Genomic DNA, 288,358 nt, shown 5'->3' on the forward strand with positions numbered 1-288,358 from the left:
TCAGGACTCCTGAGCAACCACACTTCTATCTACTTACTGTGCTTTTCTTTTTGTGCAAAATAAAGGGGAGAATACATTATCAGTGCAGGTGATCCATTACTGATTTTGTCAGGAAAAAAGAGATACCCTGCAAGTTACCCTATTTAGACAGCAATCTTGGTGTTCAGCCTTCCTTGCTCTCAGTTGCTACTTTATTTCTCTCACTCTAAGCATCTCTCTTTGGAGAAGGAAATGGCAACCCACTCCAGTGTTCTTGCCTGGAGAATCCTAGGGATGGGGGAGCCTGGTGGGCTGCTGTCTATGGGGTCACACAGAGTCAGACATGACTGAAGTGACTTAGCAGCAGCAGCAAGCATCTCTCTCTCTGCTTCCTGGATTCCTCCCACTGGGTTTTAGGTGCTGGCATCCTCTGCTAACATTCTGGAGAGAGCACCTTTTTATTTATTTATTATTTTTTTTAATACTTGTGGCCTCTAGAGAAATGCTTTGCATTGGAGGTGTGTGGGAGCTTGTTCTGGGTATGTGAAGGACAATCAGTAGCCTCCCAGGGCTTCAGGAAAATGAGTAGGGGTTCCTTATAGGGTTCTTTGCTGCATGGAGTTCTCTGGGGAGTTTTTTTTTTTTTTTTAAGAGTTCCTATGATGTGTTCTTAGATTTTTGTTTTTAAACAGAGAAAGGAAGAAAGAACCCTTATGGAGTCTTGCAGCATGAATGCAGGACCTATTTCTGTTACTTTGAGTGTCACCCAAGCTCTGATACCCCTGAGGTTTTCCTTGACCCTTTTGTGAAACCTCAGTACATGGGCAAACCTTGGCAATTGTCTCTTTTTCATTAGTTTCTCATGATCTGTTCAGTTTCACATTGCCTGTGAAACCCCCAAAGCACTTTGGGATCTATAGCATAGAAGTCAACAATTAAATAAAAAAAAGACACTCATTCACTCACTGAGTGACCCAAAGGTAGTCAGGCACTATCCAGATGCTGTAACCACAACGTTTCCTTTAATTCTGACAGTTGCTCTAATAGGTGGTAGTGGTCTTGTCTTCATTGCACATACGGGGGCAAGAAGCTTAGAGAAACTGGTCACACTAGGAGTAATGGAAGAAACAGCAGCAGAATGTGTATCTCTGGAATTTCCCATACCGTGTCTGCACCAATCTGAAGCTAAATGGTCTCTTTGAGACTTCGTGTAGAAAATCCTTGGGTAAGGAGACAACATGGGTTGGAGCCTTATCTCCTCAGGGTAGGAGTGAATACTTGTTTGTGACTCAGAGAAATTGGTGTGTCATGCACTTTGTCAATATCTAATGAGGATGAATATTGGCATACCCTAATAGCCAGCTATTGTACATATATATTCAGGGTTATATTCTAGGAAAACTAGTATTCTGTGCCAAAGAAGACACATCTGAGAACATCTATTGCATCATTGTTGCCATGGTAAAAACTGGAAACAAATGTCCACTAATCAGTGAATGAGTTAATGAATTCTGGTAACTTTTTATGACAATAGGATAGGTTTACAGTGATAATAATATAGTACATTTACAATAAACTTATACTAGCCATTTACAATAAATGACTTTACATCAGTATGTCAGTAGAGACAAAACTAAAATCCACTGCATTTCAAAAGCCAATGGTGAAAATGTGACCCATATGAAAATGTTAAAAATGTACAAAATGTTATGTTGATTATGTAAATTAATATTATGAACATATGTAATAAACATAAGAACGTGAATGGGAGAGTTATGCACTTATTTCAAAGTAGTGGTTTCCTGCAAGGGTGGAAGAGAATGAGGTGGAGGCTAGTAGAGGGTGAAGAGGTTCCAGTGTATTCATGACACTTTTTTTTTTTTCCGGTAGAAATTCTGAAAAAAAGTGTGGGAGAATGCTTGATTATTAAATTCCAGGCAATATGAGCACACAGGTGCTGCTGACGTTTTTTGTTACTTCACTGTCAGGGTGATGCAGACCAGTGACTCGGAGTTGAGGTGCTCACTGCCAAGTAGGGTTGAGGGTGTTTCATGGCAACATCTCCTGTTCTTTCACTTAAAATTATACTCTGAGGAAGTGTACTGCTAGAGAATTCCTAAGAGAGGAGCCTTTTAGTTATGTACATACATATTTATATATGTGGGTGTGTATTAATGTGTGTATGTACATGTGTATGTATACATGTGCATGCAATATTTCTTTCTTTTCTTTGACATAAATAAGGAAGAATTTGGTTTATTCAAGGTTTATGAAGATCTTAATGCAAGGAAACCGTGTCTCACTAACAAGTCTGTAAGTGATGCTTTCCTGTTCATTTCCTATCCACTGAGACTTATTCAAGTAATAATCCCTACAACAGGGTGAAAAAATGAGGCAATAAATGCATAATGTGCTTGATTAAATGAAATCAGCCAGGCCATTCATGGAGCGTGAAGCACAGAATTGGAGAGGGTAGGGTGATGGCTTGAGGAGATGAGAGATTTTTCTTGGCTGTGGTTCGGGTGTGCTGGGTCAATGTCTGCATTCCTCAGAGCCCAGCTCAGCAGAAGATGGTCTCTGACAAGTCTCTGCTGTGGAGACCTCATGGGCTTTGTGTTCATACAACCATGTGTCTCACTGGCTTTATTTGTTGCCATTTAGTCTTCCAGGAGGTCCTATGGACTGCAAGCAAGGGATTAGGGTTCTTATTCACAGATCTGGAATGGTTTCAGGCTGTGATAATGGTCTTTGTCTTTTTAGGTCTCAAATTCTCAATTTTCAGAAAAGTCATTTTTTAAAGAAATCATTAAAGCTGAGAAAGATTGTGGCACTGTACTTTGTCTCATTGTCTGTTTTTTGTATGTACTTAAGATTGCCAGGAGAAATATCAATAACCTCACATATGCAGATGACACCACCCTTATGGCAGAAAGTGAAGAGGAACTAAAGAGCCTCTTGATGAAAGTGAAAGAGGAGAGTGAAAAAGTTAGCTTAAAGCTCAACATTCAGAAAACGAAGATCATGGCATCTGGTCCCATCACTTCATGGGAAATAGATGGGGAAACAGTGGAAACAGTGTCAGACTTTATTTTGGGGGGCTCCAAAATCACTGCAGATGGTGATTGTGGCCATGGAATTAAAAGACGCTTTCTCCTTGGAAGGAAAGTTATGACCAACCTAGATAGCATATTGAAAAGCAGAGACATTACTTTGCCAACAAAGGTCTGCCTAGTCAAGGCTATGGTTTTTCCAGTGGTCATGTATGGATGTGAGAGTTGGACTGTGAAGAAAGCTGAGCACCGAAGAATTGATGCTTTTGAACTGTGGTGTTGGAGAAGACTCTTGAGAGTCCCTTGGACTGCAAGGAGATCCAACCAGTCCATTCTGAAGGAGATCAGCCCTGGGTGTTCATTGGAAGGACTGACACTAAAGCTGAAACTCCAATACTTTGGCCACCTCATGGGAAGAGTTGACTCATTGGAAAAGACTCTGATGCTGGGAGGGATTGGGGGCAGGAGGAGAAGGGGATGATGGAGGATGAGATGGCTGGGTGGCATCACCGACTTGATGGACAAGAGTTTGAGTAACTCTGGGAGTTGGTGATGGACAGGGAGGCTTGGTGTGCTGCAATTCATGTGGTCACAAAGAGTTGGACACGACTGAGCTACTGAACTGAGGACCTTGGTTTAATAATGTACTGTGGTTAATATTTCCATCGGTCCCCATCCCCAAACTTTAAAGGGGATTTGGGTTAATTCATGGGAAGGGAATAATGGAGAAACCAGAAGATGGGGTGTATACCAGGCAAGAGGGAGATTGATTTAAGATACATACAGGCTGACAGAGAGGACCTCCAGCTGAAAGTAACATCAAGTGGTTTGGGACATCAGCTTATAAGTGTTGAAGTGAGGGACAGAGTAGAGTGTGGCACTTTTCAGAAGCTTTCTGTAAGTTACATTGCAGCATTGTTACATCACTCAGTTCTGTCCAACTCTTTGTGACTCCATGGACTTCATCACGCCAGGCTTCCCTGTCCTAACTATTTCCCAGAGTTTGCACAAACTCATGTCCATGGAGTCAATGATGCCATCCAACTATCTTATCCTCTGTCACTCCCTTCTCCTGCTGTCACTCTTTCCCAGTATCAGAGTTTTTTTCCAATGGTTTGGCTCTTTGCACCAGGTGGCCAAAGTGTTGGAGCTTCAGCTTCAGCATCAGTCCTTCCAATGAATATTCAGGGTTGATTTACTTTAGGATTGACTGGTTTGATCTCCTTGCTGTCCAAGGGACTCTCAAGAATATTCTCCAGCACCACAGTTTGAAAGCATTAATTCTTCACTGCTCAGCCTTGTTTATGGTCCAACTGTCACATCCATACTTGACTACTGCAAAATCATTTTACATTGTAGAACTCATTGAATAGTCCTTGTGAGGCTTGGGTTAATATTGGAAAGTTTATATCTTTGGCTGTACAAATATGCATGTTTAAAGGCAGTTCTGACCTTCTAAGGACTTACTGAATCCCTGGGATTTATGCAGGTTACATAGGCTAAATTTTCCCCAAGGGAAGCCTAATGTAGGTCCTTCTAGATCTAAATGGATTTAAATGTTAAATATCTTTTCCTTCCTTTACCTTTTTTTGTGATTAGCTGGTAAGAAATTCAACTTTGTCATCTAGAGGGAAAGAGCATTAGTAACAGAAATGTTGAAGATAAGGCTGATCTGTGGCTTAAACATTGACAAAGAGAATTATGGGGTCAATGTATTCAGATAAGTCAGAGCCAAAAAAAAAAAGCAAGATTTTTTGACAAAAGTTTTTAATGATTGGTTTTGAGAATCCCTGGGTTGGAAATATCCCCAGAGAAGGGATTGGCTACCCGCTACAATATGCTTGGGTAGAGAATTCCATGAACAGAGGAGCCAGGAGGGGTCACAAAGAATGGACATGACTGAGCAACTAACACTTAACACTTCAGGGGATTTTAGTATGAAGACTGTGTTTTATGAACACATTGATTTCTCAGATATTTTTGGTTTGGTTTTTGGTTGTTTACGTAGAAAGATACGGAGACAGGAATCAAGATCATCCCCCCAAAAAAATAATGCAAAAAAGCAAAATGGCTGTCTGAGGAGGCCTTATAAATAGCTGTGAAAATAAGGGAAATGAAAAGCAAAGGAGAAAAGGAGATATACTCATTTGAATACAGAGTTCCAAAGATTGGCAAGGAGAGATAAGAAAGCTTCCTCAGCGATCATTTAAAATAAATAGAGGAAAACATAGAATGGGAAAGACGAGAGATCTCTTCAAGAAAATCAGAGATACCAAGGGAACATTTCATGCAAAGATAGGCTCAGTAAAGGACAGAAATGGTAGGGACCTAACAGAAGCAGAAGATATTAAGAAGACGTGGCAAGAATACACAACAGAGCTATACAAAAAAGAGCTTCATGACCCAGATAATCACCATGGTGTGATCACTCATCTAGAGCCAGACATCCTGGAATGTGAAGTCAAGTGGGCCTTAGGAAGCATCACTATGAACAAAGCTAGTGGAGGTGATGGAATTCCAGTTGACCTATTTTAAATCCTGAAAGATGATGCTGTGAAAGTGCTGCACTCAATATGCCAGCACATTTGGAAAACTCAGCAGTGGCCACAGGACTGGAAAAGGTCAGTTTTCATTCCAATCCCAAAGAAAGGCAATGCCAAAGAATGCTCAAACTGCCGCACAATTGCACTCATCTCACACGCTAGTAAAGTAATGCTCAAAATTCTCCAAGCCAGGCTTCAGCAATACATGAACAGTGAACTACCAGATGTTCAAGCTGGTTTTAGAAAAGGCAGAGGAACCAGAGATCAAATTGCCGACATCTGCTGGATCATGGAAAAAGCAAGATAGTTCCAGAAAAACATCTATTTCTGCTTTATTGACTATGCCAAAGCCTTTGACTGTGTGGATCACAATAAACTGTGGAAAATTCTGAAAGAGATGGAATACCAGACCACTTGACCTGCCTCTTGAGACACCTGTATGCAGGTCAAGAAGCAACAGTTAGAACTGGACATGGAACAACAGACTGTTTCAATATAGGAAAGGAGTACGTCAAGGCTGTGTATTGTCACCCTGCTTATTTAACTTATATGCAGAGTACATCATGAGAAACGCTGGGCTGGAGGAAGCACAAGCTGGAATCAAAATTGCCAGGAGAAATATCAACCTCAGGATGACATCACCCTTATGGCAGAAAGAGAAGAAGAACTAAAGAGCCTCTTGATGAAAGTGAAAGAGGAGAGTGAAAAAGTTGGCTTAAAGCTCAACATTCAGAAAACTAAGATCATAGCATCCAGTCCCATCACTTCATGGGAAATAGATTAGGAAACAGTGGAAACAGTGTCAGGCTTTATTTTTGGGGGCTCCAAAATCACTGCAGATGGTGACTGCAGCCATGAAATTAAAAGACGCTTACTCCTTGGAAGGAAAGTTATGACCAACCTAGACACCATATAAAAAGCAGAGACATTTTTTGCCAACAAAGGTCTGTCTAGTCAAGGCTATGGTTTTTCCAGTAGTCATGTATGTATGTGAGAGTTGGACTGTGAAGAAAGCTGAGTGCCGAAGAATTGATGCTTTTGAACTGTGGTGTTGGAGAAGACTCTTGAGAGTCCCTTGGACTGCAAGGAGATCCAACCAGTCCATTCTAAAGGAGATCAGTCCTGGGTGTTCATTGGAAGGACTGATGTTGAAGCTGAAACTCCAGTACTTTGGCCATCTGATGTGAAGAGCTGACTCATTGGAAAAGACCCTGATGCTGGGAAAGATTGAGGGCAGGAAGAGAAGGGGATGGCAGAGGATGAGATGGTTGGTTGGCATCACCGTCTCAATGGACATTGTTTGGGTGGACTCCAGGACTTGGTGATGGCAGGGAGGCCTGGTGTGCTCCTGTTTATGGGGTTGCAGAGTCGGATACGACTGAATGACTGAAATGAACTAGAAAGATAAACACGATATGATATTTAAAAGCTTAGGCTTTTGATATGACAAACCTGTACTTGCTCCTTAACGTCACCATTTTACTTACTTGCTCTTGGTCTAGAGGACATTCCTTAAATTCTGAGCTTTATCTTCTCATCTCTAAAATGTGAGTCATAATTTAATGCGTATCTCATAGGATCATATGAGAACATATGTGATAAAAGCAATCTGCTTAAGACAGAATATATAAACATTCCATATGTTTGCTAGTTTTTATTATTTTCTATTTAAAATGTATTGTGTGTGTGTAAGGGATAAAGAGAGTTGAGTTTTTTGAAAATCTGATTCCTTTCTCTACCCAACTAAGGAAAAGTGGTATTTTTCAACATGTCTTGGGTGGCTCAAATGTGTATGGCTATGGAAATAAATGGATAATCGTTATTTGGTAAACATTAATTTTGAGCCCATGTTCTGAGCACTATGTTCAGGAGTTGAGAATCAGTGAAGAACAATATATAGTTCTTTTGTGAAAGACTTTAAGTTCCAGTGACAGAGGCCAGATCTGTGATAGGAAATTCAAACACAATGTGGTGAGCTAGAAGCAAAGTAATTTGTAAGATTATTTTTAAGAACTAAATGAGATAATAAATGTGAGATGCTTTAGAGTACTGGAGAGATCACTTTTTCTTTTTTTTTGCATCCGTGTACATCCAACACCTAGCACATGACCTGTTACATAGTAGGTATATAATTAATATGTGCCAATTGAATAATGAGTACTGACATAGAGCATATACAAGTGCTGCCATCATATGTATTACTGCCTGGGGACTGTAAGTATGACATTAGTTAGGGGAATCAGCAAAGAAGGAGATAATATTTAATCTGAGACCCAAGGAGGACAGGTTGGGATTAGTTAAGCAAAAGACAGGATTTTCTCAGCAGTGAGAGTGGCAGGTGTAAATATATCAGGATGAGAGAGAGCTGGGCATGTCGATGGAACTGCAAATGCTTTACTCCCCATGGCCAAAGCACAGTGGAAGGTGGGGATGGCTCAGTGGTGGCACTGAGGAGGAGAGAGGGATTGTCAAGCCTGTTTGCCCAGTCAAGAAATGTGGACTTGAATCTGGAGACCAGGGGACCACTGAGGGTTACAAGGCTGAAGTGACCTTTTAGGTGTCCAGATAATGCTGCCTTCAGTGCTCAGAAAACCCTAGTGATGGGCTACCTTGAAGAGAAAGAGTGGTTTAGGAATACAGGAGAGAGGCAGTGAGAGGCCTCATTAATTGCTAGGAGAGCAGAAAGGAGTTCAGACAAAGGACTGATAAAATCCGAAAGTTAGAAAAGAGTATCAGAAAAGGAAGACATGGTGCATATACACAGTGGAATATTAATCATTCCTGATGAAAGTGAAAGAGAGTGAAAAAGCTGGCTTAAAAGCCAACATTCAAAAAACAAATATCATGGCATCCAGTGCCATCACTTCATGGCAAATAGATGGGGAAACAATGGGAACAGTATAGAGTTTATTTTGGGGGGCTCCAAAATCACTGTAGATGGTGACTGCAGCCATGAATTTAATAAGACACTTGCTCCTTGGAAGAAAAGCTATGGCATACCCAAACTGCATATTAAATAGCAGAGACATTACTTGGCCAATAAAGGACTGTCTAGTCAAAGCTATGGTTTTTCCAGTAGTCATGTATGGATGTGAGAATTGGACTATAAAGAAAGCAGAGTGCTGAAAAATTGATGCATTTTTTTTCTTTTTTTAAAAAAAATTATTTTTTAATTGAAGGATAATTGCTTTATAGAATTTTGTTGTTTTCTGTCAAACCTCAACATGAATCAACCATTGGTATACATATATATGCCCCCCGCTCTTTAAACCTCCCTCCCATCTCCCTCCCCATCTCACCCTTCTAGGTTGATTCAGAGCCCCTGTTTGAATTTCCTGAGCCATATAGCAAATTCCCATTTGCTATATGGCTATCTATTTTACATATGGTAATGTAAGTTTCCATGTTACTCTTTCCATACATCTCACCCTCTCTTCCCCTCTCCCCATGTCCATCAGTCTATTCTCTATTTCTGTTTCTCCATTGCTGCCCTGTAAATAAATTCTTCAGTACCATTTTTCTAGATTCCATATATATGCATTAGAATACGATATTTATCTTTCTGACTTACTTCACTCTATATAATAGTCTCTAGGTTCATCCACCTCAGAACTGACTCAAATGCATTCTTTTTTATGGCTGATACATATCCATTGTGTATATGTACCACCACTTCTTTATCCATTTATCTGTCGATGCACATCTAGGTTGCTTCCATGTTCTAGCTATTGTAAATAGTGCTGCACTGAACAATGGGATACATGTGTCTTTTTCAATTTTGGTTTCCTCAGGGTATATGCCTAGGAGTGTGACTGCTGGGTCATATGATGGTTTTATTCCTAGTTTTTTAAGAAATCTCCATACGGTCTCCCATAGTGGCTGTATCAATTTACATTCCCACCGACAGTTCAAGAGCATTTCTTTTTCTCCACACCCTCTCCAGCATTTGTTTGTAGACTTTTTGACGATGGCCATTCTGATCAGTGTGAGGTGATATCTCATTGTAGTTTTGATTTGCATTTCTCTTATAATGAGCAATATTGAGCACCTTTTGATGTGTTTGTTAGCCATCTGTATTTCTTTGGAGAAATGTCTGTTTAGGTCTTTTCCCCACTTTTTGATTGGGTCGTTTGTTTTTCTGATATTGAGCTGTATGAGCTGCTTGTACATTTTGGGAATTAATCCTTTGTCAGTTTTTTCATTTGCTGTTATTTTCTCCCATTCTGAGGATTGTCTTTTCACCTTGCTTATAGTTTCCTTTGCTGTGCAAATGCTTTTAAGTTTAATCAGGTCCCACTTGTTTAGTTTTTATTTCCAATATTCTAGGAGGTGGGTCATGGAGGATCTTGCTTTGATTTATGTCATCAAGTGTTTTGCCTATGTTTTCCTCTTAAGAGTTTTATAGTTTCTGGTCTTACATGTAGGTCTTTAATCCATTTTGAGATTATCTTTGGATGTGGTATTAGGAAGTGTTCTGATTCCATTCTTTTACATATAGTTGCCCAGTTTTCCCAGCACCGTTATTGAAGAGGCTGTATTTGCCCATTGTAAATTCTTGCCTCCTTTGTCAAAATAAGGTACCCATAGGTGCATGCATGGGTTTATTTCTGGGCTTCCTATCTTGTTCCATTGGTCTGTATTTCTGTTTTTGTGCCAGTACCATATGGTCTTGATGACTGTAGCTTTGTAGTATAATCTGAAGTCAGGAAGGTTGATTCCTCCAGCTCCATTCTCCTTTTTCAAGACTGCTTTGGCTATTCAAAGTCTATAGTGTTTCCATATGACTTGTGAAATTTTTTGTTCTAGTTCTGTGAAAAATGCTGTTGGTAATTTGATAGGGATCACATTGAATCTGTAGATTGCATTTTGTAGTGCAGTCATTTTCACAATATTGATTCTTCCTACCCAGGAACATGGAATATCTCTCTATCTGTTTATGTTGTCTTTCATTTCTTTCATTATTGTCTTATAATTTTCTATGTACATTTCTTTTGTCTCTGTACATTAGTTTATTCCTAGATATTTTATTCTTTTTGTTGCACTGGTGAATTGGATTGATTCCTTAATTTCTCTTTCTGATTTTTCATTGTTAGTATATAGGAATGCAAGTGATTTTTTGTGTATGGATTTTATATCCTGCAACTTTGCTAAATTCACTGATTAGCTCTAGTAATTTTCTGATAGTATCTGTAGGGTTTTCTGTGTATAGTATCATGTCATCTGCAAACAGTGAGAGCTTTACTTCTTCTTTTCCAATGTTTTCTTTTTATTTCTTTTTCTTCTTTGATTGCTATAGCTAGGACTTCCAAAACTATGTTGAATAATAGTGGTGAAAGGGGACATCCTTGTCTTGTTCCTGATTAGGGGAAATGTTTTCAATTTTTCACCATTGAGAATAATGTTTGCTATAGGCTTATCATATATAGCCTTTACTATGTTGAGGTACACTCCTTCTATGCCCATTCTTTGAAGAGTTTTAATCATAAATGGGTGCTGAATTTTGTCAAAGACTTTTTCTGCATCTATTGAGATTAATGTATGGTTTTTATCTTTCAATTTTTTAATATGGTGTATCACATTGATTGATTTCTGTATATTGAAGAATCCTTGCATCCCTGGAATAAACCCAACTTGATCATGGTGTATGAGCTTTTTGATGTGTTGCTGAATTCTGTTTGCTAAAATTTTGTTGAGGATTTTTGCATCTATGTTCTTCAGTGATATTGATCTGTAGTTTTCTTTTTTGTGTGTTGTCTTTGTCTGGTTTTGATATCAGGGTGATGGTAGCCTCGTAGAATGAGTTTGAAAGTGTTCCTTCCTCTGCAATTTTTTGAAAGAGTTTTTGAAGGATAGGCATTAGTTTTTCTTTAAATGTTTGATAGAATTCTCCTGTGAAGCCATCTGGTCCTTGGCTTTTGTTTTTTGGGAGATTTTTGACCACAGCTTCGATTTCACTGCTTATAATTGTGTTGTTCATAATTTCTATTCCTTTCGGTTTCAGTCTTAGGAGATTAAACTTTTCTAAGAATCTGTCCATTTCTTCCAGGTTATCCATTTTATTGCCATATAGTTGTTCATAATAGTCTCCTATAATCCTTTGTATTTCTGCATTGTCTGTTGTAACCTCTCCTTTTTCATTTCTAATTTTGTTGATTTGATTCTTCTCTCTTTTTTTTGTGGTGAGTCTGGCTAAGGGTTTTTCAATTTTGTTTATCTTCTCAAAGAACAAGCTTTTAGTTTTATTAATCATTACTATTATTTCATTTTATTTTCACTTGTTTCTTTCCTTCTACTAATTTTGAGATTTTTTGATTCTTCTTTTTCCAGTTGTTTTAGGTATAAAGTTAGGTTGTCCATTCAATGTTTTTCTTGTCTCTTGAGGTAGGATTGTATTGCTATAAACTTCCCTCTTAGAACTACTTTTGACGCATCCCATAGGTTTTGAGTTGTCATGTTTTCATTGTCATTTGTTTCTAGAAAACTTTTGATTTCCTATTTGATTTCTTCAGTAATCAGTTCAGTCAGTTCAGTCGCTCAGTCATGTCCAACTCCCTGCAACCAGGGACAATGGAACCAGGGAACCACAGCACGCCAGCCCCCCTGTCCATCACCAACTCCCAGAGTCCACCCAAACCCACATCCATCAAGTTGATGATGCCATCCAACCATCTCATCCTCCGTCATCCCCTTCTCCTCCTGCCCTCAATCTTTCCCAGCATCAGGGTCTTTGCAAATGAGTCAACTCTTCACATCAGATGGCCAAAGTATTGGAGTTTCAACTTCAACATCAGTCCTTCCAATGAACACCCAGGACTGATCTCCTTTAGGATGGACTGATTGGATCTCCTTGCAGCCCAAGGGACTCTCAAGAGTCTTCTCCAACACCACAGTTCAAAAGCATCAATTCTTCGGTGCTCAGCTTTCTTTGTAGTCCAACTCTCATATCCATACATGACTACTGGAAAAACCACAGCCTTGACTAGGCGGACCTTTGTTGGCAAAGTAATGTCTCTGCTTTTCAATATGCTATCTAGGTTGGTCATAACTTTCCTTCCAAGGAGTAAGAGTCTTTTAATTTCATGGCTGCAATCACCATCTGTGGTGATTTTGGAGCCCCCCAAAATAAAGTCAGCCACTGTTTCCCCATCTATTTGCCATGAAGTGATGGGACTGGATGCCATGATCTTAGTTTCCTGAATATTGACCTTTAAATTAACTTTTTCACTTTCCTCTTTTACTTTCATCAAGAGGCTCTTTAGTTCTTCACTTTCTTCCATAAGGGTGGTGTCATCTGCATATTTGACCTAGATATTTACAATTGTCATGTCTTCCTCTTGGATTGATCCCTGATCATTATGTAGTGTCCTTCCTTATCTCATGTAATATTCTTTATTTCAATGCTGCTAAAGATGAAACTCTAATACTTTGGCCACCTCATGCAAAGAGTTGACTCATTGGAAAAGACCCTGATGCTGGGAGGGATTGGGGGCAGGAGGAAAAGGGGACAACAGAGGATGAGATGGCTGGATGGCATCACCGACTCGACGGACGTGTTTGAGTGAACTCCGGAGTTGGTGATGGACCGGGAGGCCTGGCATGCTGCGATTCATGGGGTCACAAAGAGTTGGACACAACTGAGCGAGTGAACTGAACTAAGGTCTATTTTGTCTGATATGAGAATTGCTACTCCAGCTTTCTTTTGCTTCCCATTTGCATGGGAAATATTTTTCCATCCTCTCACTTTCAGTCTATATGTGTTTTGAGGTCTGAAGTAGATTTCTTATATACAGCATATATGTGTGTCTTGTTTTTGTATCTATTTAGCCAGTCTGTGTCTTTTGGTTGGAGCATTTAATCCATTTACATTTAAAGTAATTATTGATATATATGTTCCTATCACCATTTTCTTAATTGTTTTGGGTTGATTTTTTAGATCATTTTCTTCTCTTGTATTTCTTGATTATATATGTCCCTTTAACATTTGTTGTAAAGCTGATTTGGTGGCACTGAATTCTCTTAACTTTTGCTTGTCTGAAAAGCTTTTTATTTCTCCATCAATTTTGAATGATGGGTACAGTAATCTTGGTTGTAGATTTTTCCCTTTCAGTACTTTAAATATATCCTTCCATCCCCTCCTGGCCTGCTGAGTTTCTGCTGAAAGATCAGCTGTTAAACATATGGGGGTTTCCCTTGTATGTTACTTGCTGCTTTTCCATTGCTGCTTTTAATATTCTTTCTTTGTGTTCAGTCTTTGTTAGTTTGATTAGTATGTGTCTTGGTCTCTTTCTCCTTGGGTATCCTGTGTGGGACTCTCTGTGCCTCTTGGACTTTATTGACTCTTTCCATGTTAGGGAAATTTTCAACTGTAATCTCTTCAAAAATTTTCTCATACCCTTTCTTTTTCTCTTCTTCTGGGACCTGTATAATTCTAATGCTGATGCATTTGATATTGTCCCAGAGGTCTCTGAGACTATCCTCAGTTCTTGTCATTCTTTTTACTTTATTCTGCTCTTCAGAAATTATTTCCACCATTTTATCTTCCAGCTCACTGATTCATTCTTCTGCTTCAGATATTCTGCTATTGATACCTTATAGAGTATTTTTAATTTCAGTAATTGTGTTGTTTGTCTCTTTATGTTTATTCTTTAATTCTTCTAGGTCTTTGTTAATTGATTCTTGCATTTTCCCCATTCTGTTTTCAAGGTTTTTGATCATCTTTACTATCATTATTCTGAATTCTTTTTCAGGTAGTTTGCCTATTTCCTCTTCATTTATTTGGACTTCTGTGTTTCTAGTTTGTTCCTTCATTTGTGTAGTATTTCTCTGCTTTTTCATTATTTATTTTAAACTTACTATATTTGAGGTCTCCTTTTCCCAGGCTTCAGGGTTGAATTCTTTCTTCCTTTTGGTTTCTGCCATCCTAAGTTTGGCCTGGTGGTTTGTGTAATGGGGAGATTTGTGCTGAGGTTTGTTTGTTTTTCCTCTGATGGGCAAGGTTAAGTGAGGTGATAATCCTGTTTGCTGATGACTGGGTTTGTATTTTGTTTTGCTTGTTGTTTAGATGAGGTATCCTTCACAGGCTGCTACTGGTGGTTAGGTGGTTCCAGGCCTTGTATTCAAGTGGTTTTCCTCTGTGTGCATTCTCATTATTCAATATCCCTAGAGTTAGTTCTCTGGTAGTCAGTGCTCCCACTCCAAAGGCTCAGGGCTTGATCTTGAGCTTTGTGTGGTTCTATATATTCTTTTCCACTGATCAGGTACTCCTGTCTGCTCTCAGCTGGTGTTCTACATGCACTTCTGTGTCTGAAATCACGTGTATTCCTGATGTATCTGTGCAGAGAGATGTACTCCATGTCCACCTACTCCTCCAACATCTTGTTCTCTGAATTGATGTTTTTGAACTGTGGTGTTGGAGGAGACTCTTGAGAGTCCCTTGGACTGCAAGGAGATCAGACTAGTCAATCCTAAAGGAAATCAGTCTTGAATATTCATTAGAAGGACTGGTACTGAAGCTGAAACTCAAATACTTTGGCCACCTGATGTGAAGAACTGACTTATTTGAAAAGACCCTGATGCTGGGAAAGATTGAAGGCAGGAGGAAAAGGGGATGACAGAGGATGAGATGGTTGAATGGCATCACCAACTCAATGCATATGAGTTTCAGCAAGCTCTGGGAGCTGGTGAAGGACAGGGAAGCCTGGCGTGCACAGGTCATGGGATCACAAAGAGTTAGCCACGACCAAGCAACTAACTGTACTGAAAAGCAATGAAATTGGGTCATTTTGCAGAGATGTGGATGGGCCTATATACTGTTATACAGAGTGAAGTAAGGCAGAGGAAATCAAATATTGTATGTTAACACATACATGCAGAATATAGAAAAATGATACCAATGAACCTATTTTTAGGGGGCAGGATTAGAGATACAGACATAAATGTATGGACATGGTCGGAGGGAAGGAGATGGGACAAATTGGGATATTGGGATTGACATGTATACACTACCATGTGTGCAGTAGATAGCTAGTGGGAAGCTGCTGTATAGCACAGGGAGCTCAAATCTGGTGCTCTGTGGTGACCTGTTGGGATGTGAATGGGGGTGGGTGGGAGGGAGGTCCAAAAGGAAGTGGGTAGTTACACACACAGACACATACACGAGTATGCATGCATGCTTCCCTGATAGCTCAGTTGGTAAAGAATCCGCATGCAATGCAGGAGACCCTGATTCAGTTCCTGGGTTGGGAAGATCTGCTGGAGAAGGGATAGACTACCCACTCCAGTATAGTTGGGCTTCCCTTGTGGCTCAGCTGGTAAAGAATCCACCTGCAGTGCGGGAGACCTGGGTTCGATCCCTGGATTGCAAAGATTCCCTGGAGAAGGGAAATGCTACCCACTCCAGTATTCTGGCCTGGAGAATTCCATGGGCTGTACAGTCCATGGGGTCGCAAAGAGTCAGACACAATTGAATGACTTTCACTTTCACACACACACACATTTCTGATTCACCTTGTACAGCAGAAACTAACACAATATTGGAAACCAACTATACTTCAGCTAAAAAAAAATTTTTTTTAAAGAGTAAAGGCAAGATGTTTGAGGATCAGTAGAAGTTGTCTAGGTACAAATAATTTTCATGGAAGAAAGAAATCCGATATTTTTCTAATACCTACAAAATAACTTTTTGCTCTGGGTTTCTCATGGCCACTATTCTTTTTGGCACTACAGACATCATTAACTGGAGGAATGCAGCACATGTGAGAGTTGTAACTTTATAAAGCTCTTTTATCAGGTTCAGTAACACTCTCTCTTATTTTTTTTTTAACCACTGGATTGAGTCACTCTATCAACATCAAAAACAAAACAGTCTTAGTCACTCTTGTATCTTTGAGTGATCCACTTGCAGCCTATAGACTGGCATCAAAATAGCAGTGGATTTAGACTGTCTTGTCTGTACTCTCCCCAGAATCCAAGGCAAGTAGCATCATCAGCTTCTTTATTTCTTTTTTCATTGATGTTTATGGCAATTTTGATAGTTATTATCAAAATATGTATTAAAGAAGTAAAATTTAACATGATGAAAACGCAAGCTTAGCTTCATTTCCCCCCTAATATTAGTCATTTCTTGGAAATGAGAAGGAAATAGAGAAAACTGGCATTAACGCCTTAGGATGCTAATCACTTCAAATCCTAGCCTATGTAAGATTGTACCATGATTCCCACTTGCCTAGATCTTCTCCCCTGAAAGGAATAAGTCAAATATCACAGGAACACTAGGTTTGTCACACCCTCTGAGATCTTGGAAAAGTGAGGTGCTCTGTGAGAGCAAGGTATTATTAGAAGGAAAAGTTCTCACAAACAAAGTACATTCTCACTTGCTTTATAAGCCTGTCAAAGTGAAGAATGTCAGAAAATGTCTTTATAACCCAGTATAACCCAAAGCAGGACTTCTCCCAACCCTTTTTTCCCCTATCTTGCCTCTTTTCCTTCTCTACCTCTACTCTAGTTAAGACTATCATATATGTTGGTTAATAGTCCTTAACATGTTGAATTTTCCAGATGCATCCTCTTGATGCTATTTTGCTCAAGTGATATAGAACCTAACAGCATAAGGAGACTCCAGCCAGCATGGCCTGAGGATGGCTTTCTTGAGAAGGACAAAAGTTGGGCAGGCAATCTGTGCTGTGTGTTAAACTGGACATGGTAGTTTCTGCCTTCTCAGAATCTCTTTCCTTGATAAATAATACATTCCTCTCCCCACTTTTAAGACACCCTTGCTCATATGCAGACTGACTTCCATACCAAATTCCAAGAATTGAATGGATGGGAGTCCTGGCCAGTGGCCCTGTTAAATTCTGGTCTTGGCGATAGGTCTGGGCATTTGGCCTGAGTCAGACCAATCAGATAAGCTACTGGAACTTCAGTTTGAAATATTCAGAAAGAAAAGCCAGCTTTGTCCAACGGTTACTGATCTGTGATGATGTGAGCCTGGTTCTGCTGGTGACTATCTTTGTCTTCATTTGGTAGGAAGCCTACTTGAGAATAAAGCCTTCACAGTGGACAAAGTGGAATTGAGATGGAAAGTACTGACAGTATTTGATTTTCTTAGCCCAGGAAGGGCTGAAATCTATTTTAACTATTGAGCTTGTTTGTGGCCCATTAGGATTACCCTGGCTTCTCCCTGTATCTAGATCTGCCAAATCCAACTTCCATGGCCAAATGTCTTCTCATTACATGTTTAAATCAGATCAATTGAGGGAGGACTCCTATTGTTTTTGCTCATCTTTTTGAGCCATAGGTTGCTGTCCGGGCCTTTGGTTGGCTGCCATTGGGCTTGGTGTCAAACTCTGAACATGGAACTCAGCAATGTGTATTTTAACAAATACAGGAGGTTGTGATGCATGTAACAATTTGAGAATACCTGCTGTAATATAAAATTTGATCACGTAATCTTTTATTGAGCCTTTCCTGTCCCAAGTTACTTTTCAATTTTATTTCACTTTTCTACATAGTATACTCTTTGTTCCAGGATTAACTGTTTTTATTTTTCATTGTCTTATCGGCGTGTATTTTTAAATAATAGTTTAAAGTAACAGAAAACCTAAGTAACATTGGCTGGAGCAGAAAGAATTTCTTGGCTCAAGCAAAGCAATCGGGAAGTTCAGGGAGTAACTCTGGTTGGTTTTAGACTTGGCTGGATCCAGGTGTTCAAATCACCAGAGATTGCTCTAATTTTTTCCATGTTGGTTTTCTCCTCAGGCCAGTTCTCACTGGAATTACAGTTCTTGGCATCTCCAGGCTTATTCCCTAAAAAAAACCTAGCAATCTCTGCAGAAAAGGGTGCTATTCTTTGCTAATAGTTCAGAATTGACCTCCTTTTTGAACTGAATCAAGTAGCTAATAGGGAGTATGTTGAGTTTTATTTTTATTTTTTAACTTTTATTTTATATTGAAGTATAGCTGATTAACATTGTTTCAGGTGAATAGCAAAGGGACTTAGCCATACATATATCTATTCTCCCCCAAACTCCCCTCCCATCCAGGTTACCATATAACATTGAGCAGAGTTCCCTGTGCTATACAGTAGGTTCTTATTGGTTATCCATCTTAAATACAACAGTGTGTACATGTTGATCCTAAACTCCCTAACTGTCCCTTCCCTCCAGGGAGGACGTCCAATTTTGATGAGCCACACCAAAACCAGATGCCATTCCTAACATCCTGAGCATAGTATCACCTGAGGGTGAGTGAGGGGGTAGCTCCCCAAAGGAAAATTGGGGCTCTGTACCAGAATAAAAACAATGACTATGTAGGCAAAAGAATAGATCCCCACTGTCATCAATGATCATTTTAGATTTGAAACATTGTGCATTTCTTCCTACCTGAATTGAATGATCTCAGATTATCTACCTTTTAAAAGTACACTTTTCCTTTAAAAACCCTATTACTTTCTACCTCCTGCCATGAACATTCTCTGATGCTTGCTGTCTACATAGTGTGCCAAATATACTTGTGTGCCATCCACGTGACCCTGCGTGTATGTCTGTGTAGTCATCCCCTCCAATCTATGAGCAACCCAATGGTAGGATAACTTCTACAAATGATGTCATTAACTCTTGAATTTTCATCTGCATTGAGTGAAGGAATGTGTGTGTGACAGTGAATGCATGACATCAGGAACAAATGAATGAGCAGAGAAGTCAAATGAATAATAAGTAGGTACATAAGTCTAGTATGATACATGGATTTTGTGAGTAAAGTCTGTCCTGGCTTGAATTCCAGTTCTGAGATTTCTTCCAGTGCTGAATCATGCATTGTGAGCATTTACCACTGAAGTGAAAGTTTCTCAAGTCATGTCTGACTCTTTGTGACCCCATGGACTAGAGTCCAAGGAATTCTCTAGGCCAGAAAACTGGAGTGGATACCCTTTCCCTTCTCCAGGGGACTTTGCCAACCCAGGGATTGAACCCAGGTCTCCTGAATTGCAGGCAGATTCTTTACCAGCTGAGCCACAAGGGAAGCCCAAGAATACTGGGGTGGGTAGCCTGTCTCTTCTCCAGCGGGTCTTCCTGACCCAGGAATTGAACTGGGGTCTCTTGTATTTCAGGAAGATTCTTTACCAACTGAGCTATCAGAGAACTACTTCTCTTCTCACTTAGGTTCAGCAGTAATAGTTCTTAAGCCTATAGGTAAGGGAGTCTTGAATTATCTGGTAAAATATACAAGACAGACTTCTCAACACCAGGATAAAATTAGAGGGATAAAAATTAGAGATAGAAGGAACTTGAAGTTTATTACAATTGAAGTCTGATTTCCTAAACTTTACATAAGAAAATTGGGTTCAAAAAAAAAAAAAGATACTTGGGTTCAGATATTAACATATTCCCTTTTCAAAATCTTCTCAAACCAGTGAGTCAATAATTGAACCCAATACCCCTTGTACTTCCCAAACAATCAAATGTACCATATACCGTTTGTTTATTTCCACCAGGATATAAAGCCATGAAGGTCAGAATTTTTGTTCTGACTTGCCTCCTCTTCTGTGGAAGAAACCAATTTTGCATTTATTTACAAACTGATTTAAATACTCATAATTATTAAATGTGCCTGTTCTTTGAACTTCCTGGTTTAATATCTCCCTGGTTCTTTATTAGTAATCAGTTAAATAAAACCCTTAATATATGGTCATGTCATATCTGTGTGAAAGTCCTGATTTTGCAGCTTTTTAAAAATTATCCTTTAAAAGTATATTGTTGTATCTAAAGACTCAGAATAGTACTTGTCACATCAGATCAGATCAGATCAGTCGCTCAGTCGTGTCTGACTCTTTGCGACCCCATGAATCGCAGCACGCCAGGCCTCCCTGTCCATCACTAACTCCCGGAGTTCACTCAGACTCACGTCCATTGAGTCAGTGATGCCATCCAGCCATTTCATCCTCTGTCGTCCCCTTCTCCTCCTGCTCCCAATCCCTCCCAGCATCAGAGTCTTCTCCAATGAGTCAACTCTTCGCATGAGGTGGCCAAAGTATTGGAGTTTGAGCTTTAGCATCAGTCCTTCCAATGAACACCCAGGGCTGATCTCCTTCAGAATGGACTGGTTGGATCTCCTTGCAGTCCAAGGTACTCTCAAGAGTCTTCTCCAACATCACAGTTCAAAAGCATCAATTCTTCAGCGCTCAGCCTTCTTCGCAGTCCAACTCTCACATCCATACATGACCACTGGAAAAACCATAGCCTTGACTAGACGAACCTTTGTTGGCAAAGTAATGTCTCTGCTTTTGAATATGCTATCTAGGTTGGTCATAACTTTCCTTCCAAGGAGTAAGCGTCTTTTAGTTTCATGGCTGCAGTCACCATCTGTAGTGATTTTGGAGCCCAGAAAAATAACGTCTGACACTGTTTCCCCATCTATCTCCCATGAAGTGGTAGGACCGGATGCCATGATTTTCGTTTTCTGAATGTTGAGCTTTAAGCCAACTTTTTCACTCTCCACTTTCACTTTCATCAAGAGGCTTTTGAGTTCCTCTTCACTTTCTGCCATAAGGGTGGTGTCATCTGCATATCTGAGGTTATTGATATTTCTCCTGGCAATCTTGATTCCAGCTTGTGTTTCTTAGGCACTAAATAAGTATTTGTAAAAGTATGAGAAGTTTTAGTGAGCACCATTGGCTAGAAATGCACATCAGTCCCAGGTAGTTTTAGGGCTGAATTGAGTCACATTGTCAAGTTCAGCAGATATTCTTCTGATAGTACTCTTCAAAAGCTCTTTTCCTACTTTCCATTGTTACCTTGCATCAGTGTCAAGGAAGAAAACTACTGTCTTGATCAATGATTCAAACCCTCCATTTAATTGCATGTAAACTTTATACCAAGATGTCAATAACTGTTTAAGAAATAATGTGTTAGCCCTTTAGAATTTTTATATTATTCACAAAAATGAGATAAAATATATTAATTTTTAAATATTCAGTACCTATCACCTTCCCCCACTCCCCTCACCTCCCCATTTTGAGCTGCTGATAAAAGGCAGAATTATTTCTGGACTTGGCCAGCCACTGCTAGAGAATGTGTTAGTTTCAGGTGTATAGCAAAATGGTTCAGTTATACACTGAATATATTTCAGTGTACACACAATAGATACACAATGGATATCTATTCTTTTTCAAATTATTTTCCCACTTAGATTTCTACAGAGTATTGGCCAGGTTCCTATTTTAGATAAATATCCATATATATATATATATATATATATATATATATATATAATCTCAAGACACTTGAGTGGTAGGTGGTATCAGCCCCATTTTTAGATAAAGGAAATAATATTGAGAAGTAAATTATTTTTCCAAGGTGATGCCACTAGTACTTAAATCTTGAAATCACTTTCCAGTTGTTAAATGGATGTCCAAGGATGTTTTACAGTTGTCTAAGTCTAACTCAATGAGACTAAGCCATGCCCGTGGGGCAACCCAAGACAGGCGGGTCATGGTGGAGAGATTTGACAGAATGTGGTCCACTGGAGAAGGGAATGGCAAACCACTTCAGTATTCTTCCCTTGAGAACCCCATGAACAGTATGAAAAGGCAAAATCATAGGATACTGAAAGAGAAACTCCCCAGGTCAGTAGGCGCCCAATATGCTACTGGAGATCAGTGGAGAAATAACTCCAGAAAGAATGAAGGGATGGAGCCAAAGCAAAAACAATACCCAGCTGTGGATGTGACTGGTGATAGAAAGAAGCAAGGTCCGATGCTATAAAGAGCAATATTGCATAGGAACCTGGAATGTCAGGTCCATGAATCAAGGCAAATTGGAAGTGGTCAAACAAGAGATGGCAAGAGTGAATGTCGACATTCTAGGAATCAGCGAACTGAAATGGACTGGACTGGGTGAATTTAACTCAGATGACCATTATATCTACTACTGCGGGCAGGAATCCCTCAGAAGAAATGGAGTAGCCATCATGGTCAACAAAAGAGTCCAAAATGCAGTACTTGGATGCAATCTCAAAAACGACAGAATGATCTCTGTTCATTTCCAAGGTAAACCATTCCATATCACAGTAATCCAAGTCTATGCCCCAACCAGTAACGCTAAAGAAGCTGAAGTTGAACAGTTCTATGAAGACCTACAAGACCTGCTAGAACTAACACCCCAAAAAGATGTCCTTTTCATTATAGGGGACTGGAATGCAAAAGTAGGAAGTCAAGAAACACCTGGAGTAACAGGCAGATTTGGCCTTGGAGTACAGAATGAAGCAGGGCAAAGACTAATAGAGTTTTGCCAAGAAAATGCACTGGTCATAACAAACACCTCTTCCAACAACACAAGAGAAGACTCTATACACGGACATCACCAGATGGTGAACACCGAAATCAGATTGATTATATTCTTTGCAGCCAAAGATGGAGAAGCTCTATACAGTCAGCAAAAACAAGACCAGGAGCTGACTGTGGCTCAGACCATGAACTCCTTATTGCCAAATTCAGACTTAAATTGAAGAAAGTAGGGAAAACCACTAGACCATTCAGGTAGGACCTAAATCAAATCCCTTATGATTATACAGTGGAAGTGAGAAATAGATTTAAGGGCCTAGATCTGATAGATAGAGTGCCTGATGAACTATGGAATGAGGTTCGTGACATTGTACAGGAGACAGGGATCAAGACCATTCCCATAGAAAAGAAATGCAAAAAAGCAAAATGGCTGTCTCGGGAGGCTTACAAATAGCTGTGAAAAGAAGAGAAGCGAAAAGCAAAGGAGAAAATGAAAGATATAAACATCTGAATCCAGAGTTCCAAAGAATAGCAAGAAGAGATAAGAAAGCCTTCTTCAGCGATCAATGCAAAGAAATAGAGGAAAACAACAGAATGGGAAAGACTAGGGATCTCGTCAAGAAAATCAGAGATACCAAAGGAACATTTCATGCAAAGATGAGCTTGATAAAGGACAAAAATGGTATGGCCCTAACAGAAGCAGAAGATATTAAGAAGAGATGGCAAGAATACACAGAACTGTACAAAAAAGAGCTTCACAACCCAGATAATCACGATGGTGTGATCACTGACCTAGAGCCAGACATCCTGGAATGTGAAGTCAAGTGGGCCTTAGAAAGCATCACTACGAACAAAGCTAGGGGAGGTGATGGAATTCCAGTTGAGCTATTCCAAATCCTGAAAGATGATGTGAAAGTGCTGCACTCAATATGCCAGCACATTTGGAAAACTCAGCAGTGGCCACAGGACTGGAAAAGGGCAGTTTTCATTCCAATTCCAAAGAAAGGCAATGCCAAAGAATGCTCAAACTACTGCACAATTGCACTCATCTCACACACTAGTAAAGTAATGCTCAAAATTCTCCAAGCCAGGCTTCAGCAATATGTGAACCGTGAACTTCCTGATGTTCAAGCTGGTTTTAGAAAAGGCAGAGGAACCAGAGATCAAATTGCCAACATCTGCTGGATCATCCAAAAAGCAAGAGAGTTCCAGAAAAACATCTATTTCTGCTTTATTGACTATGCCAAAGCCTTTGACTGTGTGGATCACAATAAACTGGAAAATTCTAAAAGAGATGGGAATACCAGACCACCTGACCTGCCTCTTGAGAAATTTGTACGCAGGTCAGGCAGCAACAGTTAGAACTGGACATGGAACAACAGACTGGTTCCAAATAGGAAAAGGAGTTCGTCAAGGCTGTATAGTGTCACCCTGTTTGTTTAATTTATATGCAGGGTACATCATGAGAAAAGCTGGACTGGAAGAAACACAAGCTGGAATCAAGATTGCCGAGAGAAATATCAATAACCTCAGATATGCAGATGACACCACCCTTATGGCAGAAAGTGAAGAGGAACTAAAAAGCCTCTTGATGAAAGTGAAAGTGGAGAGTGAAAAAGTTGGTTTAAAGCTCAACATTCAGAAAACGAAGATCATGGCATCCGGTCCCACCACTTCATGGGAAATAGATGGGGAAACAGTGGAAACAGTGTCAGACTTTATTTTTCTGGGCTCCAATATCACTACAGATGGTGACTGCAGCCATGAAATTAAAAGATGCTTACTCCTTGGAAGGAAAGTTATGACCAACCTAGATAGCATATTCAAAAGCAGAGACATTACTTTGCCAACAAAGGTTCGTCTAGTCAAGGCTATGGTTTTTCCAGTGGTCATGTATGGATGTGAGAGTTGGACTGTGAAGAAGGGTGCATGCCGAAGAATTGATGCTTTTGAACTGTGGTGTTGGAGAAGACTTTTGAGAGTCCCTTGGACCGCAAGGAGATCCAACCAGTCCATTCTGAAGGTGATCAGCCCTTGGTGTTCTTTGGAAGGAATGATGCTAAAGCTGAAACTCCAGTACTTTGGCCACCTCATGCGAAGAGTTGACTCATTGGAGAAGACTCTAATGCTGGGAGGGATTCGGGGCAGGAGGAGAAGGGGACGACAGAGGATGAGATGGCTGGATGGCATCACTGACTCGATGGATGTGAGTCTGAGTGAACTCCAGGAGTTAGTGATGGACAGGGAGGCCTGGCATGCTGCGATTCATGGGGTCACAAAGAGTCAGACACGACTGAGCGACTGATGTGATCTGATCTAATCTGAAAGTACTTTGGAAATCTTGACACTTCTTTTCAGTGTGGTGCTTTTGAAAAATGAAATTGAAGAATGTAATTTTGATCAAAGGCACACTTTGATAGTATAAACTTGGCAGAAATTAAGAAAATTTGAGAGTTTAACTAAAGGACTAAAAAATTATATAGTTATTTAAACATGAATTTCAAAGAGCTGTCTTAAGGCAATGTAGTAACATTTTCCTTCATTTTTGAGCATGCTGATAAATCTATGTATTCTCAAACTTACCACCTTTGTATGACCCTAAAATTCCATCCTGATGGAGATGTCTCTTGCCTGTTTCATTGCATTTGAAAGAGTGTTCTACACATAGTCATCCCAGTCTTAGTTCTGCCTAACTAAATGTTCATAAATACTTCTGCTTCCAGAAAAATAGAAGTTTCTCTCTTCCTCCCATATGTAAATTAAAAATCCCTGACATAAAATACATAAAACAAACATAAGACTCTAAGAAGTGGTGGGAAGAAAGCAGACCAGCTCCATAGTTTCATTAACAAATTATAATGGAGCAATGAGACATTCCATAGGCAAAGCAAACAACGACAAAACCCCAAAACACATTGCCCTAAGTGTCACACCTTACAGAAATATTAATTCAAGATGGGTCATGAACTTAATTGTAGTATATAAAACTATAACGCTTTACTTTAAAAAGAGAGAAAATCTTTGGGATCTAGGACTCCCTAAACAACTTCTCAGCCTTAACATCAACAATGCAACCCATAAAAATGAAAAAGTGGCACATGGGACTTCATTGAAATGAAAACTTGCTCTTTGAGAGACTCTAGTAACAGGATAAAAAGGAACAACAAATGGGGATAAAATATTTGCAAATCATACATCTAACAAGCCACTAGTCTCTAGAATATATAAAGAGCTCTTGAAGTGTGAATATAAAAGCAAACAATTAGAAAACAGGAAAAATATATGAAAGACTTTTCATTGAGGAGAGTATGCAGATTGCAGATAAGTCCATGAAAAGATATTTAAAATTATTAGCCATTAGGAAAGTGCAGAATAAAACTAATATATTGTCACACACTTAGCATAATGGCTAAGATTAAAAAAAGAATAAGAACAACACCAAATGGTGACAAAAATGTGAAGTAACTGGATCACTCATACGTTGTTGATAGGAATATAAAATAGTACAGCTACTCTGGAGATGAGATTGGCAGTGTTTGTCTTTTTTTTCAACTAATCAAGGTGCCATGTGATCCAGAAATTATACTCTGAAGCATTATCCCAGAGAAATAAATGTAAGTTCATATGAAAACCTGTACACAAATGTTTATAACAGCTTTATTTGTAATTACTCCAAACTGGAAACAATCCAAATTCAGTGGGGGGATAGTTAAACATACTCTGGTATATATGTACCAAGGACTACTGCTCAGCAAGAAAAATAAACCAGCAAAGCATACAACAACGTAGGTAAATCAACAGAGATTTATTCTGAGTGAAAAAAGTCAATCTCAAAAGGTCATCAACTAGGTGTTTCTGTTTATACATTAATAATCTTTAAAGGACAAAATTTTAGAAAGAGATTATTGGTTGATACTGGTTTAGGAGGAGTAAGTGTGGGAGAGACGTGGTGTGTCTATAAAAGTATAACAAGTGATCTTGTGTTGATGGAAATATTTTGTGTCTTGATTATATCAACATAAGTATCTTGAGAGACTGTGCTACATTTTTGTAAGATGGTACCTTTGGGGAGAACTACGTAAAAAATACATAGGATCCCTTCATAGTATTTCTTAAAATGCTTGTGAATTAACAATTACCTTAAAGTTTCATTAAAAATCTTAAAAACAACCAAAATATTCTAATGAACAGTATAAACAAAGGTTTCAAAAATCGTCAAAATGAATCACATAAAGCTCTAAGCGTAGTACTTGGCATGTAGTAAACTCTGGATAAGTACTTTTTCCAATAATTTTGTTTGTTTTTTACTATGCCGAGTCTTTGTTGCTATGCAGGCTTTTCTCTAGTTTTGGAGAACGGGGACTGTGGTCTAGTTGTGGTGCACAGGCTCCTCATTGCAGTGGCTTTTCTTGTCGCAGAGCGTGGACTCTGGGCGGCCAGGCTTCAATAGTTGCAGCACATGGGCTCTAGAGCCAATCAGCCACAACTACTGAACCCTTGTGCCACAACTATTGAAACCCACACGCCCTAGAGCCCGTGCTCTGCCATAAGAGAAGTCACTGCAATGAGACGTTTCCATGTTTCCTGCACTGGCAGGTGGATTCTTTATCACTGAGCCTCCAGGGAAGCCATGAATAAGTACTTTTTTTTTTTTTTTAATGGAAGTACAGTTGATTTACAATGTTATGTTAATTTCTGCTGCATAGCAAAGTGATTCAGTTATATATAAAATATACATTTATAAATATACATACATATATTTATACATTTATAAATATATATAAATCGATATATACAATTGAATCACTTTGCTATACAGCAGAAATTAACACAAGGTTGTAAATGTTTACATACATATGTGTGTACATTTTTTTTTAAGATTTATTTTAGTTTTGGCTGTGCTGGGCCTTCGTGGCTTTGCCCAAGTGTTTCTCTCACTGTGGCAAGTGGAGGCTACTCCTCGTTACGGTGTGCAGGCTTCTCACTGCAGTGGCTTCCGGTTGCAGAGCGCGGACCCTAGGCGTGTGGGCTTCAGTAGTTGCGGTGTGGGCTCAGTAGTTGTGGCTTCCCGGCTCTAGAGTTGTGGCTCAGCACTTGTGGCACAAGGGTTTGGCACTCCACAGCATGTGGAATCATCCCAGGCCCCGGGATCAGACTCACGTCCCTTGCACTGTAAGGCAGATTCTTAACCACTGGACCACCAGGGAAACCCTACATATTCTTTCTTGATATTCTTTTCCACTGTGGTTTATCACAGAATATTGATAATTATTTTAATGGTGATAATGATTCTGTTGTAGGAAGATAACACTGGTAGTGATGAAATAGGTATGAGGAATGAAGCTTGAAATAGGTGCAAAGACTGTGAGGACCCTCCTTATCTGTCTAGGCTCCCAAGAAAGTTAAATACTACCATCCATGAACCTCTGGTTCAAAGTTAGCAGAGAGAGTTTTGCATTCTTCTCACGCTTTATTTACCCTGTGTATCATCTGGGTTCCCAAAGGGCCATTTGATATGTTAGAGTGCAGATTTAACAGGAGTGAAGTCAATTGCATCTTTAAAAAAATCTATAGACTTACAACCTTTGCAATCCTGAAAGTATCATAATGACAGCTTATAGGTTAAGTGGATTTAGATGTAGAGGGAGGTTTTTCTTTGTCAGCGAATTAAGTTGAAACAGATTGACGCTTCTGGAATGCATTAGGACAACACTACCATGATTCCACAGTGAGATATTTTCTTGGGGCAAAATACCTGATCGTGTTTTTCAGCAGGGGTGCTGTTAACCTTCCTGAGGGACCCTTTGAACCTTGCAGGGCTGTATGAAGCATTGAGCTGTTTGGAGTCCTGGCTGTGTTCATTAAATGTCACAGTCCCCCCTTAGCCCTTGTGATAACCAAATATCACCCTCTCCACTACCACCATCACCCACAACATAAAGGGGTACATTTCCAAAGGTTCATACATAATGGCAGGTAGGTGCACACCTGATGAGACCCATTTGAAGAAGCTATATGTTAGAGGAAAGGCTGCTGCTGCTGCTAAGTCACTTCAGTCGTGTCCGACTCTGTTGGACCCCATAGACGGCAGCCCACCAGACTACCCCGTCCCTGGGATTCTCCAGGCAAGAACACTGGAGTGGGTTGCCATTTCCTTCTCCAATGCATGAAAGTGAAAAGTGAAAGTGAAGTCGCACAGTCATGTCCGACTCTTCGTGACCCCATGGACTGCAGCCCATCAGGCTCCTCCATCCGTGGGATTTTCCAGGCAAGGGTACTGGAGTGGGGTGCCATCGCCTTCTCTGGAGAAAAGGCTAGTTAGATGCTAATCCAGCCTGTCTACAGCTAATTTAGCAATTAAGAGTTGGAACTTAGCAGTCTGATCTTGAATAAGAAAGTTACCCCTTCTGATGCCTCAGTCTCTTCTGTAAAATGGATAAAAAATTGGTGATATTTAGTACAAATTTATAAAGTTCTTGCCATGTGAGGAGTAATAGTTGTATATCTGAAAGAGTTCTCTGAGAATTGGCTCTTTGGCATCTTGTCTGGTACAAGAAAAGTGCACAATAAAAAGCACTACTGCATTTAATCAAGCCTAAGTTGCTACAAAAACTTCTGCTTCATTGACTATGCTTAAAGCCTTTGGCCATGTGGATCACAACAAACTGCAGAAAATTCTTAGAGATGGCTTACCTGTCTCTTGAGAAACCTGTATGCTGATCAAGAAGCAACAGTTGGGGGATACTTTATGTGACCCCTCAAACTTAGATCGCCCCTGGACTTTCAAATGCTAACATCCCCAATGCTGTAATATGATTACTGTATAAAAATAAATCCCTTTAAAATAGAAGACAGAACAGTTGAAACTAGACATAGAACAACTGACTGGTTCAAAATTGGGAAAGAAGTATAGCAAAGATGTATGTTGTCACCCTGCTTATTTAACTTGTATGCAGGGTACATCATGCAAAATGCTGGGCTGAGTGAATCACAAGCTGGAATCAAGATTGCTGGGGAAAATATCAACAACCTCAGATATGTAGATAATACCACAGAAAGTGAAACAGAACTAAAGAGCCTCTTGATGAGTGTTGAGAGAGTGAAAAAGTTGATTTAAAACTAAACATTAAAAAGACTTAAGATTATGGCATCCAGTCCCATTACCTCATGGCAAATAGTTGGGGGAAAAATGAGACAGTGACAGATTTTATTTTCTTGGACTCCAAATGGTGGCTCCAACCTTGAAATTAAAAGACTCTTTAAAAAAAATAAAATACAAGACTCTTGCTCCTTGGAAGAGAAGTTATGACACGTCTAGACAGCATATCCAAAAGCAGAGACATCACTTTGCTGACAAAGGTCCATGTAGTCAAAGCTATGGTTTTTTCCAGTAGTCATGTGCAGATGTGAGAGTTGGACCATAAAGAAGGCTAAGCACTGAAGAATTGATGCTTTTGAACTGTGGTGCTAGAGAAGACTCTTGAGAGTTCCTGGGACTGCAGGGAGATTAAACCAGTCAGTCCTAAGGGAAATTGGCCCTTCCAATGAATATTCAGGACTGATGCTGAAACTGAAGCTCCACCAGTCAATCCTAAGGGAAATTGGCCCTTCCAGTGAATATTCAGGACTGATGCTGAAACTGAAGCTCCATACTTTGGCCATCTAATGCGAAGAGCTAACTCATTGGGAAAGACCCTGATGCTGGGAAAGACTAAAGGCAAAAGGAGAAGGAGATCACAGAGGATGCGATGGTTATATAAGCATCACTGACTCAGTAGACATGATTTGAGCAAACTCTGGGAGATAGCGAAGGACAGGGCAGCCTGGTGTGTTGTAGTCCACGGGGTTGCAAAGAGTCGGACACAACTTAGTGACTGAGCAACAACAACAATAAGATGCCATGGATTATAAAATTCACCATCACTTTTAAACTAAGGAGGAAGAAAAAGCTGCCAATTAAATGGTGACACACTGCTCTCTCATCATTTAGAATACCTGTGTATTTATACCATGATATAAATATATACTTTAGATTTATTTGGAGACTTTTTAATCCTTTATTACTGTTGTGCCTATTAAAAAAAAAATGAACAAATAAGCTGTTTCTAAAACTTTGTTCAGAATTGAACTCTGACACACTTTTAACTGGATTATCAGTAGTGTTTTAAAATCTGTCAGCCAAGCCAGGCTGGAGTTGAACCAATTTTTTGCAATACAAAATCCTCCTCTAGGTCATCCAGAGCACTTACAATGGAGCATTTTTAGAGTCTGCACCTGAATAAAAGCCAGGCTCTGAAGGTGGCTTTGCAGCATAGTAGACCAAGCCTACTTGTAGTGGCTACTTAAGGAACATTTGGAAACAACTGACTTACCTCTACCATCTCCACACATCATTTGCCTCCTCTATTGCCTTCAGGATTTTCTCTAAGCTACTGACACTCATTCTGCAGGTGTTTTGTTTTGTTTTACATATTTCTTGTTGTTTTTTAATTATTTTTAAATTTTATATTGGAATATCTCTCTTCTTTTTAAGCATTTTATTTTTTATCGAGGTATAGCAGATTAGCAATGTTGTGATAGTTTCAGGTGGACAGTGAAGGGCCACACATATACATGTATCCATTCTCCCCAAACCTCCCGTATTTCATTTATAATGCTGTGTTAGTTTTAGGTGTGCAACACAGTGATATATCCGGAGCTTCCCTGATGGCTCAAATGGTAAAGATTCCGCCTGCCAATGCAGGAGATTTGATCTCTGGGTTAGGAAGATCCCCTGGAGAAGGGAATGGCTACCTGCTCTAGTATTCTTGCCTGGAGAATTCCATAGACAGAGAAGCCTGGCAGGCTATGGTCCGTGGTGTCGCAAAGAGTAAGACATGACTGAGCAACTAACACTTTCACTTTTCATACATAGAGCCTTTCTTTTTCAGATTTTTTTCCCCCATACAGGTTGTTAGAGTATTCAGTAGAGTTCCTTGTGATCTAGAATATGTCCTTCTTGATTATCCATTTTATATATTAGTGTATATTTGTTAATCCGCACAATTTATCCTGATTTATCCCTAATTTACCCCTCCTAATTTATCCCTCTCTCCCCACTTTCCCCCTTGGCTAACCATAAGTTTGGTTTTTTCTGCATTTTTGATGCTTAAGCTTTTGATGTTTCCAGGTGCCCAGGCAGTGGTACCTTCAATATAACTCAAGTCCAGCACTTGGCTGACAGTTTATAGAATACTGTGAATTGCAGAGGGTATCCTCATTTCAGAGAAGTGAAAAGATTAAAAGGTAGAAAATTTTACTTCTGAGAAGATGAAAGCTGTTAATCAAAATATGCGTAGTTTTAGTGAAAGAAAAAGTGCGTGTGGACTACTTATGTATATGAAGTAAATCTTATCCTGAACCCTCTATCAAGTGACAATTTGTCATATGATTCCTTGTGACTCAAAGGATGCTCTATGGACTGGGATATGGGAACGTGTCAGAAATGCAGAATCTCAGTCTCCGGCACACACTTGTTAAAATGCAGATTCTCATTTAGTAAGATCTCCAAGTGACTGTTATGTCCGTTAAAGTTTCAGAAACACTTCTGCTTTTTTTTGGACTGTTGTTATAGAGCCAATGTATTTCTTGGCTGCTTTGCTTAAAAGGGGACTTCCTTGCATATGCAGTAACACACCCGCCCCCCTCTCCCCTTGCACCCTCTCCTTTTCTGCTAATTCAGGTCACAGGTAAGAAACTTATTTGGAACATCCTCTTGTGTTGGTTTCAAAACTGAGATGTTATCACATTTATCCTCTTCACCTTTCTCATCACACTTATAGGAGCAAACAGGCGGTATCGCTTTAGTGAAAATTCACCCACAAGTTATAGCCTTTTCTAGAAGGCACCAGGCTAGCAGGGGAGACTAAAATCTTACTAATAAAAATCCACATGCATTGAGACTGGCCCTTTTTCTTACTGGCGTTTCTCAAACCTGTTTGACACATAAACCCTAATGATGCTGGGATTATAAACTATCTTTTCCTGGCGTGGCTTTTTGAAACTCACTGATCGAGTTGGCTTCAAACCAGAGGCTGGGAAAGAGCAGCTCAGAAGAGGAGCAGAGGAAAGCCTAGCGGCACTGTTCTGGAAGCAGTGTGTGTCTTGACCTTTCAAACACCTTCTGTTTGGAAACTCACTATCTGCCCTGAAAACAGGCCCTGTCCTCTACCTGTACTCCTCTTGCTGTCTCAAGGCCAGTTTGCAGCTATATTAACAGAACTGGAAGACTCAGAATTTATTTTTGCAAATATAAAATGTCAGCTGGTGGTCCACTTAAAAAGTAAATAAATAAATAAATAAATAAAAGAAGCTTCACTCTGTGGTGCTGCTACAGGCTAAGTGTAAGGTCATTCTGGGTTAGAGACTGGTCCAGAAAGGGCCATTCTTAAGACTCCCTAAACCTGGGTTTCTTCCTCTGATGTGGGTCATAGTAGGCGGCCTCGAGGAGGATAGACCACTTGGAGATGGAGGGGATGCTGAAACCACAGGGAAAAGAGGTACCACGTGACCACAGGCCCTGCCTTAGCGTCCCTTGAGGCCAAAGAAACAGGAAGGAGGAGGTGTTGGGCGGAGACAGGGCTTATCTTTCAGTTTCTCCTAGCTGATTCTAAGGATTACAGCTGCCAGATAGTACAGGGCAAAATCAGCAGAGGATTTGCCGCTTCCAAACATAGATCTATGCAGTGGGAAACCACCAGGTACTGTAGAAACTGAGTTCCAGAGAGAGAATTGACTTGGCCAAGCTTACCCCACATCTTAATAGTGGACTACATAAATATATATATATATATATATTTTTTAAAAAAACAACTCTTATTCAGTGCTAAGTACTGTTTTAAACATTTGCTGTACATGTATTATTTGATGCAACTCTTTTAGTACCCTGGAGAAGGGAATGGCAATCCACTTCAGTATTCTTGCTTGGAGAATTCTGTGGACAGAGGAGCCTGGTGGGCTACAGTCTATGGGATGGCTAAGAATCAGACACGACTGAGCAACTAACACACACACAAACACACACACACACACAAACACAAACAACATTATTATTAATATTCTCCTCTTATAAGGAAATTTGGCACAGAGAAGTTAAGTAAATTTCCTAAGTCACATAGCTGACATATTGCTGGTATTCAATCCCAGGTCTTGTGGGCTAACTATATCCTTTGTACTGTGCTAAATTTCTTATGTGAATTATTATTTTAAAAGCCCTATTATTATCATTCTGCAAACTGTGGCTTAGAGAGTTTCTATAACTCCACTTCATGGTACAATCTGACCTTGAATGCTGACAGCCTGACTTCTGTGCTCATTCTCTTAACCACACTGTTTTGGAATCCAAGTCCCTAGACTCTTCACCAGTGCTAACTGCTCTCTAGCTTGCCATGGAACTGGGTGATTGGATGGGATCAATGGAAACAGGAAAACTGGTCCAAGAGATACTATTACTAGAGCTCAAATAGGGCTTAAAGTAGAGGTAATTTTTGTTTTGTTTTCCTCCCTTCTACATGCTTTAGTTATAAGTTTAAGGGTTCTATCAGCATCTCTGGTTATGTTTTATAATAACATTTTATGGAATAACTGCTATTGTACTAGATGCAGTACTAAATGTTCTGTGATAGCTATTATCTCTATTTTATAAATACAAAAATATCTAATATTTATCTACTGAACTCTACTTTTTAACTCTTTATCTGATAAAATCATTTGCACCTGAATTTCAAGCTCCCAAACTTAGTTAAGATTTGAACATAGATTCTGCCACTTACTGGCAAGTATAGTCTTGAAAATGTATTTAACTTCTCTAATATCCAGTATCTTATTATATATGAAGTCATTTACAATAGTAGTCACTGATAGGATAATTGAGATAACTGAAAGAGATGCTGCAATGTAAGCATTTAAGTGATGCCTAGTATACAGTAAGTCCTTCATAAATGATAGCCCACTATGCTTGACCTTCAGAGGCAGGTGGAATCTTATGACCTGTCTATTTTGATCTTCTCATATTCTAGATCTCTGGGTAAGGAAGAGGCTCGTTCAAGGTCACACAGCAGCTAGCAGTGCTGGACTCAAGGCTGTACGTAGTTTATCTTATGCAAAGTAGAAATTGTGATATTAACACAATAAATAATATTCTCCTTTGTAATGTTATGTATATATGTATCAACATGTAAGTAGGAGGACCGATCTAGATAGAGGGTTGTTTAGCAGTTGCTTTAAATTGTAGCCAAGAAAAGTGAAGGATTTTCTTGCTTCTAGATAAGACTGATTCTCATCTTTAACGATAAATGAAGATTAGCTATTAGGAAGGAATAAAACCAGAAAGAAGTCATGATCTTAGAAAAACATTTTAGATGCACTGTTTGACAAGCCATAATGTCCCTGAAGGGCTGTTGAGAATTTTGCTGTGATGTCATTAACACTTTTAGAAGCCAATGCTGATAATAGTTAGGTTAGAATGCACTTAGTATTAAATACTTTATCACAGTTTTTTCTACTCATGATTCTAGTTGAGATACTGGATTAGATCATCAGTTACCGTATATTTGAATTTAAGAAGTAATATTTTAAAAACAAGTAAAGGAAATCTCTGACATGGATTCGCCAAATATTTTTCCCCTTCAACTAGAAGTTTAAATGACAAGAACAAAACATACCACAACCAATCACTATGATTTTTTATAATAAGAGGAATATTTTAACTTTCCAAGTGTAGAAATACATGAACTCAGGATGAAGGGTATTGATTAAAAGGGAATATAATTTTTGTAAAAAAAAGAAGTCATTATTTTTCTAGTTTTATTCCAGGTGATGAAAACTTAGGGATGGACTAGCACTGTCCCTGAACTATTTTAGAAATTGTTAGACCAGAATCTCAGGAGTCTCAAAACCCCTCCCCCTTCCCTAGGTACATAAAACCATAACTTGCTGAAGGTTTTCCCAAGGCACATACTCCTCCCTCTGTGGAGGCCCTACCATGTGTGCCTCCTGGTTTCTCTAATCTATCCATATGCTATGGATTCTTGGTCATTATGAACTCCAGTTACTGCCGGAATATGTCACATCTCCTGAGTAGCGTGTTGTTGTAGGAAAACAAAACTCCCTAGATGAATCTGTTGATCATCTAATCCAGGGGTTATGGGTGAAAGTCCATTGCACTGGAGCCCATGATTTTCGTACCCATAGAATTTACCTGGTGCATTGGTTTGATGCTCTACACAAGAATAGAGAGGTGGTTTAGTTCACTTCAGTCGCTCAGTCGTGTCCGACTCTTTGCGACCCCATGAATTGCAGCACGCCAGGCCTCCCTGTCCATCACAAACTCCCGGAGTTCACTCAGACTCAAGTCCATCAAGTCAGTGATGCCATCCAGCCATCTCATCCTCTGTCGTGCCCTTCTCCTCCTGCTCCCAATCCCTCCCAGCATCAGAGTCTTCTCCAATGAGTCAACTCTTCGCATGAGGTGGCCAAAGTACTGGAGTTTCAGCTTCAGCATCATTCCCTCCAAAGAAATCCCAGGGCTAATCTCCTTCAGAATAGACTGGTTGGATCTCCTTGCAGTCCAAGGGACTCTCAAGAGTCTTCTCCAACACCACAGTTTAAAAGCATCAATTCTTCGGTGCTCAGCCTTCTTCATGTCCAACTCTCACATCCATACATGACCACAGGAAAAACCACAGCCTTGACTAGACGAACCTTTGTTGGCAAAGTAATGTCTCTGCTTTTGAATATGCTACCTAGATTGGTCATAACTTTCCTTCCAAGGAGTAAGCATCTTTTAATTTCATGGCTACAATAACCATCTGCAGTGATTTTGGAGCCCAAAATAATAAAGTCTGACACTGTTTCCACTGTTTCCCCATCTATTTCCCATGAAGTGATGGGACCGGATGCCATGATCTTCGTTTTATGAATGTTGAGCTTTAAGCCAACTTTTTCACTCTCCACTTTCACTTTCATCAAGAGGCTTTTTAGTTCCTCTTCACCTTCTGCCGTAAGGGTGGTGTCATCTGCATATCTGAGGTTATTGATGTTTCTCCTGGCAATCTTGATTCCAGCTTGTGTTTCTTCCAGTCCAGCATTTCTCATGATGTACTCTGCATATAAGTTAAATAAACAGGGTGACATTATACGGCCTTGATGTACTCCTTTTCCTATTTGGAACCAGTCTGTTGTTCCATGTCCAGTTCTAACTTGCTTCCTGACCTGCATACAGATTTCTCAAGAGGCAGGTCAGGTGGTCTGGTATTCCCATCTCTTTCAGAATTTTCCACAGTTTTTTGTGAGGCACACAGTCAAAGGCTTTGGCATAGTCAATAAAGCAGAATTAGATGTTTTTCTGGAACTCTCTTGCTTTTTCCATGATCCAGCGGATGTTGGCAATTTGATCTCTGGTTCCTCTGTCTTTTCTAAAACCAGCTTGAACATCAGGAAGTTCATGGTTCACGTGTTGCTGAAGCCTGGTTTGGAGAATTTTGAGCATTACTTTACTAGCATGTGAGATGAGTGCAATTGTGCGGTAGTTTGAGCATTCTTTGGCATTGCCTTTCTTCGGGATTGGAATGAAAACTGACCTTTTCCAGTCCTGTGGCCACTGTTGAGTTTTCCAAATGTGCTGGCATATTGAGTGCAGCACTTTCATAGCAGCATCTTTCAGGATTTGAAATAGCTCAACTGGAATTCCATCACCTCCACTAGCTTTGTTCGTAGTGATGCTTTCTAAGGCCCACTTGACTTTACATTCCAGGATGTCTGGCTCTAGGTCAGTGATCACACCATCGTGATTATCTGGGTTGTGAAGATCTTTTTTGTGCAGTTCTTCTATGTATTCTTGCCACCTCTTCTTAATATCTTCTGCTTCTGTTAGGTCCATACCATTTCTGTCCTTTATTAAGCCCATCTTTGCATGAAATGTTCCCTTGGTAGCTCTAATTTTCTTGAAGAGATCTCTAGTCTTTCCCATTCTGTTGTTTTCCTCTATTTCTTTGCACTGATCGCTGAGGAAGTCTTTCTTATCTCTTCTTGCTATTCTTTGGAACTCTGCATTCAGATACTTATATCTTTCCTTTTCTCCTTTGCTTTTCACTTCTCTCCTTTTCACAGCTATTTGTAAAGCCTCCCCAGACAGCCATTTTGCTTTTCTGCATTTCTTTTCCATAGGGATGGTCTTGATCCCTGTCTCCTGTATAATGTCATGAACCTCATTCCATAGTTCATCAGGCACTCTATCTATCTGACAGAATGTGGTCCACTGGAGAAGGGAATTGCCAACCACATCAGTATTCTTGCCTTGAGAACCCCATGAACAGTATGAAAAGGCAAAATCATAGGATACTGAAAGAGAAACTCCCCAGGTCAGTAGGTGCCCAATATGCTCCTGGAGATCAGTGGAGAAATAACTCCAGAAAGAATGAAGGGATGGAGCCAAAGCAAAAAGAATACCAGCTGTGGATGTGATTGGTGATAGAACCAAGGTCCGATATTGTAAAAGCAATATGCATAGGAACCTGGAATGTCAGGTCCATGAATCAAGGCAAATTGGAAGCGGTCAAACAAGAGATGGCAAGAGTGAATGTTGACATTCTAGGAATCAGCGAACTCAAATGGACTGGAATGGGTGAATTTAACTCAAATGACCATTATATCTGCTACTGCGGGCAGGAATCCCTCAGAAGAAATGGAGTAGCCATCATGGTCAACAAAAGAGTCTGAAATGCAGTACTTGGATGCAATCTCAAAAATGACAGAATGATCTCTGTTCGTTTCCAAGGCAAACCATTCAGTATCACAGTAATCCAAGTCTATACCCCAACCAGTAACGCTGAAGAAGCTGAAGTTGAACCATTCTATGAAGACCTACAAGACCTGCTACAACTAACACCCAAAAAAGATGTCCTTTTCATTATAGGGGACTTAATGCAAAAGTAGGAAGTCAAGAAACACCTGGAGTAACAGGCAAATTTTGCCTTGGAGTACAGAATGAAGCAGGGCAAAGACTAATAGAGTTTTGCCAAGAAAATGCACTGGTCATAGCAAACACCCTCTTTCAACAACACAAGAGAAGACTCTACACGTGGACATCACCAGATGGTCAACACCGAAATCAGATTGATTATATTCTTTACAGCCAAAGATGGAGAAGCTCTATACAGTCAACAAAAACAAGACCAGGAGCTTACTGTGGCTCAGATCATGAACTCCTTATTACCAAATTCAGACTTAAATTAAAGAAAGTAGGGAAAACCATTCAACCATTCAGGTATGACCTAAATCAAATCCCTTATGATTATACAGTGGAAGTGAGAAATAGATTTAAGGGCCTAGATCTGATAGATAGAGTGGTGGTATGGGTGGAAAAAGCAGTGAAATTACCCAGTACTACCTTCCTTCCAGTGTACATGTTCCTTCTATCTTCAGGGACTAGACAGAATTTTAAAAAATCCACCCTTCAGATTTAGGCTAGATTGATTGACCAGTTACCTGTGTCAGGAGCTACGCTGGGCTTCCTCTGCGCTCTCTCTCTCACACACTTGGATCTGCTCTGGCCATCTCCTCCTCCTAGGTGAGGCAAGTGAGGCTCTGACAGGCTCAGTGCCTGTGTCACACAGTCAGTATCCACAGGCAGATGCTCTTAGCCTTCATTTTTCTTGTGGGGATGTTCATGGTTTGTAACCCAGGGGCCAACTTTAATATCTCACTCCTGTTTGTACTAAGCGTCTGTTTTCCTATTAAAGTAACATTTCTTTCTGTCTCTGCCAATCTTCCATCACCAGCACCAAGCACCTGGGTAGCAAACAGTATCATAATACAGTAGTCCCTGCTGTCGGCTTTGGAACAGCCTTGGGCAGTTTCCCTCTCTGCATTCTCGTTTGCTGTCTACAAAATGAACACCATGACAGTACCTACGTCATGGAGTTCTTGTTAGACCAAATGGGTATAAACACTGTCGACACATAAAGATGCATCCTGTGAGATCCATGAGTTTCAGTTTTATTTGGGGACGTCCTGACAGCTTCTCTGATAGTTCTGAGGAACTGCTCCAAAAAGGTAATGGAATAGGTCAGTACAGATGTGATTTTGATGAAGGGCACATGTGCAGCCAAGCACACATCTGGTTAGAAGCTTGCTGCCAGTCACTAGGAACAGATACCTCCGTTAATGATTTCAGTGCTTTTCTAAGTATGGGAAGAGGAAAGAATCCAAGAACAAAAAAAGATTTCTCCTGAAAATAACAACTATCTGAAGGCTTGTTCTGCCAGTTTTTCCAGAGCACAAAGTGCTTCATTCCTGGTTTCCTCCTTGACCTCCTTTCGGGATGTGTTGACGTTCCATGGCTGTAGTGACTAGTGACTGAATTCTTATACAACCACTTGTTGTTCAGTTGCTAAGATGTGTCTGACTCTTTGCAACCCTGTGAACTGCAGCACACCAGGCTTCCCTGTCCTTCACCATTTCCCGGAGTTTGCTCAAACTTATGTCCATTGATTTGGTGATACCATCCAACCATATCATCCTCTGTCTCTCCCTTCTTCGTTGGGCAAGTGACATTTTTTAAGTTGGTATTACTTAGCCCAAATCTTGACATGTCTTATCCACCATTGCTATTAGCTCTTAGTGTTATATAAATAGAATTTTAAAATATCAATTGTAGGTATTTAAATCAACACTGCATATTGCACAAAATTTCTTCAAAAAGTTTGGTAAATTGTGCTGTACTAGCCTGTCTGTCCTAAAACATCTGGTTGCTGTTGCTTTTCTCTTTCTATTTTCCTTATCACACAGTGATTTAGTAGCTGAAATCAGAAAGATGTCATAGTTTTCCTAAGGCATGGCTCTTTCAAAGTTGCTTGGGACAAGAGCAAAGAGGAAAAGTGAGTCTGGTGTGGTGAAGAAAGCCTCAAAGCTGTGTACTTAGCCCCTGGCCAGTGCCTTGAGGGTAGAAAGCACTCAGTCTTTAATTGAATGAACGTTTCAAAACATTATGCACACATGAGGATGTTTTAGATCAGTGGATTGTAATTGGGCCTCTGTGTATGTGACGGCAGGCTTTCGTTAGAACATATTTAATCATTAAAACTCTGGGATGATGGGACTTCCCTGGCGGTCTGTGGTTTGGTTAGCATGCATCCAGTGCAGAGTGTGTGGGTTCAATCCCTGGTCGGGGAACTGAGATCCCACATGCTGTGCAATGTGGCCAAAACAAACAAAGCGAAGCTCTTGAATGAGTGGCTAAAGGCAGACAGAGTGAGATACAGGGGTATTAGTCACAAAGAAAGAGTAGTAGATGCTCGTGCTATGCATTGCTTTGTATACATCTTTATTTTATTTTATTTTTTTATGGGAAACAGTACAAACTTGTAGAAATCAAATGTTACAGAACATATTTTGGGGGAGGAAATTTTTTCCTACCCTTCTAGGTCCTTCTGACTGGTTTAGAAATTACATTTGAATTAACATGAGATTGATTAACAGAGAAAACCAAAACTTAATAATATGTATACATCAGAGAATCCCAGAAAAACTGAGTAACTCACCAGAATGCCTGAAACTCTCACTTTAAGTACTATCTTTAGCTTAAGATAAAGGAAGCTGTTTGTTGAGAGTAAAGGTTTGGCACTTCAGAGGGAAGGCAAGCAATTTACCTGGAGATGGAAAAGCAAATTTTGGTGAATAAATGTTTGATGGACCATGCAGGGTCAATAGGACAAAAGTAGAATCTGATCCCTGGGCCTGATCCTCACCCCCACCCCTATTCCCCCTGCCACATCACACCTACCTGTATTCACTGCAGATATCTCTGGTGATAGAGAGACTATAGCAGAAATAGAATATCAAAATTCTTCAGGCAGTTAAAGGGAAGTAAACTTTTTCCCTGAGTCTTTATAAATGTATTTATTTGGCTGCATTGGGTCTTAGTTGTGGCATGTGGTTTCTAGCTCCCTAATCAGGAATCAAACCCAGGCCTTCTGAATTGGAAGCACAGAGTCTTAGCCAGTGCTCCACCAGGCAAGTCCCTCTTCTGAGCCTTGACTGCTTTCAGCTCAAAATAATCAGCATGCCAGAGAGACATTTTGAGGTGGCAAGTTTTGTTCCCCTGTAATATATGATGATCAGTGCATTTTCTTGGCAAAACTCGATTAGTCTTTGCCCTGCTTCATTCTGTACTCCAAGGCCAAATTTGCCTGTTACTCCAGGTGTTTCTTGACTTCCTACTTTTGCATTCCAGTCCCCTATAATGAAAGGACATCTTTTTTGGATGTTAGTTCTAAAAGGTCTTGTAGGTCTTCATAGAACCATTCAACTTCAGCTTCTTCAGCGTTACTGGTTGGGGCATAGACTTGGATTACTCCTTGGAAGGAAAGTTATGTCCAACCTAGATAATACTGAAGAGCAGAGACATTACTTTGCCAACAAAGGTCCGTCTAGTCAAGGCTATGGTTTTTCCTGTGGTCATGTATGGATGTGAGAGTTGGACTGTGAAGAAGGCTGAGCACCAAAGAATTGATCCTTTTGAACTGTGGTGTTAGATAAGACTCTTGAGAGTCCCTTGGACTGCAAGGAGATCCAACCAGTCTATTCTGAAGGAGATCAGCCCTGGGATTTCTTTGGAAGGAATGATGCTAAAGCTGAAACTCCAGTACTTTGGCCACCTCATGCAAAGAGTTGACTCATTGGAAAAGACTCTGATGCTGGGAGGGATTGGGGGCAGGAGGAGAAGGGGACGACAGAGGATGAGATGGCTGGATGGCATCACTTACTCAATGGATGTGAGTCTGAGTGAACTCTGGGAGTTGGTGATGGACAGGGAGGCCTGGCATGCTGCGACTCATGGGGTCGCAAAAAGTCAGACACGACCGAGCGACTGAACTGAATGTATGATGAATATGTACTTGTCTAAGTCATTTTCATTGCTTGACCCTTTAATAACATGTAAGATCTTTTTTTTAAATTTTATTTTATTTTTAAACTTTATAATATTGTATTAGTTTTGCCAAATATCGAAATGAATCCGCCACAGGTATACATGTGTTCCCCATCCTGAACCCTCCTCCCTCCTCCCTCCCCATACCATCCCTCTGGGCCGTCCCAGTGCACCAGCCCCAAGCATCCAGTATTGTGCATCGAACCTAGACTGGCAATTCATTTCATACATGATATTATACATGTTTCTTTAATACTATTTTTGCTTTTCCACAGCCTCCAAAATAGATCTGGGCCCAGAGTGGTAGCTTAGTATATGAATAGAGGGAAATTATCACTGAAAGATCATCTGTTCCTCCAAGTGGGAGACTTTGTATCAATTGTTAAATAGTTTGCTTAGGAGTGGAACAGAAACCCTGCTCTGAGGTACCCTGACTCATTTGTGATTGTGGCTCCAAATTCTTTGAGCCTCTTTTGTACCACTTGTAAAATGGGGATAATAATATCTGCTCTATAGCGCTGATATGAAGACCAAATGGGATGTGAAGATTTTTTGAAGCCCCTAGCGCAATGCCAGACACATAAAATTAAAGTACTTCAGAGCAGCTGGTGAAAGACATGCTTACCCATCATCCGCCAGATTTATTCTTTTCCTGTCCTTCTGAACCTGTAACCATGACCAGTGAGATTTAATGAGGTCTTAGCTCATCTTTTGTACAGTAGAGATGTTAATACTTAATACATCACAAATCTTGTAGAAATTCTCTAGATAAAATGAAAGAACATTCAGCAGAGAAAAGTTAATTTGGAAATAATTTAGAATTTTAGGCCAACTCATAATCACTGGCAGGTGACGTTCATTCTGTATCAGCTTAAAAAAACACTCAGAATTCTTTACTCAGCTTTTAATACGTATCTTGACTACCTTCCAGCTGTCCATTAGGTAGAAATTAATGTAATTTAAATGAAAAAGTTAAGTAACGGATAAAGACAGCAAACAGGTCCCTGGAATTCAATTCTTTGGCAACAAATTTGGGTTCAGTTTGAATTTAGAAGATGTTTGGAAGAAGAGATTCATGGACTGTATGAAATTGACAATGACTCCATTGAATGAATGAAGAAGTAAAAGGAATGTCTTCGCCCTTGATCTCATTGACATGTGAAGTCTCTCCTAAATCTGAGAACCAAAGACTTCACAAGTCTTAGTTTCTTTGCTTTTAGTTTAATGAAAAAAATACAAAAATCAAGAGATGAAATAAAGAACATGTAATTGCCTTTTCCGCCTTGCACCTGACAAAGCCACAGGAAGCAGAAGAAGTAGATTCACTGCAGGGAAAATTGCCCTCACTTTTCTCTGCTAATGCACATTAGTCCCCCACAGAGGAACTCTGATTTTTCCAGTGGTATACATTTGCGCAGCTGGGTTCATATTTTGCTCTCAAGTGCAATAGTGCTTACACCAAAGCTAATGCAATAAAGCTGGAACTGACATGAGGTTTCTGGGAACATCATTCCTGTGTTCTTGGCAGTTACCTCTAGGACCCTCAACCTGTTACCAGGGAGACACAGAGGAACACTGTGTCCACAGCTTACGAAAGGATGTTTTGCATCTGAAGATAGGGCTCTTGAATGTATCTCTCGTCTTAAGACATTCCTAAAGCCAGCCCAGCCTGTGAGTTTAAAATTGCTTTTTCTTGAGCAAGTTGGGATTGTGTTTTCAGTTACTTGCAACCAAAGTGTTTGATAAATGTGCCAACTCTGTGTTGGATCATGGCTGAGGCTTTGGAAATTCTATGGCAATCAACCACTGTTGCCTGTCCTTATATGGTATACATAATTTAGAGAAACAGACACATTAATTGGGGAAGCACCAATTTAGTAGATACTTCTAAAACATCTACTCAAAAAAATATAATACTTAGTTCAATGAAAATTTATAATGGGCTGAAAAAGAACAGTAGAAAAGGCTTTCCTGAGAAAGTAATTCTTAAACCTGCAGAATCACTAGAAATGAAGTAGGTGAGCAGAAAAGGCAAAGGCATTTCAAAGAGAGGAAATGGCATAGATGAAAACATGGCATAAATGCCCTGTGATAGGAGGAACAAGGCGTGGTCAGGGATGGGAAAAGGTCTGTACAGCAAGCTTTGAGAACAAGAAGCAGATTGGTTTGGGTAATGGTGGCTGGAGAGTTGAGTAGGGAGATTGTACAAGGCCTCGAAGGCTATTTTAAGGAGTTTTGTCTTTTATTATAAGAATCATGAAAAGCTGTGTAGTCCATGCTCTTATATTGTAAATTCAAGGCTCCTAGAGGAAAACTAGGTTTTTCCAAGGTTGGATGTCCCTCATTCAGCAAAGTTCAGCCCCCAACACAAGCCTCTCACTCTCAGGTGACCTACAGAAAGAACTGTGGATAGTCGCTAGTATTTGCAACATGCCTTTGGGTCAAAGACCTTGAATGGACTTGAGAAATCACAAAGTTTGCTTTGGATATACCAGTCAACATAAAACAGATTATTCCTGTCAAAATTTGTATATGAACTTAAAATTATACATATGTATCTACCAACAGTTTTACTTCACACATGCTGCTGCTAAGTCGCTTCAGTCGTGTCTGACTCTGTGCGACCCCAGAGACGGCAGCCCACCAGGCTCCCCTGTCCCTGGGATTCTCCAGGCAAGAACACTGGAGTGGGTTGCCATTTCCTGATGGTTATTGTTAAAAAAAATAAACAAACTAAAGTGCTGATAAAGATGCAGACAAATTAGAACTCCTGTGCATTGCTACTGGGAATGGAAAATATTGCAGCTATGGTGAAAAACAATATGGCGGCTCCTCAAAATTAAACATAGAAATACCATATGATCCAGTAATTCCACTTTTAGGCATATACCCCCAAAAACTGAAATCAGGGATTTGAACACGTACACACTAATGTTTATGGAAGCACTAGTCACTATAGCCAAAAAGTGGGAACAACCCAAAGTTCACCAACAGATGAATGGATAAACAGAATGAAGTCTGTACATGCAGTAGAGTATTTAGCCTTATAAAGAAACAAAATTCTGACCAGTGCTACAACATGGATGAACCTTGAAAATATTATGTTTTGTGGAATGAGGCACCTTAAAAAGACAAATATCGTATGATTTCACTTATGAGATAACTAGTCAAATTCATAGGAAGTAGAGTAATGGTTCCCAGGGGCTGAATGAAGGGATAAAGTTACTGTTTTTGTTTTAATTGGAGTATAATTGCCTTACGATGTTGTATTAGTTTCTTCTGCACAACAAAGTGAATAAGCAATATCTATACATATATTCCCTCCCTCTTGGACCTCTCCTACCACCCCTCATCCCACTCCTCCAAGTCATCACAGAGCGCTGAACTGAGCTCTGTGTGCTATACAGCACGTTCCCACTAGCTACCTATTTTACACGTAGCCGTGTAAATATCAGAGAAGGCAATGGCAACCCACTGCAGTACTCTTGCCTGGAAAATCCCATGGATGGAGGAGCCTGGTAGGCTGCAGTCCATGGGGTCGCAAAGAGTCGGACACGGCTGAAGTGACTTAGCAGCAGCAGCAGTGTATGTATGCCAATACTATTCAGATTGTCCACACTTCCCTACACACCACTGAGTCCACATGTCCTTTCTCTATGTCTGCATCTATATTACTGCTGTGGAAATAGGTTAATCTGGATCATTTTTCTAAATTCCACGTGTGTGTTAATTTGTGATATTTGTTTTTCTCTTTCTGACTTCATTCTGTATGCCAGACTCTAGGTTCATCTACCTTTCTACAGATAAGCTAATTTTGTTCCTTTTAATGGCTGAGTACTATTCCGTTGCAAATTTATTGTTTAATGGATAGAGTTTCTCTGTGGGGCAATGACAAAATTCTAGATATGGATAGTGGTGATGGTTTCACAAAAATGGGAATGTATTTAAGGCCACTTAAAATAGTTAATATCTAAACTTTATATTTTACTGCAACAAAAAATCTTAAAAAGATATATAATGTTACTTCTCTCTTTATATTCATACTGTAAGTACATTTATGCTGTAAGTAAAATAAGAATGCATTACTTGATAAAACTATAAAGAAAAATTACATACATTTCCTCCTGTTAGTTTACTCACATAAAGGATGTCCTTTCTCTAATACAGAAGGCAATACTACTAAAAGATTTTTTCTTAATAAAAAGAGATGGCTGGAAGGAATAAAAGCAGTCATGAACTTTTATTATTGTGTGTTTACTCCACCACAAGAAGATGCTCTGCCTAAGGAGTGCTTTTTATAGTTCTATTATATATTTGTTTGTTAGAGTCCATAAATAAATAGAGCATGTAGTTTTAGATTTCTGTAACACTGAGATTATCACTTCAGAACTAACTTAAAACTCAGTGTTTTTTTTTTTTTTTTTAATCACTTATCCTCTCCCGAGGTCAGAAGCCTGGTTCAGTTTAGCTTATTTAGATAGTTACATACAGTTTTAGAGTCTTTTCCTAGAGTGCTTTACACTGGAGTTCCCCAATCTTGTTTTCCTGTCCTTGATGTTCAGGTTCCTGGAAGGAAATAGACCAAAGAGAATAGCGAGGTGCACACTTGATATTTCTGGGAAGAGTATCTCCGTTGAGCTCATCTGCCCTATAAGATGACCAGATATGCGAATAGTCCTTCAAATTCTATAAGTTAATGATTGTGTTTCCCATGTACTATCTTCCTTAGGAAGTATCTCTTGTCTGTTCAAGTGTTTCTGAGAGGACCTGTGTTCTAAGCCTCATCAGAGTGGTAGCCCTGGTGGAGGTTCCCTTGAGATCTTGGCTCTTGGGAGTAAACACCATACTCCAAACTACTTAGATAAATGAAGAAATATAGGACTGTTGTTATCTCCTTAATTTTAGTCATTATATTTTACTTAACATTACCTTCAGCCTTTATGAAAACCTCTGTTAATTCTGCTTATTTCTTACTTAAGCTCGATCTTCTCGTTTTCCTGCTGAAATCCCTTCTGTGTCAGCCCATTGTTCTTAGGAAAACATTAAAAATTCCTAATATAGTCTCTCAGAGAAGGCAATGGCACCCCACTGCAGTACTCTTGCCTGGAAAATCCCATGGACGGAGGAGCCTGGTAGGCTGCAGTCCATGGGGTCGCTTGGAGTCGGACAGGACTGAGTGACTTCACTTTCACTTTTCACTTTCATGCATTGGAGAAGGAAATGGCAACCCACTCCAGTGTTCTTGCCTGGAGAATCCCAGGGACAGGGGAGCCTGGTGGGCTGCCATCTATGGGGTCACCCAGAGTTGGACACGACTGAAGCGACTTAGCAGCAGCAGCAATATATTCTCTAGGGAAAAACTTTGGGGTAATGGAAAAGGGAGTCCAAGGCTTTTTTGTTTTGTTTTGTTTTTTAATCTTCCTCTTTACTCCTCCTACCCAACTTGATGTGCTTGGCTTTTTTCAGCCTTCATTAGTCTTCCTAAATGTAGCACGTTAAGAGGTTCAAAATATACATTTTGAATCATCATAAAAATACACTTAGCTGTGCACTTTTACAGTTTAATTTTTCCCTTTGTGGGGTATTCCACCTCTGTAACTTAATTCTCTGTCTGGAGATTCTTACACCTGGGAAAAATAGAATGTCTAAGCAAGTACATTGCATTCTTCCCCCCCTCCTCTTTCCCTAAATAATAGTTAAATCCATTACTGTCTCTGGGGATACCATCTGATAATAATCATCTATGGTAATGAAAAGGTTATGTAAACCTTCCAGTGGAAGCCATATCACTTAAAAATTTTGAATCAAGTACTCATTTGTTTTTAGGGAGCCTGTTGTTCAGCCCTTTGCTAGATTCAGCAGTGAGATGGAGCTTCCAAAACTGTTCTTGCTTTTAAGTAATAACCTTTGCTGTTACATAAAGACAGTGCTATCACAGCTTTGAATATAGTTTAACAAGGACTTTTATGTACATTATCCCTCTAATCCATTCAATAATTCTTTCAAGGCTGTTTAAGAATCAACAGTTCAGTTTTACAGTTGACAAACTTGCATCTTAGAGAATTAAGTGGCTTACTCCAAGATTCACTACTGGTAAGAATAGAGGTGGGAACATAGACAGAGCTCTTCTGACTTCTAGTCTACTGTGACTTTGGGATGTAGTATTTCAAGCAGTGTTTCTACTGATTGTAAAAGTGACATCTTTTTTTGTAGAAAATAGTAAAATATGTAAAGGATAAAATTAGAAGTGCTTTCATTCCCACCATCCAGTGAGCCACTGTAAACATCTTAGTGTTTTTCCTTCCAAAGTCATCTACATGGATGTGTGTGAGCAGTTTTGTGTATGTATGCATGTGAATCCTCAGGAAATTTGACTCATGTTGTATTGTAACTGAATGAGAACAGGTGCACAGCAATGATGATGAGACTACCTCAGTGTGTGTCATATAAACTGGATCTGGTTTTCTTCTCTTTCTACCCGGTAAGAAGAACAGTACTGATTAGGGCCAGAGAAAGTGTTTGTCCCAGTTCAATCTGTTTTTGCTCTCTTCCAAGAGAGAAAATGTTCCTGGGAATCTAACACCACCAAGTTGTTAAGATGCTGTCATCTGGGTGAGATGTATGTCCAGCTCCGGCTATGCCTCGCTCCAAGAGTGTGTCTGAGTCCTTTTCTAATAGAAAATGACAACCTCAATGACAAAATAAGGAGGCCATAGGCAGGCTTGGATGTAAAATCTTTCAGGATGTAATTACCAGGGATTTCATTCTTAAACTAATATAAGAACCTGACTTTGTACTGAAGCCATTGGAAACAAACTAGAAAATAGCAGATTGTATCATTGTTCCTTGGTGATGGTCCAGAGGGGACTGATTTTTCCTATTGGGTGGGGTTAATTCTAGATTCCAATGGAAAATTAGCCGGATTATTATATCTGTGAGAATGACTCTAGCATTTGATAAATTAGATTGTGGAATCAAAATGTCTAGGAATGGATACAAGTCCTACTGGAACCTAGTAGTGATGCTCTATGTAGGTTACTGAACCTTCATTAGCAGGCCTATACAATGTAAATAAATTATTCCCTACAGTATTACTTTATTGTGACGTTTAAGAAAGGTGATGTGTCTAGAACAGGGCCTGTTATATACAAAGCCCCACATAAGGGGTAGTTGCAATGGAGGTAATTTTTCAGCTCCATTGGTTGAAAAGCTGTCTCTTAGGGGAGAAGTAGTCTCTTGGCACTAGATGTCAGGCCTCTGTGCCATGGAGTATTGACGCATCTCAGCTCTCCAAGTAGAGGAGTTTAAGTTTCTCTTTTTGTATTTATCCCTCCGTGACCCCAAAGTGAAAACACCAATACAGTATACTAATGCATATATGTGGAATTTAGAAAGATGGTAATAATAACCCCATATATGAGACAGCAAAAGAGACACTGATGTATGGAACAGTCTTTTGGACTCGGTGGGAGAGGAAGAGAGTGGGATGATTTCTGAGAATGGCATTGAAACATGTGTAATATCATGTATGAGATGAGTCGCCAGTCCAGGTTCGATGCACAATACTGGATGCTTGGGGCTGGTGCACTGGGACGACCCAGAGGGATGGTATGTGGAGGGAGGAGGAAGGAGGGTTCAGGATGGGGAACACATGTATACCTGTGGCAGATTCATTTTGATATATGGCAAAACCAATACAGTATTGTAAAGTTAAAAAAAAATAAAAATAAAAAATAAATTAAAAAAAAAAAGAAAAGTGACTCTTTGAATGGTCATGCTAAGAGTGTGTATCTTGGTACTTGAAAATAGCTCCCCAAATCCCCTCCTCCATTCTCCGCCCCCATTCTTAAGGGCAGCATTATGCATCTGTATGACTGTGTAATCAGCTCTTCTTTTTTAAACTGAAAAATAGTTGCTTTACAAGGTTGTATTAGTTTCTGCTATCCAATGTGGTAAATCAGCTATATGTATACCTCTATTCCCTCACTCTTGAACCTCCCTCCCTCACACCCACACCATGCCATCCATGTAGGCCATCACAGAGCACTGGGCTGAGCTCCCTGAGCTACACAACAAGTTCCCACTAGCTATGTATTTACACATGGCAGTGTAATATGTCAGTCTAAATCTTTCAGTGATAAGCCTCTTATCCTTCTCTATCAGAGGGCAGACAGATTGAAAACCACAGTCACAGAAAACTAACCAATCTGATCACATGGACCACAGCCTTGTCTAAGTCAATGAAACTATGAGCCATGCCATGTAGGGCCACCCAAGATGGATGGATTATGGTGGAGAGTTCTGAAAAAACAAGGTCCACTGCAGAAGGAAATGGCAAACAACTTCAATATTCTTGCTTTGAGCACCCCATGAACAGTATGAAAAGGCAAAAATATAGGACACTGAAAGATGAACTCCTCAGGTAAGTAGGTGTCCACTATGCTACTGAGATCAGTGGAGAAATAACTCCAGAAAGAATGAAGAGAGAAGAGATGGAACCAAAGCAAAAACAACACCCAGTTGTGGAGGTGACTGGAGACAGAAGTAAAGTCCAATGCTGTAAAGAGCAATATGGCATAGAAATCTGAAATGTGAGGTCCATGAATCAAGGCAAAATGGAAGTGGTCAAAGAGGAGATGGCAAGAGTGAACGTCAACATTTTAGGAGTCAGTGAGCTAAAATGGACTGGAGTGGGTGAATTTAATTCAGATGACCATTATATCTACTACTATGGGCAGGAATACTAAGGAATCTTCCCTTAGAAGAAATGGAATAGCCATAATAGTCAACAAAAGAGTCCAAAACGGAGTACTTGGATGCGATCTCAAAAATGACAGCATGATCTCTGTCCATTTCCAAGGCAAACCATTCAATATCACAGTAATCCAAGTCTATGCCCTGACCAGTAATGCTGAAGAAGCTGAAGTTGAACGGTTCTGTGAAGATCTACAAGACCTGCTAGAACTAACACCCAAAAAAGATGTCCTTTTCATTATAGGGGACTGGAAGGCAAAAGTAGGAAGTCAAGAAACACCTGGAGTAACAGGCAGATTTGGCCTTGGAGTACAGAATGAAGCAGGGCAAAGGCTAATAGCATTTTGCCAAGAGAACACACTGGTCAGAGCAGACACCGTCTTCCAACATCACAAGAGAAGACTCTACACATGGACATCTCCAGATGGTCAATACCAAAATCAGATTGATTATATTTTTTGCAGCCAAAGATGGAGAAGCTCTATACAGTCAGCAAAAACAAGACTGGGAGCTGACTGTGGCTCAGATCATGGACTTCTTATTGCCAAATTCAGACTTAAATTGAAGAAAGTAGGGAAAACCACTAGACCATTCAGGTATGACCTAAATCAAATCCTTTATGATTATACAGTGGAAATGAGAAATAGATTCAAGGGATTAGATCCGATAGACAGAGTGCCTGAAGAACTATGAATGGAGGTTCATGACATTGTATAGGAGGCAGTGATCAAGACCATTCCCAGGAAAAAGAAATCCAAAAAGGCAAAATGGTTGTCTGAAGAGGTCTTACAAATAGCTGTGAAAAGAAGAGAAGCAAAAGGCAAAGGACAAAGGGAAAGATATACCCATCTGAATGCAGAGTTCCAAAGAATAGCAAGGAGAGATAAGAAAGCCTTCCTCAGTATCAATGCAAAGAAATAGAGGAAAACAGTAGAATGGGAAAGACTAGAGATCTCTTGAAGAAAATTAGAGATACAGAGGGAACATTTCATGCAACGGTGGGCACAATAAAGGACAGAAGTGGTATGGACCTAACAGAAGAAGAAGATATAAGAAGAGGTGGTAAGAATACACAGAAGAACTATACGAAAAAGATCTTCATGACCCAGATAACCACGATGCTGTGATCACTCACCTAGAGCCAGACACCCTGGAATGTGAAGTCAAGTGGGCGTTAGGAAGCAACATTGCAAGCAAAGCTAGTGGAGGTGATGGAATTCCAGTTGTGCTCTTTCAAATCCTAAGAGATGATGCTGTGAAGGTGCTACACTCAATATGCCAGCAAATTTGGAAAACTCAGCACTGGCTGCAGGACTAGAAAATGTCAGTTTTCATTCCAATTGCAAAGAAACACAATGCCAAAGAATGTTCAAACTACCACACAGTTGCACTCATCTCACACTCTAGTAGAGTAATGCTCAAAATTCTCCAAGCCAGGCTTCAGCAGCACATGAACCGTGAATTTCCAGATGTTCAAGCTGGATTTAGAAAAGGCAGAGGAACCAAAGATCAAATTGCCAACATCCACTGGATCATCAAAAAAGTGAGAGAGTTCCTGAAAAACATCTACTTCTGTTTTATTGACTATGCCAAAGTCTTTGACTGTGTGGATCACAACAAACTGTGGAAAATTCTGAAAGAGATGGGAATGCCAGACCACCTGACCTGCCTCTTGATAAATCTGTATGCAGGTCAAGAAGCAACAGTTTGAACTGGACATGGAACAACAGACTGGTTCCAAATAGGAAAAGGAGTATGTCAAGGCTGTATATTGTCTCCTGCTTATTTAACTTATATGCAGAGTACATCATGAGAAACGCTGGGCTGGATGAAACACAAGCTGGAATTCAAGATTGCTGGGGGGAATATCAATAACCTCAGATATGCAGATGACACCACCCTTATGGCAGAAAGTGAAGAGGAACTCAAAAGCCTCTTGATGAAAGTGAAAGAGGAGAGTGAAAAAGTTGGCTTAAAGCTCAACATTCAGAAAACTAATATCATGGTATCTGGTCCCATCACTTCATGGCAAATAGATGAGGAAACAGTGGAAACCGTGACAGACTTTATTTTTTGGAGCTCCCAAATCACTCCAGATGGTGATTCCAGTCATGAAGTTAAAAGATGCTTGCTCCTTGGAAGGAAAGTTATGACCAACCTGGACAGCATATTAAAAAGCAGGGCATTACTTTGCCAACTAAGTTCTCTCTAGTCAAAGCTATGGTTTTTCCAGTGGTCATGTATGGATGTGAGAGTTGGACTGTGAAGAAAGCTGAGTGCTGAAGAATGGATGCTTTTGAACTGTGGTGTTGGAGAAGACTCTTGAGAGTCTCTTGGACAGCAAGGAGATCCAACCAGTCCATCCTAAAGGAAATCAGTCATGAGTATTCACTGGACGGACTGATGCTGAAGCTGAAACTCTAATTCTTTGGCCACCTCCAGTTCAGTAAGTCAGTGAAGAACTGACTTATTTGGAAAGTCCCTGATCCTGGGAAAGATTGAAGGCAGGAGGAGAAGGGGATGACAGAGGATGAGATGGTTGGATGGAATCACCGACTCAATGGACACGAGTTTGAGTAATCTCCAGGAGCTGGTGATGGACAGGGAGTCTTGGCATGGTGCAGTTCATGGGGTCTCAAAGAGTTGAACACAGCTGAGTGACTGAACTGAATCTCTCATTTTGTCCCACCCACCCCCCTACACCACTTCTGCATGTCCGTTTTCTACATCTGCATCTCTATTCCTTTCCTGCAAATAGATTCATCTTTACCATCTTTCTGTATTCCACATATGAGTTCTTGAAGAGCCACTCATTCATAGTCACACCAGGACACTGTTTACTTTCTTCACTGCATTGATGTGTTACTGATTTTCAAAAGCAATGGTAGTAAAATTCTATGGTGCCTTGGCACATTATTCAAGAATGGCTTCAAACCATCCTGTAAGTTGTCGTATTCCTCATTCGTGCACACTTGCAATGTATTTTCTTTAACATGCCAGTTTCACTTAGAGATGCCTTTCATAAAGCAGTAAAATTATTAGTTTTATTAAATCGAGACCTTTGAGTACACATCTTTTTAATATTCTATGTGATGGAATGGCAAGTATATGTAAAACACCGTGATGGTTGATGAGAGAAACTCATATTGCTGTTTGAACTACAAGCCAGACTAGCAAGTTTTTTCATGGAACTCCGTTTAAGTTTAAAATGAATGAAGCTATAGTCATGCAAACTTTGGTTTTTGATGGAAATTTTCTCCAAAGTGATCAAAGTGAGCTTGTCACTTCAAAGAAAACAACTCAATAGTATTTGTTGCCAGTAATATAAATTTTTGAAGCAAAATTTAGAATTTGAGGAAGCTCCTAACTCTACAGTGAGCCTAACGGTTTCTTTTAATTCAGATTGTTCTGAGATTGATGGTGATATAAACAAAGGTGTTCTTTTGATATTTTATAATCAAGTGTGTCAACATTGAGAAGATTTGCATTAGTCAGATGAATAATATTTTCTGGATATATGATGTTACAAAATCATGAGTGGGTAAAAGGTCCATTCAAAACACAAGATGACTGGTAGATTTTAATGTAATAAAGTATCAAATTTCATTAATATGATTAAATATTTCACATTGTAATAAGCCTTAAAAATATACCACTTATTAAATTTTAGTATAGTATCAAAGAATAACCATAATTACCTTGAAAGTCTATTAAAATATTCTTCCTTTTTACAACTGCATATACTATATGTGAGATGAGATTTTATTCATGTATTTCAAAATAGCATATCAAAACAAATATAAAAATGCAGCTATTTTATTATACCAACTATTAAAGAGATTTGCAAAATAAATGTAAAACAGTGCCATACTCACTTGTTTCTTATTTTGAAAATAATTTCTATATTAGTATATAATTGAGAATAATTTTAAATAAATTAATGCATAAATTTTTATGTTTATCTGTTTTAATTCCTTTTTCTTGTTCAGTCACTAAGTCGTGTCTGACTCTTTGAGTCCCCATGATCTGCAGCATGCCAGGCTTCCCTGTCTTTCACTATCTCCTGGAGTTTGCTCAAACTCATGTCCATCGAGTCAGTGATGCCATCCAACCATCTCATCCTCTGTCATCGCCTTCTCCTCCTGTCTTTAATCTTTCCCAGCATCGGGGTCTTTTCCAGTGAGTTTGCTCTTTGCATCAGGTGGCCAAAGTACTGGAGCTTCAGCATCAGTCTTTCCAATGAACACTCAGGGTTAATTTCCTTTAGGATTAACTGGTTTTAATTCCTAATGTGGACATATTGGTAGATAACAACCCATATATAAAAAAACTATTTGGAGTCCACAGTAATTTTTTAAGAGAATAAAGTGATTCTAAAAGTTCAAAAATTACTGGTGTAATCAAAGACACTTGCCTAGTTAAGAGAATTCATAAGAGGAGTTATTTTTCTTAAATGCATACTGGAAAGAGAATCAAAGAACAGAGGAGGAAGGAGAGAGGTGGGGGAGAGAAAGAGAAGTGTCAAATTTGTAGTTTTTTTGTTTGTTTGCTGCCTCTTATTCCAAATATGATATTCTAGAATTCTCAGGAATGTCTCGTTTTTATGCATGATGCTATGAAGAAAAGAGACAGACTTCAGAGTAGGAAAGAGGATTTGTATGTGTTTGGAGGGGAGGGGTGGAGATTGGATGATTATGGGGAAAACCACATCATTTTCTCAATCATAAATTTTCATTTTTTTAAAGAGGTTTAGTGTGAACAGTTTATAATTGTCTGCCGCAGCTTCAGAAAATTCTTTAGACCAATGAGACTGTTAATCTAAGAAGAAAGCCCCCAAAGCAAGATGATCCTCTAAATACCTTTGGGCAGATTAGAAAAGAAAAGTTGAACATCTGGACTGAAGCTTAAAACAGTCTTGTAAATGTTTATAAGCTTGGACTTAATGAAGCTCTTAGTTCACCAAATAATTTAACAACTTGCTGAGTTTTCCCCTGGAAAAAGATACTTCTGAATATAACCCTTTCTGTTTAAAACAAAACAAAACTTTATATAGGAGTTTAGCCAATTAACAATGTTCTGATAGTTTTAGGTGGATAGCAAAGGGACTCAGTTATACATATGCATGTATCCATACCCCCGAAATTCCCCTCCCATCCAGGCTGCCACATAACATTGAGCAGAGTTCCCTGTGCTGTACATTAGGCCCATGTTAGTTATCTAGTTTAAATACAGCAGTGTGTCTATTTGTCGGTCTCAAATTCCATTAACTATCCCTTCCTCTGGTAACCATGAGTTCTTCTATAAGTCTGGTGTCTATTACTCTTTTGTGAATAAGTTCATTTGTGGCAGTTCTTTTCAGATAAATAAAATCCTTTCTGGTTGAATTGGTTGTTAGCATATAAAAGGATCCCGAACTGGAATGATGACTTTCTGTGTACCCATTCTTTATGTTTTGTATTCTGAACACATTTTTGCATTCAGCATCTTTTTTCTTAAATTGAATATAGTTGATGTACAATATTGTGTTAGTTTTAGATATACACAGCAAGGTGATTTGGTTACACATATGAAAGTGAAAGTGTTAGTTACTCAGTTGTGTCTGCCTTCTGTGACCCCATGAACTGTAGCTGCCAGGCTCCTCTATTCATGGAATTCTCCAGGCAAGAATACTGGAGTGAGTTACCATTTCTTTCTCCAGGGGATCTTCCCAATCCAGGGATCAAACCTGGGTCTCCTGCATTGCAGGCAGATTCTTGACCATCTGAGCCACCAGGGAAGCCCTGGTAAATATCTATATTATTTTTTTTCAGTTCTTTTCCAAGTCATTGCAAAATATTTCACTTTCACATTTGTAAAACAACTCAAGAAATACGCCTCACGTACTGTTTTCTAGGGAGGTCAGAGGGTGCTGAAGTGGAGGATGTAGGGGAGGGGTCTGTCTGGGGAAGGCCTCATAGGGAACTACTTAGTTACATATCTATTTCCCTTTGTGTGTATCCAGGAGGATAGGATGTCTGTGTGTAAATGGCACAATGTGGATACTGGCACTCTTGCTTGGGAAACTTCTGTAGTTTTCTTTATTCTGTGTGTGTGTGTGTGTGTGTATTTAAAGGAAGTTTGATTCACTCATCTGCCCTTCCTAAGAGGTAATATTTTAAATCCTTACTGTCCAGTGGTTCCTTTACACATGTTCCCTCACTGAATCCCCACAGCCACCCTGTGACCTGGGTTCTATGACTCTCCTCATTTTCCATTGTATTCAAAGCCACACAGCTAGTTGAGTCACAGAATTAGGATTCAAACTTACATCTGTTTTACTCTAGAGCCTATTTTATTTTCAGATTTATTATACTCATGGAGCAAAATAATTCTACAATCAGCCCCCAGATTTATTACCTCTTTTAATGAATGTCTCTGTCTATACCACCTAAATAAATAATCATACTAGAAAATGCAGGGCAAAAGATGCAGCTTTCATAGGGAGGGGAAAAGGACCAGGCTCTTGCACATGCTCCTATTTTTTTTTTCTCCTTGGGCTGCCTGGTGCTAAATGGTTTTAAAATAGCAACTGAACCACCCACAGAGAGACCTTGATTTACAAATTTTTTTTCTGTACATCAGTGCTGTTACTCTTTGCCTGGTTTTGGAGGTTCGGTCGAGTTTGTGCTTAAAATAATGGATGGATACAACTTGTAAGCACAACGCAAGTGACTAAATTTGAAAAAGAAAAATGTGTTTATATACATATTTTCCTTTCAGTCTGTTTCTGTGGAGATTAAAAATATCTGGCACCTGAAGCTGCAGTTGTAGAAGAGAGAAATATTTTAAAATACTTAGAATCACAGAATGTTATAGCTGGAAGAGATCATGTCTGGTAGTTGGTGACAGAGAACACAGAGCCCATTCTATCTAAGATCACGTATCAAGGGAGTGGTTGTGGTGTGGGTTGTGAATCATAGTTTATTCATCAAGGGGAGAGGGGTGGCTTACCTTCTAAGCCTAATTTTCTTACATTTGTAAAAGGTAGGCAGTGAGAGTGCTTACCACAGACGGTGGTTCTTACACGCCTCATACACAGATTGCTTATCACTAGGCCTGACCTACATGGGCTCAAGAAATGCCAGCTGTCCTCCTTTTTCTGCTGCTTTCATTCTTCTATATTATCATTAAAACTTTAGTGACTTTTTTTTTTTTAAGACTTCTGTGTTTCGAATACTCTTTTCCCTTGATGCTAGAGATTTGTCATTTTTATCTGGAAAGTAAATGGTCATTGTTCTTTCTTTGTAGATTTCAATAGATGTCATTGCCCCCTTCATTTTCAAACAAAACCTAGTTCTGGTATCTTCACAATTTAGACCATTCTTCACTCCTGACATTCCCCTCTGGAGTGTTTCCTAGAGGTCAGTCAGTGAACCTGATGTTTACATACACATAATTATTTCATTCACCTTATGCAAAACAGCTAAAGTCAACATTACCTTGACTTTTTGGTTGAATAAGTTAATTGAGAGAGGTTATGCAACTTATCCCAAGTTATAGCTTGTAAGAGACCGAGTCAAGATTTGAAACCTGGGCTATTTTAAGTCCAAGCGTAGTATCTTACCTGCTGTGCCATGAAGCCAACAGGAACCAAGAACACTTAACCTTCTGTTGTACAAAACTGTCATGGAACTAGTTACTTGATTACAGCATTGTTTCCAACCCTTCCATGATTCAGGGTTAAGCTTCAGAGCCAGTGGAGAAGACCAAACCCACCATGGCTACTGTCCATCACTTTCATCTGAATATGTATGTCTATTAGAACTCTAGAAAAGCCTGTATTCATGTGAGTTTTAATTCCTAAACAAACCCCTGGATCATTTCTTCTACATTCGGCCTCTTGTATGGAGATCTCGCTGGACAGCAGCTGCCCCCTTGATGGCAGAGTCGAATGTGAGATCCACCTTTCGAGTTGTATAAGTCTCAAGTTCTCATACTTCCAATGAATAGGAGTTCTCTTATCTATGGCGGGGTGGGGGTGGGGGTCATACTTTTCTGTGTGAATATATTAAGTACTCTTCCGTGAGGTAGTTCATCCCTTTGGGCAGTTCTAATTACTGTTCATTTTTACCAGAACACTATCGTATTCCTTAGCAATTCATTCCATTTATACTGATGATGAATTTCACGAGACTTAATATTTTACTTTTTTTTTTACATCTTCCTTCTGAAGTATTATCTACCTACAACAAGGGCATCATGTTTGCCTCTTCAAATTTTACCCATCATTTAGATTTCATTTCAGAAGCTGTCTCAGGCACAAAATCTTCCTGATCTTTTTATCTGACTCTATCCTTCAAACCCTACCCCACCAGAGACAGACAAAAAACTAGACAAGACTACACCTGAACTTCCACAGAGTTTTAGGTTTTCCTCTCCTGTGACATTTAACACTGTATACCTTGTTTCTCCACACTTGTTCCATCCTCTAGTCTGTGCTTTAGCAATGTAGAGATTATTGTATAATTAGGATGTTTTGAATCTGTAAGAAACAGAATACCCAACTAAACTTGACTTACACAGTGACATATTTGTTATCTCATTTAACGGAAGTTCTAAATTAACAGAGTTCTAGAATTTCTTAATTCAACCTCTCCACAGTTCTGGGACTGCAGATTTTGTTCTATGAATTTCTTCATTTGTCCCTCATGGACTCAAGGTGGCTGCCACAGCAGCAAACACCACCTCCCTAGGGGTGAAGGGAGGAAAAGAGGAAGGAAGCAGGTCCATTGCCTCCGTAAACCTGGGAAACATTATGCCCAGTCATTCATCTGGGAAGAAGAGATTTCCCAAGAGTTCTCCATTGGAATTTCTCTATGTCTCATTAGCCAGAACTGCATCACAAGCCTGCCCTCAAACCAATGACCAGCAAAGGGGAATGAATGGATTATCACTATTGGCTAAGATCAGTCTAAATTTAGATCAGTCAAAATCTATCCCCTGGGGCTGAGGGAGGGGCCTGTCTTTGATGAACCCATTGCCATCTGTCTGCTGAATAAAACTGGAGTTCTATTAGCAATCACAGAGGAAATGGCTCTATTTAAATACACTGAATCTATGTTCTATAGATGAAATATTTGCCACAGCTTTGACTTAGCAATCTTTGCATTTCTCAAAATTGCTGCTCAGATCTCAATGAATGCTATTGGATGTAATTGTTTCATTAATTTATTTTATTCCACAAATATTCATTTAAAGATTTACTATATAATGAGACTATCCTAGGGATTATATATACAATGGTATATAAAATCTGATGGGGTCCCTGCCATTAATATCAAAATTAAAGCTATACTTACAATGTACCAGGGACTTCCCAGGTGGAACTAGTGGTAAAGAACTCACCAACCAATGCAGGAAATGTACGAGATGTGGGTTCAGTCCCTGGGTTGGAAGGATCCCCTGGAGTAGGGCATGGCAACCCACTCCAGTTTCTTGCCTGGAGAATCCCATGGACTGAGGAGCCTGCCTGGCTACAGTCCATGGAGTCACAAAGAGTAAAACACAACTGAAATGGCTTAGCACACATGGTGCTAAAACTTTATGCATTATTTCAATGAATCCTCAAACAACTCTACAGGATAAGTTCTATTAAAAATCACCATGTTTTTCTGACGAGAACACTGTGACCCAATGCAGTTAAGAATCTTGACAAAGGTGACAAAGATGAGTCAAGACAAGTTTTGCATAAATCCTTTTTACATGTGTGTGTACATGTATGTCATAGATAGACCTATCTTGCTGGTTGGAGTAGTGAGCTCCTGGATTTTAGTTTGATTTACAAGGGTATCTTTTTATGTTCTCATAAATTCTGTAAGAGCCCCTTGTATCTTACAGGGGTTTGGAGGAAGAACCTACAGAGTGTTTTTGATGATGCTCCTCACCTTATTTTGTGACTTCACTTTCTGAAGAGAAAGCTCTGGCTTTTGAGGAATCCACTTGTAGACTGGGCAAGTAATTTCAGTCATCATTTTACTCTTGGTTTGAACTACCTTCTGTTTTCATCAGTACCACGAAATAAACCTCATGGCTTAGTGCTAATTAAACACAATATAGACACCAGACCTATTTTATTCCCCCTGTATAATATCTTAGAAATTAAGCTACCCATGCTAAAAAGTGGAATTATTTCACATAGAAATGGGGATTTCCACCCAGTAATGAAAAGCAAACTGATAGCACTGAGTGTGCATGTTGGCAAGGGTGTGCAACAGGGCAACTGTTGGCAGGAAATGAGTAGCTGCTGCCTATCTTGGATGGGGCCAAGACACCAGTGTGCCACCATAGCAAACATTTTACAGCCCATTGCTTTACTCATTTTAGGTGTCTGCTGTATTAGTCAGCATCTGCTATAGCCAGCAGCTCCAAAACTTTACTAACAACATCAAAAATTGAGTGCAACAACAAGCATTGCTTGCCCAGGTTGTGTGAGACCTGGGGCTCAGCCGGAGCTCTGGCAAGCAGGGGGAAGATCTGTGGATGTGCCGCCTATAGGTAGGGTCACCAAGGGTCTTATGCTCAGAGGGTCCTGGATTTGATTGAAGCTTCTGTTGTCATGCTCTTTCAATTCACGAGGGGCCCTAGATTGCCATTTTTCACCAGGTCCTGAAAGCCATGGAGCCAGTTCTGGTGTCAGGACCATGTTGTCTCATGTAGGTCTCAGACTGGAGGAGCAGCCACTTCCAGCGCATGCTGTTCTCATGGCAGAGGCTGAAGGTCATGGGGTTAGACTCACCACAGCATGCCTCTTTTTAAAAGTATTTTATTGAAGTATAGTTGGTTAACAATGTGCTAGTTTCTGCCATATAGCAAAGTAACTCAGTTAAACATATCTATATTCTTTTCCATACAGTTGATCACAGAATACTGAGTATAGTTGGTTCCGTGTGCTGTACAGTAGGACCTTGCTGTTCATCCATCCCATGGATGGTAGTTTGCACCTGCGACTCCCAAACTCTCGATCCTTCCCTCCCCACCCTACCAAGCAACCACAAATTTGTTCTCTGTGCCTTTGAGTCTGTTTCTGTTTCATAGATACATTCACTTGTGTCATATTTCAGATTTCACATGTAAAAGTGAAGTTGCTCAGTCGTGTCTGACTCTTTACGACCCCAAGGCAATGGGGACCCACTCCAGTACTCTTGCCTGGAAAATCCCATGGACAGGGGAGCCTGGTAGGCTGTGGTCCATGGGGTCGCTAAGAGTCGGACACGACTGAGCAACTTCACTTTCACTTTTCACGTTCATGCATTGGAGAAGGAAATGGCAACCCACTCCAGTGTTCTTGCCTGGAGAATTCCAGGGACGGGGGAGCCTGGTGGGCTGCCGTCTATGGGGTGGCACAGAGTCGGACATGACTGAATCGACTTAGCAGCAGCAGCAGCAGCAGACTGTAGCCTACAAGGCCCCTCTGTCCATGGGATTTTCCAGGCAATAGTACTGGAGTGGATTGCCATTTCCTTCTCCAGGGGATCTTCCCAACACAGGGCTCGAACCCAGGGCTCCCACATTGTAGACAGACGCTTTACCATCTGAGCCACCAGGGAAGTCCTTTCACATGTAAGTGTTATCCTGTTTTCACTTTCTGACTTACTTTGCTTAGTTTGGTATTCTCTAGGTCCATCCATGGACTGCATGTTGCTGCAAATGGCGGCATTTTATTCTTTTTAATGGCTGAGTAATATTTCACTGTGTATATATACCACATTTTCTTTATCCATTCATCTGCTGATAGACATTTAGGTTGTTACCATGTCTTGGCTATTGTGAATAGTGCTGCTTTGAACGTAGGGGTGCATGTATTTCTTTTTGGACTATAGTTTTTTCTGGGTATATGCCTAGGAGCAGGATTGCTGGATCCTATGGTAGCTCTATTTTTAGGTTTTTGAGAAACCTCCATACTGTTCTCCATAGTGGCTGCACCAATTTACGTTCCCATCAACAATGTAAGAGGGCTATTTTTTCTCTGCACCTTCTCCAACATGTATTGTTTGTAGACTTTTGAATGATGGTCCTTCTGACTGGTGTAAGAAGCCTCTATGAGGAACTGGTACATGGCAACTTTCCGTGAGTCAGGCACATTGTCTTGTAACCTAGCCCACAGATATAGTTGTGAGGAAGAATACTTCAGTCAAGAACGCATCTATCCTGCCCTGGAATTCGTCACACTTGAAGCAGTGACAAATTCCATTCCTACACACCTGATATCCTGTCTTGAGCTGATGATCAAGGCTTAGTTGTATAGAGTGCCCAGTTGGTAATGTCATGGGATTTAAAAGGTAATATCAAATGGCAGGTAATCAGTTTACCTCGAGCTGATAGTCAAGCCTTTAAAAGGTATAAAACCAATTATGTTGGCTATAGTTTTTCTCACAAGTTATTCCTTGTTCAAATTAAAGACCAATTTGAGCCTTATTTAAAATGTGCCATGAGTCATTTTACTGTGTTTTAGTGCTAATTTGTCTTCATCATGGGTGTAGTTTTTTCCACTTGGTTTTTCAAGCAAAGATGATAAAATTAAATAAATTGACAGTCTATTTAGCTTTAATATCAAGATCTCTTGTGGAATATTAGTGCTCCCTAATTAATTGAGTTTTCAATTCTCTGATGACTTATAGAATCTTCAGTCATGATGTATAACCCATCTGCAATGTCAGGACCTAATTTTAGGCTACATTATCATGATTGAGCTGAGAATCGTGGCTTTATGAATCTTTATAAAAAGAACATATAGATGCTTTTAAAATTATGTCCCTGTTACATAAAAATTCTTTTTGACAATCCCCAGAGATTCCTTTGTTAACAGAGAAATCTGTAGTTCACACAGAAGACAGATTTCTGAATCTGAACTGAGGTTGCAGGGCTGTCAGTCACTACGCTCAGACTTGGGGGCTGTGGTTCAGGCTGTGCATCTGAAGTGGGAGTCCTCTGATCACAGGATAGAGTGGTACTGAGGGAGCTGTGGTCTCGAGGAAGGCAGTGCAATAGGGCTAGGTCTGTTGGATTGAAATGTTGGTTGGGAATTTGTACTGAACTACATGACAGTTTCAATATTCAGTTCCTAAAATGTTGCGAGGAGGCAATCTTACCACAAAATCTTAAGTAATTATGAAAACCCTGACCACTTTGTTGGTGTCAGACCATCAGGTTTTTCAAAGATTCCATCCATCCATTCTCTCGTGTGCTAATTACAACATTCAGGTGCCCAAGGTAGTCCCATATTGCTATATTTCTATTGTACATACAAGGAAATGATAATCCAGGAGTCAGTCTGCAACGGGAAGAAAGAAGGGAGATTTCCTAAATGCTGGCCATTGCTGTGGTTCTGCTGGGATCTAAGTTAATATATCCAGTAGAAATGAGTTCCCTCCATGATTTATCCATGTACAGCTAGCCAGATGTGCAGGTTTCAGATTTGGAAAGAACTGGGTTTGGCTCCCAACCTCCTTACTAGCTGAGAGACCTCAGGTAAGTTATACAAACTACCTCAGATTCCTCAAACGCATGTGTTTTTACCTTGATTACTTGAAATATAGCATTAAAAATATTAAGCATGGTTACTGGGACACATTAGTCATGGAGGTCTTGGAATAAACTTCCTGTAAAACTTTGATCAGAAAAATAAAAGAGAAACTAGAGACCAAAACATCACCTTATGTGATGATAGAGGGCAGGTTGGAGAATATAGCTTTAAGTTTAATTGCCAAATAGACTTGCTAATAAGCAAGCTCAGAATTAGTCCCCAGTCATGGCAGTTCTTTCCCGAGATAGGCCCCCTTCACAAAAGAGCCTCTTGTAGCACAGGTGACATGGATGAGCAGAGGAGGAGCTGTGTTCTCCAAAAAGGCAAAGGTATAGATGATGAAACATTCTTAGTTTCTCTAAACAAACTTGTCAATCAGAAAATCCTCTCCATTACACGAGGGACAAAGTGAATAAAAGAGTGGAGACTGGCTATTTAAGCTGCTGTCATAAGAAATGAATATTAAGAGTGCAGAAATATTCAGCACTAACAATTTTTTAATAAATCTTACCTATTAGTGTTATTGGAGTTAAAGTAGGAGATTTAAAAGTATACTCAAGTGTCCATGACTAGAATGTTTCCAAAGTTACACGAAGCCCCCAGTCCTCACTTGGGTTAATCCCACAATAATATTGCTTTTAGATGGGGCTGAAAACAATTTGTTATCAGAAGAAGGTTACATGAACAAGCTAATCTGTGCCCATGACTTAGCTCTATCAAAATTCTATATTCCTTTAGAAGTAGAAGCTATGCCTTGCTGCTGCTGCTGCTAAGTCGCTTCAGTCATGTCCGACTCTGTGCGACCCCATAGACAGCAGCCCACCAGGCTCCCCCGTCCCTGGGATTCTACAGGCAAGAACACTGGAGTGCGTTGCCATTTCCTTCTCCAATGCATGAAAGTGAAAAGTGAAAGTGAAGTCGCTCAGTCGTGTCTGACTCTTAGCAACCCCGTGGGCTGCAGCCTACCAGGCTCCTCCATCCATGGGATTTTCCAGGCAAGAGTACTGGAGTGGGGTGCCATTGCATTCTCCAAAGCTATGCCTTATGTATGTTTATCTTTCCCACAGTGCCTTGCAGACCATTCACCACTAATAATTACATTGATTGCTCATCTAGCTTGCAAAGCACTTTTGTGTTGATGATCTCATTTGGTCTTTTCACCAGTCCTGAGAGGGAGGGTGGGAGGAATGGGAAAGGTTACTCACCTCATTTCACATTTGAGGATGTTGAGACCCAGAGCAGCCCCACAAGCTGTGTGACCTGTCCAGCTTATGAAGCAGAATGCCAACGTTTGATTCTCCAAATGGAACATGGGTCACTGACTCTTAACACAGTGTGCTTTCCATTAATATTTTATTACTTTATCTGAATGGTATTGATTTCTTTGGAAATAGTTGACCTAGCATGTATGGTCCTAGGAATTCCAGCAGCATTCAAAAGACAAGGTAAACTTCTCAGACTGGGAGGGTTTGGAGACTTGATTTACTTAGGGTTTTTGATGAAAACTCTGTGTTGTTCATCTGTTCAAATGAATAGCACCAAATTTGGAGGTGAAAATGATTGTCATAAAGGGAGAAGGCATTATAGAGTCAGTAACATCTCTTCTAGGTCTGCTACCTGAGTTATTGTCTCCCAGAGATCCAAAAGCCCTTAAAAAGGCCATTTTAGCAGTAAGAACAAATTAAGTTATGTTTTGTCTTGAGCATCATTCATTAGAACCATATCACTGTGTCACTAGCCCCAGTCATACCCCACAGCACAGTGGAAAAAGACTATGGTAGGCAGAATAATAACCATCTCCAATGTCCACATTCTAATGCTTGGAGCATATGACTTCATTACCTTGCATAGCAAATGGACTTTGATGCTGTGATTAAGTTAAGAATCTTGAAATGGGGAAATTATCTTGGGTTATCTATGGGGCCCGATAAGATAACAGTTGTGTAAATGGAAGGAGACAGGAGAGTCAAAAAGAGTATTATAAATAAAGTACAGGTTGGAATGATACAGTTCATGGCGGGGGCCCGTGAACCAAGGAATTAGGCTACCTTTAGAAGGCAGAGGAGAAGGCAATGGCACCCCACTCCAGTACTTTTGCCTGGAAAATCCCATGGACAGAGGAGCTTGGTAGGCTGCAGCCCATGGGGTTGCTAAGAGTCAGACACGACTGAAGCGACTTAGCAGCAGCAGTAGAAGGCAGAAGAAGCAAGAGATTTCTTCTCTCAAGTCAACAGAAGAAAGAAAAGAATTGCAGCACTTCATCACCTTTATTTTAGCCTTGAGAGACACGTTTTGAAGATCTGACCTCTAGAACTGTGAGGTAATACATTTGTTTTTATGCCACTAAATGTTCAGTAATTTTTTACAGCAGCAAGAAAAAATAATGTAAACCACATAAAGTTTAAATTTTGGTTCCTGAGTTTAGTTGCCTCATACTTCAGGCAAGTTATAACTAAGCAGCAATTAACAGTATTTGCATCACTGTAATGATGATAGTGCTTTCTTCATCAAATTGTTGTTACTAGTTGAGATAATACATGAAAGACACTTGCACCCTGTGTCTCACATACTAGGACACTGGTTAATAATTAATACAATGTCATTAAATATTCCTTTGTGTTTTTTACTTTAATATTTCATCAGCTGCAAAATCATAGAAATTAACTTCTAAATCTAAGAATGGCAACAGGTCTATGTATACCAGAGTTGACCTCAGGAAAAAAAAAATTAGCCTGTTGTATTTCTTCTATGGGGTGTCCCTTGTGGCTCAGTGGTAAAGAATCCACCTGCAATGTGGGAGATCCAGGTTTGATCCCTGGGCTGGGAAGATCCCCTGGAGAAGGGAATGGCAACCCACTCCAGTATTATTACCTGGGACAGGTAATAAGATTACATGGACAGAGGAGCCTGGTGAGCTACAGTCCATGGGGTTTCAAAGAGTTGGACACAACTTAGGACTAAACAACAATTTATCCTATACACAAGAAAATAAGAAATCAGATCTAATTCACCTTAGGAATGGGAAATGGATTATAGAGAGGGTTATCTTAGAGGTTGCTTAAGAGAATGTTGAGAGGGGCTCAGAAATATAGTCAGTACTAACTACCGACTTGTAGCAAGTTGCTTCAAGTTTTCCAACAGAGTCTAGATTTTGAGGAAAATCTAAACTATGAATTTACATAAAGACAATATTAAAAAAAAAAAAAAAGATGACCTTTAGTTGGAACACTGCCCCCTTCACTCTTGAAACTAGTGGCAGTTCCTGTTCATCCATCAGGCTCGGCTTCTTACCCTTCTTGGTGGAAAGTTTCCTATCCCCCACCCTCCCACCCTCCTGCCATTCTCAAGACACAGCCACAGCACGGCTGTGTAACTGTGCATTCTGCTTTTCTGTCTTTCTCTTTGACGTTAAGTTCCTTGAAAGAAAGGACGGTGCCCTTCTTGTTCACTCATCTCTGGGCACACGCCTCACTAAGTACGTATTTGAGGAAAGGAAGGATGCTCCTTTGAGTCCTATCCTGGCTATTATGAGCCTTGTAAACTTGCCAATCTTCTAAGCCTCCACTTCTAAATGTGTCAACTACAGTGTTTTTCCCATCAGTCTTGTAGGGGCATAGCGGGGTCTAAGGAAAGTAACTCGAATCCAAGAGCGCATGGTGGGTTATGTAAGTGACACATCTCTGCTTCAGATCCACACAATGCTCCAGTTTCACCCAGTGTGCACACATGGGTGCCTTCCATCTGAGCATGGTATTAAGCCTTGAATGAAGTGTGCACAGAACAGACTGTCTTTGTTCTAACAAAGTATAAAGGTCTAGTGGCTAGTTCAACAAGAGCACAGGAAAGATTGCCTTCTTTATCTGAGTAAAAGGATCTTTTTTTCATTTTCCAAGAAGATTCAAAGAACTCGTGTTAGCCTATGTAAGGAATAAGGAAGTGAAAGAATGTTTTTACCCTGTGCTGTACTCAGTCACTTCAGTCGTATCTGACTGTTTGCAATCCTATGGACTGTAGCCCACAAGGCTCTGTCCATGGGATTCTCCAGGCAAGAATACTGGAGTGGGTTGCCATGCCCTCCTCCAGAGGTTCTTTCTGATCCAGGGATCAAACCTGGGCCTCCTGCATTTCAGGTGGATTCTTTACCTCTGAGCCACTAGGGAAACCCATTTTTACTCTACAGAAGGCCAAGTCTAACAGGGAGTAAATATATATGTAGACAGCTCAGAGATAAGGCAGCCCATGGCTTCATCTCTAATATCAATCCCACCAGGGTCATGAGGGATGACAAAACAGTGGTGCCTCACTTTTTGGAAGAAAGTAGAATCTGAGTTGAGTTGAGTTGTTGTTCAGTCTCACAGTCATGTCTGACTCTTTGTGACCCCATGGACTTCCAGGCTTCCCTGTCCATCACCAACTCCCAGAGCTTGTTTAAACTCATGTCCATCGAGTCAGTGAATGCCATCCAACCATCTCATCCTCTGTCATCCCCTTCTCCTCCTGCCCTCAATCTTTCCCAGCATCAGGGTCTGTTCTAATGAATTGATCTTAATCAATTGAATGTTTGTATATGCAGAGTAGATCATAATCTATGTAATTACTTGTATGGAGGGTGAAAAGGAGGGATTGATTACTAAGAAAACAGAAAAGCCTGATGTGACATGATGTAGAGTGTTTTAATTAGATAGCAGGGGAAGGACGATGGAAGATAAAACTGTAAAGTATATTGGGACCCATGATTTAGACCTTCTCCAAATAGCTGGTGAGATAAGGCTTGATTCTGATGATAGAGAATCATTACTAATTTGTGAACAGAGTATTGCCACAGAACAACAACAAAAAAAAATAGGGAATAGAGGGGGAATCATAATTTGTTGCTTCCTACTTCTGCCTGTTAGTGCCTTGAATTATGGTCCTATCACCATCTTCCCATATGATGAGAGAGAGGGAAAAAAGCATTTTATGGATTCCACCCTTTACCCCCACACTGAGATTTGTATCCCTGGGTAAGCCATATACATATTTTTTTCTTTTGCTGATGGTAGACTGTTATGTTGACTGTATGACGTAACATAGTTGTGATATTTCAGTTAACTCCTACCGTCTCCCTACTTTATTTCCCTTTCTTCCTTCATTGAGCTGTAATTGACATACAGTAAGCCACACATATTTAAAGTATACCATTTTGATACATGCATATACCTGCAATGTGTGCCTGCTTAGTTGTATCCGACTCTTTTACGACCCCATGGACTGTAGCCCACCAGGCTTCTCTGTCCATGGGATTCTCCAGTCAAGAATATTGGAATGGGTTACCATTTTCTTCTCCAGGGGATCTTCCCAGCCCAGGGATCAAACTTACATCTCCTGTGTCTCCTGCATTGGCAGGCAGATTCTTTACCACTGAGCCACTTGGGAAGCCCATATACCCGCAAAACCTTCATCAAAATCAAAATAGTTAATACATCCATTTTCTCAAAGTTTACTCCTGATTCTTTGTAATCTCTCCCTCCATTCCTTCATGATTTCCTAACACTGTGCAACTGGTGAACTGCCTGGTGTCACTATAGATTGGTTTGCATTTTCTAGAATCTTACATAAATGGAATAACACAGTATGTATTTTTTTTTTTTTTTTTTTTGCCTGGTTTCTTTCACTCAACATTGTCTTGAGGATCATATGTTCTATTGCACATATTAGATTCTTCCTTTTTATTGCTCAGTGGTATTCCATGGCATGAATATGCTACAGTTGGTTTATGCATTCACCTTCTGATATGGGTGTTTGGGCTGTTTCCAGTTTTGTGACTTTTAAAAACAAGCTGTTATGAACATTGGTGTGTAAGTCTTTGTGTGGTCATAGGCTTTATTTTCCCTTGGTTTTTTCATTTCTTTGTCTTCATTCCTTTTCCCTGAAGACTGAGAGTCCCCGAAGGAGTAGCCCCAGGTAGTGGGTAAACAGCAAAAGGACACACAGAGTATTGGATTCTGTTTCTGTGAATTTTCTTTCATGAGCAACTGAGTGTGGTAGGAAGATACCGTCAGGAGCTTGCTTGGAGGTCTGGGGAATTCTAAATAATGAAACATAAAGTAATGATTCATAAAGGTTGAAAATGTGCGCACCTAAAAAATGAAAATGAGGAAGAACTTCCTACATGCTTGAACTATTTAAGACTGGGATTGGGGTTTTATTAGAGCAGATGAACTTCAAGCTAGGAATGGCATGCAACAGGAACCTGGGCAAACACTCATGGGGGATATATTTATCTTTAGTTCATTTCAGTCCATAAGTGTATATTGAATGTGTATTGTTTGCCAGACACTGGGGCTATGATGACAGATAAATCACGACATGCTCACAACCTAGCAGGGGAGACTGGCAAGTGAGCTGGCGATTGCAATATAGTATAATAAGCATTTGTAATCAAGCATTTGCAGAGAGTGCCAGGGGAGCATCTTATCGGAAACATCTGGGCCATTGAGGGGGGTGGAGCAGTTAGCAGAGGACTCCAGGAAGAGGGCCTGCTGCTCTCAGTTAGGGAACGCTGGACAAGAGAGGGAGAGGGATGGCGAACCGAGGAGAGATAGAAGTTGCAGACAAGGAGAGCAGTGTGTGCAAAGATGGGAGGCCCGAAAAAGATGACATTGTTGGGAAAAGTAGGTTCTGAGTGCTGGGCACATGACATGAGGTGAGAATTTCTGATGAATGCCAATCCCATGTTGTTTACTTTCCATTTTTCTCCCTTTACTGTATCATACATAGATTTTTATATGCCCTTTAAGCATGAAGAGCTGGTGTGGCAAGCTGTGGAGTTTGGCAGTCAGGATCCATAGTAAGGGCTTTCAGTGGATCCAGACACAGATTGGCTTTAGAAAAATAAAGTCAGCAGGATGTCAAACATACCTGCATGGAGAAAGACCTCACACAGCATGGTAACATGGGAACCTGAACTAAGATGAGGATAGAAGAATAGAGAAAAGTAACAGTTTTGAGAGGTTTCTAACTTTAGGAAGGTGTCTGATAACCTCACACCAAATCTTTTACCTAGATGCAGGGGTCCCCAACCTCAGGGATTTAATTCCTGTTTATCTGAGGTGGAGCTGATGTAACAATAATAGAAATAAAGTGCACAATGAGTTGTAATGTTGAATCATTCCTAAACCATCACTCCAACCCCAGTCAATGGAAAAAAATATCCTCTACAAAACTGGTTCCTGATGCCAAAAAGATTGGGGACCACCGAGTCCTAGAGAGTCAATGAATCTATCAGAGTTTGCTGCAAGAAATACCCAAATGATAAATAGTCTCCCCCACCACACATACTAGCATAGAGGGACCATGACCAACCATGACCACCAGGGCATTTATAGATTGCAGTAGCCAGACCTGGGATTTCTAGTTGGAAGTGTTTCTTTCCTGAATCCCAAACTCGAGGAACATTGGTGGAGGTTGCCTCGCTGGGGACATTTTTGATGAATGCCAATCCCCTGTTTACTTTCCATTTTTCTCCCTTTAATGTTTCGAACATAGATTTTTATGTGCCCCTATTTCATCTGCGTAACTCTTTTGTTGCCATGGAAATCAGCTTCAATTTTCTCCCATTCTGGCAATTGTGTTTTTATAGTCTCCTGCTTTCAAAAAGATAAGCTGTCTTATATTTATTTCTTGTGGATGCCATAAGTTGACCTCGCTCGAGACACAGCCAACCTTTACTTCAAGAGTACACTGCAGTTATTTATTGTAGCTGATGTCATTTTGATTTCTGCCTGTGAGATTGGTTTCCAATAAAATTTCTTCTTGCTTTTGCATACCTCTTCTATCCAGGGGCTAGAGCTTGGCAAGTCTGTAAGATTAAATTCTAGGTGCACTCAGGCTCAGGACACTGAGATCGAGCTACAAACTCTCTATGAAAGATGAGGGAAACCAGTTTGGATCAAAAGAGGAAGTTGCAAGCAGTGAGTTCTATTCTCAGCTCATCTGCTAATTGGCTCTTTCAACTTAGTCTCACCACTTCTATCTGTATCTGCATTTCCCCATCTCTAAAACCAGGAGGATTGAGGAGATTAGATATAGTCATGAAGTGAAGCAGTGTGTGAAAAAGATTAAAGTGCAACAACTTGGTTAAAGTAGGGAGAAAATAATTATCTTGATTTGATAGATTTCTGACCATTTTTATCTTTTGGATTCAAGAGGATTTTCTGTAACTATGAAAAGCCTGCGGTTATGAGAGTTGTTTCTATTGTCTGATGTCTGGTTGTCATAGTCACAGCTTGAAATTAATTGTAATTAGCTCATTTCTCCTGGGGTTTTCTGATTTGGTGTATCCTGAGTTAAAGTCTGTGTGCGGTCACAGAACCCACCAATCCTACATGTATCTTGAGTTCAAACTACAGAGCACGCAACAGTATCAGGTTGGCCTATTTTTCACTGTTCAGGTGTTTTATTAGATATTGTAATGAAATATGAAACTTCTATGGAAATCTAAGATTTTGTAGGGCATGGTTACAGTAAGAATAATTCATTCAGTAAACACAGATTGAATGTGAGAGGCACGAACCATGTTAAACACTGATGATAAAGCTGCAAATGAAGAGGATCCCATCCTCAAGGAAGCTACAGTTGAGTAGGTGCATCAAGCATGTGGAAGACTAATGTTTACGGTGTGTTGAGTGCCTGTCTCATAGAGGGAGGCACACCTGCCTTGTCATCTAGGCACAGAGCTGGTGGTGGAGGTGGTGGCTGCAATGGCTGTATAAAGCTTCTCCTAAGAGATGAATGCTGAACTGAATCGATGTGAACCCAATAGGAAGGGGTGGAGTGGTAGTAGTAATATTAGTTGCTTAGTTGTGTCCAGCGCTTTGTGACCCCCATGGACCACAGCCCGCCTGGCTCCTCTGTCCATGGAAATTCTCCAGGCAAGAATACTGGAGTGGGCAACCATACCCTTCTCCAGGGTATCTTCCTGTTCCAGGGATCAAACCCAGGGTTTCTGCGTTGGAAGGCAGATTCTTTACCATCTGAGCCAGCAGACCCTAGGGCAGTGCAGGGAGGGAAAAAGTAAGGGAGTAAGAGGAGAATAGGATGCAGAGGCTGATGAGGGCCAAATCTTGAAATGTCTTGTCTATGGCTTTGTATACAGACAGTGACGCTCGGTGTTTATCACTGAAACAGTGGGGAAATGTATGGGTCAGAATCCTAAAGTATCTATTTAACAGAAACCATCTCAAAGTGACTAAATAATGTTAATTTTGTTACAATATAGAAGTATCTTAAAGAATCTAAGAGGGGATACAATGGGTCATCAAAAAGAGACTGAAAATACACAGATGTCAAGAGCCTTTAGTATCCCCTCTCTGCCTCTCATGGCTTCTAGGCTTCTCTCTGCTTGTCTTCCCCATCCTTCTTTCTCAAACAATTGCCTTGCCTTGTTACTCAGAGCCCACGGTAGATATCGATAACTCCTACATATGAAACTTATGATTCTGGCTCCATGGATACCAGTGTATAAACTTTCAAGTGCATACAAGTTCACATTTACAAGAGACAATCAGGTTGGCTTAGATGGTGTCAAGCATCTACCTCTGGTCAGATAAGCTACAGCTGAAGTTTAGTCCCAACATGATTTTTAGAGAAACCACTCTGTCTCTATGGATTAGAGAGAGGAATGGGATGAGATGGAATAATTATCAAAGAATTAAAACTATGGTTTTGACATTGAAAGGGGCTTAACAGCCTTTGAAGGGTAAATGAGTGTAATCATAAGATTTTTTAAAAAAATTCTGAATGTGGTCTGTATTCATGTTAACAGGTGCTACCAACAGAGAATACAAAAATACAAAAAAAAAAAAAAAATCCCCCTGACATTCCCCCCTTCTCATTTTTGTTCAATGACCTAGTCATTCAGTAAATACTGAAAAGCATATAATATACATAAGACAGCAGGCTGGGCACAGAACATAACTGAGAGAAGACAGATATATTCCCTGCCTTGACAAAGCTTATAGTCTAAAGTTATTTTTTAAAATATTATTTTTGTGCATCTTTCTAAAAATATTGCATGGGTTTATAGGAAATGTGTATATAGATATTTTAGTCTACAGATCATTTCATCTGCATTATGTATAATATATATTATATATGTGTATATACACACACACATATATATATATATAAAATTTCTGGCCTATTTAAATTTAAAGTATAAATCTGGGAGATAATCTTCTATCAGCATGTGCAGAACTTCTTCCCTCCTTACAGCACAGGACCCAGTCAGATAGATATTCTGGCTGTCTTGGACCATCTCCACCCTAAGGGTGCTATTAATATGAAATGTGGCCCTTATTCTCCATCTAGCAATGGCACCCCACTCCAGTAGTCTTGCCTGGAAAATCCCGTGGACGGAGGAGCCTGGTAGGCCGCAGTCCATGGGGTCGCTGAGGGTCGGACACGACTGAGCGACTTCATTTTCACTTTTAACTTTCATGCACTGGAGAAGGAAATGGCAACCCACTCCAGTGTTATTGCCTGGAGAATCCCAGGGACGGGGGAGCCTGGTGGGCTGCCGTCTATGGGGTCGCACAGAGTCGGACACGACTGAAGCAACTTAGCAGCAGTAGCAGTAGCAGCAGCCCTTGAAAAGGGCTGCCTTTTTACCCTCCACCTACCAAGTCTCAGTGGTGGGGTCTGTTCATCTCTTACACAGACCCCACAGGAAATAACTCTCAGCTCAGTGATGTTCTGTATTCCTACAGGATACTTGGAAACTTGTTCTTTTTTCTGTGCTGTGGTAGTTAGGTTCTACATAGTTGCCAGGAACACTGACTTCATGATAAAACCATTACCCCTAAGGGGAATAAAGATTTAATTTCCTACAGGCTCTGGTCACAGCATTTTCATCAACTGATCAATATAGAAGCTTGTTTGATGTGTGCTTCTGTTCAGAGACCTCATGTTTAATGTATATCGTTAATTGATCAGCATTGAATTCACAATCCACAGTGATGTAACTCATGGAAGTACAGAGCTTACCTTACGCACTTGCTTCCTCCATGAGGCACACCACAGCTCTCTTGTGCTTAGGAACACTAGACATACTTTAGCACTCTGCTCAGGGGGACTCTTTTAAACAGTGATAGCAGCAAATAGAAGCACAAAAATGTGGAAAACATAGGATTCAATAGACTGTGAAAGGACTCTTGTTTCTAGGATGAGAACTGACACAGGAAGGCAGAGTGTCCTTTTGTTCGACGTCACCTGGGGACATGCTTGCTCTCTGGTTCAGATTTTCAGTGCTCTATGCCTGTCTGCAAATGACTGCAAAAGCACCACGAGCATGGAGAGCAGCATGTGGGAGCAGAAGCGGTTATACACTGAGACCAGGAGTACTAAAGAGCCTGGAAGATGAAGAGTCTTCCATCTCCAGAATCATTCTGTTTATTCTTCTGAGGCCACTCTTTTTGGACCCCACCCAGCTTGGAAGTCTCCTTTGGATTCTAAATTAAAAGCTAATCACGAACTGATTTACAAAAAGCTGGTCACAACTTTTGTAAAATCATTTCTTTGGAATTTCTGTGCCAAGAAGGGGTTTAGTTGGGTATTTAGTATTAAATATTTAGTTTATGTATGAAAGAATTTATAGGTTATTTCCAGCTTTAAGCTATTGAGAATAATTTTTCATTACACATTCCTTTTTATATTTAGCATCTTTGTAAGAAGAGAGTCATAGGAAAATCACCAGCACTGTAATCTCTGGACAGAAGAATATGTGCATTTAAATTTTTGATAAATACTATATAATTGTCCTGTGTGTGTTGTGCCAAAATTTCTTATATTGAGATAAAAATACATAAAATGCAAAAAATGGACCAGCATTACCTATGGGTATTGTACTCTAGTGGTAAAGAATCTGCTTACCAATGCAGGAGATGTAAGAGAAGTGGGTTCGATCCTTGGGTCAGGAAGATCCTCTGGAGGAGGGCATGACAAGCCACTCCAGTATTCTTACCTGGAGAATCCCATGGACAGAGGAGCCTGGCAGGCTACAGTCCATAGTATCGCAAAGAGTTGGACACAACTGAAGTGACTAGCACACACATACACACAATATGTAGCGCACACACACTCAGCAGTAGTATATAACAAGTATCTCATAAATTTGTCAGTTGTGAGCATTACAATATTTTAAGGTATCTTATCAATTAGATAGGTAGAAAATGTTCAGTTCAGTTCAGTGGCTCAGTCAAGTCTGACTCTTTGTGACCCCATGAATTGCAGCACACCAGGCCTCCCTGTCCATCACCAACCCCTGGAGTTCACTCAGACTCACGTCCATTGAGTCAGTGATGCCATCCAGCCATCTCATCCTCTGTTGTCCCCTTCTCCTCCTGCCCCCAATTCCTCCCAGCATCAGAGTCTTTTCCAATGAGTCAACTCTTCGCACGAGGTGGCCAAAGTACTGGAGTTTCAGCTTTAGCATCATTCCTTCCAAAGAACACCCAGGGCTGATCTCCTTCAGAATGGACTGGTTGGATCTCCTTGCAGCCAGGGGACTCTCAAGAGTCTTCTCCAACACCACAGTTCAAAAGCATCAATTCTTCAGCACTCAGCTTTCTTCACAGTCCAACTCTCACATCCATATATGACCACAGGAAAAACCATAGCCTTGACTAGACAGACCTTTGTTGGCAAAGTAATGTCTCTGCTTTTGAATATGCTATCTAGGTTGGTCATAAGTTTCCTACCAAGGAGTAAGTGTCTTTTAACTTCATGGCTGCAGTCACCATCTGCAGTGATTTTGGAGCCCAGAAAAATAAAGTCAGCCACTGTTTCCACTGTTTCCCCATCTATTTCCCATGAAGTGATGGGACCAGATGCCATGATCTTCGTTTTCTGAATGTTGAGCTTTAAGCCAACCTTTTCACTCTCCTCTTTCACTTTCATCAGGAGGCTTTTTAGTTCCTCTTCACTTTCTGCCATAAGGGTGGTGTCATCTGCATATCTGAGGTTATTGATATTTCTCCTGGCAATCTTGATTCCAGCTTGTTCTTCTTCCAGCCCAGCGTTTCTCATGATGTACTCTGCATATAAGGTAAATAAGCAGGGTGACAGAATACAGCCTTATCATACTCCTTTTCCTATTTGAAACCAGTCTGTTGTTCCACGTCCAGTTCTAACTGATGCTTCCTGACCTGTATACAGATTTCTCAAGAGGCAGGTTAGGTGGTCTGGTATTCCCATCTCTTTCAGAATTTTCCACAGTTTATTGTGGTCCACACAGTCAAAGGCTTTGGCATAGTCAATAAAGCAGAAATAGATGTTTTTCTGGAACTCTCTTGCTTTTTCCATGATCCAGCAAATGTTGGCAATTTGATCTCTGGTTCCTCTGCCTTTTCTAAAACAGCTTGAACATCTGGAAGACCATTCAGGTATGACCTAAATCAGATCCCTTATAATTATACAGTGGAAGTGAGAAATAGATTTAAGGGCCTAGTCTGATAGATAGAGTGCCTGATAAACTATGGACTGAGGTTCGTGACATTGTACAGGAGACAGGGATCAAGACCATCCCCATGGAAAAGAAATGCAAAAAAGCAAAATGGCTGTCTGGGGAGGCCTTACAAATAGCTGTGAAGAGCAGAGAAGTGGAAAAACAAAGGAGAAAAGGAAAGATATAAGCATGTGAATGCAGAATTCCAAAGAATAGCAAAAAGAGATAAGAAAGCCTTCCTCAGCGATCAGTGCAAAGAAATAGAGGAAAACAGACTGGGAAAAACTAGAGATCTCTTCAAGAAAATCAGAGATACCAAAGGAACATTTCATGCAAAGATGGGCTCGATAAAGGACAGAAATAGTATGGACCTAACAGAAGCAGAAGATATTAAGAAGAGGTGGCAAGAATACACAGAAGAACTGTACAAAAAAGATCTTCATGACCAAGATAATCACGATGGTGTGATCACTGACCTAGAGCCAGGCATCCTGGAATGTGAAGTCAAGTGGGCCTTAGAAAGCATCACTACGAACAAAGCTAGTGGAGGTGATGGAATTCCAGTTGAGCTATTTCAAATCCTGAAAGATGATGCTGTGAAAGTGCTGCACTCAATATGCCAGCAAATTTGGGAAACTCAGCAGTGGCCACAGGACTGGAAAAGGTCAGATCCCAAGGAAAATGTTAAACGTTTTTAAAATTTTCTTTTCTTTAAATACACTTGAGGCTGAGCATCTTGTGCTATTTGGCTTTCTCTAAATTGCCTTCGCATGTTTTCCAATTTGCCCAATTGTTTCATTGATTTCAAAGAGCCTTTTTAAAATTTTTGCATTAAAGAAATTATTCCTTTATTTCCTCGTTTACAACATGAGCTATGATATGAACACCTGGGGGAATGACAGCAACACAAGATAATGAGTGTAGGTGCCAATTGAGAGGTAGTGATAAAAAGAAAAATCGGGGACATTCCAGAGAAATTGGAGCACAGGGTAAGAATCTGAAAATGATTTTGCTACATCTGTCGTCTGAATTTGTGTGGCCTGTCCTCTGGCAGATTAGCAGCCTTATCGCCATTCTGTTCCAACACTGTCTTGCTCACTCATGTGGCCAATGGAGGTCCTGCCAGCTGGTGAACTTAGAAGCAGTACAGAGGTTAAGAACAAGAGCATCACTAAACTCCACACCACCACTGCTGGCTTCCATGGATACAGGTCAGACCATTGGGAGTGTGTTCACATCTTCCCCATTTTGCTGCAGATCAGGGCGATGAGTTGTATTATTGGTGCTACAGTTCAAAACTCTCATTGGACTGAATAGAGTTAGATCATGCTGGAATCAGCTGAGATGGGAGAGGAGAAACTGTACCAGAGGTGGAGGAGGGGGAGAATCACCTAGAGGTGGAAAATGGCAAATGTACATGGAAATATCCCATGACTTGAAGAATAGCAGTGTAAAAGTTATAAGCATGAAATAAATCTGTAAAGTGGTAGATTGTGGGACCTTCTCTTACCAGCCTACATATTTGATAGCAAGAAGGAGGTACTAAGGCTTGGGCAGGGCTGTGGAAGTCCCTGCTTTGAGAAAGAGTAGAAGGTGGTGGTTTCTGGATTCTAGAAGGTGGTGAATCTGTCTCCAGGATTCAGCTCCAGTGGCTGAATTTTGTAGACTGTGTCATTTTATGCAGTTTATTTAGTCTCTGAAAGTTGGTTTCATCCTGTATAAAATGGGGAAAAAACAATATGAACATCATAAGATTACTATGAGAATTATAGAAGTACTACATAAAAAAAGTGCCTAGTTCACATCCTAGAAAAGAGTAAGCTCTAAGTATTAGCAGTTATTGATGACTACTGCAAATAATTAACACTTTTTTTAGAAGGAAAATGTACTTCTATGTTGAGAATCTATATTTTAACATATTCTTTTACCACATGGCATTTAATTTTTTTTTTTTTTGCAGATTTCTAAAATTGTACTACTTGCTAACATAGCCTGCAGCCTCAAGTATAATAAATGAACACCACTTAAAATATTTTAAAAAATCTAAACAACAGCCCCCAAATATACAACAAGCAGAAGCATTTTATACATAACAATGAAGAATAAAAATAGCCTATCTGGCCAAGCTGATATATAGGTAGGTTGACTTTTTGCTTTGTTGCTGAAGTTTAGAAAGGGAGTGTGTGCTAAGTCACTTTAATCATGTCTGATTCTTTGCAACACCATGGACTGTAGCCTGCCAGGCTCCCCTGTCCATGAAATTTTTCCAGGCAAGAATACTGGAGTGGGTTGCCATGCCCTCCTCCAGGGTATCTTCCCCACCCAGGGTTCAAACCTGAGTCACCTACATTAAAGGCAGACTCTTTACCACTAGCACCACCCGAGAAGCCCAGAAAAGAAGTGAATGCAATCAACTGTGGCTACAGCACTATAGACAGCAAATAGTCTTTCTCCAAAATACTCTTCTACTTCCTTCACCAAGGGGAGAGCCAGCCCCTGTAAATATGACTCAAATATTGTGACAAAAAAAATACGAACAAGGTAAATCTCTGCCTTTATGAATTTATAGTGCAGTTAGGTATAAGAGATGCTGTAGTTAGGTTAAAGACACAAAATTTGAAGTTTCAAAAAAATGAAATTGAATCCAGGATCCATCCCTTATTAAATGACACCTTGTACACCCTACTCCCTCTGAGCATTTTCTCATTTGTAAAATAGAGATGATAAAACTATTCATAGAACAGTTCAGTTCAGTTCAGTCACTCAGTTGTGTCCGACTCTTTGTGACCCCATGAATCACAGCACGCCAGGCCATCCTGTCCATCACCAACTCCGGGAGTTCACTCAGACTCACGTCCATCGAGTCAGTGATGCCATCCAGCCATCTCATCCTCTGTCATCCCCTTCTCCTCCTGCCCCCAATCCCTCCCAGCGTCAGAGTCTTTTCCAATGAGTCAACTCTTCGCATGAGGTGGCCAAAGTACTGGAGTTTCAGCTTCAGCATCATTCCTTCCAAAGAAATCCCAGGGCTGATCTCCTTCAGAAAATATACAAGCAACTCCTACAGCTCAATTCCAGAAAAATAAATGACCCAATCAAAAAATGGGCCAAAGAACTAAATAGACATTTCTCCAAAGAAGACATACAGATGGCTAACAAACACATGAAAAGATGCTCAACATCACTCATTATCAGAGAAATGCAAATCAAAACCACTATGAGGTACCATTTTACACCAGTCAGAATGGCTGCGATCCAAAAGTCTACAAGCAATAAATGCTGGAGGGGGTGTGGAGAAAAGGGAACCCTCTTACACTGTTGGTGGGAATGCAAACTAGTACAGCCACTATGGAGAACAGTGTGGAGATTCCTTGAAAAACTGGAAATAGAACTGCCTTATGATCCAGCAATCCCACTGCTGGGCATATACACTGAGGAAACCAGAACTGAAAGAGACATGTGTACTCCAATGTTCATTGCAGCACTGTTTATAATAGCCAGGACATGGAAGCAACCTAGAAGTCCATCAGCAGATGAATGGATAAGAAAGCTGTGGTACATATATGCAATGCAGTATTACCCAGCCATTAAAAAGAATACATTTGAATCAGTTCTAATGAGGTGGATGAAACTGGAGCCTATTATACAGAGTGAAGTAAGCCAGAAAGAAAAACACCAATACAGTATACTAACACATACATATGGAATTTAGAAAGATGGTAACAATAACCCTGTATACGAGACAGCAAAAGAGACACTGATGTATCTTTTGGACTCTGTGGGAGAGGGAGTCTTTTGGACTCTGTGGGAGAGGGAGGGGGTGGGATGATTTGGGAGAATGGCATTGACATATGTATAATATCATATATGAAATGAGTCGCCAGTCCAGGTTCAATACACAATACTGGATGCTTGGGGCTGGTGCACTGGGACGACCCAGAGGGATGGTATGGGGAGGGAGGAGGGAGGAGGGTTCAGGATGGGGAACACATGTATACCTGTGGCAGATTCATTTTGATATATGGCAAAACCAATACAATATTGTAAATTAAAAAAAAAAAAAAAAAGAATGGACTGGTTGGATCTCCTTGCAGTCCAAGCGACTCTCAAGAGTCTTCTCCAACACCACAGTTCAAAAGCATCAATTCTTCGGCACTCAGCTTTCTTCACAGTCCAACTCTCACATCCATACATGACTACAGGAAAAACCATAGCCTTGACTAGACGGACCTTTGTTGGCAAAGTAATGTCTCTGCTTTTGAATATGTTATCTAGGTTGGTCATAAGTTTCCTACCAAGGAGTAAGCGTCTTTTAATTTCATGGCTGCAGTCACCATCTGCAGTGATTTTGGAGCCCAAGAAAATAAAGTCTAACACCGTTTCCCCATCTATTTCCCATGAAGTGATGGGACCGGATGCCATGATCTTCGTTTTCTGAATGTTGAGCTTTAAGCCAACTTTTTCACTCTCCACTTTCATCAAGAGGCTTTTTAGTTCCTCTTCACTTTCTGCCATAAGGGTGGTGTCATCTGCATATCTGAGGTTATTGATATTTCTCCTGGCAATCTTGATTCCAGTTTGTGTTTCTTTCAGCCCAGCATTTCTCATGATGTACTCTGCATAGAAGTTACGGCCTTGATGAACTCCTTTTCCTATTTGGAACCAGTCTGTTGTTCCATGTCCAGTTTTAACTGTTGCTTCCTGACCTGCATACAGATTTCTCAAGAGGCAGGTCAGGTGGTCTGGTATTCCCATCTCTTTCAGAATTTTCCACAGTTTATTGTGATCCACACAGTCAAAGGCTTTGGCATAGTCAATAAAGCAGAAATAGATGTTTTTCTGGAACTCTCTTGCTTTTTCCATGATCCAGCAGATGTTGGCAATTTGATCTCTGGTTCTTCTGCCTTTTCTAAAACCAGCTTGGACATTGGGAAGTTCATGGTTCACATATTGCTGAAGTCTGGCTTGGAGAATTCTGAGCATTACTTTACTAGCATGTGAGATGAGTGCAATTGTGTGGTAGTTTGAGCATTCTTTGACATTGCCTTTCTAAATGCACAGCAGACTTCGTGTGCCCCGTATAAATGGAGTATTTTAGAGTGCTATATACAGGGTGGAAGGAATGCTCCGTGAAATTAGAATACACATTGCCTGTTCTTGCAATTCAATAATTCCATCACATTTTCTTTCCTTGGCCCCTGTTGCTTCAATAATACAAGATTGGATTGAATCAATGGCTATTACACTTTAGCACGTTTAGCAAGTTTGTTAAAACATGGATCTCTGGGCTCTACTATAGAGTTTCTGAATCGGTAACCTATGAATTTCCATTTCTAATAAGTTTTAATAAGTTCCCAGGGTATGCTGTTGCTGTTGGTCTGGGGGCTTTTCTGATAATCACTGGACTGCATTATTTGTTCTTTTTTTCCGGTAAGAAGAGACTTTTTTCATGTCAAGAAATCCAAGGTCCTAATCCTGTCTCTGTTGTCACAATGACTGTACTTAGTGTCCTTTGATTGAATAACCCTACAATAACAACAAAAAAAAAAGAACCACACTGAACTGAATGAGTTTTTATTAATTTCAGCCCAGTCCACATGCTTGTTAAAAAGAGTAGCTAATGTCTTTGAATTTGTATAATCAGCTTCTTGCGGATTGTTGTATTTTTGAAATGTCAGATACCACATGAGAATACTTTAACAATTAATTGCAAAGCAAATTTTCAAGTCTTACAAAAGATGCAGGATTTTTTAAAGTTTAGGGACGTGACAGTGGAATATGATGCAAATTCATTGTCGAATAAGATGCTAACAGTGAATCAATTGAGGAAGATCAAATCATCAAGGATGATAAAACAAGAAGGACATAAGTGATGATTATTGAAGGTAAAGCAGAGTCCTCAAATAAACTGATAAGGCTCACAAATATGATGGCCAAAAACAACCTGCTTAACTATAATGTTGCAAGCATAAAATAAAAGATGTTGTTCTTGTGCTGCCATATGCTTTTGCTGTAAAAAACAACAACAAAAAACCACTATTCTCATCCCCAAATCTTTGATTCATGCCTTTGTTATTCTAAACATCAGTGCTTGGCTATAAAAACCTAAATCCTGTTAAATATATGCGATGGTAATTCTCAAGAAAAGTCTCAAATGTATTGTTTGTAATTTGTTATGAAACTTTCGTTTCCACTTTAATGGAGCCACTTTTAAGTATCCTTACTCTGAGAGTGGACTTTTTTTTTTTTTTTTTACAGATAGCTAAGTTAGTCAATGAATGAATGATGGATAAGCCTTAAAAGAATATAGAAGAATGAGGAGAGAAATCAAACCAAGTTAGGTAGTAAAGGAAAAATATGTCAGTAGAAAGTTAACTAGTCCTTAATGAATAAGTTTCAAGAGAAGGAGGTAAAACATAGCATGGATGCTTCATAAGGAATTTGACCTTGGAAAGTATCCCACCACAAAATTTTGATGCAGTGGCAACATCACTGGTTTTAGTGTGAATGCATTTCAGACAACTGAAAAGTTTTCATCTGTAGCAAATTGAATTAAGTGACTATGTTTCCTCAAATGTTGGACTGCCAAAGGATAGCCAAGTGACTGAATTGTCCAGTCCACTGAGACAAGGAGGTGACTCAGTCAAAACTCATTGTTCTTAGCTATGTGAATGTCCATGACTTGGTCACAATCAGATGGCTCAATTAGCACCTTTATGATCTGATCAGAAAGTTGAGCGAAGAGACCCTTTGGATCTTCCTCAGAAACACCCTTGGTACCCTTTGCTATTACCTTGCTTACAGTCAATCAGGTGACAAGGTGACTTGGTGGCACTTGTCTTGGTGGCAAAGTGAATCTTTAACTGAGGCTCTCTGGGAGGAAGGCCACATGTTACTTCTTCTGCCATGGAGGCAGGATTGGGACTACCTACCCTGACTCTGCTAATGCTTCTATTAATATACCCAAAGCTTGACTTGGCAGTTTTCATGGTGAACGATGGGTAAGCTTCCACCGATTAGACAGAATCTTATTTCTTACTTTATCTGTTGGCATGACAGGTGACATGAAAAAAGGACTATTCTATACATCAGTGTCTCTTTTGCTGTCTCATACACAGGGTTATTGTTACCATCTTTCTAAATTCCATATGGACTCTGTGGGAGAGGGAGAGGGAGAGGGTGGGGAGATTTGGGAGAATGGCATTGAAACATGTATAATATCATGTATGAAGCGAGTTGCCAGTCCAGGTTCGATGCACGATACTGGATGCTTGGGGCTGGTGCACTGGGACAACCCAGAGGGAGGGTATGGGGAGGGAGGAGGGAGGAGGGTTCAGGATGGGGAGCACGGGTATACCTGTGGTGGATTCATTTTGATGTTTGGCAAAACTGATACAATATTGTAAAGTTTAAAAATAAAATAAAATTAAAAAAATAAAAAAATATAAATACAGAGGTTAAAACTGAAAAAAAAATAAAAAAGGACTATTCTTAGACTTGAATGCATTTTAGAAACCTAAACAAGTGCTTGCATATATTTGGAGTACTTAATTAAGATCTGAAAATTCTATACAGTCAGCAAAAACAAGACCAGGAGCTGACTGTGATTCAGATCCTGAACTCCTTATTGCCAAATTCAGACTTAAAGAAAATAGGGAAAACCACTAGACCATTCAGGTATGACCTAAATCAAATCCCTTACAATTATACAGTGGAAGTGACAAATAGATTCAAGGAATTAGATCTGATAGACACAGTGCCTGAAGAACTATGGATGGAGGTACATGACATTGTACAGGAGACATTGATCAAGACCATCCCCAAGAAAAAGAAATGCAAAAAGGCAGAATGGTTGTCTGAGGAGGCCTGACAAATAGCTGTGAAAAGAAGAGGAAGCTAAAGGCAAAGGAGAAAAGGAAAAATATACCCATTTGAATGCAGAGTTCCAAAGAATAGCAAGGAGAGATAAGAAAGCCTTCCTCAGTGATGAGTGCTAAGAAATAGAGGAAAACAATAGAATGGGAAAGAATAGAGATCTCTTGAAGAAAATTAGAGATACCAAGGGAACATTTCATGCAAAGATGAGCACAATAAAGGACAGAAATGGTATGGACCTAACAGAAGCAGAAGATGGGGTGGTAAGAGTACACAGAAGAACTATACAAGAAAAAAAAAAAAAAAATCTTCATGACTCAATAACCATGATGGTGTGATCACTCACCTAGAGCCAAACATCCTGGAATGAGAAGTCAAGTGGGCCTTAGGAAGCATCACTACAAACAAAGCTAGTGGAGCTGATAGAATTCCAGTTGAGCTCTTTCAAATCCTAAAAGATGATGCTGTGAAAGTGCTGCACTCAATATGCCAGCAAATTTGGAAAACTCAGCAGTGGCCACAGGACTGGAAAAGGTCAGTTTTCATTCTAATCCCAACAAAGAATATTCAAACTACCACATAGTTCCACTCATCTCACATGCTAGCAAAATAATGCTCAAAATTCTCCAAGCCAAGCTTCAACAGTATGCGAACCGTGAACTTCCAGATGTTCAAGCTGGTTTTAGAAAAGGCAGAGGAACCAGAAATCAAATTGCCAACATCCACTGGATCATTGAAAAAGCAAGAGAGTTCCAGAAAGAATCTACTTCTGCTTTATTGCTTACACCAAAGCCTTTGACTGTGTGGAGCAGGATAAACTGTGGAAAATTCTGAAAGAGATGGGAATACCAGACCACCTTACCTGCCTCTTGAGAAATCTGTATGCAGGTCAAGAAGCAACAGTTAGAACTGGACACGGAACAACAGATTGGTACCAAATAGGGAAAGCAGTACATCAAGGCTGTATATTGTCAACCTGCTTATTTAACTTATATACAGAGTACATCATGTGAATTGCTGGGCTGGATGAAGCACAAGCTGGAATGAAGATTGCTGGGAGAAATATCAATAACCTCAGATACACAGATGACGCCATCCTTATGGCAGAAAGCAAAGAAGAACTAAAGAGCCTCTTGATGAAAGTGAAAGAGGAGAGTGAAAAAGTTGGCTTAAAACCAAACATTCAGAAAACTAAAATCCTGGCCTCTGGTCCCATCACTTCATGTCATATAGATAGGGAAACATTGGAAACAGTGACAGACTTTATTTTCTTGGGCTCCAAAATCACTGAAGATGGTAACTGTATCCATGAAATCAAAAGATGCTTGCTCCTTGGAAGGAAAGTTATGACCAACCTAGACAGCATATTAAAAAGCAGAGACATTACTTTGCCAACAAAGGTCCGTCTAGTCAAACCTATGTTTTTTCCAGTAGTCATGTATGGATGTGAGAGTTGGACTATAATGAAAGCTGAGTGCCGAAGAATTGATGCTTTTGAACTATGGTGTTGGTGAAGACTCTTGAGAGTCCCTTGGACAGCAAAGAGATCAAGCCAGTCAATCCTAAAGGAAATCAGTCCTGAATATTCATTGGAAGGACTGATGCTGAAGCTGAAGCCCCAATACTTTGGCTACCTGATGTGATGAACCAACACATTGGAAAAGACCTTGATGCTGGAAAAATTAAAGGTGGGAGGAGAAGGGGACAACAGAAGATGAAATGGTTGGATGGCATCGCTGATGGGATTGACATGAGTTTGAATAGGCTCTGGAAGTTGGTGATGGACAGGGAAGCCTGGTGTGTTGCAGTCCATGGGGTCGCAAAGAGTCGGACATGACTGAGCAACTGAACTTAACTGAGAAGTTTCAAAGAATGCAGATTTAAGTGAACATTTGTAAGAACCCCTGAGAAACCTGGAAAAGATGCTAAAGAAATGTCCAGTATGAATCACATAGATAAGAGATCAAAATAGAGGGTCATGATTATTACAGACAAAGGGTTTTGATGGGTGAGAGGCATTTAAAACGTCCCAGGACTAATTGAATAAAAGTCCTAGGTGCAAATAGTCTAGCAGCCTTAATCAAAATATAAAAGCCTAGTATAGAAAATCGTGAGTTACCATGAGAGTGTTATTAATGTCACTGGAGATGTTAGGGAAAAATTCACACACCCAATACATAACAGTGTTTTATGAATGCATAAACTCTGCCTGAATAGGGGATGTTTTGCCTGGTGTAGCTACTTACTGCTATTCCAGGATCACAAACTCCAAAACTTCCTAGGTTCAGACAGTTAACCAGGTTGATGCCTATAGACATTTGTGGACTGGAGTGAACCACAGCGCACACAACTCGTAACGCTGGGAAGCCACTGGAGAGCTCCCACAGGTTTCATATAGTATCAGTAATCCAGTTGGTTAGGTCTTCTCGTTTTTAGGGGAGTCAGGATATTTACATTAAAATTATTATTTAATAATTTTAGCATGAAATAAAAGCAAAAACCAACATTGTGTAGTAAGAAAATACTCTCTCTAGACAATAAAACTGAGGCTCAGAAAGAAGGGGTTCGCTCAAAATGACCTGGTCAACCAGGGTTGGCAGAGCCAGGCTTAGAATGTGGCATCCTAAAGCTCTAAGTTGCTTCTTATGACAGAATCTGCATTCAGGTCTTTGCACTTTCCCATCAAAAAAGAGGAGAGATGTTTAGGTACCAGATTGGGCCATTTAAAAGCCTACAGGTTCAAGAGTAGTTGATAGCAGACTGGTAGTAGTGAAAATATTAGTCTCTCAGTTGTTTCTGACTCTTGGCAATCCCATTGACTATAGTAAGCTGGTAGCTAGCATTATATACACACAACTTTCAGCCCAAGGAAAAGTTGACTCAGTCTCCTCTTAAAATGTCTTTAAAGAAGGGGTGCCACTCTTGTTGCCTGAACTTTTCAAGAATCAGAATGTCTCAGAGGTTGCTTGTCAAGGCAAAGAGCCTCATTTTCTGTACTGTAAAAGGGCACAGAGAGGTTCAGGGGAAAACATTAGAGAACTCTCCTAAAAGGGATGGGGGAGAATGATCCTCTGAGGCACTGACTGAGTTCTGAAAGGCATCTCAGTGGAAGAAAGCAGCAGCCAGCAAGAAACACTTAAAGCCTTGATGATCCTGAGTCCCAGACACTGTCTGAGAGATGAAACTGCTCTCACTGCTTGTTATCAGTGGGTTCTTCATGTCAGAGATTTCGAGAGGCATGGATAAACCTGCTGGGAAGTGACCAATTCCAGGGAAAGTTTCTAATTCTTCTGAGTGCTTTGTTCTTCTTATTCCATAAACCACCAACTCCTAAACTGTGTAATTTCCCTATTGTCCAATCATGGAAAAATAACATGGGGAAATACAAAGATTTTCTGAATGTGGATTCACAGATGGAATGTCCAGGAGAGGAAATTATACTTAAGAAATCTGGGTTCTGGTCTTATATCTGTCCCTGCCAGGTTGTGTGACCTTGAAGATTTCACTCCATGTTTTTGGATCTGAATGGTCTCAAAGAGAGGAGGAGTTCAGAATAGGTCAAACAAATGTCTGATTCATTTTAAATAAAGAACAATGCCTCTGCGTATATGATTGTGGAGTGCTTCATGTCAGTTGCCAGGTATTTATGAGACAGCTCTCCTTGAACCAAAGAACCAGTTATCCATGGTGCCATTTGGGGCATCAGTTGGGGTGAACAGCCTGGCCAGAGAAGACTTTTCTACACATCACTCTCATCCTTTAGAAAGAACAATCTTTTGCTTGTTTCTGGATTTTGTGTATGTCTTCCCTACCACTGGCCCCAGCACTCAAAATCACTGACTTTCTGGGAACCTCAGAGACCATGTTAACTGTTGCCAAGTGGAGGATGAACATCTTAGATGTAGCCCTGCTGGCAGTCCTTGAGCCCTTCCATTCATGGAACACCCAGGACCTTTTGAGGGGCTTCCCTGGTGGCTCAGACGGTAAAGCATCTGTCTGCAATGCAGGAGACCTGGGTTCAATCTCTGGATTGGGAAGATCCTCTGGAGAAGGAAATGCAGCCCACTCCAGTACTCTTGCCTGGAAAATCCCATGGACGGAGGAGCCTGGTAGGCTACAGTCCATGGGGTGGCAAAGAGTCGGACACAACTGAGCAACGTCACTTCCAGGTGGCTCAGTGGGTAAGGAATCCACTTACAATGCAGGAGACAGGAAACATAAATTTAATCCCTAGCTGGGGAAGATCCCCTGGAGGAGGGCATGGCAACCCACTCCAGTATTGTTGCCTGGAGAAACCCAAGGACAGGGGAGCCTGGTGGGCTATGGTTTATAGGGTCGCAAAGAGTTGGACGTGTCTGAAGCACCTGAGTGTGCACACCTGCAGAAACTTTTGGAGGTAGGCCCCTCTGTCATTGTTCACTTGAAGAGATGAGAGACCAAGTTCACCACTTCACAGACCTGGTGCCAAATCCCTCCTTTACTAGGTGGTCGATTCTAAGGGAAGACTGAACCATAAACAGGTGCTTCAAATTCTAATATGAATCCCAAACACGTTCTTTTGCGAAAACAGACATTTTTAGGAAAACGTTTTTTTTAAGTGAGGAGGGGGCTGTTTTTTTTCTTCCAAGTAAGCCGCAAGAATGGTTACAGAGAATTGCCTTGAATAAGCAGAGTTTATTTTCCCCTGGGGACATGTATTGCTTCTCTTCTAGTTATTGTCATTGCTGCATGGATCTTAATTACTGTTTTCCATAGATGGAAAGTTGCATTTGTGCCGTGTGTTGTGCTCAATGGTTTAAATGTTTTTTCTTCCTTATTCTTTGCCTAATATGAGCAACACACAATCTGAAATGATCTGTCTTGTCACCTCTACATTGTCAGGGCCTGGAGGACAGGCTGTCCTCTTACTTGTTCAGCGGGGTGGTGGTACATGTTGCCCTGTCTGTCTGACATTCTCCATTCTATTCTTTGCTACGTCTGTTCATTGTTAAGATCTAAGCTTAAATGTCATTCATTTTGAAAGTTGTTCCCTGACTTCCTAATCCACATTAAACTCTCACTTAACAGACTTTGAGAATGAATTTATAGCTACCTAGGGAGAAGGAGTAGTTAGGGAGTTTGGGATTGATGTGTATATACTACTGTACTTAAAATAGATAATCAATAAGGACCTACTGTATAGAACAGGGAGTCCTGCTCAATACTAGGTAACAATCTAAATGGAAAAAAAATTGAAAAAGAATAGATGCATGTATATGTATAACTGAATCACTTTGTTGTGCTCCTGAAACTAACATAACATTGTTAATCAACTATACTGTGATATAAAATAAAAAGTTAAATATAAATTCTCCCTTTATAGTCTCTAGACCATCTCTTACTGTGTCACACCTAACTAGTTATCCTATATTTACTCTTACCAAAAGCTTCTCTTTCCTTGTACTTTAGTTCCATTAGGGAAAGGGCAGAGCTTTTACTATTTATCATTGTGTTCCTTTTAATTATCACTGTGCCTGCTACAGAGAAGATGCCCCATAAATATTGGCTAAAATTGGTGAAAAAAAATCCACAAGATAGATTATATTAACCCTATGGTCTTAAGGGTGAAATTGTGCTTGTGTGTGCTTCTTTGCTCAGTAGTGTTCAACTCTTTGAGACCCCATGGACTGTAGCCCGCCAGTCTCCTCTGTCCATGGAGATTCTCCAGGCAAGAATACTGGAGTGGGTTGCCATGCCCTCCTCCAGGGGATCTTCCCAACCCTGGGATTGAACCCAGTCTCCTGCATTGCAGATGGATTCTTTACCATCTGAGCCACCAGGGAAGCCCCAACTAAATGACTTAACGTCACATAAAAAATTACAGGCCTCATTTAAAAATTTATAGTATTCAACTAGCTATAACCATATGTTGATTGTCAATTCTGGCTAGGTGTCTAAATATTCCATCTTTCAGTCATGCCACCATCCTCCCAGGTAGATTTAATTATTCTTACTTAAGTGAAACATTTGAGGCACATGAGGACCCAGTGACTTATCTAAATTCATAAAGCTGTTGAGTATTGGAATCTGGAGTTGAATTTGACATCAGAGCCCACATTCTCTCTACTATGCCATGCTGTCTAGCATGTTGCCCTGTGTGAGCTTATGCACACATATACGTAGTACAACACGTGTGTTGGATGTAAACTCCAAAGGCTAAATTTCCAATCTGTAAACTGGCCAGCCTACAGCTCAGCAGCAAGTGTCTTCTCTCTCCATAAACCTAATCAGGGGAGTGAAATCACACAGAAGAGTCTCTCTGCCAATATGTTTCTGTCCCAAATGCTATTGCTCAGCCATATGGCTTTTTAAAAGTCACTTGCAAATATAAGGTGAGGCTTGAGAACAATAATTAAAAGTCATAGATCACAGGTTAATTAATCCCCAGCTTCACTTAGCACCTGGGCACCAAAATATCCAACACCATGAATGACCTGCAAATCACAGGCCAAATAAACAGACATTAACTGGCTTCTTCGACTGGGTAGCCATCCTGACAACCTGCAGTATATACAGTGAAGTCTAGTGCATCAGAGTCATTTTAATTAAAAAAATTTTTTTTTTAAATTTTCAAAGAGCTGTGTGAGCTTGGCCAGGCAGGTATTAGCATCTTTGCTGGATTTGTTTTCATCAGGTGACATTTAATGACCCATTAATAAATGCCCAGAATCTTTGCTAAGTACTTTATCTTCTCTTAGGTCATTTCATCCTCACAGAAGCTCTGAAAGCTAGGGAATATTATTATTCCTGTTTACAGCTGAATGAGCTGAGGTTTTGAGGATTCAGTGCCTTGCACAGAGTCATCTGGCTGATTGTGGTTAGAACAGACTCATTGCCACATCACTTGTATTAGCATCATTTTCTTCTTTTATCAACAAGTGCTTTCTGTTACCAAGGACTCTTGTGAATGCTTGGCACAAATAGTTCTGGTCCCTGTGGACCATGTAATCCCATGAAATGCATAATAGCATCATTCCTATTTCACTAAGTGAAATAATTGTAACTAAAAAGGATCTTATAACTTGTCCATGGCCATAAAGCTGGTAAGTGGCAGAGCAGGACTTGAACTCAGCAAGCAGTGTTTTTATTTCTGCAGTTCTGGACTAACTGCAGCCCTGGACTAACTCAGACTTCTGATCCTTAGTCTACTGTCCCTGGTGATGCATCATTTTGTCTTTAATGTATGCAGGATCTGAGAATCTTTTCTCCTTGCTAAAGTTTCCCAATATGCATGTAGGAGTCCATGTGATGGAGTAGGTTGAAGACTTACATTTAGTAAGTTTCCAGAGGTCATAATGTTGTGTCTATGGGACTTCCAGTGATTGCTGGCTGGGAATGAGCATTAACAAACAAGCTTCCCCTGTATCTTCCCAGAACTGAACAGACCTGTGGATGTGCAAGAGCAGGTGGTCCAGCAAAAGTAGTGCCATATGGTGATTAATTAGGACCATGGGTCAGAGTCAGCAGAGGCCTGAGGTTTGGCTGAAGCTCTGCTAAAGGTTAGGAAAGAAGTCACACTTCATACATTAGGTTTGGTGTGGGCTGTCGGAAAGTGGGGTACTCCAGATTTGAACTCACCTGTGGCATCTTGGTAAAAGAAAGAGAATGGAACTTGGAATTATGAGACACATGGTTTTCAGATTTAATCTATTTAAAGTTTTTCATTCCTTTGTCTATAAAGTGAGGAAGACCTTCTTAGGTATATTATGTGAAAACCCCTCTGAGACATACAATTCATTCATTCACATTCAAGCAGGATGGAATGGGTGCCAAGCACACGCCTTTAGATACACTCTAAGTTTTGGAGAAAGATCGAGGTGGTTGTCACTGGACTTCTGTGCTACTCATAGGCTTTCCAGTAGTACCCACCTCCACAAATGTGCTTGAGGGCCCAACAGTGTTACTTATTTAAATGTGCTTTGCATTCACTAAATCAGGACTTGGGAAGCTTCTTCTGTAAAGGGTCAGATGGTAAATATTTTGTGTGTTGTGGGCTAGATGATGAGTCTCTGTCTAAACCATTCATTCAGCTCTATCATTATTGAGTAAAAACAGTCATACACACACAAATGGAAATGAATTTAAGTTCCTCTGATGCCTTGTTGGAAAAGACTCTGATGCTGGGATGGATTGGGGGCAGGAGGAGAAGGGGAAGACAGAGGATGAGATGGCTGGATGGCATCACTGACTCGATGGACATGAGTCTTGGTGAACTCCGGGACTTGGTGATGGACAGGGAGGCCTGGCGTGCTGAGATTCATGGGGTCGCGAAGAGTCGGACACTACTGAGCGACTGATCTGATCTGATCTGATCTGATGCCTTGTTTAAAGGGTTGTGTGAGTGTCTAGTGCTAGGGTGAGTGTGTGTGTGTGTGTGTGTGTGTGTGTGTGTGTGTGTGTTCATTACAGATTTTTTAGCTGGGGTATAGTTGCTGTACCATGTTGTGTTAGTTTCTGCTGTACAACCAAGTGAATCAGCTATATGTATAACATATATCTCCACCCTCTTGGACCTCCCTCCCACCCCCCATCCCACCCCCGAGAGCACCAGGCTGAGCTCTCGGGTAATCAGAGAGCACAGAGGTAATCAGAGAGCACTGAGCTGAGCTCCCTGTGCTACACAGCGGTTCCTACTAGCTGTCTGTTTTACACGTGGTAGTGTGTATATGTCAGTCCCAGTCTCCCAAGTCATCCTATTCTCCTCCCCCACCCCATGTCCACAGATCAATTCTCTATGTCTGCATGTCTATTCCTGTCCTGCAAATAGGTTCATCTGTACTATTTTTCTAGATTCCACATATGTGTGTTAAAATACAATACTTGTTTCTATCTTCTGACTTTATCTGCTTTTGTGTGAAAATCACTGAAGATGGTGATTGCAGCCATGAAATTAAAAGATGCTTGCTCCTTGGAAGAAAAGTTATGATCAACCATTGCAGTTTATTAAAAAGCACAGGCATTACTTTTCCAACAAAGGTCTGTCTAGTCAAAGCTATGGTTTCTCCAATAGTCATTATGGACGTGAGAGTTGGACTACAAAGAAAGCTGAGTAGTGAAGAACTGATGCTTTTGAACTGTGGTGTTGAAGACTCTTGAGAGTCCCTTGGACTGTAAGGAAATCCAACCAGTCCATCCTAAAGGAAATCAGTCCTGAATGTTCATTGGAAGGGCTGGTGTTGAAGCTGAAACTCCAGTACTTTGGCCACCTGATGCGAAGAACTGACTCATTGGAAAAGACCCTGATGCTGGGAAAAATTGAAGGCAGGAGGAGAAGGGGACAACAGACGATGAGATGGATGGATGGCATTACTGACTCAGTGGACATGAGTTTGGGTAAACTTCGGGAGTTGGTGATGGACAGGGAGGCCTGGTATGTTGCAGTCCATGGGGTCGCAAAGAGTCGGACATGATTGAGTGGCTGAACTGATGCTAAGTATCACTCAGTCTCAACATTCAGCTGATACCCTTCTTTCCCCAGAACTTCCTGTTCTCTCCATCCCAAATACCACTGTTCCCAAGATCAGATACTTAATAGAGCAGCTCTTCTCCTTTTCTTCATAAATCTCACTGATAGGAAAATAGTGAGAGCACCTGGTTACTCGCTTTATTGTTGTACTTGGCACAGAGTAAGATCTTACGTGATGTTGAGTGTTAGCATCTTCTTCCAACTCATTTGCTCCTTCTAGAATATAAGCTGCATGAAAGCTGGAACTGTATCTGTCTTTTTCGCAGCATCTAACAATTCCTTACACCATGCACATATTAAATATTGGCGGAGGGAATGGACACACTGAGTGCCTTGTGTGTGCCAGCCATGACACTAGAGCATTTTACATGTCTTTTCTTATCAAGTACTTATAATACTGACCTGGAGTAGACCCTGCTGTTAGCAGATGGGGAAACTGAAAAACAGGTAGGGGAAGTATTGCCCAAAGTCATACTGCTGAGCCAGACTCAAAGGCCGTTCCATCTGGATCCTAGATTCCATGTTCTTTTACTATTTGCAGTGTTTCTTTCTTGGTTGAAAATACCCGCTATCTCATTTGCTTCCAGATACATTTTGTGTACCCTAATGGTGGATAAGATTTTGTGTACCCTAATGGTGGCCCCTGAAGGAGGGGCCATGTCTCATTTCATTTTATGGTGTACATACACCCTAGCATTATTCTTAGAACAGAATGGAAGATTAATATCATTATTTTGCACATGACTTGACTGGCACTGAAGGAATTCCCTGTGTGTTTTAGTGCTGCCTGGGATTTGATCTTTCTCCAGGTGGAGTTGCTTGCAGTTTTATTATAACACTATTTTCTGCATCCTCGGGGACCAGATGCACTCTGTATACCCTAAATGCAAAGACTTGACATCTCTAAATAGTAGAGTTATTACAGGTGGTGCCTCAAGGGCTTACAAGAAGCAGCGAGGCTTCCCATTTAATTAACTTAGAGCAGGAACGAACTGGGGCCCGGCTGGTAAAGAGAGGTAGAAGAGATTTTACAGCGCATTACTGGGGTAAGGCAAATGTGTTTTTATGCTTGTGGTGCTGCTGACAGAGAGACAGCATGGACATTTGGTGCTTTACCCTGAAGGTCACTGGATCTGCTCCCACTGTCCAAGGTGCTCTGTTGAATTTATGGTGAGGAGGAGAACAGTGTGAACCTAAGCTAAGGTACTGGATGTTTCCCCTCCACCTGCCATTAAGCATCTGTCCCAGACTTGGGAGGTGATATGTCACCTTCCTGGTTAGGGATTTTCTTAACCTGGGTTAGGCTATATTCAGACATGAGCTTAGGCCTCCAACAAATCTCTCAAAGTGCTGCTCCATCTTTTGCCAAGACCCTGTTAAACTAGGAGAAAGATGACTCATGTTTTTTAAGTGTGTCATTACAAACAATAAATGCTTATATATCATAGCAACTCACTGCTTTAGCCTTGGGAACAAAATTTATCTGCTTTTATTTAATAGCTATTTTTGTTACCTACTATGTCTAAGACTTAGCATTTAGTTCTAGGTGTTAAAACATTCTCCTCCTCCTTATCATCATCATCATCATCATCACCACCATGATTTTACAAAAGCAACTAATATTTTTTAGCATTTGTTGTGGCCTGGATGCTGTCTCAGAGAAGAGAATGTATTATCTCCTATCATTTTCCTATTACAATTTGAAGATTTCATTTTTCTGTTTTGGGAAACTAAAACACAGATACATAATTCCTGGCTTTAAAAAGCCGCCCAACAGCTGGAGCCTGGGTACCTATTGTCAAAGTCAAAGCAAAGGCTGATGAATCATATAAAAGGTTAAACTGAATACCTATGTGAAGATGAAAGAGTCACAGCAGATAGGTCACCTCTCCTCCCCCGCACACGATAGACATTGCTAATTAATCATGACACTCTTTCCTACTGGTCTCAAATATGGCCTGAAAATTTCTTTCCACAAAGCTTTCCAGATATCCATGCCAGCTGATCAGTTTTTATCTAATGTGACTACTTGTCATCTATGACCAATGAGCTTAAGAAATGAGAGAACCTTTAATGGGGACATAAAAAAATCTCAGTGGTCATTTGAAATGCATTCATTCAAGAAGTAATAATTGAGGAATTATTCTAGGCTGCCTTAGGATGATGGTAATGCCTAAAATAAGGAGCTGCTGCTCTTGAGAAGGGGGAGTAGATCATAACTTTTAAAATATATATGGATGTTGTTATATCTGATAATATGTTCTATTAAGAAAAACAATGCAGAATAATTTTTTAATTTTTAAAATTTAATTATTTTTTTATTTAATTTTTATTTTATATTAAAAAGTATAGTTTTGATTTACAATGTATTAGTTTTAGGTATATTAGCAAAGTAATTCAAATTTATATAGTGATTCAAATATATATATACACATATGTATATATGGTTTGTGGAAACACATTCTCAGGCCATATTTAGGACCAGTAGGAAAGAGTGTTATTAATTAGCTATATATAAATATATAAAACCTATATATAGGTATTATATATATAGCCTATATATAGGTAATATATATATTACCCGTGGAATGTAAATATATATTTATATTTCCATTCTTTTTCAGATTCTTTTCTCATATAGATTACTTCAGGATATTGAGTAGAGTTCCTTCTGAAATCTGGTTAAAGTGAGGAGGGGAGTGTGAATACCTACGATAGCATTTCAGACAGAGAAATCTGGCTGACTGTAGAAGAGCAAGGACAGACAGGGTGATCCTTTTAAAAGAAGCCATACTGTGTTTTTCTCCATGTGTGAACTCTCCACTGTCTTCCATTACACTGGAAAACATCCAGTGTCCTAACCTGTATTACAGGTCCAAGCAGGTCTGGCTCCTGGCTGCCTCTCTGAACTCTTCCACCACCCGCTTCATTTGTCTGCAACTATCCTGTCTTCCTGTTTTCTAATTAGTGTTTTCTAATACTTTTGCCTCACGGGCTTTGTAGTTTTTGGATGCTATCAGGTCTTTCTTGGGCTTCCCTAGTGGCTCAGTGGTAAAGAATCCACCTGCCAATGTAGGAGACATAGGTTCAATCCTGAAGAAAGAAATGGTGACCCACTTCAGTATTTTCACCTGGGAAATCCCATAGACAGAGAAGCCTGGCAGGCCACAGTCCATGGGGTCTGCAAAGGAGTCAGACACGACTTAGTGGCCAAACAGCAAGGTCTCTCTTATCTTTGAGTCATTTCAGGCAGAGGCAGATCTGTAACTCATCTTCTGGTTCTAAATCTCCAAGTTTTTGTAAAGAGATGCACATACAAAGTTCACTACCAGGTGTTCTGAGCTAAGAAACATCAAAGTCTCAAGTCTTGGTAAGTATGACCCCTCCTCCTTGGCTCTGCCCCCTACAGTTGTGGTGGCCAGTTAGAATCAATAGGATGAGTGAGTGACTTAGCCCTGTACAGTAGGCTAATTCCATGCATCAAATTCTGGTGACTCTTAAAGACAAAAAATAATTTAAGAGCTGTCTCAATCCCCGCATGTCCCTGTGAAAAGATTTAAAGATTGTAACTTGCAGATGTCTCCTAAAGTTGTAGTTCCATCCATAGAAGTCAACTTGTGGAAAGCTATACTAATTGACTCATCTGTTTACCTCTGTGACCAGCAACTTTCTTTAGTGAGTTAGTACTGGAATTTGGAGGGACATCTGTGGTAGCCAGCCTCCGAGATGGTCCCCAATGATTGCCATTTCCTGGGGTTTGTGCCCTTGCATAGTCCTGTTACACACCAAATCAAGGCTGATATCTAAAGAATACCTTGGACAGTCTGGGGCAGCATGTGATTTCTGAATCCAGTGTTACAAGATAATGGAGCTTCTACTTTGAGCTCTTGGGTCACTCACTCTGCAGGAAGCCAGCAACCATATTGTAAAAGGATATTCAAGTAGCCTTGTGGAGGGGCCTGCATAGACAGGCACTGAGGTTTTCCAAATGGCCAGCACCAATCTGGCAGCCATGTGAGTCAGCCACTTTGGAAGCAGATCCTCCAGCCCAGTGAAGCCTTCAGATGACTGCTGTCTTGGCTGACATCTGACTGTAGCCCATGAGATACCCAAGCTATAATTGTCTGGTCAAACCATTCTTGAATTCTTGACTTATAAACATTTTGAGTTAAATGATTCTTGTTTTGTACATAACTATGTTTTGGGGGGAATTGTCATGTATAGCAGTAGGTAACTAAAACTGGTGGCTCAGACGGTAAAGCGTCTGCCTACAATGTGGGAGACCTGGGTTCGATCCCTGGGTCGGGAAGATCCCCTGCAGTAGGAAATGGCAACCCACTCCAGTATTCTTGCCTGGAAAATCCCATGGACGGAGGAGCTTGGTTGGCTACTGTCCATGGGGTCGCAAAGAGTCGGACACGACTGAGCAACTTCACTATCACTACTATCTAATGCTTTAGGGTTATACCCTTCTGTTCTTTGAATTAAGTCCAGAATTGTTGCCATGACTCACAAAGCCCTGGTGATCTGACTCCTGACTTCCTCTTCAGACCCATCTTTTGAGAAACGTTGGTGTGGACAATAGGATTATGTATAGAATCCTAGCCTTGGGGTGAGCAGAGAAGCTTTTCTCAATAGGGTGGCCAACTGTCCTTGTTGGCCTGGGACTGAGAGGCATTCTGGGAAGTAAGAGTTTCAGTGTTGATACTGGGCAAGTCCTAGGAAATCCAAAATAAGTTGGTCATGCTGTTCCTAGAGGATATCAGAAAGGGTCAGGATCCTCAAGGATGAACAAAGAAATAAAGCAGGACTTTTTATGTTAGCATAAGTTTAGCATCCTTATTAAAGGGGGCAAAGTAGGAAGGAGTATGTGAAGGAAAAATTTATCTTATGTTCAGTATGGCTTCCCAGTGGCACTAGTGATAAAGAACCCATCTGCCAATGCAGTAGGCATAAGAGATGTAGGTTTGATCCCTGCATTGGGAAGATCCCCTGGAGAAGGAAATGGCAACCCACTCCAGTATTCTTGCCTGGAGAATCCAATGGACAGAGAAGCCTGACAAGCTACAGTCCATAGGGCTGCAGAGTCAGACACAACTGAAGCAATTTAGCATACACACATGTTCAATTCTTTATTATCAGCACTTAAAAAGAGACATTGCTTAGAATGACTTCTCCAGTCCAAACCCATATTCCTATCCTTTCTTCATTACCTTGAAGCTACTGCTATATTCCTTCTGTTCCTTTAACACACCAGGTTCTTTGTATAATTCATGGCTTTTGCCCTTGCTATTCCATTTGCCTGGAATATTCTTTATCCAGATTTTCATGTAGTTGTCTTATCTCTAATATCTCTTTTTTCACTAAGAGAAAAACATCCCTACATGCCCTGCCTCAGTCTACATTGCATTGTTCCATTTTATTATCCTCAAAGTACGTATAATGATCAGAAATTATCTCATGAGTGCATGTGTTATTTTTCATGCTTGGTGAGAACATGGGCCTTTTATGTTTGTTTTTCACTAAATCTCTTGGCTGATAGCTGTGCTGTCAAATAGAAGATGCACTGTTAATCTTTGTTGAATGAATAATAAATGAATGCATTAAGGCAAAGTGTGGCCAAATAATGGGCCTCATCTTATTATTCTCAGATTTAAGATCCTTCAGGGTCTTCCTATTGCTATAGGGAGGAAAGGCCAGCTCCATAACATAGTCTGAAGTATTTATTATCCAGATTCTAAGTACCCTTTTTAGCTTTAACTCTTGACTGTCCATCTTTGATTCGGGGCTTCAGGCATATTGACATTGTTAGGTATATTTGGGTTTTTTCAGACAAGGTTCCTACTTCATACCAGCTAACTCACACCCATCCTTTGGGTCCTTAAAAGAAAAAAAAATTCTGAAAAATTCTTTCCTGACTCTTCCAAAAAGCAGTACTTCCTATGGGCCTACAAAGCACCTTTTATTATTCCTGTTGTAATACTTATAACACTGTCAGTTACCGATTCACTTTTTTCCGTGCTGGACTGTATGCTTCATGAGAGCAGAGAACCCTGGGACTTAGTCACAACTATAGTTGTTGTCATTCAGTCACAGTCATGTCCAACCCTTTGCAACCCCATGGATTGAAGCATACCAGGCTCCCCTGTCCTTCACTGTCTCCCAGAGTTTGCTCAGATTCATGTCCATTGAGTCAGTTATGCCATCCAACCATTTCATCCTTTGTTGCCCCCTCTCCTCCTGCCCTCAGTCTTTCCCAGCATCAGGGTCTTTTCCAATGAGTCAGTTCTTTGCACCAGGTGGCCTAAGTATTGGAGCTACAGCATCAGTCTTTCCAATGAATATTCAGGGTTGATTTCCTTTAGGATTGACTGGTTTGATCTTGCTGTCCAAGGGACTCTCAAGAGTCGTCTGAAGCATCAGAATTCAAAAGCATCAATTCTTTAGCTCTCAGCCTTCTCTATGGTCCAACTCTCACATCCATTTATGACTACTGGAAAAACCATAGCTTTGACTTTACGGACCTTTGTCAGCGAAATGACTACAGAAGAGTTGACAAAAAAGTTAGTAAATTACTCTCAGCAAATCTTAGGCCTAAAGTACAAAAGCTTGAAGAAAGTGTAAAGGATGAAAAAATATGTAAGAATGCTGAATTCTCACCATGATATGGTTCTCCAGAAGCATTGGTAGAGTACCTAGGAGTCATGTCTTTGACCCCAGCTAGCTAAGCAAGTCCTCTCTAGCTTCACAAATCCTTTTCAGTGTAATCACACCACCAGAATATTGGAGCCCCACCCTCAAGTCTACTGTGATGTGTTACCTCTTTTAGCTCATTGCCTTGGGGAAATAGGCAATGTTTATCTATTGCCAGTGCAAAGCTGAGCAGATGGTAAATGTCTTGTGATCTGCCAACAAGAGTTAAGAAGAATAACTAGAATTCCTTTACTTGAGACAAACTCTAGCCAGGGATTTAACTGAGAGTTGGCAAAGATAAGGTGTTAGCTTATGATTGATTTCTCAGTTCCAAGAAGGGTGTCTGTTTGGTGGCCCTTGAAATTATCATGGATTATACAGAAATCCTTCATTAGAATTCCTATAGCATCTCCCCATCCCCCGAATACCAACCATCCTTTTCTGTGATCCATCATTTGATTTTCTTTCCTGTCTTTTTGCCTTGTCTTCTCCACTATGGAAATTTCAGTTGATCTTGCAAAGGCTCCTTTAACAAGGAGGAGTCATAGAGACACAGAATCACAGAATAAACTTTCCTTTTGTTCTGTGATTTCCAAAGGGCAACTGGTTCATGAAGTTGTATCAGGTTGGCTTTTTGAGAACCACCGGTGGAACTCTGAAAAATATGGATGTCCAGGTCTCATCCTTAGAAATCCTAATTCAGTAGTTCTGGAGCTCTGCTCTCACTTGTGCTTGTTTGTTTATTTTGGCCATCAGAAGAGATAATTTAGTTGCATGACTCCAAAACTAAAATAAATCTAAATATGGAATGCATTTCACAGGGAAAATTTCTTTACTCTCCCTTTTTATTTTTTTTCCTTCTACCTGATTTCTACAAATCAAAGTGAAGATATCTATAATTTTTAGTTTTAAATGATATCTGTTTATTGATATGCAGGTTACTTTAAACATTTTCTAGAATAAACACTGTAATCACTTTAGTTCTATGGTTGCTATTACTTTATTGTGATTATGACAGTCCTCAGGCCTATATTGTAATAAAAATCTGGAGCTATTACTCTGTATTGATGGAATCCAGATCCAAAAAAATAACATGGAGAATAAAACCAATAGGAGATAATTTTCAATGGACACTCCACAGTCACCTGTGTTTTTAAACCTTTTTGAGGAAACATTGAATTAGGGCCTATTTAACAATTTGATTTTGTATCTGACCCCAAAATATCCTGATGGTGCTTGAATAACCCCGGTTCAAAAAAACGAAGTATTTCAAAGAAGGTTCTTGCCAACTGACCTCTGCTCTTGCAAACTGACCTGACCTAATGAGTCATTTGTAATTATATGATGATTCTGGTTAATATGGGTAGCCTCCATGATTTAGGAGTAGATGCACATTTTTAAATGTACTCCTTCATGAGTTTACAACCGATTTATATGCTATAAAAATGTAATTCACAAACTAATATCTACCACAAATATAAGCAAGTAGGCAGACAAGTCCTGGCCATATGAGAAGTTAAATGTAAGTGGACAAGTTTACTTAAATTGTGGAAGCCTCTAACTGGAGCAAAGTGACACAATATTCCGCATTAATATCTAAACTAACAAACTTATGAATCCTAATCCTAGGCACCATTCTGAAGGATGTCTCTAGGCTTGCCACATTCTTATACCTTTTCATATAACAGTGTTTATAATATTTCTTAAGCTAATTAAGCAAACATTTGATTTTGGTTAGAGAGAAAGGTAGCTAATCTTGTGTAAGCCTGTGTTTGTAGAATGAACATTTTCTATCAAAGTAGGGAAAATACTAAAAGAAAAGAAAAATGGAAAAATGCTAGCTATCTATTCTCAGGTTGTATACTGAAACTAAATCATACATGCATATATAAAACCATACCAAAATATGTTAAATTATAGTCACAATAAGAGCTGGAGACTGTGGGGAAATAATATATTAAGTCTTTGATGACAAAAATGTTGGAGAACATAATAAGAAGAACATGCCAAACATTTACACTTGTACAGAGAAGGTGAGAGAATCAGAGCAATTGCTTCTACATAGCTTTGCCAAAATTTGCTATCCTTTGAGTTAGATAAATTTCACTTTTTGATACATTGTTTGTAAGTATTAAGTTCAAGAATGCCTTTACTTTTCTTGCCTTAACTTTTCTCATTTGGAATAAAAGAAATTGGACATTTCTCACATGGAAATAAAAGAGATTGAACATTTAATATAGTTTTTCATTTGCACTTAATATTTTATAAATCATGAGCATTTTCTCATTTTTTTGCATTTTCTCATTCTTTATAAATGCATGTCCACACATGCAGAAATTAACTCATTAACATAGAGGATAAATTTCCAAATCAGTTGATAAAATATGCCTAAAGTGACAGAGTAAGTAAATTGGATACATGTAATACAATCTGTTGAATAAGGTGAATTTGATCAAATTCAGAACAATGATACTTTTAAATTAATTTCACTTAGTTAAGATAATTTAAAAAAAGCCCAATAAGTTGAATGCAACATTAGTTTTATTATTTATATTCATTTTAAGAAGTCTGTTTTCTAACTCAAAAAATGAGGTATATGTATGTTTTTGTGTTTGTTGTATTTTTAGTAGTAGAACCCAAAGGTTTCTAGTCTCAAACTAAGTTGATACCCATCCTGGAATTTTGGAATGTCTACACTAATTGTAAATAGTTTTATTCATACATATGAATTGTTGACAAGGATGTGGGTCCTGCATGGGAGAGTAATATTGAATTGGTGATAAACAATATGGAATTGTGGTTATGTCAAAAACTTATTCTACGGTATTCTCATGACCACACTCAAACTTTGACACCAGATGGCTGGGTCTTTTTCTCATACCAAGCAATTCTCTGTGACACCATCCATGCCCTACAATTCAATTCAATTCTGACACTAACCAGCTAAGGACTCAGTCCCATGAGACTGCCCCTCACTTCAAATGCCAATCTCAAGTAGGTTACCATACAATTTCTGTCCAACTTGACTACAAACTGGAAATTCTCATGACTCCCATCATAGTTGTCTTTTTATTGTGTCCTCATGTGGCAGAAAGGCAAGGGAGGTCTCTGGGAGCCCTTTCCCATTTGTAGGAGAACAATTCATGAAGGCTCTAGTCATATTTGGAATTACTCCCGAGGGGTCCTACCCCCAAATATAACATGAACTGGGAGGACACAAACATTCAGTATATACCATTCTGCCCCTGATGCCCCGATTCACATCCTTCTCTCATGAAAAGTACATTCATTTCATCCTTGTGCCCCTGTCAACTAAAAAATATATAATTAAGTAATACATGCAACCTAAAAGTTGAGAGTTACTTTTATTTGGTGGAAATTTTTAGGGCTTAAGCCTGGGAGGCAGCATCTCAAGGAAACCGGAGAGAACTGCTCTAAGAAGATGAGGGAAGGAGCCAGGTTACACAAAAGTTTTGCAAAAATGAACAGGTAGTCTGAACATCAAAAGATTATTGTTATTTAAATCTAATATCCTAAGTTAAGGTATTTGGCAGTTTTCTATATATGTGCTCAGTTGCTTCAGTTGTGTCTGACTCATTGTGACCCTATGGACTGTATCCTGCCAGGCTGCTCTGTCCATGGGATTCTCCAGGCAAGAATACTGGAGTGGGTTGTCATGCCCTTCTCTAGAGGATCTTCCCAACCCAGGGATCGACCCTGCATCTCGTATGCCTCCTACATTGGCAGGCAGGTTCTTTACCACTAGCACCATCTGGGAAGCCCTTTGTATAGGAAGAAGTAAGAGTCTGTGGTAACTGAAACCATTCCTTTGATTTGCACCTCAGATATCTGGAGCCAGTTTCCTGTGTTTTTGACATGCTAAACTTCCTCAGAGCTCACCATAGAGCATGGCTACAGTTGGATGGCTGCTAGATGGCAGATACTCTTTCTTTCCTGAGTTCCTTCAGGGCTCACCATGTGTGGTGGGGCTGCAACTGCTGGTGAATGTGACATGCTTGTTTACTGATATGGCAGGAAATATTTCCTTCCTCACTCCCAAAGTCTTACCTCAATCCAGTATCCACTTTAAAGTCTAAGTCCAGCATCACATGTAAGTATCATTTAAATCAGATATGAGTGAGACTTTGATTTATTCTGAGGAAAATTTCTTCTCTACCTGTGAACCTGTTAGAGCAAATAAATTACATATTTTCAAACTATAATGATGGGACAAGTACAGGATAGGCATTCTATTTCCCAAAGGGAAATAGACTAAAGAAGGAGGGAGTGACTGGTCCCAAGGACATTGAAAACCCAATGGTGCAAATTTCATGAGCCCTTAAGACTTGAGAATAATCTTTGCCTTGGCGTTCTTCTTTCCAAGCCCAGTGGGGTATAACCATGACCCCCATGATTTTCTGGGACTGCCCCACAGCAGTGACTTTCTGCTTGGGTCCTGTCTTGTCTCCACTGTGGTTCTCTGCTAGGGCCCCACCCCTGCAGCTCTTCCAGGCTGGGTTCCACGATCCATGGCTCTTCTGTGTGGCCTCACCTCATAGCTCCAGTAGACACAGCGCATGCTGCAAACTTCTGTGAGAGCCTTACCCCTGATGCACTAGGCAGGGGAATCCTGAAACTTCTCTGCCCTAGTCCCTTGCACTCTGATCCTGTGGTGAGAGTGTGGGGTTCCCTGAATCACCTTCAGTGTCATTCTTCCATTGTCTTGAAGAATAGCATCTGACCTCTGTCAAGGTGGCTGATATACACTAATATACTAATATATATACATATAAGATATTATTTATATATAATTATATATATTTTATAATTTCATATTATAAATTTATAAAATTATTTTAAATTTTATATTATATGATATCTATTATATATATATATATATATATATATATAAGGTATATATATATTTTTATTTATTTATTGGCCGTGCTAGGTCTTTGTTGCCGTCTGGGCTTTTCTCCAGTTGTGAGGAGGGTGTCTACTCTCTGGTTGTAGTACATGAGTTCTCATTGCACTTGCAGAACAACTCTCGTGGAGCACAGGCTCTAGGGCACATAGACTTCAGTAGTTGCTGAGCGAGGGTCCAATAGTTGTGCTCCTGGGCTCTAGAGCACAGGCTCGGTGGTTGTAGTGCATGGGCTCAGTCTCTCCATGGCACGTGGGATCTTCCCAGACCAGGGATAGAACCTGTGTCTCCTGCATTGGCAAATACTTGGGCTCCCCTGTGGCTCAACTGGTAAAGAATCTGCCTGCCATGAGACTTGGGTTCAATCCCTGGGTTGGGAAGATCCCCTGGAGAAGGGAAAGGCTACCCACTCCAGTATTCTGGCCTGGAGAATTCCATGGACTGTACAGTCCATGGGATCGCAAAGAGTTGGTACACGACTGAATGACTTTCACTTTTCTTTCAACATATTGCTTAAAAACTTCCTCAGCTAAATATCCAGTTTCATCTCTTGCAGGTTCTACCTTCCATGAAGCACTAGACACAAACACAGTTCAGCTGATTGATTTGACATGTTTTAACAAGGACTGCCTGGCTTTCAGTTTCCAATAACATTTTCTTCATTTCAGCCTGAGATTTTACCAAAATGCCCTTTATTATCCATATTTCCATAAATATTCTGTCCAGGGTTACTTAGGTATTCTCTAAGAAGATTGAAGCTTTCTATGAGCTCTTCTCTTTTCCTTCTGAGCTCTTACCAGATCAGATCAGATCAGTTGCTCAGTCGTGTCCGACTCTTTGCGACCCCATGAATCGCAGCACGCCAGGCCTCCCTGTCCATCACCAACTCCCGCAGTTCACTGAGACTCATGTCCATTGAGTCAGTGATGCCATCCAACCATCTCATCCTCTGTCGTCCCCTTCTCCTCCTGCCCCTAATCCCTCCCAGCATCAGAGTCTTTTCCAATGAGTCAACTCTTCCCATGAGGTGGCCACGCGAAGAGTTTCTTTAGCATCATTCCTTCCAAAGAAATCCCAGGGCTGATCTCCTTCACAATGGACTGGTTGGATCTCCTTGCAGTCCAAGGGACTCTCAAGAGTCTTCTCCAACACCACAGTTCAAAAGCATCAATTATTTGGTGCACAGCCTTCTTCACAGTCCAACTCTCACATCCATACATGACCACAGGAAAAACCATAGCCTTGACTAGACGAAACTTTGTTGGCAAAGTAATGTTTCTGCTTTTGAATATGCTATCTAGGTTGGTCATAACTTTCCTTCCAAGGAGTAAGAATGTTTTAATTTCATGGCTGCAGTCACCATCTGTAGTGATTTTGGAGCCCAGAAAAAATAAAGTCTGACACTGTTTCCACTGTTTCCCCATCTATTTCCCATGAAGTGATGGGACCGGATGCCATGATCTTCATTTTCTGAATGTTGAGCTTTAAGGCAACTTTTTCCACTCTCCACTTTCACTTTCTTCAAGAGGCTTTTTAGTTCCTCTTCACCTTCTGCCATAAGGGTGGTGTCATCTGCATATCTGAGGTTATTGATATTGCTCCTGGCAATGTTGACTCCAGCTTGTGCTTCTTCCAGGCCAGCATTTCTCATGATGTACTCTGCATATAAGTTAAATAAACAGGGTGACAATATACAGCCTTGACGTACTCCTTTTCCTATTTGGAACCAGTCTGTTGTTCCATGTCCAGTTCTAACTGTTGCTTCCTGACCTGCATACAAATTTCTCAAGAGGCAGATCAGGTGGTCTGGTATTCCCATCTCTTTCAGAATTTTCCACAGTTTTTTGTGAGGCACACAGTCAAAGGCTTTGGCATAGTCAATAAAGCAGAAATGGATGTTTTTCTGGAACTCTCTTGCTTTTTCTATGATCCAGCAGATGTTGGCAATTTGATCTCTGGTTCCTCTGCCTTTTCTAAAACCAGCTTGAACATCAGGAAGTTCACGGTTCACATATTGCTGAAGCCTGGCTTGGAGAATTTTGAGCATTACTTTACTAGCGTGTGAGATGAGTGCAATTGTGCGGTAGTTTGAGCATTCTTTGGCATTGCCTTTCTTTGGAATTGGAATGAAAACTGACCTTTACCAGTCTGGTGGCCACTGCTGAGTTTTCCAAATTTGCTGGCATATTGAGTGCAGCACTTTCACAGCAGCATCTTTCAGGATTTGGAATTGCTCAAACGGAATTACCAGAATCACCTTTAAAGATTCTTTCATAGCCATGTAGGCTCTTTCTAGCATGCACCTCGAAACTCTGTCAGCCTCTATTTCTTAACTAGTTCCAAAGCCACTTTTATTACCTTTTTAGGTATTTGTTACAGCAGCCGGCTCTTGGTATCAGTTTAAGTGTTAGTCAAGATTCCCTAGAGACAGATCCACAAGGATACACACACACACTCACACACACATATGAAGAGATTTATTCTAAGAAATTGACTCACACAATTATGAAAGCTGAAAAAGTCCCATGAACTTCCATCTGTCAGCTGGAGACCCAAGAAGCCTGCTGGAGAAGTTCAGTCTAAGTCTGAAAGCCTAAGAACCGGGGATGTTGAAGATTAGGTTCCAGTTTGGATCTGAAGGTTTAAGAACCAGGATTGTAGAGGGGCAGATCGATATCCTAGCTCAAGCATTCAAGCAAGAATGGCTGAATCCTTTGTTCTTCAGCCTGTTTGTTCCCTTCTGGATTGGATAATGATCACCCACTTTGGGGAGGGCAAACCACTGTATGGCAGTTCTCTGATTGAAATGTTCAGGTCATCTACAAACACCCTCACTCACACAGAAATAATGTGTAACCAAATATCTGAGCACGTGTGGTCCAGTTAAATTGACACATAAAATTAATCATCACATGGATGACTTTCTCTCTCCTATAACAGCAATGATACTCATTCATATTTTTGACATGCGATCTCAGGATGGCCAAGGTTATTGGATAAAGCCATATAACTAACTAAATCACACAAGACAGAGAATGGGCAGATCTTTCTTAAGTATCTCAGAGACAAGAACAAAATTTAAGGTAGAACGTAATGGATAAAACAACCGTACGAAATGTAGAGTTTTGTCGCAGTGGGGAGACAGATTTAAGCCCAATTTATTGATGATGATATTAGTAAAATCTACGCTAGAAAACATGCTAATTTTTTTACATAAGAAATCGTATGTAAACTTCACAAGGACCTGTGAGTTGTGACAACTGTTGATAATTTATAATTGAGGAACTTGAAATATAAAAAAGTTAGTCATTTAAAAGTTTACAGCTAATAAGGGGCAGAGTCAGCATTTAAAATCCGATCAGTATGAATTCATGGCCTATGTTCTCACATTCTCTTGTCTCTTTCCTGTAATCTTGAATTTCTTGGGCAAATCCCTTTTCCTTTTCTAAACCACTTTTACTTATCATGAAGAGATATGCTTTTTACAGCATTTAAGCATTTACCTTGCTGGAAAAAATAAGAAATGTGACTGTAAATATTTAGAGTAGAAGAGATTATCTCTGCCTTAATCCTATCCCCTTAAAAAATATTCTTTCAAGTGTTGGGCTTAATAAGATGTTGCTATATTATATAGGCCAAGGTCAATTTATGAATTAGTCATCTGTTCCAACCAGAATTTTTAGGAAATCTGCAAGACTGTGGCATAGAATGAGTATGAGATAAATATCTTCCCAGTGAATGAATTCAGTTCAGTGATGCTGTTATTTCATGCTCATAAAGGCAGGAGTCCTGAGTTAGTCAGGAGTCCTGATTTAGCCTGAAAAAAGACTTGAAGGTGAAGGTGAAGGTGAAATCGCTCAGTCGTGTCCGACTCTTTGCAACCCCATGGACTGTAGCCTACCAGGCTTCTCCGCCCATGGGATTCTCCAGGCAGGAATACTGGAGTGGGTTACCATTTCCTTCTTCAGAGATCTTCCCGACCCAGGGATCAAACCCAGGTCTCCTGCATTGGAGGCAGATGCTTTAACCTCTGAGCCACCAGGGAAGGTCCCAGCTTAAACTGTCTTACAAAAAGTAGAAATGTATTGGCTTATATCAGTGAAAAATCACATAGTCAATAGCTTCAGGTACAAACAGATTTCAGTTCAGTTCAGTTCAGTCGCTCAGTCGTGTCTGACTCTTTGCGACCGCATGAATCGCAGCACACCAGACCTCCCTGTCCATCACCAACTCCCGGAGTTCACTCAGACTCACGTCCATTGAGTAAGTGATGCCATCCAGCCATCTCATCCTCTGTCATCCCTTTCTCCTCCTGCCCCCAATCCCTCCCAGCATCAGAGTCTTTTCCAATGAGTCAGCTCTTCCCATGAGGTGGCCAGAGTACTGGAGTTTCAGCTTTAGCATCATTCCTTCCAAAGAAATCCCAGGGCTGATCTCCTTCGGAATGGACTGTTTGGATCTCCTTGCAGTCCAAGGGACTCTCAAGAGTCTTCTCCAAAACCACAGTTCAAAAGGATCAATTCTTTGGCGCTCAGCCTTCTTCACAGTCCAACTCTCACATCCATATATGACCACAGGGAAAACCATAGCCTTGACTAGACAAACCTTTGTTGGCAAAGTAATGTCTCTGCTTTTGAATATGCTATCTAGGTTGGTCATAACTTTCCTTCCAAGGAGTAAGCATCTTTCAATTTCATGGCTGCAGTCACCATCTGCAGTGATTTTGGAGCCCAGAAAAATAAAGTCTGACACTGTTTCCACTGTTTCCCCATCTATTTCCCATGAAGTGATGGGACCGGATGCCATGATCTTCCTTTTCTGAATGTTGAGCTTTAAGCCAACTTTTTCACTCTCCACTTTCACTTTCATCAAGAGGCTTTTGAGTTCCTCTTCACTTTCTGCCATAAGGGTGGTGTCATCTGCATATCTGAGGTTATTGATATTTCTCCTGGCAATCTTGATTCCAGCTTGTGTTTCTTCCAGTCCAGCATTTCTCATGATGTACTCTGCATATAAGTTAAATAAACAGGGTGACAATATACAGCCTTGATGTACTCCTTTTCCTATCTGGAACCAGTCTGTTCCATGTCCAGTTCTAACTGTTGGTTCCTGACCTGCATACAGATTTCTCAAGAGGCAGGTCAGGTGGTCTGGTATTCCCATCACTTTCAGAATTTTCCACAGTTTATTGTAATGCACACAGTCAAAGGCTTTGGCATAGTCAATAAAGCAGAAGTAGCTGTTTTTCTGGAACTCTCTTGCTTTTTCCATGATCCAGCAGATGTCGGCAATTTGATCTCTGGTTCCTCTGCCTTTTCTAAAACCAGCTTGAACATCAGGATGTTCATTGTTCACATATTGCTGAAGCCTGGCTTGGAGAATTTTGAACATTACTTTACTAGCATGTGAGATGAGTGCAATTGTGCGGTAGTTTGAGCATTCTTTGGCATTGCCTTTCTTTGGGATTGGAATGAAAACTGACCTTTTCCAGTCCTGTGGCCACTGCTGAGTTTTCCAAATTTGCTGGCATATTGAGTGCAGCACTTTCACAACATCATCTTTCAGGATTTGAAATAGCTCAACTGGAATTCCATCACCTCCAGTAGCTTTGTTCGTAGTGATGCTCTCTAAGGCCCACTTGGCTTCACATTCCAGGATGTCTGGCTCTAGATGAGTGATCACACCATCGTGATTATCTGGGTCATGAAGATCTTTTTTGTACAGTTCTTCTGTGTATTCTTGCCCCCTCTTCTTAATATCTTCTGCTTCTGTTAAGTCCATACCATTTCTGTCCTTTATCGAGCCCATTTTTGTATGAAATGTTCCCTTAGTATCTCTAATTTTCTTGAAGAGATCTCTAGTCTTTCCCATTCTGTTGTTTTCCTCTATTTCTTTGCATTGGTCGCTGAGGAAGGCTTTCTTATTTCTTCTTGCTATTCTTTGGAACTCTACAAACAGATTTAGGGTGGGTGTTTTTGGTAATCCATTTCTGTCCTTCTCTCTGCTTGTCTTTCTTCTGTGTTGTCTTCTTAGTCAGGCAAGATTTCATAGCATGACTTTTCCAATAGATCCCGGAGAATCTCAGAATTGATGTCAATTTTATTGAGCATTAGTCCAGTTATGAACCTTTCAATGAAACAAGGAAATCCAGTGCCCTGTGTGGACTGGTTGTGTGTATCCTCCACTCCTGGAGCTAAGAGAGTCAGTCCCTTTTGAACACCTTAGATTCAGAGTAAGGGAAGAATGGTTTTTCCAAGGAAAATTATAAAGTTACTGCCAATTGAAGGGAATTGGGGGATACACAGCCAAGGATAAAACAATGACCTCTGCACTGAGTCATATCTTCTCTGGTATAAGGAGCTCTAGTTTTTCAAATATTCTTCAAATGGCAGGATTCAGGGTCCTCCTAATAATGTGGCTATTCTCCCCTGATAACTTCTAGAGGATTTATCCTCAGAAAATGGTAGGCAAGAACTGAGTAATGTGTAGATGAAGTAAGAAATGGCTGAAGGGCATTTTCTCAGGGTGTGGATTGGGTGGTGAGATTCATTGTTTGGGAGACAAAAGGGAGAGTGCTTCTTTCTGGTTTTAAACTGAGTGTGTGAGTATGAGAAGGTAGGGAGATGAAGTTTTTAGAAATCTGGGACTGGAGATGCCCATAATTGTTTAACTATATATCATTTACAATGTGTCAGGTGGTGTTTCTTTGTTGTTGTTTTTGATTTTTATGTTTAACTTTGTATTTGTTTTCATGTATAGCCAATTAACAATGTTGTTGATAATTTCAGGTAGATGGCAATGGGACTCAGCCACACATACACATGTATCCATTCTCCCCCACACTCCCCTCTCATCCAGCCTGCCACATAACATTGAGTAGAGTTCCCTGTGCTATACAGTAGGACCTTGTTATCCATTTAAAATATAGTAGAGTGTACATGTCAATCCCAAACTCCCTAGCTATCTCTTTCCCTCACTCGCCTGAAACCATATATTTGTTCTCTAAGACTGCTTGTTTTTCATAAATAAGTTTATTTGTATCATTTCTTTTTGGATTCTGCATGTAAGGATGTCATGATATTTCTCTTCTGTCTGTTTTACTTAACTCAGTATAACAATCCCTGGGTCCATCCATCCAGTGCTTCAAATGTCATTATTTCATTATTTTAAATGGCTGAGTGACATTCCATTGTATATATGTACCACATCTTCTTTATCCATTCCTCTGCCAATGGACATTTAGGTTGCTTCCATGTCTTGGCTATTGCAAACAGTGCTGCAATGAACATTGGGGGTGCATGTATCCTTTCAGATCATGTTACTCTCTGGGTATATGCTCAGGAGTGGGATTGCAGGCTTACATAGCTCCATTCTTAGTTTTTAAAGGAACCTCCATACTGTTCTCCAGAGTGGCTGTCCCAGTTTACATCCCCACCAACTGTTAGGAAGGATTCCTTCTCTCCACACACTCTCCATCATTTATTGTTTGTAGATTTTTAAACGATAGCCATTTTTACTGACAGGCAGTGTTTTAAAATATAAATGTTGGGATTTCCCAGATGGTCCAGTGGTTAATACCACACTTCCTTTGCAGGGGGCACAGGTTTTATCCCTTCTTAGTGTTCTAGAATTCCACATGCTGTGCAGTGTGGCTGAAAAATAAAATAAAATATAAATGTTAACTCATATAATCTTGAGAATCACATAGTTTGATAACCCCCACTTTCCAAGAGTGGAAACTGAGGTTAGACAAGTTAAATAACTTGCTAAAACCCACTCAAATACTAAGTGGTAGAGTCAGAGCTAGAACCCGGAGAGTTTGTGCTTTTAATCATTTCTGTATATTTGGGGGTAAAAAGAACCAGTAGACAATTGAAAGTAGAATCAAGAAAATCTATAAAATAGAACAAAAATATAAAGAGTTAGAAAATTAGAGAACAAATAAAATGAAAGAATCATTACAAGATGACCACCACTGCACAAATGAAGAGGAAGAAATGTTAAAGGGTTAGTACAGAGAAAAAGATTCATTCACCTGAAGAAGGTGTTTCTACATTGAACAGACCAAACCATCACATCTTTACCATGAAATTTAAAACCAATAAGATAAAAATAGCTCATAAGTGTATGAAGATGTGAAAGGAATAGGGAAATAAGGAACAGATATCAGAATAACACTAGATATTAGATAAAACTAGAATAGAATTTAAAAAATTTTGAGGACAGATTAGTTTCAACCTAGATTTCCTTACCAAGCTAAATTACCAGTCAACTGTTAAGATATATATATATACTTTCTAATTTCCCTGGAAGAAACAATATGCTGTTGACATAAGAGCAATGCCAGGGTTAGGGATGCTGAACCTCCAAGCAGTAGAAAATCCTCATATAACTTTATAGAGGGCCCTCTCTAGCCATGATTCTGCATCCATGAATCATGTAGTACCATATTATGTTTTTGTGGAGACAATCCTCATATTGTGCACTTGTGTACCTCAAACCCCTGTTGAAGAGTCAACTGTACTTATTATTTACATTAATCCTTATGAAGGTATTTTGTAGATGTGGTTCACATTATAATCAAGATGATTATCTATCCTTGATAATGTGTTGAGTCTCATTCATTAAGTTGAAAAGTTTCTAAGAGCAAAATAGAGGTTTACCTGAAGAAGAAATTCTGATTGTGGAGTGCAGATTCAGCTCCTTCCCTAGAGTTTAGAGATTATGGACTTGCCAGCCCCTGCAACTGGGTAAACTAGTTCCCTGAAATAAATCTCCATGTACAAGCCTGTGTTTATCTGCATAATATGCACATTGAAGGTGTTATGCTGCTGGCTAAGAAGACAGATTGATACTGAAGCTCCAATACTTTGGCCACTTGATGAGAGGAGCTGACTCATTAGAAAAGACCCTGATTCTGGGGAAGATTGAAGGCAGGAGGAGCAGGGGATGACAGAGGATGAGATGGTTGGATGGTATCACTGACTCAATGGACATGAGTTTGAGCAAGCTCCAGAAGACGGTGAAGGACAGGGAAGCCTGGCGTGTTGCAGTCCATGTGGTCACAAAGAGTCAGGCACAACTGAGTGACTGAACAACAAAGAAAATGGAGGAAGGGGCAAGTAGCCAAGGAATGCATTTAGCCTCTTAAAGCTGGAAAACTCAGAAATGGATTCTTCCCTTCCAGAAGAATTGCAACTCTTGATTTTAGTCCAGTGAGAATCATTTTTGACTTCTGAATTCCAGAACTGTAAGATAAGAAGTCTGTTTTAAGCCACTAAGTTTATGCTTGTCAGTGCATCTATTGTGCATTATCTGCTGTGCACCTTAAAACCATCCCTGCCATCAAGTCAGGCTTTAGACATGAGAGACCTGAAATTCAGAGGCATATTGTAACTTAGGCCAGACCAGAGAGTAACCATCACAGCTAGGACTTGGACCTAGTTCTTAAAATTTACAAGTTCAGTGTTCCCTCTTTGTCTAGCATATATTCTCATGGTATATCTGCAAGTTGACTCCATGGACTAGTTGGATCTCCTTGCAGTCCAAGACATTTCTACCTGTTATGAGTTAATAACAAAAAGAAAGATAAAGAGAGAAAGAATTTAGGAAAACCAAAGTATTTGGCTTTCTAGTTGATGTTTGCTTTGTTGGTGAGTAAACCATCTGTCTGAATGCCTTGTTAGGTAGCACTGAGTGATTAATTGTATAGCTCATCTCTGTGAACCAAGATGATGACTTCTCCAAGATGTGCCAGGCTGTAAACACGAGTAACTGATCAATGCTGCTTTAATGAAGTGCTGAGACTCATTTTTTATACAAAGCCTTTTAATGATCCTTTCTAACACTTCAGTTCAGTTCATTTCAGTTCAGTTGCTCAGTCGTGTCCGACTCTTTGCGACCCCATGAATCGCAGCACGCCAGGCCTCCCTGTCCATCACCAACTCCTGCAGTTCACTGAGACATGTCCATCGAGTCAGTGATGCCATCCAGCCATCTCATCCTCTGTCGTCCCCTTCTCCTTCTGCCCCCAATCCCTCCCAGCATCAGAGCCTTTTCCAATGAGTCAACTCTTCCCATGAGGTGGCCAAAGTACTGGAGTTTCAGCTTTAGCATCAGTCCTTCCAAAGAAATCCGAGGGCTGATCTTCAGAATGGACTGGTTGGATCTCCTTGCAGTCCAAGGGACTCTCAAGAGTCTTCTCCAACACCACAGTTCAAAAGCATCAATTCTTCGGCACTCAGCTTTCTTCACAGTCCAATTCTCACATCCATACAGGACCAATGGAAAAACCATAGCCTTGACTAGGCGGACCTTCATTGGCAAAGTAATGTCTCTGCTTTTGAATATGCTGTCTAGGTTGGTCATAACTTTCCTTCCAAGGAGTAAGAGTCTTTTAATTTCATGGCCGCAATCACCATCTGCAGTGATTTTGGACCCCAAAAAAATAAAGTCTGACACTGTTTCCCCATCTATTTCCCATGAAGTGATGGGACCAGATGCCATGATCTTTGTTGTCTGAATGTTGAGCTTTAAGCCAACTTTTTCACTCTCCTCTTTCACTTTCATCAAGAGGCTCTTTAGTTCCTCTTCACTTTCTGCCATAAGGGTGGTGTCATCTGCATATCTGAGGTTATTGATATTTCTCCCGGCAATCTTGATTCCAGCTTCTGCTTCTTCCAGTCCAGCGTTTCTCATAATGTACCCTGCATAGAAGTTAAATAAGCAAGGTGACAGTATACAGCCTTGATGTACTCCTTTTCCTATTTGGAACCAGTCTGTTGTTCCATGTCCAGTTCTAACTGTTGCTTCCTGACCTGCATATAGGTTTCTCAAGAGGCAGTTCAGGTCATCTGGTATTCTCATCTCTTTCAGAATTTTCCAGTTTATTGTGATCCACATGTCAAAGGCTTTGGCATAGTCAATAAAGCAGAAATAGATGTTTTTCTGGAACTCTCTTGCTTTTTGGATGATCCAGCAGATGTTGGCAATTTGATCTCTGGTTCCTCTGCCTTTTCTAAAAGCAGCTTGAACATCAGGAAGTTCACGGTTCACATATTGCTGAAGCCTGACAAACCACTAATCATCGAAAAGCCATTTCAAATTCCTCAGCCACGGAGAGGATTGTATTTGCCTCTTCTCCAATTTTACCCCATGCAGACTTTCTTCTGAACGCTGTAGTTGTTTCTTTTCTTTTTTTTTTGGAATAGTGCTTTCTTTTCCCACTTTTCCATAACATTTACCCAAATTATATTTTTTCTTTTTTACAGTTTGCATAATTTTGATTAATCATGAATAGCACAATTTCAGAAATTATAATTAAGGCAAAGCAAGATGTGTAACTTTTAAATTGTAGTTTTAAGGTATACATTTTCAATTGATCCTGCATTTAAATGCCTAGTTTTTCAAACCCAAAGTAATTCTCCTTATAGAATGCTGTTTTAAATGGAGTGTATAGGAAAGCAGTGGGAGTGTAAACTGTTGCAGACTTTCACTTTGTTTTTCCTGTTGTAAATTCTTACCTTTTGTAAAACTTATCATCATGGAAAATTTCAAACATATAGAGAAGCATATCATATAATATTCAACTAAACTCCCATGTACCTATCATCCAGCTTGAATAATTATTAACTTGGAGCTAATCTTGTTTAATTTATTTCGATTCATTTATACAAATTGGATTATTTTGAAGCAGAGTTCTAGTTTCAAAATGTTGTTTGGACAAGGGTTTGGAGGTGAGGGGTGAGCTGTTATCTATTCATCAAGGGGAACCATTTGTATCAAAGCAATATTTTGATGACTTTTTTTCACAATTTAATTTCTGAGAATTAAATGCTTCTGGAGTTCTTCATTTCTAAAGTATACTGTCTTATTAATTAATTTGGCAAATTGAATTCTCAATGTGTGTCAGAAAGAATACTAGACTTTGGTGATACAGTGATGACTAAGAAGAAAACATTAGTGCTCAAAACATTATGATCTCATAGGGTGAGTAAGTAGATTAATGAGTGATGAGAATAATGATATGCTTATGTGAGATTATAAAACAGAAACATCTAATGCAGTCTTGCAGGGTCTGGACATCTAAAGAGGGACCGGAAATAAACAACATTGAGAGGTAAGGAGAGTAGGGGTGGGGCATAGTTGACATCTACTGAGAGGGAGAATCTATCTGCAGGTCTGTGAGTAGGGACATGTGTCTTTCTCCCATGGGTACAGGTTTGAATATGAAGGGAGAGTTGTAAGAGGTAAGACTGGAGAGGTAAGCAAGGAGTTTGGTTTTTATCTAAGAGGATTTTTTTTGGGAAGCTGACAAGATGTATCAGAAAAAGTGTTACTTCAGTCTAGTAGTGAGAGGAATTGATCTGAGAGGTTAACCACTAATTTAAAGACATCAGAAAAATAGTCATCCCCATGCCTGGGTCTCTAGTCTTCTGACTTGAGTTCCAAGATACTGCATATTATTCTGTTCTTTGATTTGTGATTTTTATTTAAAATTTTGGTCAGTGAAATCAGCCAGTAATTCCCCTTAGTTGCAATCATCTAGCCTTGATTATTAACCCATAGTATAAGACAGAAAGCTAAGGAGTAAGACTCCTGAGTACAGTTTCCTCAGTAGTAATCATTGTGCTGCTGCTGCTAAGTCACGTCAGTCATGTCCGACTCTGTGCGACCTCATAGACGGCAGCCCACCAGGCTCCTCTGTCCCTGGGATTCTCCAGGCAAGAACACTGGAGTGGGTTGCCATTTCCTTCTCCAATGCACAAAAGTGAAAAGTGAAAGTGAAGTCCCTCAGTTATGTCCGACTCTTAGTGACCCCATGGACTAGAGCCTACCAGGCTCCTCCCTCCACGGGATTCTCCAGGCCTAAGTACTGGAGTGGGTTGCCGTTGCCCTCTCCAAGTAATCATTGTAGAGATATTCAAACCATTGATTATCTGCTGGTTAGTCTAGTCTCTCTTGTCCCTTAGTCTTTATTCCTGCTATCTGACTTCCTGACATTAAAAACATATGTGACTAAACCCACAGATCTGTGCCCAGTGAAGTTTTGCTGGGGGAAGAAGGTTAGGTGGAAATAAATGACTTATGGGCATAGGGAAGGCAATCCAACTCTTTGAATCTGGGGACTTCGGCGACCTTGCCAACTGGAATACTAGGTTTGAGCAAATCAGAAGAAGGGGTAGTATTGGTTGCTGGAACAGCTGGAGAGCAGGGGTTAGTAAACTTCAATTGATGGATCAAATTCATATTATTGCCTACCTTTGTCAATAAAGTTTTATTGGAACACTGCCATGTTTATTTATATATCTCCTGTGGCTACCACTATACTACAATGGCAGAGTTGAGTAGTTGCAAGACAGGGAATATGACCTGCAAAGCTTTAAGTATTTACTTTGTGACATTTTACAGAGCTAGATGGCCAGCTTGTCCTACAGAGGGAGAGTCAGTGAGGGTGGATCTTGGACTTGATTGTTCTCTGAAATCCAAAGAGTCATGAGGCTAGGGTCTTTAGGGGGCTCACAGAGGTGGATCTGGGGCCTTCATTTATTTCTATGAGGCTGAGAGGTCCCTTGGATCCTATAAGACTTTGCTTCTGGTAGGATGCTTGAGGAGGCTGCTTTTCAATTCATTGAACCCCAGAGGGGCTTTCACTTGAGACTACCTAACATAAGCTCAGTGGTGGTACAAGGGCACTTGTACCATCTGGAGGCTGGTGAATTTCCACTCCTGTGTCACATTTGTTTTATGACATTAGAGCAATGAACAGCACTTTCACTTCCAGCTGTGAGGCATCTGGCTCAGATCCCTCCTCTCCTCTTAGCTACAGTGTTCTTGATGATCCCGCTATGTGTTCCGAACCAGATTGGCATATATCTTCCCCTTTGCAGTGTCCTTTAGGCTTTGCCCAATCCATCTTATGCTGACTCAGCAGGCCTGCCCACTGGAAGCCTTCCTACCCTTGGGGAAACAGCAGAGTTTCTGTTTTGACTACAAAGACTCACAGAGCTATACACAAACTGGATTTTGTTAATTCACTTATAATTATGCCTCTTTTCAGCATCAACCTTGTGTATAGATAGGGGCCTGCGTGAAACACCACTTGAATCACTGAAAAATCTTCCCTGATCCAAAATATTTTATCCACTGACCTTGCTGTGGCACTTGAGCTATTCCAGTTTGGATGAAGAAAGCTGAACACTTATTGCAATAATGGTTCCCTGTGCAGAGTAACTCACCCAGTCACCAGCTGCCCCTAAAGCTAAATAGGAAGGAGTTGAATGCAGTCACTAAAGGAGAAATCTAAATCTCCAAGTAAATGGAAAAAGTCAGATTTGGAAAGGGCGAGGAATCTAGGTGATACTGGGACAGACAGGCCCACTGGCACATTCAGAAGGAAATACCTAGATACTGCATATCAGGGAGATAAGACATCAAATTGGAGCAAAGGGCATGAAAGGTGCTATAACATAGAAATGATAGACTAGTAGAGTTGGAAAAGACCAACTTGTTGACAGATGAGACCACTGAAGGACAGGGAGGGTCTAAGACTTCCCTGAGGTACTGCAGAAAGTCATTGGCAGAGAATCTAGTGTTGCTGACACCTGCCTCTGTACTCTTTCTTAGCCTTTCCCAAAGTGTGCTCTGGAAAATTCTACATCTGCAAAAAATAACCATATTTTACCTAGAGAAAAAAATATAGTGATTAAATAAATTTAATAAACATGATTAGAAAGAGGCCTATCAGGGCAAAGTACTCCTCTACAGTCTTGGGACTTGAGCTCCAACCATTTAGACAATAGATATTTAATGAGAACCTATTATGAAAGGATATACTTAAAATAAATACTGTGCTGATGGCTAGAGGTTAATCATGAACAAGAAAGAGAGACGATTTTTGGTTTCATCATTTGTCAGCCTATTCCATTACTGAAAGGTATTAATAGATATTGATCAAATATTCATACAGGCACATAATGTTGTGTTTGCATGTTGAGTAGGGCCCTGCAGAGAGGCAGTTAAGTTCTCCAGGAGCATATGTCAAAGGGTTCTGATGATGCAGTGGTTCAGGGATAACTGCAAGTTTCTTCAGCTGGTCAATGAAGGATAAGTATGAGCTAACTAGGAGAGGGACAGCATGGACAGGGAAAGCCTGGGGCGTTAGAGTCAAGGCCCACCCATAGCCAGAGGAGGGGGCGGGTGGACTGGGACCCTAGTCTTCATTCTCTGGACACAACAGGTGTTGTATATTTCTCCCACTGGGTCTTACAAATATTGTTATTCTCTATGTTGTGAAACAATTGGGAAGTACAACATCAAGGTGACAAAAGGTGGAATTTGGTGAGTTAGGACAATAGTGAGAAATGAGCATGGAAGATCAAGGAGGAGCCCTAAAATTTGGACTTTAATCCTAAAGGCAATTGTTCCACCACTAACTCCCAAGTCCCATACTCTTTACAGACTTCAGTATATTCTTCCAAAATTGGACAAGATCATTTTGCTTGCTTTATGAATTTATTTTTTTAACTCAAGCAAAGGTAGTTGGCTCTGGAGAAAACTGTACCAGACTGGTCCTAAAGGGGTTCTGAGTCACTTACTGTCTTTGCCTAAGATGATGTAGAGACTGAGTAGTCTGCATGATGATAGTGAGTTGTGATTTCTCATAATTCATTATTGCTGCTACTCACCCACCTGCTGCCCGGGGTCAGGAGCCTAAGATACTCATGGCTTTCTATTTTAAACGTGGCAGCCTCCCTCTTCACAGAGTTACATCTTCTGTGGGAGGAAGGGAGGTGGCAAAACCCAGCCCAACTGGTGGGCAGGGAGCTCGAGCTCCGTCTAGCACTAACACTTCCCTCAGGTACTTTTAAGCCATTATTGACAAACACACATTCCCACAAAAAATGAACAAACAAAGTAAAAGCCCTCTTTCCAGAGTTGGCATTTCTCCCCAGACTCCAAGCATGTGTGACGGTTGTCTCACTACCCCCATTAGCCCTCTGCGACTGTGCGGCATTCCTATTTCACACATCATATGTAGGCAACTGAAGTTGGGTACTTAGGGATGCGATGCTAGAGTTCTTAACAAAACATGTGCTGTAACCAGGAACTTTCTGGGCTGAAGCTATAAATGTAAATGGACAGAAAGAATCTGCCTTCTAGGAACTCCTGAGAACTGAGAGATGCCTGCTTAATGAACAGAGGGTTTATCCCTGAACTGGCCTAGACAGAGAACCTCAAATGAAGGGAATGAAGGACAGGGGAGAAGTGGCAGCACTTGAGCTCTGTGGTAGAGACACAGGCTTCAAGCCCCAATTCTGTTATTTCCTGGTTTTGTGCCTTGAGTGAGTTATGTTCTGTGTATCCCAGTTTTTTCATCCTTTAAATGCAGATTTTAATAAAGTTGCAATATAAATTAAATGGAGCAATGTATGAAAGCATTTAGCATAGTGTCAGGCATGTAGTAAACATTTCAAAAGTTTATAGAAACACTTTATACACAAGCATTTGTATAAATAATAAAATTAAATATACAATAACTATCTCATAGTCTTAAGTGTGTATTCTATTTATTCCTTTTAAAAAACAGTTTTAAAATTTTTATATAATTTTTCAAAAGTTACACTTATTTTACAGTTATTACAAAATATTGCCTATACTTCTTGTGATATAAAATGTATCCCTGTAGCCTGTCTTAGGCCCAGCAGTTTGTACCTCTCACTCCCCCACCCCTATATTTCCCCTCTCCTGCTCCTTACTGGTAACCACCAGTTTGTTCTCTACATCTATGAGTCTACTTCTGTCTTATTACATTTACTACTTTGTTGTATTTTTTAGATTCCTCATAAAAGCAATAACATACAATATTTGATAAGTCTTTCTGACTTATTTCACTTAGCGTAATACTCTTTTAGGTCCATCCTTATTGCTGAAAATGGCAAAAATTCATTCTTTTTTATGGCTGAGTAGTATTCCATTGTGTGTGTGTGTGTGTGTGTGTGTACCACACCTTACTACCCATTCATATATTGATGGACACTTAGGTTGCTTTCTTGCCTTGGCAATTGTAAATAATGCTGCTATGAAAACTAGGGTGTATGTATACTTTCAAATTGGTGGTTTGTTTTGTTTTTTTTTCAGCTATATATCTAGGAATGGAATCGGTAGGTCATATTGGAGAAGGAAATGGCAACCCACTCCAGTATTCTTGCCTGGGAAATCCCATGGACAGAGGAACCTGGTGAGCTGCAGTCTCTGGGACTGCACAGAGTCGGACATGACTGAGCATGCACGCACATGTGGTGGTTCCATTTTCAGATTTTTTGAGAAGCTGCCATACTGTTTTCCACAGTGGCCACTATTTCTTTTTTTCTTTCCTTCTTTCTTCCTTCCTTTCTTTGTACTGTTACTTTTAGAGAACCAAATTTTTCTTCTTGCAAGTACTTCTTTAAAAGATCCATCTGTGTCTCCTTTTTAGGCTTGATTGACATCAGGGTCTCTGTTGCCAAGACTCCTGTTCAGTGTCATGGGAAACTGTTAACAGGAAGACACCTTCCAGAACTGAGTTGTCCACATGTTCCTTATGAATTCTTTCATCTGTGCAGCACATGAACATTTATCAAATGCCAGTGGTTCATGAGACCAGCTTAACAAAGAGCAGAAAAAGCTGATGAGTAGTCAGAACCAAAGGGAGAGGATCAGGTGTAAATCTCTTAAAGGGCATTGGACGCCCTCAGGCAGCAGATGCTTCCCACAGACTTCCTGGACCTGTTCTGGCCACAGTTTCTGTGAGTTTTGTATAAATTATTCTTTAGCCCCAGAGGATTGTTATTCCTGCCCTCAGGTTGTGTGGCCGTTGGCCCAGCCAAACTGCCTATCTGTGTGCCTGTCTTGTCATCACTGCCTTAGACCCTGAGACCTTATATGTAGCCTTGACCCTGAATGCTTCTGAGGCACAATTCTGGTTGCTTTCAGTCCACAGGTACCGGGTATTCCCTGATGGCCACACATCCTGTGTGCTGATTCTTTGCTGCCTCATTAGTCTGTCATTAATTCTTGATTCTTTCTCTCCATGTCATCCATGTGACCCAGCAATAGACAGGACATGCTAAGGAGGATCAGTGGCTCTTCCTTTGGTGGCCATATAAAAGGGAAAGTAGAGGGACTTCCCAGATGGTCCAGTGGTTATGAATCTACCTTCAAATGGAAGAGATGTGGGTTAGATCCCCGGTTGGGGAACTAAGATCCCATGTCCAATGGGGCAACTAAGCCCAGGCACCACAGCTACTGAGCCTGTGTGCTCTGGAGCCCATGCGCCACAAGTGAATCTGCATTGAAATGAAAGACCCCACATGACTCAACAAAGATCCCATGTGCTGCAGCTAAGACCCAACACAGCCAAGTAGAAAAAAAAAATATATATATTGCACTCTAGGAGAAATTGGTATTTATCACTCAAGGGGCTTTAGAAGTAACCTTCTATGGCAGGATGTTCTTCATGATTTAATCTTCCTGCATAATTTTTATCAATTGGCTTCTCTACCCCACCGTCTCATTCATCCAAGAACTCTTGTTGCTTACTTACCCTCTAGGAAACTGTTCTATATGCTGGGAATACAGTGAAGGGTAAGCAGGTGGTCCTGCCTTTATGGACTTAAAATCGAGAGAGAGAGAGAGAGAAATCACAAGAGTTTATAAAACTACATGTCTGATGAGGGTAATTGAAGGTGTTAGGCGAGCACTTACACAGCACAGAAATGAAAGATGAGTAAATGTTTGTTGTCTAGGCAAGAAGGGATTATGGGGATCTGTGTGTGTGTGAGAAGAAAAAATACAGATGCCAAATTATACTTGTAAGTTTGATCTTTGTTGTTAGGGTAACAGCAATCTCTTGAAGATTATTGAGCAGGAGAATGCTATGATAAGAGAGACATTTTAGAATTATCAGTCTGAATGCAATGAATAAGAGGGCACGAGCCTTGAGGAGGGAGCATTGTTGTGGAAGGTCCTAAAGCACTCATAGGATTTGCAGTGGAAGCCAGGGACTTGGTGGTTGATTGGATGTGAGGGTAAGGGTGGGTAGCGGGAGGAAGAGTGGAGAATCACAGTTGATTTCTGTGTTTCTGGGTTGATTAACTGGGTGAATGATAATGCTTTTCTAATAAGACAGGGATCCTGAAGAAGAAACAAGTTATTAAAATGTTAATAGGGGATAGTTTCCTTTTAGGATGAATGATCCAGCTGGGTATATTGTAACAATTCATGGGTCTAAATCTAGAAATACCTCCTGGTCTTTCAGCAGCAGATCTTGTTCTTTGGGTAGAGAAGATAGCAACCTCAGCCCAGAGCCACTCTAATCTTACAGCTGTAGTCAAGGGCAAATGTGAGTACCAAGGCCTTCAAGGTCAATTAACTGGATAGTTTGGGCTACATTTATATGGTTATATGCTGACATTAATTTCCATAACAGCTTAGCATCTTTTATGGTCCAACCTTCCTCATTTCCTAATTGGTAAGTTGATGCTTATAACAGGCAACCTTCCACCCCAACTTTGAGTTTGGGAATATGTTTTCTTCATCATTTTATTAAGTATAGGGTCATATCAATCCAGAGACAGGTACAAACATTTGTTAAAGATGTATCGAATGTGGAGAAGAGATGAGGCTCTGAAGTGTTAGGAAAAATGAAACTGAAATTCAGAGAATAGTTTTGTATTCTGACTGCCAATGTCTCTTATTTGCTCTGTGATGGAAGGGTGACTCTCCTGGTCTCACTTTCGCTATCTATAAATGAAGGAAGCTGGACCCAAATATGGCTTTTGTCATTAATATTTCATAACGTGCTTATGTTACACAGTGCAGATTGAGAAGGCAGTATATTTAGATTTCCATGTCTGTCTCTATCTGAGGCTTACAGCTGTCATTCATAGGCATTGTTTATTAGCATATTCATTCATTACCCTATAAACTTCTGGATCCTGGAGGTAATACATTTTTTAATTGCTTTTTAAAACAGTAAAGTCATTTTAGGTTATAGAAAGAGTATATTTCTCAAGTAAAAGGAAGAGATAAATCCCAGTTACTCCATGAAATATGTCTTTCTTTCCCCCTAATTTGTTTTCTTCAAATAAACAAACATATATACCTAATATGTATCACGTACTATTTTAGGCATAAAAATGTTATGATTAAAACATGGCTCTTCTCTTCAGAAATTGCAGTTTGCTGATGACAGAAAAAAATTAACCAATAATTATAATACAGCATAAATGTTCTGGCAGATATATAAATTACAGTGCTGTGGAAAACATGGGCTATTCATCCATCCATCTGTCTATCTAACAAGTATTTGAGTGGCTGCCATATCTTATTATACAAAGCCTGATCCAATTGCTATCAAAATAGACAAAGTTCCTCCCTTAACAGAACTTAAAGTCTTGTAGAAGAAGAGAGAAAAAGAATCTATAAGAAACATAAAGACTTTCAGATAGTTAGAAATACTGTATGGAGAAATTCAAAATAGGGAATGGGGAATGGTGGTAAGGACAGTAATTTTCTACAGAGTGGTCAGAAAGTTGTGTTGATAAGACATTTGATCAGCAAGCTAAGGTAAGTGGAGGAATGAGACAAAATCTAGAGGAACAGTGGTTCAGATAGAAGGAATGGCAGGTACACAGACCCTGTGACAAGTGTGTGCTTGACCTGTTTGAGAAATAGTGGGGAGGCCAGTCTGGGTAAAATGAGTCTGAACAACTCAAAGAGTGGCTTATCCATTGACTGAGTGAGGGAAGACTGCAGGAGGAGCAGTTGTGTCCAGAAAGGGGCATCTGAGGTTTGATTTTGGACATATTAAATTTGCAATGTCTCTTAAGCATCTAAGGATGACATGGGGACAGATAGACTCTTGGTTCTGGAGTTCACATGGTATGTCCAGGCTACAGATGTCGATGTGGGTGTTATCACCATATAAATGCACTTAAAATTTAAATATTTAATATGGTTGGAAGATATCTCTCCCAGGGAATAACTGTCAGTAGACATCTAGGTGAAGCAAAACAGCCAGCAAAGGAAAACTGAGAGAGTTTGGTCAGAAAATGTAGGAGGAAAATTGATACTGGTGACCTAAAAGTTAAGAAAGAGAAAGGGTTTCAAGAAGGTGGAAACAATCAGTTGTGCCAACGCTTCTGATAGTTCAACAACTGACGCACAGGGAAGAGAATTGCCGAGGACCAGTGGGAGATAGACTGGAGGGATTCAAGGCTAAAGGCTGGAAGGGTGAGAGAAAGGTGGCCTAAGACACATTAGTAGTGTGGTGGAGCAAAAATGAGGAAGCCAATGAGATGGACTGACTGGATTGGATACTGAAGGAGTGGTTTATAGCACTCCTTCATAGGAAAATAGGAAAAGGGGGCTGATTTCTAGAATTCAGATCTGAATCACTGGAGGAATTAAATTGTGATGCTATGCACTAACAGTGGGAACACTGGAGGAGGGGGTGTGTTTAGGGAGAGGAAGATGGTAAGTGTTTTGGGCAAATTGATTTTGAAATTCATGAGCTACCAAAGTGAATATTGGGAAATTGCCTGTGAAGTTGAAGCATGGGGGACAGCTCTAAGGTATTTCGTCTGTGGCGTGTGTTTTCATATTTTTACTGATGTAAAGGTAAGTGAGTACATGTTCAGAGAAAAGCAGCAGGAGAATACATGATCTAGAAACCTTATTTAAAGGAGGAAAATGTGGAGAAGCTGGTTGTCAGCCATCCTGGATTCTAAGCTGAGCACGTTATGGGCCAGTTGTACGAGTTTTGGCAACAATCTGGTCAGAGTTCTCTACTCTGTAAAATATATCCAATAACAACTACAAGGTAACTTGACAATCCAGGCTGCTAGTAAAGGGAGAGAGTATTCAAATTTATTCCACGTGTTTATATCATTATAGCTACTTCTGCCATTACTACTACTACTATTATACCTACAAGAATTAATTTATTACTAATGAAATCTCCTCGTCTCCATCATAATGAGGACAACCAGTTTTTTAAAGATTACATTTATAAAAGGGACCCCTTCTACTTTCTGCCATTAAAATAGACTTTTTTCTCTGTCAAACTCTCATTAGTTTCTGATTTAAACTCAAGGGAGGCTATTATTTCCATGTATCTGGGAAACTAAGTCCATGCCCATCAACTAGACTCAATCATTTGGGGAAAGAAACAAGACAGTTTTAAGATTGCTTTAATAAGAACCCACTAGGGTAAATTTCCATTTGCCTGTATCTGTCTTTGTCGTATATAACACCTTTTCAACTTCTGCTTTTGACAAACACCTGATTTCAGGTTGCTTAACTTGGCTAACAGCATCACCTCCCTGATGTGCGCTGTCTTGCTGTGGCTGGGAGAGAGGAGGCAGGTGGTTGTGCCTTTCAGCACTTAGCGGCCTGTCCTTACATCACCGTCACTTGTCATCCTACCATGGCCAGCCTGGCCTGTACATCCTTAGCAGCTACTAAGAGTACTGAGCATGACTGCCCTGCCGGGAAAATGAAGGCTGGGCCAGTCCTCTTGTAGTGATGGTGTGGGTCTCATTCATTGATTGGTTTCACTCATTTGTTCAATGGACAAAGGTAATCGGACACCAACAATGAGGATGAGGATAATGATCACTAGCATTTAGCACCCATGCCAGGCACTGTACTGAGGTTTAAATATGTTTTATCCACTAAAGTTCCTAAGAATAATAGATGTTGAGCACATATCTATTCTTTTAGCTGAAAAAAATAAGAATTTAGAAAATCAAGTCATTTTCTCAGGTTCCTCCTGAGGTTGGTTAGAGCTGAATCATACATTAAGGTCTTTAATTTTTTTCTTTGTTTTTCTTTGTTTTTATTTTTTACAAAAGCAGTAAATGTGGATGTAGAAAATGTAGAGCTGGGGACTCCCAAGAACCTTTTAGAAGAATCTAAAAGATCAATACACTTTTCATTATAGTACTAAGACATTATTTGCTTTTGACACTCTTGATCTTTCACAAGTGTACAGTGGAGTTTCCCAGAGGTTACATGATATACGATACAAATTACATACAGAAACATATGTAAGAATCCAGCTGTGTTTTATTAAGCCAGATGTCAGAGATTTGTTTCCAGTATTCTTTCTTGCCTGGAGAATTCCATGGACAGAGGAGCCTGGTGAGCTCCTTTGTCCATGTGATTACAAAGAGTCGGACATGACTGAGCACTAACACAGAGTTTTTTTTTTTTTTTTAACATGAAACAATGCCACTCTTCTCACTAACTTTATTTTGGAATAAATAAAAATATTTTATGATAATAAACATTTTCATAAAATATGTTATTTATGTTAACATGAAATGGATTTGTTGTTATTTGAAATGAAATAGACATCTTTTACAATTCCAGTTTTATGGAGAAATCAACAATCCTGGCTTCAGACTATATTACAAAGCTACAGTCATCAAAACAGTATAGTACTGGCACAAAGACAGAAATATAGATCAATGGAACAAAATAGAAAGTCCAGAGATAAATCCACACATCTATGGACACCTTATCTTTGACAAAGGAGGCAAAATATATAATAGAGAATAGACAGTCTCTTTAACAAGTGGTGCTGGGAAAACTGGTCAACTACATGTAAAGGAATGAAACTAGAACACTTCCTAACACCATATACAAAAATAAACTCAAAATGGATTAAAGACCTAAATGTGAAACCAGAAACTATAAAATTCTTAAAGAAAAACATAGGCAAAACACTTTCCAACATAAATAACAGCAAGATCCTCTATGACCCACCTCCCAAAGTAATGGAAATAAAAATTAAAAAGTGGGACCTAATTCAATTTAAAAACTTTTGCACAATAAAGGAACTATAAGCAAGGTGAAAAGACAGCCTTCAGAATGGGAGAAAATAACAGCAAATGAAACAACCGACAAAGAATTAATCTCAAAAATATACAAGCAACACACGCAGATCAATACCAGAAAAATGAACAATCCAATCAAAAGTGGGCAGAAGACCTAAACAGACATTTCTCCAAAGAAGACATATAGATGGCTAATAAACACATGAAAAGATGCTCAACATCACTTATTAGACAAATACAAATCAATACTACAATGAGGTATTGTCTCACACCGGTCAGAATGGCCATCATCGAAAAGTCTATAAACAATAAATGCTGGAGAGGGTGTGGAGAAAAGGGAACCCTCTTACACTGTTGGTGGAAATGCAAACTGGTACAGCCACTATGGAGAACAGTGTGGAGATGTCTTGAAAAACTGGGAATAGAACTGCCACACCATCCAGCAATCCTACTGCTGAGCATATGGGCTGAGGAAACCAGAATTTAGAGAGACACATGTAACCCCAATGTTCATTGCAACACTACTTATAATAGCTAAGACATGGGAGCAACCAAATATCCATTGCCAGATGAATGGATAAGGAAGTTATGGTACATATACACAAAGGAATATTACTCAGTTATAACCAAAAAATGCATTTGAGTCAGTTCTAAAGATGTGGACGAACCTAGAGCCTGTTATACAGAGTGGTGTAAGTCAGAGAATGAAAAATATTATATATTAATGCACATATATGGAATTTAGAAAGACGGTACCAATGATCATACGTGTGGGGCAGCACAGGAGACACAGACTTATAGGACAGACTTTTGGACTCAGTGAAAGGTGAGGGTGGGATAGCATTGAAAGAATAGCATTAAAACATGTACATTACCGTATGTAAAATAGATGACCAATGCAAGTTTGATGCATGAAGCAGGGCACACAAAGCCAGTGCTCTGGGACAACCCAGAAGGATAGGGTAGGGAGGGAGGTGGGAGGGGGTTCAGGATGGGGGTACACATGTATACCTGGGACTGATTCATGTTGATGTATGGCAAAACACATCACAATGTTGTAAAGTAATCATCCTGCAATTAAATTTTTTAAATCCCCCCCAAAAAAGAAAATATAGAGCTAAAATAAGTAAATAAAACACCACATCTTTGCTATGGAGAAATCACCATTATGTTTTCTTAGGCTAGGTATCCATCCATATCATTACATCTTACATGCACATATGTAGAGATTTCCAACTGCTTCTAAAAAACTGACCCCTGTGCTTTGACACCTCTGTATGAAAAAGTTCATCTTAGTCATTGAATTCCATCCACTTACTACCTTACAGACAGGAGAGTGCTGTCTGAGGCAAAATCCTACAAATGGAGAACTTACCAAATGAACTTGTTGTTTTCAACTTGTTGTCTTCAACTTCTTCCTGCTCGTGTTTGCACTCTTGTGCTTTTATTTTGGAGAAGGCAATGGCACCCCGCTCCAGTACTCTTGCCTGGAAAATCCCATGGATGGAGGAGTCTGGTGGGCTGCAGTCCATGGGGTCGCTAAGAGTCAGACATGACTGAGGGACTTCACTTTCACTTTTCACTTTCATGCATTGGAGAAGGAAATGGCAACCCACTCCAGTGTTCTTGCCTGGAGAATCCCAGGGACCGGGGAGCCTGGTGGGCTGCCATCTATGGGGTCACACAGAATCAGACATGACTGAAGCAACTTAGCAGCAGCAGCAGCAGCTTTTATTTTACTTTTAAAGTTTTTATTTGAATTGGGGTATAGTCAATTAACAATGTTGTGTTAGTTTCAGGCAACACACTCTAGTGTTTTTAAATAGTCAAGGGGTACATATTGTCCTGTGTTTAAAGATTATTATTCACAGGAGGGCTAATCCAGTACACACTTTTCTGCCCTTGCTGGCACCAAAACTACCTCATGTTGCTTTAGTTTGTGTTTCTCTTGGGACTGAAGTTGAGTGTCTGTTTCAGAGAGTCATGGTCTTTATTTTATGCGGATTCTCTGTTCATGTACTTTGCCTATTTTTTTTCTACTGTGTTTTTTGTCTTTCTCTTATTTTCTGATTGTTCTTTTTTATTTGGGGAGAGTAACTTTTTGTCTATGATATGAATTACAAATATTTTCCCACTTATTTTCAGATATTATTTCATATATTTGAAATTTTTTGTTGTGATAGTTATTTTAGTTACCTTTAAAAACTTATCTTTTATATTATTGATTCTGTGTTTTGAATCTTTGTTACAAAAATCTCATCCATTCTGATTTTAAAGGAGTATAGTCCATGTTTTCTTCATACAGATTCCCCTTTCCTCCCTTACACTGTGATCTTTAATCCATTTGAACTTTTCCTTGGTATATGATGTGAAGTAAGGATCCAAGCTTGTCATTTTTCTAAAAGGTATGCATCTAAGAAGTATCATTTAAAAATACATCCTAGGCCCACTCATTAGAATGCCTCCTTTTTAGCCTATCCTAAACTTTCATGTATTTGAGGGGTAATTCTAGATTTCTTACTCTCTTCTATGGATATTTCTATCCATTTATGCACCAATATAATCCTAACTAAAGTAGCTTAATAGTGGGTTTTAATATAAGACTAATAAGACTGTCCCCACTTATTTCTTATTCTTGCTTGTCATACCAAGTCTTTCTGCCACAAAATTTCATACTTTTGTCTAGTGTGTTATACTGGCCAGTACTGTGGCTGTTCATATACCACATCATTAGAGAAAATTGCAAACCTGTTTGTGCTGGTCTTTGTGTTAGAGAGCCCTGTCTTCAGTGAGCTTGAGTAGAATCCTAGTAGGTTTTTTTTTTTAATTTATTTATTTGGAGGCTAATTACTTTATAATATTGTGGTGGTTTCTGCCATCACTGACGTGAATCAATCATGAGTATATATGTGTCCACTAGCCTGAACCCCCCCTCCCACATCGCTCTGCATCCCATCCCTCTAGGTTGTCCCAGTGCACCAGCTTTGAGTGCTCTGTTTCATGCGTCAAACTTGGACTGGTCATCTATTTTACATATGATGTATGTATCAATGCTATTGTCTCAAATGATCCTACCCTCTCCTTCTCCCACAGAGTCCAAAAGTCTGTTCTTTATATCTGCGTCTCTTTTGCTGTCTAGTATATAGAGACGTTACCATCTTTCCAAATTCTATATATATGCATTAACATACTGTATTGGTGTTTTTCTTTCTGATTTAATTAACTCTGTATAATAGGCTCCAGTTTCATCCACCTCATTAGAACTGAATCAAATGTGTTATTTTTCATAGCTGAGTAATGTTCTACTGTGTATATGTACCACAGCTGTCTTATACATTTGTCTGCCGATAGACATCTAGGTTGCTTCCATGTCCTAGCTATTGTAAACAGTGCTACAATGAACACTGGGTAAACATGTTTCTTTCAATTCTGATTTCCTCAGTGTGTATGCCCAGCAGTGGGATTGCTGGGTCCTATGGCAGTTGTATTTCCAGTTCTTAAAGGAATCTCCACACTGTTCTTCATAGTGACTGTACTAGTTTGCAGTCCCACCAACAGAGTGAGAGGGTTCACTTTTCTCCACACCCTTTCCAGCATTTATTGTTTTTAGACTTTTTGATAGTAGCATTCTGACCAATGTGAAATGGTACCTCATTGTGGTTTGATTTGCATTTCTCTGATAATGAGTGATGTTCAGCATCTTTTAATGTGTTTGTTAGCCATCTGTATGTCTTCTTTGGAAAAATGTCTGTTTAGTTCTTTGGCCCATTTTTTGATTGGGTTGTTTATTTTTCTGATATTGAGCTGCAGGAGCTACTTGTATATTTTTGAGATTAGTTGTTTGTCAGTTGCTTCATTTGCTATTATTTTCTCCCACTCTGAAGGCTGTCTTTTCATCTTGCTCATAGTTTCCTTTGTTGTGCAAAAGCTTTTAAGTTTAATTAGGTCCCATTTCTTGCTGTGATTTATGTCAGAGAGTGTTTTGCCTATGTTTTCCTCTAGCAGTTTTATAGTTTCTGGTCTTAAATTTAGATCTTTAATCCATTTTGAGTTTATTTTTCTGTATGGTGTTAGAAAGCATTCTAGTTTCATTCTTTTACAGGTGGTTAACCAGTTTTCCCAGCAGCACTTGTTAAAGAGATTGTCTTTTCTCCATTGTATATGCTTGCCTCCTTTGTCAAAGATAAGGTGTCCATGGGTGCATGGATTTATCTCTGGGCTTTCTATTTTGTTCCATTGATCTATATTTCTGTCTTTGTGCCAGTACCATACTGTCTTGATGACTGTAGCTTTGTAGTACAGTCTGAAATAAGGCAGATTGATTCCTCCAGTTCCATTCTTCTCTTCTCAAGATTGCTTTGGCTATTTAAAGTTTTTTGTATTTCCATACAAATTGTGAAATTATTTGTTCTAGTTCTGTGAAAAATACCATTGGTAGCTTGATAGGGATTGTATTGAATCTATAGATTGCTTTGGGTAGTATACTTATTTTCCCTATGTTTCTTCTGATCCATGAACATGGTATATTTCTCCATCTATTTGTGTCATCTTTGATTTCTTTCATCAGTGTTTTATAGTTTTCTATATATAGGTCTTTTGTTTCTTTAGGTATATTTATTCCTAAGTATTTTATTCTTTGCATCACAATGGTGAATGGGATTGTTTCCTTAATTTCTCTTTCTGTTTTCTCATTGTTACTGTATAGGAATGCAAGGGATTTCTGTGTATTAATTTTGTATCCTGCAACTTTACTATATTCATTGATTAGCTCTAGTAATTTTCTGGTGGAGTGTTTAGGGTTTTCTGTGTAGAGGATCATGTCATCTGCAAACAGAGTTTTGTTTCTTCTTTTCCAATCTGGATTCTTTTTATTTCTTTTTCTTCTCTGATTGCTGTGGCTAAAACGTCCAAAACTATGTTGAATAGTAGTGGTGAGAGTGGGCATCCTTGTCTTATTCCTGACTTTAGGGGCAATGCTTTCAATTTTTCACCATTTAGGGTAATGTTTGTTGTGGGTTTATCATCTATGGCTTTTATTATATTGAGGTATGTTCCTTCTTTGCCTGATTTTTGGAGAGTTTTATCATAAATAGATGTTGAATTTTGTCAAAGGCTTTCTCTGCATCTATTGAGATAATCATATGGTTTTTATCTTTCAAATTGTTAATGTGGTGTATCTCATTGCTTGATCTGTGAATATTGAAGAATCCTTGCATCCCTTGGATAAAGCCCACTTGGTCATGATGTATGATCTTTTCAATATGTTGCTGGATTTAGTTTGCTAGAATTTTGTTAAGGATTTTTGCATCTATGTTCATCAGTGATATTGGCCTGTGGTTTTCTTTTTTGTGTGTCATCGTTGCCTGGTTTTGGTATTAGGGTGATGGTGGCCTCATAGAATGAGTTTGGGAGTTTACCTTCCTTGGCAACTTTCTGGAAGAGTTTGAGTAGGATAGGTATTAGCTCTTCTGTAAATTTTTGGTAGAATTTAGCTGTGAAGCCATCTGGTCCTGGGCTTTTTTTGTTGTTGGAAAATTTTTGATTACAGTTTTTATTTCTGTGCTTGTGATGGGTCTGTTAAGATTTTCTGTTTCTTCCTGGTTCAGTTTTGGAAGCTTATACTTTTATAAGAATTTATCCATTTCTTCCAAGTTGTCTACTTTATTGGCATATAGTTGCTGATAGTAATGTTTTATGATCCTTTGTATTTCTGTGTTGTCTGTTATGATTTCTCCATTTTCATTCCTAATTTTATTGATTTTATTCTTCTCCCTTTTTTTCTTGATAAGTCTGGCTAATAGTTTGTCTATTTTATTTATCTTCTCAAAGAAACAGCTTTTAGTTTTGTTGATCTTTGCCATAGTCTCATTTGTTTCTTTTTCATTTATTTCTGCCCTAATTTTTATGATTTCTTTCCTTCTACTAATCCTGGGGTTCTTCATTTCTTCTTTTTCTAGATGTTTATTTATTTGATTTTTCTCTTGTGTCTTGAGGTAAGCTTGTAATGCTATGAACCTTTCCCTTAGCACTGCTTTTTCTGAATCCCATAGGTTTTGGGTTGTCATGTTTTCCTTTTCATTTGTTTCTATGTATATTTTGATTTCCTTTTTTTATTTCTTTCATGATTTGTTGGTTATTCAGAAGCAACTGGAACACACATGGGATACAGTGTTGTGAGTACTAATCTATGCATCTGTTTTTGAAAATCCCATGGGTGATTTCTGAAGAGCCATCAGATTTTAGAATAAATAGATTCTTAGGAGAAACGACAACCCAAGGCCTCAATCTGGTCATTTCCTTATTTCCTGTCATATCATAAATATGATATGTAGTTCAAAACTGGAAGGGATTGCAAAGACCCAAATTCAGTCTGCTTATTTAACTTATGTGGAAATAGGTCTAGCTATAATGTAATCTACTTAAAATTCAGTGTCTTTTTTTGGCCAGGAAATGAACATGTATTTCAGTTTTGTTTTTCTTCTTCATTACGCCATGCTGAGACCTCATTGAACAACACAGTATCTCATGCCTGAAAGGTGTGAAATTAATTTAATTCATATGTAAAAATTGCTAAAGCATTCATTAGGCCAGGGTTGCTTTCATTCAATATTTTGAACACGACTTCTAAATTTATTCATTATCTATTTGTTCATACATTTATTCATTTACTGATTAAACACATTTCCTGAGAGTTGTGCATCTTGGTTGATGAGATGAAATAGCAAACATTGAATATGTATTCAATTTTTTTTAAATTAACTGTATATGTAAGATACATGTACAAGAGATATTAACAAACAATCTATAATTTGGATAGAATACAATACAAATGATTCAAGGAATGTTGCAAAGCATTTAGATGCCACCTGAGTAGAATAAAGAGATGTCAGTGTGGGCTGGGAGTTGTTAGAGAATGTGCTGAGGAGGAGGTGATTGTTTTGTTTGGTTAGATATTGGGGAAATGTGAAATGTATTTGATACCAGAAAATACAGATACATGTGCATATAGCAATTGAGTCTCCCTGGTGGCTCAGCAGGAAATAATCCACCTGCCAATGCAGAAGACCTGGGTTTAATCTCTGGGTCAGGAAGATCCCCTGGAGAAGGAAATGGCAACCCACTCCAGTATTCTTGCCTAGAAAATCCCATGGACAGAGGAGACTGGTGGGCTACAGTCCATGGGGTCTGAAAGAATTGGACACAACTTAGAGACTAAACAATAACAAGCCTAGCAATTATGAGAAGCAATGAGAGACTTTTTATCTTTGCCTGACCTTTAGCAGAGCATTTTTTCCCTCCTTCTAGCCATGTACCTCTGTTCTACAACATTTGTCTTTTCAAACAATAGGAATGATTTGAATGAAAGCAATCAATAAATATACTACACAAATAGAAAATCCTCCCCAAAGAGCTAACTTCATTGAGGCATGTAGTGTTTGATAAAAACTGAATTTTCCAGATTACTGAAGATTACCCTCTACAAGTCAAAATTGTTTATTTTTTAAATATATTTTACCCATTTTGTATATAAATACAGAATAGTTTTTTGGCCATCTTAACTTTTTATAAAAATTTATGATACACCTTCTGAACTCCTCCTCAAGACGAGTTATCATAAGGAATGTGTTCTTTCTCTCTGCACAATTGAATAGCTCTGTTTGTCATTTAACTAAAATTTTTGTTAATGGCAATACATGTGAATTTATTTTGTCTTTTTAGTTTCCTTATTTCCTGTCTCATGGTGTCTTGTTATGTATTCCTGTATTTCGGGTATCTATTTTGCACAGTCTAGTTTCCCTTCTGAAAGTAACTTATGTTCATTACTTATAAAAGAATAAATGAGAAATGAATTTGGGGAGGGCTTGCAGTGTAAGGAAAGGAGCTGGACTGGGAGTTCAGGGAACTGGGTTTTATGAATGGCTTTGCCGACAGCCAGCCTGATAACCTTAGGAAAGTTGCTTTCTTTCATTCCTGGGTTTCTCAGTTGAAAAGGCAGCATGATGATGTGGATATGATGATGTATTGGACAGGAACCTAGGGGCTTAGTGAAAGCTCTTTGTCATTCCTTTCCTCCCCCCGATACTTTAACTCAACTATCCTAGCTTCTCCTCTGTATCTCAGATATTTTCATAGAAAATGTTCCATAACCTTTTTTTTTTTTTTCATTGTGAATGACACTGAATTAGAGTTGTAATGGCTGTGTTTTATTCATATATTAAATATCTCTGTGTTCCCAAATTTATCCTAGGCTTTTTATACATATCACCTCTAATGTTCACAAATTCTTAAAAGATGGTGGAGCACTATTATCCTCACTTCACATTTAAAAAATGAGCCTTGGGTGTTTAAGAAACTTTCCAAAGAATAGATAGCCGATAAAAGTATAGGAATATGATTCTAGCTCTGTCTGACAAGACTCAAGAACTGGTGAAAGTTTCATATTGTCTCGTGGTATGATACCCTTCACTTCCACATGACAACCGTGGCCAGACATTGTATAGTTGCATCTAAACCAATTGCAAGAAAAACCTCAGAGTGAAGTGCTTTTCTGTTAGGAAATTGTGTTACAATGTGAATTAGTGACATTTATCCTTGCTTCTCTTGACCATTGTGCTCCCCTTTTTTTTCTGGCTCATGATCATGTTCTGAATATAGCTTCACCCTTAGAGCTTTTAAATGGCATCATATTTACCATTTAAAACACTTAAAGATGCATCAATTGACTGTACAGGAGAACATGGACAAAAGAGAAATACAGGTTTGAAGGAGGAGCAATCCCAAGGTATATTCCTAAAACAATATGAGTACTAAATTTGGAAAATATCATTTTTCAATTTGGAGAACAGATCTTCTATGTATTTGGTAAATTTCCACCCCAAAGTGAACTTCAGTGTCTTCTGTGCTTTAACTTCCCTTTGCCAAGGTCACAGGAGAAAGCTGTCTCTGTTGGCAGGAATAAAGAAATTAAATAATGAACTGAAACCAGAGAATGGCGAACACATAAGTCCATGCACACATGCACACACACACACACACGCCTTTGTCTCCGAATAGCAGTAATTACTAGTTCCCTGCACCTCTTATTCTTTCTACTCTAAGCTGTCAAACTTCTCACCTACCTTTAAAAAAATATTAACAAAGGTTAATGTTCTTGCTTTTTCAATGAAAAAGCTCCAATTTAAGAGAGCAACCAAGAAACGCCCAAAGATTTTTCCCCAGTTGCCTGGTTTTCATCCTAAAGCTACATTTTCCCCCCTCCTTGTTAGCAGATAGTGTGAGGGCAGAGCTTGACCTTCAGTATTTAATAGAGTACCTCACTGCTCTTTCCTAGGTTTTTGAACTCTGATTTCCGTAGCCAAGGCTGAGTGTGGTCTCTGTCCTGAGGTTTCTTGACTTCTCAGAGGGAAAATATACCCTTGAACAAGCCATATCCCCTTTCTTCTGGTTTGTGTTTCAGGGAGACATGACTTGGAATCCCTGAACATCTTTTACAATTCTCTGAAGCTCCTGTCCTCTATAAAACATTTTTTTTTCCTTTAGGAGTGCATGAAAGCTGAAAGTAAAGTATAGTGTGACCAAACACTATGCACTTTATCTTACTCAAGTAGGTAGAGTTAACCTTAGGCAGAGTTAACCTAGCAAGTACTATGGAATAATTATCACAGGATTTAAGGGAGTACAGATTTATTTCAAATTCATCATTAATCTTTACTTCTATTTGTATGTTCTTGAGAAAATCTTTTCTTTTTTAAATTTTTAAAATTTTGACCACACTGAGTCTTTGTTGTGGCACACAGGCTTTTCTCTAGTCGCAACGCACAGGTTTCTCTTGTTGCTGCACACGGGCTCTAGAGCACACAAGCTCTCTAGCTGCAGTGTGCAGGCTCAGTTTCCCCAAAGCACGTGGGGTCTTAGTTCCCCAGCCAGGGATTGAACCTGCATCCTCTGCATCAGAAGGTAGATTCTTAATCCCTAGAACACCAGGGAAATCTTTTAAGACTTTTCTTACAGAACAGTTTACCTGAGATATAATTTGTATGCCATAAATTTACCTTTTAAAAGCATGTCATTCATTGGCCTTTAAAAACCTCAGAGATATGCTTCTGTCACCACCACCTATTTCCAGACTGTTTGCATCATCTCAAAAAAAAAAAAAACGCTACTCATTTGTAGCCACTCCCTATTCTCTCTCCTTTACCTCCACCCCTGGTAACTCCTAATCTATGATTCGTCTATTCTGGACACTTCATATAAATGGAATCATAATATATGGCTTTTGGGGTTTACATTTTTTCACTTAGCATAATATTTGCAAGGTTCCTCTACTTTGTAATGTATTAGTGCATCATTTCTTCATATAACAGAATATTTCCCTCAATACCATATTTTGTTTATCTCTTCATCCGCTGATGGAAATTGAGATTGTTTCCACTTTTGGCCGTTATGTATGGCATCCTACTCCAGTATTTTGCCTGGAAAATCCCATGGACAGAGGGCCTGGCAGGCTGCAGTCCATGGGGTCACTACAGTCGGACATGACTGAGCGACTTCACTTTCACTTTTCACTTTCCTGCATTGGAGAAGGAAATGGCAACCCACTCCAGTGTTCTTGCCTGGAGAGTCCCAGGGACGGGGCAGCCTGGTGGGCTGCTGTCTATGGGGTCACACAGAGTCGGACACGACTGAAGCGACTTAGCAGCAGCAACAGCATAATGCTAGTATGAATGTACATGTACAACTTTTCATGTGGATATGTTTTCAATTCTCTTTATTATGAACCTAGAAATGGAATTGCTGAGTCATATGGAGAGATTTGACAGAATGTGGCCAACTGGAGAAGGGAATGGCAAACCATTTCAGTATTCTTGCCTTGAGAACCCCAAGAACAGTATGAAAAGGCAAAATGATAAGATACTGAAAGAGAAACTCCCCAGGTCAGTAGGTTCCCAATATGCTATTGGAGATCAGTGGAGAAATAACTCCAGAAAGAATGAAGGGATGGAGCCAAAGCAAAAAGAATACCAGCTGTGGATGTGACTGGTGATAGAAGCAAGGTCCAATGCTGTAAAGAGCAATATTGCATAGGAACCTGGAATGTCAGGTCCATGAATCAAGGCAAATTGGAAGTGGTCAAACAAGAGGTGGCAAGAGTGAACGTCGACATTCTAGGAATCAACGAACTGAAATGGACTGGGTGAATTTAACTCAGATGACCATTATATCTACTACTGCGAGAAGGAATCCCTCAGAAGAAATGGAGTGGCCATCATGGTCAACAAAAGAGTCTGAAATGCAGTACTTGGACGAATTTCAAAAACGACAGAATGATCTCTGTTTGTTTCCAAGGCAAACCATTCCATATCACAGTAATCCAAGTCTATGCCGAAGAAGCTGAAGTTGAATGGTTCCATGAAGACCTACAAGACCTTTTAGAACTAACACCCAAAAAAGATGTCCTTTTCATTATAGGGGACTGGAATGCAAAAGTAGGAAGTCAAGAAACACCTGGAGTAACAGGCAAATTTGGCCTTGGAATACGGAATGAAGCAGGGCAAAGACTAATGAGTTTTGCCAAGAAAATGCACTGGTCATAACAAACACCCTCTTGCAACAACACAAGAGAAGACTCTATACATGGACATCACCAGATGGTCAACACCGAAATCAGATGGATGATATTCTTTGCAGCCAAAGGTGGAGAAGCTCTATACAGTCAGCAAAAACAAGACCAGGAGCTGACTGTGGCTCAGACCATGAACTCCTTATTTCCAAATTCAGACTTAAATTGAAGAAAGTAGGGAAAACCACTAGACCATTCAGGTATGACCTAAATCAAATCCCTTATGATTATACAGTGGAAGTGAGAAATAGATTTAAGGGCCTAGATCTGATAGATAGAGTGCCTGATGAACTATGGAATGAGGTTCGTGACATTGTACAGGACACAGGGAAAAGACCATTCCCATAGAAAAGAAATGCAAAAAAAGCAAAATGGCTGTCTGGGGAGGCCTTACAAATAGCTGTGAAAAGAAGAGAAGTGAAAAGCAAAGGAGAAAAGGAAAGATATAAACATCTGAATGCAGAGTTCCAAAGAATAGCAAGAAGAGATAAGAAAGCCTTCCTCAGCGATCAATGCAAAGAAATAGAGGAAAACAACAGAATGGGAAAGACTAGGGATCTCTTCAAGAAAATCAGAGATACCAAAGGAACATTTCATGCAAAGATGAGCTCGATAAAGGACAGAAATGGTATGGACCTAACAGAAGCAGAAGACATTAAGAAGAGATGGCAAGAATACACAGAAGAACTGCACAAAAAAGATCTTCACGACCCAGATAATCACGATGGTGTGATCACTGGCCTAGAGCCAGACATCCTAGAATGTGAAGTCAAGGGGGCCTTAAAGCATCACTACGAACAAAGCTAGTGGAGGTGATGGAATTCCAGTTGAGCTATTCCAAATCCTGAAAGATGATGTTGTAAAAGTGTTGCACTCAATATGCCAGCAAATTTGGAAAACTCAGCAGTGGCCACAGGACTGGAAAAGGTCAGTTTTCATTCCAATCCCAAAGAAAGGCAATGCCAAAGAATGCTCAAACGACCCCACAATTGCACTCATCTCACACGCTAGTAAAGTAATGCTCAAAATTCTCCAAGCCAGGCTTCAGCAACGTGTGAATCGTGAACTTCCAGATGTTCAAGCTGGTTTTAGAAAAGGCAGAGGAACCAGAGATCAAATTGCCGACATCTGCTGGATCATGGAAAAAGCAAGAGAGTTCCAGAAAAACAGCTACTTCTGCTTTATTGACTATGCCAAAGCCTTTGACTGTGTGGATCACAATAAACTGGAAAATTCTGAAAGAGATGGGAATACCAGACCACCTGACCTGCCTCTTGAGAAATTTGTATGCAGGTCAGGAAACAACAGTTAGAACTGGACATGGAACAACAGACTGTTTCCAAATAGGAAAAGGAGTACGTCAAGGCTGTATATTGTCACCCTGTTTATTTAACTTATATGCAGAGTACATCATGAGAAACGCTGGACTGGAAGAAACACAAACTGGAATCAGGATTGCTGGGAGAAATATCAATAACCTCAGATATGCAGATAACCCCACCCTTATGGCAGAAAGTGAAGAGGAACTCAAAAGCCTCTTGATGAAAGTGAAAGAGGAGAGTGAAAAAGTTGGCTTAAAGCTCAACATTCAGAAAAATGAAGATCATGGCATCCGGCCCCATCACTTCATGGGAAATAGATGGGGAAACAGTGGAAACAGTGTCAGACTTTATCTTTCTGGGCTGCAAAATCATTACAGATGGTGATTGCAGCCATGAAATTAAAAGACGCTTACTCCTTGGAAGGAAAGTTATGACCAACCTAGATAGAATATTCAAAAGCAGAGACATTACTTTGCCAACAAAGGTTTGTCTAGTCAAGGCTATGGTTTTTCCTGTGATCATGTATGGATGTGAGAGTTGGACTGTGAAGAAGGCTGTGCGCCAAATAATTGATGCTTTTGAACTGTGGTATTGGAGAAGACTCTTGAGAGTCCCTTGGACTGCAAGGAGATCCAACCAGTCCATTCTGAAGGAGATCAGCCCTGGGATTTCTTTCGAAGGAATGATGTTAAAGCTGAAACTCCAGTACTTTGGCCACCTCATGCGAAGAGTTGACTCATTGGAAAAGACTCTGATGCTGGGAGGGACTGGGGGCAGGAGGAGAAGGGGATGACAGAGGATGAGATGCCTGGATGGCATCACCGACTCAATGGACATGGGTTTGTGTAAACTCCTGGAGTTGGTGATGGGCAGGGAGGCCTGGCCTGCTGCGATTCATGGGGTCACAAAGAGTGGGACACGACTGAGCAAATGAACTGAACTGAACTGAACACAAAGTATGCACTGAGTGAGGTCAAACAAAGATAACCCTTGAAAATAGAACTTTTCATTTTAGTAGCTGACAGAAACGTCAAGTAGTGACAATTCTTTTGAGGATACACTTTTTAGGAAACTCCACATCCGTTCTAGTGCCTCTTGTGGTTTCTATGCTGCTTTTATTCCTAACCTCTATACTTCCAAGTTGGTTTTTCAGGCTACCATGGTACTGAGAAGACAGAAATGGGATAAGGGCAAGTTAAATTGCCACAAAGCTTGCTGTCTAACAAGATACTTGAATAAACACTCCAGATTGTTGCAAGCCTTTAGTTAATTTCCCAAGTTCTTAAATACTGATTTTTGACAGTTTTTACTCATGTCTTCCCTACTTTTATGGAGCAACAGGTTTTACAGAGGTCTTCATTCTACCATTATGAAAGTCACTTCTTTAGGAAAGTCTTCTGAATTCATTGAGACTTATGATCTCCTCCACCCATTTCTCAAGCCTGCTTATACCTGGAAAACTTTTTAAAATCCTGTTGTTTCAACTTTATCTCTAGAATTCAAGTTTAACTGATCTGCTATAGGGCTATTCATTTTTTTAGTAATTTCAACGTGCATATAGAATGGAGAACAGCTAGTCCGTTTCTGATACAGATACAAAAGCTCAGAATAAACAAGAGAAAGAAAGTTTCCCTAAATCATATGGCCCAGTGGTGGCAGAGCCAGGACCTGAGCCTGAGTTTTCCTGTCTCCTTGCTGAAGATTTTTCATTAAAACTGTCTCACATCATGTCATTTCCCTGAAATGATCTTTCTCTCTGCCTTGTCCCCACATTCATGCAGACATGTGTGACGTGATTGATGCCCCCAGACCTTCAGTTCAGTTGCTCAGTCATGTCCGACTCTTTGGGATGCCATGAATCGCAGCATGCCAGGCCTCCCTGTCCATCACCAACTCCCGGAGTTTACTCAAACTCATGTTCATCGAGTCAGTGATTCCATCCAGCCATCTCATCCTCTGTCATCCCCTTCTCCTCCTGCCTCCAATCCCTCCCAGCAATAGAGTCTTTTCCAATGAGTCAACTCTTCGCATAAGGTGGCCAAAGTATTGGAGTTTCAGCATTAGCATCAGTCCTTCCAATGAACACCCAGGGCTGATCTCCTTTAGAATGGACTGGTTGGATCTCCTTGCAGTCCAAGGGACTCTCAAGAGTCTTCTCCAACACCACAGTTCAAATGCATCAATTCTTTGGCACTCAGTTTTCTTCACAGTCCAACTCTCACATCCATACATGACCACTGGAAAAACCATAGCCTTGACTAGATGGACCTTTGTTGGCAAAGTAATGTCTGATTTTGAATACGTTGTCTAGGTTGGTCATAACTTTCCTTGCAAGGCCTCAGCAGAGCTCAATTCTAGCAGAGGGGAGAGAGAAGCCTCTTAAAATATATCTGAGTCAGCTGAGGCTGTCAAAGTAGAGATTCTTGCTGGCTAAACCTCAACACTCAGTTTTAACTTTATCCCCTCAAGTCTTTGCCAAGTTCTTCTCTCCTCCCTAAGAAGTAGTTTGACAGGCACCGTCTCTTTAAATCCTGTTCTTTGTCTTAGCCACTATGCTAGCTTAGCTGATTATCTCTAGATATCCATGAATAATTTTAAAAATCTTTGATTTTATTGTGTTTTCCATACATATTTTACTTTTATGAACTTGGACTCTCCTAAACCAGTCTGTGGCTCTGTCCAACTGCTGAAGTGTCTTGTACTCCGAACCGCTGTAGTCCATACTGTGTGCTTCTCAGTTATGGAAGAAAAAAAGAAGCCTCTCTTACTGCCATTTAAAATACTCTCTTCTTCATGGGTAAAACAAATGGTGGTCTTAGATAAGAGGAGGAGAACCCTGTGCTGTTTATTGGGTAGTCTGTAGAACTTAGTTTTGCTTGCTTGTGGAGTGGAAAAGGGAACAGATGAGACTCAAGAAAGATCTTGTTATCTTCTTTCAGCTCCTAGACTTATGATGAATCTTTCCTTCCGAAAGCCTTGTTTCTGCCTTGAGATGGGAGTGGCTATGAAGCAACATGGGGATGGCAAGTTGGTAGTGAATGGCAAAGGAAGAAAGACATAACATTCATAGTCATGTCAAGCATTTATTAATTTTTTCAAGCAAAATATTTCAGAAAGACTGTTATGGATAACAGATCACAGAGATATGGATAACAGATCACAGAGATGTGCAAATCAATAGGTAGTGTCAGATGAGGGGAAGATAGAATGTGAATCTAAGTCATGGGGTAAAAGTAGAGCAGAAGACTGCCAGTTGGAAGACCCAGATTCATCTACTGTGTGAACTTCCAGTCCCAGAGAAGTAACTGCATTCACTAGTTTCTTATCTTTAGAGTGAGGAACAACTTTAACTCTCAATTCCTCCCTGGCTAGATAACCAGTGATTTGGGATATAATATATACTCTCAAAACACTTCTGATAGATCTCATGTCCTCAGTTGCATCCAGTGATGGACAAGTGATGACCTTGGGTGGGTCATGATGAGAAGGCGACTGAGATTAGGCACTCTGTATACATTTTCTTATTAAATACTCATATCCTGAAAACAAAGTGGTATTATCCCATTTTCTAGGTGAAAAAACAAACAAACAAACAATCAGGCTCAGAAAGATTTAGGCAGGTACAAATTACCCTGAGGATACCAAAATTAGTGAAAGAAAATGAAGTAATGCAAGTTTCTCTCAGGAGGTATCAGAATGAAACAAAATAAATGAAAAATCATTCTGGATATACCAGCAATACTTAATGATGTCTTCAGAGCAATTGTATGTATACTCAAAGCATGCATTAACAAAAAATAATGGGAATACAATAATGAGGAGAAGGAGAAAAAGCGGAACAACCAACTTACTGAATATGTATTTCTTGCCAGGCGTTATGTATAAGTCCTCCAGTGGACCAAGTCCTTTAATCTCTAATTCACAAGAATTCTATAAAGTTGGTTCTATTATGGACCCCATTTTCAGGTGAAAAACAAACAGGTTTAAAGTGCCAGGAAGTGAATGGTTCAGCTTATACAACAGATTGACAATAGAGCTGAATCAACACCAAAGAGTCTGACTCTGAAAAGTGTACACTTTGCCACTGTACTATATAAAAGCCAGAATGCTTTTATTAGCAGGAAGAATCAAGTAAAGGTTCATGAAGGAGATGGTATTTGAGATGTTGCTAAAGATGAATAGGATTTTGTTTGGAGAAAATGAGCCAGGACTGCCCATTAAAGGAGAGGCATGAGCTAAAATACAGAAGATAGTAATTTCAGATGAAGGTACAGTGGTCTTCATAGGAGGAACAAATGTGTGTGTGAGAAAGTAATAGGGATAAAAGGCTAAAAAATAATTTGAACCTTGATATTAACTATTTCTTGAATGACAGTTTAAAGCCTTTGATCATTTTCCTACAGGAATTGGAAAATGAGCAAATGACCATGATGAAATCCATATCCATATCTGTGTTTAGAGAAGACTCTGACTTCAAGGTGATAAATTCTGACCAGCCTCTACTTGTGTTCCCAACCTCAGTGGGGCTTCTGGATAGTCTGTAACCCATCTGTGAAAAATCTAAATACTGGCCATATTCTCCAGTTTGAATGGACACCTGTGGTTCTGACCTCCACTTGCTATCAGAGCCTGCATAAAAGTGTGTTTCTCCAACATGATCATTAATTCATCCATAGGTTTACCCGGCTATTGACTCACTGACTTGTTCATTTCTACAGTGATTCAGTCACCAACATTTAATGGACAACCAGTCTATGTTAGGTACTGTGCTATGTATTGGAATTCAAAATTGAATGAAATACAACTTCTGCTCTAAGCTGTCTCATTGTACCAGAGTGGAGATAAACATTTCAGCAAACAATTGCAATATAAATGATAAGCACAATCAGAGAGATGTGTAAAGAGAACACACTAGGCAAGACCAGTAAACTTTGAGTCATATCAAAGGATATGCTATTGAGAAGGTTCTTTAAGAAAAATAATGGAAATGAAACAAGAAAAGAGCATGCTTAGAATACTTGAACTAAGATTTGAGTGGTATGAGGAAAGGGGCAAAAAGAAAGTCATCCCAAGCAACAGAATTAACATTTTTATACCTAGAGTATTAACATGTTTTAGACTGCCTTATAGTTTATTCTTCTACATAACAGAATTTTAAAGAGTTCTTAGGTAAGACTAAATAATGTATTAGACACTAGGTTCAAACAGATGTGATTCTACACATGAGATTTAAGTGAAGTGTGACCTTAATTGTCATTGCTTAACAATATAATTTCACATGGTGGTTTAATGAGAGGACAGGATTGTGGAGCTATGAGTGAGATTCCTGAGACTGGGTATAAATGTCTGTTCATGGATCAGAGTGAAGGGTGGAGGGTGAGTACCATTTGGGGTAGAATGAAAAACTAGGGGCAGATCACAGAGGGTTTTGTACCCCAGGAATAGAAATGTGCACGTTATCCTTAATGGGTGAGAAATCATAAATGAAATATAAAACCAGGAAGAGACATGCTTAGTTATGTATATTTGAGGTACTTTATAACAGTTTAAAATACTCGTTTGAGGTAGGTAAGACTAAAGGCAACGAGAGTAATAAGCAGATTCTTCTTAAATTTCTAATGAGAGATGGAATAGCCTAATGCTGTGACTGTGAGGAGGGACAGAAGATTAAAGAAGAATTAGTGATGTTAGAGATGTAAAAGCAACAGGACTTGCTGATCAGTTGGTTATGGTTTTATTTCTCATGGAGTAGCTGGGAACCTACTTTCATTAAAAATCCCACCCTAGAGACAGAGTCCAACTCCCAGAAGCAGAGTTCGGCACGTTTAAGTCACTCTCCTCCCACTCCCACCCGCTGATGCCGATATACGTAGTGTTCAGTACCCTCCAATGTCAGGGATGGGGCGGACACACCGAGGACGGCCTGTGGTTTCCGACAGATTTTGGAAGAAAGCAGGATGATTGGTTCGCAGACTCTAATGTGCTCACGAATCCGCCGAGATATTTGTTATAATGCAGATCCCCAGGCTGTCCTGTGAGAGACTGTTTTCCCCTGGACTAGATGTGGGTCTTGGGAATCTCATTCCCCAGGTTATCACAGGTAATACTACAGCAAGAGGAATCATTTAAAGAGAACTCATGGCTGGACCACTGACCTAGCTCACCTCACCATTTCGCCCCCTCTCCCTGCTTCCAGTCATCTCAAATTCCTTACTGATGTAAATACTAAGAAATGAAACCAAAGTAGAAGCATTGTCCCTCAAGGGTTTTTTGTTTGTTTGTTGTTTTCTCTCTCACTGGACTCTAAGCCTGTTGAGTGCAGGTCTTTCTCTGTTTCATCCTAAATATAACACAATGCTCTGCACATAATAGGCTTGTAACATGTTTCCCGAAATTCCAACATGGAGAAAATTCCATTAGGAAAAGCAAAGCCCCATATGAGAGAAGTTTTAAATTCAGTACCCATGAATAAAGTAGCAATAGAACTTTAGAGAATGCCATTCATGAATGTAACATTTCCTCTATAAATGGCTGTGTTCTGGTCCCCACTCCCCAACCCCATACAAACTAAAATTAATGCTGCCTAAAACTGACATCAAGTACCACTGTGAAGGTAGCTTGAGCTGCTAGCATGTTTTTGGAGTCTTCAAAATTGTCCCTGTAATTATTCATATAAAATACCTGCTTGGCATGAGGTACTGCACTAACTTAAATTTACACATTATGGCAAGTCTTGCAAAGTAGACATTATGGCTGCCTGTCAGTTATAAAAGCCCTGACTTAATATTGTCCTCATGAGGTTGAATATCATTTTTTAAAACAGCTTTCATTGGAAGTTGCATCTATCTTTTCATTTTATCTCCTCTCCCTGCAAGAAAATATTATATAATCACATGTAACTTACTTGATGGCTGGATCAAAAAATATTTATGATGTGATACATCACTTCCATTTCCTTTTCCTGCTGCTTCTGGAAGCTGCAGAATCTGTTGTTCAATTAACTAAAGGTCAGAGAGCTGTCAGCCTTTTCTAACTGTTCCCTGTCAGTTCAGTGAGAGTGAGAAGAGCAAAAGCCCCCAGGATGGGTGAGGACTACTGGAAGTAGTCTCCCGTGAGCTGTGTGTGGCCATCTCTCTACACAGACGTCCAATCCCTGTGACACCAAGCCTCCAGGCATGTAGGAATCACACTTTTTCATTAAAGTTTGAAAAGAACCAAAGATAAGTAGATAAAATAGTCAGGATGTCAAAGCTGTCACATTTATTCACAAAAGCAGCAGCAACTAGAGTTGAGCTTCCCTGATGGCTCAGTGGTAAAGCATCCACTTACCAATGCAGGAGATGCAGTTTCAATCCCGGGGTCAGGGATATCCCCTGGAGTAGGAAATGGCAACCCACTCCAGTATTTTTGCCTTGAAGATCCCATGTACAGAGTAGCCTGGCAGCCTATACAGTCCATGGGGTCACAAAAGAGTTAGACACGACTTAGTAACTAAAACAAACTAAGGTTAGCTTAGAGACCAAATGCCCCCACTGAGAAAATCCAGATTCCAAGATTCAGTTTCCATCTCTGTGACCTTGATGAGACAGTCTCACCTGCTTCAGATCAGGGTATTCTGAATTAATCTTCAAAAGTTCATTTATTTGCTTGTTCATTTATTCATTCATCTTTCTGTTTTTCTATCAGTCAGGTGGGGCTTAATGTTCTTTAAAGGGGATCATCTGCCTTTGTTCATTCCAGTTAACTGAGAAAGTAGGCATCTACATTTTTTTGGTAAAGAGTCACATAGTAAATATTTAAGTCTATGTAACCATATGCTTCCCATTGTAGCTATTCCAATCTTTCCTATGCAAACCAGCTGTGGGCAATATATAAACAAATGAACATGACTTTTCTTTATAAAATCTTTATTTTCAGAAGCAGGTGGTGACCTACATGCTCTAGTTTTCTGTTTCCTGAACTAGGACCATCCTAGAGTTGATGCAAACATCCAGTATTTCAGAAAATCCTGGTTAAAGTTGGCATGAGTGGCTTGATACCCACAGGGTGTGAAATGAAGACAAAAGAAACTACTAAATACGGGTAGGGTTGCATTTTAGCACTGAAGCTGCCTTCAAGGATAATTCTTCACTTCTCTCTACTCCTATATCTTAACCTAGGTTTCTTCTCCTGGACTTAGAGACTAATGAGGGCCTCTTCAATGAATGGTCAAGATGAGAGATATTTAAACCCTAGTTGTAGGGTGAGCAGCAGAGTAATAATTCAGTGAAAGCCAACAAATAATGTGTGATCACTGAGATACAAATCACAACGACTAAAGGCTTTACTTACAGCCGACGTGCACAAGATAAAATTGATGTGTCTTTCTCAGGAAAAGAGCCTGTCTCTGTTGAAAGCACAGATCATGAGAAATGCTTTTCAGTAAGCATGGGAGCTAGAGAAAATGTAAGAATACAAATTGGCCCTGGAACTACGCTCTTGTTTTTCAGTTCAATAGAAAAGTGAAATAAGCAAAAGCTATTTCGTAATCATAGCACTCATTCATTTGAAAACGTTCTTGATAATGATCAAAGAAATCCTTCCTGCATTACTAAGAAGCTGTCCATGGGATGTGACTTGGGTGAGTTTCTGGCAACTGTCCAATGAATCTATCCATCACCAAGATCCTGCTTTCTAGATATGATTGTTCTCTGTTTCATGGATGATATGTGGCTAAAACTAGTCCAGATCAGAAAAGCAGACACAGATTGCCCAATTTGTATATGGATCAATACACAGAAATTGGTTGAACATTATCTTCTGTTTTATAAGGAACACAGCATTATTAGGCTAAGCATTACCAAGCATCAGAACACCCACAGCAGGTATTTCATAGTTGTCAGATGAAAGATCTGGATGCTAGCTTCCTACCAAAATGGAGGAAGAAGAGTTGACTTTTGCAGGTGGTCAGGAAAACTCAGAGGACAAAGTAAAAACTTGATGTATGAAAGGTAAGGGTTCTCTTCAAGACATGAAGACAGAATATGGGATGAAGAGTGAAGCGAAAGTGACGTTGCTCAGTCATGTCTGATTCTTTGCCACCCCATGGACTGTAGCTTTCTAGGTTCCTCCGTGTATGGGATTTTCCAGGCAAGAGTACTGGAGTGGGCTGCCATTTCCTTCTCTAGGGATCTTCCTGACCCAGGGACCGAACCCGGGTCTCCTGCATTGCAGACAGACGCTTTACCATCTGAGCCACCAGGGAAGACCAGCATATGGGGTATGGAAAAGAGAAAAGCATATTGAAAGTACACAAAATAGACAGGTAAATGAAGGAGCCAATGAGTGAGTCTGGAAAACAGGTTAGGTTACATTGGAAAGGACTTCAAGTTACACCATGGAAGGCTAGTAATTCTATACCTGCAGTGACAAAATAGGGAATATAAATAAGTGGAACAAACAAAGAGCAGAGGGAGGGAGAGAAGGAGAGAGCAAGAGGAAGCAGGCAGGAAGGAAAGCAGGTCACCAAGGCCCCTGCTAACGGGGTTTCAGTTCAAGGATATTTTGTGTCCCAGGGGTGTGAGTTCAATGTCGTCCATCACATAACTTTTCAGGTTGAGTGGAGGATCTAGGACTTTATGTGAAATATTCTGCATATTAGACTAACCAACTAAACACTTTTAAAGTGCTGTGTGAAGCAAAATAACAGCAATAACAAACCCCCAAACATGTAAGGGCATAATCTGCTGGTGACGTTTGTAGTCTCTGGGCTGGCCAGAAAGCCCTGGGGAGCACCTGTTGCTGTTAAGGAGTCTGGAAAGGATGGCATTTATGAGGGACTGAGAGGGAGAAGCTTGAGAGCTCCTATGAGACTGTCAGAGTGGTCCAGGTGGGGACAGTTAGATGGACTTGACTGTGGTTGTGGAAAGTGAGAGGGAATGAAGATGGTAAATGGGACATGGTGTGTGGCTGCAGAGGGAGGTCCAGTAAGATGGAATCTTTCTGGGAAAGCCAAGAGATAGGCTGTGCTCCGTTTCTCCACAAATAGCCCTGCCTGTGTTTTGTCCTGCGTGGGACACACCCTCAGTGGACCTTTCGCTGAGCTGATAATGTTTGAATTGCTGTGCTATTATTTATTGACTTTCCCAGTTCAACACTTCCATCCCCCTCCTCCCCAGGTAAACTTGAATGCAGGTCCAACTGAAGGCTATAATCTTTAAAATTGCCAAATAGGGACTCATCTTACAGGCATATTTTGATGTTTTTTTTCTCTTTCATTTCAAGTTGAAGAAGATCAAGGGCTTGCAACTAAATGATTTTAGAGATAAATGATCATAGGAAAGTATAGTACTTTTGAAGAAGAAGATTCTGTTTTCTCTTCTTGTGGCAATGCTCTTCTCTTTGAAGAAACTTCTCCTAACCACTGCAGCACATCATAACCCTTTATTTATATATTTTAGACCTTTTAAAACTTTCCAGGGTATAGTTCATTTTCACAATGTAGAGATTTACTTTGTTCTCTGGTTTAAGGATTGTATACTTACTAAAATAATGTTTTCCAAAAAATACAAAACAGAAATTTAAACATCCCCACTGCTATATGTTCGTTTTAAATGGTATTTTTTATATATTGTTCCAAAGCCTGCAGTTTCTCATTTAATAATAAATGTGTATATGATAAGTGAAAGCTGCTCAGTCATGTTCAACTCTATGACCCTGCCAGGCTACTCTGTCCGTGGAATTCTCCAGACCAGAATACTGGAGTGGGTAGCCATTTCCTTCTTCAGGGGATCTTCCCAACCCAGGGATGGAACCCTGTCTCCCACATGGCAGGTGGATTCTTTACTGTCTAAGCCACCAGGGAAGCCAAATACATATATACATTTCAATAAATATGAAATTGCATTGGCATTTTTAATAGCTGTATTCTACTAGATATATCTGTGTGTATATCTACATAAATGTGACAATATATCATTGCCTTTTCAGTGGCTATTTAGATTGTTTCCAAATTTTCAAAAGTCTTATCAGTGAAGTAGACATCCTTTATGCTCATTTTTATGTGATTATCCAGTAATTCCCTTAAGATACATAATTAAAATAGTTGTATCAAAAGTAAAAATTTTTAAGGATATTTGTCTGGTTTTCCTTATAAGTGTTGTCACATTTACTTCCAGTAACAAATGGAAGTGTGGCCCCTTCCCGTTTCTATAAAATGTATTGTTTGTTTCTCTCATTTTGGGATTTAGATGCTTAGTGAGTTTATTGACATTTAAAGACCTTGAAAATATTTGTCTTCCCTGTTAAAATATGAAGACTTAAGATGCTTTTTCAATTTATGACAGCCATTTCTAACATGGCTCTATCACTTTCATTTCTTCATGTGGCCTTCTGGCCTTATTTCACCTTGCATCAGTTCAGTTCAGTTCAGTCACTCAGCCGTGTCCGACTGTTTGCAACCCCATGCATGGCAGCATGCCAGGCCTCCCTGTCCATCACCAACTCCTGGAGTTCACTGAGATTCATGTTCATGGAGTCAGTGATGCCATCCAGCCATCTCATCCTCTGTCATCCCCTTCTCCTCCTGCCCCCAATCCCTCCCAGCATCAGAGTCTTTTCCAATGAGTCAACTCTTCGCATGAGGTGGCCAAAGTATTGGAGTTTCAGCTTTAGCATCATTCCTTCCAAAGAACACCCAGGACTGGTCTCCTTTAGAATGGACTGGTTGGATCTCCTTTCAGCCCAAGGGACTCTCAAGAGTCTTCTCCAACACCACAGTTCAAAAGCATCAGTTCTTTGGCGCTCAGCTTTCTTCACAGTCCAACTTTCACATCCATACATGACCACTGGAAAAACCATAGCCTTGACTAGACAGACCTTTGTTGGCAAAGTAATGTCTCTTCTTTTTAATGTGCTATCTAGATTGGTCATAACTTTTCTTCCAAGGAGCAAGCCTCATTTAATTTCATGGCCACAGTCACCATCTGCAGTGACTTTGGAGCCCCCAAAAATAAAGTCTGCCACTGTTTCCACTGTTTCCCCATCTATTTGCCATGAAGTGGTGGGACCAGATGCCATGATCTTCGTTTTCTGAATGTTGAGCTTTAAGCCAACTTTTTCACTCTCCTCTTTCACTTTCATCAAGAGGCTCTTTAGTTCCTCTTTACTTTCTGCCATAAGGTTGATGTCATCTGCATATCTGAGGTTATTGATATTTCTCCCGGCAATCTTGATTCCAGCTTGTGCTTCTTCCAGCCCAGCGTTTCTCATGATGTACTCTGCATATAAGTTAAATAAGCAGGGTGACAATATACAGCCTTGATGAACTCCTTTTCCTATTTGGAACCAGTCTGTTTTTCCATGTCCACTTTTAACTGTTGCTTTCTGACCTGCATATAGGTTTCTCAAGAGGCAGATCAGGTGGTCTGGTATTCCCATCTCTTTCAGAATTTTCCACAATCTATTGTGATCCACACAGTCAAAGGCTTTGGCATAGTCAATAAAGCAGAAATAGATGTTTTTCTGGAACTCTTTTCCTTTTTTGATGATCCAGCGCATGTTCGTAATTTGATTTCTGGTTCCTCTGCCTCTTCTAAAACGAGCTTGAACATCTGGAAGTTCACGGTTCACAGATTGCTGGAGCCTGGCTTGGAGAATTTTGAGCATTACTTTACTAGTGTGTGAGATGAGTGCAATTGTGCAGTAGTTTGAGCATTCTTTGGCATTGCCTTTCTTCACCTTGCATACCCCTCCCCCAAATAAGGAATCATGAGATCAAAAAATAAATTATTAATATGCTTTTTCATCTCCAAAGCAGCAAACATTTATTAATAGCCTATTCTGTGTTAATTTTTCATTCCTGCTGGGGAAAAAAGCCCCTGTAAACCCTACTAGTGACATATATGTTAAATATACAAATGCAGCCAAGGTTTAGAGCTACACTGTCCAATAAAACAGCCAATTGTTACATGGATCTAGTGAGTATTTGAATAATGGCTAGTCTGAATTGAGATATGCTGTAAGTATGAAATACACATTGATTTTGTAGGCTTAGGAAAAAAATCCTACAAATAATTCTATATTGATTGCATTTTGAACTGATAGTATTGTGGATATGTTGAACTCAATATAATAGGCTAATTCATTTCACCTGTCTCTAACACTGTGTTTTTTTGTTTTTTTTTTTTTTTTTTTAGTGTAGCTACTAGAAAAATTGTAATAACGTGGCTTGCATGTGTGATTCACATTTCGTTATCTCTCTCTCTCTCTTTTTTTTTTTTGGCCATGCTGGGTCTTCATTGCTACCAGGCTTTTCTCTAGTTGTGGAGAGTGGTGGCTACTCTCTAGTTGCGGTGCAAGCTTGTTGCAGTGGCTTCTCTTGTTGCAAAGAACAGACTCAAGAGCACTTAGACTTCAGAAGCTGTGGCATGTGAGCTCATTAGTTGCAGATCCCAGGCTCTGGAGCACAAGCTCAGCTGTTGTGGCACACAGGCTTAGTTGTTCCGGGACATGTGGGATCTTCCTGGACCAGGAATCAAACCTGTGTCTCATGCATTGGCAGGCAGATTCTTTACCACTGAGCCACCAGGGAAGCCCTCTCTAATTTTTTTTTTTTTTTAATTTCATTTTATTGGTTAACTTTTTTCATTTTTATTTTATTTTGGAGTACAGTTGATTAGCAATGTTATGTCAATTTCAGTTGTACAACAAAGTGACTCAGTTATACATACACATGTATCTAGTCTTTTTCAAATTCTTTTCCCATTTAGATTGTCACAGAATACTAAGCAGGGTTCCCTGTGCTATATTGTAGGTCCTTGTTGGTTATGTTTTAAATATAGCAGTGTGTACATGTCAGTCCCAAACTCCTGATCTATCCACCCACCCCTTGACCGTTGGTAACTGTAAGTTCATTCTTTAAGTTTGCGTTTCTGCTTCTGTTTTGTAAATAAATTAATTTGTACCATTTTTTTAAAGATTCTGCATATAAGTGATATCATATGATATTTGTCTTTCTCTGACTTACTTTACTTAGTATGATAATATTTCTATCTAATGGTGCTGCTCTAGACATTTTTGCAGTATAAATAAATATTAAGACCAAAAAAGGCCAGGCCTGAATGTACTACCAGATGGTCTTCAGGTCAGAATTTCATCATTCGTTTGCAATAAGAAAGAAAGCAAAGCCCTCCAATACCATTGTCATACTGGCTAATGTTTGCCTTGTCTTTCATCTGAGGGAGCTTTGATGAAAGGAAACAGCTTCAACCAGAATAGTTTATAGCTGCTTTGGAAAGAAGCTTATATTGAAAAGGAAGAGATAAATTGAAATAGTTCTGACTTTGAACAACTGCTCATGTCACCACAAAGCCAAGGCCACTGTGTGATCTGTCAGCTGGCTGCAGAAAGAGGGCAAATCACTTGTCTCCTCAAAATGTTGGGTATTGCAAAATCCTGAAGGCGGCACAGAACTGATGAAAGCTCAGCCTGCGCTGTGAGGAGGGATCTTTATCTGGCTCGCTGATCCTTCTGTCTGTGGGAGCGGAGGAAAGAGAATGGCTCCTCACACAGGGTCCCGATGATCTTCCCAATAATGATGTTTCTTTAGGGGCAATGTGGCCTCCCTCCCATTAAAATGGACGCTTGCAGCACTTTGCAGTTGGCTTTCTCATTTTGTACATGAGGTACATGACTAGTGAAGTAAATGACCCAGACCCTAGAATGGAAGTGTCTGTTGAAGTAGAAGTCAAATTCAAGTTTTCACATTTATGATGCAAAGCTCCTTTTGTAGCAGTTTCAACTGCCTATAATAGTTCTTTTAAGAGGGATATATCTTAGCTTTTTCTCCACAAAGGTTTCAATTCTCATTTCTCCTTGAATGAGCTTCATCAGTTGGCTCTGGACAAAGCCTGTTCTATACTGGATATTTTGAATACAAGTTATCTTTATTATCTAACTTCTTTCCTCTATCCTCCTAACATTTGGCTTTATTGTTTGTTTTTCATTTTTTGTTGTTATTTTTGCTGTTTTTTTCTGTTATTGTACAGACAGATTTGTGTGTAAAATATTGTTATTTTTATTGTGTTTTTCTGTTATTATTGTTATTTTATTTATTCATTTTTTTCCTGTGTTAATATATGCCTTTGGATTGGCAGGAATATAGTTTGAACTCATCAAAATCAGAGTGGGTCTCAAACCCCTAACCCTGCAAATGAACACAACTTCTTCATTCATTCATCTGTTGATAGACATCTAGATTGCTTCCATGTCCTAGCTATTGTAAATAGTGCTTCAGTGAACATTGGGATACATGTGTCTTTTTCAGTTACAATTTTCTCAGGGTATAGTGGGATTGCTGGGTCATATGGTCATATAGATTTTATCCCTAGTTTTTTAAGGAATCTCCATACAGTTCTCCATAATGACTATACCAGATTACATTCCCATCAACAACACAAGAGGGTTTCCTTTTCTCCGTAGCCTCTCCACCATTTATCATTTGCAGATTTTTTTGATAATGGCCATTCTGACTGGTGATAGCTGATTGTATTTTTGATGTGCATTTTTCTAATAATGAGCGATGTTGAGCATCTTTTCATGTGTTGTTAGCCATCTGTATGTCTTCTTTGGAGAAATGTCTGCTTAGGTCTTCTGAGATGCAGGCATAGGCTTGTGGACACAGTCTTGGTAGGAGAAGGGAGGGATGAATTGAAAGAGTAACACTGAAACATATACATCACCATATGTAAATTAGATAGCCAGTGGAAATTTGCTATATGATGCAGGGAGCTCAATCCTGGTGCTCTGTGACAACCTATAGGAGTGGGATGCGGTGGGAAGTGGGAGGAAGGACATATGTATGTATTGAGGACGTATGTATGTAAGGGGATATATGTATGCCTATGGCTGATTCATGTTGATATATTGCAGAAACTAACACAATATTGTAAAGCAATTATCCTCCAGTTAAAAATAAATAAAAAATAAAACAAAACAAAATCCTACCCTTAACTTTCATCTTTGCATATTAAAAGAAGATACTTAGATATCACATATCCAGATCGTACGAAATGTGTGTAGTATGTGGCTGTCCCTAGGTGTTGAAGGATATGAAAAAGGCATTTGTCTCGCATATCTTGTATAGAAATACTACATTTGGAAAAAAAATTAATATCCTACTAAAATGAAAGGACCAGGGAGCAAGCTACTATATTATCTATAAGTTATTTTGTGTAGCTTCTTTCATTCTTGCATTTAATGAATTTCTTCATTTTTCTACCCATCCACAACCTACCAAATACAGATGTCTTTTGCCTGTGTATTGGGTTGACCAAAAAGTTCGTTCAGGTTTTACTTCGTACAGAAAAACCTGAATGAAATTTTGGCCAACCCAATATGTTACATTTGCTATTCTAGGAGAGAGAGTCCTAAGACAAGACCCCACTGTCCAGGATCTTATGGTAAAGTTGTGATTCTCATATTAAGAGTATCAGGATGTTGAGAAAAGATGGTGAATGTTGAACTCTAGGAACCTGGGTTGGGTAGGGGATTGTCCTCTAGAAAAGGCCTTGGGCATCCATGGAGTGGTATGTGGCCTGTTGATAAATGATGAAAAAATGATGAATAAAAGATGAGAGGACAGCAGAGATCGTTCATAGATAGGGGATGATAAACTTGATTGGCTTCCTAATTTTGTTAATGGTGGTCCATAAAAGAAGAGTTATACATTTAAACTGTACAACTCCAAGGGATTCATCAGACTCTGTGTCTTTGGACTTTAAAGAGAAGACATTTACCATGGTCTAGCAGTCTGGGGAAAATTTGTCTTTCTTGATAAGAGAAATTTTGAGAAAGAGAAATGATTTTATTCTCTCCAATGTTCATTTTCTTTGAAACTAGAAACATAGGCTTAGCAAGCCTGGGATTAGGGAAACAAAGTCCCTTCATCTCTCAGTAAATAGCCATTTCCTGTAACAAGTATGATTCCTTCCCCAGATGCTTGGAATTTGCAAGCCTTGTGATTCTATTTCTAGAATTGTTTATAATGGGCCTCTCTTTCCTCATTTCCTCACCCTTTCTTTTTCCTGCATTCTGAATATACTGTTACTACTCTCTAGCTCTATTCTCAATCTCAAAGATAGCCAAGGTCATGGCAGAGAAAAATAGGGCTGAATGTTAAGATTTGGCTGAATAAAATCTTTTGGAAACTGGAATTCATTATTTGGAAAACATATAATGTGTACTTGTTTAGGAGTAAAGAAGAATATTACAGAAGAGTAAGTAAGTGTTTCTACCATGTAGTTACACATGCTTGTCAGCTAGAAATAGCTTCATAAACACCTGCACTTCCCAAGTGGTGCTAGTGGTGAAGAATCCACCTGCCAAAGCCAGAGATACAAGAGATGGGGGTTTGATCCCTGGGTTGGGAAGATCCCCTGGAGAAGGAAATGGCAACCCACTCGAGGATTCTTGCCTGAAAAGTTCCATGGACAGAGAAGCCTGGTAGGCTACAGTCCATGGGGTCAAAGAGTCAGACATGACTGAGCAAGTGAGTACACGCACATTAAACTATTGCTTGAGGTTTGGAAATCATGCCATCTTAGATGTGATTCTTGAGTAGTGTGACTGAATCAGTAGCTTACCCATCTTGGCCCATTTCTCCATTTGTAAACTCAATGATTAGCCCAGTTTAGTATTGGTGACCTCTTATCTGTTGAGATAATAATATGACGTAATATATATCTCTTGAGCCCTTAATATGAAACAGCAGCTGTGCTAAAGACAGAAGTGAATTCTCTGTTTTAATTCTTACAGGCTGTTCTACAGCCTGTTAGGTTAGGTAATAATGCTGCCCTCATTTTACAGAAAAGGAAACTGTGATTTAAATATGAGCCCAAAATTAAAGGGGCTAGTACTTGAACTAAGGTTGTTGAACTCTGGAGCTGAACTCTAGGCAGCTGATAGCTTCCTATATCATCTATTGCTTGACTGAATATTAAAGATGGAACAAGATTCATGACTAGATAGTAATCTCAAAGTTAAAAAAAAGTTTGCTATATTTTTCAATTTGAGGTTCTACAATATGAACTTAAAGAAAACTAAAAGAAAAAAAATGTACTTGGAGTTTGGGGGGATATTTGTACAGAAAAGGAAGAAGAATGCCAAGCTTTCAGGTTGAGCCAATAGAGACATGTGTCAGAAGTGAACTGAGTGAGTGAGTCTGGGTTGGCTTTTAAGCAAGTCTCTGGATAGATGAGATTGAATAGATAATAACATTGGCTTATGGACAGCATCAAATATCATGCTTAGTAAACAGCAATAAATTCACTCATTCAAAAGATATTGACAGAAATGAAACATAGATACTTTCATGAGTGCCTAACCTAATACAGAATGAGTGTTCCTTTTGGGTTCAAATCTTGGCTCTGCCGTTTGTTAGTTCTTTGGCTTGAGTTAGTGATTTAACATCTCTGGACTTTAGTTTTTCATCTGTGGAATGGAAATAATGATGCACCTTACATAATTTGATGAGAATTCAAAGTTGTATCTGAGATACCTCCAAAATCGTGTACTCAATGGAGCAAAGGATATACTCAATCTATAGCACTGCTTTTATTTCCTGAATTAAAGAATAATACATGCAAAGTATCTGATACAAGGTCTAACCCTTTGTAAGCCCAGAATACATGTGCACTCTTTCTGCTGCTACTTCTAGTGTAAGACAGATAAGCAGCTTCAAATTGTAATCTAGTAGAGAGAAAAGCCAAATACAATTCATTAAAATGCAATGTAATCGTTATGGAGACGTTACAAGGTACACTGTAAATATGAGTGAAGAGACACCAAGGTTGGCCAAGAAAATGTGGATGATCCGTGAAAGCTTTACAGAGTAAACCACATTTAGGGAAAGCATCTTAAAAATAAAGAGGAATTAGAGTAGATGAAGAAGTAGGTGAAGGGTATTTTGACAGGAAACCCAAGCAGGAAGATGTTAGAGATCACGGAGCACTACCTGAAAGCAAGTAGAAAGTGAATTGCTGAGACATGATGTGAGAAGGGGGAATGGCAGGAAATGGGGATGAAGAAGTAGGCAACAACCAGATGAGGCTGGACTTTATACACTGTGTAAGTCATTTAAGATTCCACGTGGAACACAATAGGAGAACAGCATCTGACTGACATGGTCATGATCGTGAAAAGGAGACTTTTCATGATCGTGTAAAGGAGTCTGCAAATGTCAGACTGTCCAAAGGCAGGGAGCTGCTTTTTGCATTTTTAAAAACGCTAACTGAAGCTGTGAGTCCTCTCCAAATAGAGGTGTTAGACTCCAGACTGTGGTGGGGAATTAATGGTATCAATCTTCACTTGGAATTCTGTCCTCTCACAATTGGAGGATGACCATCTTTAGCTTGCATCAAAGGAAGCAAAGTTACATGGGAACAGTATGTCAGATTGGTGGTGAAAATGACAGCTTGACACAAAAAGTATTGATTCTAACTGTAAGCAAGATACTTTTAAAAGGTCAGACCTGGGACCTTGTCAAAAAGAGGTTGATGTACATTAAAATTTTATGATGAAATGAAACAAGCATGGACTTTGGAGCTCTTTCTCCTGGGTGGATCTATCCCTCTCTACCTGCCCACTTGCCTGTCTACTTGTCTTCCTTCCAAAATATTTATTGAACACTTGCTGTGTAACCTTAGACAAATTACTTTACCCCTCTGAGACTTATTCCTCACTTGCAAATTGGAAATTAGCTCCCCAAAGGCTGAGCTGTAAAGAACCTACCTGCAATGCAGGAGACACAGGTTCAATCCCTGGGTCAGGAAGATCCCCTGGAGAAGGAAATGGCTACCCACTCCAGCTGCTTTCCTGGACAATACCAAGGACAGAGGTGCCTGGCAGGCTACAGTCCATGGGATCACAAAGAGTCAGACATAACTGAGTGACAGATCACACACAAAAAAACAAACAATGCCTCCTTCAAAACTGAGAATCAATAAGGCAATGCATTTGTTCTTTTAACAATTTTTGTTGGAGTATAGTTGCCTTACAGGGTTACATTAGTTTCTGCTGTACAGTGAAGTGAATCAGCTATATGTATACATATTGTTATTGTTGTTCAGTCACTAAGTTGTGTCGGATTCCCTGCAACCCCTGGGCTACAGCACGTCAGATTTCCCTGTCCTTCACTATCTCCCAGAGTTTGCTCAAACTTCTGTCCACTGAGTTGGTGATGCCATCCAACCATCTCATCCTCTGTCACCCCCTTCTCCACCTGCCTTCAATCATTCCCAGCATCAGGGTCTTTTCTAATGAGTTGGCTGTTGGCATCAGGTGGCCAGAGTATTGGAGCTTCAGCATCAGTTCTTCCAATGAATATTCAGGGTTGATTTCCTTTAGAATTGACTGGTGTGATCTCCTTGCTGTCCAAAGGACTCTCAAGAGTCTTTTCCAGCAACCGCAGTTAGCAATATATATATATATATATATATATATATATCTCCACTCTCTTTTGGACTTCCTTCCCTTTTAGGTCACCACAGAGCATTGAGTAGAGCTCCCTATGCTATTAGAAAATATTCACTCCAGGTCTAATCACATGGTAGATGCTCAGCAAGCACTTCTCCTTTGTACTCACTGTTCCATAGATATTCACTCAGTACCGTTTGTGTTCCAGGCATGAGTGTGAACACTGGCCAGGAACAGAACAGGCAGACTCTCCTGAAGCTTTCAGTGGAGAAACAGGAAATAAATGAGTTTAAAAAAAAAAGCAATTTCTGATAATGTTAAATGTGACAGTTAAAACCGTGATGTAAAAGGCAGCATGCACTGGAGAGAATGCTAATTTTGTAGGGTCGTAAGTTGTATTCTCCTGGAGGAATGGTATTTTGAAGCTGAAACATGAATAAAAATTGGAGCCTAATGTGCCCAGTTCTGGGAACATGCTTTCCAGGCAGAGAGATGTCTAAATTGGTTGGTGCTGAAGTACAAACTTGGGGCATCAGTGAAGCAGAGCAGAGGCCAGAACCTGACCCATGAGGGGGAAAGTAACCTTAGCAAGTTTGGGGATAGTAGTCAGCAGCCACTGTAAACCAGCAATCCTCACTAGCAGAGTAAGGTGCTGCTGTCAGAGATGATACAGTTAGACCAGCATCCTCTAAAGCAGCCTTCTTCCTATACTTGAATCCCTCCTACACGACCTTGCCAAGTGCATTTAAGAGGGGCTTGGACATCTGGACTAGACAGATAATTTTCCTATTTCCTTTAAGCCAGCAGTTTTCAAAAGCACAAACTCAGACCTTCAATCTTTCTTTAATCTCTCAGTTTGTGGCATATGTCACTTTTGAAGATACACATTTTATGATAAAATCATAGCGCTTACAAGGTTATGGTAGAGATAAGTGCACACAGTAGAGGTAATACTATAGAAGAATTACAGAAGCTCTGTGAGAATGCAGAAGATAGGCAAATCTACATGTGTGGTCTGAGAAGGCTTCACAGAGGAAGTTTTAAGTCCAATGTTGCTGGTCTCCAAAGGTGGAAGGTGTAGTCTTCTTCCCTCGTTTTTTAATTTTGTTGTTGTTCTTTGTAAATATGTCCAGATTTTTACCAACCTAAATAATTCTAGATTTCTTCTAATTCATTTCTTTCTGCTTTTATTTAGAATTGCCTTTAACATAGAGAGGTTTTTTTTTATTTGTCCCAGTTCAGGATGAGGTGTTCCCACATCTTAGATGTGACCGTTCTGGTTTATATTTTCTTTTATAACCTCCAGTAAGCTGATATGATTTAGTTTACAGTGAAAAATGTCAGTTCCCAAACACTTTCAATAATTAAACATTATCAAAATTATAGCTTTGTCAGAACCCAGAAGGCTCTAGCATCTTTTCCAGTTGCCACTCCAAAATTACATGATCACCCTCGTTACAAGCGAAGACACATAAGAGAAGATGTTTTCTCATTTTGCAAAGCACAAGCAACATTTTCCTCTTTTTCTCCTTCATGTATTTATTATGCACTAATTAGATGTCAAGCTTGGCAGTAAGGATTCTGGCTTAGAACATACAGTTTGGTGGGGAGAGGGAATGGAGCAAAGGTTATAGAATTGGGAAGAACAGTGTGGTCATTTCTGGGTTCTTGAAGAAACTTCTGAGAAGGCGATATACAAGGCTTTTTTTCTGAATAGAGAAGCCATTTCCTGGAAGGAGATATGTAAGTAGATCCTGGGTCCCAATATCCAAAGAAAGGATGTTTATTTATTTATTTATTTAAATTCAACTGTAGATTGAGTGGTCACAACTATTTGTGCTGGAGAAAGAGGCCGGGAATAATCACATACCCAGAGATATATGCATTTTTTTTCAGACAATCATTACCATAATTCTAAGTCTTTAGTTCAGTAGCTCAGTCATGTCCGACTCTTTGCAACCCCATGAACTGCAGCACCCCAAGCCTCCCTGTCCATCACCAACTCCTGGAGTTCACCCAAACTCACGTCCATAGAGTCAGTGATGCCATCCAGCCATCTCATCCTCTGTTGTCCCCTTCTCCTCCTGCCCCCAATCCCTCCCAACATCAGAGTCTTTTCCAATGAGTCAACTCTTCACATGAGGTGGCCAAAGTATTGGAGTGTCAGCTTCAGCATCAGTCCCTCCAAAGAACACCCAAGACTGATCTCCTCTAGAATGGACTGCTTGGATCTCCTTGCAGTCCAAGGGACTCTCAAGAGTCTTATCCAACACCACAGTTCAAAAGCATCAATTCTTCAGTGCTCAGCTTTCTTCACAGTCCAACTCTCACATCCATACATGACCACTAGAAAAACCATAGCCTTGACTAGATGGACCTTTGTTGGCAAAATAATGTCTCTGCTTTTGAATATGCTATCTAGGTTGGTCATAACTTTCCTTCCAAGGAGTAAGCGTCTTTTAATTTCATGGCTGCAGTCACCATCTGCAGTGATTTTGGAGCCCAAATACTGATACAGGTCATATTTATAGTTCGCCTTCCTCCAAACCATTTGATACCTGAAGAAAAATAGACTCATGAAATCTAGCCAACTTTTGTAGTGATCTGTGGGTAGGTGATTTGCTGGTTAGTCTCCAGCACACTCAGAATGGAGAGGCATAGGTGAATTATTCTTCTTATCTGTAGCTGCAATAATATTTTGTTGAATGTAGCTTATTTTCTCTGATAACAGTAAAAGCTCATTGAACAAAATTTGGGAAATTGAGCATAAATAATAGGAGACAGATGAGCTATAACTTTAGATCTCAAGGAAAATTCACTTTATCATTTGTATCTTGCTTCTATTGCACGCATGTTTGTGCTAAGGGCAGCTTGCTCTCCATAAACTTTTAATAATGTGAGGTACCTAAATGGCCTAGCATAAAAATGAGCCATACTGCTTTTTTTTTGTTTTAAAGCTTTTAATTTTATACTGAAGTGTAGGTGATTAACAATGTTGTGATACTTTCAGGTGAACAGCAAGGGACTCGACCACACACACACACACACACACACACACACACACACACACGTGTATATTGCTGTATCCATTAACCCCCAAGCCCCTCTCCCATCTAGGTTGCCATGTAACATTGAGCAGGGTTCCCCTGATCCTTGTTGGTTATCCATTTCATACTGATTTAAATGGCAGGGATATGTCCAGTGTTCACTGTGATTGTTTCTCTTTCCGTTCTCATTGGGTTGCTATGATAGAAGCAGTATATTGGAGAGGTTCTGACTCAATTCTGGAGCCAGAATATCTGGGTTTGAGCCCAAGGCCACAACAGCTGTGTGACCTTGATTAAGTTTCCTAATATCTTAGTGCCTTGGTTTCTTCATCTGCAAACTGGAGATAAAAGGAGTACTGAGTAGCGGCTAAGTACTTTGTTGAATGATTTAATATGTAGAGACCAGAAGAATTCCTGGCACATACAGAGTGTGGAATAATGTAAGCTGTTAACCACAGGGGGACACAAACTCTAATGCCTATAAAGGGATCATGCGGATGATGTAATAAAGTCAGGTGTAAAAAAATGCAGCTCTTTTGGTCTTTCATTTTCTAGCAGTGTATTCAAAATAAAAGGATAGAGGACACATCTCAAACATGAAGGGGAAAAAAGCCCCTTGAAAGCATAATAAATGCAGATAAGTCTTATTTATTGTTGGAAAACAGTAATAAATAATCAGGACCATAGACAGAGGACTTGGAAGCTAGGTGTACTAAGATTCACACAACTTCTGCCAAGAGAAGCTGGAACACTAGATTAATATGTGAAATTTCCCAGTGTTTAAATGCTAGCACCCAATGCACACTTGAAAGAAAAAAAGTGTGTGTGTGTAACCTAAGCAACTTATGCCCTCAAGCTACATTTGACCCCGAAGTTGGCAGTTTAAGAACTCTGAACTTCGACTTAGTAGTATATTTTGAGTTCTAGCCAAAGAGATCTCTCTCTGATTCCTGGACTCCTTCTATGACAGCTGGCTGTAGTATCACACATTTATTGACCACTTTAACTCTTGGATTGAAAGGACCAAAAGATGTGACCCACACTGGTACTCTGCCCATTGCTAGCACTGGTATATATGGATCCGGGGGCTGCAATAAGGAATGATCAGTCAGAGAAAATAGCACTGTCTCTAGTTCCTGTCCCTGTCCCTTGGCCACACAATAACTATTTTGTCTTAGCTGGGAATCCCAGCCTCTGCCTAAATCACGGTCTACTTACTGGCTGATGATGGAGGCTTTCCAAATCTTCCGTCTGACTTTGGAAATGTCATTGTGCTACTCATTCTGTTTAATTGCTCCCTCCTGTGGAAACACTGTGATGTCCCTGCTGCTCCTTCGAGTGGAGAATAACAGGTCTTTAGGTTTTTCTTGGCTCTTTCTTGCTGAGGAAGGAGATGATAAATGCTCGGTGCTGAGGGGGCTGCTTTCTGAACCACCCTGAGGCGACAATTGCTTATTCAGACTTAAGAAAAGGAGGCAGGCATGCAGGGAGTAGCTTTTGAATAAAACAGTTTATGATCAGGGAAGGCAAAGGAGAAAGGCAGACTTGACTTGACCTCTGGGGATGTCCTCTCACCATGACAAAGAGCAGACTGAAAGGAGAAGGACTGCAGGGGACCAGAGCAGCAGCATTTAGAACTAGCCAAAGGGCTGCCTCGAAGCAGTCTGGTTGGCTTTATGATAACTGTCTCTAACAGCTGGTCAAATAGAATGAAATAGGGAAACTCTGACAACCCTGTTGCTCTCCAAATCTTAGACTCTCCTCCACCCCCAGCCCCAACAAACTTCCAATTATATTTGTAGAGAGAAATCTTACATTGTCATTTCTTTAACTAGTCTTATCTAGTGAGACTCCATTCTTTTTATTTCTGTCTTATCTAATCCCACGACCCTCTACCTACGCTCTAGTCTTCTCACTTGCTGTACACTGTCTTTGCCTTTGCACATTGACTTTTCTGTCTGGAATACCCATCTCTCATCTCAACCTACAGAAATCCTGGGCTCGCTTCAAACTTTGTCTCTACCAATAAATCTGTCTGGATTTCTCCCAGTGGGACAGAAATCACGAGCCTCTAGGAAGGAAAAGACATTCTTCGTTTTTCTTCCCACCCATTCTTCCATCCTGCATCCTAGTCCCAGGAAAATATATAATTATCTGATGGGCCAAATTCTAATACTTTTATGAAGCGACTTAGCAGCAGCAGCAGCAGCAGCAGCAGAATCATTTTACTTCTAAAGCTATGTGTCAAGATGTTTCTCTCTCTCTCTACACTGTGTTTTGTTCTTATAGTGAGAGGACTGATTGCAATTAGGGACTGGCCTCCTAGAAATGACACAACCAGCTTTCCAGGAAACCCTTCTCTTTTGTCTTGAATCTTTGCTTTCCTACACTGATATTGTGGAACTGAGGTAGTAATGAGATAGGAATCTGAGTTCTTGTCCATGGAGCTGAAGAATGGAATCCACAAACAAACACTCATGGTAGCAAGTGAAGAGGATTTATTAAAGAGAGGAAAGTACAAAGCTCTCAGCATAGACACTGAGAGGGAGTAGAGAGTCCCCCCCAAGGTGGGACTTAGAACAGTTTTTATATCCTTCCTTAAATCACATTATTTCTTACCAACCAATTTAAAGGTCAAGATACTACATCTTTATGGCTTCTCTAGATCCTTGGATTAAGTCACCACCCTTTCTCATGCCCTCTGGCCATTTTACCATGGACCAAATGTATGGGCTTAAGATTAATGATTACCAGTTTTTGTTTTTCCCTCAAGCACATGGACGGAGAAGGCAATGGCACCCTACTCCAGTACTCTTGCCTGGGAAATCCCATGGATGGAGGAGTCTGGTAGGCTGCAGTCCATGGGGTAACTAAGAGCCGGACACGACTGAGCGACTTCACTTTCACTTTTCACTTTCATGCATTGGAGAAGGAAATGGCAACCCACTCCGGTGTTCTTGCCTGCTGGAGAATCCCAGGGACGGGGAGCCTGGTGGGCTGCTGGCAGATGGGGTCGCACAGAATCGGACACAACTGAATCGACTTAGCAGCAGCAGCAGCAAGCACATGGAACAGAATTTAATTACTGCCCTTCCTTGGATCTGAGTGCTGATAATTTATCAGACCAAAGACACATTCCAGGAATTCAGGACAATGGAGTGGGATGTTTACTGAAAACAAAACTGATGTCTCAGAGTTCTACACTGCCTGCCTAGTAATTTCTACCTCAGTAAGGAATCCAGGGTACAATTTGGGAGTAGTGGGAGATTCTTAAGCCTTCATATTAGTGTATATGTTCTAGCTCCTTTCATCAGAGCTTCCTTGCACTATGGTTAGGTTTACAAGTTCACTAAATGGGAAAAAGAATATTTGCTTTAAATTTACTGATATTCTTATCTCCTTTGGGGACTCTTTAGGCATGGTTTCAAACCCACTCCCTTTTCAAGAGGCAGGAAATTGGCCTGAAGAGAACAGTGTTTGAAGCTAGACTCCCTGGATTCAAATCCAAGTTCTGTCACTGAACAGATGTGTGATTTTAAGACAGTTATCTAACTTCTGTGCTTCAGTTTCCTCATCTGTATTATGAGGGTGGTTATAGTGTTAGCCTCTTAGGATAGTCTGGGAAATCAATTAAAATATTATCTTCAAAATGCTAAGAGCAGCTCCCTGGAGCATAGTAAATTATCAAATATTAGTCTTCATCCTCATCATCATTTGTACGCCTAAGTGTTGTTGTTTGGTCACCAAGTCATGTCCAACTCTTTGTGATACCTTGGGCTGCAGCATGCCAGGTTCCTCTGTCCTCTACTATCTCTTGGAGTTTGCTCAAACTCATGTCCATTGAGTCAGTGAGGCTATCTAACCCTCTCATCTTCTGTTGTCCCCTTCTCCTGCCCTTAGCTTTCCTAGCATCAGGGTCTTTTCCAATGAATCAGCTCTTCACATCAGGTGGCCAAAGTATTGGAGCTTCAGCATCAGTCCTTCCAGTGAAAATTCAGGGTTGATTTCCTTTAGGATTAACTGGTTTGCTCTCCTTGCAGTCCAAGGGACTCTCAAGAGTCTTCTTCAACACTACAGTCAGAAGGTATAAATTCTTTGGTGCTCAGCCTTCTTTATGGTTCAACTCTCACATCCATACATGACTACTGGAAAAACCATAGCTTTTACTATATGGACCTTGTGGGCAAAGTGATGCCTCTGCCTTTTAATATGCTGTCTATGTTTGTCATAGCTTTCCTTCCAAGGAGCAAGTGTCTTTTAATTTTCTGGTTGCAGTCACCATCCACAATAATTTTGGAGCCCAAGAAAATAAAATATGTCACTCTTTCCACTTTTTCCCTTTGTATTTGCCATGAAGTGATGGGACCAAATGCCATGATCTTCATTTTTTGAATGTTGAGTTTTAAGCCAACTTTTTCACTCTCCTCTTTCACTTTAATCAAGAGGCTCTTTAGTTCCTCTTCACTTTCTGCCATTAGAGTGGTATCATCTGTAAATCTGAGGTTGTTGATATTTCTCCTGGCAATCTTGATTCCAGCTTGTGATTCATCCAGCCCAGCTTAATTCTGTAACAGTCCTCAACAGTTTTCCTGGTCATATTATAGTTTGTATCTTATGCATTTGTCTCTCCACATTTTAAGCTGTGTATGAAAGCTGTTTACTTAGTCACAAAAGGGGTCTGAAGTTTACTTTATAAGAAGAGCAGCAACAGAACCACCTGCTGATGAAAATGTGCCATGTAAAATGTCATCACAAATTTTAGAACTGAATTGAACTTTAGAGATTATTGAGTCCAAATTCTTCTTTTTAAAGATAAGAAATCTAAGGCCCAGAATGTAGAAGAAACCCCTGAACCTCCCAATCTGCAGAAGGCTCATCCGTGCAGCCTAGTTGTCAGAGCACATCATTGGGCACCTTTGTCTCTGCAGTGCAACTGTGGGGAGCGTACAAACCCTTCAGTGCTCCAGAGTCTCACTGGGGGCTTTAAAAATTAAGGGTGGTGGTTATCTTTGCATCCAAGATAAGAAATATTGTGTTTAAATGTCTCTCCAGATGGCTATATTTCCAGTTTAATAGGCACATTGCTCTCATATGTTAATTAGACACGAAGTTATTGTTTGAAAGGATACCTCATAAGGTTTTATAAGTAAGTTTAGAGGCCAGTGCTTTGTGACTCCCTACTGAGTAATTAGTTTCACCTGTTTATGATGAGCATTACCAGCAGGATTAACATAATCATGTATATAGTGTAACAAGTATAGCAGCACATACTGATCTTTCTACACTTCTCCTAGTCTATGCCTTTACCTGCATTCATTCCCAATTTACTTGTAAACTATGTGATTTCTTTCAGCATTTGGACAGTTGCCAAACACTTTTTAAAGACTTTAAATTGATAACTAATTGATATGTGAAAGGATGACCTTAAATTTTTTCCCCACTATTCATTAAACACTGGCAATTTTCTTTTAAGTTTCACGGGCTCTTTCCAAGTGCCCTGTAACCAGTAACAGTCTTTGTAATTTATAGATCATTGTTTGCTAATCAGGGCTTATCTCACAATCAGTAATTAAAAAACCAGTGAAGGTCCTTTCAGAAATCTGCAGACATCAATCTAATATGGAACATCTCACCAAGGGTAATAAAGTAGTTATGCACAGGAGATATTAAACATCGATGAAAACTCTAAACAACAACAACAAAAAACAATTTTAAGTCATTGGAGAAATAATCCTCCTTGTATTCAACAGTCTATCCAGCTACCAAAAGACAGATTGTGCTTGTACACTTTCTATGTATAAATATTATCCTAGTCTTACTATAAGATAGAATCCTATGTCCCAAGGTGTTTATTGTACGGTGAGAAAGATAAGGCATCTCCTGAAAGAATGTTGCTTCAAGGTATAAAGTGGAAAGAAACCTCAGGAAGTTCATACAAAGGGCATTTATATTAGAATACAGGAGATACACACAGGATAAGGGTTAGAGACACAGGCTTTGGGAGGCAAAGAGATAAGGAATCAATCATGCCTGACAGTATGCCAGTTTTGGGATAACCAAGTTGTTTAAATCATCACAACGTCAATTTCTTCACTTTAAAAATAAAACTGGCACAGTAATGAAACTGCCCATGTCTGATGTTTTATGCACTGAGAGTCTTAGAGAGGTGGTGTTTATATTAGTACTTGAAGAATGAAAATATTTGGATAGGTGATGATGAGTGAGGTATAATGTGTCCAAGGAGAAGAAACTAAAGCGGATACCAGACAGCCATGGCATTGAAAGGAAAAGAGTGTTAAAAATACATAGTTTGTCAAGGGAATATTTAAAGATAAAACTAAAAAGGTTAGGGCCAGGTAATAGAGTGATGTATCAAGAGATTCTGTGTAACAAAGTAATTTCCATATCATTGCATGGATGGAGCCAAAAATTACCATGCTTTTGTCATGGTTAAGAATGTGAGCTCAGTGGATAGTCTGTGTGGCTTTTTATCTTAGCTTTACTTTTTGCCATCTGGGTGATTTCAGAAAGTTAGCTTAACTTCTCTGCTTAGTGCCTCATTCATAAAATAGAGCTTATACTAGTAAATATGCTTTCTATGGTCACTCTTATTATTGTGTTTGTCTCAAAAATGAGTCTTTTGGATAGGATGAAGAAAAAAAAATCTTCTCTGAACAGAAATAATGTGTAGCTCCCTTATCCTTCTATCATCTACTTCTAGGAATAATGAGCTAGATTCTCCAAACTGTTTTGCTCACATTGCCCAAAAATCTGCTAATAACACTGGACCAAATAAATATTTTAATTCACCCTAAAAAAAAAAAAAACTATAGAGCTAAAAGATAATGGGGCATTACCATGCCAAGAGAAAGGCTGTAGAAAAAGATAACCCTGGGCATACAATAAGGAAGTATGGCCCTTCCCCATGACATATGGTTCAAACTGGAACTCTCCCACCCTGTCTGGATATGGGTAGTGAAAATGTGTACAACATGTGCTGGGGACTGTCAAAAAGTATTAGAAACATGAATGTAGGTGAATCTCCTTAGATGACAAACTTTACTCCCATTGGAATGCGTAAACCCTCTCCCATATATACTACTTGGGTACTGTTCTTAAATATTCAGTTCAGCTTGTCACTCAGTCATGTCTGATTCTTTGCAACACCTTGGACTGAAGCATGTCAGGGTTCCATGTCCATCGCCATGTCCATCCCGGAGATTGCTCAGTGTCATGTCCATTGAGTCAGTGAAGCAACCCAACTATCTCATCCTTTGTTGTCCCCTTCTCTTCTTGCCTTCAATCTTTCCCAGGATCAGGGTCTTTTCCAATGAGTCAGTTCTTCACATCAGGTGGCCAAAGTATTGGAACTTCAGTGTCAGTCCTCCCAATGAATATTAAGGATTGATTTCCTTTAGGTTTGACTAGTTTGATCTCTTTGCTGTCTAAGGGACTCTCAAGAGTCTTCTCCAACACCACAGTTCAAAAGCGTCAATTCTTCAGCACTCAGCTTTCTTTATGGTCCAAATCTCACATCCATACATGACTACTGGAAAAACCATAACTTTGACTAGACAGAAATTTGTCAGCAAAGTAATGTCTCTGGCTTTTAATATGCTGTCTAGGTTGGTCATAGCTTTTCTTCCAAGGAGCAAGTGTCTTTTAATTTCATGACTGTCGTCACCATCTGCAGTGATTTTGGAACCCAAGAAAGTAAAGTCTGACCCTGTTTCTGTTGTTTCCCCATGTATTTGCCATGAAGTGATGGGACCAGATGCCATGATCTTAGTTTTCTGAATGTTGAGCTTTGAGCCAACTTTTTCACTCTCCTGTTTCACTTTCATCAAGAAGCTCTTTAGTTTCTCTTCACTTTCTGCCATAAGGGTGGTGTCATCTGCATATCTGAGGTTATTGATATTTCTCCCAGCAATCTTGATTTCACCTTGTACTTCATCCAGCCTGGCATTTCACATGATGTACTCTGCAATTAAGCAGGGTGACAAGATACAGCCTTGACATACCCGTTTCCCCATTTGGAACCAGTCTGTTGTTCCTTGCTTGGCTCTAACTTCTTGACCTGCATACAGATTTTCTCAGGATGCAGGTCAAGTGGTCTGGTATTCCCATCTCTTTGAGAATTTTCCATAGTATATTGTGATCCACACAGTCAAAGGTTTGGTGTAGTTAATAAAGCAGAAGTAGAAGTTTTTATGGAACTCTCTTACTTTTTTTAATGATCCAATGGACATTGGCAATTTGATCTCTGGTTCCTCTGCCTCTTCTAAATCCAGCTTGAACATCTGGAATTTCATGGTTCACATACTGTTAAAGCCTGGCTTGGAGAATTTTGAGCATTCTTTGCTAGTGTGTGAGATGAGTCCAACTGTGCAATGGTTTGAACATTCTTTGGCATTGCCATTCTTTGGGATTGGAATGAAAACTGACTATTTCCAGTCCTGTGGCCACTGCTGAGTTTTCCAAATTTACTGTTATATTGAGTGCAGCACTTTCAAAGCATCGTATTTTAGGACTTGAAATAACTCAGCTGGAATTCCATCACCTCCACTAACTTTGTTTGTAGTGATGCTTCCTAAGGCCCACTTGACTTCTTATTCTAGGATGTCTGGCTCTAGGTGAGTGATCACACCATCATGGTTATCTGAGTTATGCAGATCTTTTATTTTGCATAGTTCTTCTGTGTACTCTTGGCACCTCTTCTTAATATCTTCTGCTTCTGTTAGGTCCATACCATTTCTGTCCTTTACTGTGCCCATCTTTGCATGAAATGTTCACTTGGTTTCTCTAATTTTCTTGAAGAGATCTCTAGTCTTTCTCAATCTGTTGTTTTCCTCTATTTCTTTATATCGATCACTGAGGAAGGCTTTCTTATCTCTCCTTGCTATTTTTGGAACTCTGCATTCAAATGGGTATATCTTTCCTTTTGTCCTTTGCCTTTAGCTTCTCTTCTTTTCCCAGCCATTTGTAAGGCCTCCTCAGACAACCATTTTGCCTTTTTGCATTTCTTTTTCTTGGGGGTGGTCTTGATCACTGCCTCCTATACAGTGTCATGAACCTCTGTCCATAGTTCTTCAGGCACTCTATCAGATCTAATCCCTTGAATCTATTTCTCACTTCCACTGTATTATCATAAAGAATTTGATTTAGGTCATACTGAGTGATCTAGTGGTTTCCCATACTTTCTTAAATTTAAGTCTGTATTTTTCAATAAGAATATATATATATTTTTGCGATTACTTGCGAAACTACCGAAAATGAGAAGGGCTCACTTTTTGTTTGTTAATGCTGTATGCTTCTTAACCGGCCTTAGAGTTAAGGGTTAGGGCTAGAATCTGTTTTACCTACTCAGAAAATATACATTCTATGATGACTGATACAAACACTGTGCAAGACATTTTTACATTTCTTAGCCTATCGTTGATCACTGTATTTTGTAGGTAGTATTGTCATCTTTATAAATGAGGAAACAAGGATGTAGAGAGGTTAAAGATCTTGTCCGTATTTGCTCTGCCAGTGGATGGCAGATGAGGAATATGAACTCAGAGCCTGTGGTTTTTCTAGGATACCCAATTGCTCTACTAGAAATTTCATTTTCAGTCTGTAGGAACTAGATGTATTAAAAGCCCTTTTTAAAAATTTCAAAGCTTTTGGATTCTTTCTTATATGTAGGATAGGTTTTTTTGTTTTTGACAAGTGTAGTTGATTAACAGTGTTTCAAGTGTACAGCATAGTCATTCATTATCTTTACAGATTATACTCCATTTAAATTTACTACAAAATAATGGGTGCATTTTCCTGTGCTGTACAATATACTCTTGTCATTTATCTATTTTAGTAGATAGTATTTTTTATCTTTTAGTTCCCTACCTGGGGAAGGAGCATGTTTTCTTTTCCTATGTTCAGAGATATCTTATCTGCAGCCATGTCCTTGAATTTACTTACCTAGGAGTGCACAAGCCTAGAATTGGACAAAAGAATAAGAGATGGGTTTAGAGATTCACTTGTATTTTACAAGGTGAAAATAAGTGGGAGAAAGAGTGGTGAGATGGTAAAAAGTGACTGTACAAATTCTTCAAAAATGTTAACAAATGGAAAACTCAAAGTAATGGAATTATTGGTCCATGCACAGTCAGGTCTGAAAGGACCCCAAGAAACAGAGGATTCAGCCCCAGTGTAAAATCACGAGGAGTAGAAAGGGCCATTTCCCGAGTGAAGGAGCAAAGCATGCTTGCTGGAGACTCGGTTCTCTCCCAACTTGCAGGACTGGCCACACATGGGGAAGTTGAGGGTGAAGGCTGCTTTGGGGCAGACAGTGTTTAGTGCTTTTGCTCCCAGAGACACACAGATTTGCTTTGGTGATATTTCAGGTGAGTTAGAGACACATTTTGTAGTTCCAAATTTGAAACTAAGAGTAAACTCTTTAAATAACTGAGTGGGCTCTCACGGGGAATACAGCATTCTCTAGGTAAGAATTTTTTAAAAATAAATCTTAATGACACTTCTTGCCACTCCAGAGCCAGTGGAAGGAAAAGGAGGACGTTGAACTCAGGGGAGAATAAGGATCATGTTCTTACCTCCCCAGACAGGGTGATGTGTCCAATGAACCAATGATGGGAAGAAGTAGGCGTCATTCCACAAAAGTCAGGTCTCCTATGATTCTGGGTCACCTGTCCACTTGTGGCAAAGACAGCAGTTCTGGCCACAAGTTCTATTCATTGTTTTGGCACAGACTTAAGTGTATGTACCCCCCTCCATCAGGGTGTCACATGTGTACTCAGTGACTCAGTCACGTCTTAACTCTTTACAGCCCCATGAACTGTACCCCAACAGGCTTCTCTGTCCATGGAACTTTTGAGGCAAGAATACTGGAGTGGGTTACCATTTCCTCCTCCAGGGAATCTTTCTGATCCAGGGATCAAACCTGCATCTGCTGCGTCTTCTGCATTGGTAGGCACCTGGGAAGTCTCATCAGGATGTTCAGTTCAGTTCAGTTGCTCAGTTGTGTCTGACTCTTTGTGACCCCATGAGCCGCAGCATGCCAGGCCTCCCTGTCCGTCACCAACTCCCGGAGCCCACCCAAACCCATGTCCATCAAGTCGATGATGCCATCGAACTGTCTCATCCTCTGTCGTCCCCTTCTCCTCCTGCCCTCAATCTTTCCCAGCATCAGGGTCTTTTCCAGTGAGTCAGCTCTCTGCATCAGGTGGCCAAAGTATTGGAGTTTCAGCTTCAACATCAGTCCTTCCAATGAACACCCAGGACTGATCTCCTTTAGGATGGACTGGTTGGATCTCCTTGCAGTCCAAGGGACTCTCAAGAGTCTTCTCCAACACCAGAGTTCAAAGACATCAATTCTTCGGCACTCAGCTTTCTTTATAGTCCAACCCTCACATTCATACATGACCACTGGAAAAACCATAGCCTTGACTAGATGGACCTTTGTTGGCAAAATAATGTCTCTGCTTTTGAATATGCTGTCTAGGTTGGTCATAATTTTCCTTCCAAGGAGTAAGTGTCTTTTAATTTCATGGCTGCAGTCACCATCTGCAGTGATTTTGGAACCCAGAAAAATAAAGTCAGCCAGTGTTTTCACTGTTTCCCTATCTATCTGCCATGAAGTGATGGGACCAGACGCCATGATCTTAGTTTTCTGAATGTTGATCAGGATGTTAGAGAGCCAAAATGCTTTCTCTCATGAGGCTGAAAGGTACACCCACAGCTCTTAACAGAAGAAGTCAGGCACTATAGACCTCATATATACAAGTTCCCTGCACCTCTCCTCAAGCATTAAAAACCAAGCCTACTCTTAGAGTCACATGAAATTTGTACCTAAAGTCAAACTGTCCTATGAAATATCTTGCATAATTCAAGGACTAGAGGACTATTCTCTGGTCCAGGGCAGGAAGCCTCTTTACAAAACAGCACTTATTTGGAGGGGCTGGGTACCTTACATGAGAGAGATCCTCCCATTTTCCCACCACTGTAGCCAAAAGGGAGAATTTGAAAGATGACACTTGCTGAATGGTTACCGTGTGCCAAGTGCTATGTTGATTATTTTACATAAGCTACCTGTGAAGCTCAAAACATTTGAGGAAAAACTATTATTCTAAACTCCCAGAGGAGTTAAGGAAATCACCTAAGTGTATAAATAGTTAATATTTAGGTGCTAGAAACGAGGTTTAATAGAGGTCTATCTTTTAATTTTTTTTTTCTGTTTTTTTCCACTGTACCTATTTCCAATAGGAAGTTATTCAGAGTAATGGTGTTGTTGATCCTGTCCTGTTAAGACAAGAAAAGATAACATTTATCTAGAGAGATACAGTCTTCCTTTGAGTAGAAAATGATACTAGTCGTTAAGTGGTGATTACTTAGAATATTAAATCACTGTTCATTTCTAAAATATATTAGGTATTAACATATTCTTCCTCCATTCATGAAGTATTTCAGCATAATACACTGAACTGCTTTGTGCACTTATGGCTTCAAACTGACTATATTGTTAAGTTCATAGGAAGTTTCATTTTTTTCTTCATTCGTGTATTAATACATCTCAGCAGACAGAATTCAAAGACTATAGCTATCTTTCCATGTATATTTGTTGCCTAATTTCTGCCTAATGAGCTTTTTGAGAATAAAGAAAGCTAGAAAAATGAAAGCAACTCTATTTGTCTTTTTTTTTTTTTTTTTTGATAGCTAATGCACTTAAGAATGTGTTTTTCTTGAGAAATTGTTTGGCTCTGTATGCTTATTTTTATTTTTACTTTTGTTGCCATTATTATTCAAAGCACCTCCTGCTTCTCTACAAGAAGATAAAAGTATTTCACATTCTTAAAGTGCCTCATAATATCCCCAGGGAATAACAAGGCATAATTAACCCCATTTTTCAGCTAAAGAGGCATGGAGCTGTGGACTAGTTTTCCTGGGTCAAATGATTGATTTCATTGAAAATCTAGGATCTGGGGGTCCTTCTGAGTTCCACTATTAAGTTTTGGGATTGAGGGAAATCTAACCTTTATCCTTGTGTGTGCTTTCGACTGTTCAAAACCCATGGACGGATATGGGGAGATCTATTAGCTATGTTATGGGCTTCTCTGGTGGCTCAGTGGTGAAGAACCTGCTTGCAATACAGGAGACAAAAGAGACACAGGTTTGATCTCTGGGTTGGGAAGATCCTCTGGAGGAGGGCAATGCAAACGACTCCATTATTCTTGCATGGAGATTCCCATGGACAGAGGAGCCTGGCGGGCTACAGTCCATAGGATCGCAGGGTCAAACATGACTAAAGTGACTGAGCATACATTATCTATGTTATATATCTCATTCTCTTTTCCCACACTTGTGTTAAATTATATCAGAGGAAGCGCAGAATAATAATCTTTCCCGAATATCAAGAAACTTTTCAAAATATGCATGTTTTCCACCCCTTCCTGGCCCCCAACCTAACTATAACATACTACCCAGTACTGAGTCTCTAGAATCTACATTTTTACAAAAGCATTTACAATGGCTCTGGGACTCAGCAAGGAAGGTTTGGGAAGTGTTAAGTTGTCCCTGGTTTATCTGATACATGAAGACTCTTCTGAATCTCTAGTTTCAGTGATCATTGTGAAGGTATGACTTGGATTTGAATGCTAATTCTGCCCCTTGCTAACTAGTTAATCTTAGATAAATTACTTTACATCTCTGAATTTCATGTGGGTTTACAAGTTTAAATGGTTAGATATATAAAGATAATGTACCTAGGAACAAAAACAACTAAACAGAATAAGGATGCAGTTAATTTCTGCTAGTTGAAATAGTGTGGGGGTAATAGAAGTAACATTGGCCCTCTGACAGACTATTCCATTTGTACCTATTTATCAGATGATCTTACTTATGAAATTAAAAGATACTTGCTCCTTGGAAGAAAACCTATGACCAACCTAGACAGCATATTAAAAAGCAGAGACATTACTTTGCCAACAAAGGTCCGTCTAGTCAAGGCTATGGTTTTTCCAGTAGTTGTGTATGGATGTGAGAATTGGACTGTGAAGACGGCCGAGTGCCGAAGAATTGATACTTTTGAACTGTGGTGCTGGAGAAGACTCTTGAGAGTCCCTTGGACTGCAAGGAGATCCAACCAGTCCATCTTAAAGGAGATCAGTCCTGAGTGTTCATTGGAAGGATTGATGTTGAAGCTGAAACTCCAAGACTTTGGCCACCTGATGCGAAGAGCTGACTCATTGGAAAAGACCCTGATGTTGAAGATAGGAGGAGGAGGGGATGACAGAGGATGAGATGGCTGGATGGCATCACCAACTCAATGGAGATGAGTTTGAGTAAACTCTCAGAGTTGGTGATGGACAGGGAGGCCTGGCATGCTGCAGTCCATGGGGTCACAAAGAGTTGAACATGGCTGAGCAACTGAACTGAACTCAACTCAGATCGAGGGGATGTTTGATGTTACTTCAGTTTCTGGCAATCATTGTTAGGCATACTTTCTTAATGGCGAACAACTTGTATTTCTTATTCCCCATGAGAGGCCTACTCAACTATTTGCTAAAATCTCTTCTACCCTCATCCATTTCTTTTCTCTAGATCTGTTCCTTCAACAGCAGCACATAAGAAATGATCCTGGTCCTGGTGTGCAGTTTGAGAACTATAGAATATCCCTGACTGATCTCTACTAAGGAACCCCTCTGACCCGTAGTGGACCAGTATTTCCATACCATTGTAAAACCAGAGCTGAAGACGGTGTGTCTACTACGTCAATGCTTCGCCAATTTGAATATGCTTATGAGTCACCTGGGGATCTGGTTAGGATAAGGACACTGATTCAAGAGGTCTGGAATGAGGCCCAATATTGTGCATGTCTTACCCCTCCCCAGGTGAAGCTGATGCTGCTGGTCCCTGGGCTTCACCTTGAGGAAAGATGCACTACACCACTAAGTGTTCTTTATGCATAGCTTTATGTGGTAAAATCTTTCTTTACTCATACAGAAAATAAAATAGTCTGTGCATATGAATTTATATAATGTCTACTGTCAGAAAATGGCATCCCTACAACTCAGTCACTGTTTCCTTTTGGAAAAAAACTTGACAAAAATTGCTGTCCACCTGTTAGGTCCTCTGTGCTGGTTCCTACAACCATCTATCATGTCAGATATTTTTATTTAAATTTATTTATATTTAAATGAAGTATAATTGCTTTACAATATTGTGTTGGTTTCTGCCACACATCAACATGAATTGACCATAGGTATACATATGTCCCCTCCCTCTTGAACCTCCCTCCCACCTCTCACCCCATCCCACCCCTCTAGGTTGTCACCAGCTGAGCCATCAGGGAAGCACAAGAATACTGGAGTGGGTAGCCTATCCGTTCCCCAGCAGATCGTCCCGACCCAGGAATTGAACCAGGTCTCCTGCATTGCAGGCAGATTCTTTACCAGCTGAGCTACCAGAGAGGCACATTTAGGTTGTCACAGAGCACCAAATTTGAGCTCCCTGCATCATAAAGCAAGTTTCCACTGCATGCTAGGTAGTTTTAGATGAGCATTCTCTCCATTAATGCTCTCTCTTGAAAGTTTCTGTGTTAGGTCATGTTTAATTCTCCTTAGCAATAAGACTTTTACTCTTTCAGGATTAACAGTGGCAACCTGTGCGTGTGTTTGTGTGTGTGTGTGTGTGTGTGTGTGTGTGTGTGTGTGTTGAGGGAATCGGGTGGGACCTAATTTTGACATCCAAGATGTGCTGTTACCCTGGCTACTTGTGTTCTGTTACAGTGAAAGGACCAGCTAAACAGCCTGGAGCTGATGCCACAGTTGACAAAAACAGCCCCCTTCGACTTCACATGGTGTTAGTTAGGCTGGGGATCAGTGTAAGAAATGGACAATGTGGGAGTTTTGTTTCAATCCAAGAATTTGGGCAGGGAGGGTAATGGAGATATTTTTCTATTACCTGTCTTTCCTTGTTTACTTTAAAACTATTTTAAGATGAGATTAAAACGTATAGAAAAATTTAAGCTACATGGGGGAAAAAAAAAAGAAAGGGAGAAAAGTTCCATATGCCAACCAGAGCCATATACTGTTGATTTTTTTCATTCCAGAACTTTGTGTTCAGTGTATCTATGTGTAGTTTACCAAAAAACAAAACACAAAAATGAGTACAGTAAGGCATATAAAATTGACAGGTGTGTATCCCCGAAGAGTTGAACATGTTCCCAGTCCCATGTTCCATATTTCAGACTGTATATATTTTGGCTTATGGCAACCCACTCCAGTGTTCTTGCCTGGAGAATCCCAGGGACGGCGGACCCTGGTGGGCTGCCCTCTGGGGGGTCGCACAGAGTCGGACACGACTGAAGTGACTTAGCAATATGGTTTTAAAGCTTAAAAGTATCCTGTAAACATTCCCCTGTTCTATGTTCTACAGCATCATTAATAATGGTAATATTAATGCATCAGTGTATATTTTGCATATTGTTCAGTAGTATCCAGCTCTTTGCAACCCCATGGACTCCTCTGTCCATGGGAATTCTCCAGGCAAGAATACTGCAGTGGGTAGCCGTTCCATTCTCCAGGAGATCTTCCCTACTCAGGGATCGAACCTAGGTCTCCCACATTGCAGGCAAATTCTTTACAGTCTGAGCCATCAGGGAAGCCCCAGTTCTCTATTATTGGAGGGTTTGTTTCCATTGTTTCTAGTTTTTTTCACTATTTTAAGTTTTGCTCAAAAAATAGTACTCCAAAACTTTGACCACCTGATGTGAAGAACTGACTTATTTGAAAAGACCTTGATGCTGGGAAAGATTGAAGGTGGGAGGACGAGGGGATGACAGAGGATGAGATGGTTGGATGGCATCACCAACTTAACGGATATGAGTTTGAGTAAACTCAGGAGTCAGAGAAGGCAATAGCACCCCACTCCAGTACTCTTGCCTGGAAAATCCCATGGATGGAGGAGCCTGGTGGGCTGCAGTCCATGGGGTCTGGAAGAGTCAGACACGACTGAGCGACTTCGCTTTCACTTTTCACTTTCGCGTATTGGAGAAGGAAATGGCAACCCACTCCAGTATTCTTGCCTGGAGAATCCCAGGGATGGGGGAGCCTGGTGGGCTGCCGTCAATGGGGTCGCACAGAGTCAGACATGACTGAAGCAACTTAGCAGCAGCAGCAAACTCAGGAGTTGGTGATGGACAGGGAGGCCTGATGTGATGCGGTCCATGGGGTCACAAAGAGTTGGACACGACTGGGTAACCGAACTGAACTAAGCGTTGTTCAGTAAATGTCCTTACAAAAAACTGCTTGTGTATTGTATATACTCATAATGATTTTTTAAAATCCCCTCAATTGGATTAATGAGTTAAATATTTACACATATTTTAGATACTTTTGATGCATTTTTAAATGCCAACATCTGGATATGAGCATGCACCTTTCACTGTATCTCTGCCAGCTCACAATCTTAATGTATTTTAATCCTTTCTAGTTTGATAGATGAAAATGGTATTTTATTATTTGCTTTATGTTATTAAGGTGAATGATGTTTGTACTGTTAGCATGTTTTATCTTTTGTAAACTGTATACAATATAATCTTCTTTGGTATATTTTACTAGTTTGGCTGTCTGATTTCCAGGTTAGAAGAATCTCTAATTTATAATGTTGCCTTTTCCTGTCACTGATATTGCAAATATCCCACATTTTCAGTTACTTTTTAACACTCTTCAAGATAGATTTCTTTTATTCTGTTATTTTAAATGCCTGTGTAGCCTTTTTTTTTTTTTTTACTCTTTTCATTTGTGGTTTGTGCATTCAATGTTTAAAAATGTCTCATGCTCTCTAATTATTTGGGGGGGAAAATCCCTAGCTTTTCTTTGCCTAGTTCTTTTTAGCAATTATTTATTCAGTTAATCCAAGATTATTTTAGGACGTTACATGAAACAAAAGTCCAGCTCTCCTTTCCTCTGAGCACAATTTATTGAACAATCCATCCTTTAATTGGAAATTTTAAACTCACATTTATCCTAAACTGAATTTTGTTATGTGTGTGTGCATTTCATATTTCACTTCTTTTTTATTCATCAGAATGCCTATTCTGTAGCCATTACCAGTAATAACTAAATTATTATACATATTTTGAATGGTTGGAAATATGCTACTCAGTGTTGTTTATCTTCTAAAGTTTTCTTCACTCTTTCTCATTTACTTCTTTGCTACTCATTTTGTTCAGTTATGAATAAAGCATAATTTGCCAGCTCACAATCTTGATGTATTGATTGAGAATTGATTGAAAATCAATGAGAATTACACAGAATTTTAAAATAGGGGAAAATGAAGATACATAAAATTGTGAAATTTTCTCCGAAAATGGCACTTACTTTCAGTTCTACAAATCATCTTTTATGCCACTAACTAAAGATTTATTTTGAATGGATCCTACACATTTTTAGTTAAATTTAGTGAAATGAATATTCTGTCTTTGATTGCTGTATGAATAAGATTGTTAAAAATCACATTTCTGACTGGTTTTTGTAGGATTCTAGGCATTGTTCCTTTTTTTTTTTTTATAGTGATAGATTATCTTACCAAACTCTAGAGATTTAATAAATTATTCCATTTCCCCTTAGGCTCATTATATGAATCATCTTATCCCCAGTACGTCAGCAGTTAATGAAATTTTGGCATTGACTTTTTTAATAAATTTCATATTTGTATTCATTTATCTTATGTGATTTTTACCCTATCTTAACGTCTAGAATTTCCAGAATCTAGTGAGGATAGCGTTGTTTTCTTTTTTCAGGTTTTAGTTGGAAAGCCAGTGTAGGTTTACCTTGAGTACAGTGTTGACAGGTAATTTTACATACACTTTTCCCATGTTAATTTAGTGACATTCTTTTTTTATAAATTGGTGGGAGGTTGTTTTTTTTTTTTTTCAGCTCTAATGTCTGTTGAATTCTGTCAGTTGAATCCTGGCCTCATTTGAGATAATGCTATTTCTCCTTTGTTCTGTTTATCAATAAATTACACTGATAGGTTTCCTTGTATTGTACCATTATTGTCTGCCTAAATAGTACCTTTTTGTTCATGATATGTTATGCTTTTTAAATGACTTTAACTCAGATCCATTTTATTAGAGGTATACACATATACACATCTTTGTTAGGTTTTATTTTCAGAATTATGTTAGTTTGGTGAGAATAGTCAGGAAGATTCCCTACTTGTTAAAGCCTTTGAGCAGGTTGTGGGAGGTAACATATCTTGGGCCCAGTTTCATCCCCTCCCCATAAAGAATACAAATATGTTATTAGCTGTCTGTATACTCCTTATTTTTAGAGCCATCTAAAAAGTTTGTACCTCTGAAACAGCCCTTATGAAATGGTGGGAACACTTAATGTTTTATCGTTAATTTGTTTTTTATTTGAACCATGGCTGCTTTCCAGTTGTTCAGAAATTTCTCTCTTCTCTTATCTTTCCAAATGAGTTTTTTTTTTTTTTTTTAAACTTTACAATATTGTATTAGTTCTGCTTAATATCGAAATGAATCCGCCACAGGTATACATGTGTTAGACGTAGCTACTTGATTTTAACTCTCTTACACTGTATGCTTCTGAAGTCCAACCTTTTAAACTCAGGTTTAAAAACTAAACCAACAAACACTGCAAAAAAAACTGGGTGGGCAGTGGTTGAGCAAGAGAATTTGGACATAGTCAAAAATTCCTTCTTTACATTCACTACAATAGCTGCAAATTAGCTGGGGTAACCTGTCTCTAACCTAGGAGTGGTCTTTGGGGGGAGATTCAACTACTGTGCTCATATTCTTTGGGTAAAATAAGCACAAATATGCCAAATGGGTGCTTCCTAAATACATTACTAGAATGAAAATATGTTGTTTGTTAATTATTTTTTTCCTTTGATCCCTTTATAATTTAGAAAATATAGATAAGTGGATGTTCATTAGAGATTCATTTTATCAGCCAGCACGTCAATTGTCCGTTTTGGGGCCAGCTTGTCCATTTTTGAGTTTAGTGTTTTCTGTATCTTTTCTTTCAAAATATTTCCCTTTTTCTGTAGCAGAAGCAGCTCCTTTCTCCAGTACCATTCCTAGTTTGAATTTCTCCCCTCATTGTATTCTTTTGGTCATGTGAGTGGGAAAGCAGAATGAAAAGAAAGATGTGCATAAAGATAAAACTGTGTCCTCACTTCCCAAAATTTCCTCATAGGTACGTGTTGCCCTTTGACTTCACCCTGAGGACACTTGTCCAAGGAAATCAACAAGAAAAGTTTTCCCATGTAGATTTCATGTGAATCTAAGGGTAGGCTTCTCTTGTGGTAGAAACTTGGGGAAAAGTTGGTTGTAGGAGTTTAGGGAGCAAAGAGCTAGCTCAGACCTTTGTGTGAGAGGGTTTTCAGCATCAGTGACCCCATGGCATATGTAGATGGGGGGTAACTATCAACAATAGGACACATGGTCCCCCAGTTATGTATGTGAGAGTCAGACATTCTTCGCATGGGCACCTGAAGCACAAGTATTTTACTACCTTTATATGCTTTATAAAGACTCATCTCTTGATTCCTTGTAAATTTAAGAATCAATTTATTCTTGACAGTGCCCACCTAGGGAGTGAGGCCTGAAAAACTAGGGTTATATTTCACATAGATAGCTAGGAAAATGCCTGCCATTTTGTAAACAAGGAAACTGAAGTCCACTAAGGTAGGCAATGTCACCAAGCTAGTCAATGATATGACACAGGACCAGAAACCCAGGTCCTTAGACAACTAGTGTGTGGTCTTTTCCATGCTACCTTTTTTTTTTTTTTTTAAGTCATTTCAGGATTTTGGTGCCACATCTTTACAGGGAAATTTCACAGAGGCCATTTCTATTTCTGACCCAGATTGTAAAACCCAAACCTGAAGCAATTCACTCTTTATAAACTGAAGTGTTTTCCCTTAGATTCTTCAGAGGAGTTAGCCAAAGGAAAATTCAATAATGCACCTAGAAAATTGAATACTACTGTACTATTCTATAGGCAGTTCATTCTCTGACCCCAGCTGGAGCTCACTGCATACCCTGACACCAGGGGATTAATTGGCCATGTAATTATTATTCTTGCTAGTAACTGCACAAGCTGTTCTTATTCATATAAGCACCTAATCCTTTTCCAAATTCTTTTTGCTTCAATTTGCCTCAATAATATCCTGCAGTAGTGGATAATTGCACATTGTGTAGAGAAGGATTTCCTTTGATCGTCTCTAAATTTAGGCCCTGCTAATTTCATTTGCTGTCCCCTTCTGGGTAGGCAACAGGACCAGGTAGCAAGGAACACCCGATTAGATGCCCTGTGGCATATCATTTAGATTCCTCTGTCGTATCAAGTAGCACTTAGTTCTCTCCATCTCCCTGCTGAAGAGACTGACTCTTTTTGTCCCTGCCTGAAATATTTCCCTCTTACACTTCCTCAGCCATTCTAATTATTTTTCCTGCAATCTGATAGACCTGGCAGCATTGCTCAGGTTCAAAGGAAGAATAAATGGAGATAAAATCATTGATTTCAAGTGTCTGGAGGGATATCACAAGGATAAAGGATGAGACTTAGCCTGTAGAGTTTAAGATTCTGAAATAACAATTATATAAGTTGTTGAAAAACAGACTTTAGCTGAATGAGAAGTGGGGGTTATATATTTAATAGAGTTATCCAGCTAGGAAATGGTTACCTCAGAACAAGCTTTCCTATGGGAGACTTTGAAGCTGGTAAACGGTGAGCTAAGGATCTGTTGATTCTAGGGCACTTAACTTCTTTCTGTCCTTCTAACTTCCCCTATGTAAATGGATATGAACACCTATTTGGAAACACTTGTATAACCATTAATTACCATCATAATTATTCATCTCAGTGAAGGTCAAGAGCCAAGACAGCAGGATTTGAGATATGTGTCAGAGACAAAGTCAGAAGTACTTTGAATTGTTTTGAGGATGAAAGAGATTTCAGGCACAACTTTCTTGCTTTTAAGGATCTCACATTTGTGGAGAAAAAAACACATATGAAATATAAGATATTTTGCATGCATATTTTTATTTGTATGTTTTTCCCTACAAATACTTTTGTGGACAGAAAGATACATGCAAGAAATGTATGTATAAAGTATCACTTTGCATGTGTTGAATGTTACAATAACTTTAATAAAGGTGAAGGGAGGAAAGGGGCTTTCCAGGTGGCTCAGTGGTACAGAACCCACCTGCCAATGCAGGAGATGTGGGTTTGATCCCTAGATCAGGAAGGTCCCCTGGAAAAGGAAATGGCCACCCAATCCAATATTCTTGCCTGGGAAATCCCATGGACAGAGGAGCCTGTCTGGTTACAATCCATGAGGTTGCAAAATAGTCAGACATGACTTAGTGACTACACAGCAAAGTAGGAAAGGTCAAGGAATGCTCCACAGAGGTAGAGATGGAGCTGTGTTGTAACCTGGAAGAAGCATTAGAAGCAGGGCAAAGGCATGCTGAGCCAAGGATGGTGATGATAATGATGGCACGAATGATGACATTTGTTGACTATTGTATCTGAGGATCTGTGCAAAGGAAGTTTATGTAGGATCTGATAGAACTTTCTTTTTCATATGAAGGAACTGAGTTTCAGAAAGATTAAGTAATGTCTCCACAGCTGCATATCCAATAATTGATGGAGGAGGGGATTCCAACCCACAGCCACTGTCTTTAAAAATTTTGGAAAACTACTTGAGATAGATACATTAAGAGAGATTCTTAGAAATGTGTCTGTCTTTAGGAGACATTGTGAGTACATGGAGGGCTAAGTTTGCATTGATAAATTTTGCAGAGAAAGGGTTCTAGGATAGAGCAGCAGAGATGGAAAAGAGGAAGGCATAGAGGAAGCTGATGATGCTGGGAAAACTGCAACCAAAGGGAGCCCCAAAATGGACATTGAGATGAGGGGTCACACAACATTCAATTATATGCTAAAATAAAAAGAGGAATGGCCAAGAAGGATGAGGCTGTGGGCAAAGAAAATTCCCAAAAGAAACTTGTTGTGTGACATCAAGTTAGATTCAGGGTCAAAATAGGATTCATGCTAATGAAAATAAACAAGTATAAATTCATGAACATGATTTCAGAGATCTCTTAGTTCAAGCTACTCCATCCTGCTTTCCTCATTAAACAGAATGTGATTAGGCAGCCAGGAGCAGGCTAAAATAAAGGACACTGTGTGATATGGTTGCAGAGAATTGAGAGTATCCAGAAATGGGTAATGAAACCCCTCAGAGCCTCAGTTAAGCTAGAAATGAAAGCTATACAGTTAGAACCTAGGCAAATAGTTCAATGTTTTAAGTGGCCTCTGTTTTGTGCTTACCTGGACATTTATCTTTGCCTTGATTGTTGGGAGAATATCATAACCTCAGATATGCAGATGACACCAGCCTATGGCAGAAGGGAAGAGGAACTAAAGAGCCTCTTGTTGAAGGTAAAAAAAGGGAGTGAAAAAGCTGGCTTAAAACTCAACATTCAAAAAATGAAGATCATGGCATCTTGTCCCATCACTTCATGGCAAATAGATGGGGGAACAATGGAAACAGTGACAGACTTTATTTTCTTGGGCTCCAAAATCACTGTAGATGGTGACTGCGGCCGTGAAATTAAAAAAACACCTGCTCCTTGGAAGAAAAGCTATGACAATCCTAGACAGTGTATTAAAAAACAGAGACATTACTTTACCAACAAAGGTCCATTTAGTCAAACCTATGGTTTTTCCAGTAGTCATGTGTGGATGTGAGAGTTGGACCATAAAGAAGGCTGAGCACTAAATAATTGATACTTTTGAACTGTGGTGTTGGAGAAGACTCTTGAGAGTCTCTTGGACTGCAAGGAGGTCAAACCAGTCAATCCTAAAGGAAATCAACCCTGAGTATTTATTAGAAGGACTGATGTTGCAGCCTCAATACTCTGGCCACCTGATGCAAAGAACTGACTTTAGAAATGGATGTTGGGAAAGATTGAGGACAGGAGAAGGGGATGACAGGGAACAAAATGGTTGGATGACATCACTGACTCAATGGACACAAGTCTGAGCTCTGGGAGTTGGTGACTGACAGGGAAGCCCAGCATGCTGCAGTCCAGGGGGCCGCAAAGACTCGGACATGACTGAGCAACTGAACAATAACCTCATCTTGAACATGAAGCAACATCACTGCCCAAATCCCATCTCTGTGTAACCTCTCACCAAAAAGACTTCCATGGATTGGCTTCCAGTTTCCATGAATCATACTTTAGATTTACAAGAGAAAAATAATCTGGTTGTCATTGATTCCACAGTATACTCTAGTGTTCTTTTTAAGATCTGAGAGCACAGAACACAGGGATAGACATGTCTGTAATAGGTAGTATCCTAGAGGAGAAGCTATTTTAACAAAGTTACACAACGCAGGCTTCAAGATTTGCTCAGGATCCATTGCATCATTCTGAGGTGCCCCCAAGGAATTCTCTTAGCAGTGCTGCAATGGCTAGAGTTAAACAAGCTACAATAGGAAAGAAAGCAAGTGGTAATAATTTGAGATGACATTGTTGCACTTTTTTTTGACTGTGAATTTACAAAAGTAACAGGGAAACACTCCCTGCCACTCACATCGTTTCCATCAGTGGCTTAGCAAGCCAACTAATATATAAGATCCCTTCTGGGACAGGGGGAAAACGAAGTTCGGTGATTCTAGCATAGGCAATAAATATCGACAGTTGTGACCTCAGGGGGGTGCTGATACCCAGAAAAGGGAAGAAATTAGTCCATAGTACAGAGTAGATCAGTGGCTAAGCTAGATCTAGAACATTGGTATCTTAATTTCCAGTCTGAGACTAGAATCTAGCTTTCTGCAGATTGGTATTATCTCATATGTCAAGTCCAGTTGGCCACTGTAGTAGTCTGGATTGTTTTTGCAGAAGGATTCCAACACCAATTCTTAACAGAAAAGAGCTCTGTGATTAATTTATAATGTCTGTATCAATGTGGGAAAAGGGGACGGTGGGCTGTGTGTTTACCATCATACATTTGTTTGGTCCTCTTTTCCTCCCTGCCTCATTGTGGCTGGGCTACTCCTCACAAAAGCAATAAACTACATTTCATATGCAGTGTTTTGTTTTGTTTTTGTTTTTTCTATACATGATGGTATCTTTTACTAGCATTCTGATTTCTAATCTGTTCTGTCTGAACAGGAGGGGACTGATTAGAGTTAAATTTATTTTAGCTAAAGTGATAATGTGGAAAACTTGTTCAGTTGTTTCCAATAAACATCCATCTTCTAATTTATTTGCCTTGAAAGGAAATCAGAATTTTAAAGATACACTGAAACCACTAATGGTAATAATCACTTATGTTTATAGTACTTTAAATTATAAATAATTCTTTTTATTTTTTTCCATTTTTATGTTTAAAGAAATGATATAAATCAGCAGGCCTAAGAGGAAAATATTTTTGTGTGTTCTGTACTATAATAGGTCCCTCTATAAAATACACTTAAATTCAAGCAAGTGACATTAAACAGAATCATATCATATAACATTATTGCCACTTGTTTTATTTCTTATAGCTGTTCTACCCTGTTTTCACTATAGACCATTGGATCATTGTTAGATAGAATTCCTAAAAGCATTGCACTGTAGTGCAAGGGACATTGAACCACAGAAATAGTAGCCTGGGTTTTGTGTCAGATTGTGTGAAATAGAAAGTGTTAGTTGCCCAGTCATGTTGGACTCTTTGAAACCCCATGGACTGTAGCCCACCGGGCTCCTCTGCCCATGGGATTCTACAGGCAGGAATACTAGAGTGGGTTGCCATTCCCTCCTCTAGGGGATCTTCCCAACCTAAGGATAAAATTCGGGTCTCCTGCATTGCAGGCAGATTCTTTACCATCTGAGGCACAAGGGAAGCCCTGGTGTGACTTTATTAAAATATCACCAACTTGGATACCTCTTATTGTACACATATTTGACCTTATGTTTTTACAGGAGGATATACTTGGAAAGTATTTGATTCCTGAACATTAGGCCATATTAAAAATCACTTCCTCTCCCTGAGGAGTCTGTGTGCAGTGACAGAAAATATTTCTGGTCTCTTAAGATAGCTCTAATCTATTGGCTATGGTTTGAGCATTCTTTGGCATTGCCTTTCTTTGGGATTGGAATGAAAACTGACCTTTTCCAGTCCTGTGGCCACTGCTGAGTTTTCCAAATTTGCTGGCATATTGAGTGCAGCACTTTCACAGCATCATCTTCCAGGATTTGAAATAGCTCAACTGGAATTCCATTACCTCCACTAGTTTTGTTCAGAGTGATGCTTTTTAAGGCCCACTTGACTTCACATTCCAGGAGTCATTGGAAAAGACTCTGATGCTGGGAGGGATTGGGGGCAGGAGGAGAAGGGGATGACAGAGGATGAGATGGCTGGATGGCATCACTGACTCGATGGATGTGAGTCTGAGTGAACTCTGGGAGTTGGTGATGGACAGGGAGGCCTGGCGTGCTGCAATTCATGGGGTCGCAGAGTCGGACACGACTGAGCGACTGAACTGAACTGAACTGATTGGCTATTGTTGTGCTTGGATTAGAAAGATATGGAGAATACATATAACATTAGCCAAATGAATGTCAGGGAACTCTAAACAATACATGGCAGAGAGGTAAGCTGAGCTGTTTGCTTAATAAAATTTTAAATATAGCCCCCCTTACCATATTCTTAGTTCTTTTTCCCAGAATGTGATTCTTCCATGTTCAGATGGGTCCAAACCATAGCAATTAATAAGTCTACAAGTTAAGACTACCACTCTACCTACTCCTACTCATCATGAGAATGATCTTTCCCAGGAATTCTTTTTTTAGTCTCTAGAATTCTCATCTAGTCATACTCAAAGATCTATTCTCAGTGAACAGTCTCACAGACATTCCAAAGGTAGATGTGCTCACACCCCTCATACCTGGCTGTCTGTGCTTCCCCTCTTTCAGAACCTGATACCTCTGCTGAGTGATGTATGAGATGTGCAGTTGGGTGCTTGGGCAACACTATGACACTTGGATTACAAATCGGGAGACCCATGATCCTATGCTATTTCCATTTTCTATTCTGTGTGCCCTGGGAAAACACACCTCATTTCCTAATGAAGAGCAGAGAGGAATCACCATCCTCCTCCTCAACAGCAGAAGGTCAGAGTGGTGACTGCTCAAGGCTTCCCAGCTTCGGGGATAGCCCCCAGACCCAGTAATCTTTCTACCACATTTTTGCTGCTGCCATAGTCCCATCCTCTGAGTTCTGAAGTCAGTTCTGTAGAAAGAAACAGGAAAATGGTTTAGTTAGAAAATGGGAGCCTTCAGAAGCCATTTGTTTGCAGCTTCTTCCTATCTCCCATCTAGTTAACCCATCTGTCCATTGAGCCCTTCATCCCGATGTGCTTTGACTTTAAATACACAGACATAGTATCCTTGGGAATATAGAGATTCAAGAAAGTCAATCAATTGTAAAATTATCAAATTGCTTCCTCCTCCCTTTCATGCTGAGAACTCTAAGGAGCACACCCTTTTAAGCTCATTTTAATGCCCAGAGAATTCAGAGCCCCTAACTCTGGCTGTTTATCTTTTTCATTATTGTTGAAACCCTTAGTTTTCACTTATAGACTAAGAATTCAGTGGCAAGTACCTAAGAGTTAAACTAGTCAGATCACCTCAATGTACATAGAAGGGACTTGAGACCTATAGGTGAGATTTCCTAAGGTTAGATAATATATTAGTAATGGAACTTGGACTAGAACCCAGGTCCCTGGAGGAGTGTTCCTACAAGGTAGCTGGTCAACCTCATTCAACAAATATTTTTCAAAATTTGGTGGGCTTTTCTCTAGATGCCTATTATTATCTTGGAAAACATCCTAATGTTAAAAGACATTCTGAGATGTTAATGGCATAAAACAGTCATTTTCTTATGTTTATTGATTACACATATCAGGAATCAGAACATGCACCACCAGAACAGCTCTCCTTTGCTCTGTGATTTTATAATTTCCAGGGCTTTTCCTGGGATGACTTAAATGAGAACTGAATCACCTGACGCTGAAGGATATACTTGCAAGATAGACTCTTTACTCACATACCTGAATCTTGGGTTGGGATAGCTAAAGAAAGGGATCGGCTTAGATAATTTACCAACACACCCATGAGTGGCCCCTCCAGCATGGTAGTTCATAAGTAATGGACTTCTTATGTGGCAGCACAAGGATCTGTGTGTATGAACATTCCCAGCAAACAAGGCAGAAGCTGCATGTCCTTTCATGACTTACTCTCCAAAGTCACAAAGCATCTCTTCTACTGTATCTTATTTATTAAAGCTTTCCCAGATTTAAGAGCCAGGAACATAGATCTTACCTCTCAGTGGAAAGAGTATCAAAGAATTTATAGCCAGGTTCTAAACCTGCCATAGCCAGTTGTCTTCTATAATAAGTCAGTGTCTTAGGTAGACATAACCACTAAGATTCCTCTCTTAATGGAGCTGATCTCTTTAAGAAATGGACAGACCAAAATAAGCAAATAAAATCATATAAATAAGAAAATAATGAGATTTGGATACATGCAGTAAAAGAAATACATGGGATGCGCTGATCAGTGTTTAATACATCAGGGTAGAATCATGGGCTGAAACATGAAGGGATCAAGGATTATTTCTTGAAAGAGATGATATTTAAACAAAAACTTGGAGGATGAGAAGGAGCTAGCCATGTAAAGCCATGGAAAAAGCATTCTAGGGAGAGAAGAGAGTGTAAAGGCCCTAGGGAAGGAATGAATTTAAGCAAACCAGTGATGAGGCCAGATGCTGAGACAGAACAAATGTTGGGAAAAGAAAAGAGGTTGCAGGTCATGAAAAGAATCTGTGTGTCCTGATTTATTTTAAAAAATACAACTTTTATCTCAAGTGTGATGGGAAGCCATGAAAAGGTTTTGAAATTATTTTAGTGGTATGGATGAGAACGATTGGATTGGGTTATTGTTGGTGGTGGGAGACCATCTACGTGCATGTGGTAATGTTCCAGGAACAAACTGCAGGATACTTGTGATGAAATGGATTTTAAGAAAAGTAGATAGAATGCAGGATATGTTGGAGGCAAAGAGACACACGTTTCTAATAGATTTGAAGTGAGAAATTCTTTTTTAAAAGCCAAAGGTAATTTCTAGATTTTGGGCTTGACCAACTGGGCTGATATTGCTGCCACTTGCTAAGACGGTTTCATCTTCCATGTTAGCTCCGATCAGTCATGTATGCCTCCTCAAACATTGTGTTCATGTGCGTGCTTTTGAATGCAAGTAACAAAATCTTTGCTTCAAATCTCTTTAAACTAGAGTGTGTTTATTATGTCTATAACTGAAAGTTCAGAAGTGGATAAGTCTTAATAATGTTACTGTGGACCCAGTTTTTTCCATGTCTCCATTCTGTCTTCCTCAGTATTCATTTTATTATAATGCTGATTCCTTTATGGGAGCAATGTGATGTCTTCTGATATTTGTAACCATGTGGTGTTTTGTTCACTTTCTGTAGAAAAGAGAGAGACAGCTACATAAACCGACTGACATTGAAGCCAGTCAACCAAGCATAGTCAGTGATGTTCCATTTGTACTAAATGAGGTCATCTCTGAACCCTGTAAGTCATCCAGAAAAGACCACAGGCTGCTAGCTTGGACCAATCAAAATCTGTATGTGGATTAGATGGTAAGGTCATCTTTCCTTGAATCATATTTGAAAAATTTAGCAACCTGAATGTATGCAGAGTTCTAAAAAGAATAAACAAAGGAGAAAGGAATGTTGAGTGCCTATTAAAAACTGTTGAAGACTCTGACCACGCCATAGCTGGACTTAGAGGAGAAAACTGACTTTGTCCAAAGAAATTACTTTGTTGTATAAATTTCAGATATTTAAATTGGACAGAAGCATGTCTCTCATGCTTCTGATGAGGGACATTTTGTTGATAGCTAAACAGTTTCTAAGCATCATCTCTCATGAATTATGGCCCATCCCATTCTCCTTTCAAGAAACCTGGTGCAGAGGAAAGTGATGGTTGTAATACATTTTTGTGGGCCAAACAAGCAGGCACTCTCAGAAAGAGGAACTCTGATTAGAAAGAGGTAACCATCACCTTATACTTACCTTTTAACTTCTGAAACTCCATGGTGCTACTTCTTTTTTAAGTTAACTATGAAGCAATTTCTACTATTTCATACAAGTAAACTGCCTTATAGAAGAATATGAAGAGTAAAAAGATTTTATGGTTTATAATAGGCAAGTTTAGAGTAAAAAATCAAGGTTCTTGAGTATTATTAGTGTGACCATATAATTTACTGTCCAAATTGGGACAATTCTGAGGATGTTGACAATTGCTTGGAGACATCAGCATGAGCCAGGACCATCTTGGGCAAATGGAGACTCGTTTGCTCTAAAGTATGTATGGTTGAGATTATTTTATGGCTGCAGGAGATAAGTGACTTACAGTTAGTTTAATATACCATAGGAATATTAGTCAATTATTGCTTCTTGAGTCTATGTTTAGAGAGTTTTTTTCCTGTGTCATAACAATTATATTATTTACTGTTTTTTACCCTAGCAAATTTTCATAGTTTGCATTTATATCCATGGATATAAATATGGATAAACATATATCCATAGTTTTTAAAAGATGAAACAGTCATGTTTTGAATTGTGGTTCCAACAAAATAGTTTCCACTATAGACTATCAGTTCAGTGCAGTTCAGTCACTCAGTCACGTCCGACTCTTTAGGGCCCCATGAACTATAACATACCAGGCTTCCCTGTCCGTAAGCAACTACTGGAGCTTACTCAAACTCATGTCTAATGAGTCGGTGATACCTTCCAACCATCTCATCCTCTGTCGTCCCTTTCTCCTCCTGACTTCAATTTTTCCCACCATCAGAGTCTTTTCCAGTGAGTCAGTTCTTCACATCAGGTGGCCAAAGTATTGGAGTTTCAGCTTCAGCATCAGTCCTTCCAATGAATATTCAGGACTGATTTCCTTTAGGACAGACTGATTTGATCTCCTTACTGTCCAAGGGATACTCAAGAGTCTTCTCCAACAACACAGTTCAAAAGCATCAATTCTTTGGTGCTCAGCTTTCTTTACAGTCCAACTCTCACATCCACACACGACTACTAGAAAAACCATAGCTTTGTCTAGATGGCCCTTTGTAGGCAAAGTAATGTCTCTGCTTTTTAATATGCTGTCTAGGTTGGTCATAGCTTTTCTTCCAAGGGGCAAGTGTCTTTTAATTTCATGACTGCAGTCACCATCTGCAGTGATTTTGGAGCCCAACAAAATAAAGTCTGTCATTGTGTCCCCTTCTATTTGCCATGAAGTGATGGGACCAGATGCCATGATCTTAGTTTTTTGAATGTTGAGTTTTAAGCCAGCATTTTCACTCTCCTCTTTCAGTTTCATCAAGAGGCTCTTTAGTTCCTGTTTGCTTTCTGTCTTAAGGATGATGTCATCTGCATATCTGAGGTTATTGATATTTCTCCATGCAATCGTGATTCCAGCTTGTGCTTCATCCAGTTCAGCATTTCACATGGTGTACTCTGCATATAAGTTAAAAAAGCAAGGTGACAATATGCAGCCTTGACATACTCCTATTGATTTTACTGAATTATTATTTTTAAAATGAAAAAATATAGGGAATAGGCATTAAGTATACTCAGTCTTGTTTTCCCTTGCACATTATTTTGCATTGTACTTAAAGTACATCTTCAAAATATATAGTGTGAACTGATGTAAAATTACACACGAAGACACACCATTTGTAGTTTGATTTTGATAATTTTGTTTCCGCAGTGCTACTTGGATAGCCCTCTCCTCTGCTTTCCCCTAGGCCCTAAGTCTGAGGTTATTCTTATGGGAACTTGGATTATTACTTCGAGTGCTGAAATCATTTTCTTATAATCAAGGAATTCCAGTCATGGTTAAGAATCCCAGCTTGGGAGTCACACCTGAACATGACCCATATCTCAGCTACTGTGAACTAGGGCCATGCTTACTTGTCTGCACCTCAGTTTTCTCTTCAAAGCCTCAATATCTTCATCTTTCATTTCACCTTAGGGCTGTGTGCAGTAAAATAAAATATTTATAAGGCATTTTGCAGTGTACTTGGGACATAGCAAGTAATCAGAAACAGTAGGTTGAAGAAGGGGATGGCAATAAAGAATCAATGTGGGAGACTCAAGGACATATAAAAAATTCAAAGACAAAGTTTGGTGACACTTGATAGTCAACTAGGTCTTTCAGACATCTGAGAGGATAGCTCTGGTTATTTATTAAAGGGGATGATTCATTTTTCATAATGCTATTTTACTTAATTATATAATTAAAACACTATTGATTATAAGACACTTATTTCAATACAATATTTTAAGAGAAAATAGCTATAGCTGCTGCTACTGCTAAGTTGCTTCAGTCGTGTCCGACTCTGTGCGACCCCAGAGACGGCAGCCCACCAGGCTCCTCTGTCCCTGGGATTCTCCAGGCAAGAATACTGGAGTGGGTTGCCATTTCCTTCTCCAATGCATGAAAGTGAAAGTGAAGTCGCTCAGTCATGTCCGACTCCTAGGGACCCCATGGAATGCAGCCTACCAGGCTCCTCCGTCCATGGGATTTTCTAGGCAAGAGTACTGGAGTGGGTTGCAAATAGCTATAGGTATCACATTAAATGTATGCATCAATTTTAAGACTCATCCTAATTTCAGAAATAGTTTTAAAAAATTACAAAAACTATTACCATAGAATTGAGAAAATAGGGGATTTATAGAGTGTAAGAGAAATGTTAAGCATTTACCTTTATTATATCCATAATATTTGAGAACCACTGTGATTCTCCTCATATGTCTAATGTCTTTGACACTCTTGGTTACCAAGAGAAACTTGTCTCTTTATTTGGAGTTGTATGTTGATAGAATTTGGAAAAAATTGATTACATAATTGCTTTGGGCCAAACAATGTTCTGATAAGCCTACTTTTGTTACCTCATTTAACTTGGCACCAGTGCAGTGATAAGTAATTACCAATGCCCCTGCGTACAAGAAGAACCAGAATTGGCCAACATCCTTGGACTAGATGGTGGCAGGAGTCAGTTTGGAATCCAGGCTTGTATGACTAAAAAGCCTCTACTCCTGTTTTACTAAATCAGCTCTCTGCATAATTTGCCTGCCTTAGTATCTAACAAATACATCACCACTTTCAGCCTGGGTAGTAGGAAGAAGTGGCAGAGCTCAAAGAAGCCAATCACTAAGTCTCAGGGCTCTCCACCGCAATTCCTCTTCTAGATCCCTCTGACAGCCATAATTAAATGGACTCTGAGGAGTGCGGGAAACCAGCAGGGGTGATTTCTTCACTGCTGGCATGCTCTGGTTAAAGATATTGCCCACATTTAGGGTTTCAGGAGAAGAGCATCCCCAGAAAAAGAGTCAGAGGGAAGGATAATGGGAGTACGGGAAGGGGAAAAAAAACAGTTTGATTATAGTGGATGCTGCTAATTTTGGAGTTGTGACAATATGCTAACTTTTTTCTTCTTCTAACTAGGTTTGTAAAGTTTGTGTTCAGTTCAGTTCAGTCGCTCAGTCATGTCTGACTCTTTGCGACCCCATGAACCACAGCACGCCAGGCCTCCCTGTTTATCACCAGTTCCCAACTTGCCTCTTGATGAAAGTGAAAGAGGAGAGTGAAAAAGTTGGCTTAAAACTCAACTTTCAGAAAACTAAAACCATGTTATCTGGTCCCATCACTTCATGGCAAATAGGTGGAGAAGTAGTGGAAACAGTGACAGACTTTATTTTGGGGGGCTCCAAAATCACTGCAGATGATGACCGCAGTCATGAAATTAAAAGACACTTGCTCCTTGGAAGAGAAGCTATGACCAATCTCTACAGCTTATTAAAAAGCAGAGACATTACTTTGCCTACAAAGGTCCGTCTAATCCAAGCTATGGTTTTTCCAGTAGTCATGTCTGGAGGTGAGAGTTGGACTATAAAGAAAGCTGAGCACTAAAGAATTGATTCTTTTGAACTATGGCATTGGAGAAGACTCTTGAGAGTCCCTTGGACTGCAAGGAGATCCAACCAGTCCATCCTAAAGGAAATCAGTCCTGAATATTAATTGGAAGGACTGATGCTGAAGCTGAAACTCCAATACTTTGGCCACCTGATGTGAAGAACTGACTCACTGGAAAAGACCTTGATACTGGGAAAGATTGAAGGCGGGAAGGGAAGGGGATGACACAGGATGAGATGGTTGGATGGCATCACCAACTCAATGGACATGAACTTGAGTAAACTCCGAGAGTTGGCGATGGACAGGGAGGCCTGGTGTACTGCAGTCCATGGGGTTGCAGAGAGTCGGACATGACTGAGTGACTGAACTGAACTGAAAGATACAAAACATGTCTGTGTTGCGATCCTGACTTCCTCAAATTATCTGAGTCATTCTACCAGCTTTGGGTACATTGATGGCAATTTGCTGAATTTTCTAATTAAATTAGTAGTTGATGAATGTATTAAGTTTGTTAATTGAATTCTGCTTGCATAAAATCCTTTTCAGTAATTAGTATTTTGGAAAAAAGCAATGGATTTTTCATCCTGGTACTGAAAATCAATTTTGAACAATTGGAGAAAGAAATATATAATATACATAGTGTAGCACAGACTTTAACCTAAAAAGATTTCTTCGGCTGCTTGCACAATTATTATCTTAAAAACAAAATGCATCTTTCATGAACACATTCACTACTCTTCACCTCTGACTTCTTCCCCCTAAAAACATGGTAGGGTCTTTTATGAGCTGGAAGATGATTTTAGGAAAACTAGTTCTGTTTTTAGTGATGGAACTTTTCAAACAAAAGAGAAACAAAATTCAAACATATAAAATAGAGAAAAGTGGGACTCCTTTCATTGGCAGGGTGAGTAGAGGACACAGAATCCAGCCCCCTAGACCCTTTTCAACCCCATAGGCCCTTTTGGCAGAGTATTTGAGCCTCCTGATCCTAACCAACCCCTCAATACACGAAAAAGGAATTGCTATTCATGTGGTGACTTACTCAAGATCACACGCTGAGATAATGACAAAGTCAAAGCTTCTTCCTGGGTATCTGACCCCCAAATCAGTGCCACGAGATAGAACTCTTGCCATATGGCTGAATTTTAGTGTTATTTGCAATTGTATTAGTTCTAACAATATTTTTGTTAAATTATTTGTTTATATATATGTATTTTCTGTATTACAGTTTCCTTTAGGGTAAAGCCTCAGTGTCCAGGATATCTTTTTAATAAGCATGTCTTAACATAATGAATATGTAACAATAACCTGGAGCATATATTTATAGAAACTTTTTTATTAAAAAAAAAAAAAAACAATACACACACACAAAAATCAGGCATATAGAATGCTTCCACTTCAACATCCTGGTACCAATTTTTTGTGACATTTGAACACCACAAACACTTACATTTGAACACCAGAAGCACTTATTGACTGGAGTCCTAATTGGAAATATTTTTATGACTGTTCTTCCTAGGTAGCTTTTTCTGTTGATATATCTCATGTTCTAAATTAATCTGTGCACATTTCTTCTTGACTTATCATATTGTGCTATCATATGTATTCTATCACGTTATTACTAGAGACACAAAAATTATTTAGCAACTGGTAAACAACACAGACCCTGACCAAGCAGAATGGATACTAGCTATTAACAACAAAAAGCCGTCACAGCCCTCTCTGCGCTGTCTGCAGAGTATTTATGTCATGCACTCCAAATGGAGCAAGGAGCAGGCTCCCGTGGGAATCTTCTTTCCTGTCCTCACCAGCCTCCCCCTTGCTCAGCAAATCTGTCCATCTTCTACTCTCAATCTGCTCTACTAGACATTAATGAAGCTAGTTATCTTCCCGAAGGGTCTGTGCAAACATGAAAGGATGTTATAGTACATAAAATTTCACTTTCCAAATACACATCACACTTCTGTGCCTTTTTTCAGCAAATGTTAATTAAATGCCATAAACCATAAGGTATCTTCTTCTCCATTACCTTCTTTTCCGCTTCTGTGCCTCCAGATCTCTCAGTTTCCCTCCCGTCCTTCCCCATGGGCAGCCATCAGCCCAGTCCTCCTCCCAAATCTTCCTCCCAAGCTCTCTGTATCCTTGTTTTCTTTTCCAGAATGATTCTAGTCAGCCACCGGCCAGCCATATCCATCATTAATATATGGTTCAATATGAGGATGTTTGCAGAAAGATGATGTGAGCTCGCTGAACAAATGCTGCTCAGTTGTTAGGGCTTAGTCTCCTTAGAAACAGGAAGAGGAAAAATAACTATTTGTGTCAGAAGATAACAGTTTTTAAGATAACAATTTCTATTATCATCTATACAGTGAAGTGCATATAATGGATGCTCTGATAATATATATTGAAAGAAAAATCATGGAAATAAGTTAATTCAGCAATCTTCTTTTCTCATTTTTAAAGTATCTACTAAAATATGTACGATGTTGGATGCTGATACTAAATGGAAGGCATTTATTCAACCATCAATGCATCAATTTTTGACAGCTTCCTTTTTTGATGTGAGAGAATGGGGATCTGAAGGACAATAACAAGAAACCCTTGCTTTTCAGTGGAGGAAACAGACAGTGGGGGTAGTGTGGCCAGAATTATGGCAGAGGAATGCACAGTCCATTCTATGGGAGAGGCATTCAAGGCAAGTGAGGTGGGCTGGAGACCACCAGAAAAGGATCCACAGAACACAGGATACCTTCCAGGACTTTGAAAGGAGGAGTAGGAATTACTCAGGTGAAAGGGGTCCACACATTCCAGATAGTTGAAGCAGGTCTTGTATAAACCACAAAGAGCATGGTGACTTCAGGGCGCAGCGCAGGCTCAGTAGAGGGTAACTGGAGGTGTGAATTAGGGGGTCTGGGAAAGCAGAGGGTACAGAGGTAGGCACCTTCTGTTTTCTTTTGTTTGCCTGATTTTAATCACTGTATTTTGATAAAATTTCAAACCTAGGGAAACATCGTCAGAAGAGTACAAAGTACTCTTTTTAAAATTGGAGTATAATTGTTACACAATGTTGTGTTAGTTTCTGCTATACAACACAGTGGATTAGCTGTAGATATTTGTGTGTGTATATATGTATATACACACACACATACACATACATACATATACACGTACATATATATATATATATATATATATATATACACATACACACACACACACATATATCCCCTCCCTCTTGAGCCTCCCTCCCCACCCACCCTCTAAGTTACCACAGAGCAAAGTACTCTTATTTCCATTGTGTCCTATTGACCTTCCACGTCTCCCTCTCCCCTCCCCATCTGTGTCTCTCTGTAATTGTGTTTTAGCTAAAGGTTGCTGATATGTTGCCTTTTGGGGCTTCCCAGTTGGCTCTAGTGGTAAAGAATTCACCTGCCAATGCAGGAGTCTTGGGAGACGCAGGTTCAGTCCCTGGGTTGGGAAGATCCCTGAAGGAGGAAATGGCAACCCACTCCAGCGTTCTTATTGGGAGAATCTCATGGACAGAGGAGCCTGGAGGGCTACAGTCCATGGGGTCACAAAGAGTCAGACATGACTGAATTGACTTAGCATAGCACACAGTATACAAAACGTGTTGTCCTTTTGATATTTCACACACTGAAGTGTGTATTCCTAAGAACAAGAATATTCTCTTACATATGACCACAATACAGTTCTTAAACTTACATATTTTAGCATAGATGTAATGCTGATATTTCTTGATACTCATACTTTGCCACTGACCCAATACCGTTCTTTATAGGTAGGGGAACTCATAGGTGGGGGAGGGAGATCCCCCCTCCCCTCAATTCAATACCCAGTCCAGGAACAGTCATTGCATCTGCTGTCAGATATCTTTAGTCTCCTTTAATTTAGGACAGTTTCTCTGTTTTTCTTGACATTTTTGGAGAGTATATACTAGTTATTTTGCAGAATGTCTCACACTTTGGGTTCCTCTGACTTTTTCTTATGATTAGATTTAAATGTTACATTTTTTGGCAGGAATTTTGCAAAAGTGATACTGTGTCCTTCTCAGAACATCACATCCAGAGGCACAAGATGTCCTTTTATTGGTGACCTTAACTGTGATCACTTTGTTGTGATGATGTCAGTCAGGTCCAACCATTATAAAGTTACTATTTTTATCTATTGTACAAAATAGGTTAAATTTTGTAAATTTCTTAAAAAAATACAATAGGTAAAGATTCTATAAGTAGTGTATGGGAGATACTTTGAGGCTGTCAATATTAAGTTCTCACAAGACTTTCACCCACTGATCTTAGAATCTCTGGATTTTTTTTGTCTGAGTCACTTATTAGTGTGGTGGTTGAAAATACTGATCTAACTCCATCGTCCAGATTTATTGGCATTCTATTGTTGAGAGGTTTTCCCTCTTCTTCTTTTATTTGGTTATCATCAGTGTGTAATCCTGGGTTCTTAATTTAAGCAATGGGTTATTATTTAGTGCTGCCATTTATTTATTTATTTTGTTAAAAAAAAATGTCATTTATTTTGAGGCTGAAATTGGCCAGGGGGAATCCCTTCAGGTTGTCTCCTGTGAACTTTTAGCATGCCTTCATCATTTTCCTATAGTATTTTTTCTTTCTGGCACTAGATATTCTGAGCTCAATTTATCTTTCCCCTGCCCCAGACCCTGAATCGGTTATTTTGATTCTTCTCTTTGAGCAGGGCTTTTTGCAGGTCTGAAGTTTAGACTATGGGACACTCTGTAGGTTGGCAACATCCAAGGCTTTCGGGTGGTCAAGTGACATGTTTGTGTTTGTTTTTGAAATCAATGATCTTAGCTCCAGAGTAAGAATGGATTGGAGACAGTACAATTCTCCAGACCAAACTCAGATAAACCAGTGACTCTAAGCTTTGCTGCCAGTTAGTTAAACCCTAACCCTAACCCTTTGACAAATCTTCATGCTTAACAGGACTCCATGACTTATTAATCAGAATCTCTAAGAATGAAACAGAGATATAGGTACGTTAAAAAAAATTCAGATAATTCTCATATGTAACCAAGACTGAGCATCAGTGTGTTAGGGGCCCTTGCAATATCCAGGGATAAGATGATAATGGTCTCTGAAGTAATAGCTGTGGATTACTGCGAACGACCTTTGTGTCAAATCTTTGGGTTTAGAACTTATTTCCATTTTCTTGCTTGTTTCTGTGCCATCTTGAGTTCCAGGTTCTTTCCTTAAAGGACATACTTTATTTTGCCTTTTTTACAAAATTTTTATAAAAATCAAATAAAACCGTAGATGAGAGGAGTGTCTGTTCACATGCAAATGCTTTAACTGTAAAGTTGTAGTATTATAATTATTTCACTGATTGAATAAGTAAACTAGATTAATAAATAAAGCCTTTTTCACCCTTTACCAGATCCTTAATTTTGCTGTCAGATTCTTTTATCCTTTCAACCAGTATTAATTATGCATATGTACCAAACACTGAGACTACTGTAATAACGAGGAGCAACAAGATTCTAAGGTTCGTGTTTCTTACAGTCTCACTGAGTGAGGTAGACATTAATTCAGTGGAAATAAATGCAAATATACAATGTGATAAGTCCTGAAAAAAAGAGGATTGCAGTGCTAAAAGCAAATGTAGATAAAGGAAATTTAATTGGGAATAATTCAGAATGAGTTATTTGAAGGAACGAGAGATGCAGATTAACCTAAATGTCAGAAGGATATTAAAAATTAACAATGCAGGCCGGTGTGTATGTCTGTAAAGTACACCATACCTCTTGGTTTGCTTAGGGAAATCTTGGTTTATACCATCTGACATAGCATTTAACTAGAGTTTTTTCTCTTTTGTTCCCCCTGCCTTCAGTAAGGTACAATCAAAGTGCAATAAACAGTACATGTTTACTGTATGAAATTTGATGCATGTGTACACTTGTGAAACTATCACCCCAAACAAGATAATGGGTATGTCCATCTTCCCAGAAGTTTTCTTGAGCACTTTTGCAACCTGGCCCTTCCTTACCCACCACCAAGTCTCACTTTGTCCCAGGGGAACCATTGAACTACCTTCTGTCACTATATGTCTGTCTGCATTTTCAGCAGATTTATATGATAGAATCATCAAGTATATACTGTTGTTGGTATGTGAGATGAGGGTCTGGCTTCTTTCACTGAGTGTAATTATTTGAGATTCATCCATGTTGCATGTGCCAGTCATCTCTTTTTTTTTTTTTTTTTTAATTGCTAAGTAGTGCTCTTTCGTATGGATATACTACAATGGTTTTACCCTTTCTACAGATGAACATGTGAGTCATTTCCAGTTTGGGGCTATAACAAAAAAGCTGTTAATGAACATTGGTGTACAAGTAAATATTTGGGTAAATATTTGTTTTCATTTCTCTTGAATAAATACATAGGAGTGGAGGAGTTGTGTTATGGTAGAATATGTTCAAGAAAGTCCCAAACTTTACTCTTTTCCAAAGAATCTAATCTGTCATGTATGAGACTTCCCATTCCTCCTTATCTCTGGCAGCATTTGATATGATCAGTTTTTTAAATTGTAGCCATTCTAATGGGTGTGCAGTGCTATCTTACATTATTAATTTACATTTTCTTAATGACATGATGGTAAGCATCTTTTCATATGGTTATTTGCCATCTTTATCTCTTCTTTGAAGTGTTTGTTCAAATTTTGACCAATATTTCTAAGTCAAGTTATTTATAAAAACAAAGATATTAAAACAAAACAAAGGTTTTTTGTTGTTCTATTTTACTTTACTTTTAGAGATCATTCTTGCAAAATTATTTTCTCTCAGGCTGTGGATTGCCTTTACTTTTTCTTCACCATTTTATGAGGAGCATAGGTTTAAATTTTGATGAAATTTAATTGATTTCTTTTATCATTTATTCTGTTTGTGTCTTGTTTAAAAATATTTTCCACACTCTGTGTCACAGAGTTCTTCTCGTATTCTTTTCTATTCTAGAAGGCTTATAGTCTTAGCACTTACTTTTAGGTCAATTTTGAGTTGATTTTTTATGTATGGTATGATGTGGATTGAGGTGTTTTTTCTGTTTTGTTTTGCATATGACCATCCAGTTGTTGAGGCAACATTTATTGATAGCTTGCCCTTTCTCTATTGAGTTGCCTTGGCACCTTTGTTGAAAAATCAATTAAAAATATATGTGTGGGTCTATTTCTGAACTCAACAGTCAATAATTGTTTCATGAAGACTTTCTCCAAAACAAAGATTTAATGCTTCTGACTGCAGAGGTACATTTGCAGAGCACCCTGTGAAAAGTCACTTTTCATATGAGATAACAGTCTCATATTTACATGTGCATCTGTGTATCCTGGGAGCCTTGTTAAAACAAAGACAGCTGAGATCTACCTCCAGAGTTTTTGCTTCAAGAAGGTTTGGGTTGGGGGTCAAAGAATTTGAATTTTTTTAACAAATGTCTAATCAAAAATCAAATTAATACTCTTCTACGTTTAATTTTGCTCATTCGTATTTCTCAGTTTTCTATGAATGCACAGGAAATGAAACAATAACTGATAATACATGGCTTCAGTTTAGCAGAAAAAGGACTTTGCAAGTTGCTAATGATGCCTATTTTCCATTGTTACCATCAAATGCTTCTATTATAAAATTAATTCATTCCAGTCATGAATCACTGTTAACCATTTCATGGAATCAATGTAAAACTTTGGAAACTTCATCTGTCAGTGGTGAAATATGACATTATTTTGATTGTTAATATAAATTCAATTTAAAATTTCATCATTGAAAATAATTTTTATGGTGGTAAAAAGAATGCACAATTTGCTGTGATGTAATATTATATTCGTTCTAAATTAAGTGTTCTTACTAAATTAAATTTATGAAGCTGAAATGTACTTGGCACTATTTGTTAGACATCCATATTTATAACTGCCTCCAAGCAACATAAGAGGGTTTTTTTTTGTTATTGTTTTTAACCAATCAAAGTAGACACAGCAGTTGTCAAAATTTACAACCATTTTTATGCAGGAAAAATTAGGATAATTAAAGCACGACATTTGTTTAACAAAGATAGGATTGAATGTATTTTTTTTTTAATCTTCATTGTGGTGATACTCACTTTTTCTCTTTGTTGCCCAAATTCAGTTGATTTTCAGAAATGTTTAAGTTTTTATTAAAGTCATCTAATGGAGTCTATTGTATTACTGATTTTTGTAAATGAACCCTCTACATTTTTTTTTGTTTGTTTTCATAAGAATTTGCAGACATTCTTTATTCAGATATTAGAACAGTGGAGTACAAAGTACATCCACCTTTTTTTTTTTCAACCTCTTAAGGTGTATTTGTTTGTTTTCTGGCCTGAGTTTTATATTAATTACCTGAGTATTAATTACTTTGGGAAAATATTTGTAATTTTGACATGAGTTTCCAATATTCATATTAATTAGAGCTACCACATAATTCCAACCTTGAATTAATTTTTTTTGGGGGGGTCTGTTTGTTTTCAAGAGCTTTTTTTGGAAATAATTTCACTGTGGTATGATTTACTTACCTTAAAATTCACTCCCTCTGTTGTACATTTTTATTTATTTTGATAAGCTTCTTTAGTCTTATAACTACCACCACAATCAAGGTATATGATGGTTCTATCAAAGTCTCCTTATGTCCTCTATACTCAGTCGCCTTCCTGCTGCTGCTAAGTCGCTTCAGTCGTGTCCGACTCTGTGCGACCCCATAGATGGCAGCCCACCAGGCTCCCCCGTCCCTGGGATTCTCCAGGCAAGAACACTGGAGTGGGTTGCCATTTCCTTCTCCAACGCATGAAAGTAAAAAGTGAAAGTGAAGTCGCTCAGTCGTGTCTGACTCTTAGTGACCCCATGGACTGCAGCCTACTAGGCTCCTCTGTCCATGGGATTTTCCAGGCAAGAGTACTGGAGTGGGGTGCCATTTCCTTCTCCAATGCATGAAGGTGAAAAGTGAAAGTGAAGTCGCTCAGTCGTGTCCGACTCTTAGCAACCCCATGGACTGCAGCCCGCCAGGCTACTCCGTCCATGGGATTTTCCAGGCAAGAGTAGTGGAGTGGGGTACCATTGCCTTCTCCAAGTCCCCTTCCTACTCTCACTCTATTCCTATATTTTTTCCCTTTTCCAGACTGGAATGTAAATTGAACCATACAGCAGTCATCCTATGAGTTTGGACTCGCTCACTCTGTAGTGCAGTACTTCATGGTTTGGATGCACCAGAGTTCTTTTACCCATTAACAATTTGGAGGACACTTGGACTATATTCTGCTTTTGGCAATTATGGGCATAGTTGCTATAAACATTCACATACACATTTTTGTGTGAACATAACTTCTTATTTCTCTTGGGTAAATACCCAGGAGAGGAATTACTGGATGATTTAGTGAGTGTATGTTTTTCCAACTGTATAAGAAACTACCATACCATTTTCTAAAATGGCTGCCACTGCTGTAACAAAGCTTGCAAACTAAACAATAGTAAAAATCTTTTCCTATAAAATGAGGAGGAGCCAGTCACATTAAATCATGAGAGTGCAAATGCAATGCTGAATTTTAAACTTGAAATTCTACAATTGGGGTATTATCTTGATGTATAAGGAAAACCTTTTGATGAAGCTCATATTCTGAATGGATAGATTTTTGCTCCCTACTGAAGTAGAATGAAATTGAAATGATATATGATTGTGCTTTATCAACTTAAAAATATCAAATCAATCATAGAGGTAAGTTACTTGGAAGAATTTTTTTCCCATAAAAATATTTAATGAAGAAATGAACTCTTAAGTCAAAGCTAAAAAAGTATGAAAACATTTGTATACAAGAGACTATTTTCCATTTAGCAGAATGGACATCTAATAAGCATATGCCATATCTAGAGAAGTTTAATAATTTAAAAAATTTTTGTAGAAAGGTTACTTTTAAGTTGTCAAATTTTTCAAATTTATTAAACACAAAATGCAACTTTGAAGAAACTTCCAAGTAATTTTAAAGAAAAAGTGGTAATAATAACAAACCATACTATTGGGGAATACATACATTCCTCAGAAAAAAAAAAATAATATATTTGATAAAAGACAAATATGGCTGGGAAACTGACTAAAGTACTCAGTTATCTCTTTCTGATCATTTTATTTTTAATATTTGAGCAATCAATATAAAGTTTTATAAAATTTGCATGCAAATATATGTTGCTTTTATATTTTAAGAAATACTTCTTTTATTTTTGAGGATAGTTTAGGAATAGGACAGTAAATATAAAACAATAAAAAATATAAAATAAAATAAAAATAAAACCACTTTAAGAGTGCATAATCATTTCAGTGGGGCTTCCCTGATGGCACAGATGATAAAGAATCTGCTTGCAATGTCAGATACCTGGATTCAGTTCCTGGGTTGGGAAGATCCCCTGGCGAAGGAAATTGCTACCGACTCCAGTACTCTGGCCTGGAAAATCCCATGGATGGAGGAGCCTGGTAGGCTACAGTCCATGGAGTCACTAAGAGTCGGACATGACTGAGCAACTTCACATTCACTTTCCACTTTCATGTGTTGGAGAAGGAAATGGCAACCCACTCCAGTATTCTTGCCTGGAGAATCCCAGGGATGGGGGAGCCTGGTGGGCTGCCATCTATGGGGTCGCACAGAGTCAGACAGGACTGAAGTGACTTAGCAGCAGCAGCAGCCAGTACTCTTGCCTGGAGAATTTCATGAATAGAGGAACCTGGCAGGCAGCAGTCCATGTGGTCACAAAGAGTTGGATATGACTGAGCAACTAACACTTTCACTTTTCTTTGTGCTATCAAAACTGTTCTGTCTTGAAGCATAATTTCTATTGTCATCCAGCTTGAAGAAATAGTAGTTTTGACTAAATGATCAGTATGTTAATATTAGTGCAATTTTGTGTGCCCAATGCACAGCGAGCTAAACAACCTGAAACATCAGAATTTGGAGCAAAGAAAGATTTATTGCAGGGCCATGCAAAGAGATGGGTGGCTCATGCTTTAAAAAACCCCTGAATTCCTGGAAAGGTTTCTGCAAAGCATTTTTAAAAACAAGTAAGGAAGGAGGATGGCAGCGTGTGTGTTCAGCTCATGGGCAATCCTCTGATTGGCTGATGGTGAGGTAATAGAGTGGTGTCACAGGGGTTAACATTATGAGTCCTTGGGTTCCAGGAGCCCTAGGGCTATGTATTTATGGTCATCAAATTGTTAAAGTCTTCCATTGATTGGGTGGGTGGGGGGTGGTTTAACATCTATAAAACAACTTGGGAAACGTGCCTCAGATGCAGAGGATATGGGGGAGGACCTGTCCCAGGAAGGCCCCCTGGAGTCCTGCTCAGTTACACTAAGAGACAAGAACTTAGGATATTTGTAAATTGAAAAGAAGGCTTCCCCGGTGGCAGGCACAGTGCTTAAAGAAGCCACCTGCCAATGCAGGAGACTTCATCCCTGGGTTGGGAAGATCTCCTGAAGTAGGAAGTGGCAAACCACTGCGGTATTCCTGCCTGGAGAATCCCATGGACAGAGAAGCCTGGCAGGCTACAGTCCATGGGGTCACAGAGAGACACGACTAGAACACAAATTGAAAAGAAGACTGGTGAAGACTTTCCGTGCTACAAGATTTCAGATCAGCCGCATTATTGACTCTCTTTTTCCTGATAGATAGAAATGACAGTCTTATAGCCAAGGATGTGCTTTCTAGTAAGTGAGAATCTGCAAAGACCTGCCACTTGTACAAGATCCAGCCACTCATTTAGAATAAATACAGGCTGCTATTTAATAACTGAATTAGCATTCATCTGGCTGTGCTTCAGCTTCGAACTGGGTGTAATCGGACCCTATTGTATTATTCTTTCTTACTCTATTTCAGTTAACAGATGCTAATTTTGTTGGAGACTAAAGAGAACAATAACAAAAACAAAGATAAAAATTCTTCCTTGAGGTGCTTCCTCTGAGGACAGTTTAGGAACATTGAGCTGTCATCTTGCCTGATGACTTCTTTAAAAATTGCCTCTGCCTAAGAGAAGATTCTCAGGGTAGATGCCCACTTGCTGAGAAGGTATTAAAAGGGACCTCAGTGATCAAACATGGAAGCTCTTTTTTTTATTTTTATGGCAGCCATGCAATATTGCTGCAGGAAGGGGGACCCCTTTCAGGGCCTGAGAGTTGTCTCTTGTGTAATGTTCATAAATAGTCTGAGGAGACATACAAACTAACAAAGCAAGAGACTTTATTGGGAAGGGGTGCCTGGATGGAGAGCAGCACGGTAAGGGAACCCAGCAGAACTGCTCTGCCGTGTGGCTTGCAGCCTCAGGTTTTATGATGATGGGGTTAATTTCCAGGTTATCTCTGGCATGTCATTCTCACATGGAGTCCTGGTGCTGTGTGTATCACTCAGCCAAGATGGATTCCAGAAAAGGTTCTGGAAGGTTGGTAGGACATATGGGCTGGTGTCTTCTCTCTCCTTTGACCTTTCCCAAATTCTCTGTTTGGTAGTAGCTTGTTTCACGTTCCTTTACCAGAAGTGTCTGTTGTTAAGATAACTCAAGTAAGTGATTACTCTGGTGCCTGGTCATGGCAGATGGATTCAGTCAGTTTCCCCAATAATATCATGAAAAAAAAAGTGTATGTATATATAGACATAAATATACATTTGACATATATGTATATGAGCAAAAGTATTAGTTACTCAGTCATGTCCAACTCTTTGCAACCCCATGGACTGTGTAGCCCACCAAGCTCCTCTGTCTATGGAATTCTCCAGGCAAGAATACTGTAGGTGGTTGCCATTTGCTTTTCCAGGGGATTTTCCCAACCCAGGAACTGAAGACAGATCTTTCACATTGCAGGCAGTTTCTTTACAGTCTGAGCCACCAGGGAAGTCCATATATATATATATATGAAGTCTTCCTGGTAGCCTAGCAAGGTTCCATTAAGAATCATTAAAGTTTAGTGCTCTTCTTCCTCCTCAGCTACTTAGACTATCACTTATATTGTTGACTGAGCTCTAAATATATATGTTTTTAACCAGGGACTCTACACATTCATTGACAACATTGAAAAATCTCTTTCATTCCCTCCACACATCAGCTTCTTGCTTTTTCCAGTAACATCCTTGATGAGCTGGCTGTAGTTTTCAATTGCTGCACTTCTATTAGGTTAGACTTCTTTGGGTTATTTTGTGCTTTCATGATAAACAATCTTATACCCTTATGACTATTTTGATTCTCATGATTTCTTATCACCAAATTCTATCCCTCTACACACATCCCAAAGGCTAGTAGTGGATTAAGTAGGTAAACCAAGGGATTTTCTTCATTTAGAGAAACTGTGGTACAATTAAAAATTAGTGCTGTACCTGAAGGTACATCTTCAAGTAATTTAAACCTGACTGGGTTTTGATGGCTAGTAGGTTGGAGTACTGGAGAAGGCAATGGCACCCCACTCCAGTCCTTTTGCCTGGAAAATCCCATGGATGGAGGAGCCTGGTAGGCTGCAGTCCATGGGGTCGCTAGGAGTCGGATACGACTGAGCGGCTTCACTTTCACTTTTCACTTTCATTCACTGGAGAAGGAAATGGCAACCCACTCCAGTGTTCTTGCCTGGAGAATCCCAGGGACGGGGGAGCCTGGTGGGCTGCCATCTCTGGGGTCACACAGAGTTGGACACGACTGAAGTGACTTAGCAGCAGCAGCAGCAGGTTGGAGTACTCTTGATTGGCCATGGAGGATCAAAGGGAATTGGCATTAGTTCATTTATTAATTTGAATTACATGAAACACTTTAATTGTGCTGTTCTAGGAACTAAGGAAAAGGTAAAATATATTGCTCAGGTGCTCAGTCCAGCTTGGGAAGTAAGCCATGACATAGAAAAGTGAAGGTGAAAGTTGCTCAGTCATGTCTGACTTTTTGCAACTCCATGGACTGTATAGTCCCTAGAATTCTCCAGGCCAGAATACTGGAGTCGGTAACCTTTCCCTTCTCCAGGGGATCTTCCCAACCCAGGGATCGAACCCAGGTCTCCCACATTGCAGGCAGATTCTTTACCAGCTGAGCCACAGGGGAAGCCCAGGAATATTAGAGTGGGTAGCCTATCCCTTCTCCAGTGGATCTTCCTGACCCAGGAATCAACATAGAAATCAGTTCAGTGACTATATTAGGCAGCATATGTTTAAGCATCCAAAAACTTTGCTAATAGTATGTTACAAGGACTCATAGAAAGGTTAATGTCAGTGCAGGAGACTTCAAAGAAAGCTTTGTAGATGAACACAGGATTAGGCAACATATTAAAAAGCAGACAGCATGTTAAAAAAAAAAGAGACATTACTTTGCTGACAAAAGGTCTGTCTATTCAAAGCTATGGTTTTTCTAGTAGTCGTGTATGGATGTGAGAATTGGACTGTAATGAAAGCTGAGAGCCAAAGAATGGATGCTTCTGAACTGTGGTGTTGGAGAAGACTCTTGAGAGTCCCTTGGACTGCAAGGATATTCAGTCAGTCAATCCTAAAGGAAATCAGTCCTGAATATTCATTGCAAGTACTGATGCTGAGGCTGAAACTCCAATACTTTGGCTACCTGATGAGAATTGACTCATTGGAAAAGACCCCGATGCTGAGAAATATTGAAGGCAGGAGGAGAAAGGGATGACAGAGGATGAGATGGTTGGATGGCATCACCAACTTGATGGACATGAGTTTGAGTAAGTTCCGGGAGTTGGTGATGGACAGGGAAGCCTGGCATGGTGCAGTCCGTGGGGTCGCAAAGAGTTGAACACAACTGAGCAACTGAAATGAATAGAATTAGGATAGATTTTGAAGATGAGTAGTGTTTGAAAAACTAAAGGGAGAAAGAGGTAAGACACTTAAGGTCATAATTCAAGATTTTCAAATGTTCATCCAAACATAGTATTTACCTCTTCAGGTCAGTGTGGTCTACTCTGTTCTAGAGACAAAGACTGTTCCCCATGATTGTAGTAGGGAGGATGAGGTCAATATAGTACTACATTTATTGTTAGTTAACACTGAAAAATACATATCTTAGGGACTTCCTCAGAGTTTGTAAACTTCTTCAGAGCAGGCACCATCTATTTCCCACCCACCTCCACACCTTCTGCCTTCATGACATATGCAACATATTCAACACAGTGCTTTGTCTAAAATGTTTGGTAAATATGTATCTTCATGAATACTTGAGCACCTTGACTCTGATAGAATTTTCCTTGGTTCATAGAATTTCATTTGAATTAGATTACATTTAGATTAGAAATATAGGCAGAATGAAGGTGAAATTCCTGGCTAAATCTCAGCCATTGACAAACTCACAGATTGCTTATCAAATCCACCTCTTCTATTAGGGGTTGAGGGGGAAATCCCTGATTATGATTATCTCTTTCTTCCAAATTCAATGCACCTGCAATCCAATGCACTTGCTATCTAATTTAATTGACAGTTGATCATACGCTGTTGAGTGAAATTTGACATAATCAAAACAGAAGGGATGTAAAGGTCTGAAGACCTGAGATTCATTCCTGTCTCTTTCTGACTTTGTGAAAGTCTCCTGTATTCTGTGGAACCCATGCATAAATTTTAACATCTTGCTGATTTTACCACTGTTTATGATTATTTTTTCAAGGGTTTGGAAGCATATACTTCCTGCTTTGAAAGGGTTTCCTTGCAACTTCTTTATGTCTTGCCCTAGATGTTTATGAGACATTTAGCAGCTGTTCCCATTCCATGAAAAATGAAGTGAGTAGGTTTGACAGCTGTTTGCATGTTGTTTGGGGATACATGAGCCTACACTATTCTGTGTAAATGGAATGTATTAATCATTCTCCATTCAAGTGTTTACATTTTATAGGCAGCTTCAGAACTGAAAAAGAAAAAAGTTCAACTTGTGCACAGACACCTAAAGATAATTTAATGTTAATTCCAACAATTGTTCATAATAGCAAATACAGTGATTTTTAGATGTCCTTTATTAAACTATTTTATGGATTAGACAAGCTTAAAGTTTAGGTTTGAAATCTCAGTGTGTAAGAAACTTTGGGCAGGGGATGGGCAGAGAGTGGGTGAAGAAGATGGAATGGGTGAGGAGGAGGGATAGTATTATACACAAATATCTATGTGCCTATGTGAAGAAACAGACATCTGACTCCAAATTAAAGGATAGGAGAAATAGGTGTAGCATAGGAGACAAATTTTAACTAAACATAGGACCTTTCCAAAGTCAGCCCAGGGATGGAGCTCACACTAGGACCTTTCTAAAGTCAGCCCAAGGATGCAGCTCACGTATGGCTATAAATTCTCAGTCTCTTGGGGCATTTGGGTGTATGACAACATTGAGAACTACTTGATTTGGATATCTTTCAGTTTCAAGTGAAAAATAGCAACAACAACAAAAAATCAAAACTCCAGTCTATTTCAAGGAAAGAGAGAATTTATTATTTCAGGTGGCTAAATAGTATAATCCCAGCAGAATCCAGGGGTTCAATTAATGTCATGGGACCTAGTGTCTATCTCAGAGAAGGCAATGGCACCCCACTCCAGTATTCTTGCCTGGAAAATCCCATGGACGGAGGAGCCTGGTAGGCTGCAGTTCATGGGGTCACTAGGAGTCAGACAGGACTGAGCAGCTTCACTTTGACTTTTCACTTTCATGCATTGGAGAAGGAAATGGCAACCCACTCCAGTGTTCTTGCCTGGAGAATCCCAGGGACGGGGGAGCCTGGTGGGCTGCCGTCTCTGGGGTGGCACAGAGTCGGACATGACTGAAGCGACTTAGCAGCAGCAGTGTCTGTCTATGTCCTGACTCTGCTCTCTGCTATGATGGATCGATATGTCTTCATCGGTCAGGTCAGCTCCATTGCTCCAGGCAAGTCCTGGCCCCTCATATAGGCAAGATGGCTTCTAGAAGAGTCAGATTTACATGCTATGGATCAGTTCTGAGTTTGATGAAAATAAAAAATCCTCTCTGTCTAGTGCTCATGTTGGTCTCAGCACTGGCTCAGGGTTGGTGTAAGTTCCCAGACCTTCATCGTGGCTTCATCATAGCCCAGGTCTGGATAAGAATTGTTTCTCTTACCCAGAGTTATCTTTACTCCTATCTTGGCAGACAGTATCCAGTGTGTGAAGTGTATTCTGTGAAGCAAAATCAAGTCTCTAGCTGCATGAGAGGAAATGAAAGGTCAGTAGCAAAAGTGACAAGTTTCCATCAGAGTACTGGAGCCCTTGAGAAGTGATAAGATCAGATCAACCATTTTTAGTAAATTTATAGCAGTGAATTAATATTCAGTTCAGTTCAGTTGCTCAGTCATATCCAACTCTTTGCCACCCCATGGACTGCAGCACGCCAGACTTCCCTCTCCATCACCTACTCCCAGAGCCTGTTCAAACTCATGTCCATCACGTCAGTGATCCATCCAACCATCTCATCCTCTCTTGTCCACTTCTCTTTTGCCTTCAGTCTTTCCCAGCATCAGGGTCTTTTCCAGTGAGTCAGTTCTTCACATCAGGTGGCCCAAGTATTGGAGTTTCAGTTTCAGCAATGCATTATTTCATGAAATATCTCTGTGTGTGTGTGTGTGTGTGTGTGTAAAACATAAAGAATGCTCTTCTGGTTGAAGCAGGATGAATGCCTAATTAAACAAGATGAGTGACAAATTAAACAGTGACTTCACCCCTATTTATATCCCCCTCTGAAATCTGCTGAGCGGGATAAATAGTAAGACCCCATAGAATCTTGAGTCTGTGATCATAGTATCAATTTGGTCCTTCTGTCTGATGGAATCTTACTGTGCTTAATCAATATTTGTTGGGTTGAATTTTAGTAAGATGAATTTAGCCAGGGGGGATACCAATGTGCCCTTCGTGTATCATTTGCATTTTCCAAGGCACTTTTGCTTATGTGGTCATTTGTTTTTAATGACATCCTTGTGAGCTAGGTTATTTTCATTTTTCAAATCTTTATTTTGATATACTTATATGAACACTAAGGAGGAATAATATAATGAACCACTTTGAACTCACTAGCTCACATTTTTCAAGTTTTAATATAACATCTACTCCAGTTCTCTTTCTCCATTTTTATGAATAAAATTTTACAGTTAAAATTTCCTATATTCTACCTACATTCATTTCCCTCCCTCTCTGTCCAGAAAAAAACATTATCATGAATTTGAGTGTTTACAATCTCAATGAATATTTTATTATTTTTCTGCTACCTATTTGATTATCCAAAAATATGAATACATATATTTTGCATTTAATGTAAATAATATTAACCATATGTATCTTTTTTTTTTTTTTTAAGCTAAATGATTTTGAAACTTGTACTGATACATATTGGAGTTAGAAATGGCAACCCAGTCTAGAACTCTTGCCTGGAAATTTTCATGCAAAAAAAGTCCATGGGTTCACAAAGAAGTGGACATGACTGAATGACTCAGCATGCACACACCAATACGTATAGATATAGCTTGTTTTTACTGTTGGAAGGAGTTAAAATGATCAGTTTAATCCAAATGATATAATTGTTAACTCAGTATGGTTAGGTGGTTTTTTTCCCTGTGTTTTTTGTTTGTTTGTTTTTCAATGAACATTGATCATGAATCAAGGGATTTGACAAGCATGAGAAACCATCACACTGTGCAAAGCTAGATTTAATCTACAGAACACAGACCCGTGGCTGTATCTCCATAGTAATTGTTCCTGCTCTGGGATCTCTGTTTAAGATCCAGGAACTCCATGAACATCCTGAAGCAGATTGTGGAAACTTAATGTTTGTATTAGAATTTCTCAGAGAAGGATCTGCTTTTATCTTTGGAATCTCAGAGAGTACTATAACCTGCAAAATTTAAGAACACTGCCTTAGATGTTTTATAAAACATTTACAAGTCATCTCCAACTTATAGAATTAAAACCGACTTCTAGCAGGTAGAATAGGGGTACTTTGTAGTCCCTTTCTCAGCAGTCTACAGAAATGGCATTCATTATTTTTTATTCCCTCTATGTCTCAAAAAGCAGGCGGTGAAGTTTAGCAAGTGAATAATCATGGCAAAACTGGATCAATCTATTCATTTCATATACTTCCATATCACAAGACTTGTGGAACCAAAAGCCAGCCTGACATTTTGTTGTTTTGTGGTCAGCATGTTATGATAACATATCATTGTTTCTAAACCCACTGAGCTCAACACAGTAAGAACCAAGTCAGCACGCTCATTGAGAACTTAGAGGAAACTGTGCTTCTCAGCACATGGAAACTAAGGTGAAGAAAGAACCTTCTTGCCCATTCTGCCCAAACTTCTGACCAGAGAAGCTTGAATTTTAGAGAATATCCTAAATATTAGATCCATGTCTGTGTCTCAGGCTAGAGACCCTTCAACCCATGGGTCCAGGTTGAACAAATGATACAGTTGGGTTTCTTTTCAGCTGCCTTATAAATTTCTTATTCTCTACTAAGCTTGGAGAACTGCTCTAAACCTTATCATCCTGTATTTGATACCCTACATTTAACACCCTATACTTTTCTTAACCTCCCTATCCCTTTCTTCTCAACCACTACAGAAGTCAATACCAAAAAACAGTAACAGCAAGTGTAACAGTATCCAGTGGTTACTGAGTGCTGGCTCTAAGTCAGATACCATGCTAAGCACTTGATTCATGATTCATTTGCCAGTTCATTTATCTATTCAAGTAATATTTGATGTATGCATACCATGCTATCTGCCAGGGATAATCAATGCTGAACATAGATGCTTTTCCTTGATGTCATGAAGCTTACAGTCTAATGGGGAGGTAGATATGAACCAAAAATCAGCTAACGAATGTGAACTTGCAGTTGTGATCAGAACTACAAAGGAGAATTGTATAATTGTACAAGAACAGGTAATGAAGGAACTTGAACTGGCTAGGAAGGAAAAGGAATGGATTTCCTCAATAAATGATTATGGCTTTGACATAAGAAGGATCAGTAAGAGTTAACTAGGCAAAGGAGATGGAATGGAATTCTAAATAGAACAAACCTCATGTGTAAATGTTCTAGATGATGAGAAGGAATATGCTGGATTCTAGGCAAGATTTCATTTTACTGTTGAATTTAGGCTAAGTGAATTTAGGTTGGGAAGTAGCAGGACCAAATCAAATTTATGTCTAGCCTCAAAAGGTGTACACTTAAACCCATATCCCTCCTTTGCCTCATGAAAGGAGCCACAGACCCAGATGATTCACAGAGGAATTCTAACAAAGATAGAAAGATCACATAGTCTCAGTACTTATTTTAGATAATAAAAAAAGAACAATTCTCAAATTTTTTCTTTTTTATGAGACATCTCATGGCCAATCTCATTTCTTTTGTATGTGTGATTTTTAATCAAATCCTGTCATGTCATTTCATTCATAAATATACCAGAGTATATCTCTAAAAATATTCTTTAAAGATATAACTCCTATAATATTATCATGCCTAAGTAGATACAAATGTTAATAATAATGATTAAAGTATTCAAATCTTCTCAATTGTCTCAGAAGCTCTGTGTCCCTGTGTCTCTCTTATTTTCTGCTTTTCACTAATGGTTCCAAAAATAAAACTTAGGTCTGTAAGTTTTTAATTGATTGACAAGTCTTTTAAGTTCCTTAGTCTTTAGGTTCTCTTTCCATCTCGTACCATTTTCTTCTAATATATTTGTTGAAGAAACAATTTTAAAAAGAAAAAAGTTTTTTTTATATAGTTTCTCATATTCTTGATTCCCATTATTTCGTATTTTTCTCTCAAAATTTTCTGCAATTTGGGAATTACATCAGTAGCTTTTTTTTTTCTTTGCATGAGAATCTTCATAAGTGGAATGTACACAATAGCTATTTTATTTGTTGAATGCATCAATGGTTGAACTGCAAATGGTTGGCTGGAAACTTCCATTCATGTATCCCAAGTTACTATTCACATAAAATAAGTAGGATAAATACTTGACTCAGTTCCTCTGTTACCAGCTTTCAAACTGATAAACTCTGTCTTCTGTCATATGCTAACATTGACCAATATGTTTTTCTCACATGCTGTTACTTGGTTTTATTATGAACTAATACATTTATTAAATGTTTATAAAATTATTAGATATATTTTAAGTCACTGCAATTATTTTTCTTATTGAACAAAGCCCTGTAACATTCCTAGCTGAGCCTACTCAAACTGGCTTCTGAGTCTCTTTGACATGATATTGTTTTGGTGCAGTCACTAAGGCATGTCCTGCTCTTTGCAACCCCGTGGACTGCAGCATGCCAGGTTTCCCTGTCCATCACCATCTCTGGAATTTGCTCAAACTCATGTCAGTTGAGTCAGTGGTTCCATCCAACCATCTCATCCTCTGTCATGCCCTTCTCCTCCTGCCTTCCATCTTTCCCAGCATCAGAGTCTTTTTCAATGAATCAACTCTTCTCATCAAGTGGCCAAAGTATTGGAGCTTTAGCATCAGTCCTTCCAATGAATATTCAGGGTGATTTCCTTTAGGATTGACTTTTTTTTTAATTTATTTTAATTGGAGGCTAATTATTTTACAACAATGTGGTGGTTTTTGCCATACATTCACATGAATCAGCCATGGGTGTGACTGCTTTGATCTCCTTGCTATCCAAGAGACTCTTAAGAGTCTACTCCAATACCACAGTTTGAAAGCATCAGTTCTTTAGAGTTCAGCCTTCTTTATGGGCAAAGTCTCACATCCGTACATGACAACTGGAAAAATCATAGCTTTGACCATATGGTCCTTTGTTGGCAAAGTGATGTCTCTGCTTTTTAATGTGCTGTCTTGGCTTGTCATTCCTTTTTTTCTGAGGAGCAAATGTCTTTTAATTTCGTGGCTGAAGTCACTGTCCATAGTAATTTTGGAAACCAAGAAAATAAAGTCTGTCACTGCTTCCACGTTTCCCCCATATATTTGCCATGAAATGGTGGGGCTGGATGCCATGATCTTAGTTTTTTGAGTTTTAAGCCATCTTTTTCATTCTCCTCTTTCATCTTCTTCAAGAGGCTTTTTAGTTCTTCTTCACTTTCTGCAATTAGGGTGGTGTCATCAGCATATCTGAGGTTGTTGATATTTCTCCCAGCAGTCTTCATTCCGGCTTGTGATTCACCCAGCTTGACTTTTCATGTGGTATACTCTGCATTTAAGTTAAATAAGGAGGGTGACAACATACAGCCTTGAGGTACTCCTTTCCCAACTGGGAACCAGTCCATTGTTTCATGTCTGGTTCTAACTGTTGCTTCTTGACCTGCATACAGGTTTCTCAGGAGGCAGGTAGGTGGTCTGGTATTCCTAACTCTTTAAGAATTTTCCACACTTTATTATGATCCACACAGCCAAGGACCTTAGTGTAGTCAATGAAGCAGAAGTAGATGTTTTGCTGGATGGCTCTTGCTTTTTCTGTGACCCAGTGGATGTTGGCAATTTGATATCTGGTTCTCCTGCCTTTTCTAAATCTAGCTTGTACATCTGGAAGTTGTTGGTTCACATACTATTGAACCCTAGCTTAAAGGATTTTGAGCATTACCTCGCTAACATGTGAAATGAGTATACTGACATGATACTAGTAATAACTGATAACTTCTTTGATGCCTGATATGACAGAATTCTAGGGTTCTCTTATTACCTATCTCAAACTTTAAATCATTCTTCCTTTAAAATCCCTGGTGCCTTTAAGTTAGGAAGTTACATTTGGAGGTAAAATGTGTATACTCAGAGTATTCACTGCTACCAGGTTGCTGCTGCTGCTGCTAAGTTGCTTCAGTCGTGTCTGAATCTGTGCGACCCCATAGATGGCAGCCCACCAGGCTCCCCCGTCCTTGGGATTCTCTAGGCAAGAACACTGGAGTGGGTTGCCATTTCCTTCTTCAATAAGTGAAAGTGAAAAGTGAAAGCAAAGTCGCTCAGTCGTGTCCGACTCTTCACAACCCCATGGACTGCAGCCAACCAGGTTCCTCTGTCCATGGGATTTTCCAGGCAAGAGTACTGGAGTGGGGTTAAAGTATCATTTATAGTCCTTCTCAGTGGACAGGTAGGAAAGAAGCAGTGAAAAAAATAAATAAAAGAAGAAAAACACATACTTCTTGAATATATATTATTATTTACAATTGAAATTTGTGATTATAAGACTTTGACATTCTTTGATTTTATATCACATTACTCTTATATTAAAATTCTTATTTTCTAAAGCTAAGTCTAGATGTTTTGCTCTATCCTCTAACTTATTCGTAATTACATCAAAAGTACATTGTCAATAGTATTTTTATTAATAATATTGTAACTGAAGGCTGCTAAAACTTCTTTTCATTTACCTCTGTCTTTGGGATATATAGCCCTAAAAAGAAAGTATTTCTAAATTACGGTGCTTCAAAAATCACTTAAAATAATTCTTTTCTCTGTGGATATGCACATTTGATATGTGCTTGAATTCTTTCATCCCCACCTTCATTTTGGAAATTAAAAAAAAAAAATTATCTTGTTTTCTAATTATGTAAAATACTAACAGGGTATTTAAATAAGTAGGGCACAATAAGGAAGAAGTACTATCCTTTCTTGGTGGTTAAAATATGACCAAGAGCAATTAATGCAGTGGTACAGTGAATATATGGATTGGAAAGTACTGGATCCATAGCAACCTTTGTACTCCACAGCAGCAGGCTTGATTTTCTGGGTTTATTAATTTAACTTCTGACCTACAGGGTGAGGAACAGTACCACTTGTATTGGTTACCGGAAACAAAACTTAGTTTCCATGTTTATGAAAAACACTTTAAAAAAAAAGAAAAAAAAATCTCTATTTCAGATCAGATCAGATCAGTCGCTCAGTCATGTCTGACTCTTTGCCACCCCATGAATCATAGCACGCCAGGCCTCCCTGTCCATCACCAACTCCCAGAGTTCACCCAGACTCACGTCCATTAAGTCAGCGATGCCATCCATCCCTCTCATCCTCTGTCATCCCCTTCTCCTCCTGCCCCCAATCCCTCCCAGCATCAGAGTCTTTTCCAATGAGTCAACTCTTCCCATGAGGTGGCCAAAGTACTGGAGTTTCAGCTTTAGCATCATTCCTTCCAAAGAAATCCCAGGGCTGATCTCCTTCAGACTGGACTGGTTGGATCTCCTTGCAGTCCAAGGGACTCTCAAGAGCCTTCTCCAACACCACAGTTCAAAAGCATCAATTCTTCAGCGCTCAGCCTTCTTCACAGTCCAACTCTCACATCCATACATGACCACAGGAAAAACCATAGCCTTGACTAGACGAACCTTTGTTGGCAAAGTAATGTCTCTGCTTTTGAATATGCCATCTAGGTTGGTCATAACTTTCCTTCCAAGGAGTAAGCGTCTTTTAATTTCATGACTGCGGTCACCACCTGTAGTGATTTTGGAGCCCAGAAAAATAAAGTCTGACACTGTTTCCACTGTTTGCCCATCTATTTCCCATGAAGTGGTGGGACCGGATGCCATGATCTTCGTTTTCTGAATGTTGAACTTTAAGCCAACTTTTTCACTCTCCACTTTCACTTTCATCAAGAGGCTTTTGAGTTCCTCTTCACTTTCTGCCATAAGGGTGGTGTCATCTGCATATCTGAGGTTATTGATATTTCTCCCGGCAACCTTGATTCCAGTTTGTGTTTCTTCCAGTCCAGCGTTTCTCATGATGTACTCTGCATATAAGTTAAACAAACAGGGTGACAATATACAGCCTTGAAGTACTCCTTTTCCTATTTGATCCAGTCTATTGTTCTATGTCCAGTTCTAACTGTTGCATCCTGACCTGCATACAAATTTTTCAAGAGGCAGATCAGGTGGTCTGGTATTCCCATCTCTTTCAGAATTTTCCTGTTTATTGTGATATTGTTATATTAGAGGCACAAAACAAAACCTGAGCAAAACTGACTCAGTCATTAGATTTTTGGACTTCCTTCTGTTTTTGAATTCACTTTTAGATTGGGTTCTTTTCATGTCATAGCCAAGTGAGGATTTTCTGACTCATACAGACCATTGTTCAAATTCTGGCTTTATACCTGAAGACTTGTTTATCTCTAGAAAATTCATATAATCTCTTTGCCTCAGTTTCCTTGTCCATAAAATGAGGATTCTACTTTAGGAATCTTGTGAAGATTAAATGAGATAATGCATGTAAAGTACCTAGTGCTATGTCTGGCACATACTAAGATTCCAATTGCTGTTGGGTTTTGCTATGGATATTGGTTTTTTATGTGTCTCTGGTTAAAATTGGTGCAAACCATATTTTTTTTTGTTCTCCTTTCTTTGTCATGTTCTTCCTTGAAAATTGCAGAGACTTTGTGCCCTATAATTTTTCGTTCAGTTCTACTCGTCAACCAAAACTTAGCTAAAGATAGCTCTCTAAACTTAGACTTCTTAAAAGAGAAAAGGGGGAAAGATGTTTGAGCCTTTCTTTAATCTGAGCTAGCTTGGTTCTATATTTCAAATTCTCAGCACCAAGCCAGGAATCAGACCCGTGTGGTTCCTCTTTCCTCCTGGAGGAAGGCGCTATGTGGATTTCAAGGTAAATGATGCAATAATATGGGAAACATGGTGGTTCTCTGAGCCCCTGATCCCTGCGTTAGCCAGTTCATGATTTAGGTGATCTTGGGAAATTTGCTTCTCTGTGCCCAAGTGTCTCTGTGAAATTAGGTCACTCAAAGAGATCTGAATTTGCTTCCAGTTTTTGAAGTGTGTGGTTCTATTATATCAACTCTCTCCTTGATGTATTTCATGTAATCGGTTTTGTGACTTCTGTAATGCATGCTTCTCTTGCTCAATGTTTGGTATCCTTCCTTTTCTAAATGATAAACCTTACAGAGTCTGTAGGTTTTCCTTTTTCCTTCTTGGCTGCCAATAAGCCTGGAGTTAATTTTCATATAAAATTGTAGTAACTCTAGTTAGAGTTTTTTTCATACAATAATACCCTTCTCCATGTCTTAACTGTGTGGATTTTATTCTTTTGACATGCCTCTCAGTTCAAGTAATATCTGTCTTATTTTATACCACCATCTTAACCACATTGTTGCTATTATGAGACCCTTTATGGATTATAAATATTATTTCTGTGTCCAAATTGTTTCATGACTATTTAGGAGGAAATAATCCCACTCCAACCTATCCTATTATGAGATAAAAGAGAGTGATATAAAAATTAAGGGAATTGACAATTTTTATAAATATAAAATTAAGGAAATTATGTAGTTCATGCTGAAGGCCTGTTTCCTCAGCTATACACAGAGGACTAGTTCCTTATTGGATTTAAACCATGACTCAGATGGTAAAGAACCTGCCTGCCAATACAGGGTTATATCGCTGGGTTATATACGCGGGTTATATCGCTGGGTTGGGAAGGTTCCCTAGAGAAGGAAGTGACAACACACTCAGTATTCTTGCCTGGAGAATTCCACAGACAGAGAAGCCTGGTGAGCTACAGTCCATGGGGACATAAAGAGTCTAAAACAACTGAGCGACGGACCCTTTCAAGGAGATTATAGTTTTTGGATATAGTTTTCAGTTACTACTATAAAGGAGTTAAACATAACTCCAAAGGGATAATGATTAATTGTTAAATTAGTATGTGTCTCTGAGTTAAAAACATTATCTAAAATCCAGTATTTTAGTCTTATACAATGATTCTAGGAATGAAACTGCTGTCCCCTGAGTGGTGATCAAAATGTTCTTCTCCTCAGAGTAAGAAGCTGTTGTTTAGTCATTGAGTTGTGTCTGACTCTTGTGAACCCATGGACTGTAGTCCATCAGGCTCCTCTGTCCATGGAATTTCCCAGACAAGAATGCTGGAGTGGGTTGCCATTTCCTTCTCCAGGGAATCTTCCCAGACCAGGGACCGAACTCTCATCTCCTGCATTGGCAGGTGGGTTCTTTACCACTGAGTCACAGGGAAGCCCAGGAAGTTGTTTCACTATGTGAAGCAAATTATAGGACTCCATTTCTATAGCTTTCTTGGAAACACTGACAAGTAATTTGCCAGGTGGTATGATAAGGTATCAATTGACTTTTCAAATGTTCTCATGGATTCTAGGATGGACAAAGAGCCCAATCCTTGGTAAAAAGAAAAAGCACATAAAAACTAACAATGTTATTTCCTCAGCCTAGTTCTATTGATCAATTCTGTTAGTAACTTAAGCTTAAATGACCTTTAGCTATATTGTTGGTTCTAGAACAAATAGGAAATGGTAAAGATCAAGAGTTTTTATTATGTATTTAAATTCTGAACTTGTAAACTCTGAATTAGAGTATTGGAACTTTTTTTTTTATTTGACTGCACAAAGTCGTAGTGGGATCTTTGGTCTTCACTGCAGTATGTGGGATCTTTAGTTGTAGCATGCAGGATCCTTTGTTGTGGCTTGTGAGATCTAGTTCCCTCACCCAGGACCCCAGACGCCCTGCATTGGGAGTGCAGTCTTAGCAACTGGATCACCAGGAAGTCCTCTGAATTAGAGTATTAATTGCTGTTGTGACAATGGCAGTGGACGATGGTTGATGAATGGGACGGATGACATTGTTGGCCCTGTCGCACTTAGGATTTATAAGATCACACCTGTATTCCACTTCTGGGGATAAGAAGAACGTCGCTGAATTCTAATGAATAGGGAGCTACAAGACCAAGCAGAGATGACTATGAAGCCAGAATGAAGGAAATGGGGATATTTAATGAGATGTTTAGTTTTGGGAACATATCTTTAATGTCATGTACAGGGTACCTTTTATGATGGTTCAGACAGTAGAATAAGAGCTAGTGGTTGACGCTCCAGAGGAACTGACTTCAGTTCAATACAAAAAATTACAGAGAAATAATTTGGATATTAGATTGCCTTGGGTTTGAGTTCCAGCTTGGCCATTTACTGTGTTACACTTTAATGTCACTTCACTGCCCTGAGCCTCAGTAATCTCACCGTGAAGTGGAGGTGGTATTAGACTTTAACCTCGCAGGACATTTATACAGATTAAAATGAGATATTACGTGCGGATGAATAACACACTGTCCAACACACAGCGCATGCATCCTCGGTCGTGTCTGACTCTGTGACTCCATGGCTATAGCCCGCCAGGCTCCTCTGTCCATTGCATTTCCCAGGAGAGAACACTGGAGCAGACTGCCATTTCCTACTCCAGAGATCTTCCCAACTGAGGGATCAAAACTGCATCTCTTGTGTCTCCTGCATTGGTAGGCAGATTCTTTACCACTGTGACACCTGGGGGTACATACTTATAATTGTTCTTATAGTTGTGGCTGGTAATCTTGTTAATATTACTAGTGGTTAGGTCTAAAATATAATAAAAGTTTGCATGCTTCAAGGGGAGGCAACAAGGTAGTTGTCATTGGGTATTATTTTTAAAACGTGGGGAACAAAATGTTTGGAGATGATTTGACATGAGATGGACATGTCCATGACCCATTCATTCTCGAAGTGCCTTTCTGGCATCATACTGTGGGTATCCATGGTACATTTTCACTGATGCCAAGTTTTCCTGGGTTCTTCTATCCTAGGTCCCCTATCCCTATGATCTACTTAGGCATCTGCTGGACCAGATTTAGCAGTCTCCCTACCATATAATTATCTGTAACTGCTTGAGCACTTACATGCCTAAATTTTTCATAAACCACTTTATGCTTTAATACCAATGGCTAATCATAGAGCCTTTGATTATAATCTCTCCAACATCAGTCTTTCTTTCTTGTTTACAACTGATTGGCCAGAGTTTATAATAGTAGTAGACACTGAATACATGATGGCTAAATGAATGGATGCATGCTTGAATGCATGAATAAATGGAGAAAGATGCAAGTAAACTGGTAGAATTTCATATGTATATGAGCAGTCATTGTGTTTAATATTCCATTCAATGCCTAAATATTTATATTTGATACTTCTTCCAGGTGGCTATTTGGCCTCTACTTGAGAACCTTCTACAGTAGGGAATTCATCACCTCTTTAGGTGTCTCATTTTTCCTTTGGACAAGTTTATTAGCATAGGCTTGCAGTGTTTCACCATATATTGAACCAAATTGCATCACTCAGCTAATAAATGAATATATTGCCTCTCCTAGTAGTATTTGAATTTTAACAGGAGATTCCTAGAAGCACATTCTTTAAATAAAATAATTTAATTTTGAGGACAGAATTTTAGATACCAGGGCTTGCAAAAAGAAACTATGCTAATTTGCTTGTTCACAAATACGAGATCTATTGTTGTATAGTTGTGGGGGATATAGGATGACAGATGTTTGCAGTATTTCCATGTTACAATAAGAAATGGATTTTGCACATCAGTAGGTATGTGGGAGATGAAATGTAAACTATTATAGAACTAAATACATAGTAGTCATGCTTCATGAATATATAAACAGTTGTATAAACTTTCTTAAATTTAAAAGAAAAATATAACTCATAGTTTTCATAAATGCTATAGAAGTGCTTTGTATTTTTTTTTTAACTCAACAGCTCTTTTAACTTAGAGAACCATGAGAGTCACTGTATTTGAGTCAAACATTTTAAAAAATGGTTTATTCTGAGGAGCAATTAAGACTTAAATGTCATTATTTGATGTCTCCCGAGAAAGCATTTGTTTGCCATCCTCTGACTGAGCAGCAAAATTGGCCACATCTGGAGACAAAACAAAGACAATGCTATATCATATCTAATTTTCAGAGGGAACAGCTGCTTCTTGAGGGGGAAAAAAAATAAGACAACCAAAGATAAACCGAAGAAGCATAGTAAATATGTGAGGGTGAGTGATAAACAAGTTATACCATGGAGAGATGTTGGATTAATTTGTGTCCCACTTAACAGTGTGTCTCTGTAGTATGATGATGCCTCTTGACGGGGCAGAGACTTCTAGAAAGAAAGATATCTCAGGACAAAGCTCTAGGTAGACTGATAGACATGTGATCAGACTATAATGATCCTGTTCCTCTGACAGCTGCCAGAAAGAGTTACTCAGAGGGGTAAGCTCCAGAAGCCAGGTTTATATGATGTGATCCTATCTCCCTCTCATGGCCATAACTGAAAGGACCTGTGTAGACACTTGGCTTGAAGTTGATCAGTCTTTGTCAGGTATTTGGCACTTGGTTTGAGATACCTCTCACTCTGACCTGTTTGCTTGAATAGAGGAAATGTTAATCTTAGAGCTTTGAGGAAGCTGTGTTTGTCCAAGTGCTGGGGAGGAGAGAGTAGATGAAAGATGGAAGTAAATTACTGCCATAGTTCTGAATGGATTTCCAGGCTCTGGTTCTGGACCTTTCCTTATCCTTGGCTTCTAAGATATTACCCAATAACTCTAGCATATTTGTCTTAATTGGTTGAAATATTTGAAGTCAGTTTCTGTAAATCGGAAGATAAGAATACCACCTTAAAAGGTGTACAAATTGATGCCATTATCTTGGTTTCTCAGTGGTCAGTGACTAAGTTTTTTAGAATATTCAAGCCAGGGAGACTTTCTTTAGTACTTCCTCTGTACTAGATGATGAAGAAACATAGAGAAATTATAAATTACTATATCATCCTCTTCTTTTTCTCTTTTTAAAAGATATTTCACTGAAGCATATTTGATTTACAACATTGTGTTAATTTCTGCCATACAGCGAAGTGACTCAGTTATATGTATATAGATTATTTTTCATATTCCTTTCCATTGCAGTTTATCACAGTATGCTGAATACAGTTTCCTGTTTTGTACACTAAATCCTTGTTGTTTACCCATCCTATGCATACTAGTTTGCCTCTGCTAATCCCAAACTCCCAATGCTTCCCTCTGCCCTCCTACCTTGGCAACCACAAGTCTACTCTCCGTCTGGGAGTCTGTTTCTATTTCATAGATGTGTTTATTTGTGTTGTATTTTAGATTCCACATGCAAGTGATATCACGCGGTATTTGTCTTTCTTTTCTGATATACTTAGTATGATAATCTTTAGGTCCATCCGTGTTGCTGAAAATGACATTATTTCACTCTTCTTATTCTCCTTTCACTGCTTGATATGTCAATATCATATCCATACTAGGCTTTTCTAGGGAAAGTGAAACTCCGTGGAAATAGATGTTCATATTTCTTTAAGGTTAAAAACAAGCCTGAAAGGCCATTATACTTCCAGTGTTCTCATTTTAGCATTGACTAAAAGGTAATGTTCCTCTTAATAAATGACCACCTCCATCTCCTAAGATGGGAGCAGTGATTACTCTTTTAATTAGATGGCAACTTCTCCTCAGCTTAAGAGGAGTGAGTTGTATTAATTTTACATTATTAGTAAAATTAATAATTCATTGATTAATTTTCCATTTCTCTCTGGAATGGGAGGAGGGGAATATGAGATTTCCTCAGCTGGGAAAGCCTGAGAGACTTGAATTTATCAGGAAGTCTCCTTGTAGGACCACAGGGTTATAGACACTGAAATGAATCAGTGGGTTGGAGTAAAAGAATAGATTTCATGGAGACTATTCACCATTACTTCATAATGGGCTTTCCTTTTTTGTTTTTTCTTTTTAAATTAATTTTAATTGGAATACAGTTGCTTTACAATGTGTTGTTAGTTTTGACTGTAGCAAAATGAATCAGCCATACATACAGATATATCCCCTCTGATTTCCTTCTCATCTGGGTCACCACAGGACATTACGTAGAGTTCTTGTGCTATACAGCATGTTCTCCTTAGTTATCTATTTTATATGTAGTATCAATAGTATATATATGTCTCTCCCATACCCCCACACCCTCTTTCTTTCACATATGTGTGTATGGTTATTTACCTCCAGTACTTTCAAATCGAAATTCCATGTTTATTAAATATTCAGTTAGTAAATAAGAACTTGAAGTGTCTGTTAATTTTGGAAATTAAGATCCAGTCAGTAATTTAGAATACTGTACCCTCCAAAATTAACCTTCAAAAGTGAAGAACAAATAGACTTTCTCAGACAAATAGAAACTGAGGAAATGTGTTGCCAGTAGAACTGCCTTATAAGAAATGTTTAAAAAATTGAGAAAGAAAATGATACACATCAGAAACACAAATCTATATAAGAAAGGACATCAAAATATGAATACGTAAAAATAAAATACAAGATTTTAATTTTTTATTCCTAATTGATATGGTATAATGATTTGTTAAAAATAATAATAGCAACAATGTATGCTTAGGCTTATGTATCAGTGAAATGAATGATGATAATGATACAGTGGACAAGAGGAGGGAATTAGAAATGCTATGTTGTTGTAAGTTGCACTGCTCAGGAAGTGGATAGTGTTACTTGAAAATGGATTTGAATTAGTTGGAAATACATATTGTAAACTCTAGGTCAATGTCTTAAAAATGTTAGAGATAGATAGGAAAATAAATAAAACTAATTTTCTAAGAAGAGAAAATGGATCATCTAAAATGCTCAGAATGACACAAATCATTAAAAGTGTGGGAGGTAAAAAAAAAAATGTAACAAAGGATAGGTTAATACTTTTTTTAAAGTAATCAGTATGGTAGATATTAATATAACTAGCAAAGGAGAAGCCTCAACAAGATGGTAGGGTGGGTGCAATAGCATTTAAAATCAAATCTCAGACCTGCCAGAGATGCTCAGAGGGTGCTAACAAAATTGTGTGCACACCAAGACTCACAAGAGACTGAGCCAGACCTGCCTTTGAGTGTTTGAGTGTCTCCTGCGGAGGCAAGGGCCAGCAGTGACCTGCCTCAGGGACAGGGGCTCTGGCTGCAGCATGCCTGGGAGGCCCGGTGTGCAACATAAGTGCCCTTGGAGGAGGTCGCCATTAGTTCCACAATAGAGCCACCAAGCAGATGAGCTACACACTGGAGAACAATTATACCAAAGAAGTTCTTGTACTACTACAGAGTTTCTAGGGCTAACAACAGATTTCCCAACCTGGGTATCTGGCAAAGAGGCTGAGAACCCTCAGGGAATTTGTTTGAAGGCCAGTGGAATATGATTACAGAACTTCCAGAGGACTGGGAAAAAGACTCTTGGAGTGTGCACCTTGTGCTCACCAGGACCCGGCAGAAAGGAGCAGTGACCCCACGAGAGACTGTGCCAGACTTGCCTCTGAGTGTCAGAGGGTCTCCAGCGGAGGCATGGGTCAACAGTGGCCTGCCGTGGGATGAGAGGCACTAACTACAACGGTCCTGGAAGCTGTGGCATGCTGTAATTAGTCCTTTTGAAGGCAGTCACCATTACTGCCATTGCCCCTACCATACTTTGGCCTCAGACTAAACTTCAGGTAGGGAACACAGCCCAACCCATCAACAGAAAATTGGATTGAAGATTTACTCTGCATGGCCTTGCCCACCAGAACAAGACTCAGTCATACAGATGATAGATGAAATGAAAATCAGACAGAATGAAAATCACCATCACAGGAAACTAATCAGACTAATCATATGGATGACAGCCTAGTATAACTCAATGAAACTATGAACAATGCTGTGTAGGGCCACCCAAGACAACTGGGTCATGGTGGAGAGTTCTGACAAAATGCAGCCCATTGGAGAAGGGAATGGCAGACACTTCATCATTCTTGCTTTGAGAACCCCATGAACAGTATGAAAAGGCAAAAGATGTGACACTGAAAGAAGAACTCTCCAGGTTGGTAGGTGCCCAAGATGCTACTGAAGAACAGTGGAGAAATAGCTCCACAAGGAATGAAGAGGCTGAGCCAAAGCAGAAACAATGCCTAGTTGAGGATGTGACTGGTGATGGAAATAAAGTTACTGTTAGAACAAAATTTCATAGGAACCTGGAATGTTAGGTCCTTGAATCGAGGTAAATTAGAAGTGGTCAAATAGGAGATAGCAAGAGTGAACATCAACATTTTAGGAATCAGTGAACTAAAATAGACCAGAATGGGTGAATTTAATTCAGATGACCATTATATATATCCTACTATGGGCAAGAAACCTTAGAAGAAGTGGAGTGGTCCTCAGAGTCCACAAGAGAGTCTGAAATGCAGTACTTGAATGCAATCTCAAAAATGACAGAGTGATCTCTGTTTGTTTCCAAGGGAAACCATTCAATACCACAGTAATTCAAGTCTATGCCTCAACCACTAATGCCAAAGAAGCTGAAGTTGACAGTTCTATGAAGACCTACAAGACCTTCTAGAACTAACACCAAAAATAGATGTCCTTTTCATCATAGGGACTGAAATGCAAAAGTAGGAAGTCAAGAGATACCTCGAGTAACAGGCAGTTTGGCCTTGGAGAACAAAATGAAGCAGGGAAAAGGCTAACAGGGTTTTTACAAGAGAATGCACTGGTCATAGCACACACCCTTTCCAACAAACACAAGAGAAGACTCTACACCAGGACATCACCAGATGGTCAATACTGAAATCAGCTTGATTATATTCTTTGCAGCCAAAGATGGAGAAGCTCTAGACAGTCAGCAAAAACATGGACTCTGTGGGAGAGGGAGAGGGTGGGAAGATTTGGGAGAATGGCATTGAAACATGTAAAATATCATGTAAGAAACGAGTTGCCAGTCCAGGTTCGATGCACTATACTGGATGCTTGGGGATAGTGCACTGGGATGACCCAGAGGGATGGTATGGGGAGGGAGGAGGGAGGAGGGTTCAGGATAGGGAACACATGTATACCTGTGGCGGATTCATTTTTATATATGGCAAAACTAATACAATTATGTAAAGTTTAAAAATAAAATAAAATTAAAAAAAAAAAAGAAATGTACAAAGAAACTGAAATTAAAAAAAAAAAAAGTCTGGTAGCTCTGTCTGTGGCTCAGATCATGAACTCCTTATTGCAAAATTCAGAGTCAAATGGAAGAAAGTTGGGAAAACCATTAGGCCATTCAGATATGACCTAAATCAAATCTCTTATGATTATACAGTGGAAGTGAGAAATAGATTCAAGGGATTAGATCTGATACACAGAGTTCCTGAAGAACTATGAACAGAGGTTCATGACATTGTACAGGGGGCAGTGATCAAAACCATCCCAAGAAAAAGAAATGCAAAAAGACAAATGGTTGTCTGAGAAGGTCTTACAAATTGTTGAGAAAAGAAGAAAAGATAAAGGCAAAAAAGAAAAGGAAAGATATACCCATCTGAATGCAGAGTTCCAAAGAATAGCAAGGAGAGATAAGAAAGTGTTCCTAAGTGAACAATGCAAAGAAATAAAGGAAAATAGAATGGGAAATACTAGAGATCTCTTCAAGAAAATTAGAGATACCAAGGGAACATCTCATGCAAAGATGATTGCAATAAAGGCCAGAAACAGTATGGACCTAACAGAAGCAAAAGATATTAAGAAGAGGTGGCAGGAATACACAGAACTATATAAAAAAGATCTTGATGACTCAAATAACCACAGTGGTGTGATCACACACCTAGAACCAGACATCCTGGAATGCAAAGTCAAGTGGGCCTTAGGAAGCATCACTATGAACAAAGCTAGTGGAGGTGATGGAATTCCAGTTGGGTTATTTCAAATCCTAAAAGATGATGCTGTGAAAGTGCTGCACTCCCTATGCCAGCAAATTTGGAAAACTCAGCAGTGGCCACAGAACTGGAAAAGGTCAGTTTTCATTCTAGTCCCAAACAAGGGCAGTGCTAAATAATGCCCAAACTACCATACAATTGCACTCATTTGACATGCTAGCAAAGTAATGCTCGAAATTGTCCAAGCCAGGCTTCAACAGTATGTGAACCAAGAACTTCCAGGTGTTCAAGTTGGATTTAGTAAAGGCAGAGGAACCAGAGATGAAATTTTCAACATCCATTGCATCATAGAAAAAGTAAGAGCATTCCAGATAAACATCTACTTCTTCTTGATTGATTACACTAAAGCCTTTGACTATGTGGATTGCTACAAACTGTGGGAAATTCTTAAAGAGATGGGAATATCAGACCATCTTACCTGCCTCCTCAGAAATCTGTACGCAGGTCAAGAAGCAACAGTTAGAAGCAGAGATGGAACAATGGACTGGTTCTAAATGGGGAAAGGAATACATCAAGGCTTATATTGTCACCCTGCTTATTTAACTTATATGCAGAGTACATCATGAGAAATTCAGGGCTGGATGAAGCACAAGCTGGAATCAAGATGGCAGGGAGAAATAACCTCAGATATGCAGATGATACCACTCTCACTGCAGAAAGCAAAGAGCAACTAAAGAGCCTCTTGATGAAAGTGAAAGAAGAGAGTGAAAAAGCTGGCTTAAAATTCAACATTCAAAAACAAAGATCATGGCTTCTGATTCCATCATTTCATGGCAAATAGATGGGGAAACAATGAAAACAGTGACAGATTTTGTTTTCTTGGGTTCTAAAATCACTGCAGATGGTGACTGCAGCCATGAAATTAAAAGACGCTTGCTCCTTGGAAGAAAAGCTATGACAACCCTAGACAGTGTATTAAAAAGCAGAGACATTATTTTATCAACAAAGGTCCATATATTCAAAGCTGTGATTTTTCCTTTAGTCATCTATGGATGTGTGAGAATTGGACTGTAAATAAGGCTGAGTGCCGAAGAATTGGTGCTTTTGAACTGTGGTGTTGGAGGAGACTCTTGAAAGTCCCTTGGACTGCAAGGAGATCAAACCAGTCAATCCTAAAAGTAATCAACCCTGACTGTTCTTTTGAAGGATTTTGCTGAAGCTCCAATACTTTGGCCACTTGATGCAAAGAGCTGACTCATTGGAAAGTCCCCAATCCTGGGAAAGATTGAAGGCAGGAGGAGAAGGGGACAAAGGAGGATGAGATGGTTGGATGCCATCACAGACTCACTGGACATGAGTTTGAGTAAGCCTCGGAAGACGGTGAAAGACAGGGAAGCCTGGCGTGCTGCAGTCCACAGGGTCACAAAGAGTTGGTCATGACTGAGTGACTGAACAACAATAATAATCACTTTAAACATCAGTAGTGTAAGAACAGCAGTTTAAATAATTGAAATTTTGAGAATTAATCAAAAACACAGCTATATGCTGTCTACAAGAAACCCACTTTGAATACATAGAAACGTATAGAATAAAAGTGTGTGGATGGAGAAAAAATATATCAGGGTAACACTAATCAAAGAAAAGTAGGAGTGTATAATTTTCAGATGGAGCAGATTTCAGAGCAAGAAAAATTAACAGGCATAGAGAAAGGCTTTGCAAAATGAAGGAGTCTATACTTCAAAGAAGATATAACAATCTTTACTGTGTGAAAAAAGAATATAAAATATGCAAGGCAAAAACTGTTAGAACTGCAAGTAGTAATGGATGAATCCACTATTATAGTTGGAGACTTTACCATCTCTTTATCAGAAATGGACCAATATACCAGACAGAAAATCAGTAAGGACATATTTGAACTCAACAGCACCATCAACCAACTGGATATAATTAATATTTATTGACTACTTCACCCAGCCACAGCAGAATATATGCTCTTCTCACAGTCACAAGGACTATTTACCAAGAGAGACAACAATCTGACCCATAAAACACAGTCCAAAGAAACCAAAAAAAAGACAAATTATAAAATGTCTGTTCTTGAGGGAAAATTATATTTTAAACTACAAATCAATAACAAAAGAAAACTGGAAAATCTTCCAAATACTTGGTGATTAAAAACACACTTTTAATAACACATAAATCAAAGCAGAAATTTCATGAGGGATTTTAAAATATTTTGAACTTAATAAAAATGAAAATACAGCTTATCAAAATTTGTAGGAATCTGTGAAAGTAGTGCTTAGAGGAAATTTATAGCATTAAATACACATACTTGAAAAAGAGAAAGATCTGAAATCAGTCATATAAATTTCCACCTTTAAGAAATAAAAAAGCAATCCAATATTAGCAGGAGAAAGGAAATAATAAAAAGTAATACAAAAATCAATGAAATTCAAGACAGAAAATCAATAGGAAAAATCAATAAAACTTAAAGATGGTTTCCAGAAAAGACAAATAAAATGTATTAACCTTTAGCCAGGCTAAGTAAGGAAAAAGAGAAGACAGAATTACTAGTATCAGGAATGAAAGAGTGGCCATCACTACAGATCCCATAGAAAGTAAAAGGATAATATAGGAGTATTCTGAATGCCTTGTGCTCACATATTTGATATCCTAGATTAAATGGATGAATTCCCTGGAAAACACAATCTACCAAAACTCACATAAGAAGAAATATACAAAAAGTACTCTCTGTACTTTCCACTCAACTTTTCTATGAACTTAAAAACAATTCTGAAAATAGTTTCTTTAAAAAAAGAAAAAAAAATCCTGGACCCCAACAGGCAGGAAAAAAAATCAAAGTAGAAATTAACTTTTGTAGTTAGTATATTTTTAAAGGAATGCTTTTATAAATGTTAGGAATGAGCAAAATAAAACCATTTATATTGTTTTGATCATTATTATTTAACTCCATGTGAACAAGGGCAAAATATATCTTCCCCAATACTTCCTCCATCTCTCACACTGAAGTCTTCTCAATTATTTCTGGAATTCACTGTCTTAAGGCAAGCTCTAAGTCATAGTAGGTAAGAGCACAACTTTAGAGTTCAGCTATTCACCATATGACCATGGACAAATAATAAAAACTCCGAGAACCCCTGTGTTTTCCTAAATACAATGAGGGAAATTATAGAACTTCGCTGCTAGGATTGCTATAAGCATTCAAGGAGACAATGCATGCCAAATTCTTATGCAGGGCTTGGTACATGTGAGTGTTCAACACTTGATCATTTCTATTCTAATCCTTTGTTCTTAGTCAGCCTATTACATTAACCCTTTCATCCTGCCCTGCTTGGAATACTTAACCCAAAGTCATACGGTCATGTCTTGTTGCTACAGGCAAGATTTTAACTGATGGTCCCTCAAATTCATGAAGTAGTTACTCACTACAGATATTGTTCTCAATCTCTCTTGAGCAAGATTCACTCTCATTAATCCACCAAAAAATATTCTTATTAAGTTCACCAATGACCACCTTCACATTGATAAATTTGTTGTTAATTCTCTGTCTTCATCTTACTTGACCTATTAGTTGTACTGAACATAGCAAATAATAATTTTTGATCACCTTTTTCTTTAACCTTTTTTTTGTACTGGAGAATAGACAGTTAACAATGTTGTGATACTTTCAGGTTCATGGTGAAGGGGTTCAGCCATATGTGTACATGTATTCATTCTCTCCCAAACTCCCCTCCCATCCAGGCTGCCACATAACATTGAACAGAATTACCTGTGCTATACAGTAGGTCTTTGTTGGTTATCCATTTTAAATATAGCAATGTGTACATGTTGATCCCAAACTCCCTAACTGTCTCTTCCTGATGTCCTTACCCACTGGCAACCAAAAGTTAATTTTCTTAAGTCTGTGAATCTATTACTATGTTGTAAATAAGATCATTTGTATCATTTCTTTTTAGATTCTGCACATAGGGGATGTCTTAGGATATTTATTATTCTCTGTCTGACTTACTTCACTTAGTATGACAATTTCTAGGTTCATCATCTTGCTGCAAATGGCTTTATTTCATTCTTTTTAATGGCTAAGTAATATTCCATTATATATATACATCATATCTTCTTTATCCATTCCTCTATTAATGGAAATTAGGTTCCTTCCATGTCTTGGCTGTTGTAAACAGTGCTGAAATGCCCCCCTCTCTTTTTGTTGTAATGTGTATGTTCCCCATCAGGAAGTCTCCTGTCATCAAAATGTATCCAAAGTCACACCAGTTGTCATTATCTATACTGTTAGTGCCTCTTATCCTTCTCCATCAGAGGGCAGACATACTGAAAACCACAATCACAAAAAACTAGCCAATCTGATCACATGGACCACAGCCTTGTCTAACTCAATGAAACTATTAGCCATGCCATACGGGGCCACCCAAGAAGGACGGGTCATGGTGGGAGTTCTGACAAAATGTGGTCCACTGGAGAAGGAAATGGCAAACCACTTCAGTATTCTTGCCTTGAGAACCCAGTGAAGATTATAAAAAGGCAAAAAGATAGGACACTGAAAGATGAACTCCCCAGGTTGGTAGGTGCCCAATATACTACTGGAGATCAGTGGAGAAATAACTGCAAAAAGAATAAAGAGACGGAGCCAAAGCAAAAACAGCACCCAGTTGTGGAGGTGACTGGTGATGGAAGTAAAGTCTGATGCTGTAAAGAGCAATATTGCATAGGAACCTGGAATGTCAGGTCCATGAATCAAGGCAAATTGAAAGTGGTCAAACAGGAGATGACAAGAGTAAACATCGACATTTTAGGAATCAGCGAACTAAAATGGATTGGAATGGGTGAATTTAACTCAGACGACCATTATATCTACTACTGTGGGCAGGAATCCCTCAGAAGAAATGGAATAGCCATCATGGTCAACAAAAGAGTCCTAAATGCAGTACTTGGATGCAATCTCAAAAATGACAGCATGATCTCTGTCCGTTTCCAAGGCAAATCATTCAATATCATGGTAATCGAAGCCTATGCCCCAACCAGTAACACTGAAGAAGCTGAAGCTGAATGGTTCTATGAAGACCTACAAGACCTTTTAGAACTAACACCCCAAAAAGATATCCTCTTCATTATAGGGGACTGGAATGCAAAAGTAGGGAGTCAAGAGACACCTGGAATAACAGGGATATTTAGCCCTGGAGTACAGAATGAAGCAGGGGAAAGGCTAATAGAGTTTTGCCAAGAGAACACACTGGTCATAGCAAACACCCTCTTCCAACAACATAAGAGAAGACTCTATATGGACATCACCAGATGGTCAATACTGAAATAAGATTGATTATATTCTTTGCAGCCAAAGATGGAGAAGCTCTATATAGTCAGCAAAAACAAGACTGGGAGCTAACTATGACTCAGATTATGAATTCCTTATTGCCAAATTTAGACTTGAAGAAAGTGGGGAAAACCACTAGACCATTCAGGTATGACCTAAATCAAATCTCTTATGATTATACAGTGGCAGTGAGAAACAGATTCAACAGATTAGATCTGGTAGACAGAGTGCCTGAAGAACTATGTACAGAGATTTGTGACATTGTACAGGAGGCAGGGATCAAGAACATCCCCAAGAAAAAGAAATGAAAAATGCCAAAAAGGTTGTCTGAGGAGGCCTTAAAAATAACTGTGAAAAGAAGAAAAGTGAAAGGCAAAGTAGAAAAGGAAAGATATACCCATTTGAATGCAGAGTTCCAAAGAACAGCAAGGAGAGATAAGAAAGCCTTTTTCAGTGATCAGTGCAAAGAAATAGTGGAAAACAATAGAATGGGAAAGACTAGAGATCTCTTCAAGAAAATTAGAGCTATCAAGGGAACATTTCATGGAAAGATGGGCACAATAAAGGATAGAAATGGTATGGACTTAACAGAAGCAGGAGATATTAAGAACAGGTGGCAAGAATACACAGAAGAACTATACAAAAAAGATCTTCATGACTCAGATAATCACAATGGTGTGATTATTCACCTAGAACCAGACATCCTGGAATGCGAAGTCAAGTGGGCCTTAGGAAGCACCGCTAGGGACAAAGCTAGGTGGAGGTGATGGAGTTCCAGTTGTGCTCTTTCAAATCCTAAGAGATGATGCTGTGAAAGTGCTGCATTCACTATGTCAGCAAATTTGGAAAACTCAGCAGTGGCTGAGAAAAGGTCATAGGAATGGAAAAGGTCAGTTTTAATTCCAATCCCAAAGAAAGGCAATGCCAAAGAATGCTCAAACTACCACACAATTGTACTCATTTGACATGATAGCAAAGTAATGCTCAAAATTCTGCAAGTCAGGCTTCAACAGTACGTGAACCATGAACTTCCAGAAGTTCATGCTGGATTAAGCAAAATCAGTGATCCAATTGCCAATATCCATTGGATCATCAAAAAAGCAAGAGAGTTCCAGAAAAACATCTACTTCTGCTTTATTGGCTATGCCAATGCCTTTGACTGTGTGGATCACAAAAAGCTATAGAACATTCTTCAAGAGATGGGAATAACAGACCACCTTACCTGCCTCTTGAGAAATCTGTTTGCAGTTCAGGAAGCAACAGTTAGAACTGGACATGGAACAACAGACTGGTTCCAAATCGGGAAAGGAGTATGTCAAAGCTGTATATTGTCACCCTGCTTATTTAACTTATATGCAGAGTACATCAATTGAAACACTGGGCTGGATGAAGCACAAGCTGGATCAGGATTCTCAGAGAAATATCAATAACCTCAGATATGCAGATGACACCACCCTTGTGGCAGAAAGTGAAGAAGAACTAAAGAGCCTCTTGATGAAATGAAAGAGAAGAGTGAAAAAGTTGGCTTAAAGCTCAACATTCAGAAAGCTAAGATCATGGCATCTGGTCCCATCACTTCATGGGAAATTGATGGGAAAACAATGGAAACAGTGTCAGACTTTATTTTTGGGGGCTCCAAAATCACTGCAGATGGTGACTGCAGCCATGAAATTAAAAGAGGCTTGCTCCTTGGAAAAAAACAACATAGACAGCATATTCAAAAGCAGAGACATTACTTTGCCCACAAAGTTCCATCTAGTCAAAGCTATGGTTTTTCCAGTAGTCATGTATGGATGTGAGAGTTGGACTATAAAAATGCTGAGTTCCAAAGAATTGATGCTTTTGAATAGTGGTGTTGGAGAAGACTCTTGAGAGTCCCTTGGACTGCAAGGAGATCCAACCAGTCCATCCTAAAGCACATCAGTCCTGAATATTCACTGGAAAGAGTGATACTAAAGCTGAAACTCCAATACTTTGGCCACCTGATGTGAAGAACTGACTCATTTGAAAGGATTCTTATGCTGGGAAAAATTGGAGGCAGGAGGAGAAGGGAATGACAGAGGATGAGATGGTTGGATGGCATACTGACTCAATGGGCATGAGTTAAAGTAAGTTCCGGGAGTTGGTGATTGACAGGGAAGCCTGACATGCTGCAGTCCATGTGGTCACAAAGATTTGGACATGACCGAGCAACTGAACTGAACTGAAGTAGTGTCCTAGTGTGAGCCACTTACATCTCTGCAGTAGCCTCCTGATTAATCCTAGCTGCAATTACAGTTAATATACCATGAACTGTTTATATTCTGCTAAAATGTGATTGAGTGAGTTTCTTTCTCTTCCTATCCCCTAATTTGTTTCCATTTGCAGTCTGATACTAACATCTCTTACAGTGATCTCAAAAGAAGAGTTTCCTTTGCTCCCACATTTCAGGACAATGTTGTACATGAGATACTTTTTCCTTTCCCAGACCCGCCAGTCATGAACCTGTAATGCACAGTGTCTGAGATGCTTATTGACACTCATTACTTGTCCACACTCTCCATCTTCCTTTACTACTCAAGCCATCCTTTTATTCACCCCCTCCCCTCACCTTCTGATGATCTACACTCCCCTATTGTCTGTAAAGTAGTGCTCTTTATTTTTATTCAGGCTTTGCTATAAAAACTGAGAAGCTAGCAGTCTTCATTTACATATGTCATAGCCATGCCCATGGCATTCTGTGTAATAGACATGTATATAGCTGCCAAACTACAGAAGAGAAGAAGCACAGAAAGTGGGAAGGATAAATGATGCATTGTACGGTTGATCAAAATGTGTTAGCATCACATTTTTTAAATGGAGTTTTTCTGTATTGTGTCTTAGGAAGCTTTGCATAAATTTTCTTGTGAAATAGAAAAGAAGCTATAGTGATAAATGATGACATCCATGGGGTACAAGTTAGTTAAGTAGCAGAGCACTTTGGAAGGTGGAGTGAGAAAACACTCTTTTATGAGCTAACGTGATTCTTGTGCTCAGGAGGAAATTACAAGAAGGCACGGGATCTACCTTCTTTGTTCAGAAGCCCAGGAACATATGCATAGTTTATACTTGATCCCTTCAGCCATGTGAAGATGTCTTGAAGAGAAATAAGTTGTTTCCAAGTTTCCAGAGAAACAGCACACTTCGCTTTCTGATTAGCTTTTCTAGGGAACTGCTCAATTTCAAATTCAGCAGACTTTTATTAGGGGCAAAGCTGTGTACAAAGCACAGTAGAAAATATTTTAACAAAAATTTTTATAACAAGCCTGTGAAGCAGGTGTTCAGTCATCTAATCTTCTTACCTCTGTCCTCTCTTTCCATCATCTATAGTTCACCTCTTATGTACCACGTCCCTAACGCCAAGAATCATAAGGCATTGTCCTTGCCCTCAGGTTCACAGTGTGAGATTGGTTACATCAGCTGAGTATGTATTCTACTCTATGGATGATTTGAAGAATGTTTAAGTGTCCCTTTGTTTATATGTGGCTTTCTCATTATCCCTAATTGAGATCTACATGTTCTGTTAAAAGTAATTCCATTGTATGTCCTATATATCACCACCCCACTACCTTGTCTCAGGTTACTCTAGATGGGATACACATTTTCTTCTACATTAATCAAGTGTTTCTGAGCCTTCAAGGCTAAGTTTCCATAAAACACTGTTAGTTCCCCTAGCCTCAAATATCACTCCTCTTCTGTTTATCCCCCAGCATCTGTGTTGGCATCTAATTATACGTCTCATTCTACCTTGCCTCAGCTGATAACAGTTGTGATGTCTTGCTTTTCCACTGGATCAGAAAGGTCCTTGAGGGCACTGGCAAACCGTGGTTCTCCTTTACTTTCCTTAGGATGGTCAACACTGGACTATCCCTGAATATATGTTTATTGAGCTAAAACACACACACACACACACACACACACACACAGGAATGGGAGAATATCCTAGCTCTTCTAAGTTCAGGCTTATTGTTGTTGTTTAGTTGCTAAGTCATGCCTGATTCTTTGCAATCAGGCTATTCCCATGTAAATAATCTATGGGTGTTTATTATTATTATTATTATTAATAAAGTACTTTCTTCAATGGTTTAGCCTTGAGGTCCATTTTCTAATTAGCCATGGTGTAACTAATGTCTATAAAACTGACATTGGTCAGTTACAAGTGTTGCAAAGATAAATTTAGTTAGAAAAACACTGCATAAACATTAGGAGATCTGCATTCTACTTTAAGCTCTGACAATAATGTGCTTTGTCACCTGAGTGAGTTCCTTCCTATTTCTGAGCCTTAGCTGCCTTAAGTATAAAAAGAAAATAATAATCTGTGCAGTACTTTTTCTATAGTTCTACTAAAGTACCTTCTAAATCAGTGCTTCCCAATTCTGGTTTCCCATCAGAGTGTCTAAGGAGTTTTATTTTAAAAAACAAAATGAATAACAACGAAAGTAAAACCCAGATGCCTAGGTTCTTTGTCCAGAGATTCTGATTTCAGCATGTTTGAAGTGGGGGCTGGGACTCATGTGCACCAGAGCACTATCATTTAAAAAGCACCCCAGGTTGTTGTAGTATACAAACAAATTTGGAAACACTTGTCACAAATGAAGAGGGAGCAAATATATACTGCAATAATTGTAGGGGGATGGGCTTCCCAGGTGGCTTAGTGGTTAAGAATCTGCCTTCCAATGCAGGAGATACGTGTTCAATTCCTGGGTGTGGAGGATCCCTGGGGAAGGAAATGGCAACCCACTCCAGTATTCTTGCCTGGGAAATCTCATGGACAGTGGAGCCTGGCAGGCTACAGTCCATGGGGTCACAAAAGAATCAGACACGACTGAGGGATTGATCACACACAGAAGTATAGGGAGATAGTCTGAAGCAGTACAAAATCTCAATTTCTTTGAAGTGTCACAATATGTCTTAAGAGTAGTTTGCAACTGTTTTATTGTTTAAAATATATGCTTGTTTTACTCTAAAATGTATGTTTTCATTTACTCACAATTGAATACAATTGCTTTTCTAAAATGGTGTGCAGTTGCTTTATGGCTTTGCAGATCCTCTGGTGCACCACTGAAATACATACACTCCAGGTTCAGAAGCACAGGGTTTAATCATCTTCTGAGCTCATTTCCAGTTCATACAGCTATTGAGAAATATTTAGAGCTGGATACATATCGTCCAGCTTTAAATGTGCTGTTTCCACCCTCTGGATCTTGCATACAAAATGACATGAACATTGTCCTCGCCTACACAGTGAAATGAGGCTTTGAGAAATTCTTTTAATGAGATCTAATTAACTCAGAGATGCTGGCAGATGAAATAATGTTGATTTTTATTACATTAGGTATCATTCTTTAAAAAGCTAAGTCTATAAAAAGCATTGGCAGCTATGATGGAATCAAGAAGTGTCTTCACAGTTTCTCCCCAGTTCGTTCTGAACCTCTCTGGAAGAATGTCTTGCCTTTATAGATGTATTCTCAAAGTTTTTTAATATAGAAATTAGTGCATAGACTAATAAAGATAAAACCAAAAAGGAGAAAGAGGAGAAAATAAGATTTAATAAAACATGTTAGGTTCACTGACATAATATTCAAGAAAAAAAGAGAAAAGTACATAGATTCTAAAAAGCATTGCATGCAACATTGCATACAAGAGGCTTGGAAAGGAGAAAAAAGTCATATGAGGACTGTCTCTTGAAAAACATAAAATATTGTAAGATTTAAAAATTAATTTTGACTCTTTGGATTGTATTTCCATTTAAGCTATTTAGGGGCATAGACTAATTTTTAAAGCATTTCACAACCTTACAAATTTCAGGGTATTAAAATGAAAATAATGTAATTCAAAGCTAGTGAGACACACTCTGAGTGTGCAAGGGAATTCACAATGTTAACTCTAGGGAGTTTACAACTATGAAGATAAATTCTAGTTCTCTGTGTAAAATATTGTTCTTTTTCCTGCTTGAGTCACAGGCCCTGATTCAGTGAGATGGGCAGTTTGTATGAAATCAGCACACTATTTCAGTCAAGCAAGCAGGTGTTCTTGAAAGTAGGTTATCACACCAGCTCTCCTGAGGTGGCAACTGCCTACTGTCATTGAAGGTTTAATGGCAGCTGTATGTGATAGACTTGTCAAAACAAACAAACAGAAAGCAGAGCAAAGAAATGACATCTGGGCCACCTATGGTTGCCAATCATGAACTCTGCCGTGTGTTTCCTTAAAGAATACTTGCCTCTAGTAATTCCATATTCTTATCTGCCCTAGACATGTTTTATTTTTATAGTCTTTTGAAGATTCACAATGAATGCCAAAATGCAATAAAATTATAATAGAAAAATGAGCAGGGACTAAGGAAATAATGTATTATGATTTTAAAAAAAATAGTATTATGAAGTAGAGTAAAACATCAATTCTCAGAGAGAAATCACTGAGTTTCATATCAAACAATAGACTACTTACTCATGTTGAGGAAACTAGCTTCTGCCCTATTATTATGATATGCTGATGATTTTTCTTTTATACCAGTCACCCCAAGTCTGTAGTCTTATGATACTCAAAATATCCACGTTTAAATTGAAAATAAGTTATTATGGCAAGAAATGGGAAGATCTAAAACTGAATGATGAAAGGTAACATTGAATGCCAGCACCAAGATAAAAGAAATGTTAGAATCATTTGACAAAGACTTGAAAGCAACCATCTTGAAAAATGAAAGACAAACAATTATGAACATCCTTAGAACAAGTAAAAAGAAAATTTCAGCAAAAAAATAAAAAATAAAAAGTAGAACTAAATGGAAAGTTTTAACCATAAAAATACAGTAACCAAATCAAACTTAATGGGTGAATAAAGAGCAAATACAGAAGACAGAGAAAAGAATCAGGAAGCTTGATACTAATGATACAGTGTGAAGCACAGAGAGAAAGTAGACTAGGAAAAAAAAAAAGAGAGCTTCAGGACATGTGAGAAGAAAAGATAGAACATTCTTATTACTGAAGTCTTAGGAGGAGAGGATGAAAAAAGCATGGCTAATAAAGTAATTAAAGCTTCTAAAATTGGGCAAAAGATTAAACACAGATTCAAGGATATTAGCAAATAGTATAAACTTCAAAAAATACACTTCAAGACTCACTATACACAAACTTGTGAAAACTAGAGACAAAGGAAAAATCATGGGAAGAAGGGAATTAAGAGGAAGGAGAGCTTAACTATTGAGATACACTCCAAATGACAGCAGATTTCTCCCCAGAAACCATAGATGCCAGGAGGGATTAGCACCACATTTTCAAGTTACTGAAAGAAATGTCAACTCAAAATTCTAAAGCCAACAAAAATGTCCTTTCTCCAAAAAAAAAAAAAAAAAAGAGAGATTCTCAGATGAAATAAAACAAACAATTTATTCCAGCAAATTTACCTTAAAAGAATGGCAAAAAAAAAAAAAAAAAGAAAGTTGTCTGAACAGAAAGGACACAATAAAAGAAGGATTCTTGGAACATTAGAAAGGAAGAACAGGTAAGCCAAAAATAAGGATAAATATAGTAAGTGTCTTTCTCAAGTTTTCTTCATTGTTTAAAGGGGCTTCCCTTATGGCTCAGCACTAAGGAATCTGCTTGTAATGCAGGAAATGTGGGTTTGATTCCTGGATCAGGAAAATTCCCTGGAGGAGGAAATAGCAACCCACTCCAGTATTCTTGCCTGACAAATTCCATGGACAGAGAAGCCTGGCAGGCTACAGTCCATGGGACCACAAAGAATCAGACAGGACTGAGCAGCTGAGCACACACACACATGCCAAAATTAAGACCCAAAGGCAATGGCAACCCACTCCAGTACTCTTGCCTGGAAAATCCCATGGACGGAGGAGCCTGGAGGGCTGCAGTCCATGGGGTCGCTGAGGGTCGGACACGACTGAGCGACTTCACTTTCACTTTTCACTTTCATGCATTGGAGAAGGCAATGGCAACCCACTCCAGTGTTCTTGCCTGGAGAATCCCAGGGACGGGGGAGCCTGGTGGGCTGCCATCTATGGGGTCAGACAGAGTTGGACATGATTGAAGTGACTTAGCAGTAGCACAGCCAAATAAATAGACAAATATTAAAAAGAAGAAGAAGAAGAGGATTGCAATACAAGATTGAGGCACTCCAGGAGTGCGGAGGAGAAAATACATGGCTCTACTGGCCAAAGTCCATGAGCACCTACTTACTATGTGCTCGGCTCTGTGAGTGAGTCGTCTTCTGAGTCTTCATTGTTTGGCAATAGAAGCAAAAGTTTTAGTACTCTTTCATGTGATTCTAAATGTGTTTGAAAATATAAATAAGACAACTATACTTTTTTAAATGCTATGAGCTGAATTGTACTCCCCCAGATTCAGATGTTGAAACCTTCCCCTAATGTGATGATATTTGGAGATGGGACTTTTGGGAGATAGTTAAGCTTAGATGAGGTCGTGAGGGTAGTGCCCTCGTGATGAAATTAGTACCCTTATGTAATAAGAAGAGACTACAAACTGCATACTTTCTCTCTCTTCCTGTCTCCTTGTTCCCCTCTCTTACTCCTTCCCCACACCATGAGAGAAAATAGTGTGAAGATGGCCTTCTGCAAGTCAGAAACAGAATGCTTACCAGAACCAGATCATGCTGGCATCCTCATCTTGGACTTCCAGCCTCAAGAATTGTGAGGAATGAATTTCTGTTGTCTATGTCCTAAGTCTGTGGCATTTTTGCTACAGTGGCCTGAACTAAGCCACAAATGGAAGAAGAAAAAAAGGACATAAAAGTAGGAAAAATTTGTATCTTTCATTTAAACTATTAACAGATGACATTGTAGCCTATTAAGTTGTATATATACAGAGAACCCACTATAAAAGTTATACAAAAATATACTACAAAGCACTGGAGATTATCAATCAAACTGGAATTCTAAAACTATTCAATCCATCTACAGAAAAACAGAAGGAAAAAACAAAGAAATAAAAAAGGGAGAGCAAACAGAAGTCAAAAAATACAATGGCAGACTTAAGCCCTATTACATCAATAATTGCATTAAATTAAAATGGTCTAAACATACCTATTTGAAGACATAGATGGACAGAATGAAAAAATATCAACATGCTGTCTATAAGAAAATCACTTTGTAAAGTAATTAGCCTCCAATTAAAATAAATAAATTTAAATTAAAAATAAATTATTTAATTAAAAAAAATAAAATCACTTCAAGTATGATATAGGCAGAGACAGTAAAATGTCTCATTCAAGTAGTCATCAAAAGAAAGAAGGAGTGCCTATATTGATATCTGATGAAGCAGATTTCCCCACAGAGAACATTACCAAGAGTAGAATGGACTATTAAGAACCTATGGAACTCTAAATAACAAAACTGCAAATTACACAAAGCCAAACAGTTTATAACTGCAAGGACAGATAGACAAATCCACTCTTACAGAACAAACTTATGGCTACCAGGGGATGAAGCAGGGGAGGAATAAATTGGGAGATTGGGATTGATATATACACACTGCTATGTATAAAATAGATAACTAATAAAGACCTGCCACTACATAGAACAGGGAACTCTATTCAGTACTCTGTAATGGCCTATAAGGGAAAAGAATCTGAAAGAGTAGACATGTATGTATATAACTGATTTGTTTTGTGGTACACCTGAAATTAACACAACATTATGAATCAACTATACTCCAATAAAAATTACAACAACACACACACACACAATCGAATCTGCACTTAGAGCTGAAAACTTTAACATACATGTGTCAACAACCAATGAAACAACTAGACAGAAAATCACGAAGGATACAGAAGAATCTACTAAGCCCATCCACTGACAAAATCTAGTCAATATCTAAAGAAGGCTCCACCCAACACAAGTAAAATATACATTCTTTTCAAGTGCCCAGAGAACATATTGCAAGACAGACCATATACTGAGCATGAAACAAACCTCAACAAATTTAAATGAACTGAAATAACTACAAAAGAATCAAATTAGAAATCATTAACTGAAAGGTAACTGCAGTGTCTTCAAAGACTTGGAAACTAAATCGAGTATGTCTAAACAACTCAAAAAAGTTTCAAGAGAAAAAATTTTAGCTAAAGCACAGCTGAGAGGAGCAGCTAAAACACTACATACATACATAAGAAACTAGGAAAACTCTCACATCAATAATCCAAGGTCCAACCACAGAAACTCAGAAGAAGAATAGCAAATTAAAGGCAAAGCAAGCAGACAGATGGAAATAATAAATAGAAGAACAATAACAAATGAAATGAAAAACAAAGCACTTACCTCATAATATTCATTCAAAAATAGTAATTATCATCATTATTCAATGGTTTTCAAACTCTTTTGACCATATTTTTCTTAGAACATTTTTGAGTGTACTCAAATATATGAATATTTACTGTTTATAGATTATGTAGATTAGTCTACACCTATCTGCACATGCTAAGCATACACAAAATTTTAAGTAGGATGAGATAAAATTAATTATAGTATCCTCATTGTTTGCCAGTGAATTGTCTTGGATACCTTAATTGGGGATCACTAGTTGAATATCATCGTCAAGGATAAGGACTCTCCCTTCTTTAAATTTAGCTGAAGTAGCATCATTTCCAGGAGGCTTCTGCTAATCCTATGAGTCCTCATGAAAACTTCCTTTCTCCAAAATCATATGTTAATTTTGACTGTGCCTTTGATTTTATGCATATACTATCTTAACTGTCATAGTTCAATTCAGTTCAGTCGCTCAGTCATGTCTGACTCTCTGCAACCCCATGTACTGCAGCAGGCTAGGCCTCCCTGTCCATCGCCAACTCCCTGAGTTTACTCAAACTCACGTCCATTGAGTCAGTGATGCCATCCAACCATCTCATCCTCTGTCGTCCCCTTCTCCTCCCGCCTTCAATCTTTCCCAGCATCAGGGTCTTTTCCATTGAGTCAGTTCTTCGCATCAGGTGGCCTAAGTATTGGAGTTTCAGCTTTAGTATCAGTCCTTCCAATGAATATTCAGGACTGATTTCCTTTAGGATAGACTGGCTGGATCTCCTTGCAGTCCAAGGGACTCTCAAGAATCTTCTCCAATACAACAGTTCAAAAGCATCAATTCTTCGGCGCTCAGCTTTCTTTATAGTCCAACTCTCTCATCCAAACATGACTACTGGAAAAACCATAGCTTTGACTAGATGGACCTTTGTTGGCAAAGTAATGTCTCCACTTTTTAATATACTATCTAGGTTTGTCATAACTTTTCTTTCAAGGAGCAAGTGTCTTTCAATTTCATGGCTGCAGTCACCATCTGCAGTGATTTTGGAGCCCCCCCAAAAAAGTTTGTCACTGTTTCCACTGTTTCCCCATCTATTTGCCATGAAGTGATAAGACCAGATGCCGTGATCTTAGTTTTCTAAATGTTGAGTTTTGAGTCAACTTTTTCACTCTCTTTCACTCTCATCAAGAGGCTCTTTAGTTCTTCCTTGCTTTCTGCCATCAGGGTGGTGTCATCTGCGTATATGAGGTTATTGATATTTCTCCCAGCAAGCTTTATTCCAGCTTGTGCTTCATCCAGCCTGGCATTTCACGTGATGTACTCTGCATATGAGTTAAATAAGCAGGGTGACAACATACAGCCTTGATATACTCCTTTCCCCATTTGGAACCAGTCTGTTCCATGTCCAGTTCTAACTGTTGCTTCCTGACCTGCATACAGATTTCTCAAGAGGCAGGTTAGGTGGTCTGGGATTCCCATCTCTTGAAGAATTTTCCAGTTTGTTATAATCATTTGCCTAATAAATTTCCTGATATAAATATGATACTAAAAAACACATATAAAAATCTGAGGGATTGAGCACTTGGCAAAAAATATGGAAAGGAAAATGTCCAACATTCTCACAAAGATACATAAAATATTAAAAATCTAGAGGTTGATGGAACGAGAACTGTGTAATCATTTTTTCCATATATATATTGAAGGATCATAACCTGGCTTCCCAAAGACCAGGCTACACAGACATGTGGTATGTTTGGCACAGTGCTTTGGATTATGTTTCTTTTTCTGCTTTTATACTGGGCATGCACTCTCCCTTTCAGCCATCATTCCATTATTCCCAACTTTTAATACCTGAGTGCTTCCAGTATTTTTACTCATAAGTCACCTGATGTTAACTTTGACAACCCTCTGAGAGTGTTTATACTTTATAGACCAGCACACTAAAGTACAAAAGAATCAAAAGATCTGAGTTTCTGGCTCATGTGCCACTTGCTAGCTATGTCATCTTGAGAAAATCATGTTACTTTCTAAAGCACAATTCCTTCAACTATGGAATAGAGATGGCAATTCCTGCCCAGTGTGTCTCATGGGGCAAATGAGAAGCCTGGTTAAAAACTATAAAACTGTTGAATAAATATTACAGTTATTGTCATATGACCTTGGTTCCCTTCCTACTGTGAAATATTTTGTTCCTATCATTTCTGGGAAATCGTGGGTAATTACAACTTCATTTCCTAACAAAGTCATCAATCCCATAGCTATAAATATGCTACTTAGAGTTATGAGGATAAAAATGTTAGAAATCCTTGGCTGGTTTTCTGATAGAATTATAATTATAATACATGAAAAGAATGCATTGGGTGTTAAATGTTGACATCTCAGGAAATTGTGTGATACAGTTTGATAAGAGCCTGCCTGTAAGATTAATTGTAAATTGGCTTGGATATGAACACTGTCATCAGAATTGAACATTGTCAAAAAAACGTAATGACAAGGATGACAATGGGTAGCATCATAGGCTTCAAGAAGGTCAGGGTGTCTACAAGAGGGGTTTCTGGGATCAGAGTTCAGTGAAATCTCATTACCATCTTCATTAACTACTCCAGAAAAGGGCTGCATGTTTTCCTAGAGAAATTTGCACAGGATTCTTAGTTGGCAGGGGCTGTAAACAGAGATGCAAAATTATCACAAGAAATCAGACAGATTACAGTGGAATTTTAGGCACGCATAAAAACCAGATTCTTCTGGGGACATAGACGTTTGAGATCATGATCTCTGAAGTGCTTTCCTCAACTCTGTCTACTGAATTAAAGCTGTACTCTTTTGAAAATTTAGAGACCCCTCTTTCCTGAGGTTTCCTTGATCCCTTCAAAGAGAACTACTTCTCTGTCTTGTGAAATTCTACAGCTTCTCCTATCTTATGCTACTTATTTGGGCTTATAGATATGAAACCAAGTTTTACCCCATCTAAGTCATGAATACCTTGAGAGAGAGGATCACTGTATTAATTCTTAATGAATATCATGGTAATCAGCATGATGGCACATTCACATAACTTTAGAATTTGAATCTGCTTTTCTTCCCTATCTCCACTGACCTGTTTCCAACCCTTTATGTCTTTCTCGGAATATGTGGCATTGCCTCCTAATTGTTCTCCCTCTGTTTAATCACTTCTACACTCTTTGACTCTGCCCTTTAATCCATCTTTTATAAGCAGTCATGAGAATCTTCCTGATGTTCTTACTTAGTCATGCACTTCCTCTTTTCTGAAGCTTTTTTGGCTCCCACTTGCTACTGGATTATGCATAAACACCTTAGCCTGGATCCTGAGACTCATTGATCTGTTCCCAGCTTGTTTTCCCTACCTAGTTTCTTACTATTTATCTTAACAAGTGGCTTCTGCCAACTTTCTGCTTACCCAAACCACCCCTCCCTATTGGCCTGCCTCCTTCCTTTTGATTACTTTTGATTACACTTGCCTCACCTCCTATTTGCATTCCCCAATTCTCCTACTGAAACATTTACCCTACTTTTCTGCTTTCCTATTACCTTTTGTTTGTTTTGAGATAACTGCACAAACTTGCCTTTGATCCTAATACTTCCCTTTCTCATCCCAACCTCCTACATCCAATCCAAACCTCCTATTATGACTAAGTACCTCTGAATTTATCCCCTGGTAATCACTCTAATGGGCTTCCCTGGTGGCACAGACAGTACAGAATCTGCTTGGAATGCAGGAGACCTAGGTTTGATCCCTAGGTCAGGAAGATCCCCTGGAGAAGGAAATGGCAACCCAAACCAGTATTCTTGCCTGGAGAATTGTACGGACAGAGAAGCCTGGTGGGATACAGTCCATGGGGTCGAAAGAGTCAGACACAACTGAAGGATTAACACTTTGAATCACTCTAAAAGTCAGTTTCTCAAACCTCTATTGCTAACAGCACAGCAGATTATCTCCTGGACTTTACTATGCATTCCTAGCTGGTCTCCCCCTAGCTTCTTGCTTGCTCTGCAGTACAGTCGAATAAAGTTACTCCTATCCTATGCTCAAAATCCCACAAGTGTTTGCTATTGTTTGTCCTTGTCATTTAGTTGCTTAGTCGTGTCTGACTATTTGAGGCCACATGGACTGTAGTCTGCCAGGCTCTTCTGTCCATGGGATTCTCCAGGCAAGAATACTTGAGTGGGTTGTCATTTTTTTTCTCCAGGGGATCTTTCTGACCCAGGGATTGAACCTACATCTCTTAGTATCTGCATTGCAGGTGGATTTTTTTACCACTGAGCCATTGGTGAAATGTTCCTAGTGTTCTGGTTACTATAAAATCAGAATACATGCCATAGCCCATCAAAGCCCTATAAGTTTGGCCACTATCTCCACAGTTTGATTCCATGCTAGCCTATCCAAAAGACAGACTAATTCTCAGTATCCTAACCACTCTGTCCTTCCAGATTCTCAAATAGACCATGCTTCTTTGTCCCTGAAAACAATTGACCATACTATGTCCTCTGTATGAAATATTCCTCTTTTTTCCATCTTCTTAACCTGAGATCTTTCCCCAGAGTCTTAAATGAAACATAACTTTTCCAGAAGAAGCTTTATTGATGCCTCAGTGATGCCCTGTTATGTGTTGTCATAGTACCCTGTGCTCCTTCACTATAAGCCATTCTGTATGTAATGTGATCCTGATGCACATGATTATTTGAATAATGTCTTTCTCCCCTGCTAAGGCTGTATCTCTCTATAAGGGCAATGCATTTTGGCATTTTGTACATAATTATATTCTCATCTCTTGGCATGGTGGATTCATATTTTCATACATTCATATATTAAAATGGTGAAAGACTGAAAACGATTAGCTTAAAGCTAATAAGCTTTTTTCCTATCTGTACCTTATTATATTGTCATGCAATTTAAATGCAAAATGTTAGTAAAGTCTTCAGCAAAGTATCTGCAACATAATAAGTATTTTTTAATGATGTTTTAATTATAGTCATGTTTGACACTTACCACCCAGTTTCTTGGATATAGACCATATCTCCCTTTTTAAAGTCTAATTTTGTGTATTCCTTGTGATGCTTTCATCAGAGAAAGCCACAAACAATATGCATATATATATGTATGCATATATACATACAAACACATATATATATAGCATATACATGCATATATGCTTAGTGACTCAGTCGTGTCCAACTCTGTGAGCCTTTACATTGTAGCCTGCCAGGCTTCTTTGTCCATGGACTTTTCCAGGTAAGAATACTGGAGTGGGGCTACCATTTCCTCCTCAAGGGGATCTTCCCAACCCAGGGATCAAGCCTGCATCTCCTGCATTGCATGTGGACTCTTGACTGCTGAGCCATCAGGGAAGCACATATGCATATATAGTGCATACATATATAATGTATATGTGTGTGCATGTGTGCTCACCTGTGTCCCATTCTTTGTGACCCCATGGATTATAGCCTGCCAGACTCTGCTGTCCATTGAATTTTCCAGGCAAGAATACTGTAGTGAGTTGCCATGCCCTCTTTTAAGGGATCTTCCCAACCCAGGGATTGGACCCACCTCTCCTGAGTCTCTTGCATTAGCAGGTGGTTTCTTTACTGCTGTGCCTCCTGAGAAGCCCATATATATACATGTGTGTATAAACATATACAACATTAACATATACACATATGTCTGTGTGTGTGTATACACACACACACACACACACACACATATACACATATTTATATAACATCTTTACAGGTAAGCCTCTTACAGATTCTCTCATCCTTATCACCATGTCTCTACCATTTCTCCATCTCACCTGCCACAGTGAATTTCTAAGCATATAGTAGATACAGGTTTGTAAGTTTCTCTTAGAGCTAAAGGAAAGCAGGATTGCATCTTGGAATAAAGTGGTTCTCAAGGTACACACAGTTCAACAAGACTATCATGTGATTAGGCATGATAACATGCCTGAAAACACTCATGTGTCAAGAATGGTCATGAGATGCAATTCCAACCAATGAGAAACAATAGCACCTTTCTCTGAGATTTGTAGGAACACATTCTTGTTTTCCCTGTGGTGTGAAACCAATAGGCCATGTAGTTGTTATTCAGTTGCTCAGTCATGTCTGACTCTTTGTGACCCCATGCACTGTAGCACACCAGGCCTCCTCGTCCCTCACCAGCTTCCAGAGTTTGCCCAAGTTCATGTTCATTGCATTGGTAATGCCATCCGGCCATCTTATCCTTTGACACCTCTTTTCCTTCTGCCTTGATCTTTCCCAGCATCAGAGACTTTTCCAATGAGTTATCTGTTCTGATCAGATGACCAAAATCAGATCAGATGAGCTTCAGCTTCAGCATCAGTCCTTCCAGTGACTGATATTCAGGGTTGATCTCCCTTAAGATTAATTGGTTTGATCTCCTTGCTTTCCAAGGAACTTTCAGGAGTCTTATCCAGCACCACAGTTTGAAGGCATCACTTCTTTGGCATTCTACCTTCTTTACAGTCCAACTGTCACAACCATACATGACCATTGGGAAGACCATAGCCTTGACTATATGGACATTTGTCAACAGAGTAATGTCTCTACTTTTCAACACATTGTCTATATTTGCTATCGCTTTCCTGCCAAGAAGCAACTGTCTTCTGATTTCATGGCTTCAGTCAACATCCACAGTGATTTTGGAGCCCAGGAAAAGGAAATCTGTCATTACTTCCACCTTTTCCCCTTCTATTGGCCATGCAGTAGTAGGGCCAGATGCCATGATCTTAGTTTTTTTTTTTTTTTTTTTAATATTTAGTCTCAAGCTAACTCTTTTCACTCTCCTCTTTCACCCTCATCAAGAGACTCTTTAGTTCCTCTTCACTTTCTGCCATTCAGGTAGTATCATTGCATATTTGAGGTTGATGTTTTCCCCACCTATCTTGATTCCAATTTGTAACTCATCCAGCCTGGCATTTCTCATAATGTGCTCAGTGTATAGATTAAGCAAATATGATGACAGCAGACAGCCCTGTCATAGACCTTTCTTGATCTTGAACCAATCAATTGTTCCTTTCAGGGTTCTAACTGTTGCTTCTTGACCTGCATACAGGTTTCTCAGGAGACAGGTAAGATGGTCTGGTATTCCCATCTCTCTAAGAGTTTTCCAGTTTGCCATAATCCATGCAGTCAAAGACTTTAGCATAGTCCATGAAACAGAGATAGATATAAACAGAGATAGATAAATAGACCACAGGGTCTGTTTATAGGGTCTAGAGTTCATGGAGAAGAACAAAAGTTTGAAACAAATAGACCTGGAACTTGGTGATATTTTCTTGAAACAAGCTATTTTTAAAATTTTATTTATTTTTAATTGAAGGATAATTGATTTACAGAATTTTGTTGTTTTCTGTCAAGCATCAACATGAATCAGCCATAGGTATACCTATGTCCTCTTCTCTTGAACCTCCCTCCCATCTCCCTCCCCAAGCAAGCTATTCTTAAAGCTAGATTTCCCTTAGAAATGCTAAGGGAAATATACATAAGCTACAATAAATGTCCTTTTAAAATATAAGCCAGTTAGAATTGAGTTTTCTGTCAGTTTCAATCAAAATAATCAAGAGTGATTCATGGCTTGTGATTCATGGCTTCAAAGATGAAGATTAAGCCAAATCTTAAAGATGGCCAGGTCTATTACAAAAGACCCAGGCAAAGGGAATAACAGGTCCAAGACATGAAGACTGGAATAACATCATGGGCTTAGGGAACTGCAAATATGGGTCGATTCTTGTTTCAGGGTAAAAAAAAAGAGATTGCTTAGTTTGTGAGCATGCCTCGTTCCTGAGAGGCACTTCCCACCATAGTTTCTGCCATGGTCTCTGCTCATAGTCACCTAAACAAATGTTAAATTAATAAGAAAATTAATGGACATATGAAAAATGCACAGAAATCCCCAGAGGAAAGAGAAATGTTAGGGACAAGGAGGGGGGGAAAACTAATTTCTTCCCATGCTGCATTTAAAGATTGGAGAGAAAGACAGACTTTAAAAGCTATCTACTGGCTACTGTACAAATATTAGTGTCATAAAGCATGCAAATTAAAATCCTGCTGAAGACAGATAAAATTGCATTAGCCATTCAGTGTTTATTCTGAGACTAATAATAATTCTAGCTCAAAGAATGGTTATTAATTGGTACCCCGATGCTGTCAGGCCACTTGTCCTCATATATCCAGGAGCCCTACTTGAATGTCAGGGACATGTAAGCTGTCTGGAGACCACCCATCACCAATTATATTGTTTTGTTTATCCTTAAAATCATTGCATTATGATGTAGATCAGACAGGAAGTCTAATCATAGTAAAGAAAAGGAAACTGAGACTTACTGCTGTCAAGTCACTCACCCATGATCACTCCTTAAGGAAGTATCAAGCTGAAATTAAACCCCAGATTGTCTGTTTCTAGTGGTTTTTTCCTTCTACAAGAAATGATAAAAATGTTTATTTCTGATGTTTTTCTTAAGTTGACTGGATCAGTTAGATCCATTCATTGCAGTATCTTTTGATAAGGAAAGGAATATTGAGTGCCTAAGAGATAGAGGGAAGATAGGTGGTGATGGAAAACAGAGAGGAGCAACAAAGAGGATCAGGGGAATACAGTGAAAGAATCAAATGGTACAGCCTGATGTTGGTCTGAGGTACCAGATAACATACTGCTGCTGCTGCTAAGTCACTTCAGTCATGTCCGACTCTGCGGCCCCATAGACGGCAGCCCACCAGGCTCCCCTGTCCCTGGGATTCTCCAGGCAAGAACACTGGAGTGGGTTGCCATTTCCTTCTCCAATGCATGAAAGTGAAAAGTGAAAGTGAAGTCGCTCAGTCGTGTCCGACTCTTCGCGACCCCACGAACTGCAGCCTACCAGGCTCCTCCGTCCATGGGATTTTTTCAGGCAAGAGTACCAGAGTGGCTTGCCATTGCCTTCTCCGAGATAACATACTGCCGCTAAGTCGTGTCCAACTCTGTGTGACCCCATAGACGGCAGCCCACTAGGCTCTCCCAACCCTAGGATTCTCCAGGCAAGAACACTGGAGTGGGTTGCCATTTCCTTCTCCAATGCATGAAAGTGAAAAATGAAAGAGAAGTCTCTCAGTCGTGTCCAACTCTTAGCGACCCCATGGACTGCAGCCCACCAGGCTCCTCCGTCCATGGGATTTTCCAGGCAAGAGTACTGGAGTGGGGTGCCATTGCCTTCTCCAGAGATAACATTAGTAGGACAGGAGTTGCGTTGTAGATTGCTTCAAATATAGAAGCGATTGCTGTACAACTCATTTACTTTTATCTAAAAATACACCCCTCTTTCTCCTCCATACCACTTAATATGTAATTTTTTTTTTTAATTTTTAGAGAATCATAGCTTGATGCGCCATTTCAAGAAATAATACAGAAGGCTTCTACTTATTATTTACTCAGATCAGAGATCAGATTAGTCGCTCAGTCATGTCCGACTCTTTGCGACCCCATGAATCGCAGCACACCAGGCCTCCCTGTCCATCACCAACTCCCGGAGTTCACTCAGACTCAAGTCCATCAAGTCAGTGATGCCATTCAGCCATCTCATCCTCTGTCGTCCCCTTCTCCTCCTGCCCCCAATCCCTCCCAGCATCAGAGTCTTTTCCAATGAGTCAACTCTTCCCATGAGGTGGCCAAAGTACTGGAGTTTCAGCTTCAGCATCATTCCTTCCAAAGAAATCCCAGGCCTGATCTCCTTCACAATGGACTGGTTGGATCTCCTTGCAGTCCAAGGGACTCTCAAGAGTCTTCTCCAACACCACAGTTCAAAAGCATCAATTCTTCGGCACTCAGCTTTCTTCACAGTCCAATTCTCACATCCATACAGGACCAATGGAAAAACCATAGCCTTGACTAGACGAACCTTTGTTGGCAAAGTAATGGCTCTGCTTTTGAATATGCTATCTAGGTTGGTCGTAACTTTCCTTCCAAGGAGTAAGCGTCTTTTAATTTCATGGCTGCAGTCACCATCTGTAGTGATTTTGGAGCCCAGAAAAATAAAGTCTGACACTGTTTCCACTGTTTCCCCATCTATTTCCCATGAAGTGGTGGGACTGGATGCCATGATCTTTGTTTTCTGAATGTTGAGCTTTAAGCCAACTTTTTCACTCTCCACTTTCACTTTCATCAAGAGGCTTTTGAGTTCCTCTTCACTTTCTGCCATAAGGGTGGTGTCATCTGCATATCTGAGGTGATTGATATTTCTCCCGGCAATCTTGATTCCAGCTTGTGTTTCTTCCAGTCCAGCATTTCTCATGATGTACTCTGCATATAAGTTAAATAAACAGGGTGACAATATACAGCCTTGAAGAACTCCTTTTCCTATTTGGAACCAGTCTGTTGTTCCATGTCCAGTTCTAACTGTTGCTTCCTGACCTGCGTACAAATTTCTCAAGAGGCAGATCAGGTGGTCGGTATTCCCATCTCTTTCAGAATTTTCCACAGTTTCTTGTGATCCACACAGTCAGAGGCTTTGGCATAGTCAGTTTACCACAATATATCATTTTGGAAACTATAGGACAATGTTACCACCTGGGATGATGACAGTGATACAGTCAAGATACAGAAAAATTCCACCACTTCAAAAGTGGTGCAGCTCTTTTTTTAACAGCAGTATAATTGCTTTACAATGTTGTGTTACTCTTGCGGTATAGCACAGCGAATCAGCTATGCACATACATATATCCCCTCTCTTTGGGGCCTCCTTCCCACCCCCTAGAGTGGTGGAATATACCAGTTTTTTTTTTTTTTTTAAATAATTCACATGTTGAAGGGCATCTAGATTGTTTTGGATGGAATAGTTTGGGGAAATTATGAATAAAGGTGCTATAAACATTCATGTACAGGTTAGGTGTGAACATAAATTTTCATTTCTCTGGGACAAAGCTCAGGATTATAATTTTTGGGTCCCATCATATTCATGTTTTATATTTTTTTAAGAAACCACCAAATTGTTTTCCTGAGTGGCTGTATCATTTTACATTTCCCAGTAATATGATCAAGTGATCAAAAATTTCTGGCTACTTTCAAACATTTGGAGGTTCTGTTTCATTTTTCTTTTCTTTTTTTTTATTGTAGCTATTCTTCTAGGTGTGTAATGATATCTCACTGTGGTTTTGACCTGCACTTCCCAAAGGCTAATGGTATGAACCATTTTTCATGTGCTTGTCATCTGTTTATCCTTTTTTGTGAAATACTTATTCATGTCTTTTGCCTATTTTCTAATTTGAACGTTTGATTTTTCAGTATTACATTTTGAGAATTTTTTTATATTTTGTAGATACTAGTCATTTGTCAGATACATGTTTTATAAATGTATTCTCCCACACTGTAACTTGTCTTTTCATCTCTCAACACAGTCTCTCATAGAGCAAGTTTTTTAGTGTAAATGGAGTTCAGTTTCTTTCTTTTATGGCTTATGCTTTTAATGTCAAGACTAAAGACTCTTTGTCTAGAACTAGATTCTAAAGTTTTTATCTTACTTTTCTCTAAAATATATATACATTTTCAAAGTCATATTTAAATCTATGATTTGTTTTGAGTTAATTTTTTATAAGAAGTGATATTTAGAGCTTTTTACTTGTTTGTTTTGGCTACTGATGTCCAGTGATTCCAGCATCTTTTGTTAAAAAGGGTCTCTTACCTCTGTCAAATTGCTTTTGTATGTTTATCCAAATATTTGTGTGCATCTATTTCTGAGTTCTCTCTTTTGTTCCATTGATCTATATGGCTATACCTTGGCCACTATATTAGTCTTGATTACTAAAAGGCTATATTTTAAAGCTAGAAATCAAGTAGAAATTTTTCCTGTATTATTTTTTTTAATGGTAGTACCTATTAAAGTTCCTTTGCATTCCATATATTATTAATATATAGTTCCTTTGCCTTGCCTGGAAAATCCCATGGACGGAGGAGCCTGGTAGGCTGCAGTCCATGGGGTCACTAGGAGTTGGACACGACTGAGCGACTTCACTTTCACTTTTCACTTTCATGCATTGGAGAAGGAAATGGCAACTCACTTCAGTGTTCTTGCCTGGAGAATCCCAGGGACGGGGGAGCCTGGTGGGCTGCCGTCTATGGGGTCGCAGAGTTGGACATGACTGAAGTGACTTAGCAGCAGCAGCAGCATTTCCTTTGCGGTACATTTGTGTAAAAAAAAAAAAATCTTTCTGCAATTTTTTTTTTTCAGGATATAAACCATGTTTTTATTTTTAAAAAACTTCACCATTACGGATGAATTCAACTTCCTTTAAAACCAGTCACTTTCCTGTTAATGACAAAACAACAGGCAAAAGAGCAGACACGTCACTCTTAGAGAAGCTGTGCAGTTTACAGAATTTAGACAGACCCGCTCTTTTGTCAGCCAGTGAACAAAATAAAGTTGCTTTGGTAAATTCCATCAAGAAAAAAATATCTTTCCCCCAAAGCACACCAATAAATATTTATATTAAAATCCACAGAGTTATTTTAATCAGATACAACAGAAGAAAAATTCATTTTTACATTAATGTTTGTAGATAAGAAAAGTATTATTCACGTGCGTAATCCAACCCCACTCTGGCTTGCATTCGGTTGTGAGGAATGAGGGGTATGAGGGGCCGTTCTGCCAGCTGTGCATCACGTGTGTCCCCAAGGGGATCACAGGCACTTAGCATCATAGCACACCGGCACAGGCTCCCCAAGCTGGAGGCTGTCCCACCTGCCCCCCACCCCGATCACTCTGCCCAGAACCTCAAACACACAAGTCCCTTCCCTGCACATCATCACAGGATTAGCCCAAGATGAGCCCGAAGCTCCTGCTTCAGACAGCTCATCTCAGTCACAGCAAGTGTCTCTAGGGAGAAGGACTCCAGTCAATGAGCTGAACTGTTTACCTGAGGAAACACGGTTTTCAACTCCGCTATTAACCACTTCAAGGTTCTAACACAAACAGGATTTTGTGCAATTTTAATGGCAATTATGTTAAATCTATATATCAATGTGAGGAGAATTGATGTCCTTACTGTATTGAGTGTTCTAATCCATGAACACAGTATGTCTATTCAGGTATGCTGATTTTTTTCATGAGCAGATTTTAATTTTCAGCATACAACTCTTATAAATATTTTGTTAGATATACATTTAAGTATATATCACTACTCAATGGACAAGAATTTGAGCAGACTCCAGGAGACAGTGTAGGGCAGAGGAGCCTGAAGTGCTACAGCGCATGGGGTTACAAAGAATTGGACATGACTTAGCTACTGAAAACAACAGAAATACATTTAAGTATTTGAGTCCTTATAAATCATTATCTTCTTAATTTTTATGTCCACATTCTCACTTGCTTTATATAGAAGTGGAGTGGATTTTAGTATGTTTATTTTATATCTTCTGAACTTGCTGAACCCCTGTATGTGATTTTTATTTTTGGGAGGGTGGATACTCTGGAATTTTATTTTTAGGCAATCATGTAATCTGCAAATATGTATAATTTTATTTCTTCCTTTCTGATCTGTATGCCCTTTATTTCCTTTCCTTGGTGGTGGTGGTAGGTAAAACTTTAGCACTATGTTGAATTAGGGGAAAACAACATTCTTGCCTGTTTTTGATCTTAGGGAAAAGCATTCAGTCTTTTACCACTAAGTGCTTTGTTATAAGTTTTTTTTAATAGATGTTCTTTATCAACTTGAGGAAATTCCTCTTTATCCCTATGTTTCTGAGATCATTTTTAAATATCTTGAATTGATACTGAATTTTGTCAAATGCTTTCTCTGTATTTATTGATAGGATCATGTATTTTTCACCCCTAATCCATTAACATGGTGAGATACATTGAGAGTTTTTTTTAATTATGTAAGTTTCTGATGTACAGCATTATAATTCAACATCTGCATATGTTACAAAGTGCTCACCAATGCAAGTCTAGTCGCCATTCATCACTATGCATTGATCTCCTTCACCCATTTTACGTACCCCCCCTTTTCCTCTGGTACCCACTAATTTGTTCTCTGTATTTAACTTCCACACATGAGTGAAATTTGTCTTTTTCTGTCTTACTTATTTTACTTAGAATAATAGTTTCAGTCTTCACATAGGGTATTGAAAATGCAGGACTTCTAGTATTTTTTTTAACTACAGAAAGTTTATTGGTACATATCTTTGCATACTTTTTCCTATGTATATATTTTTAATTTTTAAGAAAAAACCTGTGATAATATTCTACATATTATTTTGGTTAAACAGATGATAGTTATCCACTCAATGGAATATCCTGGCCATTTGTGCACTTTGTTAAATATGCAACATTATTTTTCAGTTCAGTCGCTCAGTTGTGTCCAACTCTTTGTGACCTCATGGACTGCGATGATCAACCACAAATTGATATTTACCTTTTTTGTGGAGGCTCTATTCATCCAATTTTCAGGTCCCTTTCTGAGAGAATTACTCTATATTTAGTTATAGATTTGTTATGTCTGTGGGAGGAAGTAAGTTCGGGGTCTTCCTACATGACCACCAAGAAACTTCTGAATGTCGAAGCGACCTTGCATCTCTGGAACAAATTCTACTTTATAATTCTTTTTATATATTATTTATTTTGCTAATATTTTGTTAAGGATTTTTGTGGTCATATTCATAAAAGATAGTGGTCTGTAGTTTCTTTCTTTATACTGTCTTTGATTTGGTATCACCTTGATGCTATCTTCATAAATGAATCAGAAAGTATTTCTTCCTCTTCTGCATTCCAGAAGAGATTATGTAGAATTGGTGTTACTGCTTTTTAATAATTTGATACAATTTTTCAGTGAAACCTCCTGGGCTTGGAGATTTTACTTTGATGGGAGTTTTTAAATTATAAGCCTCATTTCCTTAATAGTTAAAAGGCTAGTCTTAATATTTCATATTGAGTAGATTATGGTAGCTTCCAGGAATTGGTCCATTTCATCTGTTTTCCAAGTTATGTGTGTAAAATTGATCATAGTATTCCTTTATTATCTCTTTTATGTCTCAGGGTTTGTGATAATAACCCTTGTCATTACTGATAATAGTAATTTACATCTTTTCCCTTTTTGTGCTTGTCAGTCTTGCTAGAGGTTTGTGAATTTTATTGATCTTTTCAAAGAGCCACTTGTTTATCTCATTGATTTTTCTCTGTATTTTTGTTTACATTTTTATCTTTTTCAGCTCTTACATTTATTGATGTGATAATTTTATTCTTTTCTAATGTATGTATTTTGGGGATTCCCTTGTAGCTCAGCTGGTAAAGAATCAACTTGAAATGCAGGAGACCCCAGTTTGGTTCCTGGTTTGGGGAAGATCTGCTGGAGAAGGGTTAGGCCACCCACTCCAGTATTTTGGGGCTTCCCTGGTGGTTCAGGTGGTAAAGAATGCACGTGCAATGTGGGAGATCTGGTTCAATCCCTGGCTTGGGATGATCCTCTGGAGAAGGGAATGACTGCCCACTCCAGTATCCTGAGAATTCCATGGACAGAGGAACCTGAGCTATAGTCCATGGTTGCAAAGAGTCAGATACGACTGAGTGACTTTCACTCTCACTTTCAACGTATGTTAGTACTCTAAGTTTTTCTCATAGCAATGTGTTAGCTGTGCCACATGATTTTTATATAGTGTGTGTTTCTTTGTTTATTTACAACTATTTTTAAGTAGTTTAAGATTCATAACAAAATTAAAGAGAAGGTAGAGATTTCCTAAATACCCCTTGCCTCTGTATAGATATAAGCCTTTGTCTTTATCAACATCCCCACCTAAGTGGTACATTTATTAAAATTGATTGAGCCTCCATTGACACATCATAATCACCCAAAATCCATAGTTTGTATTACAATTCATTCTAGGTGTTCTACATTCTATGTGTTTTGATAAACATATAATGACAATTGTCCATCATTTTACTATCATATTCAATAGTTTTGCTGTCCTAAAAACCCTCTGTGCTCTGCTTATTCATCCTGCCCTCCCCCTTAACCCCTGGGAATCACTGGTTCTTTTATTGTGTCCATGGTTTGCCTTTTCTGGTATGTCATATTACTTAAAATTATTTTATAGTATGTAACCTTTTCAGGTTGGGTTCCTTCCCTCAGTAATAGCCATTTAAGATTCTTCCATGTCTTTTCCAGCTGTAATCCCTTATTTCTTTTTGGTGCTACATAGTATTCCATTGTCTGGATGTACCACTGCTTATCTGTTTATTCACCTACTGAAGGTACTTTGCTTTAAAGTTCTGGCAGTTATAAATATAAAGCTGCTGTAAACATGTGTGTGTACATTTTTGTGTGGACACAAGTTTTCAACACCTTTGTGTAAATACAAAGGAGCACGATTACTGGGTCAGGAGGTAAGAGAATGTTTAGTTGTTTTGTAGTTGTTGTCCAGTCACCAAGTCGTGTCTAGCTCTTTGCAACCCCGTGGACTGCCACACGTCAGGCCTCTCTGTCCCTCACCATCTCCCAGAGTTTGCCCAAGTTCATGTCCATTGATTTGGTGGTGCCATCCATTCATCTCAGTGTCTGTTGCCCTCTTCTCCTTCTGCTTTCAATCTTTCCCAGCATCAGGGTCTTTTCCAGTGAGTCGCCTGTTTGCATCAGGTGGCCAAATACTGGAGCTTAATCATATAAGAAACCACAAAACTGTCTTCCAAAGTGGCTGCACCATTTTGTATTCCTGCCATCAGTGAGCGAGAGTTCCTGCTGTTCCACATCCTAACCAGCATTTGATGGATTCAGTGTTTTGGATTTTGACCATTCTAATAATTGTTAATTTGCATTTTTCTCATGACACATGATGTGCAGCATTTTTTCATAGGTCTGTCATTTGTATGTCATCTTCTTTGATATGTCATATTTTTATTGTCACTTATTTCAGTACATTTTTTCCATTACTCTTGAGCCTTCCTCTTTGATCCATGGATTATTTGGAAGAATATTGTTTAGTTTTGGCATAATTAGAGATGTCTCTGTTATCTTTTTGTTATTGATTTATGATTTGATTCCATTGTAGTCAGACAAAGCACTATAATTTCAATTCTTACCAGGATTTGGATGACAAGAATGTTAAATCTTTTTTTTTTCCATAAACATACAAATATCTGAGGCTCTTTATTTTTTGTTCATTTTCTCTTTGTTCATATTGGGTAATTTCTATTCTTTCTTTTCCCTACATTTTCTTTTGAGCTTATTCATTGACTTTTTTTGGAGGCGGGTAGCTACTATATTTGAAGATGTATACTTTCTATTTATTTCTTCTTTATACCCATTTCTTTGTTGAGACTTTTTCTATTTTGTTTCAAATATGTTCTTAATTACTTGGTGATGCATTTTTATGATAGTTGCTATAAAACCTTTTTCAGAAAAGCCTAGCCTCTCTTTCAATTCAATGCTGGCATCTATTAATTGTTTCTTTCATTCGGTTTGAGGTCTTTGTGGTGCTTCCTTCATATGTTGAGTGATTTTTAATTAAAACCTAGATATATGGGATAGTGTTATTCTGGATCATATTTATACCTTGTGTTTTTACTGGCACTTTCTGACTTCATCTGGCAATGCAAGTGTAGGAGGGTTTTACCTTGTTATGGCCAGTTAGGAGCAGAAGTCCAGGGTTCCCACTTGGCCTCCATTTACACTTTAGGGTAAGGAGTTCCTCATGACTGAGCATTGTTGGGACTTAATGTTTCCCGTTAGGCTTCCTCTGGAATCTCCCCTGCTATAGGAAGAGCCTGCCGTACTTCTCTGTGGCCCCCACTGACACGAAGGAGGAGCAGTGGCCTTATTACCACTGGTGGTGTGAGGACCTGACTCTTCGTTAGGTCTCTTGTTATACCACTCAGAGGGGAGAAGAGTAATGCCCGTTTTGTTTCCCTTTGGTAGCAATTTTTGTGCCTTTTGTTGTTCTTATGCCCATTGGCCCTTCCCAGTTACTGGCTTCTGCAGCACCCAGGCTGGGGTATATGAGGCAAGAAGAAAAACAAGGGAATTCGTTGTTCAGGGCACAGTTTCTTCTTTAGGCTGCCACCTCCACCTCACCTTTCAGAATTTCTTATATTTGTTTGATATAAGAAGTTTCATTTGTAGTTAGCAGGAAAAATAGGGAAATATTTGTTCTTTTCTCCTACCATCAGAAGACTATTGTCCTTTTAATGGCAGGTATGTACTTAGAAGCAGGTCTAATGTTAAAATGGTTTACACATGTAGACCTTTTAATATGTCTGTAGAACCTGAGGATTCAGAGAAATCAACCAAGGATCAGAGAAGGAAAAGTTGATCAAGTTTTCAGTGACTGGCAAGTAATCATATGTAGCTGTGAAGTAGTAGGTATGTGGTAATGCCAAAGGAGAGTGGCTAGAGATAAGGACTTTGAAGAATTTGGAATTCTTTTCCATGGGCAGTCATGGAAGCCTATTTCTTAGAGAAGAACAAAGCTCAAGGGCACTTTCAAAGTTCCCTTCTTCCATCCCCAGTAACATCGTCATCTGAGCCAATGAGCTAGAGGCAGGTCCAAATTTCCTGGAGGTGGAGGTGGGGACAGAAATATAACACTGAATGGATTACACAGGTCATTGAAACACTTAGCATGGCAACTGGAATATAGTTGTACATGGTCAAAATGAAGACTGGCTTATGTATTGAACAAAAAATGCCAACTGTGATTTATACAAAAGCTAGTAACACATCCTGCTGATTACCATGTTTACCTGAAATCTCTACAGTTTATTTCAAAATAATAAATTACGCAATTAGGCTTCTGTCAGTATAGATACAAACACTACAGAAAAACCGATTATGGCTTTGTATTCCCTTGGTGCATTTGTCAAATCAATTATGCTGTATTTTCAATATAACAAACTACTGGAGAAATTGCCTGTGATTTTTTTCTTCCTCATTTTTGTATTGTAATTCAACAGGCAAAAAGCACTGTTACTGACAGTAAGAAACATTTTTTTTTTTCAAGTTTGCTTTTACTCTCCTGTCTTTCAGGACTGTGTGTTGTCAGCCACTTTCTGCTAGCTTGGAGCAAATGTGTGGACATTCTGTTTTGGAGACAAGCTGTTGATGGAGTCAAAGAACTTAGGACGAAGGTATATCTTCTAAGTATTGTATTTTAATGACTATTTAATTTTTCCAGTGAATCATTTTTCAGTATCTGTTACATTATTTATCACTGGGTCTTTGTTGCTGCAAATGATCTTTCTCTAGTTGTGGTGAGCAGGGACTACTCTTTGTTGAGGTGCTCAGACTTCTTGTGGCGGCTTCTCTCATTGCAGCGCACAGGCTCAGTGGACGTGGCATTGGGCTTAGTTGCCACGGCAGGTAGGATCTTCCCAGACCAGGGGTCGAATTCATGTCCCCTGCACTGACAGGTGGATTCTTAACCACTGGACCACCAGGGAAGGCCCCAGTGAATCATTTTTAGATGAAATTTTATCTTAACCTCAGTGCAGAAAAAAAAGAATGGCAAGGAAGTTCTTTGGTTGAAGCATTATGGGTGTGTCTAGATCTCTCTGCCTGCCTCTGACCCCTTCTTCTTCTAAGATAACCCCAGAGATACATCTTGAGATACTTAGACATCAGATCAGATCAGATCAGTCGCTCAGTCATGTCCGACCCTTTGCGACCCCATGAATTGCAGCACACTAGGCCTCCCTGTCCATCACCAACTCCCGGAGTTCACTCAGACTCAACGTCCATCGAGTCAGTGATGCCATCCAGCCATCTCATCCTCTGTCATCCCCTTCTCCTCCTGCCCCCAATCCCTCCCAGCATCAGAGTCTTTTCCAATGAGTCAACTCTTCCCATGAGGTGACCAAAGCATGAGTTTCAGCTTTAGCATCATTCCTTCCAAAGAAATCCCAGGCCTGATCTCCTTCACAATGGACTGGTTGGATCTCCTTGCAGTCCAAGGGACTCTCAAGAGTCTTTTCCAACACCACAGTTCAAAAGCATCAATTCTTCGGTGCTCAGCCTTCTTCACAGTCCAACTCTCACATCCATACATGACCACAGGAAAAACCATAGCCTTGACTAGACGAACCTTTGTTGGCAAAGTAATGGCTCTGCTTTTGAATATGCTATCTAGGTTGGTCATAACTTTCCTTCCAAGGAGTAAGCGTCTTTTAATTTCATGGCTGCAGTCACCACCTGTAGTGATTTTGGAGCCCAGAAAAATAAAGTCTGACACTGTTTCCACTGTTTGCCCATCTATTTCCCATGAAGTGGTGGGACCGGATGCCATGACATAGTTTGAAATATTAGAGTTTCTATATGACCTCTTTTCATCCTTTGATTTTAGCAATGGGAAAGTCCATTCATTCATTTATTCCACAAATATTTATTGAGTACCCGCAGCATCAAGCACAATGTTTAGAATTGAGAATACAATACTAAATGAAATATAGGATGAAATACACAGACTACTGACTCTCAGTCTGCATCCTTCCCTAGTATACTGTGCCCCCTTTTACCCATACATGTATCAGGCTGCTCTTATTCCTCAGTGTTTGCCCTTTTCTTCTCCCGTACAAGTGGGCAGTAACCTCATATTCTCTGCCTTCCTGTTAAGTCCCCCAAATAAAATATATATACCATACACCTTCTAAGCATACTTAATTCCTCCAAAATATGATTGAAAGTAGGCAGGAGCTTCTGGCAGAGCACCACTAGAGTCATGTGTATAAAAGCCATGATCATGTTCCTTATGTAATTGTAGTGGTGAGCCTTTCTTTTCTGAGACCAATATTGATGAAATTTCTGCTATTCTAGCCTGTTCTTATTCTAGATGTTTTCTTCTTTGAAAGAAAAATTGCGTAGCCCACAAACTGTAGTTCTTGTCTCATTTATCTAGTTTGGAGAGGCAATAGAACTAGCTTGTCAGATTTAGGGAAAAATACAGAATATCCAGTTAAACTTTTATTTTAATTGACACGTAATTGATCTATAGCCTTATATTAGGTTTAGGTGGACAGCATAATTATTCAGTATTTGCATACATTGCAAAATGACCACCACAATAAGACTAATTAATATTTATCACTATATATAGTTACAAGTGTTTTTCTTGTGGTGAGAACTTGTAAGATCTATTCTCTTAGCCACTTTCAAATGTGCAATACAGTATTATTAGTTACCATGCTTTATGTTACATCTCTGTAATGTATTCTATGACTGGTTAAAATTTAAATTTGAATTACAGATAAACAACAAATACATTTTAATATATGCAGATGCCAAAAATTGCATGGCACATGCTTGTACTAAAAAGAAAATTTTAAATACTATTTTTAGTATAAACGTGACCTCAAGTACTGCATGGGTTATACTTATACTAAAATATTATTTGTTGTTAATCTGAAATTTATACTTAACTGAATGTCATGTATGTGTTCTCTCTCCATATATGTGTGGAAATATATACATATGTATATATACACACACATATACTTGTATATATATGCATATACTAGATATAGTATATACATACTAGACATGTCATGTGTGTGTTCTGCTTCATAGAGCAATCTTGCTATAAGTACAGAAGGGAAAAATTATTACTCTGCTAATAGCATTTCAGGATTATTGAGCAGGGGAAAGCAGAACTATAGAAATGGGAGCTGTTATGCAGTTAGTTTTCCTGACCCATTGGAGGGGGAAAAAAAAAATCTGTGCTTAATTTAAAAGTTATTTTCATTGCTTATAGAATACCACACATACAATTTCAGTCTGTCAAATCCCTTTTCAAGGATCTGTAAAGCTTAAATGAATTTTGTCAGCCATGTTCCCATATTGAGAAAATCAAGACATATGCTTCTGATTCATTTACACTGAATCAATCAAATTAATCTTTTTTTCTTTCCCAACTCATAAATGTGCGCAAGGTTTTCAGTAAATATTTTATTTTGATGTTCTAGAGTTGGCTGCTGTTAACTGAGATACTGGTGATAATTCCTCCACCTCCTTCTTTTCCGTAGTTTAATTACTGATCACACAGGAGGTGGAATTATAAAGCAGCAGTTCTCTGTGCTGGATTGTTTCCATCTGGAAAATTGAATGAATGCTAATGGCATCAGTCTTTTGGAAAATAAGAATTTCAAGAACACCAGCAATCAAGTTTGTGTCTGAGACTGCTAGGAGGAGGATATCTAACACGTTCAGTTCCCTAATAACTTATACTGATTTATAGCAGATAGCTGAAGCTTTTGCTGTTTAGTTTTGTGCCTGTAGAAAAAAGCAGAGTCATCTGAGGTTTAAGTGTGGTAAGGAGCACTTCATCTGTCCGTTTGTCTATTTTAAATAACCCCAAACACCAAAAAGAAAAAGAACTTCATTTCATTGTGGTAGATTCAAACCAAGGTTATAAAAGCCCCAGAATAATGACTAGTAAACTCTGTGAAAAGATTCTGTTAACTGCTTGACAATGACCTGCAAGACAGGAACTATAATTACCTTTGTTTTCTTGAAAATATCAAAATGACAACTGAATAGAAAAATTTCCTATAATTCACATGGATGCATGTTCTCAGAATATGATATAAGTTGACCAAAAAGTGAAACCTTAGAGGTAGACCATCCCATTTACCCACTTAATCTTATACCAGAGGATAAGACTTTGTGGCTGAGTTCAAGGTTGCTGTTGATTCATGACTGAATGATTATTTTGTGATTCAATTTAGTCTTAAAGGATACTGGAGGCTTATAGGATTAACACTATACCTAATTTACTTTAGTGATGTGGTATTGGGAATCTTAAGGGGTAAAGTTAAAAAAGGTAGGCTGTACTTAGGAATAGCCAGTCTTTCCTTTACTAAACCCTCAAAAGCTGTTTTTTGTTGATTTCCCCAAATAATTAAGCTACCCTGCATTTTAGTTATGTAGGCACAGGGATTCTACCTGCTAGACTATGAGCAGAATTAGGACATCTCTCTACAGAGTCTGATTCAACTTTGTTTCCCTTTAATCCTTTGTGAAGTATGTTTACTGTATTAAGTTCTCAGTAAATATTATCCTTAATCCATGTTTAAGGATTGGGGATCTTTCTACAGGCATGGATAAAAAGCAGGGTTGGCTGGCTTTGGATGTCCAGTTTATAGTTAGGCCTAACAGGCCCATCTGTAGCCACAGCTAATAAATCTATTATGGTTTTTAACATGAACAACACTGTAGGCTATAGAGTTTATCAGACCTACCCAGGGAGCTGGGGTTTGGTATCAGAAGACCTGAGTATTTGCCTTACCTCCACTATGTGCTCTAAGTCCTCTCTGTGAAATGTTAGGGAAATTCCTAAATTTCTGGAATTTAATCTCTTTTGTGGCACTCAGTTACCCTGTTTCCCCTTAGAGTTTCTGCAAAATACAGCCGAGAGGATCTTGCACTTCTCAGAATCTGTCCTGTAGAGAAACTCTGGAATGTGCAAAGAGACTGACAAGGAAGTTAAACAAGTGTTAGCCCGCCCATGTTCAAGACTATGTGATTATTAATGGTGCAGATCTATATATTGATAAGGAGAATCTCTATGATGTATTTTTTATTTAAAAAGAAAATTTTAAAAAATTGTTGTAGCTTATAGTCTTATTTAAATAAAATAGAGATAAAATGTTCATAAGTAGATGAATGTTTAGATTGAGAACTGTAGGGTACCCACCAGGTGTGGCTGGCTTTGGAGTGGAGGAGTAATGAAATGGATAAAAAAAATAGCTGATATTGATGAAGCTCTTATATGTACCAGGCACTGTTCTAAATTGTACAGTCATAAAGTGATCCCTATCATAACTCTTTTACAGAGGTTCTACTGTTATTGCCATTTAACAGAGATGAGGTAAAGAGAATTGAAATAACATGTCTGGAGTTAGAACAGAAAATTATCCTAAGAGGTGAAAACAGGGTACGAGTTCATTTAGTCGGACTACGTAGAGTCTTACCTAAGTCACTGCATAATACAGGGTAAACTGGGCATTCATTTCAGAAATACTTTTTTTTCAATTTTGTATGCTTCTGTGCGGTTTGAATATCTTCATCAAACACATATTACTTAATAACTCTAATATAATGCATTTGCAAAATGAAATCCTATATGTGAAAGCACTGTTTTATAGCCTGTCACTTGCTGTACTTACAGAAATTCAAAGCTCTAAGAGAGGCTCATTATATTTTAAAAAAAAAAAGTTGGCTCACACATCAATACGTCTTTACTCTGTCTTTGCTAGGATAAGGGAAGTCAGAAATAAGTCAGTTGCATCCCCAGTTCTACTTGCATTTTCTTCATAATGTGGCTCATGATTGCTTTGCAGATGCACTCTGATTATCAAATTGTGCCTCCTTCTAAACCCACTCGTGTCAATTGCACATCAGACAATAACTAGCAAGTGGTGTCAGCGCCCCATCGTCAGAGCTACTGTCTGCCACAAAGCATCTGGGCCAAGAATAAGAATGACAAGTGTATACATTTCCAGCTTTGCAATCAACATGGAAATTAGTCAGCTTATAGATGCTGAGTGGTCTTATAGAGAGGGCCCCAGCTGCAGACAAAATGCCAAACTGATGCTGATAAACAGAGCAGAGACATTCAGCAGCTTTTCTTTTCAGCTGCTTGAAGTTTGAAAGCGTTGGCAGTAGGGCGGGGCTGGCAGGAGTTACTGAATTATTTCAGAACTGGAGGGGATCTTCAAGGAGGATTGTTCTGTGAGGATCCTGAGGCTCAGGAAGGGACTAATGGGAGGTCACGTGGCCAAGTAGGAAAGGGGGGAGGTGAGGTGTGAGTCCAGCATAAGGGTGCAGCGCTTGGCATTTTCTTTTTTTTTTTTTGCATCATTGAATTCATAGATTTATTCATTCATTCATGCATGAATGTATTTGGGCACTTAATTATTAAATAAGTATCTTTTGAATGCTGGGGATTCATTCTCCTAATTGTAGTTAGAGCTAGAGTCATCTTTTAAAATTCTTACATCTCTTCTCCCTAAAACATTCCAGTAGCCTCACATTGCTCTTCAAATATAATCCCAATGCTATTACTAAGACCTGTGAAGCCAAATAGGATGTGTTCCTTGCTTGCCTCTGTTAACTCATCTTGGACCACTTTCATCCCTCATCATCTCCATCACTACTCTTGGGGAAGAAAAATAACTTTCCCTCTCCCCTTCTAAGTTCTTGTTGCTGTTCATTCACTCAGTTGTGTCTGACTCTTTGCAACCCCATGGACTGCAGCACCCTAGGCTTCCCTGTCCTTCACCATCTCCTGGAGGTTGCTCAAACTCATGTACATTGAGTCAGTGATGCCATCCAACCATCTCGTGCTCTGTCGTCCCCTTCTCCTCCTGCCTTCAGTATTTCCCATCAGGGTGTTTTCTAATGAATCATCTCTTTGCATCAGGTGGTCAAAGTATTTCAGCTTTAGCATCAGTCCTTTCAATGAATATTCAGGGTTGATTTCCTTTAGAATTTACTGGTGTGATTTTCTTGCAGTCCATGTTACTCTCCAGAGTCTTCTCCAACACCACAGTTCAAAAGCATCAGTTCTCCAGTACTCAGCCTTCTATATGGCCCAACTCTCACATTCATACCTGACTACTAGAAAAACCACAGCTTTGACTATAGGGATCTTTGTTGGAAAAGTAATGTCTCTGCTTTTTAATACACTTTCTAGGTTTGTCATAGCTTTTCTTCCAAGGCAAAAGCTGCAGTCACCATCTGCAGTGATTTTAGAGCCCAAGAAAATAGTCTTGTCACTGTTTCTATTGTTTCCCCATGTATTTGCATGAAGTGATGGAACTGGATGCCATGACTTTGCTTTTTGAACGTTGAGTTTTAAGCCAGCTTTTTCACTCTCCTCTTTCACCTTCATCAAGAGGCTCTTTAGTTCCTCTTCACTTTCTGCCATAAGAGTGGTGTCATCTGCATATCTGAGGTTATTGATACTTCCCCCTCAGCAATCTTGAATCCATCTTGTGCTTCATCCAGCCCGGCATTTCACATGATGTATTCTGCCTATAAGTTAAATAATCAGGGTGACAATATACAGCCTTGACATACTCCTTTTCCTATTTGGAACCAGTCTGTTGTTCCATGTCCAGTTCTAACTTTTGCTTCCTGACCTGCATATAGATTTGTCAAGAGGCAGGTCAGGTGGTCTGGTATTCCCATCTCTTTCAGAATTTTCCACAGTTTATTGTGATCCACACAGTCAAAGGCTTTGGCATAGTCAATAAAGCAGAAATAGATGTTTTTCTGGAACTCTCTTGCTTTTTTGATGATCCAGCAGATGTTGGCAATTTGATCCCTGGTTCCTCTGCCTTTTCTAAAATCAGCTTGAACGTCTGGAAGTTCACGGTTCACATATTGCTGAAGCCTGGCTTGGAGAACTTTGAGCATTACTTTACTAGGAAGTGAGATGAGTGCACTTGGGTGGTAGTTTGAACATTCTTTGGCATTGCTCTTCTTTGTGTTGTGTCCTTGGGCTATGTCATTCTTCAAAAGTTGTGCCCTGCCCTTTTCTCTCCTGTTACAGAAGTTTTTGTTACACAAGTTTTTGATTCATATACTGTTGAAGCATAGCTTGGAGAATTTTCAGCATTACTTTGCTAACATGAGAAATGAGTGCAATTGTATGGTAGTTTGAATATTCTTTGGCATTGCTCTTTTTTGAGATTGAAATGAAAACTGACCATTTCCAGTCCTGTGGCCACTGCTGCATTTTCCAAATTTGCTGACATATTGAGTGCAGCACTTTCAGAGAATCATCTTTTAGGATTTGAAATAGCTCAGCTGGAATATCAATGATGAAAAGGATAACTTCCTAGGTTCTTGATTGAGAATTAAAAGACCCAGCCATAATCCATAAAGGCTCATGGTAGAAGATACTAGCAAGAGAAAAAAACAAGCTACTTGGGAAACTGAGTGACTCCCTTAAGTGGTCCATGTGTTACTGTTAGTCGCTCAGTCATGTGATTCTTTGCGACCACATGGGCTGTAACCTGCCAGGTTCCTTGTCCATGGGATTTTTCCAGGCAGGAATACTGGAGTAGGTCACCATTCCTTTCTCCAGGGGATCTTCCTGACTCAGGGATTGAACTGAAGTGTCCTGCATTGCAGGCATATTCTTTACCATCTGAGCCACAAGGGAAACCAGAAGTGGTCCAAGCCACCACATTAAATACCATCTCCAGTTAAAGACCACAGACATTGGGGGATGGGAAGACACTTGTGGGGGTTTTCAGACAAAGCATAGTAAACAAGGGTGTGGTGTTATGCAGAATTTCAGTCTCTGTCTTCTCTGTTGATAAGAGATGAGTTTATAAAGTTTAGTCCTCTCCTTTCTGGTACACAGAGGGAGACATCCTTACATATGGAGATTTCCTTACAAATGTAAATATCTCTTACAAATGGGTAACTTCTGCTTGATTGTCAGAGCTTCACCTACATCTGCTATTCGTTATAAAATAATTAGCCTAAAATAATCTTATGCCAGTAAGGTATATTTGTTGTTGCTATTGTTGTTGTTTGTTCCCAGGTCTTGTCTGACTCTTTGCAACTCCATGGACTGCAGCATGCCAGGCCTCCCTGTCCCTCACCAACTCCCAAACTATGCCCAAATTCATGTCCATTGCAAGGTGATACCATCAAGCCATCTCATCCTTTGTCATCCACCCCCTTCTCCTTCTGCCCTCAATCTTTCCCAGCATCAGGGACTTTTCCAATGAGTCAACTATTCACATCAGATGACTACAATACTGGAGTTTCAGCTTCAGCATCAGTCTTTCCAATGAGAAGTCAGGGTTGATTTCCTTTAAGATTGACTAGTTTGATCTCCTTGCTGTTCAAAGGGCTTTCATGAGTCTTCTTCAGCACTACGGTTTGAAGGCATCCATTCTTTGGTGCTCTGACTTCTTTACAGTCCAGCTCTCAAAACTGTACATGACCACTTGCAAGACCATACCCTTGACTATAGGGACCTTTGTCAGCAGAGTAATGTCTCTACTTTCCAATACACTGTCTAGACTTGTCATAGCCTTCCTGCCAAGAAGCAATCATCTTTCTGATTTCATGGTTGCAGTTACCATCACAGTGATCTTAGAACCCAAGAGGAATCTGTCACTGTTTTCACCTTTTCCCCCTCTATTTGCCATAAAGTAGGTCAGGAAGTAAGTTAGAACTGGACATGGAACAACAGACTGGTTCCAAGTAGGAAAAGGAGTATGTCAAGGCTGTATATTGTCACTGCAGAGTACATCATGAGAAATGCTGGGCTGGAAGAAGCACAGGCTGGAGTCAAGATTGCTGGAAGAAATATCAATAACCTCAGATAGGCAGATGATACCACCCTGATGGCAGAAAGTGAAGAGGAAATAAAAAGCCCCTTGATGAAAGTGAAAGAGGAGAGGGAAAAAGTTGGCTTAAAGCTCAACATTCAGAAAACAAAGATCATGGCATCTGGTCCCATCACTTCATGGGAAATAGATGGGGAAACAGTGGAAACAGTTGGTGACTTTATCTTTTGGGGCTCCAAAATCACTGCAGATGGTGATTGCAGCCATGAGATTAAAAGATGCTTACTCCTTGGAAGGAAAGTTATGACCAACCTAGATAGCATATTCAAAAGCAGAGACATTACTTTGCCAACAAAGTTCACTCTAGTCCAAACTGTGGTTTTACCAGTGGTCACGTATGGATGTGAGATTTGGACTGTGAAGAAAGCTGAGCACTGAAGAATTGATGCTTTTGAACTGTGGTGTTGGAGAAGACTCTTGAGAGTCCTTTGGACTGCCAGGAGATCCAATCAGTCCATTCTAAAGGAGATCAGTCCTGGGTGTTCATTGGAAGGAATGATGTTGAAGCTGAAGCTCCAATACTTTGGCTACCTCATGCGAAGAGTTGACTCATTGGAAAAGACCCTGATGCTGGGAGGGATTGGGAGCAGAAGGAAAAGGGGGCGAAAGAGGATGAGATGGCTGGATGGCATCACTGACTCGATGGACATGAATTTGAGTTAACTCTGGGAATTGGTGATGGACAGGGAGGCCTGACGTGCTGCCATTCATGGGGTCGCAAAGATTCGGATGCGACTGAGTGACTGAACTGAACTGAATGAGTCCAGATGCCATGATATTAGGTTTTTTTTTTTTTTTTAGTATTTAGTTTTAAGCTGGCTTTTGCTCTCTCCTCCTTCACCCTCATCAAGAGGTTCTTTAGGTCCCCTTCACTTTCTGCCTTTAGATTGGTATCATCCACTTATTTGAGGTTGTTAAAGTTTCTCCTGCCTGTCTTGATTCCAGCTTATAACTCATCCAGCCTGGCATTTCTCATGATGTGTTCAACATATAGGTTAAAGAAACAAGGTGACTTGGGTATACTTGGGGAGGGAGGTGACAAATTCTGCTCCCTGTCACCAACATACAGCCACATGTCAGGTGTTCTGCCCTCAGGTCATACTAAGTCCTACCTACCAAGTCTCAGGTCTTTGTATTTTCTGTTTCCTCTGCCTAAAATATTCTTTCTGGGTCTTACATGGCTGGCTTCTCATGTTTTAGCCTTAGTATAAAAGCTAACTTCCCAGAGAGGTCTGCCTTTAGCATCCTATCTAAATTACCCTACCATTGATTTTGGGTCGCCTCACCTGCAACAGCTGAAAATAAGATTTTGGTACCTGGCCAGAGATTGAGGTCAGGTCACTGCAGGGAGGGCACCAAATCCTAGCCACTAGACCACAGTGGCCAGTGACAAGGCCCTAGTTTATCAGCTGTGTAGAAATGAATTTCCACATAGAGACAGAAAGTAGTGAAACAAAGTGTTTATTAAGAGGAAAAGGAGAACAGGATATGTGGATAGACACAGGAGGGGTGAGAGGCACAACTTTGTGGTAGTTTGAATCACTTTTATGGGGCATTCCTTTTGGGTTTCCTTTCACCAGTCATCTGCTTTGCCAGGTTCAGGGTCCGTCTTTGGTATATCTCAGGGTCCTCCCACGTGTGTGTGCACATCCCTTAGCTAAGATGGATTCTAGCAAAGACGTCTGTGGGCAGGTTGACTGCACTTACTATGAGGTGACACCCCCTCTCTTTTGACCTCCAAAGAGCCCTTCTGTTCATGTATAGTTGGGAAGGTCTCCTTTGCTTGAAGAATGAGGAATATGTGGTCTTTTATCTCTTATCTGGGCAAGGCTCAGCTCCTCTCTCACTCCTGCTATTCTAGAGTATCTGTCCACAGGGGAAGATCTCTGGCTACTTAGCCTGGGGCCCATCCATCTCTTGCCTCACCAGAATTCATATTCTGGCCCCTGCTTCTCTCTCTTGGTGCTTCCCTGCTGTATGTGTGTATCTTTATCTGTCACTCTTCTTGTACATGGTCATAATCCTGGTTGTGCCTGACCGAGAGCAAGTGTTAGAAGTATTTATGAAGGGGGTAGGTTATCCACTAGAGCTGAGATGCTCTGTCCTAGGTGTCAGGGCTGCCATGGTGAACAAAAAAGATCCCTGGCTTGTGGCACTGATAATCTTAAGAAGGTTGAAAATAGAAAACAAACAAATATTAAAACATTACAATCTGTTGATCTGTATGGCAACCTTACTAAACCTAACCCCCCCCACACACTTAAAAAAATATATTTGTAATATTCTCCTTTCATATCCGCATACAGAGTTTATAGTTAATGTAACCAACTTGGATGGATACTTTTATAAAATCAAAGTAATGCTATAAATAAAATATGAAAGAGAAATGAGAGAAAACCAATTTATAGTAAACTGATATTATTCAGCACCCAGATACCATTATACTAGAACACACATCTACTTATAAGGACTGTGTTTGCATTTGAGAGAAGCAAGACAATATCTAAATGAGTATAATCAACACTTTTCTTACAGCTACTGTTTTGAAATTGGGGCTTATACACACAGACGCACACATTTAGAATCACAATGACTGTCACAGCTACAAATGCAAACTGACACAAGTGTGTTGTAGCAGCAAGCCAAATACTGGGGACAGCAATACTGTTGATCACATGGCTTACCAAAGTGGTGAATGATGCTTGGCAAAGTTGTGGACAAAATAAAATATACTCATCCCATGACTTACCTTGAAGTTATAGGCCTAGAAAATTCATTTTAAAAAGCCATGCCAAAGTACAATTTTTTGCATAGGTAAAATGGAATTAGGTTCTAGGTATAAGTGAATTATAAACTGTTTTTTTTTGTTTTTTTTTTTTACTTCCATAGGAACGTGTCAACGTGTTAGAATATTCAAGAATTTGGGTGGAAAGGACAATTATTCTTATGGGATCTTATACAGTATAATTTGTAAAGTTTCTGATTTAGGGGAGGAAAAACCTTCCTATATTCTATTAATTAGATTGGTCTATTAATTACATTGACTTAAGACATTAGCAGGAGGAAAACAGATTTGATTGTATATGTATGGGGTCCCTATAAGAATATGAGACCCAAGGTCAAATCAGGCAGTTGGGATGTATAGACCATCCTGAGCTAAGGAAAGTGATAAAAACTTGGAGTTCAGAGGGTAGGAGGGTAATTCAAAGGATAGTAAGAGCAGACCCTTGGTAATTAGATATTTGCCCTGCTGTATAGAGAGGTCACTCAAGTAAAAGTTATCTCTAGGAATAGCTTTCTCTTTGAGCCAGGATCACCATCTAAATTCTTTTAGGTAGTTAAGGGAGAGGTAAAAACTTTTAGTTGGCTGTGTCTTGATTGTCTTAAGCTGAAAATGAGCTTCAGTTCAGTTCAGTCATTTAGTTGTATCTGACTCTTTGTGACCCTATGAACCACAGCACACCAGGCCCTCCCTGTCCATCACCAACTCCCAGAGTTTACCCAAACTCATGTCCACTGAGTCAGTGATGCCATCCATCTCATGCCAACATCTCATGCCACCATCTCATCCTCTGTCATCCCCTTCTTCTCCTGCCCTCAATCTTTCCCAGCATCAGGGTCTTTTCCAATGAGTCAGCTCGTTGCATCAGGTGGCCAAAGTATTGAAGTTTCAGGCTCAACATCAGTCCTTCCAATGAACACCCAGAACTGATCTCCTTTAGAATGGACTGGTTGGATCTCCTGGCAGTCCAAGGGACTCTCAAGAGTCTTCTCCAACACCACAGTTCAAAAGCATCAATTCTTCTGCACTCAATTTTCTTTATAGTCCAACTCTCACATCCATACATGACTACTGGAAAAACCATAGCCTTGACTAGATGGACCTTTGTTGACAAAGTAATGTCTCTGCTTTTTAATATACTGTCTAGGTTGGTCATAACTTTCCTTCCAAGAAGTAAGTGTCTTTTAATTTCATGGCTGCAATCACCATCTGCAGTGATTTTGGAGCCCCCCAAAATAAAGTCAGCCACTGTTTGTACTGTTTCCCCATCTATTTGCCATGAAGTGATGGGACTGGATGCCATGATCTTCATTTTCTGAATGTTGAGTTTTAAACCAACTTTTTCCCTCTCCTCTTTCACTTTCATCAAGAGGCTCTTTAGTTCTTCTTCACTTTCTGCCATAAGGGTGGTGTCATCTGCATATCTGAGGTGATTGATATTTCTCCCGGCAATCTTGATTCTAGCTTGTGCTTCTTCCAGCCCAGCGTTTCTCATGATGTACTCTGCATATAAGTTAAATAAACAGGAGTGACATATTTGGGGTCACATCTTCTTCCTTTCACTGAACTTATCCAGTAAATACTAGTAGTACCAATCAGCTATTGTGACAATGAAAAGTGCTCTCTTGTGGGTGACCCTACCCTTGCTGAGAACCACTGATTAAATTAAGCAGACTTATGTATTGATATTCTACAAGATGCTAATTAGGTTGTTTAAAAAATCATATTTCTAAAATGATGACCTGACAATGTGAATAATAATGCCAAGGCATTTGGAGAACAGAGTCAAAATCACACTGAGTACTTTAGATGGATCACAACGTGTGACCTGTGGACACTCGTTCCCATTTCAGCTTCCACCACTGTGTGATATTGGGAAACAGAACTTAGCTCCCAGATTTGAAGACATATCCTTCTCTAATGGAAAATCTGAAAATCAAAATAAAACACAGGTACTTAAAGCATGTTTATGCCATCCAAACATTAGAAGTACATAGAAGACTGGGAAATACAGATATGATGTTATCTGAAGGTGAAATATTTTTGGTAAATATAAACTATTGCCCAAACTTTAATATGTATGCATAAGGGAACCAAAAATAATGTGGAAAATTCAAATCCACAAAATCAGCCTATGATTTGAATCTATTTTGAATTAATGAGTAAATATTTATTAAATACATAGCATGTACATTTCTGTACATTACTCATTTTTATAATTTTTATCTTTTTAAATCAAACTTTCCAGCAGAAGCCAAGCTTTTCCATTCTCTTAGAATCTACACTGTGCCAAGCATAATACTTGACACAGAATGAACATGTATCATTGTCTTAAGAGAAGGGGTTCTCAGAGTGCACTAAAATCACCTGGAAGGTGGAGTTTGTGATTCAATAGTGTGGGGTGGTGTCTGAGAATTTACAGTGCTAACAAGTTCCCAGGTAATGCTGATACTGATGATTTAGGAAACACATCTGGAGGATCATTGGCTTAAAGCATAATATTGTTGTGAAGAGTCAGGCTTTAGAACCAGGTAGGCATAGTTTTGTGGAGAAGGCAATGGCACCCCACTCCAGTACTCTTGCCTGGAAAATCCCATGGATGGAGGAGTCTGGTAGGGTGCAGTCCATGGGGTCGCTAAGAGTCAGACATGACTGAGCGACTTCACTTTCACTTTTCAATTTTCACTTTCATGCATTGGAGGAGGACATGGCAACCCACTCCAGTGCTCTTGCCTGGAGAATCCCAGGGACAGGGGAGCCTGGTGGGCTGCTGTCTCTGGGGTTGCACAGAGTCAGACACGACTGAAGTGACTTAGCAGCCGCAGCAGCAGCACTACCTGTAGCTGTATCTTCTTGGATTACCTCCTGATCTTTTAGAGATCAGGTAATGAGATTATGTAATGAGATTATGAAGATAATAATCCCTATTTCATCAGTTGTGAGGATAAAATTAAATAGTAAATAGAAGGCATTGTGTAACTACCACACAGTACGTGCTCAGCAGACATTAGTTATTTTTATGAAAGTTTCTCCTTTTCTTAAAGGCATGGGGTCACTTGCATAAGATATTAATTTGAAATGTATATGATAAATATTATAATAGAGGGATTTTAGGAAATGTTTCAACTTTGTGTTTAATGATTTTCCTCTGGGTCTATCTGAAACAGGGAGGTCATTCAGAGGATTTTGATGTGGCGGAAAAAAAAAAAAAAAAAAGCCAGTCAAGTACCCATTCAAGTTGGTAATTAAAACATTGTCGAAGCATCGGCTGTATTTATATGAAAACAGCTCAATTTGCCTACAGCAGAAAGTAGCTGTCTGGGAAGAAATGTAATATTCAAACAGCCTGTAATCAAAACAGCTACCCCACACCTGGGAAGAGCATCTTAGTAATTTTTTTGAGTAGGACAAGGGTGGAAATTAAATGCTTTTCTTTGCAGCAGCAGTAATAACAGTAATTGTAAAAAGACTTTTTTTTTTTTTTTCCTGCAATGTGATGATTCCTTTGATTGTCACTGAGCACAGGAAGTAGCAAGGTTTGAGAGTTTAGCTTGTGTCCTCATGAAGGAAAAGGGATCGGGCACTTCAGAGAATAGCCTATACTGTTTGAATATGATGCTCTCAGTGAATTATCCATGCAGCCCTGGGTGAACCATCTGAATTATAATCTCCTGGGGCTGGAGAAGAACTTAATGATGATCTGGTCTCCCCCTGCTCCATTTGAAGTTTGAATTTCTTCTAACAATTCCTTTCCAAGCTGTGAGATGTATTCTTCAATACCTCTGGTAGCATGGGACACAACTCCAAAGGCAGTGTGCTCTGACCTTGATCAGCATTTACTGTAAGAACTGTCTTCTTTACATGGAGCTGAAAGCCCATCCTTTTTTCACTTATATGAAATCAGTGACCTGGGCTCACCTAAGTCTGCTTTTGTCTTGGCAAATATTTCCATGTCCAAGGGACCAATAAGAAATAATAATTCTAAGAATTCAGATATAGGAAAACTTATGGGTTTAATCCTATAATAAATTACTCAGCATTAATAATAATGAAAAAAAATCCACAGTTGTTCAGAGCTCAGATGTGAGCCAGGCATGACTTAAGGCTTCTGTCCCAC

This window comes from Bos indicus x Bos taurus, chromosome 7 (genome assembly GCF_003369695.1).
Source record: "Bos indicus x Bos taurus breed Angus x Brahman F1 hybrid chromosome 7, Bos_hybrid_MaternalHap_v2.0, whole genome shotgun sequence".
Taxonomy (NCBI): Eukaryota; Metazoa; Chordata; class Mammalia; order Artiodactyla; family Bovidae; genus Bos; species Bos indicus x Bos taurus.